At 36.9% G+C, this 288,358-nt stretch overlaps 8 protein-coding genes across 17 annotated transcripts in view; 3 read left to right on the forward strand and 5 right to left on the reverse strand.

The window, feature by feature from the left end:
- uba3 (ubiquitin-like modifier activating enzyme 3) overlaps nt 1-563 on the reverse strand; it is an 8,845-nt gene extending 8,282 nt beyond the window's left edge. Inside the window, exons 1-2 of one of the 2 annotated variants that reach the window (XM_088915360.1) lie at nt 500-563; nt 343-381 (exon numbers count right to left, since the gene is read on the reverse strand). In XM_088915360.1, the coding sequence (XP_088771486.1) occupies nt 343-381; nt 500-519 (59 nt within the window). In that variant the 5' untranslated portion in view covers nt 520-563. The remainder of the gene's footprint in view (nt 1-342; nt 382-499) is intronic. The other variant, XM_088915361.1, reaches the window with a different exon arrangement.
- Nucleotides 564-3,236: 2,673 nt separating this feature from the next.
- On the forward strand, nt 3,237-12,692 carry arl6ip5a (ARF like GTPase 6 interacting protein 5a). The gene is made up of 3 exons (XM_088915332.1): nt 3,237-3,475; nt 9,266-9,483; nt 10,243-12,692. Exons 1-3 carry the CDS (start codon nt 3,297-3,299, stop codon nt 10,416-10,418), a joined length of 573 nt encoding a protein of 190 aa, XP_088771458.1. The 5' UTR covers nt 3,237-3,296; the 3' UTR covers nt 10,419-12,692.
- Nucleotides 12,693-13,539: 847 nt separating this feature from the next.
- Nucleotides 13,540-16,779, reverse strand: lmod3 (leiomodin 3 (fetal)). The gene is made up of 3 exons (XM_088915333.1): nt 16,358-16,779; nt 14,580-16,007; nt 13,540-13,947 (listed from the first exon to the last, which is right to left on the reverse strand). Exons 1-3 carry the CDS (start codon nt 16,646-16,648, stop codon nt 13,900-13,902), a joined length of 1,767 nt encoding a protein of 588 aa, XP_088771459.1. The 5' UTR covers nt 16,649-16,779; the 3' UTR covers nt 13,540-13,899.
- A 2,184-nt stretch (nt 16,780-18,963) lies between these two features.
- Nucleotides 18,964-85,488, reverse strand: frmd4ba (FERM domain containing 4Ba). Of its 4 annotated transcripts, XM_088915337.1 has the most exons (24): nt 60,909-61,095; nt 53,838-53,903; nt 53,308-53,402; nt 51,996-52,088; nt 51,021-51,105; nt 46,311-46,367; nt 45,754-45,776; nt 40,651-40,734; nt 38,634-38,699; nt 38,022-38,079; nt 36,779-36,865; nt 30,986-31,062; nt 30,273-30,411; nt 29,473-29,614; nt 28,664-28,797; nt 28,429-28,545; nt 27,949-28,177; nt 25,886-25,942; nt 25,270-25,414; nt 24,304-24,471; nt 23,196-23,980; nt 22,769-22,907; nt 21,172-21,314; nt 18,964-20,634 (listed from the first exon to the last, which is right to left on the reverse strand). In XM_088915337.1, the coding sequence occupies exons 1-23, from the start codon at nt 61,068-61,070 to the stop codon at nt 21,203-21,205; spliced, it is 3,120 nt and encodes a 1,039-aa protein (XP_088771463.1). In that variant the 5' UTR covers nt 61,071-61,095; the 3' UTR covers nt 18,964-20,634; nt 21,172-21,202. The 4 variants fall into 4 exon arrangements, with proteins under 4 accessions (XP_088771463.1, XP_088771461.1, XP_088771464.1 ...); XM_088915335.1 differs by lacking the exon at nt 21,172-21,314; XM_088915338.1 differs by lacking the exons at nt 18,964-20,634; nt 21,172-21,314; nt 60,909-61,095 and adding exons at nt 21,527-21,848; nt 85,272-85,488.
- A 15,930-nt stretch (nt 85,489-101,418) lies between these two features.
- Nucleotides 101,419-174,081, forward strand: mitfa (melanocyte inducing transcription factor a). Of its 5 annotated transcripts, none has more exons than XM_088915365.1 (11): nt 101,570-101,623; nt 130,184-130,266; nt 137,028-137,280; nt 162,523-162,750; nt 164,852-164,947; nt 165,843-165,960; nt 166,830-166,922; nt 168,392-168,448; nt 168,994-169,069; nt 169,704-169,851; nt 170,140-174,081. In XM_088915365.1, exons 2-11 carry the CDS (start codon nt 130,211-130,213, stop codon nt 170,542-170,544), a joined length of 1,530 nt encoding a protein of 509 aa, XP_088771491.1. In that variant the 5' UTR covers nt 101,570-101,623; nt 130,184-130,210; the 3' UTR covers nt 170,545-174,081. The 5 variants fall into 5 exon arrangements, with proteins under 5 accessions (XP_088771489.1, XP_088771490.1, XP_088771491.1 ...); XM_088915366.1 differs by lacking the exon at nt 101,570-101,623 and adding an exon at nt 124,789-124,835; XM_088915363.1 differs by lacking the exon at nt 130,184-130,266 and having other exon boundaries at nt 101,419-101,623.
- On the reverse strand, nt 173,680-181,862 carry eevs (2-epi-5-epi-valiolone synthase). Of its 2 annotated transcripts, XM_088915368.1 has the most exons (6): nt 181,675-181,857; nt 179,091-179,724; nt 177,190-177,423; nt 176,504-176,756; nt 175,968-176,062; nt 173,680-174,333 (listed from the first exon to the last, which is right to left on the reverse strand). In XM_088915368.1, the coding sequence occupies exons 1-6, from the start codon at nt 181,809-181,811 to the stop codon at nt 174,271-174,273; spliced, it is 1,416 nt and encodes a 471-aa protein (XP_088771494.1). In that variant the 5' UTR covers nt 181,812-181,857; the 3' UTR covers nt 173,680-174,270. The 2 variants fall into 2 exon arrangements, with proteins under 2 accessions (XP_088771494.1, XP_088771495.1); XM_088915369.1 differs by having other exon boundaries at nt 173,680-176,062; nt 181,675-181,862.
- Nucleotides 181,863-182,733: 871 nt separating this feature from the next.
- LOC148835204 (uncharacterized) lies at nt 182,734-200,953 on the forward strand. The gene is made up of 11 exons (XM_088915370.1): nt 182,734-182,808; nt 187,982-188,171; nt 188,272-188,363; nt 188,472-188,704; nt 190,972-191,208; nt 192,004-192,078; nt 193,151-193,367; nt 194,498-194,706; nt 195,025-195,097; nt 198,072-198,189; nt 200,527-200,953. Exons 1-11 carry the CDS (start codon nt 182,793-182,795, stop codon nt 200,720-200,722), a joined length of 1,656 nt encoding a protein of 551 aa, XP_088771496.1. The 5' UTR covers nt 182,734-182,792; the 3' UTR covers nt 200,723-200,953.
- Nucleotides 200,954-215,171: 14,218 nt separating this feature from the next.
- mdfic2 (MyoD family inhibitor domain containing 2) lies at nt 215,172-235,413 on the reverse strand. Its single transcript, XM_088917334.1, has 4 exons — nt 235,350-235,413; nt 234,919-235,003; nt 221,210-221,452; nt 215,172-216,731 (listed from the first exon to the last, which is right to left on the reverse strand). Exons 2-4 carry the CDS (start codon nt 235,001-235,003, stop codon nt 216,475-216,477), a joined length of 585 nt encoding a protein of 194 aa, XP_088773460.1. The 5' UTR covers nt 235,350-235,413; the 3' UTR covers nt 215,172-216,474.
- Nucleotides 235,414-288,358: the final 52,945 nt, after the last annotated feature.

The following is a 288,358-nucleotide window of genomic DNA, read 5'->3' on the forward strand; positions in this document are numbered from 1 at the left end:
ATGTTTCTATAAAAGAATGGAGTTAATTAAATAGCAGTCGAAATAAGAAACGAGCGCAACATTAAGATGTGAAAATTCCTTATGAACACGTTATTAAAAACATGTAACTAGTTACTATAAGCGTGACTATAAACTGCGATACATTTGAGCAGCCTGAGGCCTTACTATAATCGATTGTAAATTTTTGAATATTTCAATTTTCCGTCCTTTTATAGATAAAACATTAATGTGTCAGTCAACGAATGGAAAAAAGAATTTTCACATTAATGCTCTACTACTCCGTGCGCTGTGTAACCTCAAACCTGCTGGCAGTTTATATATTTTTAGCATTTCAGTACTAACTTCTCAGTCTGCTCTTCTACTCTCCTTCTTTTCTTCTCCCTAAAAAGAGAGAATAAAAGAAGGTTCAATCGTGTTCTCTTTTTTTCAGCAGGTAATACATGAGATTATGAGCACTAATTTGCAGATCTCTCTGTCCTCTCCTTTCACGGATACTTACGGTTCCTCCACATCCGCCATATTTCCTGCTCCGTCTCCTCCCACAATGCCGCGGTGGTTAGGAGCTGCAGCTGTTTGAGGGAGGGAGATTTGAAACAGCACAATAGAAAGATTTTTCAAGCCAGTTCAGCCCGACAGTCCAGCCCCAACCATCCAGTTCAAGATTTATACGGCATCAGAAAGATTTTTGTTACTGGCAATGTTCGCGTCACCCCGCTCATACGTGACATAAAACGTTCTGTGAACATTTTAGAGACGCCAGTCAACCTAGACGGCTTTTTTTGGAAGGCGGGGAAGGTGACAGGAAAGCGACCCACTTGGAAAAATAAAAGTATGAGAACAACCAAACTCCACACAAAAGTCACTCCAGTGTGGAATAAACCCCAGAAGATCTAGCAGCCACACCTTGTCTTACCCTGCCTTCCCTTACAATGTACAGTATATGAAAACATCTGAGATCACCTTAAATAAAAGAAGGAATCTAAGATACAGAACTCTTGAGATACTTCTGTTATTGCCCCAGATGGAAAATTTGCTTTGTGGTCTGGTAAAAAACAATAAGGTACAGTAACACAACATGAATTCATAAATAAATAAGAAAATATATATAAGTAAAATAAAATATACTGTAACGCTTACGGCCGACAGGTACTGTGTAAGAGCCGGCGTACCAGAGCAGGTGACGTCACCGCCCTTCCCTGTGATAGCAGGACTACAGCTACTGGGCTGTAGAGAGATCTCTCTTTAGCTCACGGGGCTAGGTCGCTGCAGAGAGACGCGGAAGTCCCGGGTTCGAGCCACCTATACTTTGGGCCGACCAGATGCGGCAAGGGCGCCCGCCTGAGCCCCCGTTGCGTTACATTGGTGTCAGAAGCGGGGTGGGATAGCCCTTCGCCGGGGACGGCGATTTAAGCGGGGGAGAGTGTAACGCTTACGGCCGTCAGGTACTGTGTAAGAGCCGGCGTACCAGAGCAGGTGACGTCACCGCCCTTCCCTATGATAGCAGGACTACAGCTACTGGGCTGTAAAGAGATCTCTCTTTAGCTCACGGTGCTGGGTCGCTGCAGAGAGACGCGGAAGTCCCGGGTTCGAGCCTCAGTCGGGATGGGGCCGACCAGATGCGGCAAGGGCGCCCGCCTGAGCCCCCGTTGCGTTACATTGGTGTCAGAAGCGGGGTGGGATAGCCCTTCGCCGGGGACGGCGATTTAAGCGGGGGAGAGTGTAACGCTTACGGCCGACAGGTACTGTGTAAGAGCCGGCGTACCAGAGCAGGTGACGTCACCGCCCTTCCCTGTGATAGCAGGACTACAGCTACTGGGCTGTAGAGAGATCTCTCTTTAGCTCACGGGGCTGGGTCGCTGCAGAGAGACGCGGAAGTCCCGGGTTCGAGCCCCGGACGGTGTGGGGCCGACCTGATGCGGCAAGGGCGCCCGCCTGAGCCCCCGTTGCGTTACAATACAATCAATTGTCCAAATTAAGCAATTAATAGCCATTGGATTAAAAGATAATGTAGTTCTATTGCATTTGAATCTAGATAGTCTAAATCAGTGCCCAGATGGAAGGAGCTCAAATTCACTATGCAAGGGGTAGTAATAACAGTCCATGATAGACACACTATTTGTCTGATGTAGATGTCTGCAGTGCCGGATTTCCCACAAGGCACTGTAGGCACAGTGCCTAGGGCCTATGAACTTTTTAGTGCCTACGAAGGAGTGACTAATGAAAAACGAGCTGAAACAATATGCTTGTGATCGACTCTAGGTGCTCCCAATCAATAATCTTACGCTATCTAGCGGCCGTTCTAGAAACTAGAAGTATCGAAGTGATGGTCGCTCGACTCGCTCCATCAATCACGTGGTTTAGCATTAGAATAGTTTAAAGTGCATCATGTCAATCGACGTAATTCAATTGGCATTTACCCCTCTTTTTGCACATTTCGGAGTGAAAGTGCCTAGAGCCTACAAACAACAAAATCCATCCCTGGTTGTCTGACAGCTGTAGCTGTCGTCCACCAATTATTTAGTTGGCTACCTTGGCTACACTGTCCTGCTCAGTCTGTTTTTATTGTGTTTATTAAGGTTACCAAATCAATCTACCACAGAGAACAGGCCAAATTCAATGAAAGTTCCTTAGGATAAAGTGATAGTTGTAGCACCCAAATTAATAGAGTGGAGTCTTCTTACATATGGCATGTGTTTTTCTCAAAGGTTAGTTTGTAATTAACACTAGTGCCAAGATAAGAGTAACTGATGACTATTCAGTTTCAGGCCCTCGATAACTTTTGGTTTTGCAGCTGGTGGTTGCTTTCTTAATCAATGATCATGCCTTTGGTTTTTGATACATTAAGTTGAAGACAGGAGTTATTACACCAGTCAACAAAATACTCCATTTCAGGCCCATGTCTAGGAGCAGACTTAAACACCTGTTTTTCCTCAAAAGACCTTCTACAGCAGTCAGTATGCAGAATGTACAGGATGGGCGATAGCACAGAACAAAGCAGCTTTGATAAAAGACCATTTACCCTAATTCTATGTGATCTTTACTTTTTAATTCCGGGTAACGTAAAAGTCTGCTTCATTAATGCAGTTTTCAGTACACTGTCTAAAACCCACCGCCAGTTAAAATATTTTGCATTATTATTATTACAGAGAAGCTGGGCATGTTGCATCTTCTGGATGAGATGCACAGGTTTGTTTATCGCGAGAAACAGACAACCCTGCCCACTCAGCCCGTGACGTCAGCGCACCAGCTGATGCTCGCTCCAGCCCAGAAGCCTGCAAGCCACCGCCGCTGCGATCATGGCTGGGATGGAGCTCGCACCGCTCAGACCCTGGGACGACTTTCTCCCCGGTTCAGATCGCTTTGCAAAACCGGACGTGGGTAACTTAGCAAAATGGAACAACAGAGTCGTCAGCAATTTGCTCTACTATCAGACCAATTACTTTGCAATGGCCGTTGTCGTGTTTTTGATCGTTGGGTAAGTAGCCTTTGAAGACTTGGCAACACTTAGTCCGCTGTTAGTCATATTCTCCCCACCCTTTTCCAAAACTGCATTTTTTTTCTTCTGTGCACGATTCTTTGTGATGCCAGCTGTAATTGAGACGGTGGTTTCACGGCATTTCTTAATTTAATGTTTATGAACATTTTTAGCGTTCAGTAATTACTGATACATTAGTGAGCCTGTTAAATGTGTTAACGCGTTCTATTTCTGATTGACAGGTTTGAATGTTAAACCGGATGCGAATTTAGGATGTTTTTTCATAAAAGGGCCGTGCGACAACTTTAAAATTGTAGTGTTCTGATGCGGAACTCAATGTTGTGCAGCTCGTCCAGAAAAGGACATCCGAGATACTTAAGTTCCTCCAACACCCTGCACCTTGCTCAAAGTTTGCGACGTGCAAACAGAGTTGTTGGTGCAATACATTATACAGAGTGCTGGGGTGTGTGTAGTGGTAGTATTGTAATAACTTATACGATGCCTTGTAATAGACACAGTCGATTTCAGGGGCTGCGCTCAGGAATTCCTCGGAGGTCTGAGGCAAAGCAATAGAACTGGAAACGTCGTTTCTAATAACAGTATATTAACAGTGCAACTTGTTCAAAAGTTGCCATTTTCCTAGTTTGACATGCAATTATGTATTAGAGAGATCTGTATACGTGTCAGTGTGTGTAGTAATGATTTGCTGTCAATGCGGGCATAAAACTTAATAGTACTTTTAACAAATAGACGATGTGTGGGCGTTCAACAATGTACTGTAAATGATATTTACAGTACATCTGTCCTTTAACATACAGGAGTGTCACATGTTTTAATTTTTGGCCTCGTGTGGAACTTGAAATCGCAAGTATCAGTAAAACAGGAGGAAGACGGCACCGTCTCGATTAAAAACAGGAATAGCAAATGTGGGGGGTTATTTGCTACTGTTAACTGTCGTCCGCCCATTTTATAACCGCTTCTTCCATTTCAGGGTGGCGGGGGCTTCTCTTTAACTTTTCTATAAAAATGAAGTACTTTTTTGAATCATTTTATGATGCTAAACGCTACTATCAACAACACATCTCCGACCAGAATTATCTTTATCTTGCCAAATATACTAATGTTAATTCACTGGAAAGAGGGACATACTCCTTAAAGGTAAATATATTCCATGCCGTGAAAAAATATTCACAATTTCCTCTATTATTGCATATTTGTCACACTAGATGTTTTCAGATCTTTAGACAAAATCTAATATTTGATCAAGGGAACCTGAGTGAACAAGTAACATTTTTTATTATTATTTCATTCATTTAATAAGCAAAGTTATCCAACACCCATATCCCCTGTGTGAGAAAAAAAAATTGTCCCCTTACACTAAATGACTGGTTGCACCACCTTTAGCTGCATTGACTGCAACCAAATGCTTCCTATAATTCAATATCAGTCATTCACATTGCTGTGGCAGAATTTTAGCCCACTCTTCCTTACAGAACTGTTTTAATTCAGAAACATTGGTAGGTTTTTCTAGCATCAACTGTCCGTTTCAGGTCCTGCCACAGCATCTCTTGGGTTTAGGTATGGACTTTGACTAGGCCAGTCCAAAACTTGAATTTAGCTTCTTTTCAACCATTCTGATGTGGTCTTGCTTTTGTGTTTTGGATCATTGTCTTGCTACATGACCCAACTACACTTCAGCTTCAGTTCACGGACGGATGACTGGACATTCTCCTTAAGAATTTTCTGATACAGAGCAGAATTCATGGTTCTCTTTAATTATGGCAAGTCGTCCAGGTCCTGAGGCAGCAAAGCATCCCCACACCATCACACTAGCACCACCATGTTTGACTGTTGGTATGATGTTCTTACTGTGGAAGCTGTGTTTGCTTTATGCCAGACATAGTGGAACCCATGTCGTCCAAAAAGTTCCACTTTTGACTCATCTGCCCATAGAACATTCTCCTAAAAGGCTTGGGGCTCATCCTGGTGCTTCTTGGCAAATGAGAGATGAGCATTTATGTTCTTCTTGGTTAGCAGCGGTTTCTGCCTTGCTACTCTCCCATGAAGCCCATTTTTGCCCAGTCTCTTTCTGATTGTGGAGTCTTGAACACTGATCTTAGCTGAGGCAAGAGATGCCTGCAGTTCTTTGGATGTTTTTTTAGGATCCCTTGTGACTTCTTGGATGATTTTACGCTGTGCCCTTGGAGAAAGTTTGGCAGGCTGGCCCTCCTGGGAAGACTCACTACTGTTCCAAGTGTTCTCCATTTGGAGACTATAGCTCTCACTGGGGTTCGGTGAAGTCCCAGAGCCCTAGAAATGGCTTTGTAACCCTTTCCAGACTTTTTTCTGATGTCTTCAGGAATTTCCTTTGATCGTGGCATAATATGCTTATTGAATCTTTGTGCTGGCAACTTGACTCTGATGGTAAGACTCAAAATACAATAAGTGAGGTTTATACAGTGGCTGTATTCAATGAGCTGACTCTAAATTATCCCTTTAATTGGGTTGATTTAACTAAGGGGCAATTTTTCACACAGTGCCATTTGGTGTTGGATAACATTGTTCATTAAATAAATGAAATAAGTAAAAAAAAAGTTATTTGTTCACTCAGGTACCCTTTATCTAATACTAGATTTTGGTTGAAGACCTGAAAACATTCAGTGTAAACATTTTGCAAACATGGAGGAAATCAGGATACTTTTACACGGCACTGTACGTATGAATTGAAACAACACCAAAACCAAATACCAATATTAATGATATAATGCAACACATTATAAATAGTAAAAAATAGTCAAAAAAGGTTGTAGATGCTTTTGAGAATGTACAAGACTGCTCAAGCTTTATCATATAATCTTTACCCTGCAATCAATTATAAGCCACACACTAATGGAAATGTAGTTCAAAAGAGACATGAAAGAAACCTTAAGTAACAGTAATGTTCAAACCTCACAGCAGTGCTATGTATTTTAAAGCTATTCATTTAATATATAATCAAATTACACTTAAGTGTTCATAATGTACTGTAATTAGAACATCCATCCATTTTCTAACTGCTTTATCCAATCCAGGATCCTGGTGGAGCCGGAGCCTATCCCTGCAAGCAGCAGGCACAAGACGGGATACACCATGAACAGGACACCAGTTCCCTACAGGGCACTCGCTGACACAAGCACACACTCGCACCAGGGCCGGCTTTACCAGAAGCTAATTAACCTACAGTACCAGTATCTTATTGGACTGTGGGAGGAAACTGGAGCACCTAGAGGAAGCCCACATAGGGAGAACATACAAACTCCACACAGATAGCCTAGCAATCAAACCCTGGGCCCCAGCACTCCAAGGCAGCAGTGCTGCTAACTACTGTGCCACTCTGCAATAATAATAAATTCCTTAAAGCACTTTGAAGGTAATGGGGACTCCCCTCCAACACCAGTGTGTAGCCCCCACCTGAATGATGCAACGGCAGCCTAAGTACACCAGTACGCTCACCGTACACCAGTACGCTCACCACACACCAGCTGTCAGTGGGGAGGAGAGCAGAAGCCAATACATAGATGGGGATTATTAGGAGGCTATGATTGGTAAAGACCAATGGGAAATTTGGCCAGGAAGCTGGGGTTACACCCCTACTCTTTTTGAGAAACACCCTGGGATTTTTAATGACCACAGAGAGTCAGGACCCTAGTTTTACATCTCATCCGAAGGATGGCGCCTTTTTACAGTATAGTGTCCCCGTCACTATACTGGGGCATTAGGACCCACAAGGACCACAGAGTGAGCGCCCCCTACTGGCCTCACTAACACCTCTTTCAGCAGCAACCTTAGCTTTCCCATTGCAGAGAGATATAGCAGCTAGTATAATAAGAACATAAAGTTCACAGATAAGAAGAGGCAAGTCTAAATCATTTGGTTTTCAATAACATGACTTAAAAATGTTACAATTGATAGATTCTGTGGTCTGTCTGGTCTGTTTGGTGGGTTGTAGCTAATTGATGTGAGGTAGGGAATTGAAGTAGAGTATCACCTTCAGCAACATGGCTGTCCACTGGGTTGATTTTGCCTGTCTCAGAGGACGGTAAATACTTGAATCTAGTCCCCTTATAGTGTCTCTGTTCAGAGCTAAACATATGTAGTTCTTTTAGCCTGGCGGTGTGGTTTGAGCCTGATAATGGACCTTGTTTCTCTTCTCTGGGTGGATAACAGAGCAGCAGTATCTTATTTGTTATTGTGGTGATCAAAATGAAACGTGTGTCTTACTGATACAATGTACAAATTTGATATATCGCCCCTTAATAAAAATGTTTGGATGAAATGATGAAGATGAAAACAACATGCTGTGCATTAAAGTTTTGTAACTTTTTTGTCCCATACTATAATTGTGCAAGCGTAGAGTAAGTATGGGAAATCACTTTCTACATTGTCCCTTCAAATTTAACTAAGAATTTAAATTTGAAATACGTAAAATATCTTGGTCCCTAAAATATCCACAAAATCCCTAAATATCTCATTTAGTCCTTTACATTAAATCCCTGGTTTCACTTCTACTGTAAAGTACAGTATATACTGTATTATAGGTTTCGGTGTGGCAGCATTAATCATTACCTTTGTGTTCCAAAACTAAAATGTGGACATCAAGACATGATGTTCTACCATTTAAAATCTCATACAACAGCCCAGTGACTAAACGGGTGTTGTCCGAAATTCTACATTTATCTTTTTTTTGTACAAAATACTGTTCTGTATTGTTCACGCAGTAAGGACATTCTGTACTATACTCGCAGATGTAAGGCTTTCTCCAGCTTGTTGAGATACAGAGGTGCTGAGTAGTGATGCTGTCACGTCTAGTCGGTGAGCATTCACTTCCAGACACTGGAGATCACTTGAATGGAGAAAGCAAATGCAGTGTATTTTAAGTGAGTCAGCCTGTACAGTTCAAGCTGTGGCAGTATTGTTTGTTTTTTTTCCAGATTGGAAACTTGGAGTCAGTTTCTCTAAATATAGATTTTGGCAGTGGGGCTGTGATGACACATGGTAGCCACAGGCAGCAGGGGTCCTGTACAGCCTCCAATTATATCAGCTGCTACCGCAGATAAAATAAAATGTGATTACCTTGGAGAAGTAACAGGTGCTGCTATATTTTGGCATCCGTCTGGAGAGATGAACCTTCAAAGCAGAACAAAAGGTCTATAGTACATGAAGTCGATAAAAAATTGGCCACTTCTATGTACATGAAAAGATGCAGTGATCTTTTGTAGTTGAAGAGTGAGAGGGGGGTTTGTTTAGTTTAGGATAGCAAAATAGCAATGCTTGTATATCTGATAGTACTGCGTGTCTGACTTTACTGTAGTGGGGAAATTCATTTTCTAACAATTTTTTAATTGCAACAAGGTTCAGAATATCCACAAAAAATACTGTAAAACACACCTTGTGCAAGATGCTCATGTCTGACATTGGTAAATGCCAGCAAGGGAAACTTTATTGTGTAAAACGTGGTTATAGCATTATCACCAGGACAGTACTGAGAACAAAAGCTTTGAAAAACTCAGTTGCCTGGAATAAAACATTCCATCCAGATCTGTAGTGTATTAGCAGTGTTTGGTCAGCAGATGGAGCTACGAATTTAAAAAAAAACAGAAGAAAAGAACACCTGCCTTTGTGTCACTGAAAGGGAATGTGGCACTTAGGTGTGTTTAGGCTCTGTTTGTAGGAATGCAGCCTAGTTCATATGTTAAGATGATTTTCTATAGTTGTTGCTGAGATTGTTGTTTGCTGTGTCTTGTTATACAGATTTCTGAACCCTGTGTCCATGATCCTAGGAGGAGCGGTAGTGGCTTTGGTATTCGTTGCTTCTGTGTGGGCAGCTGACAACAGAGCCGTGATCAAGAACTTCAAGAAGCAGAACCCATCTTTGTTTGTAATTGCCGTACTGGGTGCTAGCTATTTCCTCATATCCCTCTTCGGAGGTGTGATGGTGTTCATTTTCGGCATCACTTTCCCCCTGCTCTGTAAGTTTCTCTCTCCTTATCATTTCCTGGCAAATGAATGCATTTTGATCCACCAAGGTTTTTATATTTTCTTGGTATAATTGCCTACACGGCTTAATCTTCCAGTTCCTCTGATATATATAATCGTTTTTGCTATTGTTCCATAAATGTATCATGGAAAAGGTTACATCTGTCATTTAAAGCCTCCAAGGCTTCTACTGTATAATATGCATGCAATTCACAGTTTTGAAGAATCCTTATCATCCTGGAAGACCCAAATTTGTTTTCCAGAAATTACAGTACCTGTTAGAAAAAGGACAGGCCTTTAACAAATGTATCTCTGGACCCAGGGCTGACTGAAGTAATTGATAGTGCCGTTGAACACTAAACCCTGCTACCTCAGCCCCTCCTAAGGTGTTAACCGCATGATAGCAGGCTTTTGTTTACTGGTTGCTAAGGAGGCTGACCTCAACAACACAGAAAAGGCTGTTTCTGCATCAGGCAGAATAACTATAGCCCAGCAGGCTTCTGTACACTTTAAACATGAGTGTTAATGCAAGGGGCATTATATTCCAAAAATATATGGTGCATATGGTATGATGTATATACATTTTCTAAATGTATGTACAGTCTGAAACTCCTAAAAAAAGTAATGGGTTTAAGTGTTATTTTAATTCAGCTTTTAATGTTTCCACCTCTTCAAACGTGACCTCACAGTGGAATTCTGCATGTGGAAAATTCTCCTGCCTGATTAAAGCAACTGAAAATCTCTTATTTCAGTGATCTTTGTCCACGCGTCATTGAGACTGCGCAACGTGAAGAATAAGCTAGAGAATAAGCTGGAAGGAGCGGGGCTGAAGAAGTCACCGATGGGGGTGATTCTGGACGCTCTGGGGCAACAAGAAGAAAACCTCAACAAAATCACGGATTTCCTGGCCAGCAAAGTGAAAGAGTAAAACCACCCCCTGATATGTTCCAGACAGCACTGCACTGCTTATCTTGTCCCTCTGTCCCCTAACAAAGAGGAAACAGTGCTATGTGGTAGCCTGTGATTACTAGAACAGCCATATACTCAAAAGAAACTATTTTCCTATAGACTGAAAAACAAAGTAAAAAAACAATGTGCAATCCTTGTATTTTTTTAAGTGGATAAAAACCCACATTCCTCATATCGCCATTTTCCTTAAGTAAAAAGAAGAAAGGGAAAAGGCGTTATTTTGGAAAGCAATCCTCTGTATTTTGTGTGCATCTCAGTTTCATATTTTTTGAAGGGAAGCATTCTCAAAATCTTACTTGAAGGGAAAATATTGAGATGCATTCAGCATCCTCACTTTCAGGAGACCCACACCAACAGTATCAACTCATGTGCAATAGAAACCAGTCAAGGTTGAATCCTTATCCTGTAGGTTCTGTTAAGGAAAAGACTAAAAAGATCAGTGAAGGGAAATGCGTTAGAGTGTGAAATAAATCTAAGCAGAAATATTCACAACATGCCTGACTTGTACCTGTTTAATGCACTATTAGAAGTTTTCCTTTATTCGGTAGCTATTTTTAGAATTATCACAGCTATACGTGTTGTGTATTTCCTGAGTGAGATAAAATTACATTGATGCACTACCTCAGAAGCACCACATTTCCATCTGGGGCATTTTTCCAAAACAACACTTGTAGTAATACAGATAGCACCTGTAATATTAAAATTTAGTTTAAAACCCTGAAAAAGATTAAAAAGCAGCCTTACTGTCTCTGATGATATCTATGTAGTGGGACAAGTATATCAACAAAAGCAGCATTTTCTATTCCTGTTGTTCAATTAATTTTTAAATGAGTATATCTTATTCAGGGCTTTCAGGTTTGTATGTTTAAAAGATTGGGGGGAAAAAAAATTCCGTCATACTCGCCCCATCACCAAATAAAAGGTACCAAATCAAATCACAACTAACTCCAAAATATAAAAACACAATTGCTTAAAAAAATGTCGGTTAATCTTTATTTCTCTTTTCTTCACTGAAATGATGGAAGTGTTTGATCAGTGTCTGCAACTTTGCAGTCTTTGTAATTCACTTAACCTAAGGGCTCTGTTTACAGCAGGGATTGGCCAAACCACTGTGAGACAGATAAAGGCCTTTTTTTAAAATGTATAATAGCAACTACATATTTAGTTTTAAATGTAGTTCAGGTGGGTAGCTGCGTCAGCATGCATAGGCTGCAAAGGAAGAAGTAATAGGTTTATTCCATGCTGAAAAAAGAAGAAAGAAAACGCAACGTTTCGGCCTTAGAGCCTTCTTCAGGTAGGTGCTCACACCTGAAGAAGGCTCCACAGCCAAAATGTTGTGTTTTCTTTCTTCTTTTTTCAGCATGGAATAAACCTATTACTTGTTCCTTTAGTTATAAATGTTTTGTCTCTCACATTTTCATAAACTGTATTGGCTTCAGCTAATGGCATCAGCTAGTCTATTCTATTGTTAGTAGGCAGGTGGGAGGAGGTTTAGTCTTCAGACAAATACCAGAAGAAATCTGATTCCAGTTTATGGGTGGTGCACAATTTCAAATCCCAAACCCCAAGTGAACATGGAAGCTTTGTGATCTAAGGAGGGGATACAAGGCTGTATTTCTCTGTATAGTTTCTAAAAGTTCAGAAGCAGATTATAGTTGTTCATTGTTGGGGTACCTTTGTCCTTGTTTTGCAGTCTGCAACTGCCTCCGTTATTAATCTTTTATCATCTTAAGAAAAAATATTTTGAAGTACATCTTGCTATTATGTCGTTAGGTCAGAGTGGCCAATGTCTAGTTTCCATCATTTCCCTTTTGGAGCTAATGGTGTCATCTCTCAAAAATGATCCATGTACACACGAGTACTATTCACGTTTCTGTTCATACCAAATAAGTAAATGCACCTTATGTAAAAGAAACAGGCTGCAATTTGCAGCTATCAAGACACTTTCCTTTCTCGGAAGCACAAATAACAGTATTATGGATGTCAGCCTAATATTGTCTTCATCATATGAAAATTCTCTGGGTACGTCATGTAGCTGTACATCATACACGTGCTGCTTTAATGAAGTGAGAAAGCTGAAATAGACAAGAGCATAGTGGTTTGTCAAAGTAAGAAGTTTGAAGTTTGATTTTATGCAATTAATTTCAGTTGTTAACTAAATATTAAGGAATGCATTAACTGGAAAGCTATCCATTCATTTTTCCATGCTAATAAAAACTAAAATCATGGCATGTGCTCAAGTTCACTGCTTTTTTTTAAAACAAAATTTTCAACTGCAAAGACATCAAATTTTCCACTGTGTGCGTGGTCTCCAGGTTGTTTTTTACTTTGTAAAAAAAAAATCCACCTTTTTTTGCAGGTTTTACAGAGGGATTCAGAAATATTACACAGTTCAGATCTGTTTCAGATGTAGAGGGTTGTGAAGGGAGCTTATTCATGCATCAGCATTTTGTCTTAATGGTACTTGGAAAAGACGCCGCTTAATGATTCATTAACAGTTGCCAAAATGTAATGGCAAGCACTGTGCTGCCCTTTGAATGAGACACTTAACCGAGGTTGTTTTTGTGCTCTGTGTAACAGATTTATGGATACTTATTTTAGGAAGAATATGTGTATTAGCTACTATGTCTTAATTCCCTATTTGGATCAGTGGGGGAACACCAAGTCTTTAAGTCTTTATTCCACAGAACAGTACCCAGATATGTTTAGCACCAGTCAAATTTCTGTTTTTGTTTTCCTTAAGTATCCCTGAAGTTCAAGGGGTTTGCATAAAACAGCTGAACATGTTGAGGTCAACAGCTTTGTTAAGTGAAAGACTACTGACTACTACTACCCAGGGACAGAGTTTCAAATTAGCAATACAGAAGCAAGACAGACTAGGAAGTTGTACCGTCTTCTAGGATATTGTGCTACTAGAAGGTGCTGTAAGTCTCTGACACGAACCCGTGATACCAGTTTATATTTCAGGAATTCTTGACCTACAAAGTGTTTAATGTCTGAACTGTGTTTTAACAGGTTTCTGCTTTACCTATGAAATGTCCTCTCACCCCCCCAGAAAAAACTAGGCATTTAAGGAGAGATAGATTTTATATAATTTTATATCGGATTTCAATCATTACACTTTACAAAAGGCATTAACATAAAAAATGAAACATTTTCTTATGTTTGCATGAAAGAAACTTACATGCTAAATTCAATGTTTCATGGAGCATCACTGTTAAGTTCATTGCCTAAGCTTTTGTTAAAAGTGGACACGTTTCTTGCAGTATTTTTCCTTTACTGATTCCTGAAGAATAAGAAGGCAAATTGCACTATCCAAAATGAAAACGTATACATGGACTTGCAGGCAATAATTGTCAAAGTCTTTCAACGGGTTCAGTGCAGATACTGGAAGTCCTTTGTTCCCACACTCTTCACCACTGATACAAATGGTAGCTCCTTCAAAAAAGCATGGTTTCTTGTGACTCCAGTTCTTTAGGTAAAGGGACCTATGCAGGAAGAATCCAGAAGGAAAAATAATTAATCTGTGGATTTAAGTAGGAGCTTTCTTCAATCACCATTCTTATCCAAGGTGACTTGGCTATCTGTGAACGCGCAGCATGCAATGTCATGAAAGTCTGTTTTAACACAACCATTCAGAAATCGCTTGGAAAAAATGCAGTTGGAATTTTTTTGTTTTGTTTTGTTAAAGTGATCGAAATGGACTCAACATAAATAATTAAAATTTGTCAGGAATAAATGCAAAATTTCCTGTTCACTTCTGGTGAATATTTAAAATATTCTCTTCTTATCACTGTTTTTAACATTTCCTCTATGCATGCTTCTAAGGATACTTTAAAAATTACATTTATTAAAGCGTACCATTTAGTTCATTATGAAAAGAATCTCAGCACAATTTGAACATTGATTCTGTTACTTGTATCTGTGATTAAAGCCGCTGAAAGGGTTGGCTTGAGAATTCGATGGACACCTAACAATGCCAATATTTCAGAAGTTCCTTTTTATTCTATATATTTCCCTTTTATGCTTTTTATTCACAAAAATGATTAATTCAGCTGCTTTACAAAATGATTGGTCATGCACGTCTTTGCTCATCAGTGAACCCCCCCCGTAAGCTTACCGGTTTGAGATAAGCCACATTGCTCTGACGAATGTCGTTAAGTAGCTGATCTCGAGGCGTTAGTTCAACCTTCGGGGGCTCCCGTCTCCTGGGGACAGGCTTCAGAGTCTTTATCACGTCCTTAAGATTGGCTTTCTCGCTCAGGTCCAGTGCATGGGCTCCATCTCTCCGCTTCGGAGTCTTTTTCAGTTTCACCTCCCGCAGCAGGTTAGCCTGCTGGGTGTTGTGCTGCGTCTGTGGGGTGGACTCACGTCTGCGCTTCATTTGCAGGAGGGGCAGACTCGGTGCTTGGGGTGGGTCTGGAGACGCACCTGTAGGTGGAGCGGCGGGAAGGTAGCCTCCCAATATCTCCCATAGGCCAGGTGGGATCTCCAAACTGTTCTGAAACAAAGACATCGTCTGCTCCTGCTCTTTCATCTGCTGCTGCCTTTGCTCTTCCATCCTTTTCTGACGCTGCCGGTCGAGATTCCTGGTCAGCAGGTTAGTCACCACCATCCGTGGGCCCGGTAACTCAAAATGATAGCCCATCTTAAGCAAAGTGTTGTTTGCCTTGAGTAGCCTGGACATCTCCATCTCAGCATGGTGACCCAGCATGTGTCTCTGGTTGTGGAACCTCAGCTCAGTCAGCGTTTCATTGAACTGCAAGCACCTCATGATGGCAATTATGCCTTTGCCTGTGATGAAGTTGGATTCAATGTTGAGAGTGGTGATGCTCCTGTTTTCACGCATCATGTTCGCCAAAGCGAAGGCCACATTCTCATCGGCCCCGGTATTGGCTATGCTGAAGGTCACAACGTGCTTGTTCTTTTTCAGCGCATCGACATAATCTAAAAGCATTTCTTTAGGAATGTTTTCAATGTTGTTCAGATTGACATCTTTGATCTCAGGGCTGTTTTTTCGGATCTTCTCCAGGGTTTTTTCTAAATTGGTTTCATTTCCCGAAGGCCTGGCTGTTAGCTTGATGAAATTACCACCGGCCGCCAGTTTGTTTGGGATTTTGAGTTTGGAAATTTTCTTTTCTTCTTTCTCAGGGACTTCATCTGCTGTACCTGTTTCCTCACTGCTCTTCTTCATTGACATTGTCTCAGGGGCTGAAATCTCTGAATTGGAATGGAGTCCATTGGTTTGCACACTCTTGGATATTTCTGATCTTTTTTCCTTTGTTTTGAAACATTTATCCTCTGACTTTCTGCCTACCACAGGGCACTCTGATGACCGAGCTGTTGGTTTCTTGCTTTTCATATTTTCCTGAGCTTTATTAGTAACACGGGCAGACGTTTCCTCAGGTTTCACTGAACATCTCTGCATGTCTTTGTGAATATCATTTACATCTTCTTCCTTGTCACACACTTTTACATATTCTTTATAGTACTCTATTTCTTTTTTATCTGCTACACCTTCATTGTCATGGTCTTCTCTTGTATTTCTCTGACAATTTAAAAATAGATATAATGATTCAACTAGTAAGCATATCAAGACATCACACAAAATAATTTATTTTCGATATTTTCTTGCAAAAAAATAGTGTGAATGTGTAAGACCTTATATGTGCCGCGTAACAGGTCCAGCTTCTAGCCTGCAAGTATATTTAAAAATATAGACATTTGTGATTTTTATGGCTCATGCAGAAATACATATTTTAACTTAGATTCCACGAGATCATACTTAAATGAACAGGATATTTGGGTGATAAGAGTCTAACAATACAGTTATTGCTGACTTTTTAGTACAGTATTATACTTTGTCATCCTATGATCACTGTTAACAAAATAGCTCACCTTGCTTGGTAGAAGAGTAGTAGGCACTCTTTCCTCCTCCAGCATTCGGTTTGACTCCTTCTGCCAATACAAATAATCAACTAGCGACCTGTGGTCGAAGGACCCAGTTGGGGGTTTCTCAGTCTGGTCCTTTTGTCTCATCCCAACTGGTACTTCTTCATCCGGAGCGATAACATCCATTTCATTCTGAAGCTGTTTCAATTCTTCAGGAGAAAGATTGGCTAGGATCTCATCTTCATCAATTTCTTCTCCGTAGGACTCTTGGTCAGAGTTCTGGTTGCGATCTGACATTGTGAGATCAGCTTGGACTGATGAAAGAGTGGCTAAATAGCTGTAACTCTAGAAAAAACAGCAAGAGATTTTTAATTTGGTTTTAACCAAGGTTCAACTGGGAGAGCAGCGTCCCCCCACTTCTCACTTGTTCTAATTTAAACCTCGAAATGACAGTGGGAGGTATTTATGCCACATGTAGGAGAGCTACTAACATATTCTTTTTTCAGAAGCTTGTGTCAGCTGTACCAGCCTTCTTGATATTTCTGTAGCAGCTGTGACCGTTCAAAGCAGTAATACTGATAGCAGCAGGTGTGCATTTGGAAATCTGGATCAGACTCCAGCCTGTAAAACTCTGCAGACTACAACTTGCGTTGCTGCAGAGCACAAGCCTTGTAAATGTTCAAATAATCCTGCTGTGTCTCTTTAATAATCCTGAAAATGGTAACCAGTCTGGATCTGCAGAAAATGGCCAATGATTTACTCTGAGTGTGCCATGACCAAACACTCGTCAATAACTTGTGTGGGCCATTCATACTTTAATGAGGAGGAAATGAGCTAGAGCTCTCCAAGTGGGTGCGAGAGTCATGCTGCATCCTGGCATGTCCCGTTTACTCCACAAATCTGCCTGGCTGGTTTCGGGAAAAATGACGGAAAAGAAAGGAAAGAACGTTCTGACTCACCAGGCCAAAAGCTTCCCTTCTGCATGACTGCCTAGCTCTTCACATCATTCCGGCATCAATATCACATCTTTCCCAAGCCTCTTTTCAGGAGTGCAATTTAACCTTACAAAACTATAATTGTCAGAGCTTCCCCCTGAAAATGCTTTCTTCCATGAACTTTCATGGGACTGAATAATCCAAATTGAGCTGGTTTAAACATACCTTGACATTTACTATGCAGTTTCAGAGTTTAAGGTCCGTAGGAAGGACAAAGGGCTGCTATCAGTATTAATGGGTTAATCTAACTGAACACTGGAGATCCATTACATTTACAAATGCACCTTATCTGTGACTCTGTTGCTTCCACTTGGTGGCTAAAATAATCCATTGATAAGTAAATAGGCTGGGCAACACCCCCAGATGAGAAACAGCACTGACACTGCCCACAGGACAGCTGCCACTCTTCCCTGATCTTAGCATTGCAACCCAAAACAATGGTCTGAACTACATTCAGTTATGACATCCATGTGCAATACGTGCTAACAACAAACAATGGGGTCATGTACATGAAGGAAAGGAGCAGGGTGATTGAGTTTATGGGGGGAACAAAATATAAAAAGCAATATTTAAGCTTCAAGTGGCCTTGAGTACATTTTGAGCAAGAGTGAAACACCTAAGCAATAAACATCAATTTGTAAATCTTTATGAAAAAAAGATACCAATCATGCAGTTGTTTCAATCTGGTTTAGAAATGCTTGCAGATCTACCCAAGGGCATTTTAAATTAGATAAATTCCCCTCTGGAGAACTCCGGGAGTCCAGCACTCCTGGCTGAAAACTATGTACATGTGTATCTGCAAAAGAGATTTATCTAATATAAGGTAATATAAGAGTCTCCAGAGAAAGGCAAACGCTTTATCCCCATGTTATGGTACTACAGTGCACAATCTACACTTTCACAGAGCTTACTGTCAATCTTAGCATGCCGATCTCTTCTTAAATTCTTTTTAACATTCTAATAAGTTTGAGTTTGATTTTATGTTTAATGTGAGGGAGTGTTTCTTGAAAATGGATCCACTAACCAGAAAAGGTTGAAAAACCTGTACTACTGTAGATATTTCAGTTTCTCACTCAAAACAGACATTTTAACTAATGCATTCATTAGTTAGGGAATCTTCATTTGACTGTTCTTACTTACTTGTCAAGAGTCCACCCAAATTACCAGAGACTGCTTTGAGGATTGTTGACAAATATACAGTAGGTGACATAACTTATTTGGTTGGGGTTTAAAGCCATTAATGCTTTCTGTCTAAATTATTTTCTAATGAAATTAAACATACTGTTTACAGATTACCTACATTACCACCACAAACACATTGAAATTGATAAAATCTCCCTTGTATACACAGCATTATTGATAAGGCTAAAACAGTACTTCAAGTCACTTATCATGTATGTTTGAAAAAAAGAGAACAATTAAATTAAAGAGAATAATGCCAAACTGACAGTTCCTTCTAACAGAAAGCAGGTATAGCACTTTGACACACTGAGCATGTTGCGACAAGAGTGAAGGTAGATCAGCTAAATTTGTAAGAAAGGAAAATTATTGAGGGAATATCGTTTATTTATGTCAATTAATGATCAAGTGCATTTCTGGGACATACAACAATGAGGATTTCATTTCATACTTTTTTTATTGACATCCTGTTCAAAAACAGGTAATATATAACAGGTAAAAGTAGACAAAGTGTTTAAAAGAATGCTGTACAAATATGCAAAAGAATAAATTAATGGCATATTCTTTTGAAGATCCATTTTTAATTCAAATGCAGGTTTTATTAAAACAACCAAGAACCAGCTTACCAAATTAGATGGCTTACTATATATTACATGCTTTGTAAACCACATAATAAAACTGCTCACAAATAAAGAAAACCAGATACAATCTATATACGTTATTGACAATTACGTACACATTCCTTCTCTTGGGAGGAAGTAGAGCACCTGTCCATGGAGTCCAGCATGGAATGCGATAACTGCTTAAAAAAACAGGCCTAGTGTTGTTTCATTCCTGTTTAAGCTAAGGAACTAGGATATCCAGTTGAAGTTCAAAGAAAGAATACTTTCTTCAAAATAAAGAGGTAGGATAGCCCTCATGAGCAAAATAATCTGGAAAAAAAGGCCTGGATTGCAGTTGCAATGGGATTCCTTTAAGAAGGTCTTACCTGGTGATATTTATTGCCAGGTAAGTATTATAATTATATATATGATAATATTTAATATTTATTGCGAATACCGAGTGGGGAAGGCTCAATGTTTTGCTTCAGCAAAACACACCACATGTTTTCTTGGATATAATGTTAAAAATACTGGTATTTAGCTCTATGGCTTTTGTAATAATGCAAAAATCTTGCAACTTGTTGAAATCTTGTCAGAGTGCATCAGACAAACAAAAAAGGATGCAAATGTTTATTTTTGCAAAAATATGGTTTTAAAAAATATTGTACAATGCGTCCATTCAGTGGAAAACTGAGGTAACCATTCATGTTGTGCACTTTAATACACGAAAGTTTTAAAAACTCATACGTAGTCAGAGTACACATTAAAACTGGTAACTGCCAAAATAAAATAATCCCAATTCACCTCAGTAGCTGTATAAAATTACATCAACATTTCAGTTCTAATAAAAGTTCCTTTAGTTCTTATAACCAAAAGATCGGTACAAAATATCTTAAAACTTAAATTTCCAGTTAGAGTCAATCCTTCATTTCAACAGGGTCCTGAATTTTTTATAGTACCTATTGTAAGAAAAGCTCCTTCAGGATTCCAGTACGCTTGACTGATAAGGAAGTTATCATTCCTTATTTTCTATCCTTAGGTCTGAATGGTCTTTAACAAGTTTATTGAGTTATTTTGTTGCTGTTCACAGCACATTTACTAAAACATAATGACAGTATCTTTGGAGTGCTCTTCTGTACTTAAACCAAGTGCCATTGATACACAAGTCCAAAGCAAGCTTTTCTCGAGCCAATGTCTTACTGGACATCTGCATAAGATATACTTGTGCAAGAATTTTGTAAGATATCTTTGCAGAGCTTTCTCATTTCACAGGTAGACCTCCCATCTCTTGGACTATTTTTTTGGAAATCCTTGTTGGAAAATCAAGTCATCCAAGGCACATGAAGTTTCATCCAACGTGATCACAAAACAGTTCCTTGCTGCTGACTAAACTATTGTTCCAGGCTTGGAATCCTCGTGCCAGTACAACATCTGGTCTTCAGGATCTAAGCTGTTTTCCATTTGGCTGCTCATGGCATTTTCCATTTGGTTCACATCTATGTAGGATCTGAAAAACAGCACTTAAGAGTCAAACACAACAAGATCATCCCATCTCCTTGTAAGGCAGGAGAGAGAGCATGCATGCCTTTTTCAACATAAGAACACTCCTTTCCTCAAATTTAACCATATGTTGCAATAACTAAAAAAATGTCAGCCTCTTGGATGAGAAGGTGTTGAACACACAATGAAATATGCAGCACATTTCACACAATACAACAGCCAAGTTAAAACATGTTATCATAAAAGCTTAACGGTTGCTTAACCGTTTTGTGCAGTGTTCTGTGCAACACAAGGTTAAATTTACATACTAAAAAAGATGCAGTACACACTTTTGCATTGCGAAAAGCCAAGCACTTCGTCCAATCAAATATGCAGGGGTCACATTTTTTCCTCACGATAAAAATGCCCAGCATTTAAAAAAAATAACACTCGCTTAGAAAGCAATCCCACCACCATTTTTTAAACTGAAAGCAATTCAAGCCAAAGCATTTTTTTTTTTTGTTGTTGTTGTAGAATCGCTGTTCATTTTGCTGTTTTGGCTCACCCTTTGTGTATGTAGTCTTATTGATTAGTTGTTAATTCTCTTCTGTAGTACAACTGGAAGCAACAGGACCAAACATCCCTACTGATCCTGGAGCACACATCATCATCTTATCATATCTCCTTGACATATACACAGCGGGATATCTGCACGCAAGAAGTTTACAATTATGTTTGACAGTGAGTAAAATACCATCAGGTATTGCTGTGTACAAAGCACACAAAAGAAATGTGACCTCTGAATGTTTCCTTGGAAATAGTAGTGGAATACTTAGGTCTCATAATATAGACGTAAAAAAAACGTGCAGTTACAGTTTATTTTCTGGAAGAAAAACATTATAGTTCCTACTTACCACATCTATTCACTTCAGAAGGCAACCCGTGGTTAAAAAAAACAATCCAGAAAATCACACACACAAACACCCCCCCTACACACCATATGATGTTACTTACTACTGGTGGTTAAACTTAGCATGAGAGTATTTAATAATGGTCTCATTTCTGCAGATGTGCTGCTGCTCAAGGACAGAAACCTGGGACTCTGTCTGATAGCATGCGGAGGAGGAAGAGAGGAATGACAGGGTGGAAGAGGAAGAGGGGCTAACTGGACCACAGACAAAGGAACAGCACTGCTGTCGCTCAGCACCATAAGAGCCAGCTGAGTAGAGGCAGGATCTAGAGCTATAAGAAAAGGGGCATTAAAGAAAACATCATAAGAAGCAGCCTGAACACATTTCATATGCTACATAAACAAATAGGTTCCACTTCAGCCTTTTATTAAAGCTGATGTAAAAAGAGTTAATTGGATTATAATTTGATACAGGGCACAGAAAGTGCAGTGGAATCCAAAACACTGGAGATACTTCATGTGTCCCTCATAGCAGGCTGTTTTTTTTAAGAAAGCTGATATGGATTGATGTTTGGGTGATGAAATGTTGCAGTCGCCCAGAGTTGTCGTAGGTAATAGAACTCAGTGGTCATAGATCTAAAGGTCTGAGTTACTTTAAACCAGTGTTTCTCAACCCTACCCATCCCATAGTACACTTCCAGAAACGACAATCTGGATGTGTATCACACTTTCCTCCACACAATCACACATTCACATCACAGGCCTGAGCGTGTTATTAATATTATGATTAAACTTTATTTCAATGTTTAATTTGACTTTGCCTAGAAGTTGACTTATCCTGACAGGAACTGATGACAGTGAAACCCAGAGCATTTGGTCAGTCTCTCTCAGATATTTTTGTTTTATATGCCTGTCAAACTTGAACACCTAAACTCAACATCACACACGTTTCCCATGTAAACGGTTTTCTGTCTCACATGTGTACACAGAACGAGCAGTTTGACGCTTTGGTTACTCCACAAAACCTGTTATATAAAAACAGTTTAATCTTTTTTATTTTTCTCAGATGGGAATTCCCCAAAATTAAAAGTCCAAACATCTCTGCAGCACACTGGTTGAGAAACGATGCTTTAAAGTAGTTATAGAAAAGGGTGGAAAAGTACAAAGTGGTTAAAAGGCTTCAAGGATTAGAACGAGGTTCTCTTTCCGATTTTACATCACAGCAACAGCAGCGTCTGTGTCCATTTCTCACCTGTTGTGGGTCGGGGTGGGGGTGCAGGCAGTGCTGTAAGAGCTGGGGTACGGCTGACGATCAGAAAACAGGGCATCGCTCTCAGTGAGGCCTACTGCCAGGTGACTGCGCCAGTTTGCTGAGCTGGCAGCCGAAGAAACTGGGATAAAAAACAGATTTTAACGTGACTTGCAAAGTGCAATTTACAATGATACCAGAAGGCAAAAACAAACAGCAGAACATTGGTTTAAAACATTCAGGCTTCAGAAATATGCAGCTTTAAAAGGTGCTGCTATTAATCTTCCACTGAAAACAAATCTCATTTATCTTTGCTTGTTAAGGCAAGCATAGCCTTTAGGCAGTTAAAAATGAAAAGGTACAGCACTGCAATGCAAGAGAATGTAATAGCTTTCCCTTATAATGACTATAAATGGTAGACGGTCTTTACCTGAAGAATATGATGGCGCCCTACTGGTGTGGCAGAAAGGAACATGCATAGTGGGGTAGCCTAGACTTTGCTGTGATCCTCTGTCATAGTCGTAGCCTGCCAGCAGGCTGCGTCCCTGGTCCCTGTGCCCAGTGTTACGGTTGTACCAACCACGGAGGTGCTCGGCCACCAGCGCCTTCTGGATGTTTTTAGTTATTTGTTCGTTTTTAGCACCTGGTCTGCTCCTGGGAGGTCTGAAGGTTGCGTAGGGGTTTTGGGAGAGGCTGTCCGTCTCGTCCTCAAAGTAACGGCACTGTCTTTCGTGTCCACAATAGTTCGACATGCGGTACGAGGGATTCACATTGTAATGACCCTCGGATTCGTTCTCGTACATGTAGGGTCCGTTGGAGTAGGGGTCGGGGTCGGTATAAGCTGGGTAGCCCGTGACATAGTAGGCGGTGGAAGTCGGATGCGGTCGGGGTGGGTACCCGCAATACCTGGAGTCATTCTGGGCAAGATTGGGCATGCTCCCTGTGTTTGCATAGATGGGCTTCCTGTGCCGCCGCCGGTCCCTGGTGCGAGAGTCCACTGTGCGGTACTGCGGGTGTGGCTGGCTGTTTGTGCCGTACTCTACACTGGACTGGCTGGTGTACGACGACCCATCGTCCAGGACCTCGGTGCTGTTGCTCCTCTTGGCCGGTGAGAGAGGAAATATTGTCTTTTCCGGCTCAGCATCTGAAAGGAGGAGCGTCTGAGATTCCAAGCTCCCACTGCGTTGCCTAAAGTGCTGGGGTGTCCCTTCAGACCTGAAAAGAAAACAAAAAACAGGACTGACTGCTTTGTCTTCCACATACCTGTCCGACTAACTGCAAATGGAAGTATTTCAGGTAGCTCTGAGAATACTATTTTTATACTTGTTCACTATGTGAAACTTATTAACAGAAAATAACTTGACTTTGTTGTGACTTATCAATACTGCTGAGCCACATTTTCTTGGGATTAAAACCTTTTTGTTGTCTTCTTGGATGAGAATGTGGACTGCACAAGTGTGAGTGCCATACTTCCAGAACCCTTTCTGCCACTGCCCGTCCTATTTAAACTTGGAAATCGGTGTGTTGGAGCTGCTCACCTGAGCTGACTGCTGCTGTAGGCATTGCGTGTCATGACTGGTGTCGGTGGCATGCTCCTCGCGTCACGAGGCTGCCTTGCTGGAATTTTGTAAGGGCTGCTGTGTGTCGATAAGGCTTCTCTGTGATCATAAGATAGGGAGTCCTGAATGATGTCACTGTAATTCAACCTGCAAACGATACAACAAATACAGGCTATTTACACACTGACAGGCCATTTTCTTACAGGCAACACTAATCAGCAAACAAAAGACAAAAACAGATGTTGATAAGGTAGTTCTTCTTGTAAGATGCGTTTTAAGCGTGCTGCTGTTATAACATCTTTCTGTCTCATGCTTTTCATCCACAATTGCTTTGACTTGTATAAAGTCTGGGGAGGCCCAATGTGAAATATAGCCAGGTTAAAAAGGCCAGAGCCCCTACTCATGCAGTGCCATGAAATTAAGGCATACTCTACTCAAAGTTATACTGATTTCACCCGAAAATAAACATGGCAGATAATATTTTAGATATACAATTCCTGGAATAAAACATTTATACAGCCATTTGGAACCTGTCCTGATGCTGACATGCAGAAAAGATGTATTATTAAGTAAACAGAACACTAAATGCAAAAGATAAACTTGCAGAATTTGAGATTAAACACATTATCGTGTTCTCAAATGAAATCAAGGCTTTTTTAATAATGTTTTAGAGAATTACAACATTACTATTAAGTCTCAAGTCAGACCATTTTCAGGAACATTTTTTAAAACACCTAAAAAGTAGGTGTGTGTTTTTCTTTTGCTGTGCAGAAGTCAGACAACTGGAACTAAGGTGGTGTGCCATTCCTTATAGGCTCATACTGAGCACTGTTTTTATAGCGCTAAATAAAAAAAAGATTCCCATCTAACTAAACAGTGTTTTTATTCTCCCTGAAAGAAACTGTGATATCTCAGGAGGCGCCTGAACCACGAAGAGGGTCTTGCCTGGTGGTGCCTTTGTCATGGTGTTGGTCACTGGAGGAGGCTCTTCCCTCTGGCTCATATTCGATTCCCAGTGACTGAGGGGGACTGGGCCGTGGTGAGTACTGAACAGAGCATGACCGGGGTCTCTGAGCCCCAGCAGAATCATCTGGCATAAAACAAAGCAAAACACTTTCAGAAAATTCAGTCCAAAAGACTGGAGGTACTGGCACCAATACTGATAGGCGTCTCTGCATACTTCCTAGATTGATATGTAACTCCTCATAATCATTCATCCTTAATCAAATCTGAGGGTCAAGGAAAACAAAGTTTTTTGGCTTGTCATCTTTTTTTAATGTCTGAAGTTTCATTGTTCTGCGCGCACGTCTTGATTTTAAGGATGTACAGTAGTAGGTGTTTGCCGGATATGATTTCAGGAATGTTAGCAGTATAGGCTAGTGCAGGGGATGTCTCTGGATTCTATGACACTGCAAGTCTTTGCTCCAGCAAAAAAACTTAGTTTTCAACACCTGGGTTAATGGAGCAATTAAGGATCGATTCAGTACTTAATTTATTGGAAAGTTCAAAGTACCATAAAAACGCAAATAAGATAAAAAAATAGAACGCTTTTCTACATTACCATCATCGAGTGTAAGGCTGTCAGACAAGGAACTGCACTCAGAACGCATCACATCATCTGAAAACAAAATGGAAACAGACTGTGAGCATAGCAAACATACACAAAACAAAGCTAGATGGGCATGCTTCCAAAACTCAAAACTCCTTTTCCTGTTTGGTACCCAGAACTCCAAGCACAGGTAATTTTAAAAAAGAAAACATGTATGTGGGCTACGTCTGCATGTAGCAATGTACTGTGTAGACATTTAAATACCCAAATACAATAAGATTACTGATTTCAATTGATAGACTACTGTTCTTTTCAACTAACTATATTCATTGCATGAAGCATAAAAACAGTAAATGATATAACATACACACTTGCATTATGCTAGATGATACTGTGAAATATTAACAATCCTGATATGGTTTGATTCTTTGACTGAACTTTGTTAATAGTCTCTATATAAATATCAAGTGGCAACTCTAGCAAACAGTATATGACAGTTCACATTCTGGGTTTTATCCAGAAAATGCTTTCTTGCACAACTATGATTAACTGTAATATGAACCATCAATGTAAAATTATCATAAGTGCCTAAACCACCTTATAATATACACACCTTCAGATAGCACTTCTTAATATTAATCTAAAAAACTGTCCGTATATGTAGGCTGTTTAGCAGAGTCACTGTCATTACAATCTAGTTCCTGATCTCTGACTGGTTTTAAGCTGTTATTCAGGTTAAGGTAAGTTACCCAGATGTGCCCATGAGTACATCAGCTATAGGACAACATTTGCTCTTAAAGAGGTGTGCACTTTATTGATAGTCCCTTACCATGTGCTCTTTGCACTATCCTGATACCAAAGTTATAAAACATTATAAAGCAACTGTTTTTTTCTAGACAGACAAAATTTGTATAACTGATATATTTTTAAAAGGTTTAAATTAATATAAAGTCATGAATATGTATATATAATCTACTATTATATGAATGGCAACCTATCACATAACTGCTGAAGTACGTATTTAAAAGGCTGCATGTAGCTACCACAGATTTATTTAATGTATATGCACAGTAAACAGATAGATTTTTCATATACTGTAGTTTATATTTTATATAAAAATTGTACATCCACAAATATATTAATATAAATTAACTTGTTCCAAAAGGAAATGTGAAAAGGAAATTTGAACCTGTCAATTCCTACTGCATGTTTTAAAATGAAAGATATGCAACTTTATTTTATAATTTTAATAAATTACAAAGCACTTAAACTAAGAATGGTGGCAGTACTGAATGGTGAGTTCACACTTAAAAAGGTGTTTTCACAGCTTTACACCAGTAATAAAACAAAAGCTTAGTCTTGGCTTATAAACAGTATTCCCCTGTAGCCCCATACATTACTAATTAAAAAAAACATGGCAGCTTTCATACAATGAACATGTATTGATCCGAAAATGAATACACAAACTTAATAAGAATGCATTTATTATTTGATGTTGTAAAATTTCAGTTATCAAGGATAATAGCAGGCATGTGCATGAGTACTGAAATACCTAAAATACTACCAGTATATTAAATTTATTGTGAATACTAGCTCAATTTATTTTTCCAGCTGTAAAGGTGTGTCACACTACTTATAAACAGCTAATAAGTCTGAGTAGAATTCTGAGTTCTAATTTAAAAGTAGATAAAACATAATATACTTCAGGATCACTGATGGTACCATGGTGATTTTTCATTCAGAGCCCAAAACTAATAACCTATCTCACTACCCTGGTGAATCTTTAGCAAAAAAGGTAGCAACTATCATGAAGGCCAAAGCAGGAGAAACTACACCAACATCCTCCAACAAGTAACCAGTGATTACAGAATTTACATGGTGGATATAAATTGACAGATCTGAGGCAAATCCCAATTTAAAAAAAAAAATACTTAAAGCTTACTGTCAGACAAGTTCAGGCAAAACAGAACACAACAACTTCTGACTTAAAATGTATTTAAAGCAGAGATGAAGCCTTTCATGTTACCCAATGGCATAAACTAATGTTCCCCCAGAGTGTGTGCAGCCACTCTTACCTGCCATAACCAGAGATGCTCTATGCGTGGGCCTCTTGCCACTTTTGATTCTGTAATCATTGATTTCATCTTCTATCTCCTGCAGTCTTCTCAGTGCATCAAGACAGTTTTGTTTTCTCTTTTTCTTCACAGTTTTGCATAGTTCGGTCTCACTGGCCAGCTTCTTGGCAGCTTCTACAATCTTCTGCTGCAGGGCAAACCTGCTCTCCAGGTTCTGCAGATAGGGATCCTGAAAGCACCAGCGTCTCGAGTGAATTTAAAGTAAACACACAGTTGACATAAGAAATTCACTCGCCACCTCTTACTAGCAAACATTCTTTTAAGGATCCGGGTTTCCGCAAGAAAAGGAGAGAGAATACTCTTCTCCCCCAGCCCACATACCCAAGAGAGGTTACAGACACCAAACAAAAACATTGTAGATATCATGACATGAATCAGGACCTGAGATATTTTACATCTCCTGTTACATTCTGCACAAACCTCATCGTAAGGAAAAAGGTCGTCCAGTTTGAAAGCCGTGCCCACTCTTCTTCGTACACGAGGGGCCTTTTCCCCCGCAGATAAGGGGTACTCTTTCGGCAGCCTGCCAGTCAGTTCCTTAAAGAAACATTTAAAAGTCAACTTTAGCAATTCAAGACTTCAAATATTATCCAAATTGTCATCTTATATTTGTCTGCATCAAATATGTATTTAAAAAGGTTATATGTATACTCACAGCTTCTCTCAAGCATATCTTCTTCAATTCTTCTAATTTCTGAGCCAGAACGTCCTGTAAATTTTTCTCTTTCTTTTTCAGCTTGCATATCTTCTCTTTCTTTTGCTCTTCATTGACCTCGGAGTCCTGAGACCCTAAAACATAAATTTAGCCTTTTTCAGCATGATTTTGTTTTACTTTTCACGAATCATTAATTTCGCACATGACTACTTAAGAATTCATTACTGTTTTCACACTCCTTTCAGTCTCCAGTTACTCTTTCGCATTCGTTGAAACGTTTCAGGCAGCTTAAAATGCACGGGTTTAAATCTAGGCTCGAAATGGTTTTCCTGAAGCTTGGGTTCTGTTACTTGCAAAATTGATGTTTAATCACGAATGGGACCAGAATTATCTAAGATTCCACATAAAGCCAGAAAGATCCACCGCAGCAGATCATAGGACATGTTCAAATAACACATAATGACTCATACTCTGTATGTACCTTCTACATCATATAATTAAACACTATATGAATGATTCATGTAAATGTGGAAAAGCACAGCAGCAGTTAAAGAATTAACAGTAATTCAGGCATATAATACAAACATTTTATTTTTCGAAAGATTACCATTCCATTCCAACCAAAAGGAAAGAAAAAAACAAATGACTGATCTTACAAATTCTAGAATGCTTCCCACTGCGGTTTAGATTTTTATGATGTCTCAGACAGAGCTGTTGAGTTGTCTTGTTAAAACAATGTCCCAAAGAACATTAATTTGTCATGAGAATTTTTAATTTTAGCTATATTAATAGTACAGAGAGACAGCTACCTGAGGACACAAGACTCCCATTGCTGGCCATGATGAGTGGATTTTTGCCTTCCATGTGTCCTAGTTTTGACATCTTTGGTGCTCCTGTGTCAGTCAGATCCATGGCAATATCCCCCAAACTTCTTGCTGTTGGTATTTTTGCCTTTAACAAGAAAACGTAAACTTACCATCAAATTACACTCATGGGAATATCTTAAACTAGGATAGCCCACTTCAGCATCCTCCTACTCAATAGTATCATTTTACTGGAATAGTTTCAAAACGATTGCTGGAATTTTCATAATCTCACTTTTCTACGTGCTAGGCATTCTTGGTAGAGCCCTTACATACTACCTGTTTCCCAGTACAGTCTATCAGGTCCAAAAATGTATGATCCATGTAAGATATCAAATTTCTAAAACAAAATGTGTTAGAAAGGGGAGTCTGAAGCATTAATAGCATGGCTGTGCAATCCTGGTCATGAATGGCCAGTATTTACACATTTTCATTGTAACTCAGCTTCTAATGTGATCATTCAGAGACCTGGAAAATCTGCAGACATCCCAGCCCATCTGGACCAGCATAAGCAGTCCCAATTTACTGCATCAGCATATGAAACCAAATTCCTAACTTTCCAATATTTGCAACTAAAAAAAAACCCAGAATATAAATAACTTAAATTAAATGGATAGATTTAAAAAGAGATGTAAATGCCCAGATGCTGTCTATGAGGATGTATCTGTGAAAAGTCTTTATCCTTTAAAATGAAACCCTTTGTATTAGTCACGAGACTAGATAAGCCCAAGGGTTTGGTAACTTACTTTGCTCTGCTTTCTGTCCAAGTAAAATTGATGTTGACTGATTGCCATCACCCAGATGGTCTTAATCACAGAATGGCTTGCATACCATGTGTGGATCACCAGTCCTGTCTGTCCAAAAGTACGTTTAGAAACTGTTCTTCTGAAGAAAAAGAAAAAAGAACTTGCTCAAGCTGTAAATTTAACAACAGCATTTTTAGCCAGCAAAGTCTTTTAAAAACAAACAGTGGAATCCAGGAAGAGTACAATCAAGTTTTATAGTCATGCAAAAAACGGTGCAGAATTTTATTCATCTGAAGGATCTAATTCACAAAGAGGAACTAACTACATCAATAGAGCAGTGGAAGATTTACAAGTCCTCATGTGTTCTCTATTTTCACAAGCTCAATTTACTGATATGTGAAAATGCTGTTCTTTCATAATGTTCCCTGGAAATGGGGAAAGAAAAAAATGTGGTATATCTGTAACCAGTCAGCACAATACATTTGGTTAAAACATTAGATTCTTGTTGCAAGAATAAACAGCTAGTGGCAGCCTGAGAAGTTCCTACCCTTCTGCATTTATATTATTTCTATGTAGTACTGGAATATGTCTAGTCAGCAAATCATGAGGAACATAAACTAGGTTTATTGATTTCGAAAGCTTTCCACATAAATGTTCAAGTGGGTGTCCGTGATAAAGTGTCGTCTAATGTTCATCACCACACTTGGTCTTACCTATGGGGGTCGTTAACCTCAACGGCAAATTTCTTTTCACGAAAGTACAGGTTCTCTAGTTGCTTCCACTGGTACAGCTATAAGACAGAAAACAAGACATGGAATAACGCAATGAGGTGACTTGAACCATTAGCGGCAATACTGACACTCCCTGGCGTTTTGGAACTGCCTAGAAAAATGTGACATCCTATTTCCATTTCCTACCAAATCCTTCGAAGAGATGACTCTTTATCAGCAAGGCAAAAAAAGGGCAAAAATCCCTTCTATCCCCTGGAAAAGCAGAAGAGGACCTTCCGCTCCCTTTTGGTCCTCCGGTATTAGACGAAAACTTAGGTGTATCTTCGGGATATCGGACACATCTCAAACCAATACGTCCTTGAGGCAGTCCACATTTGACACACTGCGCAGCTTGCCGCGTAAGTAATTTCAAATGAACGATCATCAAGTGGTTGGCTGACTCTCAAACTTTGATTAAAAAAATACTGTTTGCCAACCCACACGGTCATCTATTTTCTAAAAAAACAGAGGAGCTTAAACAGCACAGTTCCCATTTTCTAAAATCGCTGTGAAACTAAACTAAACCTCTGTCAAATCTAGAACTCTGTGTGCTAACATGTCACCCTCATTACATTTCGCCTGGAGGGACAATGCAAAAATCGAGGTGAGAAAGCTGTCCAATACACAATAAGGCTAGTTTTTAGCCTCCTTCACAGCACCAGCTAAATCATTTCCTCACTGAGAAAACATTTTTCAAATGTACAAACAGATCACGTCTTCGATTACCTAAGAAAATGGTTAAGAAGTTTTACCAAAATGCTCAGTGCTGTATAGACTGGAACACTATTTCTAATAACGCAGTTCCAATGGCGAAACTAGAGGTTAAAAAGATGAGAAGTGTACTGAATGGACGAGTCATTCTTTAAACCAACCTAACATTAAGTAAAGCTCAGTCATTAAATACATGGGACATTATATTTTTTCTTTTAAAATAGTAATTACTAAGAAATCCAGTATATTCCTTTCCCTGGTTTACTGCACTCGCTTTTAATTTCTTTAAAATGCAAAAAAGCAATTATTTATGAAAGTTTTAATTTCTGCATTCCTTATTACATATATACACACACAACACCTGTCGCACTAACCCAAAATTGTGTAGGTTTCCTTTTCAGGCAATTTTCCGTTTTAACTGTTTCACTTCGCTTGGATAAATAAAAACTACGTACACTATATATATATGGATCAAGTACTACCCACAGTCATTAATATCTCGAAACACAATAAAACATCTCCCACTTATCTATATATTTTTATAATATTGAAAACATGTCCAAGCCACAGTGTAAGATAAGTTTGCAAACATAAATGCAAATGCGTTTTTCCAGCTACTTACCAAATCCAATTTTTCTGCCTACCATGTCCTGAGTGTAACAGCAAGGACAGATTAAAATCCACAGAATAGTTTCCCACAGGAGCGTGGCTTCCTCAAACAATACTCCCTTGTCTGGTTTCAGACAGCCTAAAGGTGCAGCAGAAGTTTCACTCTGCTGCTGTAGTCCTGCCCACTGCCTACTGTCTCTGACATCAGACACCACAAATAGGCCTACCCTGCTCTAACCCACCTTGGCCACACTAGAATAAAAATCTCAGCCGACCGGCTACCAAAATGTCCACTTAATTGCAGGAAATAAACTTTTTTTTAGCATGTGTGAAAAACAAATCGTACAAACTGAATGTGGCTCCAAACCTTCAGCTCTTACATATTTCTGTCGCCAGCAAACAAGAAGAACAGGTCAGGCTCGATGCAGGTTTATTTTATATTGTCTCTAGATAAAAAAAAACTGTGTACTTTTTCTTTTCCATCATATAGTTTTCTTTTTTGTGTTCTCAGCCCAGGTATGCTTTGATTATTTCCTTGTTTTTTTAAGGATGGCTCAATACCCCATGTTGTTCAACCCGTCCTCTACCTCACAACACAAATATTTCTGGCATCTACTACTTCTGAGTAATCATTAATCAGGAGCCCACTGGGCAAATCAGTTCTTAAAGGAGTGCAGGTCTCAAACTACATATTGCTTAATTATTGTCAAATGGAAAATTGTGTCTGTTTCCAGTCATATGCAAAAAGACAATAGAACTGATCTTTGAGGAATCTGATAAAATACAACACTCAAACCTTCCATTAACCCTTCAGTCTGGGGTATTCTATCCATTCTGCAGCAAACGTTTTTGTCAATCAGCTCCCCAATTTTATAATTGACAACAGGATCAAAATATTGATTATTGATACTGGTTGCATGTAGCAGACTGGAAGGGCCACAAATAGTGCAGGTGCTGCATAAAAGCACATCACAATTAAATAAAAGGACAAGGAATAAGAATGGGTAATTCTGAAGATAATTTCACCAAAACACATTTAAACATTAAATATTAATGGAATGCTTATAAAATAATAATTTTCCATGGATATGCATCATTTACTGTTAGGCTCCAAACTCAAGCAATATTACATATATTAAAAATATTTGATATAGAGCATATAATCTATATGTTCTTCACGGTTCATCTGTTTAGATTATATTATTTGATTAAGAAATTCATTATAAATTTCAAAAGACTGTGTGACTACTATTCAGTCTTCTTTTTCAAGTATAAACTACTTTGGTTTAAACTACTTGGCCTGTTATGGACATGAATGACAAAATGACAATCCATTTGAACCTGAACTCTGAAGATTATGCTCTTTTGAGTGTTCAAGTGAGAGGTTTGCATTTAATTTCACACTATTTCTATTTTCAAAGATTTGGGACCATTATATTTATTGTTCAGAATGCCAATTAGTACTTGTTTTTGATAGCAGTAAAGAAGACTAGCAATTTGATTTTAGAAGCATGATTTTTCCCAGAACCCAACAATATGGAAATTAAGTGAAAAAAGGTGAACTGAAGTTGGAACACTTGACCACAGCCTGACTATTGCTGCTGTTTCAAACCGCAAGGCAGTTCAAGTCTGAGTCAACCTTAACAGTATACAGTACAGTAACAAAAGGGCAATGATGGAAGGAAGCCCTCAATCTCACCACTAACATCTGTTTAAAATAAAACGGAGCAGAAGCCAAACATATTTCTGTCATTTTAAGAAAAAGGTAAATTCCCAGAAAGTAGCCTATACAAAGTAAATGTGGTGTAACATGACACTTATCTCCAGCTGGCTGACTGTTTACCTTTGTTTGAATACCTCAAGTATTCAAAGCCATAAAGACTCCTTCAGCAAGTCTGAGGAGAATCAGCAGCCCGTGGGTGATTAAAGATTCACCAGCAGACTAAAGAACCTGGAGGTGTCATAGCTCCCACCACAAGAGCACACTAAAACTGGGAAAAGGTGTCTTAGCTGGATGAAACAGCTTAATGAACAAAGACACTTTCTACACCAAAGACCTCAAACAGGAAGCTTCACAATTCAATTATACTAAAGGAACAGAATATTTTTGTTTCATGGGTTTTTCCAGTAATTATAGATACAGTCTTCTCTTACATAAATGCTAAAATAAGTTCAAAAGGATAAGGGAAAGAAATATACTGCTTAAAAATAAATTTTACGTTACATGTTTCTGAACATTTCCATAAAAAATAACTTCAAAACATGAACTTCATAGACCTGAGGGTTTTACAAAATACAGTATTACTCCTGCTCAGTACAGGTGCCCGTACAAGCTGTGCTTTTTCAACTCCAGTTTAAGTTATTATTGATTCAGTGAGCAATCACAGAGCACAGGATGTCTGTGAAAGGCGATGACTCAAAAGTCTGCTACACCTAAGTTGGGTATTCACCCAACCTCAAGTTACTCACAGAACAGTGTCTGTAACTACACAGTTCACTGAAAACTACGGTCAAGATGGGGTCTTCCATCTGTTTATGTCATACACCATAAAAAAAAACTTTTCATTGTGAAAGCTCCAGTATGTATAAAGGAAATGAAGGACATTTCATCATTTATTGTATTATTGTTGAATGTACAAAGCAATATTTAGTAATGATTACTCAACCCCTGTATCAGCCAATCAAACGTTTATGTTGCATTTCAATTCTTTTTAAGCAATGTGACATTAAATTTGTTAAACCTAAAGCTTTTTCAAATGCACCAATAGAAGGAGAATGTAAAAGAACATTTTAAGACTTCAGGTTTGCTTTATCACTGTTAACTGCTGATTGAAGAAAAAGGATCTGGAGCCAATTAAACGAGAAGAAGAAAACACAACATCATACATCTCAGGAATCAGATGCACCATTTCAGCAGTTTAATCTGGGGCAGGGCCAACCTACTGTGCAGGAGCTGGGAGAGACGGGGGAGGAGGGTTAAATTCCTTTGCCCTCCTGTCCCCGCTGTGAAACTACCTGCTGCCTATAAAAAGGCAAGGAGTCCTCCTGTATCTGCTGATGACGCAATACTTGTAAATACAGTATTAGCAGGAAAATGTTTAAGGTAGTGCTGAATTGACAGGGCAATAATAAAGAACTCTTCACTTATCTTTAGGTATCACCTCATCGGCAACACGTGCAGAGAGGAGAAAAAAAAACTCTTCAGACTTCAAGCAGGATAAATGGCTACTGAAAAAAAATGACTAAGCTAATGTTACCCACTAGTAACAAAACTACCTTAAAGGACACTGTCGACATTCGATATGTCGAACAGGGAAGTATGACAGAGACACACCTGACGGAGTGGCAGAGGGGGAACCCTGGCAGAAGGGAACAGATTACAGCACGAAACAGTAAGCGTCTTCCAATGATTCATTCATGTGTGAATGTTTCCTCAATGCCAGTATTACAACTATGCTGTCAAGTCCCTACACCGGTAGTTTCAGCAACCATGTAACTTTCGTGCAGCAACACTAGGAAAAAACCCTAGCAATGCACTGCAGTTTCAAAAGTCCAAAATAAACACAGTCTCACATTGCTGCCTGTTTAGTTCCAAAGACCCACAAATGTAATCGAACTAAGTCAAGTTTAAATATTTAACTTTAATTTTCTCTTAAGATTTGTGTAGCATTATACTTAAAAAAATACTTTCAAATATAGTAGGAGTCATTATTCCATTGTTCCAAAACTTAAAATTTCAAGTAATCATTTCATACAATGGATAACATGCAATATCATCAAAATACACTGAAAAGACTGCACCCACATTCGAGTTCAGACTTCATTCATACAAAAGACAACTTGAGAATGCAGACAATCATGAACAGCTTCTAGTTCTCCACCCCACCTTTCAACTCCCTGTCAACATAATTGTGTTTTATTACCTGATCAGTTGTTTCTTCTCCGTGAGAAATACACACAGAGTGACATACAGCTTTGCATAATTAGATTATGCATAATAAGCACGCTGAGTGCAAGGCAGAGAAATCTACTGCATACAGGCCTTGTGAGCTTTGCAGGAAAAGAAATTAGTATAACTATTCATCAGATGACAACTGTTTATACAGTTGCAGATAGAAGGAGCATTATTAATTCAAAATGTTTAAGATTATCACTAAAAATTTTAAAATGAGGTTACACTTATGATCCATCATTTTTGTCTTAAAGAATTTCATGATAAAGAGATAAAGGATTATAAAAGCTACACTTGATACTTCCATTACAAGAATTGCTAAAAAAAAAATGCAATTTTTGTGATATTTATCATATTCTTCTCAATATATGGAAAACAATATACACATTCATATTCAAGTATCAAATATTATATGTATGAGCAAACAGCACAGAAAAAGTACAAAGAAAAGTTCATGGATTTACCTTTCTTGGTTTGACTTTGTCCTGCAAGTCGTATTGGCCTATTCCTTTGTAACTGATCCCAAGCCACCAAGGAATTCCCTGTTTGTCCTATGAAACAAAGACTCCATTTTCAGTAACTCCCACATTAGTAACTTTAAGCAAGAAAGTACATAAAGACCCTCCCAGAGCTTAAGAGAAGACAGTCTGCAACAGTCTGGAAGATTGGAGAAAACAAACCATCTGTATATGGGTTATAAAATAAAATTCAGTCTTTCCCATGTCATCACTTTAGGATAACGTTATGTCAAAACGCAGAACAACTGACTATTGCTCATAGAGTAGATCAGGGGTGAACAAATCTGATCCTGGAGGGCCGGTGTCTCTCTGAGTTTTCAATTCAACGCAGCTCATCATTAGGCTTAATGGGACCAGTTTAACAGCTTCTCCCAGCTCTTCAGGTGCTGTTGCTTTGCAGAGGCCTAGAAAATGTGCAGACCTACCAGCATTCCAGAGCCAGCATGGCTCACCCCTGGAGTAGGTGAAGGGTATTCAGGCACATGTTTTGTCCCCCCCCCCCCAAAACGCACACAAATTGACTGCTAACTAGATCTGTCACCTGCTCCTTCTAGAATTATGCAGAAGTATAGCTTAGCTCAATGAGGAGGCACATCCAGAAGACATTAGGAAACTCAGTGTATCTCCCTTTTTGACTGCCTTGCTTTGAGCAAAATATTCTGCGGAGACAGATGAAGGGTACAATTCCACTGATCCATATATTTATTCAAAGGCGTCTTCAATGGAGCCACTTTTGAGGGCAACTTAGTTTAAGGTAGAATCAAATGCTGAGCAAAAGCAAGTCCTTGAGGACCAATGAACATTGTCTCAGAGGGGAATAAATGCACAGAAGAAGACTGCGTCCATAGATTTGATCATTATAGTGAACGATAAGGCAGCATGAGATCTAGAACACAGTTCCCAAAACAAACAATGTTGCTGAAACTATTCTATTGCTTTAAGATATCTTTTATCTTACAAACAAGAATTTGTTAACTTGCTTTAACACATAAGAGTGGAAATGTAGCCAGAGGTTATAAACATAAGATGTCAACAGGAAAGAATGAGCTTGAAGCTTCTTATTTAATAGGTATTTTTTCTACGCCATTTTAACATGTATGGATTTAATTAAGAAAACTGAATTTGTTAAACCCGGCTACTCCAACATTGCACTTTAAACCTATCAACAAAATGTACAACGTAATCTTACCTTTACTTCATAATAATGAACACCATATGTAGGAAGAGATTCCACTAGAGTTAAATACCTTGCAAAAACAGAGGACAAATATTAATGTTTTCATAGTTAAAGAATGTAATATTGAATTAACATAATACAGAATTTAACTGTGCATTAAGTAAACATGTGTATCACCTATATGAAATGAATTATATGTGCAAGGTCTTCATTTGAATGCATCTGCTCACCATTGGTAACAGCAACAGAATTTATATTTTACGGTGTAGCACAGAGGATGTGACTGTGTCTATTACTTCAAGAACAAAGTTTATAAGCCTTTTTGACCCCTGTTCAACCTTTGCTAGTATAATTGCAAATCGGGTGCTATCTTTCCATAGCAATACTTTCCATTTTTACTGTTCACAGATGTGAAAGCTGCACTAACTACACTCTTCCAGAACAAATGCAATCTGATCAAGAGCAATTTGCTAAATTGTTGACTATCGCATAATTCATGTAATTCAAAAATTATTGCAAGTTTAATGTTAGAAATATGAGCCTCAAATAAGAATCTGACTGAAATATGTGATAACAAAAAACAAGAACCATACAATAATACTGCATTAAGACTTTCTTACTTACTGCACAATGGCTTGTCCTCGAGTGATACCCTTCAGCTTCTTATAATGCTCTATCACTCTGTCTTCACTGCAAACAGATGGAACAAAGAAAGAGTAACTAGCACGATAAAAAACTGCAGTATGCCAAATAACTTCTGTAACAAAGAAGGAGATTTTGATTAATGAAAGACTCTGCCTAACAGATACTTCTCATGCCTAACCATCAAGAAAACACTGCCTGGCTCACCATCCCAGTAGTTTATCATATTTGCCTGTTTTTCTGCCTCCTATTCTTCCACAACACAGCCTAAGCGCATCCTGCAGATGCCGATTGAAAAAAAAATCCGCTCCCAGTTCCAAACTACTTATCGATCCAGCTCGATCTATATTAATTTCCAGAGAATCAGACAGACAACAATCAGAGCGCATCTATTTAGCTCACCAGCAAAACGGTATCACATGAAGCCTCTTTAATAAACTCTGAAGGGCAGAACAGATGATGCAAACAGTGTCCTAACAGCTAGAGACACCATAAGAAAAAAAAAATCATAGCACCATCTGTAATAAACATGGTACTCTTATGAGTGACTTTATTCAGCGTGTAAGGCCAGGACATCAATCACAATGTCTCTAAATTCAGCAGTGTTCTTGATAAGCAGGCTCACATTCAGTAACATTTAGTGAAGTTAAGGCAATTTGAGCTCAGAGGAACCAAAAATCTAAAAGCTTGCTTTTTAAAACAAATATAAGGATGTTTCATGAGCATGGTTCTATGTAACAGGAAATCACCATGTGAAAAGCTTTTGTTTGCAAATGCTGAAAATTTACTCTATTGTATTTTTTCATAGATTTTCTTATTTTATTTACATACGTGTGAAACTTTCAACTGTGACCATTGGTAAAAGCATAAGAAATTTATTCACTTCAAACATTTACGTTCGCACACTCACTGCACAAAATACTAGGTCCATCAGCCAAATACTGTAGCTAGATACGCTTAGAGGCAGACAAGAGGTGGCTGGATTGAGGTGCAGTAGACAGTTCCTCCCTGGCCAGAAAAAAACCCTGTCTCTTCTGCTGAAGACTGGTGAAACTGACAAAAATGTGCAGTTCAGTCCCACACACCATTAATCCTTATCAAAACCTCAACTGAAGGCAATTGTGTGGGAAGAAGGGCTCACAGAAGGTACCGTATTTACCTAAATATAAAACACACCAAATTTCAAGGTGATAGTTAGTCTGTGGGTTATATCTGAATACAAGTTAAAAAAAAGATTCAGAAGTTCATCTGGTTATTGACATTTACCGCCAGAGAGCTGAACGGTGTTGAAGTGTGTTTACTGTAACAGACTGCCATTTTGCTTAGGTCAGGCATGTTGTGATCAAGAGACAAAAAACTTTTCGATTCATTTTTAGTTATCCAAAATGAACAAGACATCACAGTATGCGTTTGCGTTCAAGAAAGAGGCGATCCTGTGTGCTGAACAGCATGGGAATCGTCAGGATCGAAGGCAGTTTGGAGTGGACGAGCATAAGAAGATAGAGAGGGATGAAGGAAGAGCTCTCGGTTGAAAAGGGAAGTAACAAGAGTTTTAGAGGAAGAAAGCATGCTGTTTAGCTGGACATCATTAGCATTTTATCTTTTAAATGCCTCACTATTTTTCTTTATTTAAAAACTTGTTTTTTTCATTTTAACCATTTTTATTCAGAAAAAGCAACTTGTGCTTTATAAAGTTATTTTCTCAATTTCCAAAGACCATATTTCTGGGGGTGACTTATAGTCAGGTAAATACAGTCTACTGTGGAGGATTCATAATATTTTCACCATTGAGTGTGTCTTAGCTGCATCCAGTAATTAAGGGGCTCCTGAATATCACTATATTTGCACCAAATGCATAAACCATTTGCAAGGAATGTTTTATTCAAGCAACCCAACTCACTCAGCTTTAGTGGCCTCCTCCCATTTGTCACCTGTTCCTTATTGCAGAAAGATAAGATACTAAAATGAAACTTTAACCTGTACAATGTACAGTACCTACCAGTAAGCAAGAGAAGGGTGTTCCTTAAGGACTTTGGTAGGCAGAGTAGGGAGTTTCTTGAGGTCAGTTCTTGTACATTCGTCACTGAAATTAAAACATTAACAGATGAAAGGACAAAAAGACACCTCTCTGACTTGTTCATTAAGCTGATACGTAGGGAAACAACAATAATGTGACATTTACAGTTATCATTTCATGCATTTGATTCTAGCTGGTAAAATTGGCAACTAAAACACAGATGTTTGACATAGGCCACCCCCTGTATCAGACAATTATACAGTGTTTTATATATATGTTTATTATTACATTATCATTATTAATGATCTCAGCAATAATAAGAATTTCTAAATTGAATACAGCTCTTTTCAACCCAAAGCACCCTGCATACAGTTTGGGACCCACTACACCCACACCTGTTTTGGGAACTTAAACCTGTCACTTATATTTTATGTAATAGCAACAGAAGATCTCAAAAACATTAATGACATATTAATTGCATTAAACAAAACCTGACGTTTTTACACTGTGACATGCAAATTTCCATAAAGAAAGTAACAATCACAACAGAATCAAAGATGATTTTAACTTATTTGTAGAATTGTTTACAAGTGTACAAGAGCTTTAACCTATTTACACATATTGTGATCAAAATAAATGTACATTCTTATTAAATTATTTAAATACAATTTCTGGATTATGATGTTTCACAAGGAAGAAAGACATCAAATATGGACCTTACTAAATCTCAAGAATGTGGTTTGCACCTGGCATGCAGAAGTCTATTGTGTATTGAATTCACAACACTGATGTCTACAGCTGTGGTTATATAAACTAGGTAATGCAAAGCTGGTTTGGGGGGAAATTTCTTAAGTCTGGGCAAACCAACAATACACATAGAAAGGAAAAAGCATAACTTTCGTCTGACTTAATCCTTCATCTTGTAGATTCTTGTTGAAATGTCTGCGGTTCATTTTTACCTCTTACCAACATTGTTTCATAGATCTTTAGATATTTTCATCTCAACAATTAATTTGCTTAAACATGTTTACTCGAGAGCCTTCAGCTACATTTGCAAAACTAAAGTTCTTCATTTTGCAGGGTTCTACTAGTAAACTGTAAATGCACTCATTGCCACAAAAGGCAGGAAATTTCAGAAACTATTTAATCGGCACTCAAACACCACAAAAAACAATGTAATTCCTCTGTAATATATACATTAAGCTTTAAATATGTTTATTTAATTTAATTTATTAAGCTTTTTATTTGCATTGCATTACAAACTACATGAACAATTACTTATTACGTTAGTCAACACAATACTAAGCACAAGTCAGATAAACAGGTAGTGCTAAAACACCACAAGTCAAATATCACACCAAAATAAACCAAATGTCGATGTCAATATCTGAGATGAGTTAACAGTGACTTCATGAATAAAAGGGAAGTAAAGTGCCTTTTGACTTCCATCAACAAAGAACACATAGATTTACTGGTACAGTTCACCTAAAGAGCTTCAGAATCACTGACTGATAAAAGATGTCATAAATCACAATATCGCCTATAGCAAAAAGATTTAACTATTGCTCTACTGTATGTTTTAACGTTTGAAAGCTTGGAACATTTTCCCAACAAAGGCCTGAAACTATGGTAATAATTTGAACTGTATATTTTGCATAGAATTATAAGAGCTAGATGTGACTGAAAACCTAATCGCCTGGTAGATAACTGAATTTAATAAAATGTGAAGGTCCATCAAAAGTGTTTAATAGTGATCAAGTATTGAGTGGGTTTTTGTTGCTGATGTGTGCACACAGAACAACCACAAAGATAGTGCCTACTGTAGACATGTAAAGCACAACTGTGCTCGGATAAAACTCTTCATCGTTGTTTAGTGGAAGGAACCACTGTTTTGACAACAGGAACAGTCAATATGTATTAAGTGTTTCAATAAAGAAGTACAGATAGACAAGAGTAAACATTTAGTTCCCTATTAACTCATTACATTAAATATGCATTAAAATAGTAATGAAAACCACAATAAACAGCAAAGATAGACATTTTGCAATTTTGAAAATAAACATGACTTTACAAGTAACTTATTTCATTAAGCACAGTAGATAACATCCAATCACAATGCGAGAGGAGTTTCACAGCTTGTTAGGCAAAGCTGAACTTTAGTTATTAAGCCTCAAAAGTGAAGTTTTCTATTATAATTGTGTACAAAAGCCAAAAGCTGGTATAAATAATCTCAATTAATCACTGACTACCTATACTGCCTCTCAGTGTTTAGCGCAGGGTTAAAGAATTTGTTATCGTAGTTCAGTGGGTTCAATTAAGTAAACCTTATTTTACAATTTCAGAGTGTCTCCACTCTGTGATGATCAGCGGCATTTTTAGTGTCTGCCTGTCAGCTATCTGGAATTCATTACCATATCTGCGTTATGCTGCAGCTGCCTGTGGTTATCTTTTCAGCCCACTGGCAAGTGTATGAAAGCAATGTGTCAGCTATTTAACTACAACAAAGGCCTCCCCCACTGTGGAATATTACTGTAGCAAGTCTATGTCCTTTGACCTAATGAAATACTCACAGTCTGGTGGGTGAACTATTAAGCAAGGCAATGCTAATATCTTACGCTAATGTAAAATAAAATGCCCCATCAAAGAACTGCTTTAAAGCTTATAAGTTCTGGTTTTGTTATCGTTTTAACATTAACATTTTATATACAATGCTACCAAATGTTGTCACATACATAGTCCACTGCATATAGTTTTCTTTTCCCTTATCTAGGTTCTTGTAAGAAATTATACATTTATTCTTGGAATATTAATGAACTGGTTTCCTCAGTTGACCTCTATATTGTCTTTTATTTTGTTTATGGATATATAGTACCTGTTAAGAGCCTTGGATAAATGCAGCAAACAAATGAATAATTAGTGGCAGATGGACTTTAAAATTGGAGGTTAATGTCCAACACAAGCCAGCCGTGAAATTCTAAGCCTCAGCAGGTATAACTGAGGTTTAAATGACAGGCTCTTAAGATAAAGAAGATCAGGGGTGCTTTAAATATATCTTAAAAGGTAGAATGTCTGTGTTGGAAAGAACAAACCCTAACACTTATATCCACTGACTCAGAACAAGACAGACAACTCTTCTGTTGGAAAAAATAAAATGAATTCTGCAAGTAACAGCCCTTTTCAGGGTACTGTGATTTTTAATTACAGCACATAGCTGGGATCCTATGATCCAAACTCCCACACACCTAATCTCTGTACTTCAGTACATTTCCAGTGAGCGTGCCAACAATCACACATTTATTACAAGACTTGTGAACTCCATTGGTCAGAGAAAAATAGAGATGAGTGGCCATCTACTGTATAAGCCTTGTGGTCAACATTACACAATATCCTGATTCTGCAACTAAAAGGTAAAGTTTATCTCCTCAAAGAACACAAAAGACCACATGTGACCCTTAAGGCACAGATATGCTAACACCCTTCATGTTAAATGTATTTGTTTTTCTTCTCTGTGTGACAAAACATTTAAATTATCTCTATTTTTTTTCAGATTGCAACAGCAATTTGGGAAAACTGCTACTGCATGGTTTCCTTCCATTAATCATTAGGTATGTAAAGACTTTCTTACAGGATTCTTGGCTTTTTTGTGCTATTTTGGGAGAGGGAGGTACATGCAATACTGATCAGAAGGAGGAACAATTATCAGTAATTTGTTAACATGATAATTTGATGAGTATCAATAGCAAGCAACTTTTTTTTCCCTAGATGTTCTTTCTTCCCCCAATAACCTGGGATCCCTTCACACATCTGATGTTGAAAACCTGTCTTGGTTTTTTTCCCCAATAACAGCTAATATTTTTCCATGTGGAAAACTAACTTAAATAGCATCAAAAGAACAGAATGCAGAATCCTCAGCAGGTGTCTTAACCACACTGATGTACAGTAGGGCAGTTGACAATTATTAATTTCTGAATTTGTGTGCACATTTTAAAATATGGGTAGAATAAATGGTTGTTGCTGTAACTTCATGAGCTGTGTCTTTTGAGGTTCTCTGATAGAATTGATCTACGTTAATGAAAAGATTAAACACTTAAACCACATGAAAGACAACAACCCTCACAAATCAACCCTTTCCAGGTAAGCCTCAGAGAACAGTCAGACACTGTCAAGGAAACCTCCGTGTGGAAAAAGGAAAAAAAATGTTTTACAATGAAACAAAGTACTATCCTCTCTACTACACAACACTAAACACTTTTTCTCCTCATTTCCTGCATTTAAAAGACCTGTTTAATTCATTTACTCAGGTTCGAAAACAAAATGACCCAGTGTAACATGCGGCGGCTGAGAAATGAAGGTAAAAAAAAAAACTTGTTGCTGTCTCCAGACTGCTTAGGCCGATTTAAACAGCGGTTAGCTGCGTATACCCCCACGCACCGGCTTCAATTCAACTGTCAGGTCAAGTGTATGTATTGGAGGGTGAGGCCCAGAAAGGGCAGCCACAGAAGAAAGAACAGCATTGATGTCCGCAGCAAGCAGCTGACAAACTTTTATCTTCTTTTGCATACATTACTGGACCATTTGCGGGGCTGCCGCTGGCTGTAAAAAATCCCCACACCAACTTTCACACTGTAGCTGTTCAAGTAGGTAGCTGCGTCACCATGCGTAGGCTGCGATGGAACAAGTAAAGTTTCATTCCATGATGAAAAGAGAAGAAACTCAACGTTTCGGCTGTGGAGCCTTCTTCGGGTGTGTTCCGAAACATTGTTTCTTTTCTTTTCAGCCTGGAATAAATCTTGACTTGTTCCGCCACACTGTAGCTGTCAGTATTTAATTGCATGACGCCGGAAACATGTATTGTGCCATGGCATCACTTTCCAAAAACGAGCCCAAGAACACGAGCGCTCGCACTTGAAAAACCGGTCTTTCCCAAGCTGGACACCACGTACAATCACTTAGCGGTGTTTGCACTTTCACATACATGATTAGCAACTAATCACCGCCCACACCAACCAGCCCTCCCTTACAACAATTGTAGAACTTGGAGCCAAGTTCCTCTTCACTTAAATTAAATACACATCACGATCTTACCTTGTATAGTCTCCTTTAGCTTCCTGCAAGAAGAAGAAAAAAGTCACTACAGTAAATACAATGAGAAAATCAATAGATTCTAAGACTAAAACTTCTTTCAAGGGTTCCACACAGTATGAGAATCCTGTACATACTATCGTATATAATTTTTAAAGAAGCTGAAACAGAACATAGAAGCTATGTTCTAAGCACCGCTGTAAAAAGAACACACCAGACTGCTAGAGGATTATCCTCTGAAATTAATTCGCCGGTGCAAACAGCATTATGGAGATTTAGTAAATGCTGTCTGATAAAGAGAATACAACAAAATGCAAAACCACTTTAACTCATTTAGTGATTTACAAGCGGGTAAAAAACTTTTTTCAAGCAGGAAAACATTGTCAATCTACAATGCAACTAAAAAAAAGTACCTATGCAAGTAAAATCAAGAAAATAATTCTCGGGGATTTAAAATCTCTTAAATCCACAATACTATTACTTGCTGGAAACTGGAGTTAACGACTCCTCCTGTCTAAGCAACATAATTTCAAGAATGAAACACGGAACAGGGCACTTACCTGCAAGGTGTAAGCTGCTAATTTGAAAACATCTTCACTTTCCACTTCTATGTCTCCCTGTTCACCGTTAGAAGGTGGGGGGAAAAAATCAGTAATTAGAAGAAAATGCGAAAACTTTGGGTGTGCCAAATTTAACAACAGAACTCCAGAACAGCCTGAATCAGTCACTCAGCCCGTACCGACAGGTTCTACTCCACTTCAGACCCCACCATAAGCACAAAAACAGGGGGGGAGGGAGCGCCCGTGTTTAATTTAAAGGACCACTGCTTCACTCGACGTGTTGGAAAGGCAATTCAAATTTGGCTACAAACTTGCATCGAGAAGTAGCATTTTTAACGAAAACGTTCAAGTTCTTTTTACCGACTCTATAATCCCCCACTAGTTTACAACTTGGTTTGTCCTAACCTAGCAGGTTTCGCAGCACTCACTCTCACAGCGCAGTCCAGATAACATTCCTCCCCTTTATCGGCATTGCGCACTTCAACACTGGCATCTTTTTAAAGAGCGAAGGCTCCAGCTGTGAAATTGTAATCTACGTGCATTTTGTGTTTTACAAGCTATCTGTTGTTGAAGAGAATTTCTATTATTTGCGGGAAGTTCAAAACGAGGGACTTCGTAGGTCATTTCATGGACGTCTGAGTCCTGCCACCACACCGCCCAGACCTCACCATCTGCGTCAAGACTGTGGGGGGTCATTAACCAGGCTAAAGACCCTGACAGTGGAGCGGAGACTATAGACATGGAGTCCTGCTGAGAGTAGGCTCTGATAAACATGTAAAGAAACGTGACCGGTATTTCCATGGGGCGAATAAAGTTCCCTAACTTTGCATCAATTCTATACGTATACAACTAAGCATTAACTACCTCAACTAAACGCGTTTTATGTTGAATTATTTTAAAATACGCATGTAGAATTGAAAATAATTGTAACTGAGCTTCAATTTTTACATATAGAGCACTTATGTTACCTTTTAAATAAACGTGCTTTACAAAGTTGACCAGTAATTTTAAATAGCTTTAAAAAATTATATCCAATAAAAAAGTAACATATATTTGAACTAGTAGTATGGACTGTGACTCGCCTGTATCTTAAGGCATTCTAATCCAGTTTAATATAACAGGGCAATAAAAGTACTATTTATTGTTCTTAGGATATAGATTTATTGGAGTTTCTAACCAATCCGTTTATCGGTTCCCGATAATATAGAAAAGTTTGCTATAAAATAACTTAAATGCAGGTAGAAAATACGACCTGCTATACCAATATACCATGGGAAAACATTGAGCCTGAATAAGATACATCTTTAAAAATAATCTTTATGATATTTTTATCTTCTAGATATCGTAAGAAAGCAATAAAATGAATATTAGTATATATATAGTTAAAGCACAGAATTTAAATTAATAGACATTAAAATTGTACACTAGCAAGATCTCATCTAGAACATTTTAAATTTTGGTTACCAAGACACAACACAGATATTGATCTGAAAGAAGACAAAGAGCAAGCTACTCTTGATAGACTAAATTTACTATATCTACAGTCTTCAACAAAGAGGACTACGAGACAACTCATTTCAAGTATTCAAAAAACACAATGGCAGGAGGCATTTTTTCAGAATTAGTGAAACGTGGAAAATAAGGGGAAGTGCAAGAACATAAGGCGTTTCGTTACACAAAGAGTTGTTGGAGTATGGAACAAGTTACCCAGAAAATATTCTTGATGCCATCACTTGTTTCAAAAAAAGGCTGTATTAACACCCCTACTCATGCAAACAGTGCAATTGGATCTTTAACAATCAAGTAGTCTTAATGTAACAAAACAAGTCTCATCTGAAAGTGTCTCCATACTGGGGCATTTAGATTATCTGCTCCAAAGGGAAGGGTGGCCCCTACTGGTCTATCAATACCACTTATGACAACAACCTATTTTTTAAGGGGTCTCAAATCCCATACTGACTAGGCCCAGTCTAATTTAGCTTCTGCAAACTGATGAGATCAGGCTTACAGGTGGTAACAATGGTACTGGCCATTATTGAACACCCTTCAACTCCACCTAACCCTCCATCAGTTTGATTCTCTCATCCATGTGGTCAAGTAGTTGTCGCTCAAACTATACTAGTAAAGGCCAAACACATCCATACATTCTGTCTTCATAGCAATCACATTACTGGGCTTTGTGAGTATATTCTGAAAGTATGCATTCAATTTCAAGCATTACAATTTTTATTTTAGTTTCTTTTCACATTCCTGCTCAAATCGCATTTAAAAGAGATGTGACTTAAACCCTGTAGCAGCCAATGATTTTGGAAATATGCATAAGTGAATACATAAAGATGAATTAAATCCCACATGTCTTTTCAGGAAGTAATGTTACAGCAACTGATTACAATAAGACTTGAAACATTGTAGCCCAGTTAAAATAAAATCTCTAAGACAGTGTAAAGATAATATATCAGAGTTATAGGATGTTTTGAGCTTATTTTTTTTCCTGCTTTATCATCTATTAAAAAAACGTGGAAAACAGACATTAGTGAGCTACGTAAAACAGCCACACTGTACATGTTTCCATATGGCTACCATTAAGTGTTACTAGGAAAGGCATGTCTTTTCCAGGTGTCTATATTGAGTTCCACAGGAAAACAGCCAAGTGTACAGTATAACAGCTGAATAGCTTCCTCAGAAGAGACAAGTTTCCTTCTGTTTTAATTAGGGTGCAATATTTGGAAGCCTGAGCTTGACTTTCAGTAACAGGAAAGATGCAACAATATTGTACTAGAGGTGGGACTCGTAATTGTGGGGACTCCTAAAAACCTAGAGTTTAAGACAGAATTACAGATTTCTGAATATTAGTACATAGTGTTAATTCATAGCTATGGTTTTCACTTTTCATTGTTTTAAATAAGTTCCAGAGGTCAATCAGAAGACATTTTTGAACATTCGACTAAACAATGTAATAGATTTTATAGGTAGAATGTAGCCATTGCTTGACATTTTAGGGCACAAAATTTCAGCACATAAAGAAACAAACAGATTGTTCAATGATGTCCCAATATAATTGTGATGCTGTGTTTTTCCAGTTCAATTGCAGATGAATATCAGGATACTTTCTTGAAAGATTTCAGAAGTTTAAACAGCCACACCGCAATGCCTTTGCAGTCTGTTAGAGCTGGAGGACAGCCAGTCTTCAAACTAAAACTGCTCTTTAGCTTTTAACGGCTGTCTTCTGTAAATGCCATGTGCACAAAGGAACTCTCCGACCGCAAACTGTTTTTGGCATAACATGCCTTTTTGGGGGGGGGGATCTGACCTCTGGAAAGCATAAAGTATTTTTGTCCTTAAGTTATTTTCTTTTTAACTTTCAACAGCGGTTCTGATCTACTTGTCTGATTAAGACTAATTATTTCACAAGAACAACCTTTGGATACTTTCTTTATGGTTTCTCTTTCTGCAAGTAAACCCAAACTTTATAGAATCTATCTAAATATCTGTTGTCTAATAAGTTAGAGGGAGTAGTGACTGCAAGAGTACTTGAATGGAACGGAACAAGTGGTCAACTAAGAACACAGCCCTGCTATGCTATTTTTAAACTTTATCCTGTACATAAAGTTCACCAATATATAACTTTCAGTTTACATGACACTGTAAAAACACAAAAATCACTAAATTAACCACCATAACCACACTGGAACCAACCAAGCCTGGATTTATAAATGACTAAGTCGAAGAATTAGGAACAATAAAAGCTGATTTAAAATAGTCATGGTCATGAGGTTTTTGTAGAGCCTATAATTTGGTGTATTTCACTAATATTAGGAATGTTTGATTGTTCCGCAATGAAAAGCAAAACTTTCAATTTGTCCATTGCTATTCTGTACCTTACACCAAAATCTTTCCATTTGCAACTCTAAACAATTTTGTTTTAGCAAAAAAAATAATGCTAAATCTAAACAATTTTCAAAACAACACTGGGTAAAGCTGCCATCTAATATGGATTTGAAAATTGCTTTTGGCAGGCAAATTGCAGATGCTTTTATCTAGTTTGCAGCCTATCCTTACAAATGTTTACCTTTGCAAACATACTACAGCATTTTACTCTTTTACCTTGGTTTCACCAAAGGTTTGCTGTGGTTTCCTATAACTTTTACATGTTTTCATTGTGTTTTACTACTCTTGACTGTGTCCACACCACAGTGTACTCTAATAAAGTTATCCAACTGTGTTATCAAATACAAGGTCACAGGAGAACTAGAGCCTATCCCAGCAAGGAACGGGCTCAGAGCAGCAACCTGGATGAGATGCCAGTCTACCACAGGGCACACAGACACAGACAAGCACACACACCAGGGACAATCAGAAGATAATCATCCTACCAGTATGTTTCTGGAATGTGTTAGGAAACACCCAGAGGAAACCCATGCAAACACAGGGAGAACATACATATTCCACACAGGAATTGAAAACAGGGCCCAAGCACTTTAAGGCAGCAATGCTAACTACTGTGCCACCATGTCACCCGTACAGTAAATGTGTCACAGAATTATTTATCATGGTCTTTCCTACATGCTGTGTTTATAATATCAACTGACCCCCTTCAAATAGGAATAAAATAAAATCAGTGAATGTCAGTTTTAAAACCTTAGCGTTCTAGTATGCAGAATAACGTCAAAATAAAACAATAAGGTAATATTGATATACCCAAATACTTACATTGCAGATGGATGATTTCGCGTTCAGAAAAAATAACTCGACGGTAATGTTTTCTTTTAAGAAAGATATACTCTCGATGTAAAACCTGTAGAAAGAACATATAGACACTTTAACTTGATCCTTTTTAATGATCCAAAAAAGAGTTTTGCTACTTCATTTCACACTTAAACTTGGAAAAGGTCCAAGTTGAAATCCAATTGCACAGAAAGCATTTTTACTTTTCTTCCTGCATACCCTACTCAAAATAAAATTGTCTTTGCTTTTCCATTATCACCTAAACCCGTAATATTAAAAAGTGTGAAACAACCAAATGTTTAATGAATACAAGTGTATGCCATTTCTATTGATTCACTTCAATTGTATTAGTAAAAATATAATTTGTTCCTTATGGTTTACCTCCACTTGAACAGAAAAGTATATTTCTACCTACATAGCTTTACCTTCCATTATTGCTTGTGTACATTTAGAACATGACTGTATGAGAAGTAAAAGATTACACTAATTTTCCCATTTCTGATTTCTTGATGTTAAGGGAGAAAAATGCCACCTTCTGTTTGCTCTAATGTTTGTTGAACGTTACGTGGGTCAACTTCCCAGGACAGATATATATAGATGAAAGAGCTTAGACACTTCCAGACTTTCTGCAGTGCTCAAATATAATTTCTAAAAGTTGATTCTCAAGGAGTCCTTCCAGTGCAGAATTTTGATGACTACTGACTCTTTGGCGCACCCCACTGGAGAATACATCACATACAGTCAGTGGTCTGTAACCTGGAAGAGGGTTCCTTCAACACTTCTAACATGTGCCTTAAAACTGCCGATATCTTTATTTGGGTCTGGGACTGTTTTTACTGTACCTCTGACCTGCCTACAGGGGGCTCCTATTTTAACATTTACAAGTCAGTCCATCTGAATTGATCTTTGAAATGAGATCTACCATACTTAAGGAATTAAGGAAACTGACAGATTGCTTACCTGACCAGAAATTTCAAGGCAACAGGCCCTGGTTTCTTCGAAAAATCATGGTCTAGTACTCTGCGATCCAGCTGCAGCCAGTTACATTGGCCACTGGGAAAAGAGGAGGGAAACACTTCCTGTCAGAAGTCTTACATTTTATGTAGGGGATCAAGTTAAGGAGAAACTATTAAGTCATGTTAAAAATTAGGTATATTACAGTAAAAGCAGGGATATGTAAACAGCATCTTTAAAACCATAATGGGCTGTCTGTTAATTTAAAATGCCAATTAAATGTACACAGTTTATGATGTTTTTTTCAAACCAGATAAGATTTTTAGAGAATATTGCCTACAAATCTTTGAAATGTGAAAGTTCTCTAAAATCCAGATATATTAATTTCATCTGTGTTCTAAGCATTTTTACTAACAAGTGATAAGTAATACTGCAAATCAGATTTAAAAGGAGTTGCCCCAGTCAGTACTTTTTAAAACTTGTTCTACCGATAAACAATCACAATCACAAGGACTGGGTTCCATATTTTGCTATAGGTGTATAACACAGATTACACCTTACCTATCCCCTAGAGCAACTGAAAGACGTTTCTGTATATTATATTCTTTCTGTCCACCTGTTCAATATTTGTAGGTTTATACACAATTCTTTGTCCTTCACAATTTTAAGCCAAGGTCGGACGTCTAATTGTACATACACATAAATACATAGCAGTTGTGGATTGCAAAAACATTTTTTTTTGTAATCATCTGGTTTCAGCATGACAAAATCACCTTTTCCAAAACCGTTGGAAACCATTTCTGTACTATTTTTGTACGTAAGAATGTACCACACAGAAAATCCTCGCCAAAATCATTACTACTAGGAAAAGAATGTTCCGAAGACCGGAAAAGGAGCAGTCCTGCGAAACCAGCTTCAGCCTGATTTCAGAGCTGTACCGTGGAGCCGCACAACACTCCACCCGTTTCAAACGAAACAGACGCGTTTTCTGTGCGTTTCTGGAGCATGATGAGTAACCCCAGGTGCATGCATATTTCAAACCTGTTTCCAGAGCTTCTCCACAAAAAGTGTTCATCTATGTTCTTCAAGCTATATACTATGTTCCCTATTTCAAGCAGTAAGATTACAATTTCAGAAAAGCATTTGCTCACTGGCATCCATTTTGGAATTTATAATTGTATCTGTCTTTTAGAGTAAAGACAAGATAGTATAATCCTTTGTAGTAGTTTTATACCTCATTCTCAGAAGCCAAACTATATTATTTACATAAACAACATTCTTAACCAAAGTACACAGTTTTTCTTAGCAGTTTACTTACGTGTCATCAATATAGGTTATTCCAAAGTATTCTTTTTCCTTGAGGTTAAAATGGGATGAAACCAGATCCAGCAGTTCCCTTGCCAACAACTTTGGCTGAACAAACAAGAGCAACACAAATTGAAATGTGAAAGGTCTTATGAAGATGGAAAACCTCTGACCCTTGAATCTACTTTTTTTCTTTGACATTTTCATGTAATTGATTTGGTAGTCTCCTTGTAAGGCTGACCACTTCAGATTTTAAACCTTTATTTGAAAATGTACTCTTGCATTTTAGAAGCTGAATTAAGGACATTTTCCCTAGGATTTGCAAGCAGTTGAACTAATGTATTTTCAAATGAAAGTGTGATATCTTAGGATAATCCTTTATAATAGCAGGCTGTTATGCACAAAAAAATATTCTTAAATGCAATGGCAGTTAATTGTAATTACAAGTGTGCACATACCCTCTGTAAGAATCTCAAGGTTCAAGGCAGTAACTATTGAAACATTTATGCTCAGAGGAATGTGAGGGCAGGCAGCACAGCTCACCTGAACAAGCAATTCCAGCTTTCTCTCATCCAAGAGGTGTACCTGGCAGAGCCTGCCTTCTGTCATCTGCAACACAGGAGCAGCATGTCAATAAGGGCGTGACTCACAGAGCTTTCTATGCATATTCAGAATATTGAATTTCACCAGCCGGAACATTAAAAAACCATGAACGTATAGAGAATGATTAGGACTGCCCTGTCCTCAAGCTCATCAAATTCTTAAGTCTATATACCTGCACATTTCACTTCCTGTAAGAAAAATTACTTCCATCTTGAGCTCACAAGATAAACAAAATGGATTCGTAAGCCTCTAACAGAAATGATAACTGTTGGCAGTGTCATCAGTTTACCAGGTGTGTGTTTGTGTTTTCAGTCTGGTAGCTTGTCTTCAACATCCAAGACAAATTTTAACAATTTTATGTGGAGACAGGCATGCACCTTACATGTATATCTAGACACACAGCGTACATTTCTTAAGGTTTTGGTTTTAAGACACTAAAATAACCTGATATATTCAACTTCTACATCCACTTTTTTTTTCTCCACAATGGGAAAATTACACTGTTTGACACTTAATACAGTATATCAATGCTCCTACTTAGGATGATCAATTTATTCAAAATAGTTTGAGTTCCAGTAATTCTAGAAGAATTCTGACTCATGAAAAAGCATGCTAATATTAACCAACTGCATTCATATATTGTCTGGTGACACCACTCGTTTTTACCGCACCTCCAGAGAATATTCTTGCTTTTCTTGACTCATTTGCCCACACCAAGTATTTTTTGTCTTTTGTTTTTCACTTTGTATTATTGCTTTTAGGTCTTCAGTTGTTGCCATAATGATCTTCACTTTTCTGTGTCACCTCATGTAACCAACTTTGAATGAAAAACTACACTACTGGAGACTGTACCCAGTTGCTCCAGTCCACCCAGATGGGAATGATAAATGAGAATCAGCATTGCTGTGGGTGATCAATGTGAGGTACCAGTGTCCAGTCCTGGGGAGAGTCACATACTCTCTAGTCTCTTTAACACTACAGAAACCAGGAAAATCTCTGGCCTGATGGTTCTGTGGTTCTGGTATAGACTGTACCTTTACCTTTTTACAGGTATTGTTATGCTCCCAGAGGTCTGCATTTATAGTTTGATAGATCTTACTAGATCTCTTAAATTAATGTCATTTATTAATATCATTAGGTAGACCAGCTCAGCAGAAATGAAAACCTAGTGAAAGACACTACTGGATTAGTACATCACTGTTTTAAACTAATCTTGCACTTTAAAAAGCAAAGTTTGCCAAAAGCAAAGAGGAAGTGGTAGGAATAATAAAAATAATTCTCTTCCTACCAAAGCCCAGACTCATTTTCATTCCTTTGTTTAATAGGCTCTCATTTCTCAAATGAAGCCTGCAGTTCATGAATTGAATGTTGATGCACAAGGAGCTCCTCAGGAACATGGTTTAAAGTGTGTATTTTCGTTTCTCGATGGAAAACATTAAAATGCATTTGAGTGCCAAGTGGTCTGGCTATACTTATGCAGTGATGAAAAAAAGTTATCTTACGGAAGACCAGCTACAACTGTACTATATAATAAAAATAACTACTATGGGTGTGCTGACAACAAAGTGCTGGAACATTGTTGCTTTCTCCAGAATTATAATATAATTGTAGTTTATTACAATTTTTATTTTGTTTTGGGGATTTTTCACCCACTAATGTAATTAGAACTTTCTGTAAACCACAAGATGTTTATTGTTACTGTCACGAAACTGCACTGCACTCAAATATTTGCAAAAACATCTTCCTTTATTTAATAAGCAAAAAGACACGTCAGTTAGCCTGAACTGCAGTCTTTTTGCAACACATTCAATTTGTACCACTGAATAATTTCGACACAACAATGGGAAAACAATGACATGAAATGTTTAGAGATTGTTGTGTGTAAAAATAGACAAACACTAAAACAAACAAACTCTTTTCTGAATGAAGCATGGCATTTTGTTCACAATGCACCCACTATTCTTGGGAGTATAATTTAAAACAACCATTCTTCCAGCAACCACGCATTCAATAACCATTCATTTTTCCTGCCATTTCAATAAGCTTGTGAGCTCCTACACATATACTATATAGCTAACCCTTTGTGGTGTTTAATGTTTCTCCTCATTTTCCTCCAGTTTCCTCCCAGGTGCATATCCAAGACAAAGAAGTTTTAGCGTTATGGTGACCTTAAAAAGCAGGACAGGGGCCCCATCCAGAAATAAACACCCATCTGGAGTAGCTGAAGTATAATGCACAGTGACCTAATTTTGACAGAAGAACATACTGTTTTGCTGCCTGTGTGTCATGTACAATGCACACCACACCAGATGTGTGTGTGCTCCAGAATATACAGTAAATTAGATGCTGGGATATTTAATTGGATGTGCATATTTTTCTCTTTAGGAACAGTAATGCATCTGATTAAGAGCAGAGTCGTTGAGCTACCCATTCCTTTTATATAATCACTGTATTCTTTTCCCAACAGCCTTTAATTTAGCACATTCATCATACCAGCTGACCTCCTCAGACAAACTCATTAATAGTGATTGTCTTTGTTTTTTCTTCACAGTTGCATTTTATACCAAATTAGAAAGCCTGACAACAAAGGATATATGGGTACCGACATCAGAAACCCAGATTTGTCGTACAGACTCCTGATGTACCATACAATTATAGAAGTAAACAGATGCAAACTCCAGTCTCACATAAAGCTAGTGTCATTGTGGCAATTAGGACACAGCAATACATTTTACCAAAATGAACATTCAGAAACATTATAAAAATAGTACAACTGCATCAGTGTTGTTTTTTTGTACTGATTCTCTTGGTTTTGTACTGATAAATTCTTGAAATACTCATATACAAGATAAAATAAAAAAGTCTCATACTTAAGGTCTCTTTTGATGAAAAAAGCAATTACAAGACTAACCTTGGGGCAACTGCACAAAGAAATATATCCATTGGATTATATTTAATCCTTCTTAATAGAGAGTATTACTGGAACTCGTTAATTACACAAAATCCATCGTCTAAAAAGGGATTAGTTGCTATAGTAACTCCTAAAGAGATTTTGGGGTTCTCTACGTGTGGTACTGTTCATAACCCTCAAAGCTTCATTGTTACACAAACATAATCATACAGTATAATGTATATAGAAACATCCATTGATTTTATGTGCTGTGGGAATTATTTAGGGGTCAGCTTTTTTTTAAAAAAATTGAATTTTCCTTTTGGAAAAAGCAACAGACTAGGCTTAAAGGTCTTGTCACCTCTCTGCTCGTCATTCACTGTTTCCCTCAGCATCTCTCAAAACAAAACATTCTGCTTGAACCAGTGCCTTCACTCAATGGTAACATTTTCCACATGTGGAAAGCTCTCTCCAGGATGTTCCTTGTTTGTGTTCACATTAAGCTGTTCAGCATTTGATTTGCTACTGAGAGGCATTGCCCTTTGACTAGGTCAACGCCACTAACACCATCACCTACAGTAACTGCCACAAGGTCACTATGCAACTTAACCTCCTTTAAACCTACCTATAAAAAAAACACTTTTAAGTTGCCCATTTTAAAAGCTTACCCTGTCTATACTCTACACCATACAAATGAGGCTTAAAGCTCCTGTTAAACTGTGATCTGTTCCCTACACAACACATACGGTAGTATAATGAACAAGTATCATGTGTATCGATCTTCACATATCAACAGCTCAGATATGGCCTCTCACATGATTTCCAGTTTGAGATCTCTCCATTGTGGTCAAGAAAATGAAATCTTTTGTGCGTCTAAAAAAATAAAGCCATTTGGGCAAAAAATAAAACTACAACCAGAGACACTGAGAATCCATACATAAATGCAGACAGGATCCTTGATCCTTCTTAAGCATTTTACAGCAAATGGCTTTTACTAATGCCATTGGCACTGTAAGAGGATCAAAACTGTCAGCAATCTACCTTTTTAGACTATGGATGTAATAAGCAGGTAAAGCTAGAAGTAGGTTATGAGTATACAGTATGTGTGTATTTATCAAAGTCATTTCATAAGCCGAAAAAAAAGATTACATGCTACAAAAACAGATTAGCTGCATGGTTGATAGTTGACGACTTTTCTTTACGTTTGTTGTGGCTTAAGTCAAGAGTTTAACACTCTGTCAATGCTTTGAGATAGTGCTATGTGATCTTTAAAGTCCATGGAGCAGACAATGCATCGGTTTAAAGGTTTGTTGAAAGGGAATGCACTTCAAAAGTAGTCTCTCTTAACATCATGCTTGTTGAGACGTGACCTAGGGAGCAGAGAGCTCCTGTGTCACCACACAGGTCACTTACTGGCATCGGGTCTAGTTATTAACCTTTCTAGACAACAGCACACAGTTTCGTAATTCTCTGACCCTGAGGATGTTAGTCTCCCTCTTGATATTAGGTACATGTGCATTAGGCACATGCAGAGATGAGCTACAGATCCTGTTTCAAATCATCAATGTACACTGCTTTCTGTCAAAGCTTTCTAAATCAAGACATAGTAAACGGAATGTTTCCCTTTTAATTTTGTCTATGGGACAAAGTTTCACACTAGCAGAACAAAACACTTTAAAAGACACTCGAACACTAATAGACAGCTAGTGACAAGAGAAACATGCTGTGAAAATCTGAAAAAAAAAACTTGTACGGGGAGTTATTTGTTTTGAGCATCCCATTGGTCTTTTTGAAATCTCTGACAGAGCCCAATTTCCATGCTCTGTTTCAAACCAAACAAGAGTGCAGATCAAAAGGCTTCTCAAACTGCTTACTAACGAGTTCCATGTGTCACAGAACGCCTTCTGTTCCAGGCGTTTTTTACGAGATTAATATGAAAACACCCTCTCCAGTTTGAGACAAAACATCAATTCATTTTTATGTTGAAGTGGCTTCTGTTCTCTTAAATCTGTCCAGTTCTTCTAATTTTTTCTATTTCTATGCTTTTATAACAATGATTTTTTTAATCCTACCTGGACTAGGAAAGACGTGCAGTAAACCTATTGTACCATATAGACTGATCTAGAGGTCTAGGTCATCAGAGGAAACCATACCTGCTGTACAGATCCCCACTGACAGCTGTAAAGCTGAACTGGCTTCCTGACATGCCCTGAAATGGGCTATTTGATCAGAATCATTTCAGACACAAAGTGACCAATATGGAAACAGCAGGACTGAAACAGGCAAACTATTTATTTAACTATACAGGGGTCCATTTAATAACTCTTTCTACATGGACTGAGCCCAGTGAAAAAGCAAAACTGTTTATCTGTTTATCAGCATCAGGTACAGAATTAAAACTTACAGTGGTTATTAGATAATTTCAGCACTAAGCATACAACCAGTCTGGGAAGGCAATGTGCTGAGTTCAAGAACTGCAGGCTGCAGGAAAAGGCTGCAGTATCTGGCACAATGGAAATCCCATCGGTGGCATGAGCAATGAATAAGGATTGAATAAACAGTTTCATACTACATGAGTGGACGGGATTATATATTTTGTGGGGTCTGAAGTATATTCTGTAGCAGAAATGGATTAAGAAGAGTATAGGCTTGTGTACTGGATTCAGCTCTAAGCATCTTTTCATTACAAGCTTTCATGATCATTTTTCTCTCTCCAAGATGCAATTGACTTGACAATGATTACAAAATTAGATTCAAAATTAATTCAGGATGACTACTGCTTGTCATCCACAGAACTGCGCACTGACACAGATGAAGAACAAAGACTGTAATCTGCGTCAATGGTGATCTCCAGCTATTGAACATCTTCTTGTGTTAATTAAGCAGATTTCCCTGTTCCTCTAGTCCCTGCCTGGTGTAAGCTTTTACATCCTGGGTCTCGGGTACAGCTCCAAGATGTCAAACCTCACCATCCATAACAAAGTCATATAGCACTATCTCAAAGCATTGACAGGGTGTTAAACTCTTGGTTTAAGCCACAACAAACGTAAAGAAAAGTCGTCAACTATCAACCATGCAGCTAATCTGTTTTTGTAGCTACCACAATAGAAGCAAGACATTGGAGCAGTCCTAAGAGACTAAGGGAGATAAGTCACCATAAGGGGTCTCATTCAACGCAATGGATACTATTACACTTTACATCTTTGACTCATCAGCATCCCAAAGTGACTGACTAGCACTGATCCACTCAGTGGAACCACAGCAGCATCCATGGTGAGACCTAGAGTTTGAACCCCTATCTCAGACAAAACTCCAATGGCAAAAGACTGCCCCCTAAACCAAGGGATTTGAACCCAGGGAATTAAGTCTCTCTAAAAGTCTCACTTTACAAAATAAGAACTGTTACACTTTGATTGTCATCATTTGTCATACTAGGTACTTATTCTACAGCGAATATCTTCCAGAAAGACTATTCATAGCAAATCACCACACAGCGGACATGGGGGGTGTACCTTGGCATCCCCAGAACCCCGCATGAAGTGGTAAATACTGGAGCTTGTGCTAAGTTAATACACCTTCCTCGACTCCACTCTCCCGACACAAAGGGACCTTTTCAGGAGAAGCTGCAGCCGGAATTTTTCTCAGGGAAAATGAACGGCGTAAAAGATCGCCAGGAACACACTCCACAAGCTCAGGAAACAAGCAAGAGATCAAGCATCGGGTGAAAGAAGAAGGTACCTACGGCACAATCAGATTAGGCACCCATTCCAGTTCAAAGTCACAAAAGATATACAGAAATGAATGGGTTAAACACACATATCTTTACGTATAAAGAGCCAGGGTTAAATGCAATGAATACCTTGTAGCCTTTTCCATTTTAACTTTGTAAGAAAAAATTGCTATATTCTCAACTTAAATCCAAGTTGTTTCAAGCAATATTCAAAAAGTCTGTTGTGAAGACTATTCTGCATCTCATTCTAAATGGAGCAATTAGAAAGGTTAATTAATGTTAATTAATGGCAAGTCTCAAAGTACTTTAGCATCATTATCAGCATCACTCCACTGGCATTGGGAGAAACATCCCAAGGTAAAAGAAACGGACCCCGTGCCAGTCGTTATACCTGGTAAACCTCCCCCAGTCTGCACCACGTCCGCACAATCTGCTGGCAGCGCCTCACTCTCTCCATGTACCATTTCCTCAGGGTTGTGATCGTGAGGTCCCAGACAAACTGGCTGCCGCTGATCAGCAAATCCTCGACCCCACACATAAAACCTGAGGCCATCGCTTGTCCTGGAGTTTTCACACTGCCATCGCCTTCCCAGAAAGAAACCTGGGGTTCCTCTCACAGCTGATGTAATTGCGGCAGCGGCCCGCCCGAATCTCTTTTAAGGGAAAGCCAGGGTGGTGTATGAAGCCAGGGTCACACAAACTCTTCTTTCAGCATGCCTCCTGGGCAGCATCCAAAAACGGCCCCCTCACTCCCATTAAGCGTGCCTGAAGGCTGGCCAAGCGCTGCTGTGGGCTCAGCCCTGTCCGGTAGTCCCCAGTCGAGCTCCAGTCCTCCCTGCCCACTTAACACAAGCTTCTGTCAAAAGTCCCAGCTCTGGCTGCCGCCTGTGCTGCTTCGAGCTAGCTGGCTCCTTCAATTTAATTCCCAGCAATTTCTCCGCTTCCTGCCAACTCTCAGCATATAGGCAGGGTCTGCTCTCGAAAAGATTTTATAACTACCTCCAAAGAGACTGAAAGGAGACTGCTCCCGTGTCTTTTCTTCCAATCAATGGATCCTGCTCACAAAATCCTAATCGTTTCATCGACTGTACGACTGCTGACACCACAGAAAAATCCTGTATGTTTTAATTAAAACATCCTCAATACAAAACAGGTTTGAGGCATACCACGTCTCTTTTCTGGAAAATAATGATATGAGGCAGAAAGGTGGTACACAGTCTCCATTCATTCTTCGGGGAATCTTTAGATGCTCTATTTTAACCAGAAATCTGCTGTTCCTAAGATTTAGATTTGAGCAGGCTGCTGATAATTGTCAGGTCTTGAAGGGTAATTTGTGTGTTTTTTTTTCCTTCTGAGGCTTGTAGTTTCCTGAGTGGCTTCTGCTTTTCCCTCCAACCTTCTTATTCCATTATAAAACTATATAAGGGCCCTTTTAATTAACAGAAAGTCTGTGGCTTTAGGGTGAAGTTCTATGACTAATGGGACACCACGTCAACAGTTACTGCTGGAAAACTAAAGTATAGCAAAACAGTTACTAATGACAATTTGTTGGGTTATTTTTTATTTTTAATCACATGTTATTCTGTGCCTTTCACTCCTCCCCGGCTTGGAATCGCTAGCCCTTAATCAGCTTAATGCTCTGCTACATCTCTTGCAGCAGAAGAGGAGAGATGAGGCCAACTTACTCTCATCCTCTGAGAAGTGCACTGTCAGGCCGTCAGATTTACAAGGATTTTAGTTTTCTTTCAGATTTTTTAGAACTAAATAATAATTTGGTGATATTAATGCAACTCGTGAGCATTCATATGAACCAGAGGGCACATGTGTAAACTACAGAGAAATGCATTTCAAACGAGAACAGGAGGTAGTTCTTTACACAAAGAGTTGTGGGAGTATGCAACAACAATATGGTTGGGAGCTACCCAACCAAAAGATTGTTAACCCAATCCAACCACTCAGCGAATACCTGTCACAGGTGGCTAAAGGCAATGTCTACAGCATAGCCTGCTGACTCTAAATTATAGGAATTGGTTGGGCAACCAAGGTGCCACAAGATAGAGTGATTAGTCATCACATTCACAAAGAAATGACTGGCTTAAAGAAATATATTTCAAAATGAGTTAAAGCTCAAACCTGTTAAAAAGAGTCTGAAATGCAGTTTTAGTATTTTTGCTTTTTAATATGACAACCAGCAAGAACTTCACAAAAATACATCTGCTGAAGCAATTCTTAAGAAACAAACTTAAAGGCAAAGCTAATAAAACAAATATTTTGAGATCACAATTTTCCAGGTGACTGTTTGTCAGGATCCCAGAGGTGCTTGAAGGATAAGCCCACCCAGTATGGGTAAACAGCAAAAATATTTCAGAAAGGTGTTAAATGAGAAGAGACATGTTTTAATGCCATTTGTGCTCCACTCAGGCACTAATGGAAACTATGTGGAAGTACATTTAAATCTGAGAAGAGGAGGCTCCTCTTTACCCAAAGGCTTGTGGGTGTATGGAACAAGCTACCCAGCCATGTTACTGAAGCTAATACCCTGGCTTCTTTGAAGTAAAAGCTAGATGAGCTCCTTGGATCAATTAACTAGTAACTGACAAACAGGTCCAATGTCCTCCACTCATTTATAACCTCTCTTCTTTTCTTAATGATCTCTTCCTTGTATTGTTAAAAACATACAACAAAAGGAAGCAAAAATCTTGCATGTCACTATGTGCATTTTATAGTCCATTTCATGAGGAAAACATTCCTGGTTTGAAAAATGTTTCCAGCCTTTTTTGGATAAATCCATATGGAGGAAACAGTGTGATGTGGAAGATGTAGGAGGAGAGTATGCAAACACTCCGCCCAAGGTCATGGTTTCGGAAAAGACAGTTCCGTCTGCTCCGCTGAAAGCCACGTTGTCAAAAAAACGTATTGGACAAAACAACAATAACAATTGAGAGAGAGCAAAAAAAAAAACAAGAACAAGGCCTTACAATAGTTATGTTAGGCAACATACAGTATCATCTGGAAACAATATCCTGTTGTTTGTCACTAAGTCTGAACTAGTCTAAACTCTGAAAGGCATGCAAAGAACAGAAGTCAAATATAGTACAGGAAGAGAGGATGTATGTGTAAACTGAAAAGAGAGCTCTAATAGAGAGAATGAAATCCATTCATTCTGAAGGGACACAAGTTAAATCTTCTATTAAATAAAGAAAGAATCCCTGACATTGTCCCCAAAAGAGTGTGAGGTGTATTTAGACTTAACAACACCAGATGTTTTTTTTTAATCCAACAGTTCACTGATGCATAGACGAAAATATCTCCTACAACATAAGGTTGAAGAGATCGATTAACTACAGGAACTTATCGAGCATGAATGAGCTGAATAGCCTCTTCATCTAGATCATTTTCTATATATGTTGGCAGGTTATCTGCCAAAGGTTATAAAGAAGTTGAAGCACACACAAAAGAAAAATAATGGAAAGTACATGCTCTGTTTTTCAGTAAGAAAACAAGTTTAAAAGTAGCTTGTATATTGAAATAGTTAAGACACAATATTCTGCTGGCAATCCTAAATCCTCTTAGGTCTACCCTGACCCTATATATAAACCCCTTTGGTTACTTAAGAAGACATGGCTGTAATTAAACAAGGGTAAGAAATTTTAATTCCCATAAGAATTTGAGGGTTGACAATCTTTTTATTGGCACTGTAGACCCCATAAACTGTTAAGTGATTGCATTCACCAGACAATTTCATAACAAAAACATTAGTAGTTTTCTCACTGTCAGTCGATATACTGTTCCTAAATAGTCACATTAAAGTGAGAAAATTCGGCATGTGCCTGACTCATCTATATTGCCATATTTCGTTTTATGTCATATGGACTAAAAATACTGTGATACAACTGTTTTGTGTTTACAAGACAAAACTGACATGCTAATGAAATGTCTTCACAAAAATAAAGCACAGCCATTAAAATTGTAACCACAAAAATATATATGTGTTAATCACTTTTTAAAATACAGGGTGACTATATTAAATACAAAATTATAAAAATTATATTACTGACAATAACAGTTACAAGGAGTGCAAGAGGCTAAACAGTTAACATAATTAAAATATTCCATATAAGAAAAAGGCCTTACTTTCTTAACAGACATCCTGAAGTCAAAAATCAATGTTAATCCTAGCTGTGGTACGACAGCTAGATCAATACATGTAGACAGCTGCACCGAAAGCTCTTCAGCTCTTGTTGAAAGTAATGGCTTATGTACAATAAAGCACAACCTCAGCACTTTTTGATGTAAAGGAGCTAAGCAAAGCAGAACTTAGATCCACAAGATCTACTCTTTCCTTAGAAAGGGAAAAAGAGTAAGGGGTGGCCACAACTCTGAACATCTACAATGGCATCTAATTGACTCTTGTGCCCGCAGAGCCACTGTAATTGCACGTTTGCTTGACAGAGTGTGCATGTGAGAAGCAGAGTTAAAATAGAAGAGGCATTCCACCTCAGGGAGTTTACAAAGAAAACAATCATTCAGAACCTGCGTAATCTCCAGCACATCATAAAAGATTAATTCCAGGCCTCCATTTTTTATAAGGTTAAGGTTAAGAAAGGAACTGTGGAAATTCGCTTGTTTCTCTTCCCCTTGGGCTCCCAGTCTGCCAAGGTTTTACTTTGACAAGGAGGAACAGTAACAGTGGCTCTTTTCGTCATTGTCAGGTCCCATAAACATCCCTTAAGTTTCCAAATCACACCTGGTGCTTAAGAAGCTATAAAAAGTTTTAAAGCTAGAATGAACGTCAAAAAATATCCTTCGTTCATGCATGACGGCAAATTTGTGACAAGCGTTAGAACAGAAAGTTCTGTTTTTTGAAAGTCAAATTCTGAGTTTATCTGAGATCAACAAAACCCGAGTCCTTAAGGTCATGTGCCTGCAGCCAAGGCTGGGCCAAACACCAGAGGTGTACAGCTCCAGGCTTGAAAGCTGCCATCCATCAGACGCAGTAGGTGACTTCAGATCACAATGTCAAGCTGGTATCTAGCAGAAATAACCTAGGGCTGAAGTGGAAGGCATGTATCCTTACAGGACTAGAAATGACCACTCCGGTCCTTAAATATGTTCTCATGATATACAAGGGCAATAATGACATCATGTTAAAGCTTTCATGCATTTACATTCTTAGACAAAAGAAAGCAGATCTTCCAGTGTGCAGTGTGTACTAAATTGGGATCATTTCAAACGTGAAACAAGAGCATTTGCCTCTCCTAGGGAATTCAATGACTGTAAATGTATCAGTCATGAGTATGTGTAATCATACAGTCATTTGATGCATTGAATGCCTGTCATGTTTACAGAAGTGCAGGAACAGTGTGCATTAAATCTCACAGCATGTCATCACTCAGAATAAGCATACCCTTTTAAAGAATGTCACAGAAGCTAATCACCACCTTTAATGTTAGTGGTATGGCAAAAACAGTGTACATTTACAATAGCATGGCACAATTTCACAAAAGTCAACTTTTGTGATGTCATCAGGTCCATTTTTGTGTGCAAATCTGCTGCTAGAAGAGCTTTTCAAAAATGAAAATGACTTTAGGTGCAACTTCTAACTTAAATAACTTAAAGGCTGTGAATGAATCTAAAATTGAACATTCATGATTTCTTAGTAGATGATGTTCGCAACTTCCTATTTATGATTAGAAATTTGCCTTTTAGGATAAAGGAATACTCTGAAGCCGTATTAAACACTAACATTTACAGATGGTAGTTTTCAAAGATCAATCAGATCTCAAACAACCCTTATGAACCACAATAACTTATTATTAGCTAGGCTGATAGGCTTATCTAAATTCTTTACCAAGCTACAGATTGGCATTAGTTCTTTACAAATATAATACCAATAATAATTTAATACTTTCCCAATGATTATTAAACACTACAATAAATACAGTACCATAGGTAAAAGTTATAATTTGGAGCAGTTAATACTCTGTACCAGAAGGTCATCTAGGATGAGATGCTGGGGTGCTCTTGAACAAAGTATATCACACAGATTGCTCCACTTAGTGCCTTGCTGTATAAAAGGGCCAAAGAAAATGAGAATTTGTTCTCAAATGACTTATATGGTAAAATAAAAGATTCAGCAATTCTTATTTTAGTTCCTCAGAGAAAAACAAATTAGATCTTAACTAAGCTAGGATATACAGTACTGCTCATTACAGTACAATACAGACATACAGACAATTTATTTAATTACAGGGCAGTAATAATAACAACCAGAACAGCTGTGAGAGACACTAGCAGGTTGCGGTCATAAATATCCATCAATAGAAAGCTAATTAAACTTGCCAGAGTATAATTAGTGGGAAAAAAATAAGAAAATGTTTCCACAAAAATTTTAAATACTTTCATATTTTCATCCATCTTTCTTATCCATATTTTCTAAAATCCATCCAATTCAGGGTCGAAGGGGAACTGGAGCCTATCCCAGCAAGCAACAGGCGAAAGTCCGGATGCAGACACACACACATTCATGCCAGAAGCCAGTTGACCTACAGTACCAGTATGGTTTTGGACTCCAGGAGGAAACTGGAGCACCCGGAGGAATACCACACTGGCAAGGGGAGAACAAAGATAGCACCCCAGGCCCAGAATTGAACCTCAAGACCCCAGAGCTGTGATGCAGCAATGCTAATCACGTCTCCACTTTGCGGCACTACCTTAATATCTTTAGAATATAAATGCTGCCTAAATAAAAATTCAAAATGCTCCCCCAGTAACATGGGGCTGTAATCGTGTTTTAATAATTTCCTCAATGGAGCTAAAAAAAAACTACGGCTAACAAAATCTATACAACCTTTCAGAACTAATGCAATTTATGTCCAAGGTTTAAACGCACTTGAGAGACACAGAAACTAATAACTACATTAGATTGCCCCAAGGCACTCCTAAGGTCATACATGGAGCTTAAATTAAATAATGGGAATCCTTCATGATGCTCCTCGTACCAGAAACAAGCTGCTTCTTCAAGAACGCATCCAGGCTACAAATAACTTCTTGTTCTGGGTCACTAAGGAAAGGAGAAATTAAAGCTAATAGAAAATGAAATATTAAATATAGCAGGGCTGAAAATATTCATTGGCTCAATACAATATACTTAATATAACCAACATCAGTATTAGCACTTGTGTTTATATTGATATTGTTTATATATGGAGAATGAAATTTGAAAAATACAAATACCCAATGACTATAATAACCTTGACTTTAATCAGTAGAACCTAGAAAGCACTGTAAACTCTGTTATGTGAAAAGACCTCCAAGAACAAATTAGCTATAAGTACTAGGTGGTAACTTATATGAATAAAAACAACAGTGTCTTCAGACCAGTTCAATATGTGCTTTAAATCCTGAACCAGACTAAAATATAAAAGTTAAGGTAATGAAATGCAGAATTCATGTTGTTACCATTCCACATTATATAGTGTAGGTTAAAATATTTCTGGTCAATGAAATGTAAAAAAAGATTGATATGTGAGTGAGGTGGAGGATGATGTATAAAATTGAGAAAATTAAGACATTTTACTAAACATTACATTTGAAATTCTAGTGCTTTGGGCAAATATTCATTATATAGAAAAACTTCAAAAGGGTTTCAAAAGGCAATTCCTAGCATATATTTTCCTTTATTGTCATCACATGATTTCATTTCAGGTGTCATTTAATCAGATTTCAGGGAAAATGTTGAAAACAAATCAGCTTAAGAACATATCTCCATGAACCTTGCTTTTGAGAAGGCACATTGGATATGCTAAAATACTCTTCATTCACAGGTTTTTCCACCAAGAGTAGTCTATTCATTCGTTACTAAAGAAAAATCTCAAGCATAACCCAACATTGGGGATGAATGGTCTTCACCCCTCTGCAGGGCAGTCGTCAATTCAACAAGCTTACATATTAATGAATAACTGACAGATGCCACTCGGATGGTTTCCACTGTTGCAAATCTCTAAAATCTCACTGTGACTTCATGAGTTACCCTTTCTACTGTAAAAAGCTCTCAGGCATTGAGCAGAAACGCAAGAAAGAACTTGCTTTCCTAGAATGTAGAGGAAATTACAAAATGGCAAAAAAAAAGTCATAAAACTAATGAGGACCATACTAGCAATGACAAAACTTAAGTTCACATTCGAGTCTGTATTCTAAATTATACTCCTAACATTAATTCCAAAGATTTCAAAATCAATCAAATGTAAAGAGAAAATCTGATTTTGTGGAATATTTCCATGTTGCACAGAATGCTTCATTTCACAGCTAAGGACACACAAGAAGACAAATGCCAGAAATCGCATTTTGCTTTCTTAAATACTGCATTTTTTTTTATTATTCTACAGTAGGTGATTCACACTTGAAGTACAATTTTAAGGTATAAGCAACCCACATTTTATTTGATCTGCTGAGCAAACATGAACATGATCTTCACCACATCCAAACCTTTAATGAGATAACTATCCATTTTTCCACCCAACAGAGCCCTTTTAATCACAGCTGGAAAAGGAATGAAGGAATGTAATCACCAGGGGGCACAGCTGGAATACATTCAGCAGCATAGGCAACCAATCATTCGCATTTCATGATAGATGCAGATGGGTCAACCTTCATTTAACCCACAAGATCCTTGTGGTTTCTCTACCATGAAAAGTTTATATTGTGGTTAGGACATATACATGAAACTGAAAACAAGACCACATGTAACTCACTAAGTTACAAGGCACATTGCTTTGCATTAGAGAGCAATACTCTTTAAATGAAGAACAAATTGCCCAGTATTGTTAATATGTTGATATCTTGAATTTGAAATTAAGTATGTGGTATGTATAAAACATGAAGCTTATGAACAGGTATATACAATTTCAGATCCCCTCTAACCCTGGGCTTCAGTCATCTTCAGTTGGTTTAGCAACTCAATTTTTGGAAACCTAGACATCTGACATCTTTCTACTGTGTGACTCTGTTCTCAAAGAGAACACAAGATGAAGAATCATCCCGACAGTCCCAATCCAGAATAGTTTTTTATCAGTTCTGATAAACCACAGTACAACCAGAGTTTGAAAGCCTAGCAAAATAACTATTACTCATTTTATCACCAGAAGAAAGGAGGAAATAAAAGTATCACTCAGATTCAACATTTTTTAACATATGTAGGGGAAATCTACATATAGCAGCCCTGGGTCATACAGTAGATGCAACGGCCCCAGATCCTGTGAATAACACAGAGCCCCCAACTGAAATCACCTTAAGTTTCTGTGACTAGAACTCCTTTCCTTAGAACAGGTATAAAGAGCTGGCAGCTTTCAGGGGTCTCTTGGTTATTTTCCCCTTATAAGGGAAAGGAGGTCTTTTTCACACCTGTGTGTTGGTGAGATATTTTTTTTTTCGTATTCTGGGTGTTGGCAGGGGATGTCATCTCTGGGGAAATGTCCACCTCCTCTCCTGCATCCCTTTGTCATCTCAACTGCACACGTTTATTTTCTTGGGACAAGGATCTCTGACATTATACAGAAGATACTATACTGATGGAAAAAAGAAAGGCAACATTTTATGGAATGAGAATACTATAGTTATAGCTTAAGTACTTTCACAAAAAGTTGTCAATTTGTTTTAAACCCTCTGACCAGCAATACAGCTTGTGCAGTGAGGCATTGCAACTTGCCAATCACACGAAAGCTCGTTAGGTGCACTTTTACCCAACGAGGTCCAGGTGAAACAATGCCTGATCAGGTCACCTTTAAAAAGGCCTTAATTCAAAGCTTAGGTCACTGCAAGAAAAGGCCACACTTAGTCACTTTTCTGTGCATTCCATAATGCCTCGAATGTCACCAGAAGCAAGGGACAGGGCCATTAGCATGCTGCAGGCAGGCATGTCATGTGCCAGCGTTGCCAGACACTATGGAGTAAGCCTCTCCACTGTGTCCCAACTGCAGAGAAGGTTTCAGCAGACCGGCAGGACAGATGACCTTCCAAGATCCAGTCGCCCTCGAGTGACCACACCAGAGCAGGACTCAGACTGGTCCATCTGAGAGATCGTTTCAGATCTGCCACCTGTGCTGCTGCTGAAACTGCCGGCAGACACAATGCCCGCATCAGTGACAGGACAGTAAGGCTCCATGCTGCTGGCCATAAATAATGATAATGTTTCTTTATTAGCCCTATACAATTTCTTGCATTAGGAATTTGTCTTTTCGCATACCCCAGCTTTTCTCCATGAGACACAGACAGGTAGAGAAGCTTGGGGTCAGAGCGCAGGGTCAGCCATTGTACAGCACCCCTGGAGCCATTGGGGTTAAGGGCCTTACTCAGGGACCCAACAGAGTAGGATTCCTCTGCCAGCCACGGGACTTGAACCGGCAACCTTCCAGTCATAGCCACAGATCCTTAGCCACAGAGCCACCACTCCGCCCAAGAGCCACTGTTCCGCCCAAAACAGAAGCTGTCAGGAGTGGGAGCAAGGCGATCTGTTAGAGGCCTTCTGCTCACACCCCCTAGTCATCACACCCGACTAGCTTGGGCCAGACAGAGGCTGTGATGGACTCGTCAGTAGTGGCGTCAGGTCCTCTTCACGGATGAGTCACTCTTCAGCCTGCTCCACACAGACGGGAGAGCCAGAGTGTGGAGGAAGAGGTGTTATGTTTCTTTTTTCCCCATCAGTATACAATTACATACTACTAAAAAAGACAGTTTTCTGAACATTAAGAACCAGAATGTCAAGGTCTTACTCTTCAAATTGAAGGCTCAAAGTTCCCTTTATGATTATGTCTGGAGTTCGAGTTCTCTTTGAAGCACCTAGGCAGGACGAAAATGTACTGCAAATGTATTGGGACAATGCAAATGTATTGGGACAATGTGTCACATTATTCCAAATGTTTCCAAACTCCACATTGGAAAGGATCCTGATTTTGCGTTTTGAGGTGAAAAAAAAATTTTTTTCCCTGAAGTAAAAAAATGTATGAAGAATCTGAGCTAAATTGCCCAGCTTTTTGTTACTGCTATCTTTTGCATTCTATACTAGATTACATAGAAAAACTACAAATAGAACACATTTCTGTTTATGAAATTATTTCTGAAATGCAGCTAAATTACACTGATTCTTTTAGAAAACTCTAAGAAAGCAGTTTAATTGATTTCATGGTTCCTGTGATTTTTGTTAAAATAACACAACTGATGTACTGGAATAGTTATTGAAAAACGCTGTAGCTGATTTTTTAAACACAATCATTGTGTATAAAGAGGTAGAACCTAAAACCTTTTAGATGCAAAATGCTCAAAACAGACATTTTAAATGAGGACAAATGAGATTAAGACTAGCAATTTTTTTTTGCACGGAAGACAATGACAGAAGATAGACTTTATACAGAATTCAGATGAACTACAGTCCTCTTTGTGACTTCTAAGTAAGTACCACTAGGGGGAAGTGTATTTCACTGTTACAATTAAAAGGTAATCACAATTTTCATCCAGCTTAGTTTAATTTTTTTATCAGTTGTAAAACAATGTGTTCCTGTACAGTTTTTGTCTGTTGTTACTGTTTTTTATGATAAAAACACTTATGCAATTGTTCATGCTAACTTTTATCTTCCATTTTGTAACTGCTTTATCCAATATGGGGTTGCAGGGCAGCCAGTGTCTATCCCAGCAAGCAACTGGTACAAGGCAGGATACACCCTGGATGAAATGCCAGTCCATTGCAGGACACACACAAACACACTCTCACAGTGTTTTTTCCCAGAAGCCAATTAACCTGCCAGTATGTCTCGACTGTGTTTAGAAGGAGGAAACGGGAGCCCATGAGGAAAACCCAGGCAGATACGAGGAAAACATACAAACAAGGAATTGAACCCAGGGCCTCAGCACTGCAAGGCAGCATTGCTAACCACTGCACCATCTAGCTGCCATAAAGTTAACATACAAAAGAGAATTATCTTCTGCATGTGTAAAATATCCCTAAGAAAACATGAAATGGATTCAGAATACATGAATGCTGTTTTGCTTGTTTCATGTTGCAAGGACAATGATAAAGGAGAGATGCCAGCAATTTTCTTTCACATTTATACAGAACATTATACAAATACTGTATGTCTCCTTTAATGCAATGTGTTAAACACTTGATAACCCATAAAAATAGTCTGTTACCTCAGGTTACAATCTCCCTTGCTTTCAATCCCAGGAGCAGTACATTTACATTCATTTCATGTAGACAGAAAACATGAATAAAAAATTGCTTCTGTTGCATTAAAGATATAAATGTGCAGCATTTTAAATTCTTGGAACCAGTTGTATTGATATTATCATTGCTGCTGCTAAACGTTTTCCTTAATAAATTATTTATAGGACTTTGTTACATATTCCTGTTGCCTTAAATAAAACACCTTGAGCTCATATTAATGTAGTTTGCACAATGTGAAAGTCAGCTTTGGATAATACTGTATATGATGAGGATTTTGTTATTATTCATATGCATAAATAGTTAATTATTGAATTATTTTCTCAAGAATATATTGGATTTTACTTAAGATAATTTAGGATTAACAAAGTGAATATTTTGAATAAAGTACAGTTATCTATAAAACACCTTGGAGCTTGGCTAGAAGCATTATAATATGCAGTTAACTTAGTAGACTATGTAACTGAGCACTCAGGTTGAACAAAAACCAAAGATGACGAGGCTTTTCAGGAATTGAGTTAGAGAGTCTTGCAGCAAAGCAGTTATTTCTTTGCATAAATATAGATTATATAGAACGGGCATCCTGTCAGAATCCCACATCTCTGTATCAAAGCACCGACAGAATATTATGACACTTCTATGCACACATAAAAACATTAAATTTACTGGCACAGTGATAAAGAACTTCAGCACCATATTGGGTTTGGAAGTGACAGGGAAGCAGCTGTTTGGAGAAGCATGTCTTCTGTTGCCTGCTGACAGCCCTGTAATGTTATAGGGTAGCGGCTGCAATGTTAGGCCTTCACTTGTGGTTTTTATTCTAGTAGTCTCCCCATGCCTGCCATTCCATATTGATAAAGCCAATTACTGAAAATGGAATGCTTTCTAATCTGAGCAAGATGGGCAGTGGTCAGAAAAAGGTATGTGGACAAATTCAAAAGCCACTTCAATTCTAAATTGCTTATTTTCAATATTAAAAAAAGATATATTAAAACAATACTTTAATTCCTTTGGACAACTACATAGCACATTCATATTACCGGACATTTAACAAGTAAGAAAGCACACTATTGCAGGAAAGGCTACACAGCAGAACTGCAAAATGACCTTACTTGGGAGAATTGTCTTTGTTTTTCAAAGTCATTTTTTCCCTTTGTGTAAGATTTAATCTGTGGACAGCAACTATAAATAAAATGGATTTGGCTTTTTACATGTTGGTATCTCAGATAATGCTTGATGGCGACAATAAAACAACTTCATATAATCCATTAATTATCCAGATATTTCTCCATAGCTTTCATTTTTTGTGCCATATGTCTTAAAACAATAACAAGTCCAAGTGCTGAAAATAAAACAAGCAGTGCTAACTGAGCAGTCTTCTTCAAAGCCGACTCACCTTCCCAATTCCTCTCGGTCTTCCTGTTCCCTGTATGGCACTACAGCAATGCCTACCAGCCTTAGGAGAAGAAAGAAGTAAAACGGCAGAAGAGGAGATAGTTTCAGATTGCTTATCAAATTATTGACAGAACCTAAAAAGAAACAAAGGACAGGCGTGGTATTTGTATGTTTTCCCTGTGTTAACATGGGTTTTTCTCCTGTAGGTTTCCTCCTACAGTCCAAAGACATACTGCTAGGAAAGTTGGCTTCTGAAAAATTGCTTGAGGTTGTGTGTGTCTGCATCTGTGTGTGCCCTGAGATGGACCGGCATTCCAATGAGAGTGTATTCTGCTTTGTGCGTGTTGCTTGCCAAGGTAAGGATCTATTCTCCCCTGAAGCCCTGTTTTGGATAAAGTGGTTAGAAAATTGATGGACGGATCATTGAGTGTACAATACATCCCTGCTGGGGTCACACAAAAACACAGATCCAGAGGAAAAGAAGTAAAGGGATCTGACTCTCAAGCAGTTGTCTGTCAAGCTCTGTGAAACAGACATAATTAAGTAAAACAAAGGGAAAATGCTTCCCCTTTTAACTATCAATTAAGGCTGGGATTGAAAATTAGAGCTGATTGTACATATGTCACCATTTTTAGCCTTCTGCCAGCCTGTGGACAGGGAAAGACAATGTAACTACAAAAACGCATTACTTGTGTACCTTTGAAATAAGCTTTGCAAGGAATGCAAGGTTTAGGGCTTTTGTAATTTGCAAATTTAAAGCCTACTGAATCTTGCACAGGGTATAAATAAAACTGCAGCTTAAATGATTCCACAGAGCTCCACTGAGAGATCACCTTGCAGCTAACAGTTCTGTTTTAAGAAATCAGAGACTTTAAGTTCCACTTTTCATTAAGTACATTATAACAGACAGTAAGCTGAACTTTTACCACATGTGATTAAACAAAACTGATGGAAAAATCTGCAACACTCTCTGGTCCTGTGTTTAAAGTGTATAGTAAGCTTATGACCAGACTGTACAGACAATAGAGTCAATAATGAGATCAACAGGGTGGAGCGGTGGCACTGTGGCTAAGGATCTGCGCCTGTGGCTGGAAGGTTACCGGTTCAAATCCCGCAGCCGGCAGAGGAATCCTACTCCTGAGCAAGGCCCTTAACCCCAACTACTCCAGGGGCGCCATATAAATGGCTGACCCTGCGCTCAGACCCCAAGCTTCTCTCTGCCCATCTGTGTGCTGGTGTGTCTCATGGAGAGCAAGCTGGGTTATGTGAAAAGACAAATTCCTAATGCAAGAATGTATGTGGCTAATAAAGAAATACTTTAAAGACTCTTATAGAGAAAGAGCATGTACAGGTATTTGAGACCTTTGGCTTTAATTCACTTGGTTAGTTAGGCCAGAAGAGGATGTCAGACACTTACAATAATTCAAAAAGAGGCTGCATTGAAAATTAAGCACTGGGAGATGTTAGCATGATGAATGATGGGAAACATTGGTTAAAAGCCCATCTTTATATCTGAAAGAGCCGGTGGTTTGCAAGTATAGGAATCTATCCTTTTCCTCAACCTTCATTAGGAGCTCCTTTAAAGTCAATGCAGTGCTCATCTCCAAAACAAACAGTGAAACACGAACCAGTGGACACAACTGAAAACCACATGGAAGTACTTTTAAAAATGAGCATAGGAGAGACCCAAGTGTTGTTGGAGTACAGAACAAGACATGTGCTTGAAGCCGATACTTTGGCTTCCTTTAAAAAATGGCTAAATGAGATCTTTGGATCAACAAGCTACAAACTACTAAAGGGGCCAGACAGGCCGTCTTCTCATTTGTAACCTTTCTTATGTTCTTAAACAGAAAGCACATTTGTTTTTTCATTTGATATAATTTGGCCAGTCAATATATATTGTGTCAATATAAGTAAATAAGAAAAGAGAGGCACTCTTTTATGAACTTAAATTCATATTTCATAACAGTATGACTAGCAAGCGGTCTTGTACAAGTGCTTTTACAACCAAATCGACATAAGAAATATATGCAAAAAAGATCAGAATTGCCCCACCTTCTGATTTGCATGTCTCTCCCTGAACTTGTTTTCCAAGCGACTGTTCTCAGCATAATTGTTTTCTCAAATACACTTGCTTTAATCTGCCACCAAGATAGGTTTATTGATCTCAGTCCATTGTTTCTGTTGACATTGTCTCACCACGCTCCAGTCATCCAACACAAGTGCTAGAAACCTGTTCATCACATGCCTGATTTACAAGCAGCCTGGAATTTGTTTTGGATAAAATCCAATATCCTTCTGTTGAGCTTCACAAAGGTTCCCACTGAAGCATCACGGAAAACTAAACAAGAGCCAACTTCATGTTACTTTCTTGTTTGACAGTACAACCCCTATTGAATGTTTACCAAACACATTTCCAAGGGTGTCTGTTTTTCCCCAAAAAATATTTTTTCCTATGATTTACTCTGCTCTGCCAGCTTTTTCTGCAGTTTTTTTCATGCTTTTCCAAGCTATTCTATGCTTTACAATGTATTTTCCAGGATTTCACTGTTTGTGGTGTACAATACAATTCTCTTAGAACATGACATACTGCAATACCTTTATATGGGGCCATTTCTCAAATACTAAGCTGTTTTCCATCTTTCTGTAGGTCTTCATACTAAGCTGCAGATCGATGGAGTTCCTGGTGCAATTTTTTCTTTAATAGATAAAATTATTGTGTATGAGTGACATACTTCATTTTTAGGTGGGTAGCTGTGTCAGCATGTGTAGGCTGCAAAGGAACAAGTAATAGGTTTATCCCATGCTGAAAAAAAGAAGAAAGAGAACACAACGTTTCGGCCGTGGAGCCTTCTTCAGGTGTGCTGAGCTATAAAACACCACAACACAGAACCTCTCCATACTGTATTTCCAGGGAGTGTAATATGAAATTGTAGGAGAAAGGAAATTATTAAGCACTTAGTGGTCAAAAACCTAATCAGGAATAAGCTCTTTTCTCATAATGGATGAATGAATGAAGAGAACTTCCTTTGAATTTTTTGTTGCCGTCTTGCAAGCGAGTGAGAAAAAAAAAAACATTCCCAGCAAACAAAACAAATCCTTCCTGATTCATCGTAGTCCTTACAAATAATCCGGACACACAGGAGAACAAGAGAAGGACCGCTACTTTTTGGAGTACCAGAAGCAGGAACAAGTTTCAAAACATGTAAACCTTTAGGAGGAAATTAACTTCAAGGGAGAGGAGTCTGGGAGAAGGACTCTTTCCTGCCAGGAAAAGTGCATCACATCCTCCTTAAAGAAAGTATTAACCCTGCTGTAATACCTGCTACACCATTTCATGTCACTAAGATTCAGTAATAGTTTTTGTCAAAATGCTTAGCATCCGAAAACATTTAAATGTGGCTGAGTGTTTAAACGCTACACAATATCCATATTTCTGATTTTTTGATCAAAGCAGCTCTTTTGGTTACAGGATTAACCACAGACCATAGACTTTTAACACTTAATGCCACTGTTTCCACAGGTCTCTCTGGGGAAAAAACTGCATCATACTATACTGTCTTAAATTCCATGAGGGTCACCTGTTAGCAGATCTTCAATAGAGGCAATATTCTGAACAGACTTTCTCCCTTGAGGCACTGTATGCTGATATATTTCGGATTCTTTTTAAAGGCAGGGCTATGTTATATCCAGACACATTAATCTTACATTCATCCACCGAAGGAATTCCACAGAATAAATGAAGCTATAAAAAAGGCAAAGGTAAAGAGCACAGTGCTCAGCTTGCTTTAAACAGATCCTGAATTCCATACAACCTTAACATGACAAAACACAAAACTGGGCTGTAACAACGTGAAAGGCCACTTAAGTGATCTTAATCTTTTTATAAATAACGGTTGTAACGGTTTTTTAGAAAAGGTTTTGCTTTATGCTTCCCTTTTACAGCACAGGACACAGGGATTTCCAATGTCCGCTGAAGGTGACTGCTGACTTTTTTTTTTTTAAGAGCCGCAGGGAGCCTGTAGCACCAGCACTGCAGTCCTCAGGGCTGGACAGGTACTAATGAGCAGATGTTGATGCAAAGGGTGAGTGCTGAGCTGAAGGGTTTGCCATGAAAGAGTGATTAAATAAGCCACAAGTATACAATGTGAAAAGTGGAGATTTGAGATCATGGGCTATGTTACAGTTCTACCCTTGTGTATATTGGCACTTGCAACACTGCACTTGTCAGGTCTTGGGAGTGTTGTGTGCCTTTCTGGTTACTATGCAACCAAATGGATATCGATGCTCTTTTATTGAAAAACAAATTAATTCTTGGTCATAAAGGTCTGTAAGATTGACAGCTCAAAGAACTTAATACCTTCAGTGGTGAAGATTATAAGAGGATGTGATGGCAGTATTCAAAATAAAAGGTGCAGATGAAATGAGCCTAGTGTATTACTTTAGGATTTACAATGAAATACGCAGATTGGTCATATGAAAATTAAGAGGTACATTTAAAGCAGAGAACATCATCACAAACAGTGTAGAGAAACCCTATTTAATGTGTGAACAGCTATTCTTCTGAAACTGTTTTGTTTTTTTCAGGCCAGGTGAGGACAGGATCTCAATACACGCGATCCATAAAATGAAAGTGATCCAAATGTATTTTTTTTTACTAGAAAGTGAGATACAATGAGCTTTGGCTCAGTCCCCTGCAATGCTGCAACAGCTGCAGCGAGCAGACGCACTGCAAGCCATTTCCAGTGCATCTGGGAAGGCTGTTCCATCCAGTCTGATCTGTGGTTCTGAGAGAACACACAAGGTTTTAACTATGCGGAAATATTGATTATTCACATTTCCCAGACCTAAGGGAACAAGTGTTCTCAGCCCTGTATAATTTACAGATGGTATTTCAACAAGACATAATACTATTCTCTAGTTCTATAGAAGCATTTAAGAAGCAATTTGGAGATTTCGTTAAAGTTAGCATTCCCATTCAGCTATAGTAAAGGGAAAATTAAGCCTAATCATCCGTGAGAGATATACAGCAAATGGGAAAGCGACTGGAGCCAGCAAACAAATGGAACAATGAAATATGGTTCTTAGTTTTCAAAAGCCCAGTCATAACAGAATGTATTTAACCAAGCACTAGCTGAGAAACAATTCAATACACAATATGCTAATAGATAAGGAAATGAGTCGACTTGGTGTAATGTAGGTGTGACAGGAAATTTTATCCCATTTTTAAGTTTCACAAATCGAACTTATGAGAAGGTTCTTACAATAATGCTGCAAGTAAAAACTCCTGTGTAAAAACTGCAAAAGCTGGGCAAACACAAAAGAAGCCAAAATATTTCTTGGCAGATATTTTTACGCAATTAACTTGGGGCAAATTTTCAATTACGTTTCAACTGCAGACTAATAATAGATGATACACTGAATAAACTCTGCCATGCTGGCACAGGTCTGTCTTCATCTGAGCCACACCATTCTAATACTTTAAATCCATCTTGCAGGCTTCAGATACATACAGAAAGGCAGAAACACACTTGGAAAGAAAAAGCTCCAGTATCACATGAAACAATGGCGGTCGAGATGATGTAACAGCAACCTGCAGATGAATAATTGCACACCTATTGTTGGCAAAGCTTATTCCACTAGGATCCAGTCTGGTCTACTGCTCAGACAGCTTGAGCAATTATCTCTGCCTGAGTTAAAAGCAGCCTACTGCTATAAATATTTTACAACTTGTTTCAATAGAAATGGCAAGGAAGTTGCCTACCAGAACCCAATCATTAATGTGGGTTTGGATATTGAAAGAAAAATAACCTTTTTATAGACTATTATCTCTTATAGATTATTGAACTCTTGAGATTCTTGAAACAATAAGGCCCTTACGTCCAAATACAGTTTATTTGAAAAAGCAAAACTACTCCAGCATATACAAAATAATCACCACTTCACACATCTTGTAACATTTCTAATAAAGCTAAGTATTTTCACCCTTCTTTGGAACTAAGTATAATTTAATGAAGTTATTATTCAATGACAATGTCAATACTTACAATTCATTACTTTAATAATAACTGTATAAAACAATTGTTGTTATTGGTTCGGCATTACAAAAATACTTTCCCTAAACTCGCTCGCTAAAATATTAGGAAACCCCAGTCATATGGTCATTTTCTCTCAGTGGCAGACAATACTTGCTTAAGGAATGTAGACAGACTCCAGTCATATAATTAGGCCAGAATATCACCCAATCTCTAATTGCAGAGAAATTGGGAAAATATTCAGTTCAATCTCACACGCCATTACCCCTTGAACAGCCTGTGGTGGAGTTGATCCTGCAAGACAAATTAAATTGGGCTGGGCTGCAAATGCTTCAGAATCTTGTGAAATTCTTTCCACATCCTGGTCATTCCTGTTGCATTCAGCAGTTCAACATCCATCCATTTTCTAACCACTTCATGCAATTCAGGGTTGCCAGGGAACCAGGAGCCTATCAGGCACAGAGCAGGATGCACCCTGGATGGGTAGCAGGGCCAATTTTCCCAGAAGGCAATTAACCAACAATACCAGCATGTCTTTGGTCTGTACGAGGAAACTGGAGCACCCGGCAAAAACCCACACAAACAAAGAACATACCGTCTCCACACAGATGATATCCCGAGTCTGGAACTGAACCTAGGACCCCAGCCCTGTGAGGCAGCAATGCTAACCATTGTACCATAGTGCCTGAAATTTAGCTTGATAAACATTAATATGCAGTATACGCCGGGTCTGAATGTTTTGGCCATGAAATGTACTGTCTCTTTAATATATAGTACCCATCAATAATGTTCTTAAGAACTAGCAATGAAATAACTGTCTATGCATCTACCGATAGAGTTCCTCCATACACCAAGGGCTCGACATATTTATAGAATAAGAGGAAATGGGAATCATTGCCGGCTATTATCTTACCCCTCTTACGTCACAGGATGTCTAGGATGGTGACAAATGCTACAAATCCTATGACTGCTTTACTAACAGAGATACTTTAATTCAGTATAACCTCTGTACTAACATAAAGAGCTCCTTGGAATCCACTGTATTTTTCTGTTCCCTCTTTGTTACAGATAATCGATTAAATCAAAAATCCACTTATCAGAACATTAAGATGCTGGAAACAAAACTGAGAATGAATTCATGCATATATCTGTTTAAACAATTCAAATATTCAAAGCAGATCCAATTGTTTTCAGAGCCTTGCAGCAGGAACTAAATTTGTTTGCTTTGAACAGCTGTGAATCGAGGTTTCCTTTCTGACTTGTATTGAATTTGAGAATGTCAGAAAACATCTCCTTAATAATAATAGCAATATTTATCTGAAATATTTCATTTGCAGTTACAAGAACTGTGAAAAGGAAAAGGCATGGAGCTGAAGTAAATCTCTGCTTCCATGTCAGCAAACAGCACGTAGACAGAGAAGTTCCTGTTTACACGTGCAACACAATAGAAAGCTCAGACCTGCGTCAGATACTTCTCGCCCCCCAAATAAATTTCAGGACCACAATGTTCCTGGGCGATGCAGTATTGTTTTCTAACATTTTCTAAATTCGCAGTCTCACAAATTGTTTTCTAACAATGATTTTAATATGATCAATGTGATATCAATACACTTGATATAACCCTCCAAGGCGTCTTTTAATCATACTATTTACAGTATTAACCTTATCTTTCAATTTCTTCTCTAGTATTGTCTTCTTGTAATTCTCCACTCTAGGGTACATCACATAATGATATGATAAATTACTTTATCTTAAATCTATCATTCTTTGTGAAATATGCTTCAGCAAAACTATGGCACTTTAATCTTGTATAACAGTGCTTCAGGCACTCATAAAACTAAAGAGAATTGCATGAACTAACAATTGATTTCTACTACAAAACCCACAGGTTTCTGATGACCCACAATTATTGACGGTCACTGCTGGACAGACAAGCAATGTCAGGGCCTGAGAATGATGTCTGTGAAAGTTAAACATGAATTAATGAAGCACCAACATATCAGACATGTCACAAGACTCTAATTTAATAATAAAAGGTTTACAAGTGTCTATTACTTAAATAGTCTAGTCCACAAAGTCCTTTTTGAGTCCACAAGTTACAAAATTAGAAAAAAAAAAGAACTGGGTCATTGAATTCAAGAGCTGTGGGGTGTTTTTAAGTTGTTTTTTTTCCCCAAAGTGTTTTGACATTGAAGTCCCAGGCTGTTGTGTGAACAGCTTCCATTTAGTTACATCAGCCCTGCTTCTGTCATTGGGAACTCTGAACTGAAAGGGACCCTACATGTTTCTTACACCAGGTATATAGATATCTCTGTTTCAGAATCAAGGAATAATATGCAAAGCACCAAATGCAAATTCTTAATGACCAACTGTCCTGAAAGGACCAATACAGATACAGTATATGCAGACCTGTAGTCATATAATACAGACATATAAAGAAAAATCATCTTTGCCAAATAAAATTGCTGGATTTAAAAAACATACTGTATTGATAAAGCCATTAATGTTCTGTGATTGGCAAATAACTTGCATTTACGCTGGTTGAATACCAGCGATGGAATTTTCTGTGACAGTTAAGAGCTTTATTGAATTGGAACTGCTGACCCATTAAAAGCATGTGAACATCCCAGACTAAAGTCGACACAATACTGAGTTTCAGAGATGCCTTTTCTTTTCTTTTTTAAAATCAATTTTGTGGCTGTCTCTTTTTATGCATTCAAATCTGTTAATTATCACCATGGGACTACACTGTATTTTATTTTTAATCATATATAAATAACTGGGAAATGTGTATACAGTTGTATATTGCAGCTATTTCAAATGCTACAAAATTAAGTCTAGTAGGATTTCACAAGTACTAACATTCCAAATGGGCTTCCTTAGCTAACACTTCACAACATTTTATTATTGAATCTGCCAAGCGTCTTATTTTGATGAAGTGTTGTTTAGCTGTGGGACATATGAGTGCTGGCAGTTTTTACACCACTGTCTTAATTGCAGGTCTGCACCATCTACACAACATTCTCCAAGTTGGTGTCACATTAACTGTTAATAATATGCAATTTGATAACCTGAAACATGGGGGGTTATTTTACCTGCTTTTTATACTCAGTGTCCTTTTCAATTGCTTTTTGACCACTTGCTCGTTTTCCCCAGGAAACAGGATGTTAACAGTCAGATGTAAGATCACGCTGGGCAGACAGAGGGCAGATTGTTTGTTTGTTTTTGTGTTGGTTTTACTTTGTGGTTATTTTAAAGATGTCCACAATGTGTTTATTTTGTATTCTTCCGGATCCTGAAATTAACGTGTCCAATCCACACTTATCACCTGTGCCTAAAGGGAAACACACATGCGTAAACTCACGTCCTGTGACCAGCAGCCCTAAAAACAAACTATTTTCACTGTTGTATAATACACATAATCAGTGACAGAGACTAATACCAGTATTGTTTTTGTAAACGCAGTCCTTATTTTGCCACAGTGCACTTCTATTGTTTTCTTTTACAAAGCAAATAATACTGTTTCTTCTTCTCTTTAAGCTATGGTGAGCCTAGCATGGCTGGTATATTAATTACAACAACATACAGGTATGCACAGAGCCTGAAGTGTTTTAATGCAGATTACTATATATCCTGATCTTTATCTGTTAGGGTTCCTCTCCTCCATTTAACTGTGTCTTCATGCTACATTGTTATGCATTGTGTTTGTTTCACATTTAGGAAATACAATTAATCTCCTTTAAAATAAATAAGCATTTTGTAATTCAACAGGGGCAAAAGATGCGTGCATGAAACCTTCAAATCAAAATGTGCATTGCCACCAAACAGGGGAAAAACCTGGACAATAACCTCATATGTAAATATTTTGTTTTTTTTATTTACTTCATATTTTTATATAATTAGAACTTTTATATTTTGATTAAAAGTCTAAATTAATGCATGTAGACGAATTTTATTAATCAATAATGAGTATAGTTTGTCTGGGAATAGAAACGTGTCTGATGTCTGACCTAGCTAAGAGCGAGTTAACTCCTTTGTCTTTTATTAATAGGATCACCTCTGGAGACCTAGAGAGGAACGCAAATTATTATCCTCATGGCCACTAAAGTATTTTATAATTTTATAAATTAAAAACAAAACTGTCAGAATCGTTTTCGTGCGTCATCAACAACAAACCTATGGAACAACATCTGGCTTGGACTCCAAAGTCTTGACAAGGTGTCCACACCAGGGAAGAGAGCTACAGGGCGGTCTTGGGTGACAACCAACATTTATTTATTTCTAAATGCAAACTGTTGGTTCTGTAGGCAGATTACTCCTTGCTGCTCTTGCGACACATGAACGCGGAGCACACGAGGTAACTATGTTACTGTGTCATTGTTATTAGCAGGACTTGAGATCTCTGACAGGAGGTCTTGCACATGCTGTACTGTAGGATTAGTCCACAGTTGCTCCACCCAGAAATGAGATACCTACCGTTCAATCGATCTACCACATCTTAATACACAAACTACCTGTTCTGCTGCAACTCGAGATTGTTTGGATAAAAGCCTAACCGATAAAATACCCTACATCCTACATTCGGTACATGTATTATGGAGTTTTAATACAATAACATCATTTTGCTTTGTACTATCTTGTCTTTCAATATAACAAAATGCACATGACGGGAAACAGCTCTTAGGAAATCACAAAAATAAATTCTTCATAAAATTGCAATAATATTATATCCAACTTCGATACGTTCGGAATAGATCCAAAAATAAATTAGAAATGTCAAAAACCACTGCCGGTATACCGGCATCAGTTCACGCTGCCGGGTAGAGATGAAATTGATACTTTAGACCTCTTTGTTTAAAACAATAAAATACAGGTTTCCGGGACATTTGCCGTACAAAATGTGCAAGGCGGAATCTGGAGAAGATTAATTAAAGTAAAATACAGACATTGTAAAATAAAAATGAGTAAACTGACCATTTATTTCAATTTCAATCAATTCTGCCTTACCCCAGCGTCTCACCTTCAGCGATTTCTCGGTGTATTTTTTGTCTTTTGTAGTAACTCAATGAGCAACACCGCTAAAACGTATGAATAAACATTATAATCTCACCTTTCTTTACCACCGACGTTGTCTTTACTTAAGCTCTCGTCTTTCTTCTGTCTCCAGCAGGTCTTTCCCCGCACCGTGAAACCCTATCAAATCCCTTTCTGTGCTTCCTCCTTCCCTCCAGGCAAACCTCCTCCTCACGGGCCAGCCAGGGTGAGAGTCTGTTGTTGTGTCAGGAAGCTGTCTGTGCCCGCATCGCCTAGTCTCTCACACTGCCATGCATCGCACCACGCCTTCGCCTCGCTCCTTCCCTGCAAGCTACTACTGAATCATTCAATTTCCCTCTGCAGCTGCTGCTGCCAATGTGACTTTACTACTACTGACACCGTCGGCAGTGCCAAAACGCACTCATTGCACAATGAACCGGCTGCTGGTGAATACGAACACAAGGAAATGGGGCACCTGGAACACTGGTTACCAAGCCTGGTACCGGAGGGGATTACTGTGTTTTTTGTGTGTCAGCCGAGTTCTTATCGCTGGATAATCGATTTCAGTTTTCTATTTATTTTCGGCTCTTAAAACGCTGAATGGGCTTTAAAACTGATATCAGTACCATTTATTGGGTTTGTGCGCTCTCCTCGTTAAAATAGGTTGGCTGAAATGCAACAAAATATACCTCTGCGCAAAAAAAAAACAATAATCGCTACATTGTGTAGTGTGTTCACCAAGTTGCCACCTATTAATTGATAATTAGTCGGAAATAGTTAATAATTGCACTTTTATTACATTATTAGAAATACTGGAAAATAAATTAAGGACGGGCAACTTATATTTATTTAAGGTGAAGGAGATGGAAACGCGCTTGTAAGTGAGGTCATTGTGAAACCTCAGGACTCAATGTCGAACCAAGTTAACCAAAAGTCTAAACAAGCTAGCAGATCAATTAAAGGCATCAATTAGTGATGGAGATTGAGAGCTCATCTGGAGCAAAAACCAGCAGACACAGCGGTCCCCTAGGACAAGTTCTGGGACGCACTGCCTACAGGATGGTCAAAACCCCCGGATATCTTTTGCTTAAACTGAAGGTTCTTTATTGGTGAAAGAAAGCGGGAGCAGGTTTATCTGAATGCACAGAACTGCCGTCGATAACACTGCTTTGAGAGGAAGTCTTGATAATCAGACACGTTTCCTCTTCAAAAGAAAAATAACAATTAGAAACGTTTTTAATGTTAAAAGTCAAAAGTTTTGTTTTTCTTTCTGAATTCCAGCTTGTGTATGCAATACATTAAATTAATGTACAGTATATTCATTTATTCAACCATCTCACCTTATTTTTAAAATATAGTTCGCAATAAAATATAGCCCTTTCGAGATACAGTATATGTTTACTATTTAAGTGATGGCCTTTTAAAACTTACAAGCGCTGACCTGAGAGATCAGAGATGCTTAGTACTATTCATTTTACACCATGGTTCACAACCTGTGAATCTGGTGTTTAAATTGAAACCTGTTTGTCTTAAATAATTTACACCAAAAGGCTCTGCTGAGAATAATTTCAAGGAAGATCTGCATCTTCCAGATGTCTCTTTGTTACTGAATTCAAATGGGACTTGTGGTTAATTTTCAGTAGAACTGTGGTCACGTGTTTTGAGCCATATGACATGAAGAATGTATTTGAGCTTGAGGCTGTCTTATCCACTTCCTTTAATAACAACAAACAAGATTTTAATAAACCTATTACTTGTAAGATTTTAAAATGATTGACACAACAATTACCTGACATTTTCATTGGGATTGAATGATTCACCAAACCTTTATTTACTCCCAGCTCTGTATCCTAATGTGCAGTGAAATGAACATGACGTTGTTGGATTATTTATTTCACAACATTGATGGCAAATCAGTATATCCATTCATTATCTATCTGCTTCATCCAATACAGAGTCGTGGGTGAGCTGGAGCCTATCTCAGCAAGCAATGGGAACAAGGCAGGATACAATCTTTTGCAGGGCACACACACTCACACTAGGGCCATTTTAACAGCCAAGCTTACCAGTATGAATCTGGACTGTAGGAGAAAACCAGAACACCCAGAGAAACCCCCCCCCACACACACACACACACACTGGAGAACATACAAACTCCCCCCAGAGAGCACTCCAGGTCCAGAACTGAAACCAGGACTCCAGTGCTGTGAGGCCAGGATGCCAACCACTGAGCCAACATGCCACTCTGCCACCTCAAATGAGTATAATTTAAATCAGCTGCTTCCGCAGTCATATCAGGACCCAGCTGGTGTCAAAGAATGCATCATTTTGCTTCTCTTTGGCAGTGGTTTACCCTCCTCAGCAATGTTTTCCAGCTATGCCTTGTTATTTTGTAACTAATGTTTTGATGTCAGGGTGTCTTCATCTGGAGAAAAACGATAGTGTGTGCTGGCCCATCTAAGCATATATACATAAAAGTGCTACTGCTGTCCAATTCATTTAAAAACAAAACAGTTCGATGCAGATTACACACTTCACATCTGCCTCTGCATTGTTATCTCGCTTTTCACATACAGTACAGTATGTCCCAGCCCATTGGTAATCAAATCAAAAGACTGGTTTTCTTTGTTGTCAATCCCGAGCTCATTGTTCAGGCCTTCCATTACCTCTCGTAACCCTTGTGGGTGAGGTCTTTGTGTAGCTGTCTCTTCCTCCCTTCTAGACTGTGTCTGATTGGCCTGTTTGCAACACGAAAATAGATCTGACTAGACTGTTTTGACCTACAAGGATTCTGCACTGGCTGACATGTTTTGAGGATATTGTTTGGGTAGAAGCCTTGCTAGGAAAGAGTAGCCAATCTCAGCCATTCTCGTTATCTAGGCTCGTGCCGTTCTTACTAGCTGGAAAGGTGTGATGAAAGCAGCTATTTATTATCTGCACTGAGACTGATTATAAATTAGCACTGAGTTCAATGCTGAGATCACTGAATTTCTAATAAGATACATGGAAAATTAATATATAGCCTAATCAGAAATACAATCATGAAACATAAGCAGTTGAAGGAGCAGTGGTCAAGTATAACCGTTTCTAACACAAAGCACATACCAGTACCTGCCTAGCTTCACATGGATTCAGTTTCAGGTTGTATGTTCATGTATGTTGATTTAGAGCATTAAAATCTGTGACAAACCAGAGCACTCAGGAAAGCTTTCTTCCCTCTGACTTCTATAATTGTTGAGTCGCAGCACTGGAATTCAATTTTTTGCTTGTTTTCACCTTAATCCTTCTTCTACATTGTCATAAAAGACAAAGTGGTTGAAGCTGTGTAGCATCTACGTAGATAAATGAAACACTGGAGAGTATGAGTACCCATGACAAAGCAGAGTTTTATGAGAAAAAGCAGAAGTGTGTGGCAAGACAAATGTGGAATAAGAAACAGGTTCTACAATCAATATCTTCAAAAGGCTGCTTATAGACTGCAAAGGCAATAAAATGGCTGTTACTTCACTTATAGGCTGGAATGGCATTAATGAGATCCTCTTGCTAGAATGAATCAACTTTTCACATGAATGAGCAGCAAAGCAGGTTGTAGTTGTGGTGTTATTCCATCAGGAACCATTATAAAACTACAGAACCCAAAGAAGGAAGAAGGGATGTCTGAAAGGTAAAATATTCTATAAAGTTACACGGGAGAATTGGTATGTTGTGCAAACGTACATTTGTATTACTGTATCTAAAAATTACAATTCACCAAATAAATGAAAATTGTTACATGCACAGTTGTTTTTTTTTCCCAATTTTCCAAGATGTGGCTTTTGCTGCTAAAACTGGCAGTTAGTAACGAATCCCTTTCGCATTTGCAATTTACAGCACAATGTATATTCACTCTCCATGTTGATATCTGCCTTCCTACCCTACTTGGAGATTTAAAATGATTAGGCAACAAATGTAAACATCAAAGGTGCAGTTCCAGTGCATGATGTATACAGTACCTGTTTCTGACTCCAAACTGGTCATTCTAAAAAAGTATAGCCAATATTTTTGTAAATGAACACCCATCATATTTCCTGAGATTTCCCACATACCTGTACATACAGTATTTATTGACACCAATAAGGATGGAGTCCTAATATATTCATCACTGTTAAATTATTTTAAAGAGCTAAAGATCCTAATGACAGCAGTCTTGAATTTGAGGTGCTTCAGTGCAGTGCCTAGCCCGTCTTTAATGTATTTCTGTTTCTGATCTTGCAATTGGAAGGTAATGACAGGCAGTGAATTGATAATTGCTATCTCCTACGTATGATACTTATTCATGAGTTATGAACAGACGTGTGTTAAATACTAATATTCTGCTTAATGAGAATCAGGTAGAAGCTTTTCCTGAGCAATAGAAATCAATTTAAAAAGAAGAACTTTCAAGCATCAGATTCCAGACACAATTAAATGCCACAAATTGAAGTATTTGTCAATTATTTATACAGAGTATTTGCTCTAGGTACCGTAATAGTACAGAAGAAAATTAACCTTCATCCCACAAAATGTAGATTAATTAAATTGGTTTAAGAGCATCATCTGAACTTTTTAAATACTTACTAAAGGTTTCATTTAAGACCCCTGTTTTGGGGTTGTGCGTGTTCTCAAAGGTAAGTGATGTTTTTTTTTAAAAAAACAGGGCAAATCTCATAAACCAAGTTCTGGAAAGAATAAAGTGGAAGGAAGGGAGTTCCCTTTTCAGTGCAGATAGACCGAACAATAGAAAGCATTTGAAAGGCAAAGGAACAAGAAGCTGGGCAGTGGAATGATTTCTAAATATATAGTAATTAAATAAATATCATCTGAAACAATTCCCAACCACTGTAATGGAGGCCTGTTTTGATATTTCAGACCAAAATGGAAGGTTATTGTTGGATTCTGCTTGGTGCTTTTGGAGCACCAAGGCATCTTCAAAGCTTAAGTGATTCACCCAAGGGAATGATCCCCTCCCCCACTGCTCCTGGTGTCTCTGTCACCAACCATAAATGAATGTCTCATCAGGCTTCCCCAAAACAGACTGTATATTAAGTATCTGCACATCCAGATTTTATCTCTCCTTTTGCTTTGAGTCTGTTGGAAATCGGTAAAAAGCTTTGTCAATCCTTCACTGCCTTGGAGGATTTTTTCAGGGTTTGTATTAAAAATTGTTTTTGCTTGCTTTGAATTTCTTTTGTGAAAGGATTTCTGCTGACAAATTTGCACTTGAAGCAAAGACAAGATAAAATAAAGCGATGTATAGTATTTTATTTACTCTAATAATATAATATAATATAATATAATATTTGAAATATAACACAAAACAATTAAGATTGTATAGGACAAATATATATATATTAATTTTAAACAGTCTGTTTTTAAAAGTCTGTTTTTTAAAAGGTTTTCTAAATTATGTATAGATTTATACAGTTTTGACCAAAGGAGACACTTTAAATACACAATTCATAAAATGACTTGGACTCAATACATCTGAAGTTCCCCAGACTGCAAAATCTACACAACAGTTAAAATGATTGTCGTTAATATCAATCAATTAGGTCGCACTTATTAATTTAAAAGTACATTTGCAATAACTTTTAATAGAGGTACAGTACTTTAAGATAGGTCTTAAATGTTAAAAAGAATGTATTTGCATTAACTGAGTACCAAAGAATATACTGAAATTATATTTGAATTAATTAATATCATTTGAAATATAGTTTTTTTTATTTTCTGTCTTTCAGAAAAAAAGAAATTCTGATTTACATTACATTTAAAATGTTGTGAACTAGCTCTTGATTTCGCATGTGTTTTGCATTTGTGAAGACAAAAACAATCTCTTTGTGAAGTATGTGTTTCACAGACAAGCAAACCCAAGGGAAAATACATCGATGTTAACAGATAAAGACTCGCTGGGTGATTTATCAATGTACCAGTGCAAAGCTTCAGTGAGTGCTAGGAGAATAATGAGTAATATTGTCCTAAAACCAGCCTTGCAGACTTTGTCTCCCAAAAAGCTGATTAAATATACATTAAGTAGATACTGCTTAAAGCAGCAATTAAAATTATTAAGCAATTCCGCTAGAGGTTAAAATAAGTCTCACTTTAATCTAGTATAGGTTTCAATAAATGAAATGTAAAAGACACTCAGATATTGGTATGCTTTATTCCGGACTTTTCTGTTACACACAGTATATCCCCTCAAATGTCTAAAACAATTACCCAACATGGTCAACTAGATATTGTAGATTAAATTTCATTTGTTCAACACTTGTTACAGTATATACAATATGTAACATATACTTAAGACAATGATGTATTTCGGAAGCAACATATTATAATTCTTTTATCATTGTGTTATATGAATGTTACTGTTCTGTTTCATATTTTTTTAATTTCAATATAGAGATATTTCTGCTGTACTTTGTTAGATTTTAATTAAGCAAAATATTTTGTACTTTAATATTAAGTCTTATTATAATATATTATAATTATTATAATTATAATTATATATTATACAGCCTCTGAACAATGTAACTTAAAGCATCACAGCACATATTTTGTCATTATATAAAAAGGTAGTTTTAGCACATTATTGTCTTTATATCTTAAATTATATAATGAAATTTAAGTAGGCATCACTGACAGCACAGGTGTAACACATTCAATGCCTTGTTTAAGAAAACACAGTATGATTCCCCTAACTACTGCTGTTTGATGCTGATTCTTAGGGTCTTCTCTATTGTGCACAGAGGATGTTTCCACCTGGAAAGGATATGGGGAGGGGAATGTGTGGAAAATGGGTATTGCTATTTTTGTTTTGTTATTTTAATTATCCCCAAATTAAAATGAAAAGATGATCAAACATGAATGAAGACTTTGAGGCTTTGAGATACAATTTCAAGTTATTTGAAAACTGCTGCACGCCCGTATAAAAACCTGCAAAAACAGATTTGGTCAAATCTATCATTGTAACAGTTTGTTGCTTTTGTAATAAGAATTATGGGGAATAGCGTAAAAATGATAGAAACCAAGGAGTTACTGTATCTTCAGAAACATAGCTTATGATAAAGTGACAAGCGCTTCCTTGTCAGAAAAGGATAATTACAGCTCAGTTTCAGATGTTGTGGATTACTTTCAATGTGTATCCCTTCTGAAACTGACATGAATGGTGACCAAATTCCCATAAGAACTTTAACTACCCTGCCGATCGCTATGGTGTTCAGTAATTGTGTTTTAAATCCTATTTTCTTCTCAAAAGGAAATTTGCGCACTTCATTTAAAGAGCAACATATTTGTTTTTTAATATACTGCTATATAATGAAGGCATATTGAATTTTCACATAAATCAACTTCAAACATTCATAGAATTTGAAAAAATGACAGTCATTCATGATAGCACACACAAAGGAGTCTTATCATTGCTGCAATAAACAGCCTGAAAAAGACAATCAATCTGCTTTTAAAGAAGAATTAGAACAGCTGCTGTCTTAAAATAAGCATGTTGTTTTTACAATTTAAAAAAATGCTCTTCCACTTTTTTTTGATGGAAATGAAAAAACACCCATGCCTCTTCTGCAACAATTTGTTTCCTCATGCAGTAGAAAGTCTGCAAATGGCATAGCTCGTTGTGAAATTTGTTTCCATCAGAGCAAATGAAAAAAGTAAATATACATCCATCTCTGCCTTCATTTTCCTAGCTGCTTTATTTTTAAAAGGGTAACTATTCCCATTTAAAACAAGACATTTCCATTTTTAAGAGGTAATTGTTACGTAGCAAATGATCTTTTTTTTCAGAACAAAAGCTTGTGAAAACCATCAAGGCTGTTACTGCTGTCCAGCTGAACTGAAATGCAGTACAGTAAAAATCTAGTCTTATTTTTTACTAAATACAACAATAACAGTTTGAAACACAGCGTTTAGTGGAAATTGAGTTCTCTGTTTCGTACAATACCTGTATGATTTGTACACAGAGAAACATTATGTTTGGACATAACATATAGGTCATTTTGTTAAATGTCCAATACAGTGGAAAGCACTCATTACTGTTCAGTGATATTTGTATTAGTACTGTAGGACCAGTTTTGCTGTTTTTGGTGTAGCTACAGTAGGGTATGTAGTCAATCTTCCCAGAATTATGTTGTTGCCCTTGTTTTTTTTTTCTGGGTCATAGAAGAGAAAAAATGTTGCGTGCACTCTTTTATTGCTTTGTTGACCAGATATTTTTTTTTTAATTTTCAATAAGCAATCTTTCAGACAAAAGAGACCACAGGCCAAACATAAAATGCGCCTGGAGGTACTGATTTAGTGAACTAAGGCTTGAAAAGAAACTAAAAAGGAATGGAAGACAGTTTTGTCCTTGTTAGCATTTCGTGAGGGGAAAGGATAACATTCTGAGTAAATTCCTGTTTTCCTGTAAGCATATATTTCACTACTAAAGTGAATCTTGTTTTGTCCAATTCTGACATTGATGCTCAAGAATTTCAAAACACCAGAGAATAAACAGTGAAATAAAATTAATTTCAAAACCCTTGAACAGTTAATTTCAAAACCCTTGAAGAACTTCACTGCTCAAAAATGAAATATAATTACATATATAAATTATACCGTTATCAATACATTTCATCATGGGATTATATTTCATATTTTACATTTACAAAAGCCAGCACCTATATCACCCTGCAGCTCTAAACTGGTCACCCACTGAAGTTAAGCAGACCCTGGTCAGTGCCTGGATGAGAGACCTCCTGGGAAGCTATGGTTGCTGCCAGAAGTAGTGTTAGTGGGACCAGCAGGGGATGCCCACCCTGTGGTCTATGTGGGTCCTAATGCCCCAGTATAGTCACGGGGACACTATATTGTAGTGGGCACCGTCTTTTGGATGAGAAATTAAATCGAGGTCCTGACTCTCAGTGATCATTAAAGATCCCTGGGAATTTCTCGATAAGAGTAGGAAGTTATCCTGGAGTCCGGGCCAAATTTCCCCCCTCGGCCTTTACAGTGGCCCCCAAATTGTCCCGATGTGTGATTGACTTGCACTTGCCCTGCGATGGACCGGTGTCCCGTCCAGGGTGTACCCTAACTTGCGCTCATTGCTTGTCGGATAGGCTCTAGCTTCCCACGACACCGTATGGTATGAAGCGTTTTGGCAAATGGCACGACATTTACAAAATACACTGTTACAAAAACATATATGGTGTGTTAAGAGTATGTAGGAGAATCTTAGAGGACATTCATTTAGTAGTCAATCAATAAAGGTTACTAGTGGTAATGATAAGAAAGTAAAACATTATCAGCACATCTATGTGTGATATAAATTATAAATAGACACACACAGATGTTTGTGCTTAAAACGTTCAACATGTTTACCACACTGTGGTTTCCTTCAAAACAGCTGTAATTTTTTTTTTATCCGACACATCCTGAACAAATGATTATATGTACTCTCCATCATTTTCTAAACGGCTTTATCCAGTACAGGGTTGCAGGGGAAGGCCAGAGACTTTTCAACAAGTACCGGGTGCAAGGCGTTATACACTCTGTACTGTAAGTCCATGGCAGGGCACACACAGACATCAACACATACATTAGGGCAACTTTTTACAGCAGTGAATTAACCTATCAGTATTTCTTTGGGCTGTGGGAGGAAACTGGAGCACACTGAGGAAAACCACACAAATAAGGAGAGATTGTACGAACTCCACAAAGACAGCACCCCAGGAATTGAACCCAGGGCCCAGGCACTGTGAGGCAACAATGGGAACAATAGGATGTTTGCCCTGAGTTAATTGAGCACAAGTGCTGTTAGTGAGGGAATGTGCTCAGGATATATAAGGTGCAAGGAGAACTGAGTATCTTTCTATTATTGTGAGCGCATTGTTATTCTGAGGTTGGCGTGCCACAGTTTGGGAATCAAATTGCTTAATTCCAGGCCTACAGAGGCTTGCAATCTGGTTGCTGCAGGAGACAGGCACATTCCCATAAGGAACCACTGTTGTCCCGTGGCTCAAAGTATGATGCCGGGCCACCTTTTGGGCAGCTGCTCACTCTACCACTCAGGCAGTCAATCACTCATTCATTCATCGGCTATTTAATCTTGAAGTGTCATTTAGGTCATTCGGCTACCAGTGGCAGTACCGACACTGGCACAATCACCATTGGACTTGTTGCAGATCCCGGAACTAGTCTACGCCTCAGACATCGAGTGTTTTTCCAGTGTCATTAACCCTAGTCGACAGCAGGCCTCCACTATGACTGCATCAGCCGCTACCCCGCTTGGCAGCAAGCCTCTGCTGCGACTGCCAGTGCCGCTACTCCAGTCGATAGCCAGCCTCTGTCGATGGCTGTTGATCAGTCGCTGCCCCCACTGACAGTCTGCTTCAGCTATGATTACAATGGTCTCTCCTGAATCTACCTGCTGTGGTCTATTCAACTTTACCAGTCTACTGTGGTTCCTTCAGCTTCACAGCCTGCCACAGCTCTCACAGCAACACTGGTCTGCAGCAAGCCAGCTGTCAGCCTGCCTGTCCGCCCCCCTGAAGTCTCCTCAGTCCCCATGGACTGCAGGGTCCAACCCATTCTCCATCCCCTCCCTGGCCTGCTGCGTTCTCCACAGGATCACAGTCTGCCAAGGTTTCAACAGCACCGCCGGTCAGCTGCAAGCCAGCAGGTCATCTTCGCAACGCCCTGTGGCGACCTCTATAGCTCCACTGCTCCACAACACACCAGCAACCTGTCTCCGCATCAGTTAAACAGAGACCTCAACAGCTCAGCAGTCAACTAACAGTCAGCAGCCCATCTGTGCTGTGGCTACTTCAGCTCCACTGGTCCAAAAGCAAGTCAAAAAGCCCATCTCTGCTGCTATTGCCTCAGCTTTGCTGGTCCACAGCAAGACTGCTACAGCTGTGCCGGATCAAGTAAGGTCAACGGCTGACCGCCGTGGTGATTGTCATGGTCACTTTCAGTCCAGTCCACCACCACCACCACGGCGATCCCAACTACCCCTCAACAGGCCGTGCCTTCAACCTTTGAGCCTCTCCCATGAGCTCCGACCCTTTCTGTCTTTGAGCTTCTCCAGCAAACTCAGACCTCAGCACTCACATTTCTCCTGGAACCTCCGAAACTCCCCCAACCCAAGCATTTAGAATCTGACCTGAATCTCCCCCCACAGCCACCTCTGGTGTAAGGATGCAGCACTGCACTAACAAGGAAGGAGTGTTGTTTTCAAACAAATGAATTCCAGAAAGGAAAAGGAGATATGATACAATATGATAACACTTTATTGTCTAATTTGTCAGAAATATGTTTTGTATCCACACAGCTACGTTTTACACACAGAGAATCCTATTAAAACATACAAACAGTACATATAAACATTACATTAAAGATATAACATTACATAAAATACATCAACCCTTACATAGTCATTATGCACCACACAGATTACCAGAACTTGAATGTTTACTTCTGACCCCTGAGCTCTATTGTAAAGCATTTTCAATGCAAGCACTGGTCACCCCTAGCAGCATGCTCTGACTGCTTATATTGGAGCCAAGCCTACAAATCCCAGTATCCTTCTTTTACAGATTATGATTTCCAAATCAGATCTGTACCCCTGGGTTTGGTATATGGACCTATTGTTTTCTTTCTCTGTACTAAAGCTTCAGGAGCTGAGAAGAGCCAAGCTAACCAATATTCCAGGGACTTCCTCTAGCTTGTTTGGAATTAGGTAAAAAAGAGTGAATTAAAAAACACTACTGGAGTCCTTTAACTATAAATCGGCACATTTCCCGATGTATATTAGGTCTGAGATAGACTGACCCTGTAGACAACAGTTTCCGGTTCTTGTAAGTAAGCAGTGACATGATGCATTGTCAACTAAACCAGAACACTTTCCTCTCTATAGCACTGTAAATGTTGCTAAAGTGGTAGAAATGTCATCAGAAATGACAGTTCTAAAGTTTAGGAGAAAATTAGCTACTGTCACAAAAACGCTGACTACATGTGTTGATTTTCCTTTCATTATGCTCTCGAAGCTTTGATCGCTACAATACATTGATTTGTGTGCAACCTCAAGACATTTTCTTTTCATCTGGTCTTTAATCTCTTTAAAGAAGATTGATGTGAAGAACACGCAGTAATTTACATTAAAACAGTGATTTCTTTCAAAGTTTCCCGGAAAGTTAAACTATACTCACTGATTAAAAGACTACACTGCATTTGTACACAATACTGTGAAAGAAGTTGAAACCAATTGAAAATAAATTTTACAAAGCTAAAGAATTAAAACAAAATATTGTACTTCAAAAAAATAAACTTCAAAATCCATTCTAATTATTACTGTAGCCTTGATAAAGCAAAACAGGTCACTTGGTTGCTTTAAAGGAATTTTCAAAATATGAAAAAAATGAAATAAAAGGTATTGATGTCATAAAGTTTATAGGTTAATTTTATTTTCACTGTGGTGAATGTCAGGCAGCACACCGGCTCAGTGGTTAGATTAATTGGTTAATAGGCTAACTGGTAGGTTAAGTGGCTTCTGGGAAAATTGGCCCTTGTGTGAGTGTTTGTGTCTGTCTGCCCTGTGATGTCCAGTTTCTGTCCAGTGTGTACCCTGCCTTGCACCTGTTACTTGCTGGGATAACTCTGAATTGGAAGAAGAGGTTAGAAAATACATGGATGGATGTTGTAAGAATCCATCTGGTGTAATTTTACAGATTACATAAAGATAATTTAGAATTTGTTTGAGATTACACATTAAATGTAACCCATGCAACACTAATCATTTTTTCCACTTCTGTTCTTTGTCTTTGTTGATTTAAATTTACATTTCATTGAAACACTTAATGCTTTATTACATCACACAATGAGGTTGATGTGCTCGAAATACATTGTATAAAGATTTACAACAATAAAGTTGGCCCTGGCTTAATCAAAGGACTGTATTAATTGAATCTTTTTGGATTTGAACAGAGAGGATTCTCTAAACTTCAACAAGGTCTTCAAATTCCTGAATGCTATTGACTAAGTCATCACTGGGCACCAGCAGAATCAGAAACATTTTATTTGCCAAGTACAAGAAGTTTAATATGGTGTCTTGGTGTAAAAACAGACAGAAACAACCAATAATACAATACACTTCACACAAAGAGGTGGCAACACGAGGACCCAAGAACATGAACAGAAATTAATTTTAAATTAATTTTGGTCTGGAACCAGCTCCCATGTCATGTGATTGAGTGGCACCATAGAATTTCTTTACTCTTCATGGCCTCTTAAGAGCCCAGTAGAAAGTCTATGAGCTCTGAATCTGAGTTTCTAGTCTGGCTGGACTGCAGAGTCATGTCAAAAAACATTGGACTGCAGAATCAAAGTGGACGTCAGCCAGAGTTAATCAGACTCTCTAAGAGTCAGATTTGAATTGTGTGCCATTAAATTAAATATCGGCGACATTCAAGGTGCACACTCTGCAGAGTTTTCCATTCGTTTAATTGAAAGAATTGTTTTATTGAGTATGGCAAAACATACAGTAAATATCTTTTTTAATTGAACTCCTGATTGATTGTAGCTACATCACTATTCTGTGAATTTGTCTCACCCAAAAAGTGTGTAAAAGTGAAAAGTGTATAAAATTGCTAATTATATGTATCTAATGAAACAATATACTGTATATACACATCTTATAGACAGAATATTAAACTTCTAGCACCCAAACAAACAAGTTGAACTGACAGACCATCTCTTATTTGTAACCTTTCATATGCACTTCAAACAACTGAGTATTTCTTAAAATGTAACCACTTTATAATATATCCTTTCTGATGTTCATTTTCAATTCAAAACAGTTCAACTCGGCATGCTGCTTGTGGTTTGTCAATACATTTTGTTCTGAATGAAAGCTATTGACCTTCACGCATTGTGCTGTTGTATTGACAGCAGAGTTAATTACAGCTTACAAAGGCTGTGAGCTGTTGGGATAATGTTCAGCAAAGTCACTCTTTTGTGGAACATATGTTAGCACATACTCGTAAACAGAGCAGAACACCGGAGAAGAATGTGAAATTAAAATTTCCCTGTTAAACCCTTTGGATAAACAAATCTACATTTCTTTATGTTCACATTCAGTTTTTCATGACCTTGTAAAATGGTACAATTGAACATGAACTCAGGAACTATCCAGAACTCAGAACTACACAGAAGAACTCAAAGGTTTATTAACAATAATGGCAGAAGCCTATGAGATACTGCACACACTAAAATAACCACAACTATGGAGCATGCAGCAATTAGTTTCTTGTGTACATCCAAAAAAGATGTTTTATGTGCTAAGTAATCAACACAACTGACCAAAGACTGGTCAAGGACTACTGTAGATGGACATGTAGACAAAGCATTCCAGGCAAGGGCTCAGCTGCATAAATGGAATTAGTGAAAAGACTGCTGGAGGCTTGGTGTAACACACTTAATCTGAAAATAAACACTGACTCTGTTTAACATCCTGGTTAAGCTCCAACGCTTAGACAGCGTTTCCACAGAAAGAAATTGAAGATGGGAATTGAAGGTGGCTCGATGCCCACAGTAAAAACATTTATATACTGAAGGATGAGAACAACACGCAATACTGTATGTGCTAGGACACCTCACGAAACACCAAATAATCCCCGTCTTACTATAAAATGTCTGCCTACTCACTATTTAAAAATAGTTTTTTTATATCTTGGATTTAACCTTCTCAATAAAAGAAGTTCATCCTTTTAATTTGTAATATTTCTTAAATTTATGGATCACATTTCACCATGCTCTTTCTTGTCCCGAGAAAACAGCTTATTAAACAAAAGTGTTATAACGACCTTTTTTTTCCCACTTGATAAATTAATGCTGACCCTCTACCCAAATGGTGTATTGAATAAAAGTCCAATAATTCATTTCTTGCATTGCAGATATAAAACACTCCATAACTAGTTTTGCGGTTGTAAAGGTCGAAGTCCTTTTAGAAGCGTTGTAATGCCATCCTCTGGCAAGGATAGAATATTACAGAATCTGACACGAATAGAACCCATACATAAAGATCGAAGTGGGTTTTCGTGTCAAACCAGTAGGCGGCAGGGTTTTGAGTATAGCAATTCACGTTATGTTAATACAGAAGCATTCAGGACAGCTATACTTTGCTTATTCAATGCAAGTACAGTACGACCTCACTTAAATCATACCAGTAAGTGCAATAAGGAAAGCTATTCCAGAGAATCGTACAGAATATTCTGCTTGATTTCAATTATCTTTTGAACTTTTTAACTTCTGTAAAATATCCCATTTTTTATTTTTTCAATTATTATATTCATAATATTTACTGTGGCTATACTATTTTCTCCTGCCGCACTTGAAAAATTATCACCGCCAGCAGCTACACAACGACATAACTAACAAAATACTTATCCTATAATTACGAAACCTTTTTTTTAATGAAATGTGTCTGAAAATAATACGAAGTATCTAGATGACAATTATTTGTGAAGATACAGAACTTCTTAAAGCTTGGATAGTCGCAGTTGTTCGGTCATAACCCACTTCGAGCAGTGGATTCAGAGGACTGAATAAATAAATCTACTTCAACTGGAATGTGAAAGTTCTGTTTCACTGAACTTTAATGCTACTCCAAGCACACAAACAACCCAATAAGAACGATTATGATGACGATTACGATTTTCACCGTTTCACGGGTAGTCAATTTCAGCACAGTAACAGTTCGGTTTGACAACGAAATTATCTGAATCACAAAAAAGGCTGCATGCGCACGTTTGGCACCATCGCTGATACTGTGTAGTTTATGAACGCAGAAGATTTCAATCTTCAGTCGATACTTCAGATTCTGAAGAGCTGTACCCTTATTACCCGGAGCTAATACTCCATAGGGGGCTATAAACAATTACACAGCAATTTCCACTTGCAGAACGTCTTTTCCCAAAGGTCTGAACGCGGCCAAGGAATGAAGACGGTGAAATTCCAATAGCTACTGCGACCAATAAAAAGCTGCTGACATTGACATACTATGAAAACACCATACGCTGGCGACAAACGCTGCAGCTTTGCCGCCTGGGACTTGTAGTTCTTAAGAGCGTGGTTTTCAATTCGATTATGCTTCATTCGACAGTCGGAAAAACTACATGTCCTACAAATTCTAGCGCCATCAAGTGTAGGGAGGACAGTGACAGTTTGCCACCGCAGCGGCTGGCACTGTGCGTTTGACACTGATAACATTGTTGCGTTTTCTTTTAACATCTGTATTTGTTAAAACGTGACATTGACAGCGGACAGAATGCAGTCAGAATCGGGGATAGTACCAGATTTCGATGTCGGTGAAGAATTTCACGAAGAACCTAAAACGTATTACGAGCTGAAAAGCCAGCCTTTGAAAAACAGGTTAGTGCGTAATGTGATGTTAACTAGCTCATTTGCAGTTTGCTGGGAATTGCCTGAGTCGAAAACTCCTAAAAACAATGATAATAAAAATTATGACGATACGGTATTTGTAACAGTGCAGTATTAATTAATTTTTGATAACTGTTCGTATTTTTCTTATTTTGCATATCCCGAAAAATCCTATATGGATGTGTTCCATATGTTAACTGCGTTTTTTGCCACACAGATAATATTCTAAGTACTATGTCATCATATTACTCCCAGTCTACATGAGTTTTCTGGGAGGGATTTGTTTGCTATCGGTTTTCTATGGGTTTCTTTTACACAGATATAAGCTTTAATTTGGGGGTATTGTCTTCCTCAGTATCGTCTATAAATATTGTTAATTTTAAGTAATGCTAAAGCTTTAATTTAATTATGCTTTTTAGATTTCTTGTAGAGATATTTAAGACGCATTAATGATAAGTCATTTTTACTTCAAAAATGGGATAACTAGAAACCGTTAAGCGTCGATCGATCTATTGATTTTATAATGCTCTATACTTCTTGTGTGTTGTAAGTAAGAAGTAGCTATTAGGAATTGATCCTTAAATTAGGAAGTAACAACTAAAGAAAGGAAAACTAAAAAGCTATAATGTATGCATCAGTCTGCAGCTTTAAGAAACAATACGGTGGAAAACGAAAGAACACAGAGTATCATAATTCATCAGAGAAAATTTCCCCTAGAATTTTGCAGATTAATATGATGTGTTATGTAACAGAGACTTTGCAGTTAGGGATCGTTCTTTGTTTGGACATAGGTTAAACTGCTGTAGGTAGACATTTTAATGAATCCATGTCTTCGTTTGTAATTATCTAAAATAATACATTCATTTTAAGTACGGTGAATGTCCTGACAGTTTGAATTGCATACGTTAAGGAGCACGTCGGAAACTTGAGAGTGCTGACGTGTTTTGGATGGTTTTTGTTTTAGTCTTTAACATCGCACTTCAGAAGATAAGGGTACAATCATTTTTTTAAAAGATAGGTTCATTTAAATAGATAAAATCCATTAAAATGTAAATTGATTTATATATTTTCTGACAGTTTTATTTAGTTTTTTCAAATAAAGTATTCTTTCTCTCCGTGTACAGGCATTCAAAACGTATTGTGAGTATAGCAAAATATTTCCTATTTACTGTACATTGGATTCAGTCCTTTGAAAAATAATGGCAACCTTTCTTGCACAGAGCAGAAAGCTGAACTTACTTGTTTCATAAGATATTCTACTCTTCTGCTTAAGGGGACTAAAGTCAATATTTTGTGTCAGAATTCAGTGTGGCACTGTTGTCTGAAATGGGTGGTAACTTTGTTTAACAAACCGTCATATTTATTTGTTTTAGAAATTAAACACTGCACAGTGGTGCACTCGTTAGTTCAATTCCTGGACTGCTATCTGCAGGGAGTTTGTATGTTCTTGCCATGTTCAAATGGGTACTACAGGTGCTCCAGTTTCCTCCCACAGTCCAAAAACATACTGGTTGGTTAATTAGCTTCTAAGAAAATAGGCCCTGGTGCAAGTGTGTGCGTGTCTGTGTCTGTTTCTGTGTATACCCTGTAATGCTTGTCTGGAGAGGCTCCAAGTCTCCTGCCACCCTGTACTGGATAAAGCACTAAGTAGATGGATGGATTATTTTGTAAACGATATACAGGTGAAGTGCTCTAAATAATTGAAGACTGGTTGACCTGCCTTAAGAGATTCTAGTAAAAAGGATTCATGCATAGTTATGCCATGTACAGTATAGTTAATAGTCTTGCTTTCTGTTCAAGTAACAGCTTAATTGTACCTTAAAAGTACCTTAATTGTAATACTTAAGTTCTGCATTATCTCCCAATTTATGCTTGTGCTGACAGATAACTACAGTTTAATTACTTAATAGTTCAAAGTTAATTACTGCACCTTATAGTTTACATACAGTATACATTTACAAATGTCATGACTTACAAATGACTTAAATCAAGTCATTCCGTAGAGCTACAAAAAAGGCCCTTCTTAAGTTTTCCATAATTTGAAAAAGTGAAACACAATTTTAAAGCAACTCTGGTTTAGTTCCACTTGCTTTGAAAATTCTGTTTTCTGTTTATTGTCATTTAAACTATAGGCATGAAAAGAAAATCATTCACATTTTTCAAGTAATTAGGGGACATTTCAAAAGGAAAAACAAAACAAAAATGGTTGTATTTGTAATTTCAGAGTCACTGCAGTACCTTATTAGGGATATGTACCTCCTAGTATTAGAGGTAATTCAGGATTCCTATAAAAAGAAATGCTGCTTCCAAAAATCTGTATTCTGTACAAATACATAGTGCTTTCTGTCATCCTCATAGCAGAGGCTGGGACAGGTGTAGCATTGAGCTCTTGTTGCAACCAAAGCATTTTCTCCTTCCAGCTGAACAATGTAAAGCCAGCTGAGTCAGGGCCTTGTTCTAGAGGTAACCTTTCACCCTTTTACTGAGAAGAATGGTTGAAAACCATGAGAGACCAGGCTTTGGAAAGCCAGCAAACTATCAGTACAGGGCAGGCTATGAGAGAGTGAATAACATAGCAGCAGCACTGGAATACTGCATCTCTGTGCAGGAAAAATACACCGGCATGCTATTCTGCTGCCTGTCACCTGTGATGCCACGACTAGAATTCTTGGAATAAATAGTTGATTCATTTTTAATTAAAATGATTTAATCTAATTTCTTGTGGTCAGGATGCTGGTAATACTTTTGGATTCATCTTTTAATTTTAAACTTCTATGTCTTGATAGCCATGCTTTTTTTTTAGAGCGCGAGTACCAGCTAAGAGCTCTAGATCGGTTGGCAGATGATCTGTAATTCTGCACACTGAAGGGATGGGCACAGTGAAAATGTGTTTTGCCTCATTCTGACAGTGCAAAGAAAAAGACCATAGATGCCTTTAGCATAAAGAATTAAAACCCTACACAAAGCAAGAGTCATTGTAGTCTCTTTGAAGAACAAAAAGGGGAACAACAGCCAGTACTTAGAACTTGGGAGTATTGGAGTAATGTTTTTTTTAAATTGATAAAACAGACACAGTTGCTCAAGTCCATGTCATTATAGGAACAAGTGATAGATTTATTCCATGCTGAAAAGAGAAGAAAGAAAACACAACGTTTCGGCCGTGGAGCCTTCTGACGCAGCTACCCACCTAACATGTCGTTATAGTATTCCTCTAAAAAGGCATGTGACCCAGATCGCTGAGGAGCAGTGACTACTCATGAAAAGAGTAGCGTGTCTGGGATCCCTGTTCGTGCTGGTGGTCTGTATTCATCGACACAATATTTTCTCATAATATATGGAGTAACACTGTGCACTTTTCTCTCCACTTTTTAAAACCGAGATGTCACAGTTCATTTTGCCTTCTTATCATTAAAAACAAAATGGAAAAGAGAAAGGAGCTGAGCTCATGCACAACGTGAAGCTTGTAACTTAATTCATAATTCTAAACTAATTTCTTCATTAGAAAATTTCATTACTTTACTAAGTTAAAAACTGAATGGCATTTTTGTGCGCTCAGCTTTTGAACCACTGCCACTATTTCCTTGGGAAGCTGAGTACAATTAATTTGCTCTTATCCTGGTTACAGTTCAAAACCAACTGAAAACAGTGGGACCTCAAAAATCATTACAGTGTGACAGTGGCGAAGGGGCAACATTTTGTTTTAATTTTTAAGCCCAGTTTCTATGGCAACATAAAAACATGAAGGGTAACAGCAAGTTGGAGCTAATTAGTCTCAGTTTGTCTTGCAGGAGAAAAGCAGAAGAAGTGCAATGTATTGCTAGCAAGGTACTGGGTGTTTGCTGTTATACTTATGCACAGTGAATTGTGCCTTACTGTAAGCTAGTGGTGTGTGATGTCACTTGCAGTGCTATTCTTTTTGTTTTTGCTGATTAAACCGAGAAAGCCAAAAAAAAATCATTGCTAGTTTAGAAATCACTGTTAGTTAGATTATTGCTGGATGTTATGTGAAAATATGGTTTATTTTAAGTAACCCTAGGATCAAATTGTCCTAACGATAAATGCAAAGGACATAATTATAGATCCTGAACTTTATAAATCAGTTTTTCATTATTGGTGCTAATTTACTCTAGACAACAAATGTAAATTTGCTTCCTAGGATATAGAAAGCACATGATAGAGAGAACTGACATTTGGCTTCTAAATATTTTTAAATCTAGTTAATTTAAATGGTTTGCTACTTAAAACTTTCTATCCAAATATTTTTCCAAAGTTACCAAATATAGCATAGTGTTCTCCTTTGGAGTGTCTATCATTTTTGTCTCATACTGTATTTGTTATTCGTGGTTCTCTGCAATTTGTTTTCTGTTGCAACATGTAAGGAAACTACAGTAAGTAAGCAGCCAAGAACAAGAACAAAAACAAAAGAGAAACCCTATGTTTGTAACATACAATAGTTAAGTGACCTTTCGTTTAAACAGTGTGTTGCACTCACCACCTTCAAAATATTAGTGTTCCTTGAAATTATATTTATATTTTTGATTTATTAATTATAGTGGCTTGTATAATGCCGTATACAATATACAGTGTTTTTATGCTGTGTACCGTAGTACTGTTATAATATTAATTCTAACAGTGGTTAGCATTACTGCCTTACAGTGCTGGGGCCCTGGGTTCATTTCCTGCAGTGCTACCTGCGTGGAGTTTGTCTATTTTCCCTGTGTTTGTGTGGGTTTCCTCTGAATGCTCTGGTTTCCTCCCACAGTCTAAAAACATACCGGTAAATTAATTGGCTTCTGTAAAATTGGCCCTGATGTGAGAGTGTGTGTTTGTATCTGTGTCTGTGTATGCTCTGCAGTGGCCTGGCATCCCATCCAAGGTTTATTCTGCCTTGAACCCGTAGCTTACCATGATAGGCTGGCTCCAGCTTCCCCCGTCACCCTGTACTGGATAAAGCAGTTTAGAAAATGGATGGATGGATTTATTAATTCAGTAGATGCTTTTATCCAATGCAAGTTATAATTGTATCCAGTTAAGCAAATATGCAAAGGGTACGTATGATAGTACCATGAAACAACTATAAAACCACAAGACAGTAATTGCAGGATGACGTGCTAGATGTTGTACAGTACTATGGAGTTTCATTGTTGCTTGGAAGACAGGAATTAGTAACATAAGAGCAAAGTCAGTAAAGGGAGCTTAGTCAGGGCCCTCTGGAGTTGGGTATGTCCTGTAGAGGTGGCTTTTCAGTGTCTCCCTGAAGATGAGGAGTGAGCCTGCAGTTCTGACTGTGGTAGGTAGATCGTTCCACTGGGGGACAGCACAAAAACAGCTGAGCCTGGGACTTGTGGCCCCTCGGCAATGGCATTGCCAGTCAGCCTGAGGAACCAGATCTCGGAACCACTGAGCCGGGACTGATGAGGAGCGGGAAGTGTGATGAGTGTTTTGGGGAAGTTTGAGACTAGGCAAGCTGCAGCGTTCTGGCTGAGTCCGATTTGTCTGGTGGTGCACGCCGGGAGCCCTACCCAAAAGTATTTGCTCAAGTCAGTTGTGAGATGACAAATGTCTGGACGAGGAGCTGAGTTGAGTATCAACTTCAGTGTGTTAGACAGGAGGAGTCTGTGGGAGAAAGTCACAGATGAGGTGTAGTGTGTGAATGTGAGGTTGTCGTAAATGACAGCACCAAAGTCTTGTTGGAGTTTATTTAAGCTGCACTGAGAGTTATAGAGAGTTCATGATCAAGTGAAGGCTTGGCTGTGATGTTTATTAGCTTAGTCTTGGAGAGATTGAGCTAGAGATGGTTGTTGCTGAAAAAAGATCATCACAGACATGCTTTGACGTGGTAAGTAGACCTGTATACTAATTGTATAAGGGGAGATAGAATTGGGTATCAACAGTGTGCAGTGATACAGGAACCTTTGTGAGAGAAAAAGAGAAGAAGAAGAGAAAGACCCTGAGGGACTCCTGTTTACAAGCTCTGATGCAGAAGCCAAACCTCTCATTGGCACTTTGTAGGATCTTCCTGCGAGATAATATGAGCACCAGCTGAGAGTAGTGCCAGTAATGCCAGGGTTGACAAGAGTGTTGAGGAGAATCTGGTGATTCACAGTATCAAATACTGAAGAGAGACTGAGAAGGATCACAACAGAAGAGAGCAGCTCAGAGTATAAAGCTTCAGAAATTGGCAGGAGAGCAATCTCTGTAGACTGTCCTGCTTTGAAGCTGGATTGGTTTGAATTAAGGAGGTTCTGTGAGGCGAATTTGGAGAATTGGTTAAACACGGCACATTCAAATGTTGTGGACAGGAAGGATATGAGAGAGATTAATTAATATATCATTATTAATAACATAATTTCAACATATGTAAACAATTTTGCAATTAACCCTTCTGTAAGTAATTGCAATTAGAACATTCTAGTAACCTGCATTATCAAACTGAACAGCAGCTGGGCATTCTAAGGACATGAAGTTCAAGTAGGTAGCCGTGTCAGCATGCATAGACTGCAAAGAAACAAGTAAAGGTGTATTCCTTTCTGTGAAGATAAGAAAAGAAACACAACGTTTTGGCTCTGGAGGTTCATGAAGAAGGCTTCACAGAAGAAGAAGGCTCTGCTTGCAGAAGGCTCCTAAATTCAGACCACTTCAGATTTCTTTTTTTTTAACCCTGTTTCTGACATTCTTGGCTAACTGTGACTGTGTCTGCTTCTATAAATATTATTGGCACTCTTATCTTGAAACTGTTCTTTGCTAATTTAGTTCTTATTAAACTCTAGGATACTGTCCATTCTTTATGAAACCAATCGCAACCATCCTTGACCTCCTTTGGATTGGATAGAATTTTGCAGAACTGTCATTGGGGGAACTAGTCTGACCTGTTAGAAACCTTTACTTGTTAGTAACTTGCTCTATAATTGTCATAATTGTCCATAAAGTAGATTTGACTTTTTTAGGTGATTATCTTAATATGTGACACTGTCACACATCTAAGAACAGCAGAAGATGCTCTTTTCCTTTGTGGCCATGGATTCAAGGATCCTGCCAGTCCTCTAATATGTAAGAAGTCAGAATTGGACTTCATGTTCGGCTGTGACTGATTCTACTCTTCATGAACTTGACTGGAATGATTCTCATACAAAGCTTTTGACACTGACAGGAAAGGCACATGGCCTCTTACCTTTTCTTACTTTTCAGGATAGCTTCTGTTCATCTTGCAGTGGTGCTCTTGCAGACTTGTGCATCTGCCCTCAATTCTGAATTTGGTCATGGAATGAAAGGAACCAAAGGGTTTTAGAACTTCTAAGTGATGGCAAATGTTGAGAAGGTGGTTTGCAATTTTATACTGGCCAGCCAGAAAAAAAGTAAATTATACTCTGGAACCTCCTAAGATTTCTCTCCAAGAAACAAACAAGCTTGTTTTGAAAAAAGATAAACGGGGGCAGCCTCATAAGTCTGATAAGCATTCTCATATTGTAACAAAAAAGATTAAATGAGAATTCCTATCTTTTACTAGCCAGTAGCAAACAAAAAAAACATATGTTTTCAATGTTATGACTGTGCTTCATTCTGCATAATGCGGTTTTCGGTAATTTCACCAACAGCTAGGAATTCATACCTTGAAGGAGCTGATCCCTCAGCTGTTGATAATATACAGTCTGCGTCTTTGTGTTTCCATGAACAGATAAGGTTCAACATTGGTCTCAAGGGTGAGTCTGTCAGTTGTTCACTTCCCATATTGCACTGATTCCACCTCACAATTTTGAAATCATCATCCTAACGTTTTTCAGACATTCATGAGAGACATTCATTATGAGGTGTGGAACACATTAGGTAAGAGAAGCAATACACGTAGCTGTTCAAAGCTTCTTTATTGTCACCGCTTTTAATTAATTTTTTTTTTAAATGCGCCAAGTTTAAGCAAGTGCCTAACTATATATTTTAGTTATATTTTATTTTATCTTGCAAGATTCAGTCACTTGTGTTAATGGGACACTTAAGTTAATTAACACAAATCTGCTGTAGCTGCTGCAGTTTGTTACAGCTAGTAATTAGCAGCATTACCTTTTTACAAATAATACCTTTTTAAATTGTATTAATTGTGTAATCACTTCATTCATAGGATTCACCTGAGTTTCTGCACTGTGCCACAACCTGTTGGAGGCACCAAATTAAAGCTTGTAAGAAATGTAGTTAATGTTGTACTCAACAATATATGTATATAATAATATAAGAAATTAGGAAAATGCAATGATCTGCATTTTAAGTGTTGTAAAAAGTTACAAAATCAAACAGATTATAGAACAATATATGAAATTACAGTATAGCTCCAGCTGAGAGTTTTGTAGTGACACCAAATCTGCATGTCTTGGTCAATTACTGTATCTCTGGGTATTATGACCCCAAATGTTAGATGGGGTCCATAATAAATCTTTGACAGTTTGTTAAGAAGAGGAGCTCACGCAAATGATACTTTACATTATGATACTTTCTCCCAGGGCAAACATATCTACAAAATGTAATTAAAATCAAAGGAGGTCACATCAAAATGGCCTTTTTGTGATTGATTTCACATAGAATGATAATTATTTATCAATAATTTTCTCAAATGTATTACACATTGATTGTAGCGGGTGTATTGTATTGAACATTTTAGCAAGTAGCAGTGAAGATTCCAGATCAATTACATGAGTCTGGGATAATACTTGCATCTGCAACTCCACAGATTTCTACGTTGCCAGTAAGAAACAATCCTTTAAAAGTAAATGGAGTTAAAACCTTTTAATTATTAATGGATTCGTGAAATACATTGTCTCAAATGAGTGAAGACAAAACTTACATCTTCCAATGTATACTTGCTGGTCAAGATATCAGGACCCCTGCCAAATATTATAAAAAATTTTTTGCTCCATGAAGAAAACTATTTTTTCTGTGGCTTGTGTAAACAAGATCTTGAAATATTTATATCCAAATGACAATTCTAGTTATATCGTTCTGTGCTGAAGTTATGATGAGGATTGTGGTGTCTGGGACTGACCAACACTTTCCAGCAGCTTTCAGATGGTAATCAGATTCAGATTGTAATCAGGGGATTGTTCCTCGCACTTGCCATACATTGCCTGCATGGAGAGAGTCTTTCCTCTTGAGTGGGGGTTACTGATGTACTGGCCAGTGAATGTGCCATATGTATTTTATATTGCCTGAGCTGTATGTAGATAGCTTTCAGAACCGTTTCAAGTTCTTCCCTCTCCTTAGAGGGAAGAGAAAGAGGGGTAAAGAGAAAGAAAGAAAAGGGAGTCATGCTTACTTGTCTTTAAACCAAAGAAGGGAAGTGAGACCAAGTCTGTCAGCATATAGACTGTTTTTTCAGTTAATAATTTAATCAGGCAGTTCTACAATCTCTCCACATATACTAAGTACAGAATGACTAAGCAAAGGCGTATGCTCTTACAGGTATTTTTAAGGTTATTTTTGTATTTGTGCCCATTCTAAATTGTCACCACAATAACAAAGTGTGAACGCAATAGACAGTTGAAAGATTTTGTGTTTCAACACTGTGTTTCGACACACATCAAATACTGTGGAAAGCGATTATTTATAACCTCATCCCTGAAGAGCCCCATGTGAAATACTAAGATGTCAGTGTGATCATCCGAAACATTACCGTTCCAAATAAGATTCTGCAGGAGATGCACCCTGGTATGCAAATGAAGAGTGTCATTGGATGTCACTATAACATCAGAAGCAATTTTAATTAATACATATTATATTATTGTCAATTATTTAATTGCAATTAAGGATGTAATTTTTAAATTCAGATCATAATCATAACAGGATTCATTTAATTTATTATCATAACAGTTCCTAAGTGAAAGTAAATTTCAGTCTTTTACAAACATACAAACATACACCTTTTGACACAAATAATACAATGCATCTTAAAATGAAACAGTTTATAGTAATAAGATGAATTTGAAAGTTGGGCTAACTGTCTTCATGATTGGAAGATACTTTTTGATAAGTTAAAAAGATAAATTGTGGATTGCAAAGTGCACTTTATTAAATATACAGTATGAGACCCTAACTCAACTGTGGTATAGTTTTATGCAGTTTTTTTTCTAATGATTCTAATGATTTTTTTAAATTACTTCCTAGTCATAGATTACACCAAAAAATATTAAATTGCTTCAGACATTTAATGAGAAATATGAAAAGCATATTACAGTAAACATCAAGAGACTATCACAGTAACATTCAAAGAAAACACTCTTCGAAAGTTCAGGCAAGCAGTAATGATGAAAGTGTGTTTAAGTGAATAATGGAGATTTCACAACTTTATATATGGGTTAAAGCGTCTTCGAAAGTGGCTCAACCAGTGTAGGCATTTGAACAGATTGAACCATAAGATCCTGACCACTTTTAATCGGACTCGTGCCATTAACTGGCATGGCTATCAGTGCCAAAGTGGCAAAATGATAGGTTGGGTATTAGTTGGTTAGGCCCTCTCACCTTTTGGCAAAACAGCCATTCCTTTCACCCCCTGGGTATGGTGATCGCAGTTCGAGATGGGCATCTCCTCCATTCTGCAAGGAGCATGCAGCCTGTCAAAAAACATGTCTCTTACAGGTGAGCAAGTTGAGGAGGATGTCTGTCGATCCTTACTGTCTCTGTGTGCAACCAGTTGTAGCCATAGACCAGATAGTAAAACAACCGGTAATTTTTAATTAATTGGGTAAATCAAGTAGGGTCTTGACATTCAAAAGGGTTCGGTGCAGAGAACGTTTGTGAATAGCCAGATTTGCATACAGTATAACTAAGTCCACCCAATACGGTTGATGATGTGCTACAGTATATAGTATATATGGTAACCCTCCCTTATATGACATTTAAAGTACTAATGCTTTGGCCTTAAATTCATTAAAATAATATTGGTCATCTTAATTAAATGATAATAATTACATACTTGTAGTAATCTAAGCAGTAACCTTAGTAAGCTAAAATAAACAACATGAATTCCTCCTCTGCACCCAGCAGATGCCTGCACTTTCTGTCTTCCCAGCTCCATGAGTAGCATGGCCAGGGCAATAAAACTGTCAGTGAGCCTGTAAAGTCGTCTCCAGCCTGTCATTCCCCGTGCTGACACAGAACCGGGAGCATGTGTTACAATACATAACAAGAAGCAGTTGGGATGTGGATGCTGGGTAGTGGGTACTTGGTCAGGGAGAGGCTCACTCACCAGCTAGATTCGTCTTACGATCCTAGTCTGTTGCGCAGCTAATTTTAAAGTTGAAATGCTGCCCTTATCACCCTTTGGCTCAATTTCAGCGCGCTCTTCTCTTACTTCTATCATAAGACCTCGTTGGCCAGGCAGGATCGTGAATATGTAAACTTGCAAATGTTAAATTTGCAGATGTCCAGACCCTACTGTAATTAATTCTTTACTTAATTCAGAGTATTGTGGAAATAGTAACTCAGCAATATTTGGGTACTATCACAATTACTAGCAGCGCACAGAAACTGCATTAAAACACAGGACTGCTGCAGGTGTCACCTCTGCATGTTACAGTTCCTCACACTTACAGTAGGTATCTTCAAGGCACCTACTATCAGCTGCTGATGAGCTGAACATACCACATAAATGGAGGAGCCTACAGTACTTTGCCTTTGTCAGCATAAAGTAAATAGCATAAGCCTTCATCAGACTTAGTGTATAGTCTGTGCCTCCGTATATTCATTTTGAGAATTCATTTTGATTTCTTGCTGTCCAAAATGTTAGTACTTGTCCAAAATGCTCTCTTAAAAATGATTATTTTCAAATCATAGAACTTTCTCCTACCAAACAGAAAAAAACATCCTGAACCATTGTTCAAACCAGAAGCTTGAATTACTGCTGACAGTGCTGTATATTCAGGTATGATTTTGCATTGCCCTTCATTTTAGTTGCGACAGTTTCAAAGAAAATTAAATCCTGCATTTTTTACCAGTTCTAATGAGAAAACTGTGTTCTGGTCTGGATGATTCTTTTTGAATGTATTTTTCCTAAATTTGCTAATTCAAGTATAGTGGTGTGTAAAATAACCCAGTAAATGATTACAATGTGTTACTAATACTCTGTGACAGCTTTACCAAGAATCTCCATAGTGTCTGATTGAACAAATTCAATAGCAGGCTTGTTCTTACATTTGTAAAACGTTTATGTTAATCAGATCATTGTACATATCATGGGAGTCACATTAACAATGATATTTTCTATTTTGGAGTCACATGACTTATATATATATACTTATATATATTTTTTACAAAAAGGGAGGAGCGGTGGCTCTGTGGCTAAGGATCTGCGCCTGTGCCTGGAAGGTTGCCGGTTCAAATCCTGTGGCCGGCAGAGGAATCCTACTCCGTTGGGCCCCTGAGCAAGGCCCTTTACCCCAACTGCTCCAGGGGCGCTGTACAATGGCTGACCCTGCGCTCTGACCCCAAGCTTCTCTCCCTGTCTGTGTGTCTGTGTCTCATGGGGAGCAAGTTGGGGAATGCGAAAAAACAAATTCCTAATGCAAGAAATTGTATATGGCTAATAAAGTGATCTTATCTTATCTATATATATATATCTTTAACCTTTTTAGTACCTTTTGTAGTTGGAAGATGCCTTTGGTTTGATTGTGTGGCTAAATGAATGCAAATTCCCAGAGACATTTACTTCCCTGCAGTAATTTAGCTGTACTGTTCTGTCAGTTGCACAGCTGGTACAAGTACTGTACCTTGGTGCTCAGGGACTTTGGTTGTTGTAACTTGTTCCACTAAAATGTACAGTACCTGCAAACAGTTTATATCACACCAGCCAGACAAAATGTTCCTCTGCCGAATTGTAGACCCGAAATAAAATTAAACTGGTATTGAAAAAGACACTCTCTATGATATCTTTTTCTCTTCTCCTTTTTTATTGAAAGTATTCCTAAAAGTCATGTGTCTAGAATCTAAATGAAAATTTCTCAAATAACTTCTTATTTCATTGTAATATGAATAAGCCCTCCACATCGAGCCTTATGTAAGATAAGTTCCATATTTTAAATAATGTGATAATGTGATAATAACCCATTGACAGGTACACATACCTAGAATAAAATAAAACATAATATACGTAGAATAAATACTTTCATTTAAAATATGTTTGAGTACTGTACTTATATATTATTGTTTAAGGCAGTAGCAACAGTATATATTAATGTGTTCCTGTGTCTCATGTATTCTTGATTAACCTTTAGGCAATTAAAAACAAGTCACACCTTGTCCATATTTGCATAACAGTATAACACAGTCTTATGGTATGTACATGAAGTTTATTTTTAAGGAAAAAGTAGGCCTTTTTAACAAGTCCATACTATTCTCTACTTATGTTTTCTTTCCTTAACTGTCTTTAAAAATCATTTTTCAGTTATGAACTAGAACACTTCTTGAGTTTTAAAAATATAGAAAAGTGATCTGTGAAGCACACATAACGTAAAAGTTAGAAACATTACTTGCATGTTCTTCACAGATCTTACAGAAAAAAAAACTTTTTTGTAAGTTTGTAACACTCACATTCTCCAGCCTTCAGAGATTTGAATCACCCAGCTAGACCTAGAGGAATACAGACAGGGTTGATTTTGAAGTCTGAGAAGCTGTTTAATGCAAGAGTCATATATTCAGTGTAAATTAGGATTATAAATTTAGCAAAGAAAGTGAGAATCCAGAGGAGAATAGCATTGCAGTTTTGATGCTATTAACTCTGTTTGTACTGAAACAAGAAACTGCTTACTGAAATACTTCATATAGCTGAGGACGTTATGTGGCTCCAAAAAAAGGAAATGCAGTGCATAATTTTTAATAAGGGGTCACCAGTTTCATAAACATACAATATTAAGTCATGAATTCATTTTCAAACCTTATATTCGGTGTTTGTGTCCCAAATGTCCACCTGTTCCTGCTTCTCTTCCTTTATTAAAAAAGGAATGACTTTTGAATTTTATGGTTGTATTGAAAGGTGTAAGGTGTAAATGTCCGTGGCTAAGGATTTCAAGAGCATTTTGGTTTGTGCCTAACAGAAACATCCTTGTCAAAACCAACCATGTGAAGACTTCTATAATTTGAAATGTGTGTTCTTCATGGCAGTGGAGTTTGAAGCTCTAGCCCACTGAGTGTAACACCAAAGGGTTTCTGCTTCAGTGTGATGTGCACAGCAAAAGAGATCAGGGATACTTGCATATAATCTGTAATGACTGTAATGGTCTTAGTGGCATTGATTTCTGAAGAAGTGTCAAATTTCATATTCCAGTAATTAACAATACTGGTCCTCTGCACCTGACCTTTCACCTCCAGAGAAAGGCAATCAGGCTCATTTGCTTTTACAAAGAATGTCTTGTTCTTTTAAAAGGAGCAGCACATCACATTGGAAAAACTAGTAAGCATCTCCTCAGATATGTGGTTATGGGCCTGTTATGGGACTGTTGTCTGATCATCTTTTAGTAGAGGTGCTACAGCAACATGGGAAGTTGATTCATGGGCATTGCTGTGGTTGAATTCTAACGGGAGAGAGAACAGATGTTACCCGTAACTCTTTTGAAATATCCTGCTCATATGTAACTAACAGTGAGTCAGTCCATCGACTGATGGTTTTTATTAGACCTCAGTTTTTTTGTACAGTTGAAGGAAAGATCACTGTACATTGAGCAAAAAATGTTTTTGATTTCTCTAATGTTTTGTTTTCTGGTGTTTTGAAAGCATGAGTAAGAGTGAAACACGGCTTAATCAGTTAGTAGGTAAAGGTTTTTGCTTGTGATTTGCAAAATCACATCCAAGTGGCTTGTAAAATGCTTTCATCTTGTTCTGAACTGGTCTTAGAGAAAATTTGCTGAAGATGGTGGTACTGTATAGGCGGATAGGGTGTTTTTCTTATGTTTTCATGTATGATGCCAAAATACCAATATTTTTAATATAGAATAGAATATCTTTATCTTCTACCCATATCAATTTTGACATGCAAGTCACAGCATCAGTAAGAATTAAAACCCACATTGACATATTAACAATGTTAGCAACTGCAGCATGAATGTTTCCAGAAACAATTTCATACAGTTAATGAAATGGAGAGCCGTTTCCTTTTGCACTTAGAGAAATATAGTGTATTCATTATAGTGATCATAATACTCCAAGGTAATGGACAGTTGTTCAGTTGTTGTATACTTGGTTTTTTGCTTTATAGATCTCACTCTCAATCAAGTCCTCTATTCCATAAATTAATGTAAAACCACTACATTTAGCGCTCATTAAAATGTTCTTGTTGTCAGGGTGGTGTTCAATATGAATTTCATGACTTGACCTTTATGTTCTATTGATGTTGTCTTCTGTAACGCTGGAAATGAAGTGGTCCAGGAGATGAGTTTGAGGAACAAGTCTTCTTTTGTTTCATTGAAGTTGTCGCTATAACTTTAGAAATTTGGTGACTGAGATTTTTTTCCCGATTTCTAGAGTCTTCAAAGGGCATTTAAGGGTGTTTGTTATGGTTGTTCTTTATGGATTTGCACTCCTTTGGTTCCACATTTGTTTTGCTTAGCTCATCACAGAAAATCCAGACATGCAGCTAAGAAGGATCAGGATTATTGTGTTTCAGAGGAAAATTGATTTTAAGTGGAAACCGATAAAAGTTTATACATTCAGCTCCCAGCACTTCTTAAGGTGTTCTTACATATTAACTTTTTAGTACTCCCATGTGTCACAGACCTTCAGAGGTAATTTCTATCTGGAATGTCCCCTTAAACATTGTGCATTAACGTTTAAGCGTAGACAGTAGAGGTCTGGTTCAGTTATTAAATTGAAGTCATAAGAAAAATGTAAGAGACCCTCAATTCACTCTGCATGTTTATTTTCTGTTGGGATTCCTCCTTAAAAAGCTACATCTGATTAAATAATAAGTAAAGTAAACTTTACATAGAAACATTCAGTGGCTCAATGTAAAATCTTGAAGATAAAGATAAAATGCCAATCAATGCTATGCTTGTGTTCAGTTTTTTAGATAACAGATAGTTGTTTTAAACAGTAGCTTTCAGTGTATGTGTACTATTTAGTTGTATACTGCTCTGTAAATGTCTTAAACATTATAGGCACAATCAAGCATTTCAATATACAGTATGTGCATTATAAGCATTGACAATTTATCAAATACATCCCCATATATTACTATTAGACTATCATTAATACAGCTTAGCTTGGATGAGAAGAAGCTAAAATGAGGTGTAGCATCATTAATTACTCTGTATACATTCATAAAGCTTAAAGTGTACTTTTTATGAGAAAATATAGATACATCAGGAATGTCTGTGAGCTTAAAACAACACAGCTACTCTATTATTTTAATAGATGACCACCACAGAATTGCTTCCGCACAGAGAAGGAAAGTGTTTAGTGAAATAGTTCAAGAATGCAAAATGTCCAAGACGTTTGTGCAGCAGTGTGTATGTATAATCTATATATACTATGTAATCATCAACCACATTCGTTTTCTCTGTTTGTTGCTACCTACATCATCCCTGACATGACCTATACTACATATACAGTATATAACCTCACTGCCTTACCAAAAAGTTTTCAAACACAGTAGGTCTTTTCACTCCAGGCAGTGATTACAACTGGAACACATTGCTACACTGCTTCCACTAGATGTTTACAGATGTCTAGGGACCACTCAGCCAACAGCAGCTGGTATAGAATGCGTTGTAGGTACCAGTGAATTATATCTGATGTGAAGTTCTGAAACAATGGTTCTCAGTCCTAATCCTGAGGGACAGCTGTGTCTGCTGAATTTTTATCCATCTTGATCTTTGATGTTAGCTGCTTCTTTTCTTCTTTAGCATTTGCACTGCGTGCCAAGCCAGCAAGCAGCATCATCATCAGTTAGGTGTAAAGCTGGCAGTCCACCATTGAAGCGTGTCAGTGGGCAGTCGTTCACAATGTGTGACATAGTCTGTAGTGCACCAGAGCTGTGTTGTGGTTCAGTTGCCTGACCCCATCGGACAAGGTTGACTGCACAGCGACCCTGACCCTGACCACGAGGGAGTGGTTCACGACATCTGTTGTCGACCACTCAGCACTCCAGGCTGAAACAGCTCTCATATCCTCTGGTGGCGGATCCAACCAGACTGGACGTCTCGAGGACAGGCGTGCTGTTGGATGAAACACAATGTCCGCGTGAAGCGGACAGCTTGGCAATAACTTCCTGTCAATGTAGGTGTGGTGGTGGGATGTTGCTGAGTACTGGCAGCCATGGTAATGGAGTAGGACGCAGGGTTCCAGTGATGGTACACATAGACGTGTTAAGTTGCACGTCAGCTAGGCTTGGTGTGGGATGATTTAGACCAGACTGGGGCACAGTACTGAATAGCACAGAGCAAGTGTTGTTGTCTTAAGTGTCTGAGCCCTTGCACCCCAACTTGTACCTGCCAGTTTACTAAGCAGATTATTACGAGTACTGACTTTAGCTGCTGTCCTCTTCAAGTGTTCGTGGTAGGTCAGCGATCTATCCAAGGTCACACCCAGGTAAACCGGATTCGGGTCGTCCTTAATACGCTGACCCTTGAGGTAAATATTGAGTTCCTGGTTAGCCTTTGAACTGTGCAGATGGAAGACACTGGAGACAGTTTTGGTCGCACTTGGCTGAACACGCCACCTAGTGAGGTACTCTGCCATCGTCTCCATGTCTTTGTTCAGCACACTCTCTACCTAATTGAATGTGTGACCTTGGGTTCCGAGGAAATATCATCGGCATAGATGAATTTGCAAGACTTGGTCGCTGGTAGATCATTGGTGTAGACATTGAAGAGGCTTGCAGATAAGACCGAACCTTGTGGTAGTCCATTCGCTTGCTTTCTCTAAGAGCTGCATTTGTCTCCCATGTGAATCCAGAATCTTCCGTCGTGAAGGAAAAGTTAAACTATTTCAGCTACCCAGCGTGGCAACACACCATATCATATGCTGCCATTTGGTCAAGGAAAACTGTTCCACTTTTAAGGTTTTGCAGGAATCCGTTCTCTATAAACATGGTCAGAGCAAGAACTTGATTGCAAGTGCTACGTCCTTGCCTGAAACCTGCCTGCTCAACTATGATGGAGTTTTCCAAAACCAGGCTGATCCTCTGGAGAATCAAACGCTCCAGTAACTTAAAGCACACAGAAAGCAATGAAATCGGGCGGTAGCTAGCCACACTGTTTGTATCCTTGCCAGGTTTCGGGATGGCAATTAACTTTGCCTGGCACCATACTTGTGGGTTCCTCTTTTCCTGCATGATCCGTGTGTAGAAAGTAGCAAGCCATGTCTTCGCCTTTGGGCCTAAACGTTTCAGGAACTCAGGCAGGAGTCGAGCTCTGATTCCTTGAATGCCTCTGGGCTGTCACCATTTAATCCAACTGTCTTTTGGCGGCAGTACTGCCACCACTCGTCTCACACTTGATGTCGGTGTTCCTTCTTTAAAGGTGCTTTCGCCATTACTAGCAACAGCATTAGGGCTGACAGCTGATCGAGCTTGGACTGCTGGCTTTTGAACAGCTCCCAGTCGACGAATTAGCCTCCATCATTTCCGGCTGGAATGAGTGAAGGTGAGCTTCTCCGTACTTTCCTCCCAATGACTTCGTCTGGCGGAATCCAGAGCATTGGATCAGCTTTCCTGTCACACTCCCTGTCAGCACCAACTCAGCCTCCAACCTTGTTCAGGTGTTGCGAATGATCCAATTAGCAGACTGAATTCCAGTAATGAATCTCGGTCACGTGCCACCACCAACAGAAGACCCCGACACACCAGTGGACAGTGACTTTCAAGCCATTGGACCAGCTCTTCAAGTTCTACAACTGAACATTGAGGGTCTATCAGCAGCTAAACGAGCTCTCATCAGCAGTTTGGCAAGTCGCTACAGTGTTGATGTAGTCTGTCTTCAGGAAACGCATGTAGCACGAGGACTCGATCTCATCTCGTCAGCATAACGTGCTAAATTCAGCCGTGCAACATGTGTACATTCGGACGTCAGTGGTGCCTATCTGATGTTAGCTGATGCTAACTGAGAAATTAACTGGACATGCTTGCCTGTTTAGAGTTTTGCAAACCCTTGTCTGTACTTAGTCCTTAGTTTGCTGTAATGTAGTATACAGAACTTTATGCAGGCTTTCCTCAACTTGTTCTCAATCTGTGGACATAAAAGAGAGAGTATGCTCCCTTTTATTTGTTCTTAGAGCTCTTAATTGGTGATTGATTTATGATGAACATGCACAAGAAGAATGACAAAATATCTTCAACTTTTTTTTTCCTTTGGGAGAGTTCCACCTAGTTATATTTGACAGTACCATACCGTGATGAGAGGGGTTCTGAAACTCAGAAATTGTTACAGGGTCCCATTCAAATGTTTAAGAGCTGAAATCAAATTTAAAAAGTGAAACTTGACATCAATGAGCTTGTGAGTAAGAATTTGGCTGTAACAGAAACAGAAGACACAGAAGTCCCATGGGACAAGGTTGGGAACTACATTCATTGTAGTCTTGGGCTAGTTTTGTGGTCATGGTGGTAAGGGTATCTTTAGTGACATATAGTATTAGACAGGTCTCCTGTTGCCATCAGTGACTTTTATTTGTCTTGTGAGGTTTCTTATGGCAGGAGCCTGCTGTTTTACGTTCCTCCAGAAATATTGGAAGGACCATGTGGAGGGTGATTCACACTATTTTGGACAGATCTAGCTAAACTATGGAACACACCATTCTCTAATATTTTGGTAGAGAAGTGCATGTTTTTCTGTATGTATGTTTCACAGTATATATCAACTATATGTGGTTTATTGGTGCACACAGATTTTAAAACTACTTTTAGTAATTTGATGCCTTAATCATTTAATATATTTGTGGTGGTAAATTACTGGACTTTACTATGCCCATTCACAGACAACAGTGTCCACCTGAAAAGGAAAGTACAAATCTACATCTGTTCCTGAAAATCAGTAGAAAGTTAAGAATTTATGCATTTTCATATGCATAGCGTGAGGTTCCTATGATATGAGATGTGAAAATTAGATTTTCTGACTCCTGAGCAAACTTATAAAGGAAAATATTACATGTAGAGACACTATTTGTATAAACTCTGTGTTGGTGGCTTTTTCAATAAATCAATTCCAGATATTTTTCTCAGTCTGTGAGAAAAATAGCACAGCAAAGGGGGTGAATTTCTTTTTGTGAGGTCGATGCAACTTGACAAAAGTCTGCAGTCCTGCTTTTTAAATTGCAGCTTATTCACATAACAATTTGTATGGAAGAGTCTGAGGAAATAGGTTTACTGAGATGTTTTTCTCTGAAATTACCGAGTAATGGACTACATTTGCTTAGTATGGTTCGTGTTCAGGCTAGGACACAAACGTCTCAAGATGCTCCAACTGTCTTTTTGTTTTTACCGTCCACAGACATTGTCAGTTGAATCCCCATCTGCTGTAAAATTACGGATCAGATAAGGGTGGGTGGGCAGAGATGGAAAAAAACCCTTTTGGAGGATCTGGAAGTTTTAGAAAGAAGTTACCATTCCTCTAGACACCACCAGCTTTGAACATCCAGAGGCTGAAATCATGCTTCTCACCAGAAGGTGAATGTGTGCTGAGAATAGGGTCCAGTAGACTAGGATTCTAATTTCCTACTGTTCTTACCACTCCAAAGATGTTTAAGGACACTAGAGGGCTCAAGGCTGAGGCTTTAAAGTGTTAACCTTACAAAAGTGCAATCTACAGTCTTGGAACAAACAGTTCCGTCTTCAAGAAAAGAAAGTTAGCAGTTTATTTGCATGTCTAGTCTTTGTTTTTGCTGTGATAGGTTTACTTTTACATCAATGCAAAATTCTCAGTTACATTTTAAGCACACGTATTGTAAAACCGCAACTCTTAAGACAAGCAGAGGACTAAGTGCACAAAACTGTAATGTGGCTTGCAGAGCAGTATGTTCTAGAACTAATGGCAGAGGTTAAAGAGACTGACTGACAGAGGCAGGTGGCTGTTTAGGGGCTTTACTAATGATTGTGTAAGCACATTACTGTACAGTTAGTCATGAGAGAGGTATAAATTCATGTATTGGTCACCCGCCATGTTTTTCTTAATAGATTATTTCAGGTTATTATTTAAGTAACAAAGTGGGGAAAAGCTGTTGAACTGAAAATTGGATTAAATTAGCATGTAAAACGGCAGATATTGCATCTAAAATGTAATATTATTACAATGCCTAGGTCTGCAAGCAATACAGCTTAGAAGAAAGAAAATCCCCTTCTGGAAGTCCAGGAGTTGTTCAGTCAAGTTAACTAATGCCAGTGGAAATCTATGTCCTTTGCAAGCATTTGTAGCATAATTAACTTAGCAATAACAAAGGTTACAAACAGAGGAAGCCATTCGACCTACATAGCCTGTTTAGTCACTAATAGATAATTGACTCAATCATCCTACTATTTCTTGAAATATTACAGTAGCTTTGTCAACACTGCTGGGTAGCTTGTTCCAGCCTCCCATAACCCAGCAGAAAAAAAGAAACATCCAGAAAGTTCTTGCTTGCCTTTATCGTACACATTCATAGAAGAGTCAATTGCTAAAGATTGTGCAGCCTGAGACAGCGAGTGCTGGTGACAAATGGATGTGCACAGACACTCTGCTGAAGAGGGGACTGGTGTGAAGAAGTAGAGTGAAGGGTGGAACAAAATGGTATTTTTAGACCTAATCTGTGCATGGAAACACTTGAGTCATCTGAATTGTTCCTGTTTTCAGTGACCACATACAATATTGAAAATATCCAATATTATTTTCCAGGACTTGCAAGATAATCTTAGTAAAATATTATTAAACTGGGGAAACGCCCATAGGTGAGTCAAAACCACAAGGATCATTATCCTAAAATAAGTTTCATAAAATATTATCTAATGTCTCCCCACAAATATATGTTTAAATTGTTATTTCTGTCCCCACAAACATTTCTAATAAAAATTAAAGTACAAACATATTAAAGATGGAATTTAAAATGCATTTTTTGTTCTTGAGGGTAAATATGATTGAGATATTTTCACAATTAATCACAACACTTGCTGTTGTCTTTCAATTTGCTTTCAATCCTAATGCCTTGCTCTGGAGGGAACCGGGCCCTTTGTATTCCAAGAAGTGAAACTGCCTATGTCCAAGACTGATGTAACTGTAGGCATTGCAAAACACTTTGAAAGGTCAACTAAAAACTACAAACTGAAAACTACAAAATAACTATAAACTAGATAGTTTGTCTTTTCCTGAAGTAAGACACAAGCCATTGTTAAACACGGATGCTATCTATAAGATTTTTCTTCTTCTTGTATTCTTTCAGTGACCCCCAATTAGACATAGCCTGAATATATTTATTATAGATTTCAGAAATGCGTTACATTACATTATAAGTTTCTCCTAATGTAATTTTGAGTTACTTTTGGCCTATAGATTTTATGGAATACATTTGCTTAGAATAAAATCTATAGGCAAGGTTTACAGTTAAGTGTATACAACGTCACTTTGAGAAAAAAAAAGCTGTTATCTGGAAAGAAACATTCTTGAAGATATGGGTGGTAGACACTTTGAACAATATTTTTCTGGAATAAAGGTCTGGCCATTAAAAAAAAATTGGCAGTATTGCTTATATAATCATCTTAATGTAGATGCCTACACACTTCTTGTCTTATTTATGTTGTTTACATATATAGCAGTTTCTGTTTTATTTTATGTTTACATTTTTAAAAGCAGTGCTTCCTTGTTTACTGTGTTATGTTCACAAGATATATTGCATAAACATACAGTTCTCTTCTCCTTCTCAGATGTGGAATTTTTTGTGGATTGTTGAGCAATCTGTGTTAAAGGGTAAATCAGTGCTAATTTCTGCAAAGCAAATAATTTTAATGTCAGTAGCATGGCTTGATAAAAACAACAAACCAACTAACACTTAAACAGTCCCAGACTGAAGTTAAAAGTATGGTACGTGCATTATTTTGGGTTACTCACAAAGGAGGAAAGCAAGAAGTATTGATGGGTAGAGGGAGTAAGAATGATGTCATCTACCGGAAGTAAGGGTTCAGCATAAGCTTTAAAAAGCTTCACAACCTTTTGTCACACAAAGCAGTAACAGTGAAGCATAGTTAAAAGGTGTGAATTAAAAGAATGAAGATTCCAAGGTAAGGTTTTTCTCACGCAATATTTCACTGTAAACTAAATCACATTTTTGTTGTAGCCTGATTTACTTCAGTATTTATTATTTTATATACATTTCCTATTTCAGTTACTTTTGTATGATATAATCTTGTTTTAGAAAAAAAAGATTTGAAATTAAATTTAGATGTGCTTTTATAAAATCTTCTTCCTAATGCATGGTCAGCAGTGAGAGCTGTTTAAGACTGCATGTTACAGTTCAATAAAATTTTTTGGATAGCCTTGGTGGCTCTTATATTAACTCATGATACTGTATATTCACTTTTAAAAGAACAGAAATCCTGAAAATGCTGTTGTGAAGAAATAGAAGCAAATAATTTTAAACATGCAGGATGAAATTATATGAAAAATTGAAACCTTGTTGTCAGAAATTGAATTCATCCTTGTAGGTTTGTGCAGAAGATAATGATATCCTTAGCCATTCTTCCATTTTAATTACATTTGGCTTAGCTTTGCTTTAAAGTGAATGCTTACATTTGTTTAAGTTTACATTTTTGACTGTGGCTTCAGGCCATGTTAGAAAATATTCATTCCCACTGTTCCTGCAGATGTTAGCTGAAGTCATTAAATGGGGAGAATTATATTTACAGTATGAAATATGTTTATCTGCTAACAAAGCCCATGTCTGGACTGACAGTTCTGATAACCTAAAAAAGTATAGTTTTAGCTGAAAAATCGTTTTTCTTTTGCTATATTTGTGAAATGGCAGCATGGTGGTGCAGTGGTTAGCATTGCTGTCTTGCAGCAGTAAAGTCCTGGATTCCATTCCATACCTGGGTGCTATCTGTGTGGAGTTTGTATGTTCTCCCTGTGTTCACTTGGATTTCCTCTGGGTTTCATCCCACGGTCCAGAAAAACTCATACTGGTTGGTAAATTGGCTAGTGGGAAAATTGGCCCTGGAGTGAGTGTATGCAGGTCTGCCATGGGATGGGCAACAATGTACCTTATCTTGTTGATAGTCAGGATACCGTAGGTTCTGGAAGAAGTGGTTAGATAACGGATGAATGGATTTGTGAAAGCAGGAGCCACAAAGTAATACCAACGTAGTCATGAAGTCTGCATGGCATTAAAATTGCAATTTTTTTCCAGTAGCAGCAACATTTTTTTGCACCACGGGATGACACCTGTGTATTCCACCGATGGTTTTGAAAAAGCAATCTAAAAACGGGACCATCGAAGTCTCAAGACAGAGCTTTAAATTTTGGTCCATGGTTGTAAAGCTGCCAACAAGCTAAAATAGGGCACAATAACAGGGTACCTTAAAACTGCACCTGTGGAATGAAGCACTCTAATCAGTTTTACATTGTAAGAAGAAAACAAATGCACAAGATGCAGAGACAAGATGGCAGATCTATACATCATACTGAGTTATTTTTTAGTAAACTAAAATTTTTGTATTCTTGATTTGAATGTGCTGTGTAGCCCCACACATCTATAAAATCTTTCTTTCTTACTGAAAGAGTGTCTAGAATGTGTTTGTGTATAATCATTTGTTTGAAGAGTATGGGGATGTGTAATGCTTGATCATTTTTGAGTACATTTCTTTAATAATCATTGTTTTGGAACTTCTGTTTAGTGGAGATTTGCTTGGTTGGAGTGGCTCACATGATTTGCGCTGGGAGAATGCTTTGTTTGCTCTGTGGAAATGTCCCACATAGGGGAAAGGACAGCTTTGACCAACTGCAGAGAAAATCTGCCTTGTCCCAAATAGACAGGGATGAGATAAGCAGCATCTTAGACGAGGACAGTGATTTTAAAATTCAGCATCCAGGACCAATAGATATTTTCTAAATGAGGAAACAAATTAGAAAAAACAAATATTGCTTCTTGAAAGGAGCTTTAGAACACATCAACAGAATTAAAAATAAAACAAAATCCCATGTAGTATAATACCATGTAGGCTCCAAAATGAAAGGCAATTATCTCCTAATACAGGTAATGTGAAGTTTTGATTGCTGTGTGATTGTTCGGTGAAACCAACTTTAAATTGTAAAAAGGGATATAGTTATAATCTTGACAGAGGCATTTAATGTGCCAAACATGCAAACAGACCTGGTAAAATGGGTATGTTCCGAAGTTTGATATTTATCACGTTTATAAAATAGATAATGCAAGTAGTGTACCTGTTTTGGACAGTATCTATTTTGTCTAGGACAAAATAAAAAGCTTTCAAAGAAGCTAAACACTCAACAATTGCCTCAAGAAAGTTTGAACTTTTTTATTTTTAGTTTTAAATTATTTGAATGCAGGACTGTCATTGTGAAGAATCTAAAAATTAAAAGTAGGTACAAGGTAATTATAAGCATTAAATTTTAATTCAGTTTAAATAATTGCACAAAACATTATATTTTTAAAAATAAAACAGAGGAAATATTTTTATTGATATTTTATGGCAAACACTTGTAGTTTCACTCTTTTATTATCAGTCACAGTTGTGTATAGTGAGGGAATTTTGTAACTTAGAATTTAAAATTGTGTCACTGTTTTTGTCCATTTTTTGTCTGCAGTACTTATGAAAACAGTGGATCCATTTCAGCATGCTTAATGTCATTATCATGTTAAAAATACTCTTCATGTGCTAGTTGCCTTCCTGGGGGATAATTCTGTTTAACATACTGTACATTGATTGCCAATGCAATAGCTGAAAATTAATCAAATGTAAGACAAGGAGAGAAATATCTAATTCCTTCTGTAAAAGCTACAAAATTGCATTAGAAATCCAGGCAAAAAACTAATTAAAGTAAATAGTGCTCCAATAGTAGTAATTTGCAGTAGTTACAAGCAGTGACTGAACATATGATACTCCAGGCCTCACTGTGAGCTGACTTTGTCAGTGAAGGTGACACAGAAGGTGAAAGAAGAGGAAGCAGAGCCCCCTCTAGTGTGGAGAAAAATATAATGAAACATCCCTGCAGGTATTATTCACGCATATCCTGATGTGCACAAAACCTTCTTCCCAATATCCTTGCATGAAAAAGGTATGGAAATAGCATTTTAGTGCTGTGCGCTTATCAGGTATGTTGTCCATTTAATTTGCTACTCATGTCTTTTGAGAAAAAGGGGCTCTGAAACTGCACTGGGAAGTAACCTGAAATGAACAGTGAGTGTCGGAATTTCTTGCTCATCCCTGTTTGTCGAGTTGATTTTTTTTTCATTTGGGGAAATAATAGATTTAAAAATTTTCAGAAGCGCACTGTATGAGTGTACCTTTTTGTGCTACAATCACAGCTGCTGTGAACCACCAGTGAGCCTTGTAGTTTTGTTACTTGTTTACATCCTTCGGAAGCTGGCATTATTCCCAGCAATACACAGATAGCTTTGAAAATAGATATAGCTATATCGTTCTTGTCCTGAATACCTATGAACAGATGCAGGCCATTCATATTGCATGTTCAATTTTCAAATAGTCTTTTTGAGCCATATGAAAATAAATGTTAGTTTACATATACTGAGTGGTGAGCGTATTCTGAGTTGTACAATAACTATTTTGAACATTTCACCATACTGCACACCCGAAAATTGAATAAGTCATTGAATTTAATAGAGGTCTAAAGCCTTTAATTTATTTTTTTATTTTTTGATCTTGATTTTCTGTTTTTAGCAGATCTGAATGATCTTTTTGGATCTGTTTAGAGTGTTATAGTTTGGGACTAAGGAGTGCAATTTTCCACATTTCCAAACATCTCACTCTGTTTTCACTTTGTAGTGTCTGATTACTCCTCACACGCATGCTTTCAGTACAGGGCAGATGAAAAAACTGAATTCACAGATGTACAGTTCCTGTGTTTTATGGAAAAGGCAGTGCATCAAACGAAAACCTTATGAACTTTTAAATTACATTGCATTTCCATGCATGCCACAGACACTCATGCTGTCTTCAGTACATATACAAAAAATAATAAATTAGTACAACAGAGATGGACAAGCGATAATAGTTTATGCTTTCATTCTCATAACTCATTAAATAAGTCTGTATTTCTTTATTGGGACATTTTGTGCCCACGCTTTAGTTATCTCCTTCACAAAGGGATATGTGTTAAAATTGTCAAGAGAATACCGGAAAAGATCATCTTGTGTGAAAAAGTTAAATTTCTTCACATATGCTCATTTTACTGCTAAGACATTTGTAAACAAAAACATGAGAAAATGATTTAACCTTGAAATACATATATTGGATAAATATGTCTTATCAGGATCTCTTGATAAGAATACTTTCCTTAAGGAGGCTGGCTCATTTTATGTTCTTTTAGTCTTTGTTAATATATTATCTAGTTTTGATACGATAAAGGGGATTATAAAAGCATATACATCATATAGAACAATGCGTGATATCTATCAATTATAACGGTCAGTTTGTTTTCGTTTTAGAAATTCCATTTATTTTTGTAGTTGGATAAAGAAATTATCCTTAGAAAAGAAATAGAAATTTTGAATAAGAAATGTAAGAATCTTAAACACTATCATTATCTGATAGTATTCTTAATGATAAGGCTTGATTCCTCATTCATATTCATTGCACTTTCTTCTTTTATATTGATCCAGTTTGAATTGTACAAAATCAGAACCTTTTTTAAGTCAAACAAAAAATACTGAAACTACCAACTTTTTTATTTTTGTGCATATTTGCCAGTGTGTGTTGTATTCTCATATTAAATTGAAATTCAGTCTTCTGTGTAAAGAGATATTATGCTAAGTTTATAAGAGGTTCTCTACTTTTTCAGCAAAAGTGCACCTTTTCATCCCCAAAAGAGTAATGTAGTACTTAAAATGATCGTTTTCATTAAAAAAGTCAATGTCAATGTCGACAAAGGCCTTTTTATTTTAATGGAAAGCAGGCAGAGTGGAGTTACTGTGGTCAAAAGGTGGGGGAGAGGTAAATTATGTTTAATTATGACAGCAGTTAGGGTGCTATGATTTCTTCTTATTTTATCCCAACATGTTCTGGGATAATGGAAACAACATTGTTAATGTGATCTGGTAGGAAAAGCAACGATAATCCTGAATCGTGGAAAGAAATTAATGGTGGCTGTGTTTGTAAAAACTACTTGAACTCTTAAAACACCTAGATGAACAGAAATTGTAATATGTGACGGTAACAGTGGCTAACTATCGAGTGTTAAAGGTTGTGCTGCCCTGCATTGTTTCTCAGGTAGGTGTTGGATTGAGCAGGTCTGCTGTTTCTGACAGGCAGCGGGGCACAGGCATTTAGACGAAAAGCTGAGCCTGGATTGGAGTTGCCAGGGCCTTATCAGGAGCCTCCCCCTGTGACACATGCACAGCTAGAGCTGGGTTTGACTTTCACTCTTCTCCAAGGGCTTGCAGAACACCTTTAAGAAAAAGATGGAGGCTCTTGGAATACAAGTGCACAGACCATGCTTGTTTCAAAGCTACTGCGTGTAAGTACCTTATTTTATATGTCATTGTAAAGGATTGCCAAAGGTGCATTCTGTATCTTCGCTATAAATACCCTGCCCATATATAAGTCTGTATTCATTTGAACTCAATGGTCTTGCACAGGTTTTATTGTATTTACCATTACAGCTCTTGAAGAGGTAGTATGTGCAAAGCTAAAGTTCCTAGGCAGTGTATTATCTCCAGGGGTATTGATCTGTGTTGAACTACAGCTATTAACCTTAAGTGTCTCTAGTCATTACAAGGTTGTAGACAGCAAACATGCTGTACAAACCACTCCTTTAAAATGGTACAGCAAGTATAAAGATACATGTGTTTCTAGAAATACAATTTACAGATCCGTTTGTCATAGAAAGGTAGCTTAATGAGAAAATAGGTATTCTGGAAGTGCTTTGAATCTGTTCCTTAAAATACCATCTGTGTTATATGTGGTCTCTTATATCTGTCTTTTTAAGCTGGTTAGAGCTAAGGGAGTTAGAAACAAATAAGAAATGGTTATACCATGTAATGTAATTTAAACTCAAAGAATAAAGGTATCCATTTGATTTTTTTAGTCCATACTGTGCATCCATTCAGAACGCTCACACAGATCAACAATGCTTTTTGTATTTCTGATCTACAGAATGGGCATTGAAGCGAATCAGCATTATGGGGTCTTATTAAGTCAAGACCCATGCAAACGCCACCTCCACAGCTTATTAATAATTTACGGAATTGTTCTCGGGTCATGGGAGAGGTTTTGGTTGGACTATAAAGGCATTGTGTTTACTAACAGTGCCTGAGCACGGGGAGGTGTGTTACAGTATGGGACAGAAAAGTGGAAAAATACTTGCAGCCCAATACAAAAGAGCTTTTCTATTTTTAGCCTGTATATTATGCTGCTGAAGAAAATAGGTTACTATAAAAAGTTGGCATTGACTGCTAACTGCAGGACAATGGAGGGGCAGTTGCAACATATTTGCTTAAGTAAGCCACGTTTGCCCTGAAATACACTGAAATTATTCTGCATTGTGTAATTTTGATTAAATTGTGCTTGGTTTTGTGGATTCAAAAGACTGTCTTCATGGAAAATCATTTAAGAGTAAAGCATAAGCAGTGATTACCTTTGCTGCTTAGCAGGGCTGGGGTCCTGGGTTCAGTGCCGGATCTGGGGTGCTATCTAAGTGGAGATTGTATATTCTCCATGTGTTCACGTGGGTTTCCTCTGGGAGCTCTAGTTTCCTCCCACAGTCTACACAAACATAATGGTAGGTTAATTGGCATCTGGGAAAATTGGTTCTGGTGTGAGTGCGTGCGTGTCTGGGTTTGTATGTTCTCCCTGTGTTCACGTGGGTTTCCTCCGGATGCTCTGTTCGACTCCCATATTCCAAAGACATACTGGTTGCTTAATTGGCTTCTGGGAGAACTGGCTCTCCTGTGAGTTTATGTGTCTGCGTCTATGTGTGCCTTGTGATGAACTGGCGTCCATTCTATGGTGTACCCCACCTTGCTCATGTTGCTTGCTGGGATAGACTCCAACTTCCCTATGTGACCCTGAATTGGATGAAGCAGTTAGCAAATGGATGGATGGATAGAAATCTATAGGGTTATTCTGAGTACTGTATACTCTGAACTCTTGCTGTACAGTACAAAGAAGCTACAGTTACAATTCTAAGATGTGCTGAGGCTGGATAGAGTTGGAGGACAAAATAGCAGATTGTTAATTTTCTCAGGAATGTAACGTAGACTGGGAAAGAATCCTGGCTGAACAACTTTATCGTGATGTTCTGTGAGAACCTTTTGGGACTTATAATCTTCCATCTCTCTGGGGCCAGCTTGCCCATTTTTATCCTCAAAATAAACTGCTGGTTTGCAAATTAGTACAGTATTACAATGTTCTGTCAGTTTCAGTTGCACAGAAAGAGACTTTTGTTCAACAGCTTTGTGCAATCAAAACAAATAGGTAATTAAAATTCGGGGGAGAGAGGACAAACCATAGAACACCGCTGTTTTTGAGCACTAGAATTGCTTCTCCCTGGTACAGAAAGTTTAAGGGTTAGGATGTGAGCATCTGGTTTCTCACACAAAAAATAAAGTTTGAGAAGCAGGGCAGAAGAGATAAAGCTGTATGCTAAAACAAATTACTACAGTTCTTGATTTATGTTTGCTATTTGAATTACATTAATGTCACTGGGGATCAAAAGTGCACTGCTAAATTTAGGCTTGGCAGGCACAGTTTCAGACTACGTCAATAGCTTCTCTTGATCGTGTGGTATTTAACAGTACTTTGATTGTAAATATCAGAATGTTCTGAAACTGTTATCAAATTCAAAGAGAGTTTATGAAAATTAACACCTTTTATTATTAAAGTATTAAAGACAGTGAACAGTATCTAAAATTCAAATGTCTCTGTATATTAAACTGGGTACTCCATCATATAGAATCTTTGGTGTATTTCTTACTTTTTTGTGACATTTTTCTTTGTCTACCACATTATCAAAAAAACTATACCGTACGCAGAATAAATTGTGTATAATACTATTAATAACTCAGACTTTACTTTCTGAAATCATAAAACAAAAATTGTATTTATATACTATATATGCTATTCTTATAAGAGTAGGCATGGTTGTATGAAGTTTAGTCTTCCTGCCTCACAGATCTTGGGGCACATTGTGTGTGGAGTCTGCATGTTGTCCTCAAGTTTGCATGGATTTCCTCCATGTCCTCTATTTTTCTCACAGCTCCCTGACAAACAGCAGCTGTGTGGATGGCTGTGGGTGTGTGCACGTGAGTGCAGTAGTGTACAGTCCCAGGGGTAGTCCTGCTTTGTGGACTTGGCTTCTGGGATTGGCTACAGGTCACCATGACCTTAACAGGAAGAAGTGGCTTTCTGAAAATGGACAAATGGGGGCATGTTCTTAAATGATGACAGTATCTTTTCACAGGATAAAAGTTTTGGTCCTTTTTTTTTAAAGGATCCATGTTTAATTTACTAGAATGTGCTTCAATTTAAAAACACTACATTTATAGATCTGGTGATTGCACTATAGATCAGGGTTGTCAAATCCTAAATCCTTGTCTAATAAGACAAGCCAGCAGATTGCAGGCTTAATTTGTCCAAATTAAAGGCTGCCCCCAGCTCTTCTGGTGCTGCTGCTTTAAAGAGACCTTGAAAACCTACATATGCACCAGCCCTTAAGGACCAGGATTGGATCCTCTGCTATACGATCATACATTTTAGAAAGATGGACATTTAAATAAGCTTTGGTATAATAGTAATCTGCATCAAATAGTAATAATTCTAATTACATTAAATTAATTTTGGCATAATCTGGGAGGTGAGGATCTATACTTTCTGATATGGTTTCATTCATTAGACACCTGTATTTTGTATTCTTCCTTAGAAGTGATTATCTGGTATTCTTCTTATTGTATCTCAAATAGATAGCTACAAAAACTTGACACTTTCCCCCTGTTAATTAAAGAATATATTTTTGGGTGGTGTAACTTATATTATTCACTCCTCCAGCCTACAGTTGTGTTTGCAGTATTTATGCATTTTGCTTAAGCTGCAAAAACAGATGCTCAAGGTAATAGATGCAGATCAACACAAATCTGCTGTGTTTGCGGTTCTCTTTGCTAACATTTTTTTTTCAGAGAAAGAGATGAAAATCCTCTTCTTCTTTTGTCAAAACAAGGTCACTCTTTTGCACGGCTACTCCTGACAGGGCTGATTACTTCAGGAAGGGGGTCTCCTGCCAACACCTCAAGGCTAGTGGACAATGTAGATTAGGCACCGCACATAACCTACTGTATATATATATATATTTTTGCAACCTAGAAGACATCGTAGTAAAACAAGCAACAACAAGAGAAACCATCAGTGTAACAAACATATACTTCAGAGCATTACTGCAATGTGAAGTGCTGCTGCCAACAAAGTGACAGCTAGGAATGAATTCATATTTTAATTTAATACAGTGTTTCTCAACCATAGTCCTGAGAGACCCTTGTAACTTCCAGTCTTCATTTCGATTGGGCTGTTAATCACTGGTGCTAATTGATGCCTGTAATAGATCCGCTTGCTTGTTTAGAATTTTTTTTAAATATCCTAGTTAGAGTGTACTGTATTTCCAACATTGTCAGCATACATAACTTTATGCAGTCTATCTTTAACTTGCTAATGACAAATTTGTACCCTTATTTCCGAATAAGCAACTGTGATTGGGAATGATAATGTAACAGACACTTTCACTATTAGTGTTTGTTTATTTTTCTTCTGCTTAGGTCCAGTTGGTTACATTTCCGCTAAGATGACTGAATGAGAGCAGTTCTGAGGCACAGGGCTTATACCAGTTACAGACTCTGTAAAATGTTTTAATAGCTGAAAGACAATTTCAAAACATGCCTGGAATAGAAAATTGAAAGCAGTTTGCCTGTGATTAAGAGCTTGGCTGAAGCAAAAACACAAAGCAGAAGACAAAGCAGTGCCTCAGGAGTAGGATTGAGAACCACTGCACTGGGGCCCTAGATTTAATTCCTGGGGTGCTATCTGCGTGGAATTTTTATGTTCTCCCGATGTTTCTGCCAGGTCCTCTGCTTTCCTCCCACAGTCCAAAGAAATACTTGTAGGTTAATTGGCTTCTAGGAAAATTGCTTCTGTGTTTGTGTCTGTCTACCCTGAGATAGACTGGTGTCCCATCCAGTGTGTATCCTGCCTTGTGTCCATTGCTTGTCAGGATAGGCTCAGACTCCCCCGTGACTCTGAATTTGGTGAAGTCATTAGAAAATGGATGGATGATTTAATTTTCTGTCTACATGTGTGGCGTCATGGCCATCTTGTGGTGATATTGATCTTGATCAGGTATATAAAGAGCGAGATGCCAGCATAGAGCTACATTAAAGTTCAGTAAAACTCTTTAGTTTTTGATCTAATAATATCGTTTGCAGAAAAAGGTGCATCATTACGGATTTCGCTGCTTTTTGTTACTGTAGCCAATATGTAGCGATGCATGCAAAGTATCTGTAGTGAGTTTGTAGCTTAGAATAATGTAAAACAAAATGTTTTTAGATTTTCACAGTATGAAGGAAACAGAAAATCTTGCAGGCAAGCACATGCAACATCAAGTACCAGTACCAGAAACATTTTAACCTGGGGTCCTCTCCAGTAAACCCTCAAAATATAGGCAAGAAGTGTGCAGATTTTGACTGAAATTTCTTTTTTTTCCCTCAGAAATCAGATTATCTGAAGTAAATCTTACAATATTTATTGGAAAACCCAATGCCAAGGGATTGCTCTGGAGTGGGGATGCATTTTGACTTCAGCAGCTAATTAGTGCGATTATTCCACAGCTGCCTTGGCTCAAAGGTTTTCTCTTATCAAAAGGATCACTCACTCCGGGAATGCCTTAACTTGACAGGTCCTGCACAGCAAGATAGTCTTTATTTTGGGGAAAAAGAGGATTTTTCCGGCAGATAATGTGCTAAATTTAATACAAGAGCAGTCTTGTGTGTTAAGATATAAAAAAAACACTCTTACATTCTTATTCTTAAAATTATTTTTCCATCTGTAGTATTTTTGAACCATAACCACAGCTAATTCAGATTTAAGAAGAAAATTTTGCCCTGTCTTACAATATGCGGTGCAGTGCAGAATTTACATTAAAACTGTAAATACTAACAGAGATGTGTAGATTTAGAGGTAAGACATCAGTAATGTCTTTTAACCAGCTTTAGTGCTCAAGATCATATTAAGACAGGGTTTATGTTATTGACTGAAAAATGTTTACTCCACAAAACTTTTGATTAATTAACTGTGGTCTTTGCTTTAATTCTATCTGATTTATGTTATTTTACTATTTCAGAAGACTTGGTGGTTAAATGTCTTGCCTGTTAATCCATTAGATCTTGTTCGAAATTAAGCCAATTGAATGCTTTCAACAAAAGAAGATCATTATCCTATATTAACCTACAGTATATCCGTATAGCACTGGGTGGCCCACTCTTTTGTACCATTGAATTCCCTTTGGAATCATTTTCAGAGAGCTCCCTACTTAAGAGTCAGCTTGGAGTTAAACTCTGCTAAAGACCTTGAGACGTCCCACCTAATTGAATGTGCTGGCCACGATACACTTGTACTTATGTAAGCTAGAAAAGAAAATTTTAAATTGAATGTTGTTCAACTTCCATATATTTTGAATTGAACTTTGGCTTTGATTCTGTTGTTTCACCACTAAATTGGAATCATGTACCTGATTCATCATCCATTTTTCCTTTTAAATATTTAGGCCTGGGTGCATTTTGGCATATTTACTGTGCTGTACTGTGTTCACCGTTCCCAAAGAAAACACTGTGGTTGGTTGGTTAGTTAGTTGGTTAGTTAGTTAGGCCTGCTTTTAGTAGAGTGTGTGAAATCCTACAGCTCTTTGCCGTCCAGAGCCAAAAGTTTGATCATACAAGTTAATTTTACCCCCCAAATGGTATAATTATTTTATTTTAAGCTGGAAGTTAATTAAATTTGAGTGGAAATGGAGCACAAAACAAAAATAGTTGCTGTACTGTAGTAAAACACACAGTTATGTTTTCAAAATGTCTTTAATGAACCTTATTATTTAATCAGATCATGGTCTGCCCCCCTTTTCTCCCAACGATCCTGAATCTTCGCCATCCCTCCAATTAAACCCAGACTTCTTGGAATAATTCAATTACAGGGGCCAATAAGTTTGGCGCGGCAGTTGAAGCCCTCCTTTTCCTTTGCCCGCAGTAATTCGTCAGAGCAGCACGGGTCCTCCAAGCCCCCGTTAAGCACCTCGGCTATGACATCACGGATCCTGCTACGCCAGCAGCTCATGCGTGAGCAGCTTCAGGAGCAGGAGCGCCGGGAGCAGCAGCAGCAGAAGCAGCAAGCGGCTCAGTTCCTGCAGCAGAGAGCGCCCGCCAGCCAGACCCCGGCCATCAACGTCAGCGCACCCAGCAGCCTGCCTCCGGCAACACAGGTACCAATGGAAGTTCTCAAGGTAAACTGTCTGTTTTCCTCTCCCGGGGGGGGGGGGGAGGGGGTCTCGTGCGCTCAATCCTTGTCTTGCTGCTACCTTTCCATGTGTCTGTGTCTCCAATGCTGTGGTTTCAGAGTACCTGATGAGAAAATGTGCTGGGTTTTTTCTTTTCGTGTTTTTGGGAAGGGGGCTGGTGGGTGGGTGGGGGTTTCTAGTCATGCAATGACTCAATCCTCGGGGGTCCCCTTTTCCAGAATGACAGCCGAATTCAGCAAAATATTCATTTCAGCTACAATATCACTCTATAATACAAAACACTGTTACTAGAGAACGAGCTGTGTTAAAATCCATATGGGGATTATCTTCCCAAAGAGAATTTCTCTTTAATGCATGCTGTGTTTCCAGCCTTTTGGCATTAGACATGTTTAATCCTATTTGCTCAACTACATTGACGTCTTTTCATAGCTTTGATTCCTTGTTAGTCTGGGGACTACAAACTCATGTTAATATTTCTGTACCATGGGAGACAGAGTGTGATAATTACTGTAAAAATTAATATGCGTCCAAGAATAGATACTGGTAACACAATTTGCTGAGGGCTGCTTTTCTGAGTATGCATGTTCGGATGGCGTTGTTTTAGGAAATTACTTTTTTAAGAAAAAAACATACATAACGGGACAATCTTCATGCAAATCGAAATTCTTAACGGTATTCTGTAGTACAGTATTTGATTAATTAAAAACTTTTAGTTTTTAATTTTGTAAAGTACAATATCTTAAACCATCTGTACAGCACCAGCTATGCATTTGTGTCACTGGGCTTTACCATATGATACTTGATTCAAATTATTATCCTGATATGAAGCACAATATCCCAGCTCCTAAATTGTGTAATTACTGTTGGTTTCAGGTAGCTCTCCAATTAAAACCTCTTAATAATAGTCTATCCTACTATGGTGTTTGACAACATAAATCTTGCAGCTAGTGCTCACTGAGTGTTATCAAACAAGAGGCTGATTTGAATTATGCATGAAGGAAAGGAATGTGTTTTTTGTGACAGGGATCTAACAGGCATCATATATGGAGCCTTAATTGTTCTAATAATGGAATTTCATAAAATACTGAATTATGGATGAAGGCACATATTCCATCCTTCACTAATATTTGAAACTTAACAGGCATACAGTAAGTGAAAATTAATTGATTTTGTATTATAACATAACATAACAGAGGATTAACACGTAAAACATTCCATTTGACCCATATAGACTATTTAGTAGTTAATAGTTAGTTGATCCAAAGATCTCATCCCATTGTTTTTCTTGTACTGCTTACATAGGCTGTACTGTATTTTGAAATTGTACTATATACTGTATAGGCATCATGTTATTCATATGAATTGTTAATCATTGTGTGGAAAGTGTTCCTTTTTCATTCCCAGTCCATTGATCTTCTGTAACAGTATACAGGTTAAGAGCTCCTCCTCCTTATCTTTCAGTATTTTTGGCTCGGAAAAGTTGGCCATGTTTGAAGTGAAGGCTTACATTCAGGGTGACTTAATGAAAATCAAATCATCTTCTCTTATTAAATGTGCCTTTTAACTTTCTGATCTATCTTATCGAAGAGGGCGAGCTGAAATGTATGGAAAAATTGAGAGAAAATTGAGATTTTCATGTGCAGTTAGTGTTGCTTAATTCACCTGCCAAACATGCTGGCAGACCACCCACTTTGGCTTGGTGTTTGGCCATGTCTGACCTAAGTCTGTATGTCTGCTTCTGCACCCTCTTGAAGCACTCATGCCTGTCAAATTCTGTGCAAGAATTTAGTAACCAAAATGGAAAACATTTCTGTTCAGAATAAAATCATTACAAAAAAATTAGGAATACAGAGCAAACTGCACCACCTGTGTTTGTCTTGTTACATTATAAATAAAATTAGTAAGTATTTTATATGCAAATGCTGGCAAGAACACATGTTTGCACAGTTCACAATGAAACAAATGAATGAAGTTGCTTAAAATCCTAAAATTAGTTAATAATAGAAAATTCAGTAGGTCCATACAGTATATAAAAAGTGCGGACTATATGCATGGTGTGTGTACAGTACCATCTTTTCCTGTTGTACATGTATGTGTGCTGAGGGTTTGTGGTAATCGGTAAAATTTACTTTTATTTTTTATTTATTTACTTTTATTATTTTTACATCCAACCTAAGTCAGAATGAATCGAATTTTTATGAAGTTTTTACACAAAACATAAAACCATGGTCACTATCTGTATCTCAGTTTGTTATACTTGAGACTATACAGTATATACATCTCCAAAATATATAAATATGATTTCATTGCTTGAGAACATTCTAATGATCTGTTAATAAATCAAACATTTTCTTGTGCTTTATTGTCTTTAGATCTTTTTCCATTCTTTCACAGAAGGTTAGGCCGTCATACTGAGTGAATTCAGGGTGACACTCTGGAGAAATTCTTGTCATACAAGAGAAGCTTAAGTGCATTTTTTATTGGCTGAATTACAAAAAATTGTGTTCTGCCCAGCACAGTATGGCAGTTTAACTTGGCTGTCTGTGACAAGATTAGTAGTGTGTTCGCAAAGCTATAAAAGTAGGAGAAATTAGCTTAAGAGGTACCAGGCTGAGCTGCTAGACCTTAAAAGTGAAAACATTAAGCTTAGATGAGTTTGTCTAAAGAATGATTGGTCCCTTAATTAGCCAAATGACCTATAACCTTTGAGAAATAAGTAAGGGATAACTTTAGGGATCAAGACAAAGGCGCACACAGTATTGCCACACACTGAACACTAATTCATCAAAGAATGCTGATAATTAGTCCAGCTGCTTTCATTCTTTGGCATATTTAAAGAAAAAAATACTGCTTTGAAATAATGACTGCAGGATAATATCTGAGGCTTTAATATCATTATAGTGCCTACTAAACAAAAAATGTGTACTGTTGATTTGTAAAATTATTATCTTATTTTCCTTTAAAGATTTGGGTTTTAAGTTGTGCTACAGGACTATCATTATTAAACACACAATGTATATAACATTTGTTTAGAATTTGTGGTGTTAATATTAAAAGGTTCTATATTCTGTTTGGTTTGTGAGCTATTGTCTGTCTTGGAATAATCCTAAATATTGATGATCCTGATAATAAATAATACAAAATCAAAACTCTAAGGTGTTGAATGCATTGATATCTTATTTACCTAAATGCTTTTTTTTTACATATTTAATTGAAATTAAATGGTTTACATGCATATGTGCATGTGGATTCTAAAACAATATGGATGTTTGGTTAATTATTTTTGCTGTGACAAAGTCTTACCTGTAGTTCATATAGAAACCGTATAAGCACCTCAATTTAAAAGTAGTAGTCTTAGGGTCTCTTGAGTGGCTCAGTCAGTAAAAGCACCTGCTCAGGACAAAGGTTATACCTGGCCATGTCATTAGCAAGCTTTAGCCAGGATTGCCAAAACAGCAGAGCGCAACTGGCCAATCACTTTGGGGGTGGACAGGTATTAGTCAGCATCAGACAGCATCAACTCCTGGGACCTGCCAGGCACCCTTGGGCAGTAATGGCATCACTCAGACACACATTAGTCCACCAGTCAGTGTTAACTCTCCTGTAAGGCACTGTGGAGCTTTGCAGCTTTCAAAACAGGCAAAAAGCTCTGAAAAACGGGGTGTCTGGGGAGCTTGTCCACTGTTTGTCGCTCATTGTGAAGTGGAGGGGTCGTTGACACAAATTGGGGTATATAAACATTTGGTGATTCAATTATAAAAAGTATGCTGTAGTTGTAGTCCATAGTAATATTTATTTTGGTTAAGTATTTATTCCACTGTGATGTGATCAAAGGTTTCAAGCAGGCTTTTTTCAGAGTGTTCTGATATGAAATGTTTTGTAGCTTCTCTCTAGCTTTTATATTCTTCTATTGTCCTGCAGTACTTATTTGTTTTCTAATTTGTGTTCTATTTGAGCTCTCAATCACTTTGTGGTACCCTTAACTGAACTGACTTCTTTAGTTAGAGCACTTTAATTGCTGTTTTAAAAAACTGGAGATTTCAAGTTACTTGAAAGATATTTAACTTAAACTATATGGAACGTTAAAATGATGGATTTACTTAAAATTATATTTCAAAGTCAAAGCACAGTTTGCAGTGCTTACTAATTGGAAACAAGCAGCTTTCACAAGGACAGATATGACACACTGACAGATATGAATGTGAAAATAAATTGGATTTACAGTTTTTGGTAAAATATTTGTTATGATAGACCAGAAACTGTGTGTCTCATTAACATTCTGTGAACAGATTTTTGGAATGTAATATATTATTGGGGAAGCAGATGTTTTACAGTTCACATTAGTTATTAGATAAATCAACATAAAAAATTAATTTTCTTATTTTAAGAAAAATCACTTATTTTACTGTGAAATTGCTGCAGCTGTTAATGAAGTCCATTCGGTAGTGCTGCAGTGCTCATTATAGCACAGGAGAAATGAAGGCGCCATAGACACCTTTTCAGTAACACTGCTGTTTCTGTAAATGAAATCATGTAAATGTTCTTATAGGATCCTCTAAAGACCTGCTGTAATTTAGATTATTTTTAAAAAAGGTCAGTCCAATCATTTTAAAAGAAAAAAGTTTTAAATAAAAAAATGTGTAACATTCCAGGCAGCTTAATCTGCTTTTTCTCGGTTAAGTGAAAAGCATTTTCAGGTGATATTATTTTAGCCCATTTAAATTTTGGCAAAGTCATTCAGTATAAAAAGGGGCAGGTCCACTTTGTTGCCAGTGTTGTGTTATAAGAACCTTTGCTGCTGGTAGTATTACTAAAAATCCATCCATTTTCTAGCTGCTTTATCCAGTATAGAGTTGTGGGGGAGCAGGAGCTTAAAATGGCAAGCAACAGGTACAAGAGGGTAAACCCTGGATGATGTGCCAGCTCATTACAGGGCACACACAGATACAAACACATAAACTCACACGAGGGCCGTTTTTCCCAGAAGCCAATTAACCAATTGGTATGTCTTTGGATTGTGGGAGGAAACTAGAGGAGCTAACAAAAACCCCACACAAACACAGGTAGAGCATACAAATGCCACACAGGAAAAGAACCCAGGGCCTCAGCACTGTGAGGCAGTGAAGCTAAGCACTGTGACACTGTGCCACCCTCACTAAAATTCACACATGCAAAGTTATTTGCAGTAGTTAATCTTCTGCTGGGCTTAATCACCTGCAGTGATGGGTTGTCATTTTCAGGTTGAGGCCCTCACCATCTCCTTGAAAGAAATTTTCCACTTTTCAGGTATTGGCTCCATGATCCTGCATGGTCGAATCCTGTCTGACTGTTTCCATTAATAGATTTTCTTCATGCTGGGAGTCTTAATTAAATTAGCCATGGCCCCCAGCCCTTCTGAGATCTCCTGGTCCCCATAGTAAGGGGCATGGAGGTGCGGGTGGAAAATATTTGGTCTCTATTTTAATATCTCTATTTAATGATTGCACTTTTTTGTTTCAAAGTCCAGAATAAGGCAAAAAAGAAAATACATGTTTTATTTTAAATGTTTTGCACTTCCTGCTTTTGACGTTACAAATACCTGAATACCTGACATAAGCCAATGCAATAAACTGATAAACCTTTATTTAACCAAGTAAGTCAAATTTCTCGTTTATAAAGGTGAGTGTTAGGGTTACTAGACATAATGTGATGTATTATGCCGTTATAGGTCCTTTTAAGATGTCAATTTAAATTAAAAATTATGTGGTACAATATTTTGGGTTGAAAGCAGTTAGACTTACTGTAGACTAGCAGTGGCCAGGAACAGAAGAAAGGACAGCATCTCAACTACTTCCCTACTGCAGACTGCTTCTGTCTGTGGACCTCCACTGCTTCTGTGGTACGAAATGGACTTTCCCATAAGAAGGAAATTTTTACAATTAACCATCCCCCTAATCTCTTAGAACCTTTTTTTTTAGAAATAGATAGGAGTTTATTATTTTTGGTGTACAATACTTGGGAATTCCTTGTTTCTTACCACATATCTAAAAGTAAAAGTAGACGTCTGCAGAGTGTTCTGCGTCACAGGCTCTGTGGAAAGCATTTTTAATTTGAAGAGTCGGTGACGTTCCCCTAACAGACTCAAAATAATTACTTAACTTTTTTTCTCCATTGTTTTCAAATAAATACTTATTTGTGAAATAGCTAACACACAGTACCTTGCAAAAGTATTCACCCCCCTGCAAACCTCCACATTTTCGTCCTTTCTGAGCTTGCGATCATGATGCTTTAAAATTCCACAACTACTCCAAACTGCTAAAAATAAAAATGCTGATAATAAAATGTAAAAAGCTGGATCTTGAATTAAAATGAGAAGATTCTCAATGGCATAGATATTCAACAACTTTGTTATGACGATCCTAAATCAATTCCTTTTAATTGCTGTTTAAAAGTAATACATAAATTGACCATGAATACTAAGAAACTTTCATAGCAAATCTGGGTAAAGAGATAGATGGGGATTGATCAGAACACTCTCCTGTGCCTCTTCTGGGTACAGAGAAGTCCATCATTAAGAAATGAAATGTGCATTATCCCAGCCAGGCACTACCTAGATAAAGCTGCCAAACTGAGCATCCAAGCAAGCAGAAACTTAGGGATCTCATTGTGAAACCACTAGTGACTTTGAAACATTGGCAAAGTTTATTGTCTGAGGTGGGGGCCACTGTTCATACTTCAGCAATATCCCAGACCCTACACAACGCAGGTCTGTATGAGTGGCAAGAAAGCAGCCTCTACAGAAAAAGATTAACTTTAAATCTCATATGAGATATATTGCAGACATACGGCAGGAGGATTTATTGTCAGACAAGACAAAAATGTACAGTAACTTTTTCTTCTTAATGTGTAGTGTTATATAAGCATATCACAGTTCAGTACTCAATCAACACCATCGTTACTGTCAAGGATGGTGGTAGCAGCATTATGTTACTGTATGAGGATTCAACAGCAGGGACTGGAAAGCTTGTCGAGACTGTTGGGAACAAATCTAAGAGGAAAACCTGCTTGAGTCTCCCTCAAAAGACCCTCTAAAACTGGATAAAAAAAACACAATTCAGCAGGACCTAAAGCACAAGGTCAAAGGCATATTGAAGGGAAAGGACAAAAAGAAAATGAATATCCTTGAGTGACCCAATCTTGAATCCAAGAGGAAATTTATCGTGAGACTTAACCACTGCAGTCCATAATCTGTCCACAAAAAAACTTGTCAGAGCTAGAGCAGATGAGTAATTTGTGCCAGAGGTGCTTTCATCAAGTTCTAAGTTATGGGACTGAATATATAAACAGTCAGTACATTTTTCATTGTGTACATTCTTTGCAGGTGTCAAACCAAAAACGTTAATTTGAAAATAATCATATACAGTACTTTTAATTCATCAAAATGTGATATTATTGGCAGGGAATTAACACTTTTGAAATGAAAATTAGCAGAGGATGGCATTGAAAATGATCGTCTTATTTTCTTAATTGTTTTTTGTTGGTTGTAGAATTTAAGAAATTTCTCTTATGTAACAAAATAATAGAACAATTGCTCTTTGTGAATGCGTAGTAAATCTAAGAGCACGATTACTTTGCCCTATGAGTTTTTAAAGCTCTAGGACTGCTAATCAAAAAGCACTTAGCCTTCTGTGTGCATGAATACCATTCATTTGCTGTTTCTTGTCATTTCTCAGTACTACTATATTTACTGTTGTTTAGGTTTTTCACAGAATAACTACCCATTAGTCAAACACATTGATTCAAAAAGATAGGATCAGAGGAAATTATTTCTAACCAGAATGATTTTCAAATGCCATCAGATAAGAGAGGCAGCGTGATCTTATGTTGCATGAATATTGGCTGCAGTGATTTTTGCCAGTTTAGTCAGTGGTTATGATGACCTTATACAAATAGAGCTGCAAGGTTGTCCCACAGAAGCATGAAAATGCTCCATCATGTACTTCCTCTGGGCAGAAACGATTCTATATCAAAGTGTAATGCCTTGTTAAAGCTAATGTTAATAAAAGGAATCTTTGTTTCACAGATAAATAAACAAAACAGACTTTGTGAATTTCTCCCCCTGTAAAGTTTTCAGCTGTGCTGTAAAAAATAAATGAATGTGTCGTGTTAATTTTAGCACTGCATTCAGACTATAACTAATCTTAGTCCCCATCTTGATATTTTGTGTTATGCTTTCCTGTGTAGAATTTAAGGGAAGATTTTCTTGTTTGGAAAGATTTGAAGTATCTGTTCAGGTTTAATTTTTCTTGGTCTCACTCTTTACGAATCTCTTTTTGAACCAACATGAGCAGACATCCTTTCTGGATAGGGTTTTTGTTCTGTTTTAGCTCAGCTTCGAGTCAGTTTTCCGTTTGCTGTTTTCAGTGGACATATTTTTCTTGGCAGAAGGAAATGCAGTGCCAATGAATAGAGCATTAGGAGGCCTTTGCTCTAGTTGAAGATTTTTTTTTTTGCTTTTCCATCCATCCATTTTCTAAATGCTTTATCCACTTCAGGGTCACAGAGGACCTGGAATCTGTTTCAGCAAGCAACAAGCACAAGGCAGGATAGACGCCGGATGGGATGCCAGTCCATCACAGGGCACAAACAGACACAAACACATACTCACACCTGTGACAGTTTTCCCAGAAGCCAATTAACCTACCTGCATGTCTTTGGACTGTGGAGCACCTGTAGGATACCTACTTGAGCATGGGGAGAGCATGCAAACCCCACACAGATAGCACTGAAAATAGGGCCCCAGAGCTGAGAGGCAGCAATACTAATCACTGCCCCACAGTGCTGCTCTTATTGCATTCCTTTAATAATTTTCCCAATTCATTTCCTTTCAGTATGGTAATTAATATTTAAAAATAGCTTCTGAATAATGATGAATGAGAAGAAATGACTTTTCTTCAATGCTGACTAACTTTAGTTTATGCATGAAACAATACAAAAAATATATATTTTACTGGTTCAAAAGTTATTTTTCTTTTCATCAGCTCAGTAAGGAGGTTAGGTCTGAGTTGTCTGTAAGATGCTAATGACTGGTGGAAATTTCTTTATTTTGAAGTCATTTGAACAGTTTTGGGAAAAAAATTTTTTACATTCTATATACCTTAAAAATGTTGTTACAATTCTCTAAGCCTTTACCAAAAACAAAATATGTGGTTGTATAGACCCCAGATTTATACTCATTACGGTAGCCATACAGGATTTTTATGGTCTTAGATATGGACGTAAAAGAAGCCTGACTTGTCCTGACTTATCATGAATGAATTCTGTTCTTTAGTGAAATTCCATTTGAAGGTTTGAACAATAATTAACTGTGTGTTTTCATGATGTATTATCTTCCCCCTGGTTAGCCTATACTGAAGACAGCTTTATTAATGACAGATAAATAACCACATACAACATTGTCTCTCTTGACTTTTCAATAGTGCAGTTTATTTTGTTTCCTTGTTTTTCACTTCACAGAAGCTTGTAATTCAAATATCTCAGGGCATTTCAGTTTGGACTAAGATAAGAATCTGTACATTTCCTCCCATATACAGTAGGGAGGGATATGTGTAGAGATAGTTGTATTCTACTGTTGACTGGCAGAACATTTAAATTGCTATTTTGAACTTCGTTTTAAAGCAAAAGCAGTTTCATGCTGATTAAATCCACCTGTTGTTATTATAATTATTACTTATCAATCAATCTAGATATATTATTATTATTATTGTGGTGGTTGTTATTATTAATCGTAATTGTTCAATGTTTTATGTGGCAGCAAAGAAATTAGAATTTACTTCAGCACAAGCTCAGGAGCAGAATTTAGCCAGGATGCTAGGGTTAACACCCCTGCTTGTCCAACCACTGTCATGTGATATTTAATGATCAAGTAGAGAGGGGCTCAGTTTAGCATCTCATCCAACAAACAGAGCAGTGTTCCAAGTCACCAAAGTGAGGCGTTTGTTTAGAAATTGTGGTACATAATTAATATCAATATAATACCATTACAAAATTATAATACCATTATAATTATAGATACAATATAATACCATTACAGGTAGAATAATTATGGAACACAAATGCCGTGCAAAAACAAAGGTTAATTAACCAACAGTTAGTTTGTTACACTGTATAGAGCAGATACTGTACAAAGCAACAATGCAGACACCTTGGCATGTGTTCCATGATTGCTGTGAATAACTGCAGCTGGCAAGTTACAGTAGATTAGCTGTATGTGAGCATTAGCACAATACAGTGTAAGAGTTACTGGAGGAAGTAGTCAAGAACTGCAAGGTTACAGGTGCTGTCTGAACAGATGGGTCCTGAGCAGTTATGGAAAGGTAGTCAGGGGCTGACCAGCTCTGATTGCTGTGAGCAGGTAATTCCATTGCTGAGGAGAGAAGGCAGAGGAATGAAAACCTTACAGAAGTGAGGAAAAGCTGGGATAATTAAGGGTGCGATGTATTAATAAAAGAAAATCCAGTATTTCATGGTAAGTGTTTAACTTAACAATTAAACTACACAAAATTAATTGTACCACTGAAACATGGCACAGAAAATAAGGCCGCTTTTTTCGCAAGCAGTTGAAACACATTTCTATGTATTAAGAAATTATACATTGTATTTTTTGTTTCACATGATTTTCATGACTATATTGTTTTAATGTTTATTTCTTAATATGCAGCAATAACAGGAAAAGACAATTAATATGATTCTATTCCTTTCTAATTTAGTCTTAAAAAGTTTAAACCGGTCTGTACCTTGATCAATATTAATAATAATAATAATAATAATAATAATAATAATAATAAATAATTGCTTACACATATAGCACTTTTGCTTTTCTGGACACTCCACTCAAAGTGCTTTACAGGTAATGGGGACTCCCCTCCACCACCGCCAATGTGCAGCATCCACCTATAAATATTAGTTATGCAAGCAGCTGCTTTTGTGAATGTTTCAGTGAGGGAATTTGTGAAATGGACAAAACCTTTTGTAAACGGATTACAAATAAAGACTGAACTGGGTGCTGCCCCTATTTTTGGATTAAGAACTGATGTATAATATTTTTTTCACGCACTTTTTAAGGGGGAACCTGTAACTGTTACAAAACATTATTTTTTTTAACTCTACAGTATGTGTAGACCATGTTGACTTCTAACTTGACTGCCTGAAATGTTGAATAAAATACAAAGAATAGTTGAATAGTTTGAAAGTAGCTGTGGCTATGTACTACACAGTATAATATCATACAAAATACTATTACTCATTCTGGTACTTATTGGGGACTCTTTGTTTAGAAGACCTCTATTGTGGCTGATTCACATTAAATTATCCCCAGAATAATATTCAAATCGGTCTTTAGACTTCTTGGCAGAACTTTAGCTAAATGTAGACTTTTTTCCCTTTAACTCACATTAGCCTTATTGTTTGCCATTTTGCAAGTGCAAGATAAGATTTTGTTAATCACTTAAAAGTAAGACAATCTTTCCCTTTGTGCATGTCTGGAGTGTAGAGGGAACATTCTTGCTTATGTATCTGGCTTCTGGCACAGCTTGATGTTAAAAAGCACATCACACTAAAAAAAATGCAACTCTTTGTTCTCTCCTCCTCCTTGAAACTAAACGGGCAGTATGGTGCGTGCAGTATTCACATAGTAATGTCTCTGGCTCTTGACTTTAAGCAGAAGAAGAAAAAAAAAGTTTTAGCCCTGAGGAGCAGCAATCTGTGCACATGGATTGTTTAAACAGAAGTCTCTCTTGTCTTTGAAAAACAGAAAGTCAGCAGTATAATGTAACCCCTCATTTCATGTTTCATTTTGCATTACAAGCTATACTGCTGAAGCTAAGGATGGTCACAGTTAAAAATAACCATAACTCTTATTTAAACCAGTATATCTATTTCATTTTAGATTTTTATTTCACAGGGCAGCTTCTCACAATTAACACCACTGGAACACAATTGTAACTGGTCTTGTTGTGCTATACCGGCCAGGGTTAAGAATGTATTTAGCATAGTTCTTGAAAACATTTGTTCCTCAGTTGTAACATTGTATACAATATATACAGTATACAGTGTCTATACACCCTTTCCAAAGTAACACATTTTTTGGCCTAACAGCCTGAAATCAAGACATATTAAATTCCAATTTATTTTATCTTTTAATTACACAATGTAATACACAATCTCCAAGTAAAAAATTCTTAAACATTCTGAAAATGAATTACAAATAAAAACCTAGAAAAACTGGTTATATAATTGTGTACACTCCTGAGTTAGTACTTGGTGGGAGCACCTTTTGCTTGAATTACAGCCATGACTGTATTTGAATTGGTCTGTACCAATGTAGCCCACCCCGGTTTGGCAATGTTTGCCCATTCCTCCTTACAGAACTGTTCAAGCTCAGTCACACTGAGAGGGGACAGTTGATGTACTGCAACCTTCAAGTCAGTTGCTAACGGAAAGAGGTTTTTGAAATATCCTTTTTCTTCAGTTGGGGGGGGGGGGAGCTATTCTCAAAACGTGATTTATTCTGATGAGAAGACAGCATGTGGAGCACAAAACTGTAAAAGTGGGAGGAAATGGTCACATGGGGGAGAGGTGTGGTGCCAGGCAGTGTTTTGCTGACAGTCTTGTGGTCATTGGTCACCAGAACAATCTGATCATTGGCCGCCTGGTTCAGAAAAGTAAGCTGAAATGAAGTGAGACATCTGATAAGGGGTTCCGAAGTGATTGAATGTTTATTTTGCATTACAGTAGGGGTTCGGCATTTGCAAATATGCTTATTTCATGATTTGCTATCTCCGACGGGGTCTTGGATGGAAGAAGAGCAGAGAGGGATGGATTGAAGCCGAACGTTGTTTAGAGCAACTTTTAAATTAGCAGCACAACTAGGTAGTGAGTGAGCCTCTCCCTGCCCCCTGCCCAAATATCAACTACCAAGCATCTGCATCACAGCATGGTCTTATTTTTGTATTGTAACAGACGCTTCTGATTCTGTGTAAACAGCGTAGAGAATGACCGGCTGGAGATGACTTTACAAGCTCACTTACAGTTTTAGTAACCTTTTCATCGCAGTGCAGCACTGAACCCTAGCATTTGTCGAGTCCAGACTGTATTTCAAAAAGTTCTCATAAACTCCCCATACATTTAGAACTATATAATAATAATAATAATAATAATAATAATATCACTTTATTAACCCTTTACAATTTCTTGCATTAGGAATTGACTTTTCGCATACCCCAGCTTGCTCTCCATGAGACACATAGACACACAGATAGAGAGAGAGCCTGGGGTCAGAGCGCAGGGTCTGCCATTGTACAGCGCCCCTGGAGCAGTTGGGGTTAAGAGCCTGGGCTCAAGAACCCAACAGAGCAAGATTCCTCTGCCGGCTGCAGGATTTGAACTAGCAACCTTCCAGCCACAGAGCCACCGCTCCACCCGTTATATCTGTACTCTAGTAGTTGCACCCTTCAGGCTTAGTTTGTGGAGGTCATTTGCTAATGTACTGCATGTCAGGACATGTACTTCTCTTTAATATTGTGTACCTCACAGTAACAGTGGCAGACCTACCATTGAGGGACAGCTTTCACTAATAACTCTGCCAGCTCTGTTGCATGGCAAGACAAGGATACCCTAGTCATCTACAAGCTGGTTTGACCCTGGTGATGCTCCTCCATTTATGTACCAACACCTGTGGTCAGAACTCTGGTGTTGGCTAATGAAGCAGCTGGGATTTGAACGTACAGCCACTGGGCTGCAGTGCTCATCCTTCTCTCTAAAACAGACAATCCTATATGGATCCCTTTTTGAGCTGTGTTATCCCTCTGTCACAGTATTTAACCCAGGCTCATGCATGTAAATATTACAGATTATTAAACATTATATAATTGTTGAACAAATGTGGTAGGTCATGTGCTTCTGATATGATTATATATATTACATGATGTCATTGCTGTTGGCACCTGTTTAACAAGAGACTGTAAGATGAAGAGCATTAAAAAATATCTAGCTACTGTATGTTGTATCTGCTCTTCCTAATATCGCAACACAGACAGACTTTATCAGGAATATACTATGGATTTTTAACACATGTGCTACTAGACCTACATCCTTTTTCTGACTTGCACATATATCCCAATGAAATAACAAGGCCCAAATTTAAAAAATAAAGAATTTAATCAAACTAAAACTAGAGGTAATTGTTCAAAATAAATCACTGTTATGAAAAGCAGGCTTCTGCACACAGAGAATCCTGAAAAGTATGGATGAAAAGTCTTGTATTTTGCCGTTAAGAGGGAATCAAATAAATCATTAAGAGGTGCCTACTACTAGAACAGACTCTTTGGTCTCTGCTGAGATTAGAGACCATGAAGTGGAAATAATCTTAACAATATGCCACTCTTAGGGAGAAGAATATAAATTCCACATCTGAATTTTGACTGTTTATTAAACAAAAAGGTTATGCTGAATTTTGGGCTGCACTAGGGCAAATTCCAATCAACTTTGTTGACATGGCAATAAAGTATTGAATCTAATGTATTTAATTACTTTTTATGTTTTATTTAGCACTTTCTTCCCATGTCTTAAAGAAAACCCATTTCTAATGGAAATGGTTTTAGTGGAGCAATAGGTAACAATCTTCGCTCTGGATCAAAAATCCCAAACTGTGCCTCTGTACGTTAACAAGGACCACTGGGATGAAGAAGATGGGGCTCTTATAGATGAGTGTTTAAACTGGGGTTCTGTTCATGCTGTGGTGCTGTGCCCCAGTATAAAGACAAGCTGTAAGATCTGGCTAGGGTTCCCTCTCCACTTTACAGGAGTCATCTTTCAGATTGCAAAAGAACAAGTAAAGGTTTATTCCATGCTGAAAAGAGAAGAAAAGAAACGCAATGTTTTGGCTGTTGAGCCCCCTTCAGGTGTGAGAGAGAGAGTCAGCTGATAAAGCATGGGAGAACAAAAGCTAGGAGTGGAGAGGGGGTGGCAGCAGGAGAGAAGCAGAATGGACACTCGGGTGATGTGAAGTCAAGAGAGTTGAAGAGAGGTGTGAAGTCAAAACCTGCACGTGAATAGAGAGTACAAGGAAATAAGTATGTCGTTGAGAGAAGGCAGGAGGTGTGATCCTAGTTTTGAATGTCTTTCTGCAATAGGAATCCCAAAACTCCTCTTTGAGACGGAGAGATTAGAATGATCATGGCCGTTAGAGGTGAAATGGGAAACTATGGGCTTGGAGCGATCTTTGATCCTCACAGCCCTGACATGTCTCCCAGTCTCCTTCCCGTTTCAATCTTTCAATCTTTCTGACTGTATCTGTGAGCAGGCAAGCATGATCTTTGTTCACCTTAAGAGAGTGCTGCACTTCAGCCCATACCTGTTGATGTGCTAATGTGGTTCTCCATAGTAAAGCTCTTTGGGATCAAGTCTGTGTGGAAAGATGATATAGTTAAACACTCAGATGAGTATTACCACTAAAAACAACATTTACTGTTACTGGGTATTTGTTTGATGTGGGGGAAAATGACTGCTCTTATTTTTCCAACTTTTGAGGGTAGCAGCGTAACCAGTCAGCCTAAAGGGGTTACTTATACAATCAGCTAATTTTGTCACAGTTTGTGGATCTCACTTTTTTAAACAAAGGATATAGTTTTGCAGTCTTAGGTTGTCTTGTGCCTAATAGGATAAACACATTGGATCACTGAGACTCTGCATTTTTGATGTATTAAGAAAAAGAACATGAACAGATCATTATTTATTATATGTTGCCTAATCATTTCTGAGTCAGATGCCGGACATACCATGGCTGACTTGGTTCAAATTATATAAAACACCAGAAAATGCAAACACACATTAATCTCAAAGTACACAGTTGCTGTTGCAGTTGAGTAGCTTTATAAAATCTCAACTATGAAGGACTGGGAAGCCCTACTGCGATGATGAAATTATGAGATTATTGTGCATGGCTGAGTAAAAAAGGAGAAATCTGATATTGGACAGTAAAAGTACTTGTGTTGGGATTGTTGATCTTGATCTCAGAGAGGTTTATATCACATCACTTTAAAAAAAAATAATACTGCAAAAGTGGTGCAATATACTATGTGTTTTCAATAACCTTCAACAGAAGGAGGGAATTGCTAGTGTAATAGGGGTCAGTGCATTAAGCATGTTACAGAATTGATGTTTTGCCCTTGAAAAGCACAGGGCAGAGTAGAGCTGCACTCATCACTGGTAGTAGGTACAATTCTCCTGGGCCGGAGGACTTGGTCTTTTGGAAAAGTTATTCAGTGTCTAGGAAATGGAGCTGTGAGTGCTCAGAGCCTGCACACACCCATCCATCCATTTTCGTGGGGGAGCTGGAGCCTGTCCCAGCAAGCAGTGGGTGCAAGATGGGATACATCCTGGATGGGACACCAGTCCTTCACAGGGCACACATTTTCATACCCAGGCTAGTTTTCCCAAAAGCTGATTAACCTACCAGTATGTCTTTGGACTCTAGGAGGAAAACAGAGTACCTGGTAAAAACCCCATGCAAACATAAGGGAGCACATACAAGCTCCAGACAGATAGCACCCCATGTCCAGAATTGAACCCAGGGCCCCAGTATTGTGAGGCAGAAATTCCTATCACTGCACCACCATGCCAGGTTAAACCTCAGGTCGGATCTGCTCTTTTAGTTTTGTATGACAGATCGTAGCCTCAATCGGGATGGTCCCAAGTGCCTGCACACATAAAAAACTCAAGATGGTCACAAAGAAGTGAAGTCTTGGAGACTTTATTGTAATCCTTTTAAAGTCACAACGAGGAAAATAGCACTCAATACCACAAATGTCACTAGCACTTTGCAGGCCCTTCAAATACCAAACAAACCCTTTGAGAATCTGAACTTTTCTACCCCTTCATCAATTATACATTAATTAGATAATTAACACCATTGTGGCTATTTGCTAAGATTAAAGACGTCCAGTGGCAGGTTACATGTAGCTGCAGCTTCTTCTTAGAGCTTGCCACAGTTGCTTTTTTCAGGCTAGGAATGCTTTTCAGAGTGACTTAGACGGGGTATCATCACAGAGAGATGTTATATAAAGCACTGTGGGACAAAGAACACTATCCAGAACAATCCACCCCTTTCAGTTTGAGATAAGACTTGTAAGAAACAAATCCATTGTGTTAATGCTGTGCTGATATTTTTTAACTCTCTTTTGAATGGGCCATGCCCAAAAGACCTTTAATTCAATGTCCTGACGTACATGTATAGCAATTCCATATTCTTAAATGCTGTCTCTAATCGCAAATAAGCATGTATTTTTCCTAAGTAAAAAAGAAAAAAAATATTATTATTAACATTGTTATAATTTCATTGTGTGGTGATAACTGGAGGAGAGGGATAGCTGGATAGTGGTGGCCAAGACTTCATAGCGACATCACACATCCTTCAAGGTCGTCTCTTTCTGTTGCTGTGAAGCAGAATTCCCCCAGTTTTGGGTTGTTCACTCACTAATAGCAAAAATGAGCTTTGAGTTTTTCTGTCATGAGGTAGGTTAGTTTTACCCCACTGATTTGTGTTGTTGCAATAGTAATCCTGCTTTGTGTAAGTGGAACTGCAGGTTCAGACATTTGGTGTCTGTGCTTGTCAGTGGAGCAAATGATGTGCAGCTACTACAGTATCTGTCAGAATTACTGGAAGGTTACTTACTCCAAGTCATAAGCAATAAAGAGATTTTAAGGAAAGCTTTACATTTGAACTTTTGATGAACAAATTTACTCAATGCTTCAGGCAACATAGTGATATAAAAACCATGGCTTCAGGAGTAGTATGCAATTCTTATAAATATTAATTTAAATTAACTTACAAATTGGCTTTAACTGCAAAGAAAAATAAGACAAACAAATCTCTTGTTTTGAATTTCCTTACCAAATGTGTTATTTTCTATTATGAAAATAGAGTATTGTATTGAAGTGGACACAATTACAGCTTTGTTTTTCCATTGACCTTAACTTCATGGGTTTGGAAAACTTTCTCTTACCTCCTAATTTACTGTAAACGAAGACCCAGCACTTAAACTGTAGTGTTAGATTACAGAGCGGAAAGCAAATGATGAAATTTAATTATGGTTCTTTGCTTTAGGTAGTTCTAATGGCACTGTGCAGCATATTAAGAAATTGTGAATAGCAGATGCAGCAGAGAACTACATAAATGAGAATGTGCTGTACTTGAAATCTAGTAGAATTTCATATTGATGAGCCAAAATTTAAGGTGAAGCCACTATGATCTCTGGTACCTTAAGTTATGCTTGACTTGGTATGTATTATAAACATTGTTTCATGCCTTTTGCAACTATTATTTTTTGAGAGTTTAAAAAAGATCATAAAAATGAATAGAAACTAAATAAATTGCTTCTGAAAAGTCTTGACACACAGCTGTTCTTTAGTGCTGATCCCTAGCCTAAAGGATAGCTTAAGGAAAAGGCCACATTATGAGTACAACAAAGACATAGCCTTATGAATTTTTCTTCTTTAAATCAGCTGTGACGTCTTTTACCAGAATCCTGTTTCCGATCAATGTGTATACTGTTCCAAAATCAAAAGTACACATTTTTCTTAGTTCAGAAAAAAATACTTCAGAATTTATGAGAAATGGGAAAGGTAATAATACTAAGACTCTCATTCAAATTTTGGTACTTTTTGTTCTTCTGTTTGTCTTTTCATTTAATAGATTTATTTTCCATTGTGACAACTAAGATGAAAGGTTAAAAAAACTATTTGTTGTACATAATTCATTACCAAGAGTTTTCCCTTGTTAATACTGTAGCAGAAAAAAATCTTTTTTTTTAAACTGTAAAACTTCTTGTAATTTACTTTAGAACTTTACTGTATGTCATTTTATTTTTTTTTGTAATTTGCTTGCACTTTACATTATGTATATTAGAGTACGACACATGATTTTAATTTCCTTTAACTTGTAAATTGGATCTTGAAGTCATAATTCTACTTATTTGCAGAGCTTCTTCCTTAAAGAATGTAAGAAAAATTATATCAGATTAAATACCTGGATTAATATTAAGAAAACTTTTTTCCATGCTTTTTTTAAAAATTGGCAAAGTCAACCAATTCCTTTTCATACCCTACAATTGTGGAACACAATTTAATCAACAAAGTTAATCAATTTAGCTTGAAAGCTACAACATTCATACCTGAACTATGCTTTGGATGTTCTACAGAAATGTGTGCTACAGTATCATCCTATCACCAATGGCTATGGGTTTCACAGTGCCTGCAGGAGAGTTAGCACTGATTGGAGCAGTGGTAAACCTATTCTCGGAAACACATCAGTTCACAAGCATATAGCAAATCACAGGACTTGTTACTGGAATGCAAGCAAATCCTGCCCAGATACAACCCAGTCCTCCAATTTAGGAATCACTCCCAGTCAGATACCAAAATAACCCAGGCCTGAACCAGCACTGAACTACAGTATAGAACTTAACCTGTGTAACATATTCCTACTGTAGAACAAATTCCTACTGTAGAACATACCTTAGCACTACTGGCTTTAGCAAGGCTCCAATTACTTTATGTTACCTAGATCTTATTTGTTTCCCACCAATTAACTGTAAAATGACTGTCATTTTCGGGGGTCAAAATGTGATACAGTTCTTTACAATACAGTGATTTGGCAGTTTGGATTTTAGCAGCACATGTCTAAGACTGGAGGGGGTTGACTTCTAGTTTTCTACAACCTGGCTAGCCATGATTCTGAAAACATTTCTCTATGTCAAGAACAGTTGTGAGTTCATTTTTCTGTCAGAAACTCAAAGTGAAGACTACTGCCTGAAGACGTACTCTATGTATTAAAATTAAATCGAAATAAGATGTGCCTGGAAGAAGAACTGAAACCTACAGGAGCAGTAAGAAGTCAGATTAACAAGTAGGAGTTGGTGAAGATAAGAAAGCTGGCAAATCATCTGGGAAGTGATGGATAAATGAAGAAAAAGAAAAATCAAGAAAAATCTAGAGCATTATATTAGAAAGAAATTGCATTTTAAAATTGAACTTTGTCGTTTTAAACTAGCTACATTGGCATTGACAGAAGTAAGACAAGTTTCTTTTTATTTCCATATGTTCATTATATAGTAGACACTAGTTTCTTGCTGTCACAGTATGCAGTTTGTTACTTTTACAGCCTTTTGTCAGCACAGCCCATAGCAAATTCCTTTTCACGTCTATAAAGTATTTTATTTCCTGCTAAAAGTAGCACATTTAAATATCATATTTCTCTACATTTCTGGAACAATCTACTATATTTATTTGCATAGTGATCCCATTTTTGTCCTGCTAAGAAGTGCTATTGAGTGAGGTGAAATCACAAATCTGGTTTTACTAGAAAAATCCGAATTTCACCAGACGACCTTTTCTAAAAATATTATTTAAAAATAAAGATTTTGTTTTTCATTTTGTCAGTGCTCGTAATGCAATATGGAAATGAGTACAGGGCTTCCATGTTAACGTTAATAACAATTACATGTGTACGCTAGTCTAAAAGCCAAATTGAGACTGGTCAGCACTCCCTGTATAAAAGAAAACATTCCCTTGGCAAAGTCCTTCCACCCATCCTCCCATCATGATTTCCCTTCAAGACTGCAAGGAAAAGAACGTGAACTGTGCTATCTCTCCATGGAGAAAAGGGCTTTTCTATAAAACAAACCATGTTTCTAATCAGTTGTAAGTTATCATCTACCAGCCAGTTTCCTCTGATGTGCTTGCTGTCCTGAGTGTATATGGGTTGCATGAGAGTAAGTTAATAGGATATATGTAATCCATACCAATTGAAATAGTCATTTTTTTTAGTACAAATGTAAAGCAGAGTTCTAATTTTTATTGATTTTTAAAAATTATTCACTTTTAGAAATGAATAAGAAACAAATTAACAGATCCATCAGAAATAGTTGTCCAGTTGATTTTTTTATTCTTTTGAAACCAGTGTGTCACTGATGAATAACAACACTGTTTATTGTGCTCATTTATATGATCATTCCCTTTAAATGATTTGGTGCAGAATAAGTCCAGATATGTTGGTCTTCTGATGTGCCTGAACAAGACTACTTTGTGATTTGACATTCCAACTAGAATCACAGATAATGTTCTGAACTGTGGTTTTAAAATGTCATTTAATTACCACTTTGTCTATTGATGGGTTGAGTGACGAGTATGCACAGGAAAATTAAAGTTTGTTACTGGCAACTATAAAGCATAATAAAGTTACAAATGAACATTCAGCATCAGTGCTTTCATGCAGGTCTGTGTTTCCAAGCTTGTAAATATATCTTTCTAAAAACATTTTATATGGAAGAATATGTGTATTTTATCTTTATCTAAAGAGATTACTACAGAAGGGAGTTCTGACCTCTCTTGACAACCATGCTATGCCTCCAGCTAAGACTAGTTTTGCTTAATTGCAGAGATTTACACGTGTCTGACCTGCACATGCCTGACTATTGGTAGCTATAAATTAATGTCAATTTCTAAATATACGTGGCACAAGAACCTATATTTGTGCTGCAGGAGTAGAAATCCTGAATTTAAATATAACTTACTCTTTTTGTTGTGCTGCTGTTATAGAACAAAACATAGAGCCAGTGCAGATGAGCTTAGCTGATAACTTTCAGTCACATGTTTGGAGTAAATGTCATAGTTACCCTAAGGGCCTTCATTCAGCAAGATGCATCTGTTGTGTGTAAAGTATATGGTTTTATGAACTTTGTGAGAAATACCAAACAAAATCTGTTTTATAATAACGATAAACATTCCCTCTGCTTAATTTTAAGCAGAACTAATTCTGATGAATGGCTACACTTCTGTGATGTTTTTCCCACTTTTTCCATAGAGTCCATTGTGAAGTCTTTGTTTTTGTGGTGGTACAAGTGGATCTGTCGAGCTGCTCCGTCTGAAGTTTGTGTTGAACGTTTTACACAAAACCCTGTAATAGCATAAACCTTTTTTGGGGAAAAATGCATCGCATTTTTGTCAAGTAAGATACAATTAGTGAACAAGAAGGATTTAGTAAAACATTTGAGTTCAATGAAGAACTGTTTTTTGAAACCTTTCTCTAAAAGCAATTGTAGCTCAAGACAAGTTAGAAAATCCGTCGTTTGAACAAGCAGAGGAACAAGCAAGTTATCTTTAACTGCCTGTGTGACAGTGACACCTGCCGAAGACATCAAGGTCATTACTAGCTCAACACATCATCCACAGGATTTCAAAGACTGTTTAGTCAGTTTAATCTGTGAGTCCTGAACTGGTGAACTTGGTCCCAGTAGAAAACCAAAGGCTAAACCAAACTCATCAAAAACCAGAAAAAAAGGCACAAGTACAAATGTACTTTCTATGTACGCAGATAATTCTGAATAATTTAGATTATTCATATTTAATTTTCTGCATGGAAAGAAAGTGATGGTCAGTAACCCTCTTGTGTGCCCTGAACACCACTGAAGCAAAACAGTAGTCTGGGCTTGGGGCCATATTCATTGGACCAACTACACTTCTAAAGTTATGTTCACTGGTGAGATTCTGACAGAACACAGACTGGGATTTAAAGGAGCAAAACGTTGTCTCAGACTTGCTTCATGTTTGTGAACAGGCTTTCTACTGCATCAGAGAAAACTCATAAGAGCTGTTTTGTCACCCAGATGAAACGATGTCGTTCCAACACATTTATCAGACTTTGCTGTGTTAAAACCTTTATTACAAGCATTATTCTTGTAATAATTCTTGAAGTAAATTTTTATGTTATGAAACCAGTGTTCAGGTTATGTAGAGCAATTTACTGGATTACCCCTCCTATGTTATATATAGAAGCCTTTTAACTGCTTTCGTTTTTTTAGAGATGAAATCACGTTACAGATACAGTATGTCTCTCATTTTAACGTCTTTTGGAATTTTTCTGAAATAGTTTTTAAGGTACATTAGTAACGCTTTTTGTCATATTAATTCTGCTGATGTCATTCACTTTTCCTTAAAAATTAGCTTTTCTTTTAAAGCACCATCAAATTTTGTCTAAACATCCACAATTGTACATCAATAAGCCACAGTACCAATGCCAACACTTAAAGTGAGAAGTGCAAAACTGTTTCTTTTATTTTAGGATTTTTGAGGTTGAACAAGAATCAATACCAAGTCTTTGTTGATATTTTAGCCTTCTTATTAACACAGTCAGCTTGCTGTGTTGAAATGAGGTTCGCTGTATTTTTGTAGTGTTATTTTTCTCTGGCATGGAGTCCTGGGCATTTTGATGAGATTTTCAATACATTGGCAGCAAACACAACTCATATTCCCACTGTTTAATATGTTGTATAAGTACCTGCAATCCTACCTTAGTCTCATATGACACCTAGTCTTTGTGTGTTTTAAGATGCCAACTTTTTGTCCTCTTCAAAATAGAATGGAGTATATTCTGAAAGGATGTCTTGCTTACTGCTTTAATTCTCTTAATTTAAGTGCTTAGGTTTTTTTCCTGCCTTTTAAGATATTTGTAAGTGAAACTACAGTGTTGGATGGTGTGTTTCCTTCCCTGTGTTGTTTTCTAAATGGGAAGGAATAGATTAATTAAAATGTTAGTTTCTGTTTAGCTTGGATTGTGTAGGGTGTATCATGTGGTTGCTTCCTTTGAGAAAATGTAAAATACCCTAAATGATTTTTCTTCCTTTCATTCTCTTCAAACAAGTGCACATAATTATGAGTCATTTTCAGGATTTTGAGTCATTACATTAATGTGTCAGTACAACTTAGTTTAAAGTTTTTCAGTGACGTGCTAAACTGCATGCAAAGAAAAAGAATGTCCAGTTCACAGAGACGTTATCCAATGACTGGTACAAGGCACTAATTTCTGTAGTGGACAAAGCACATTAAGATTGAATTAATAAAAAAAGAAAGACTTCTTATCTTGTTTATCCTCTCTGCTTTAAATAGTATCTATCATCTTAAAAAGATGTAAAAAGATACATTTTAAAATACAAAAACCTCTCCAGGGAATGACAATGCTGTGGACAGTGTGCTCATCAGTAACAGAGCCTGCTCTGTACACTGTTGTGGTTTTAATTATCTGTGTTGAGAAAAATGCTCTTATCTTCAAAAATGAATGCAGTTTTAAAGTGTTGTTTAAAATAAGGATGTTTTAACTAATCAGGATACAGTGGACTTTAAATTGCCATATACTGTACCTACAAAAGGTACTGGGTTATATTTGAGTGCACTGCCTTGGTTCAAGTCCACAGTGTAGTGTTTGTCCTGGTGCTCAGAACAAACAATGTTTTATGCTGGGTGAGTGGAACTAAAGATGAAAAGTTAGTTAGCCTTAAGCTAGTGTCAGTTTGGAAAATGGTAACCTACAGCTTAAAAGAGCCCTTTGTTGATCTGAGATGGTGACGTCAAAGCAGTTCTATAAAGGCACAAATTCATATTTTAGATAAGACAACACAACATCTAAAAGGATCCTTGTGTGTTCTTCTGATTTCATTACATGCATAACTAATTAGGTTTTGGCTTAATAAGCTGAACTTGCTAGGTTCCTCTTCTTGATTAGAATGTATACATGTCAGGTCCACACATACTCGTAGAACCTAACGGCCTGATAAAGGGAATCTTGGTGAACAGCTACGCCTATCAAATACGGAATATAAATATTGTAATATGTTGGAGATGCTTGAATATAACCATTACCAGGTGAGATTTAGCTTTTTTCTTCTTATTGGATGTTTTTTTTTATAAAAAGTAAGATGTAATAGTTAAAATGAATTTGTCTTCTTTTGTCTTATGCTTGCTGTAATTCCGAAATGAATGTTCATTCACAAATGCAACCAGTGGTTTATGAAGAGTGTTTTCAGTGGCCAGATGGAAAAAGTAGAAAATTTTAACATTGGTTAATTAAAAGTGTTTAGTTTTGTACTTGAAAGGTTTACCATTCTTACACTTCTTTTAAACAAATTGTAGATTTCTTTTACAGTAAAGATCAATGTGCGACAGTGGCTGACAGGCATTCTGAAATTAGGAAGCCTTGCGATCAGGACTGTGAAGGTTGACTTGAATTCATTTAAAATAATCCTGCATTATTTTCGCCTGTGCCATGTACTTGTTTAATAATTTTTCATGACGCAGCCAACACAAGCCAAAGCCAACGCTGCTCATTGTGTTCAGCTATCTGTTTCTTTTTATGCACAGGTGCAAACACACCTTGAAAACCCCACTAAGTACCACATTCAGCAAGCCCAGAGGCAACAGGTCAAGCAGTACCTTTCCACCACATTGGGAAACAAGCTCACCAGCCAGGCCATCAGCTTGCCTTGTCCTAGTCAGCCTGCAGAGCACGTAATGCCTCCTGGACCGGGCAACAGTGCCCCCAACAGTCCTATGGCCATGCTCACCTTGAACTCCAACTGTGAAAAAGAGGTAAGCTAACATCCCTGAAACAGACTGCTGTGAACGTACATTAAGTTGCATACAAATTACCTGCATTCAGGATGTGCTCAGGTGTGTAATTAAGGAAACTACAGAACACTCAAGACAGAAAAGGGTAGCTCATCCAAAACAAGCTTGGAATGCAAAAGCACTTACAGTACTAGAGTAGAAAAGAGTTAAAAGAGGATACCGTAGTTTGAAACATACAGGGGATTATATACTGTACGGCGTTTTTTCACATAGAAGACGCATCTCATCCCCATGGACTTTATAGGATTAAGGTAACCATTCAAAACCATAAAAGATAACTTGCAAAATGTTATTTAGTTGTGAAGATGATCAGTTCTTGTGATCATTCTCACTTCCGTTACTGAGAATGCAATTCTGCTCCTTTTAAGACTGAAAGCAACTAGTGCTGTTCGGCATGTATGAAACTTGCCAGACTTGAATTCACAAGGTGGCATAGAAAAAATGTTACATGTTTTTAGCATTATCGTTCATATATTGAATAATAAAATCATATAAAATAGCATTAAAGTGTAAGAAATATTTTGCATAAGCCCATTTTCATTCTTAATTTCTCTTTGAAATTACTCAAGGGTCTTCAAAGGTTTCTCTTTGCAAACACTTAGAACTCTTAAGAAATCTATTTGTATGTAATCAGAGAATTACACTTAAATGCAGTAATTGCTGCTCAGTAGCTAAGCTGATCTGCATTGCTCTGAATGTTTTAAATATATCTTAAAGAGAAAGAGAAGAGAAATAACATACATTTTGGATATAATATTCTGAAATCACCACTGACCAGCCAAGGCCTAAAGTACATTTTCTAGGTCACTCATGCAGGAAGAAGAGAAATGACAAGGAAAAGGGGTGAATAAGAAAAGAAAGTAAAGGCCAGTCAGCAAGAACCGAGGACAGATACTGTATAAGAAGTGTTCAGACTCGGGGAAACAAGAAGAAGAGGCAGAGAATGTGCCACAGTAACTCAAAGAAACTACATGGTGTCTTACATTTGTGTATGATAACGTTTACGGCATTTCAGTACTGTTGTATTTCACTGATAGTAGTAGTAGCAGCATGTTCCTGATTATGGAATATTTGTGAAGAAAGCTTCTATGATGCAAGAATCTGAATGCAAGGAGCAAGGCTTTGAGGCTAAGATACAATGCATTCCGAGGATAGATTTTTAAGACGGGCATGCCACTGCAATAAAGTAGAAACTATTTAATAATGCAGTAGTTCGTTATCTGGTTATCAAAAATAGATGTATATGGAAATTGTGTAATTGTAATATTGTCTTTTAGGATTAGAACGCAGCACATTTTCAGTAGGCACAGATCTGTATTTAATTTATTAGTACAGTTGTTTCCTGTCATTGTAATGTGCAACAGTAAAATGAAAAATACAGTATAAGAGAATAATGTCACTGAACTAAACTGGAGGTGTGTTTTTTTTAAATACAGCATCCTCCTTGTCAGGACAGGCGCAGCTCGAAAGTCAGTCTTGTGTAATTGCAATGTGTATCAGTTGTAATAGGGTAGTTGCAGGAAGAAAAATAGCATACAGCTATTGTGCAACCTTGTCAGAGCCTTTCTGCTACAGTTCTTTCATGGGAGGAGAGAGGAGTGTTTCCCAGTGGACTGTCATTAATATCTAACAGTAACACATATGGACCAATGCGGAGCAGTTAGGGCTCTTGACTTGTAACTGGAAGGCTGTGGATGCAAATGACTGAGGAGCAAGGTAGTTCACCTGAATTGCTCCAGTAAAATACCCAGCTGTAGAAAGTTAAGGGGCTTTGGATAAAAGCAACAGCCAAACAAATGCGTGATAAAATGTGCCTACAATGCATTTTTGCTACCACACAATTTGACATTATAAACAGATGGAACATCACTAAAAATGTAATGGAACATTTGCATCGGAATAATTGAATTTAAATGGAATTTGGAATGAAGGTGGGCAAAATAAGCAATTTTAGAAATGAAAAGAAAACACGTACAGCAGCATGCACTGGAAAGTCAGAATGAGAAATGCAGCATGTGAAATTTAAGCAGCTTAAATTGACATATGGATTTTGTTATTACAGATGGATGATGTAATTGATGACATAATTAGTTTGGAATCAAGCTATAATGATGATATTCTTGGACTTATGGACCCAGGGCTACAAATGGCCAACACGGTAACTCAGTTTTTCAGTCAAATATTGTACTTTTACCTTAGATTTTGCACTGGTCAATTAAAAAAAGAGTTTACTAAAAAACAATGAAGTGGAGAAAAAATGAAAAAAATCACTGTTCCAGTCATTTTGCAATGATACATTTGCAAAAATATACCAGTGCAGCAGGACTGCAAAAGAAATGTCACATTTTGGATGAAGTAATTTGCATAGCACCTGGTGCTTGACACAAAACAATACCCCAGTAGAACCACATGCCCATTATATTGCAATATTGTAATAATATAACAATATAGCATATAATATTGCAATAATACTGCTTTGGTCTATTAATTATGTTTGTAAGAGAAGATAAATGCATTACTGAAATAAAAACAATTTCCCGCAAGCTCATCAGTTTAACAGAGGAGATATTAAGAAGTAGAATACTATGTTTGTGTTTTACGTAACATGTGGAGCACTCTTATTTGGAGCAAATAAGAAGCAGAAACAGACAAAATGAAAGTGTGGAGCTTGACCAACAAATGCACCGCTTTCTTCCCATAAGTCATTTAAGTAGAATGTTGTCATGTACTGTATAAGTGACACGGGCACCTGATTTCCTGCAATTGCATGTGTATAGCATCATAAAAATCAAAACATGAAATATTATTATTATTATTAGATTTCCTCGATAGTGTATGGTGTCTCATACAGTGCAAACACAATGTTCTGCTCAATTCTTTGCTTAATTTATTAATTTAATTTAAAACTAAACTAAAATTTTACAGTCTTTTTGTTTTGTCATTTGCAGTAAGCTTGTGATACGTTCTTGAAGAACAATTCCCATTTTGTGTTCAGGTAAACATACCAGGAGATATTTATTAAAACCTTTGATTCTGTTCTTTTGTTTTCTCAGCTCCCTGTCTCTGCTAATCTTATAGACATGTACAGCAATCAAGGGATGCCACCAACAGGCCTAACTATCAGCAACTCCTGCCCTGCTAACCTGCCCAATATCAAAAGGGAATTCACAGGTAGTGACAAGCATTTCTTTTCAGTCTCTTGGACAATGTTCTTTTCTAACTGACTAATTGTTGGATGTCAAAATAGTTACTGCTCAAATAGGAATTCATTGATTGCATTTATTGGTTTGTAAAATGATGTTAGTGGGTATTGTATGAAGAAAAGTGTATAATAGAGATAAAAGAGGCAGAAAATTAGGAATAACTACCCATCCATACACATTACAGAGTGTGTACACAAGCTCATAGACATTACTATGGGAAATAAATATGATTATTTTTCTCTCAGGGTACAAATTAAGCTGATTTCTTTCTTTGGTTTGCCTTTTGAAGTGATGTTTTATTTTAAATATATGTGCAGAAACAGATTTCTAGTTACTGAGTGCCTGATAATTGGGCCAGTGTTTTGTTTGAAATTCTCAAAATATAGCAAGAGCACTGTGAAATATTTCACCTGAAAGTGTGATACTGTTAAATTTGTGATGTCCTCTGCTGGAAATGCCAGTTTCTGAATCTTTTCAGAAAGAAACAATCTTAACACCAGGTTAAAGTAAACAAAAGTTATAACTTAGTTTGAAGGGATTAAGACATTCCTAACCCCCAAGTCAGTTCATTTATAAGTTGGTTAAAATTAAAATCCATCGCTACTGTATATCAAAATCTACCCAAGATTCACAGCCCACCTAGGAAAGAATGTGTAGAATAACTGTTTTCTGCTATGACTAAAAGAAAATGAAAATTGGTGCTGATTTTAATATAGGTGACAATTGTAAAGACCAAAACAAAAGAAAGATGTCTGTAGATTTGCTGTATATAACTGTAGAAATACCCATATTGTGTGCAATTGAAAACACGCTACAAAAAATATATGTACTAATTAGTTACCCCAGCTCCTGCCATGATGCATATTCTGGACAAGTCTGGATCGTGTGCCAAGTTTGAAAACTATCAAAGGCCTGAAGGGTTTCCAGTAGGTATGTGTTATCATTTATGTTCTGAGTGTTCTAAATTTAATCATTTTATGTAAACCTAACAAAGTTTTTTTTGTAGATAAAAGCTTGGGTATTAACTGACATTTTATAGATTGGAAATTATTGTATGTCCTCAGTTCCACATTGGCTAAACATCCCAATTTGTGAATGTGAAATTTAGAAAAACATTTTTTCAGTATTTATTGATAATTTACTTAATAAAATCTTCATGGCAGTTTAAGCTTTTATTTATTGAAAAAAAATTCTGTACAGTAATTTATTCCAAATATAACTAAAGTTTCAATTATTGTGTACTTAACTGACATTTTGTGTTTACTTGACATGAACTTGTAAGTTCTTTTTAAAATTGACAGTTGATTTAGTATTGATGACATCCTGACTAATGAACAATATATGTTGAACTACGTTTTTATTATTGTTTTTATTTAACCTGTTTCTTATAAAATAGAATGCTTACCATACCAGTATATCAACTTTCAAATTGGCTCATAGTTGGTTAAACATAAAACTGTCCCCTTTCCATCTCTGCATATCTGCAGTAGATTTACCTGAAGGGAAAAAATCAAATTTGACATCAAAATGAAATGTAGACATTTGTATTAAGTATAACTGAACGATTCCTTGCAATGCTGTTTTCAGAAATGCAATTACTTCTGAAATTGAATTTTCTGAATCAGTGCATTACTTTGTAGTTGCATTTATTTTTAAACTTTGGAAACAACGTGTTTTATTTATTTAAAATGAGTAGCTGGATTGCTCACTAGCAGTATGGAAATTAAACTCAATATTGCACACAATATGGAAAACAAATACATCTAAACAAATGTATAACTAGCATAAGTCAAATTTCTCAAACTCTTCTGCCCATTATTGAAGTAACCTTTTCTAGAAGAACTGATTGAAGACATCATCACTGTGGTTCTTTCATGGTGGTTTCACTAAACTGTGACAACATAGGACCTGATTCCTACTGTAGGATTAACCATCTTAACCTCCAGTAATTCAATTTTCCCACTGTTGTAAGGAGACCCCTGAAAATCACCATGGTGATTCTGTAAAATGACACCTCGTCAGGAGAGGCAGAGACAGCCTTGACTGACCTGATATTTCCTGGGTTTGACATCTTACAAAAATCTGTAAATAAAGATTAAAATAAGAGACAGCCAATTGGATTCTAGTGGCTTGGTGATCAAGGACTTCATCATGTTACATCTCAAGGGCTGAAAGTACATTACAAAAAGCAGAGTTTCTGTAACTAGTAAGAATTAAAACACAAGAACACACTATGGTTTTCCTTCCTACTCACACATTGTTAAAAGTGAATTTGGGTGTTGTAGTTCATAGTAATGTACACAAAATATTGACACCGCTAATAACGATTGGATATTAAGGGTTTTAGGGTGTTTGGTGGCATTAGAAAATATAGTTCTAAATGTTCTTTCTTATTTCAGAGGCTGAAGCCAGGGCCCTTGCAAAGGAAAGACAGAAAAAGGACAATCACAATTTAAGTATGTTTTTGCCTTAAAATGTTTTCTTGCTTTTTCCATATAATGTAAAAAGACAAAAAGTGTTTCTGGGGAAACAAGCATATGCTGTGGTTACAAATTCCAGGTACTATATTTTGAAAACATTTAACTTATGTCACATTTATCTTAAGAAAACTGGTACAATAATGCATTTAATGATTCTAATATGAAATTAGTAAATGCCATTACATTTTGACAATTTTTGTTTTGAGAGGTACAGTGGAAAAATGTAATTATTGTATCACAGTCAAGTAACAGCTTGATTGCTTTTCTTAACACTACAGTATTTCAAGAAAGCTTACACTAGCTGAAACAAAGAATGAACCAATAAAAACTGTTTTACTGTTTGTTTTACAAACAGTAAAACAAGCAGTATCATTGAGTATGAAATTCAGTGATACTTTAAATTAAGCAAGGTTTTGTATAAGATTTAAAAAGCTTATGACAACATTATCTAGTAGGTTTTGCAAGAAGATTGCAGTCTGGATTTCTACTAATTTCATGTCTTGAACTCCAATTTTGTTTAGTTGAAAGAAGACGGAGGTTTAACATTAACGATCGAATTAAAGAATTGGGGACTCTGATTCCAAAATCCAATGATCCGTAAGTCTACATAAATTCATATATATATATGTAGATTTTTTTACTCTTTACACTTTATATCAGGTGCTTTTTCATTAAATCTTTAAAACGCAATATAGACTCAGACATGGCTTTTAGGAATATTTGTTTAAAGTGATGTGACGAACAGCCTCTAAATATGTTACAAAACATTCTAGTTGCCGTGCTCAGATTTGCAATGACAACAGCAACGGCTTTTCACAATCAGTTCTGTCATGTCAAGGTAGTATATTCTATCCATTTTCTAACCCCTTCATCCAATACAGGGTCACAGGGGAGCTTATCCCAAAAACAGGCGCAGGGCTGGATACACCCTGGAGGGGACGACAGTCCATCACAGGGCACACACACAGACACCATTTTCCTAGAAGCCAGTTACCTTACCAGTATGTCTTTATAGTATGGGAGGAAACCCAAGCTCTCGGTGAAAACACACAGAAACACGGAAAGTACATACAATCTCCATGCAGATAGTACCCCAGGTCCATAATTGAACACATTGCAGACTTCGGTGAAGGACTATATTGACCAGGGGAGCATTTGTTTCTTGTTGTCATTACTCTGATCGTCATCATCATCATTAGCATCATCACCGCGATTGTTGTTTTTTTCTTAGGGACATGCGTTGGAACAAAGGCACCATTTTGAAAGCTTCTGTGGACTACATTAGGAAACTCCAGAGAGAACAGCAGAGAGCCAAGGAACTGGAGAACAGGCAGAAGAAACTGGAGCATGCTAACAGGCACCTGATGCTTAGAATACAGGTTTGCAAATATCAGTTATTCAAGATGGTTTCTAAATACATTTTGGAGATGTGAAGTACAGTAGTCAGGGCTGCAGGTGTTGTGCTCATCCTATAGCTCTTGCTCTAAAGCAACGGTAGCCCTTGCTCTTCATAGTTGAGAGCAAGTTGTTTTTTTTCTTTTGCAGTTAATTTAGGTTGCAAAGCAAACAAGCATCTCTGACCAAACGTGGTGGCCGAATTTAGAGGGTTGTGTGTTTTCAGAACTTCCAGACAAGCACTGAAACCGCTGTGATTTCTGCTTCTTCAGGAGCTGGAAATGCAAGCCCGTGCTCATGGACTGTCAGTGGTAGCTTCGTCTGCACTGTGCTCGTCAGAACTGGCAGCGAGGGCCATCAAGCAGGAGCCTGTGTTGGGAGACTGCAACCAGGACATGTACCAGCACCACTCCGTCCCTGAGATGTCCCGAACGACAACTCTCGACCTCACAGATGGCACGATCACCTTCAGTGATGGCTTGGCAAACGTCGCCGAGTCCACAGCCTACAGTGTGCCAACGAAAGTCGGTTCCAAACTGGAAGACATCTTGATGGACGACACTCTTTCCCCTGTGGGAGTGACTGACCCACTGCTTTCTTCCGTGTCTCCTGGGGCTTCAAAACACAGCAGCCGAAGAAGCAGCATAAGCATGGAAGAAAATGACCATGGCTGTTAGCAGGACAGCTTTTTTTTTCCCTGCTACACTCTCCATATCTTATGTTAAAACTCTACTAACACCATGCCGGTTTTAGTTTTTTACCTTAATCTAAAGCATCTTTACCTGCTATTGTGAAGCAAAGCCCATCGTCTGCAAAACAAACAAAAACAGGTTCTCACACTCCAGGTTGTCTGTAAACATGATGGTGCAGCTAAGGAAATGTTTCGGTTGTTATGTGCACGCATGTAGATGTTATTTTAAAAAAAGCATTGTTTACACTGTTTTTTTAAAGCATTAAATCTCATTCGTTTTCTGTACAGGGAAACTGGCTAATCATGATCTGTGGAGGGTCAGTTGTAAGCAAAATTTGAAAGTGTGGGTTTAAAAATTTTGAACTCAAGCGGTATATATAGTAACAGTGTGCACATGAAAATAACCCAATAAAACAATGTCATTTTAATGTGTTCTAATGATACGTGTATATATCTATAGACACCATTGGCCAGCAGCTGTCCTATAGACTACAATATACAATGAAAAATGAGAGAGAGAGGAAAGGACAGAGAGACAATGAAGTTAGTGGGCATTCATTAGAGGTCATAGTAAGGTCATTTGCAAGTCAGCTTGTTGTCAGAGCTGGACAGGATTATGGGGAAGTCTAGGGGTGTGAAAATCACAGATGAGGAAACTGTGATTAATAGCGAAAATGTTAACCTCTGTAGATACAAAATTTGTCACTTCTGTTCCCAGATATGAGTGTGCCTGATCCTGGCATTTAAGAAGGAGGCTCTAGCAGGGAACTTATCACTGCATCTCCTGTCTCCACACCCGGTGCTAATTCACCTGTGTCAAGAGATTCTCATTGTAGAAATGACTCCAGTCTGTTCCAGGGACAGATGATCACATTCTCATTCCTGGTATGATCCCTGGCTTTGCTTTGGGACCCCTAATCGCTGAAACATTTGTCAGATCTTTGCTGGCGGATGGTCTCCACCTAGTGCCTATAGAACGTTCTTCTCAGATTCTTCCTGGGTTAGGTTCCCAGCATATTGAGGTGTGGTTTAGTTTCACAACATAGCAGACCATGACCCAGGAGGTGACAAGTGGCTCGGTGGAGATCACTTAGAGGTCCTCTTTGTACCAGCCTTAAAAAAATCCCATTTTGCATGTTGAAATCAGGGCAAACTGCTTCATATTGCTTCTTGAACCTGACAAAGAAGCACTGAGGAGTTGCAATCAGCGATAAGAGAAGTTGTGACCCTCATTTTCCTCTTTCTTATTCTGCTCGTCTTCCTCCTCACTCAGTTGTTTGTCATTCGCGGCCTAGCCATCTCTAAGAGTCTGTTGATTTGTCTCACTGTCATTCTCTTTCTTTCCTACGGGTAGCAACCTCTTCCTCTTTATGGTGAAAGCTCTGCATGCACCCTCTCCTCATACTCCTCCAGAACCGGTACATAGCTCTCTCTTTTCTCCTTCTTTGCCCTCTGCCCTTTGCCCCTTTCTTGCTCCTTTGTCACAGCAGGCTTGTCATCACCTGTGAGAGGATTGTGGGAAGGGGTCATTGTGTGCATCTGATCTGTTTCCTTGCTTCTTGATTAGTGGTCATGATCAGCTGGGTGATTGTCTGTACCTGCACTGCTGTGTGTTCACCAGCAGAGAGTGCTGATAATCCACTTTGTTTTGTGAAGGTCTGAGCCTGTCATTTTTCACAACTTCACATTGTCAGCTGTTTTGAACACTTTAAAATGAACATTTGTTAAAACTGAGCTCTATTGACCATTTCAAAGATAATCTCTATGAGCTTGTTAAAAGCAAATATATCTCGGCTTATATTTTCACTTACTTTTCCTAATATTTAAATTATTTCATGTTTGGTTGCACAATCATTTGATTTGCATACCCTTCCTTCGTTTTAAACAGTTATATTCAGGATATTTTTGAATTTTAAGAATGTTTATATTGAAAATACTGATATGGAATATAGTGAACCTTGTGGATTTTTTGTGCTTTTTTTAATGTAAGATACCTGCATTGTTAATAAACACTGGAAGGATGTCTAAATTCAAGGATGGATATTTTGGTTTGCTAACCAATGTTTTATATATTCTAACAAATGTATTTAGAGTTTATAAGCATACATTGTATTGTATGAATGATTGTAGTTAAATATATAACACAGAAAAGGCTTTATTGTTATTTCTACTGTTAAACATGTACAACTGTAGCAATGTAATTAGAATTATGCCTTTATGACAATAACTGTTGAAGATGTTAGATTTTGATTAGTGCTACATTGCAGCTTGTGAAAAAAGATAACTGTTACTTCAAATAACTGTTACTAAATATTAGTTTTTAACATACAACATTGTTGTATATGTAGTTGCAGTGCATTATCTACTTTGGTGTAGAACTATGCAATTATAATAACTGTATTTAAATATATTGTGCCTATGTGTTTTACAAAGACATTATGGTGTTAAGAACAAGGTTGGCGAATTTATTTTCAAATTGTACTAATGTTTTGAAAGTGGCAGAAGAGAGTTGTGTTCAGAATGAAGTGCCTTAAATTTCAAAAGTAGGTCTTTTTTGGACTTGCACTGACTGAAGAGTGGAGTGTGTTTTCCGAATAGGGATTTTGGGTCATGTATTATATGTATCAGCGGAAAGTTGTTTATAGATGTGCTACAGCTGGAAAGAGCACCAAAACTAATGATTACACTCTCCTTTTTCTCAACACTGCTCTTGGGCAGGATTTTGTAGCTGTGGCCCCAAAAATGGTTTCAAACACCCGAATGGCACAAGAAAGGGACAGCACAGCTTTGAATTATGATATTTAGATGTTTCTTTTAGATTAAAAAAAAAAACGTTTGCAAAGCAAAAATGTTACTTGCCATTTTCTAAATATTTTCAGCAATAACCTTAATGGTCTCTCCCAATATGGATTCCAAATATCCTTTGGAAGCAATAGAAGTGGTTTCTTGGTTAGAGCTACCAGTCTGATTACATGGTTACACTGGTTGAACTTCTTAACATAGCCTTAAAAAAGTGCTTCGAGGAGAATGTTCAAATACCACTTCAAGTCTGTTTTATTCTTCCTTTTGTTTGAATGTGATTCAGAATGGACTGCCAAATATATTGCCATAAGTCAAAATATGCAATGCAATAGATTTTCTTTATTTAAATGTATTACATTTTGTTCTTCAAAATACAAAGCAATAATTTTACTATAGCAATCTGACATCAGAAGTAAAGCACAAAAGACATGCACTTACAGGGATTTTCTTGAATCAAATGATGCACTGGGGAGATGCCTTTTATTTTAAGAGATAGCACATTTAAGATTGTTATTTCTTGACAAAGTGACATTAAAATACTGCCTCTTGCTGAGACGCTTGGTACTGTAATGTAATTAATTCTTAGTCACTGTTGACTGAAGCTGTGACCTGTGTATGATCCTTATTTTTGTCTGATATGGGTCAGTGATAACATGTATTCATTGAAATTGAATGTGGAAACAATTTCATGATAGAGATATTAAAGTACATGGTTTTACACATCTGTGTCTGAGAGGGATTTGTCCTGGGCTCAGTGTGAATTTGTTTTGTAATGAGGAAAGAAAATCACCTGTCACGTTCTGAAGCCAGTTTAATACATCATTCACTATAGGCTTTGGTGTCTCTCACATTGAGGTAAATAAGCATTAAGAGGCTAAATTAAATTACTGCAAACTACTTCATGTGTTTGTTATCCTTTAATTCCCATTACCTTTCTTACTGTGGCATCTCTGAGAACCAGCACAGTGACATTCTGAAGATAAAAAGAATATCAAACCCTTTTATTAATGTGTGTTTTCACTAAAACATTTAATACGATCATGCAATTAAGTGGCTTGAAAGATAGTACACCCATACATGAAACTCTTATAAAAATTATAAAACTAAACAAAACTGTTTTAATTTAAAAAAACACCTTTGTATCACTGGTTGGAAAACATAAAGTGTACAGTATTTCCTACCTTTCTTCTATCTAACATTTTTCCATCACACCCTCAACAAACATATACTGCATACTGTATGTACTTCATATACAGTATATTGAACGCAGTTTAAGTAAATGCCATATTAAAAATCTTCAAATTTCTTCACAAGACAGGAACTTATATTTCAAGTTAAAATGTTGTGCATTGCAATTACACTGCCATAATTGTTTTGTTTTTTAAATCACATCTTAAGAAATTGTTGCTGGTTACCATGCTGTACACTGTACAATCCAAAACCTTTGTACAATATAAATTTAAGTTTGTTATAGGTCTACAATTTGCCGTATGATAATAATGAATAATCTAAATTTAAAATGTGGACGAGCTCTGTTTAAAATCGTGTTGAACAATATACAGTACTGTAGAATAATTTTTCTTTATTACAATTCATTCCTTAATAAAGTCTAGAATTTTTGTCAATACCTATAGGGATTTACAGGAAAATATTTTATAATATTTATTTTTGAATCCTGTCCATTCCTGTAAAAAAGCCAAAGCATTACACCTGGCAGAGTATCAGCTTGCTTCTATTGGAATCGTGTATATAAAGCTCGTTAAATGTTACTACCTGTGCCTCTTATTCATATTCAATACCGCGCAAATGATCCGCACCAAATTTGGAACATTGATACAGATAGACAAGTCGGGAGACTTAGGTAAGTTAACAATAGTATAATTTGTCTAAAATGTCCTCATTTTCGACTTTATCGTTCTAATTTTTTAAGCTAGACAAAATGCATAAAATAATACGTTCTAGCCAATAAAAATACATTTCGCCAAATATATGTGTCTCAATCAATAGCCTTACATCCCCGTGTACAAATTGCCCTAAAATGTTTGACATCTGTCATAATGTATTCTGTAACAGTCGGAGAAGAACTCATAGTGAAATGTCACACTGTTGCTTTGATTTGATGTTGGTTTGTCAATGTCCTTTCATGGGCATCACTGTGTCCTCCAGATAGTTTTTTTTTTAAAAAAAGGTAATGATACACGTACAGACCACAAGATGGCATGTGTAATAAAGAAAAGCACCAAAAATAAAAAAAAATTCTTGTGAAGAGTAGCAGAAGGATGCTGAAGGTTAGACGAGGGATAATATTTTAAAAAACAATGTATATTATTAGTGGTTTGGGGATAAAGGTTTAACTTAATTGTGTAAGTTATGTATAGGGTGAGAATGTATAGGGTGAGAATTAGCCTATACATTCTCTAAAGTCCCTTCAGTTACATAAATGTTAACACTTTTTTAACACTGACAACAAATTGAAAGGTTTTTAATAGCTGCATTCAACTTATAATGTTCACAATTTCTATTTTGCTTCCCTTGTCTGGATGTTCTTTAGTACCTTTATTCTAAAACACAAACAATTTGAAACAATCACTGAAAGTCTCATCATACTTTGTGACCGCTGTCTGTGTATTCAGTGCTGAGATCATCACGCCATTTCTTAAAGGCTCGATCCAAGACGTCATCGCTGGTGTCGTTAAAGATTTCTTTAAAAAAAAAAGTGCCCATTTTTAACATATATGCCACGGTGTTGATATATTCAACATTCTATTTGTATTTGTTCCATTAAAACTGGTTCAACAGGTTTGTAAATTTATAACGATATTGGTTTGTGTGTACCTACAGATGATATAAGGTCCTTTAGCTACTTGCTTGCTCAAATTTTAACACATTATTGGCTTGATTGATACTACTGAAAAGATTCTAAATAATATTCATAGATATTTAATAGGTTTATTCCATGCTGAAAACAGAAGAAAGAAAACACAATGTTTTGACCGTGGAGCCTTCTCCAGGTGTTTTCTTTCTTCTCTTTTCAGCATGGAATATACCTACAGTATTACTTGTCCCTTTGCAGCCTAATAGATCTTAATAGATATCTGTGAGTGTCAAGTAAAAACAAAAAAAACGGCAAAATTGGGTTTTACCTGCTCGTCCCAAGCCTACTGGCAAGGGCATTCTCATCAAACCACCGGAGTGTTTCAGGCGTTCACGCAGTGATTTCTTCACCAGGCTCAAGTTAAAATCTTTGTGCCAGACTGGAAGCTCTAATTTCCTCATGCACTCAATTATTCGGTTTCTCTCTCCCACGGTTAGGAGGCCCCTTTCGTTGGAAACATACACCATGAATGCCATGTCTATGTTAACGGCTTCTCCGTGCAATAACGCCGGAAGGACTTTCTGGGAAGAAATATAAAATAGATATTACTTTCACGGAAATTACTTCCAATAAGACTTACGTTGGCATACCATTAAGGGCAACAGCTGGAGTTAAATGTTTATGAGAGCACATGCTTACTTAACACGACATTACAGGCATGTAAACGGGCATGTTCACCACTCTTAAAATATCCATGAGGCAACACACTAAAAAAAACACCGGCGTTCTTAATTTAGGCAATATCAGTTTACTCTACTTGCATGAAAGTATTTGATGTCCATGGACATACTGTCTAATATATCTAGATGTTATGTGGTGACAAATACCAATGACTGGTACAGACAGAATGCTTACTTACTCTATGAAAAACATTTTCACCTTGCTGCCTTGTACAGTATGATATTTGGAGTTAATATTCAGTTTTCAAGAAATATCCACGACTTGGTGATTTACCATTTCTAATTCTGGACTTATTAGATGACCGAAGTCCACCAAGCGATCCAGATCATCTTCCCACAAGTTTGGGGCCAGCTCTTCCAGCATGGTTTCAATTGCGATCCTTGTAGTCATTGTGGCAGCATTCCTGTGATCTAACAAACCGTTGCTGGACTGAAACTTGGAATCTAGCAGGAACCTGCCGTGGCTGTCCAGCATCTCAAACAGATCTTTGTGTTTCATAATTGCCATCTGGGAAAAGCAAACAGAGAAAGGGGCGCGTGGCACTGCCATTAAATGCAAAACAAAAGTCAAAATGCTTTTCGGTATCTCACTTTTCATCATACAGTTCAGTTCCAATGCAACGAGACACCATAAGAACAGTATTTTCCCTGCCCTGTCCATGATATTTCACAAGTATTGTTTGCATAACACTGCAGAGCCCAGTTATCATCTCTTACACCCAACTGGTGCACATTGTTGTTTTTTCTGTCAACACTATTTTGGCCATGATTTCAATGACTGGCCGCATGCAGACTTCCTGCTTCTCCAGGATGTGTGGAAACCCTATAAATTTAAATAACCTGGAATCCCACCCTTGCTGCCTGACATAGAAATATGATCTGTAGACTAATTAAAGCAGCTCAGGTGTCACGGATGTTGGAAGGGACGAACCGTGGAGAGGCAGGAGAGCGGAAAAAGACCCATATGCGTAGCAGCGGAACGGGGGATTAGCCTGGGCTCAGCAGTTCAGGAGTCGTATAGAAACCAATGCCCTCAGGCAGCGGACATGGGGTGACCTGGATGCTATGTGGGTCTCAGGACATCCAAACGTCAATACTGAGCGAAGGTGAATCAGAGACCCGGAAATATATAGCCCCAGAGAGAGAGACAACGGAAGGACAGCAAAGCACAGGAAACTAATGACAGGACAGAGTAGGAGCACCCTCTGGCTGCAGAGGGTGTGACATCAGGAAGAAAACATCACATTTAACTGGGTATTTGCATAGCTGTTTGCTTAAAGAAATCCAGTCAAGCTTCAGGCTCCTTTCTTGACTTTGAAAGACCAGAGGTTCTAATTTAGGGCGGCGTCTTTTTCCTTTATCTCTGATCCTCAGTTAAGTAAGGCTTGATATACTGTAGGAGGAAACACTTTATTATTGACTAATATAAAAAGTTTCCATGCAAGAAAGTTATCCTTGGTGTTATTATTTATTTTAACCAATTGATATATTATACTTTTAGAGACCAAGGGGATGAGTGACAGCTAGAACAAATAAATATATTTTGTTACATGAACAGAACAGCTTCTTTGGGGTCTCTGCAAACCCAAATTTCTGTTTGCTGTTACAACAGAATCTGAAAGAAAAACATAGCCCTTGTTTAACTCAAGAGTCAAAACTTAAAAACACTCCTCTACTGTGTATTTCCAGAGCTTCAAATAATTATGTGACTATCCAAACATGCTGTATTGTTGAACCCAACCTTCTTTCAAGAAAGGGCTCAATCACTCTCAGGTATTTAGCAACCAAATGAGCTGGAAGAGCTGAGCAAACTCCTCTCATTTGTAACCTTTCTTGTGTTCTTATAATAAAATGACTGAAAACAATGACTTTATTTGTTCAAGTATTTTGTCTTCTGAAATTCAGATTTTATATTTGTAAGGGAAACTATAAAATTCAACCGGAGGCTTTTATATTATAAGGACTAATATCAAGGAGCAGCAAGAACCTGCCACCATGAGTGGACAAACTGCAGAAGGGTTTAAGAAGTATGGTGCAGATCGTTTTACTTTGGGAATGGGAAGCACAGCTACTATACCACACAACGGCAAGTCATTGAACAGCCTCTTGTATTTCTTTATAAGACACTCCCCTTATCACTGATCCCATTGCCTTTTGCTTGAATCCCATAAATACCTTTAACATCTCTGCCAGACCGTTGGAGATATGTCGTCGAGGAACAGTTTGGATAAAGGACCTATCTAAGAAAGCTGCCGCTGGTGGAATGTAGCTGCCCAACTTGTTTTTGCACTTTGCAAAATTGACACCTGTCTTGGCTCCCACACTAGCGTCGATGTAAGATAAAAGAGTAGTTGGGACACGAATGTAAGGTGTGCGTCTCCTATAAAGAGAGGCGGCCAAGCCGACGATGTCTAAGCACACCCCTCCACCTACGGCAATAATAGGCTCAGTGCGCCTGTCAAGTCCAAAGCTATGAATCTCATCCAGGATTCTCATCACCAGCTCCATGGACTTGTTCTCTTCAGTGGTCGGGAGGGGAAGGATTTTATAGATAACATTTCTGGCTTCAAAGTAAGCAATCACTTCAGAGCCGTACAGTTTGTTAACAGTCTCGTCAATGACAATAAAGCGCTTGACCAGCTTGGTGCTTCTCTTGATGTGCTCCAGTTCCTGTGGGTCTCTAATGTGACCAGTGAGCAATGTATCATTATGGGGATCAAGCAGGTTCTGTGACTCAACCACTTTGTAGCTGAAGTAGATAGGGCTGACAACAGTCCAGGAAACTCCATGCCCAGTAGCAGATTCGTAGCTGTAACCAATAGAAAGTTGCAAACATTATGAAAAATCCAATCCATCATTAGAACGTACGGAATGCACCAATAATTGCTCTAGGATAAAACGTGCCGTAACACATTCCCTTCATTGAAGAATGAGGGCTTGGCTACTCTCTGCTTTTGAAGGGCTCTGGCAAGTAACAATGCCCAACAGATTCACTGTGAGAACCAACTGATAATAGTTTTGTAATTGAACTATTGGATCATAAATCTTAAGGGGTAGGATGGTGAGTGTGGGATTACTTTAATTATGAAACCAATTAAAATAATACTTGATAAAGGCATATGTTATATTAATGGCCATTTAAAAATGTCTTAATGCAAAACATTTTTTGCAAGTAAATTACTCCTAACGATTTATCATTTACTTCTGTAGATTTAGGTTCAGAGAAGGATGAGTGAAAGCCAAAACTACTAGATGTTATTTTATTAGCATGGACAAGGAAGCTACTCTGAGATCTCTGTACAATGAAGTCTATTGCTAATAAATGTTTGTTCACTTCCAAAATGTCTGTTTAGTAATATGATAATATTAGTATTATTAGTAATAATAATTGAGATGTTTATCCAGAAATGCAGTTCACAATGAATAGAACCAGACAAAAAAAAACTGAAAATCGCCTTACGTATGGCATTTAATTTAATTCAAAGTAAAATCACTCATCTCCACCTACAGACTTTTTAACAATTGAAGAGAAAATCCAAGCTTACATACCACTCAGGATCAATGTTCGAAATCTTTGCCAAAACAGACAAAAGAAACATTTTTAAAAATATATTAAGGTCAGAGTCAAAAGGGTGCCATTTTAAAGCAACTAAAAGCATGCTTCACTGTCAGCTTATCTTTTAAAATTGCTCTGGGGCTCATAGCTCTATCACCATGTACTAGCCTATCATATGACATTGCAACTGTAAGAGGTATCTGCCTGAGGAGGACTTTTTAAAAATATAATTGCTCACTGACATCTGGTGCTTAATAATAAAAAAATTTAAAAAACTTTTAAGACAAACTGTACATGTGCCTAGTTATATCTTATTTTTTTGTCTGTTGTGTTGTTTGTGTATGGTCAAAAATATTTTGGTGCACCAATTATACCAATTCTAACTGCTTGTACATGAAATGTACTCAGGGAATAAAAATGATTCCGATTCTGTCAGAATTGGCTTCAGTCCAAATGTCAGATTTTATAACTTGCTACAGTACAGTATGTTACTTTTTTTTCTCAGAAAGTCTCCTGAAAGACTATTCGGATTTACTGAACTGAGAACTGCAGATTCCAAAATATTAAATGTCATGTGTTTGATACACATTTTATAGTTTAAAGAAATATTCATAGACGTACATTTAAAAAAAAAACAATCGTGGAGCATTCCCATGGCTCTTCTTGGGTAACTGCGTTTCGGTAGGCTCCACGAATTTGAAAGTTTGATAATTTTACAGGAGAGGAGAACCTGTTTCCTTGTCTCACCAGTCTTTCATATCTCATTGCAACTTTGCTCAAACACACCGGGGTTTTGACTAGGATCATCCGGCCGCATGCCTTGTTCTGGTATGATATAACCTACTGTGTAAATCTATAAACCTATAAAACTCTAAGTATATAAATTACATAACCTATACATATTTGCAAAGTGTGTATTTACACGATTTCAAAAAGATATATTTATTGAAATTTGTATTTATTAAAATATGGCTTTGTAATAATATAGCCGGATTTCACAAGCTTAAGGGCAAAGAAGAGCGAAAGCGCAGATCTAATCTTTATCCCGTTTTGACTCTACATAACTTACCTTGGGTCATTTGAAACTAGTTTCATAAATGTTACAGTATGCATTCCACTGCCACTGTATGCATGTACTGTAAATGCCACTGTATTCATGTAACGATTCAATTTTTATTTAAAAACAATACACTTGATACTTACATTTTAGCTTCTGAAACGTGACTGTGGGCATTCAGACCTCCCGTCTTGCGGACCCAGGTGTTTTTAACCTGTACCAGGTGGAATTCGGTGTCTTTAGACATTTTGCCGTTTGGTGCATCGCCTTTATTTTTGCTCATCTCACCTGCGTTTGCAGCGGCTGCAGCGTCAGACAGCAAACTAAGTGGCATTGCTCTGGCTAATTTTAAATTTGTGACTTCACGGACAGGGTTTGCAGGCAGTGCAGAGTCTACAAACCTGACAAAGTTATATATATCTACCTTAGGGGGTCAGTTCTAGGTGTTAGGGAGGGACTTGCATCACGCCTTTCGAGAGGGTTGTGTAATTTAAATCAGGAATGCAAAATGTACGTTACACAAAATGGTATGATTTTTTTTTTGGAAAACACCCGTGAAGAACTGATCATGTGTCTTATAAAATACAGTGAGCTAATAAATAATTTTAAAGTGAGTATATTTTGGCCTTTTACCGTACAGTATGTTTAAATTAGGACTGTGCATTAGGACGGTTTTCTTTTCATTGGGTTAATAAGTATGTCTAGAGTATCTTATTGAAAATGGACATTTGGATGATGGGCTGTGACACCCAGTGAAAAACTGACCAGCCAGAGTAAAGTCAGGGGTGTTTCTTAAACTTCCGTATTCTGCGAAGGTGCTTTCTCGTTCCTCATTCATTAAAGCAGATCTTTATCATTATTGAGGAACTGCACACCACGAAATACAGAGTTCTTTAGGTACCTTTTCACCCAGGAGCTAAAACCGGGACGATCTGTAAATGAAAAGACATACTGTACACCCGGCGCCCTGTGACAGCCTGAAGATCGTGCGATCTGCTGTAAATTCTGCTGTAATTGTTTTATGTAATAACACCCATCGTTTGCTCATGCAGTCACGTTGCCTAGCACTACAAAAAGCTGGAATTTCGAGTTACTCAACTGCTTGTGTAAGCTCAGAGCTGTCAATCTAAGCGCTTACACAATTTAAAATTTGCTCTGATAGGTGGGACAGCCCAGCTGCCGCGTCATCCATTGAAGTCCCAGGATAGGATGCGTGCCACGTGTTTCCGTGCCAAAGCTACTGCGGTCGTTTTCTTCTATCAGCATGCAAACGTCAAAAGGTAAGAATTCTCTTTATAATTCGTTTACTATTATAGCTGTGCAATAAAGATGAATTGGGGGAAATGCAAACCCAGGAAGGTAGTATGTTATTCCTTGCGGACAGCGCAGTGCTTTTCCGTCCTGATAGAAGAAGATCCAGTTAACTGCATATTTGCTCTCCGGATAGGATTGCAGAATGAACGGTCCTGCACTTTCCCTTTTAACGTTTCTTTTTTTCCACACCAGCTTTTTAGAGTCAGACACCTGTCAGTATCACAACCCCGTTTACACCCCCAGCTTCTGTTCCCGAGCTGGACTGCATGCAAGTTGTTTCCCGAATAACTTCCCATCCGAACTGTGACTGCATTCCCCTCTGCCCTCCCACCAATACCACAAACACTTCGCTTTCACATACTGATTCAGACAATGCTTGGATTCACTAACACTGAATGAAGATCTATATTTGCAATTATTATTGTGTGGTAAAATATTGTTAAGCATCCTTAATTTACTATACTGTTTCGTTCAGTGAATTTCAGTACAATTTGAGAGCTTCTGGAAATCACCAGATACTATCCAATTTATGTCAATCAAAGACGAAAACTGCAATGTGCATTACTTGGTTATTGCTTGCGTGGAATGACAGTAAAAATAATTTTTAAAAATGGAAAAAAGTGAACTACTGTTTTAACATATGCATGCGGTAAATTCGGACAGGGGAATTAATTGTGGCAACGTTAAATAGACACAAAAAGGGGCAAATGACTCCACAATTAAACATGAACAATGCATGAAAGTTTTAATAATATTACAAACATTACAATAGGGATAATATAAGGTAACCATATGTAATATGTAATATACCATATGTAATATAAGGTAAAACATGTAAATAACCTCTGTATTCAAAGATATTGAACATATTAAAAGATTAAAAACAATAGTTGATTTTGTTTCTTATTCTTAAAGATTGTAAGAATCAATTATTAATTTCACCGTTGAGGTAAGAAAAAATCATGAATCTAACAAAAGACTAAAACAGTAATCTCACAGAAAAAATACTGTTTATGATATTAATAAAGAACAATTTAAAATATGTTTTAAACGCTTTTCAAATTAAAACTTTATTGAAGCCATTACTCCAGACAAAATCTTTAGCTTGTAACAACCGACTTGGAAATTGTTCAAGTGAAACAAGGTCATAACTGTTTCCCCAGGTTGAAATTTTTACAAAACAATGCTTCATAAATTTGTGTGAATATGTAGTAATTGTAAAACAAATGCCAAGGGTGGTGAGGGTTGAAACCAGTTTAAAGTTGGCAAAACTGTAAAGAAACAGAAGCAAATGACTTAATTTAGTTATTAAATTGCATCTGGTTTTAACACTCAACATTTTGTAGAATTTAATTGGTATCATCATTCATAATATCATTAAAAACTCAAATAAATTAAAACTTTATTAAAGTCATTACTCCAGACAAAATCTCTAGCTTGTAACAACTGACTTGTAATGACTCAGCTTGAAAATTGTTCAAGTGAAATAAGGTCATAACTGTTTCCCCAGGTTATAAAGGGAGTTAATTTAGTTAATGGGTTTCTAGTATAAATAGAAAAATGCTTATTTGTGCCTTTTTGTCTATTTTGTTTTTATAGCACTTTCCATGTTAAAGTGATTTACAAATCCAGGTTACTATGAGCACTATATGAGTTACTATAATTTTACTGTATACAGTATGTATTATTGCCTTTCATGCATGGAATAAACCTTTACCTGTTCCTTTACAGCTTACGCATGCTGATGCAGCTACCTATGTGAACTTCTAGGCCAAAGATATCTTTGAGCCCCTTTTTGAAACTAATGACATAGAATGGCATGGGAAGTGTCTTATTAAGTGCTGTATTTGTTTGACTATGAGTCAGAATATCTACTGTACTTCCTGAAATTGACTTCAGAGTGTTAAAGAGACAAACACTGAAAGCTTCCATACACAAGATTAGTCTTAGCTATTATAACTTGTCATGGAAATGTACTGTCATGTCAGACAGTTTTCAGTCATGTCCTCACAAATAAATGATTTTTTTTTCCCCCAAGACTGTATGAGACTCGGCGGCATGGTAGTGCAGTGGTCAGCACTACTGCCTCGCAGTGCTGGGGCCCTAGATTCAATTCTCACCCTGGGGTGCTCCCTCGTGTGGAGTTTGTGTGTTCTCCCCATGTTCGCCTGGGTTTCCTCCAGGTGCTTCTGGGAAAACTGGCCCCAGTGTGAGTGTGTGCCAGTCTGTGTTTGTGTCTGTGTGCCCTGTGATGAACTGGCCTCCCATCCCGGGAGTATCTTGCCTTGCACCTGGTGCTTGCCGAGATGGGCTCTGGCTCCCCCTGTGTCTCTGTATTGGAAGAAGCGATTAGAAAATGGATGTTTCAGACTCCACCACACCAGCTTCAGAGCAAGGAGCTGCATTAGCATGTGAACAGTAAGCACCCTGCCATGTACAGTGGCTATAAGTGGCAGGGCACTTACAGTTCATGTGGTAATGACACAAGAAGAAAACTACCCTACAGTTCCTCTACATACTGTAAGCTTGAACCTGAGTAAAGCATGTCTCAACTACCCATGTTCTCCCCTACAACAGAGGTTTTGTTCTGTTAATATTCTTGTCATAAATCATGCTTTTTTAAAAATGTCCCTGGGATATAAATCAGTCTCTTTGACAGTTTCGTAAAAGGAAGAAATGCCTTAAATGTCTGAACAATGATGAGGTGTGAATCCACTGTTCTCCCTGAGGGGTCCTGAGTGGCTCAACCGGCTAGTTCAGGGATCTTGAGTGGCCCTAGGTCTTCCCTAGCTGTGACTCACACGTTGCTGGGAGATTGAGTTGGTCAAGTGGGCTTGAGCCGACCAAAGTTTCCCTGATTGTGCAGCAGTGTCCTCTGTGAATTTTGGGGCACTTGCAGGGGTGTCAGCGAGTACCCCTCTCCCAGCCAATGGTGCGAAGCTACCATCTGTTGGATTATGACTGAATGCCTCTAAGTCAGAGTCCCGCCTAAACGCTCTTAGCAAGCTCTATGGAAATCAAAAACGTGAGCACTAATAGCACACGTTTCAGAGAGCAGCTTGCACCACTCCCTACCTGTTAGCAGTGGTAAGCAGTGTGGATTATCAGTTGAGATTCCAAGCTGTGACCTACTGCTAAAAAAAATAAATAATTCCCTTCTGTTCGGTTTGTTTATTTGATTTAATGGTTCACTCGTGACGTTTTTAGGGAATAGTATGAGAAGGTTTCCAAACAGTGGGTGTGAAATTGAACAATGATACAGATCCCTGAGTCAAACATTCTGAAAATGAGTGAACATGTAATCTAAGCATTTGCACCTTCACTTTAGTTTAACATCCTTCAGATGAGACGTAAAACCGAGGTCCTGACTCTCTGTGGTCATTAAAAATCCCAGTGTTTCTCAAAAATTGTAGGGGTGTAACCCCGGTGTCCTGGCCAAATTCCCATTGGCCCTTACCAATCATGGCCTCCTAATAATCCCCATCTATAAATTGGCTTCATTACTCTGCTCTCCTCCCCACTGATAGCTGATGTGTGGTGAGCGTTCTGGCGCACTATGGCTGCCGTCGCATCATCCAGGTGGATGCTGCACATTGGTGGTGGTGGAGGGGAGTCCCCATTACCTGTAAAGCGCTTTGAGTGGAGTGTCCAGAAAAGCGCTATATAAGTGTAAGCAATTATTATTATTATTATTATTATTATTATTATTATTATTATAACAAAAGAAAGATCCTTTTTAACACATGCAAAAAAGACTTAGCTGTGAACACTTAATTTAGGAGCTGTCCTGTTCGTGATTAATGAGTCAATGGAATATACAGCATCTGAAACACATTCCCCAAGACAAAAAAAAAAGAGGGCATTTGTAGCAGGTTCAAGTTCATCGAGTTCATTTGTGAGAAAGTCTGTGGGCGCAGTGCCATCTTGTGGTCAGGCGTAAGTATGGCGCACATTGCGAGAAAACGCCGCAGACTTCTCGGTTGTGAAAATAATTTCTTTATAATGAACACAATTTTAAATTGTTCTCTCGAAGTCATTGCTGAAAGAGAGAACAGAATAAATACTTTATTCATAAAGCATTAACAATGTACTAAGGGTACACCTTTTGTGTCAGATGAGGAATGAAAGTAAATTGTAAACAGTCCAGTCCTGGTCTTAGAGGGCCAGCAGGGTTTCATTGCTTACCATTTAATCCATACTTTTTAATGGGCTAAATTAGCTACTTACTGGCTTAATTGGGCCAATTTAACAGCTTCTCTTAGTTCTTTAAGTGCTCCAGGACCTAGTCCTAACAGTCCTGTTGAAAAGCATCATAGTAGATCTCTTCGGATTGCCTCTTAAACTACAATGCATTATATAAAACTTTTCAATTTTGATTGCGTGTCATAAGGCTTTTTTTCTATTGGGGGATAATACAATGATTTTTTTTTTTTTTCAAAACTTAAGTCAACTTCTTGTGCCACAAAACATGTTCTTTATAATGATCACAAAATGCTACTGGGATTTCACCCCACTTGCCTGGCTAGGTTTTAAATTATTTATCAAGATGGCCAAATGCCAGGCTAAACTACGGGCTTGACATAGTTAGACCTAGCCCTAAATCATCATGTTTTGACTTGGTGTTAAATAAAACATTTGGGAAACCGTGCAGATGTGTTATAAACAGTATGATGTGTGTAGTTTAGTTTTTGTAATTCTTTTTGTTTGATATTTTCTCATAAATTACATTTTTACAAAAACAAAGCTTCATAAATTTGTGTGAATATGTAGTCATTGTAAAATAAATGCCAAGGGTGGTGAGGTTTGAAACCAGTTTAAAGTTGGCAAAACTGTAAAGAAACAGAAAGCAAATAATTTGACTTAATTTAGTTATTAAATTGCTTCTGGTTTTAACACTCAACATTTTGTAGAATTTAATTGGTATCATCATTCAGAATAGTTTCTGGTTATTGAAAAGAATGACATAAGGATTCTATCATTTGAATTCTATCATTTGATATTTTGGATATAGTATTGATTGGAATAGTGCATACTGGTGCTTCTGCTTTCTGATTTGAGACTGTTACTGTTTCTTTGAAAAGAGACAAGTCTTATCTTATATCTTACATTTGTTCTTTTAATGCTTTGCATGTGTTTTAGTATCAGATACACCCTTGGAGTTTGTAGTGGAATACTTAAGAAAAGCCAAAGAGATAGCAGATGGCATTCCAACTCTTCCTAAAGAGCTGAAGACTTGTCTTCAGAAGGCCCTGGATATTTCGTGTGGTCTAGACATGTATCTTGAGGAAATGACCAGTCATGAAAGTGAACAGCTTGGTGAGCTTTACAGGTATTTATCCCAGAGTCTATCTACAGTACTGCACATGTTTCTCACTGAACTTTAATACTTGTGTTGCATGTATCATTGATGTCACTTGTTGGTATTATAGGAAAACAGTGGCATGCGACTGGAACAAATTGCACCAGGAAGGAAAAACATTGTTTAACCTTCCCAAAGAGTGTATAACTGGCCATGTTGAAGGTAAGACGCATTTGATCTCCTCCCGTTTCCATGCTTAAAAACGTCTGTTGTGAGGTGTGCAGCTCCCTGAAAGCCTTAATTTAAAAATGACTGTTACTCTTCTGGCAGGTCAGGTCCTGAAGACACTTGTCGAAATAACGAAGGCTAAGAGAGTCTTAGAAATAGGCATGTTTACAGGGTATGGAGCTCTGTCAATGGCCGAAGGCTTGCCAGAAGATGGCACTTTAGTTGCCTGTGAAATTGAACCTTATCTAAAAGAATTTGCCCAGCCTATATTCGACAAGTCCCCACATGGCAAGAAGATAACCGTGAAAATTGGGTCTGCTATGGATACCCTAAAGGTGAATTTAATTTTCATGTATGTCTGTCTAAGTCCTCCTTTGCGTGATTGAAATAGTTAGCTCGCCTGTGTGGTTCAGCTCAAGCAACTTTTAAATCAAAATCCTTAAAACATGACCCCCCCAATGCCAGCTAACTTAAAGCTTTTCCAAACAAGACTTCTCGTTCATGTGGAACACTTCACCGTTCCTGATCATAGCAAACAGGGCGTAAGAAATGAGACGGTTGTTAGACACTGTTTTAACTGGTGCCTGTTTTCTTATCTGTGTGTCAATTTCTAAAAGAAATTAGTTTTGAGGTTCGTGCTGGCACAAGCCCAGAGGTTAAGCTGCAATTTGAATTCACGTTTGCCTTGCCTGCTCAGTGGCTGTGGGTTGTGCCGACAAGAACCCACCTTAACAAAGTCAAGGACTTAGGTTTAGCACTGCACTGAGTGAATAAATTATGCATGAAATTTGCTGGCGCCTCTGGTGTGCAAAATTGCTCCTTTGAAATAAAAGGTTAATTCAGAAAGGAGTCCAAAATAGCTGGAAATTGCCGGGATAAGTAGATAGTATTTTTTTGCTATGAGCTGTTATTATCAGAAATTGCATTTTCTTTCTAGTATCCCTTGAGAGCCGGCTACACCAGGGGATATAAAGAGTGCTCAGTAGTTTATCATTTATGACTACAAAGAGCTTTGTGTGTGTGTTCTGGTTGTAATATAATGAAATAGTTGCTAGAAGACAAATCATTATTATTTATTTTTGTGTTCACGTCTGCAATCTATTACATTTAGCATTCATCCACAATCTTGCATTTTTAAGCATTTTATTTCCTTCAGTTGTGTCTTGAAATTACTTGTTTGGATTTGATATTTTCTTTTCCTTTTTTATTAAAAAATAAATTGTACAATTAAGTATATTGGCTATGTATCATATTCTGTCTCACCAGTGTATTAAATGGTTCCACATTTATTCTGTTATCAATTTCTAACTGGTAAACTTAGTCACTGTGACTTTAATACCTTATATTTCTTGCGGCTTAATGGTACTTTTAATATATTGAAAGTTTTTTCTGTTCAGTGTGGATATTAGCAAAACTTTGTTGCAAGCATTAGAACTAAGTTCTGGAGCCTTGATGTTTTACAAGCAGCTGAAGAAAACATTCTGCTTTTTTCATTAGAGTTTTTGATCTGTGCTTCTTAATTATTCACAGAAGGAAGAGAAATCCAAAGACAATTGATCCTGCTTGTGATCTTGCTCATACCCAGTTGTTTCTGGACAAAATGTTGAAAAGAGTAAACAAGCTCATACTGATTTGACATAAAAATATCCATTGATGATATTTTAGCACAGCAAGCTTTTAACAGTCTGTCTTTTTATGAGAACCTATAGGATACAGTATATTGGAACCACATTACTTAGTATATTTTTTGTAAAGGAAGGGTAGTCTACAAAGTAGAGGAGGTCATTCAGGCTGAGCAAACACACAACAGCTACCATTTAATACAGGCAAATTCGGATTGTTCCACACATAAAGTATAAATATAAAACAAGGATTGAGATGACAGTGAGCTTCAAAAAGCTGTGAAAGGTGTTGATACTGCCCCATCTTCTAGAAAATATGGGGAAGCAACATAAAAGACATACAGCGTGTTAGGGTCCATAGCTTAAAGTCTAGAATTAATAACAAAGGATAAGGTAAAATTATACAATGTATTACTAAGATGTGATTTTTGTAATATTGTGTGCAATAACGCTCACCACTGATATAAAAATATTGCTGTTCTACACTCAATCCAGAGCAGAGTGACCAGGTGTATTCCTGGCCTTAAAAGAAAGTAAAAGACCGTAATTTTGTAAGAGAAGTTTTTAGTTCCGAACGGAGACAACTAGAGTATATTCCGAATATTCAGAATCATAAAAAGCATTGACCAAGTCATCCCTGCTGACTTTTCAGAATAAATCAGAGGACACAAGTGAAAACTAAGGAGAAGTGCATTTGAAATTGAGGTGCATGTTTCTGCACTGCGGTTTGTGGGAGTCTGGAACAAGCTACCCAGCCATGCTGTGGCAGCTCATGCTCTGACTCCTTTAAGAAATGGCAGGATGAGATCCTCCAGTAAATTAGCTACAAAACACAAATGAGTTTGATGGGCTGAATGGCCTGCTCTTGTTTGTGACATTTCTTATGTTACTTTGGTCGCTTTTCTGAACTAACATAACAGACACCTTCTAACAGATATTCATTGTCACGCATAGTCAACTCTGACCTTTTCTTTTTGAAGGAGTTAGCAGCTGCAGGAGAACAGTTCGACATGGTGTTCATTGATGCAGACAAACGCAACTACATCAAATATTACACATTTCTCCTGGACTATAATCTCCTCCGGATGGATGGCATGATTTGTGTGGATAACTCTTTGTTCAAAGGCAGGGTTTATCTGCAGGATACAACGGATGAGAACGGCCTTGCCCTTCGAGAGTTTAACAAGTTCGTTCAAAATGATTCCCGTGTACAACAGGTTAGTATAGAAGGCATCAAGAAAATTTATTTTGTGGTGCTCTGAGTTCTACCTGATTTCGTCTTTGACCAGTATGACTAAACACTGGTGCTTCAAGGATGTATTCGAGAAATCAGTTTTCATTCAAATGAACTTCCGGCCAAAGTTTTATTGGCATTTTCTTTTCCATTTATTTTTTAACCTACATTTAGGTTTTACAGTGCTGGAACATATACTGTTATATTATCCAGCCATGCTGTGTCCTTGCCAAAATGAATATGAGCTGTCCTTTGCTTTAATAATCCAGCGGCGTCTTAGATCACTGTTGTTGTGTTTATTTAAAAATGAAATATAATTTTTACAGGAAAGATTTGTTCATAGGTAACATTCAAGTGTTTCCTGCTTAAACATTTGTTTGTGATATGATTATTTTATTAAAAGAATTTGTGACCTAATAAATATGGGGGTGGGTGGCGCAGTAGTCAGCATTGCCTTGCAGTGCTGAGGCTCTGGATTAAATACCAGACCTGCGGTGCTGTCTGTGTGGAGTTTATATGTTCTCCCTCTGTTCATGTCAGTTTCCTCCAGCTGTTCCAGTTTCCTCCACAAACATGTAGGTTAATTGACTTCCTGGAATATTGGTCCTGGAGTGAGTGTGTGTATTTGTCTGTGTTTGTGTATGCCCTGGGATGGACTGGCATTCAAAAAGGGATGGATGGATGCATACTAGGTGGTTAATCACAGATTATTCAAAGCATTGAAAATATGTTTTATGCATCTTTCAAGATTTTTTCCTGACATTTTGGTTTGTTTAAGGTTATTCTTCCTGTACGAGATGGGATCAGCGTTATTAGAAGAGTTGCTTTAGGATCATCCAAAAAGAAGACTGAGGTAAGAAGCAGCACTTTTACAGTTGGGGATATTTTAAACCACAAGACATTAATTTGTTTATTGTGTGTTTCATTGTGTCATTACTGTTCTTTGTATAATTTTGTATAATATAATATGTTACATACAGTATATGTCTTGGGAATGATTGACAGCTTTGTGATTTTTGGGATTAATGATGAGTGCTAAGAATTTAAAATGTACTACTGTGCAGAAAGACCTGTATTTTATGTGCATGAGTATTGTAATACTATACTTTAATGGCTATGAGAGTAGGAACGGGGGTACTTTTCCATTAACAATTGAATTGTTAATGACTTTAAAAGGTTTAAATTGTAACAGACACTGACACTTAGATAAGCCAGTAATACTTCAATCTGTTCACTGCTGTTGCAAGTGCATTTTATGCCTTACATTATATGCTTCTAAATCTTCTATGAAAAATTTAAACATGCTAATGACATTATTAATGCTCATGTCTTTCTCTGCAAGTGTCTTTAAATTCACCGTTCCTTCACAGAATACCATTTCTTGGTCAGTGAGCCTCAACACTGATCTTTAATATCTGATTTTCCCTCACGCAGTCCTTTCAGATAGTTTTCTACTTAAAACGTGTGTTCCTTTTTCAATTACCACTTGGCGAGTACTTTCATTTTCAGGTGTAATATATTGTAATATTAAGATTTCAGTGAGCAGAAATGGGGTCAAATTCTTGACGGGCAATTAATGCACTTCGCCAGTATTCTTCACAATTGTCGACTTAGAGCTCTCTTCGTAAAATCTTTACTGTTGCACTAAATTCCTGTGATTTTTCCCATCGAGAAAGCAGCTTTAGGGATTTGATAACTGGTGGCTTTAATCTTTTTGGAAGCCAAATAAAAAGTCAATGAAATAGGGTTGTTTCTTTTGGAATTGTACTATTGAGTAGTTTTTCAGAAAAGGATCGGTAAGGCTTTCTGAATTCGGCAGTGCCTGGACCTGTGGTCAGACTGTTGTAAGCCCAGGCAGGGCAGGTTTGAGTGTAACCTGGGCTCAGATGACTACACTTCTAAGCCACACGTGTTTTTCTCCGTAGGATGGGATCTTGAGAGACGAGGTGTTTTTTGGCAAGAATGGGAAAAGCATTCTGCAGCGCCTGAGGCTGGATGGGAAGGCTGCGTACGTGACAGGGGGCGGCCAGGGCATTGGAAGAGCCATGGCACATGCTCTGGGCGAAGCAGGGGCAAAGGTCGCCGTAGTAGACATCGTCAAGGAAAAGGCAGAGAGTGTGGTCAGTGAGCTTACTGTGAAAGGTAATTTGTCCCTCTGGGCCTACGTCCTTTCAAAACACAACTAAACTTGTTAATTTCTTATCTGAATCCTAATAAAATCTGCCTGGGGAACTTTATGTCTCCTCTGAACCACATTCTCCTGTTCTCTTAAAATGCTGTACTTAGGTAGTTTCATATTCAAACGGCCCAACAGTCTAGAGCTTATCCTGGCATTTCCATGGCGTTAAGCAAAAGAAGAGCACATGACTACCCCCATAGATGGGAGGCCAGTCCATCACAAGACTGCTGTTTCCCATTCCTACAGCTGGGTGGGCTGTAACAGCTGGGGTAAAGTGCCTTTCTCAAGATACAACAATCCACAAGCAACCATTCCTGGTTCCAGAGGCATATTTGTATGCTATGCTGCCCCTGAAAAATGCTGTACTGAAAATAAATATATAGAATTAAAACCATAAATCGTTTGGCTTTAAAGAACCGGCTAGTACAAAAAATGTTCCTTCTTAGAATCAAGAGTGAGCATGGTTGTTTTTGTGCAGAAAGGAAAGTTCAAGAGCTAATTCTTGTCACACTGACACTAAATTAAAGGATGAATGGCACTGTTCATCCAGTCCCTTTAAAGAACCTTGAAGATGAAAACCAGAGGTTATGTAATTTGTAAAACAAGCAAGTTCTCTTTTTCATAATTGGCATTTTTGGACATTGACAGTGATTGTATGTAGGATATTTAAAACCGAGTGTAACAGAAAATTTCTGTGCTGAGCTGTGAAATTTTTAATGTCAAACATGTTTCAAGAAGAGAGTTTTTGGTTTAGTGACACCCGATTTTCGAACAAAATGACTAACGGTAATTCAGTATTTCACCAGCAGAGGGAACTGCAAGCTACAGTTTGAGCCGCAGACTCAGAGATTTCAGAACCTCTGAAAGTTACAGAGCATACAATGTACGATACATACTCTATCTCTTGTTGATATTAACGCAATTATAACTTCCTAGTTTCAGAATTGAAATTCTACCAAACTAGTTATATATATGTTAGGTGAGGGGGACTCCAAAATTAAAATTGTTTTCAATGTTATTATTGATGGTTACTGCTGAACTTTCTTCAGATATACAGGCAGTGCATTTTTAATTCTAAAACATTTTTTTTCAGGAATACAATCAGTAGCTGTTACTGCTGACGTTAGCAAGCCAGAAGATGTTCAGCGAATGATTGAAACTATTGCATCAAAATGGGGAACAATTCACATAGCATGCAATAACGCTGGAATAAATATGAATTCAGACAGTGAAGACACATCTTTAGAAGAATGGGACCAGACTTTCAACATAAACTTAAGGGGCACTTTCCTTTGTTGTCAAGTACGTAACTTAAGACGGGTCAAACTGTACATGCTCAAGATGCCAGCTAACAACATATTATTTTTGGTGTAACCAATACCCATTTGCCAAATGAATGATAAAGTACACTGTAAAACATATCAACTTTAATCTTTAAATATTTTAAAGCTTTCTTTCATTTCTTATTATTTCTGGAAATTACAAGCTAAAAATAGAATTTGTTCTCCAAAACACCTCTTTTTCTCTTTCACTCCTGTATATCTCTGTGTAATTTGTTATCATGTCAATATTAGCGTGTTCATAAAAGACTCATTTGTCTTTCTGTAATTCCTGTCACAGGCTGCAGGTCATATTATGCTGAAGCAAGGATATGGGAAGATAATTAACACAGCATCCATGGCTAGCTTAATAGGTGAGTGATGAGTCTCCTGTATTATTATTTTCACTCTTTATCTCCAAATTTTTAATTTCAATTTTCAGAGCGATGTAAGCTGTATTTATGTTATTAAACCTCAATGTGATGTAGCAGAGAAAATCTTAACTGCAGTGATAATCCTATAGAGGCAAAGAAGTTAGGGCTGTAGTTCCCATGAGAAGGGATCGGCTAACTTCAATGGTTAGCATAATTTGCACAAGCCATACATATTACTGTACCACACATTTTAACTTGCAGAAAAAAATAATTTGAAGGCTTTCATTTTTATTTGCATTATTTTTTTGCATATGAGGCCTGTTTTTCCATAATGTTTGCGTGAACCAATGTATAGGTTCAAGTACCTTCTGTATTTTTAAATGCACACACTCAAAGAGCAATGAATAGTACTTCACCTTGCATATAATACATGTGTTAATGTCAGGATTACTATAATGTACTGCACAGTGTAGAGGTTGTAGTCCCAGGCACCACCAACCATATGACCTGCACAACCAGACAGGCTTCAAACCAATGATGTCAAAAGGCCAGTCTTCAATCCATGGGTCTTAGACTTTTAGACACTCTCACCTGCCAAACTTTGCAGCACAGTAGAGTATTAACCTCCATCGATGCCCTAATTATCTCATCTTACTTTCTGAGACCTGTTACAGAATACCTGGATATGACCCTTAAGAAGCAGTTAGTCCATCTAAAACACCAGTGGAGCTAAAATCCCATTTTCCTTGCTTTAGTAGCCTTGTGATCAATCAGTTTTTCAAAGCACAGACAGAGTTCTCATTTTTAATTTCATTTATAGTGTACTACAGAAAATTGTGATACATTCTGCTAAAACAGAAACATTTTTTTTACATAATACAGTATGTAAACTGAAAACTCAAGTTCAGGATTAAAAGTAGGCGTCTGTACTGCCAAAAACATTTTTAGCTGTTGAAATTGACAGCAATTTTGTGTTTTTACTGAGTGTGCTGTAAAACAGGAATTATTCATTGAGCAATGTAATTTTTCCAACAGGTTCCTATATAAGAACAGCACCACTTCATAAGCAATATAGTCAAATAGCCAATAAACTTTTGGACCATATGGGCAGGAGTCCCAACTGCTGAGCTAATCTGTAAAGCAGTAACATGCTGGTAAATAGAGGCCAATGTAAAAAAGTGATCAATTACACACATTAAGCAGAGTCCTTCAGGAATTTACTTTATTGGTCTGGACATCTGTTATAATATTGTCATAATGTAGAATCAGATGGTGCTGGGTTTTGCCAAGTTAGGTAAGAAAATGTAGCAATGAAAGTCCAATTAAAATGCAGAATGGCAGTGTTATATCCATCTGCTAGACAAAATAAAATCTGTATTTGTTCTTATGCAAAAGAATAAAAGTGCGTGTTTCCTTTTTAACTGTGAGAGGGAACATCATTCAGTCCTTATTTAGGATACTAAGATTTTGTGATGTTACCTATAGATGAATAAGAATATTATTAAGAATATTCAGTTGAATCAATAAGCTAAAGATATTCATATCTTCACAATTCCATAGCTTACTAGGAAACAGTATGTCACCACTAGTAATGTAAATCTTGGTTCTAAAATATCTTTACATAAAACCATAGTGATCTACAGTAAATACTTTAATACTTTAATTAAATTAAATAAAGACAAAGTGAGTCTAAGCTCATCTAAGCTCCTAAGTTTAGGAAAAAAATGAACTAACTTTACATGTGGCAAAACTTTTTTAAATTGGATAAGATTTTAAAATAAATAAACACCATGGTGTTGGTATGTAGGAATGTCAAATGGAAACAAGTGCCTGCATTTTTAAATGTGCACTTGAGGAACAAAACATCATGGGTTTTATTTGTCAGATAAAGTCATTTGAACAGCACTGATGATTCTGTATCGTGCTTACTTCTGAAGGGATTATCACCATTTGGCATTTTTAGCTGCAATGCTTTTTCTGTGCTAAATAGGATTTCGTTCTGAATCAGATTGGAAGCCTGTACAGTAGCTAAACACCTCCTCCAGCTCTGATACCTGAGCTTGGCTGGCTTCAGATTGCATACGCTAGAGAAGTAAATATGAAATCACAATTCTGAAGAATTTGGTATTATTCGATTAAAAATTAAGTATACTGTATACTTTCTTAGAGTGACTCCCAAGGAGTACACTGTGAGTTTCAAAACATTGTCATATTTATCATTCATGTGTGAATCGAGGCAACTTGACAGTAGCTGGGTGAGAAGGTTAACTGCAGAAGTTGTATATAACTTGGAACCTGCGTGTAATAATTAATCATCTGATAGAAAGTGGACCCATCCCTCATCTCTCATGCAGTGTACAACATCTGTGATGGTCAAGGCAGCAAATGGTGTGCTTTGTTACTAAAGAGCATGAGTAGCTAAACATCTGATTCATTTGGTACAGTTTTATCATGGAGCCCACTGTGCCTATTAAATATTATTCATTAACATTCAGTACAAATTATGCAGTGTTGGAAACAGAGGTGTGTCAAAAGGAATAATACACCAGCGACAATTTCAAATTGGATGGGTCTAAAATTATGCCATTATTCCCACGATTTTAGAATACTGTTCATATAGACATTGCAATGAGATTGAAGAACATTTCCAGCATCATTTGTTCAACACTTCTGTAGGTCAGGTTTTAAATACCCAAGTGGACTTGGAGAAACGTGATTCTGTGGCCCTCTGGGAAAACAGCACATACAGTACATTGTTCAGTTTAGGCAAGTATCAGAACAGACTAAAAGAGTTGTTGCCAAAGAACTTGGCCCTGATCCCAAAAGATTAAAATAGTGTAAAATAAGAACTGTAGAATTGAATCTATTCGAAATGCAGGTTGAAAATCCAGAGTGTTTGTTCTTCTGACAGTAGCACTGTTCTCCAGATTCATTCATATTTAAACATATTCTGAGTAACCTCATCTTCATGCAGTCCCTCATCCTCAGAATCAGTTGGCATATAACACATCAAAAGCTGGTGTGGTAAAACTGACACAGACACTCGGCACTGAATGGATCAGCAGAGGAGTCCGCGTCAACTGTCTCTCCCCGTAAGTATTGCTGAGGCTTCTGTAGCCGTAACCAAAATAGCTCCTGAATACCACTGTCCTCATGTTAAAACCTGAAACTGCACAACTGTAGCTGGGCATTTTATTGTTTAAGCATCCTCTCTGTCTCCGTGTGCTTCCTCTGTCTGCCTATGGATCTGTCTCTCTATTTCTTAATAGATGAAAGTGAAATGTACAGTATGAGCAATTTTGCTGCAGTGTTTAATTAATGATTAACCAATGTGAATATTGCGAATGAATGAATCACAGTTATGTTTACATGATGCTTAATTATATGTTTCGTTTTGTCCAAATTTCTTATCCCTAACCCTGAACTCGCATTCAGTTAGTATCTATTGCTTAACAATGAAATGTGAATTTAACACATTTACTAATTTAAGTAACATTAACTCACTGTCAACATAAACAGAATGTCATTGTTGATAACTGGTTTGCTTAATACCATCCACACCTCAGCATATATTTTAACTGTTTTTAACTGCATTTATTACAATACAATAAGTCAGTTATTTGTTTCAAGGATTCTCCAGTCTGTATAAGTTCTCATTTTCTTTTTACAGCACTGTCACTTCTACTGAACGTTGTATATATGCCAGGTCAATAATTTCTAATTAATTAATTTCCAAATTCGAAATGTTGGAGTTCAACAAAACACATGCATTCCGTGTTGACAGGTGAAAAGGATAACTGAGTGTTGATGTAACTCTCAGACAGAAATTTAATTGAACAAGCTCTGCATTTGATTGGACCAAAAGGGTTCATCCTTAGTAGAAGTGGAGAGGTGTTTGTAAAGTGAGCGGCTTGCAACTGTACGTGAAATAAATTATTTGTTAACATAGTGCCAATTAAAGGTCTTAGACAATACAGTTGCTTAATTAAATGTCATCTTGAGGGATGTATTAACTAAGAGTTGTTTTAATTGTTTTATTCAATTAGAGTAGAATTAGCATCTTAACTGTTAGTGTCACACTAGCGGTGGGGTGTTGTTTGCATCTGCTTGTCTATTAAACCTCTATAGGAAAACAAAATTGAAAAAGACAATCCTGCCTCAACAGACCCGTGCAGTTCCCCATAGTTACAGAGGCAGATCTTCGCAATTTACTTGGGGAAAATAAATTAGGGGCAAGCTGAAGTAATGGAACAAAGCACCGTTCAGACACTTTGTTCATTTTTTATTTATCACGAGCTTGTTTGCTAATTTTAATTTGCAAGAAGCAATTCTTTCTGCTAACTGGGTGCCTCAATGGGCTGCTGATTTCTTTGAAGTGACAGTCAGTAAATATGCATAAAAAAGGGATGCAATTAGAGACAGTGTGGTTTGCTGCAGCCTGATTTCATTGGCAACTTTTACCCACCAGTGTTGATAAGCTACATTATCTAAAAAATTGGCTGCTGAAAAACAGCACCTCTGATTGCTAGGAAAGGTTCCAGATAACAGGGTGCTGAAGAGAAATATAATTGAGGTTGAATATGTTAACCAAGGTGTCACATGTTCCTTGGAAGCATTAATTTATCAGAATGTTAGGATTTTTATTAACACGAGCAATACATTTCTGACACCGTAATGAAGAGGAGTCAGTGGGTTAGGTTTTGTTCACCGTCATGTTTCTGAAGTTTTAAAGCGATTTCTCATTAGACACAGTTGTGTAAATATGTTTGTTCAAAGGTTGAACAAATTATGCATTTCATGAAGTGTAGAAATATCACTGTTGTCCTTGGAGCCTGTGACTAATCAAGAGCTACACATCAGGACAGTCTGCAAATGGAAAATGCATTTTTTCAGCTTTGACTGTTGTACCTATTTCATGCAGTGTGAGGAAAAGAATTACTGTCAACCTTGTGACTTGAACTGAAGCAAATAACAACTGTGGGCCTGCACCTGTTGTAAGGAACGCGAGTGCAAAATGAAGTTCAGTGCTTTATTTAAATACTGGTCCTATGCAGTATCATCACTTTATATACTGTAGTGTAATGTAGAATCAAAATCCTTTGAATGAAAAAAAAAACTCCAGGCTCATACTGCAACAGATTTCAGTCAAAGCAAAAAAATAAATAAATACAGGTTTCTTGGAAAGATTGCAAATGTGCCTCAGTTTATCTAAAATTCCTTTGAGGGTCAAATAGCATTTGGCTTGAAATAGATGAATTGGCCATTATGGCTCATGTGCCTGCTATAAATATTTGTTGAGCACATTAAGAGGAAATGCTGCCGTGTGCCCTTGCGCTGTGAAGGATAATTGGTTTTATTTTTGTCCCCAAAAACGACTGTCTGAATTGAAACTGTCACTCCTAAGTTTGATTGTTTTCTTCTTTTTCCAGAGGCATTGTTGACACTCCTCTCATCCGCTCTGAAAGTCTGAAGCCTCTTGTGCAGCGCTGGCTGACAGATATCCCTGCTGGGCGGCTGGCTCAAGTGACAGACTTGCAAGCTGCAGTGGTTTACTTGGCATCTGAGGCTTCTGATTACATGACAGGGCATAACTTAGTCATAGAAGGTGGTCAAAGTTTGTGGTAGAAAGTAACTTTTCATTCTTTTAGATCCGTAAAGTGGATGTGCTTTAGAGCTAATACAGTAGTGACTCGGGTGTATGGAGAGTTTAGAACAGCTGAATTTTGCAATATCTTACTTCTGGGTGTGGGAAATGTGGACTCTTAAAGTAAATGATGCAGTTTTCTTTTTTAGTAAAAAAAAAGCCATTTTTGGAAAAAAAGAATACGTGTATATAATAAACAATACTTTCTTGCATAGTCTAATCTTTGTTTTAAGAATCAGGAAACACCGTGAACTATTAATACTCATACTTGCAAATAATGGAACAATTGTACACTGTTGTAAACAATTCAGGAAATGTAGCATGAACACATTTACATTTTTCTTACCAATAACATCATAATGTGTATAAAAATTGAGCTCTGGATGGACTTGGAGAAAAACAGGCTTGAGGTTAACACTTCATCCAGAGAGACACCCACCAACACAAACACAGGGAGAACATGCGAACTCCGCACAAACACCACCCCAGGAATTGAAGCTGGGACCTCAGCACTACAAGGCACCAGTGCTAACCACTGCTTCACCAGACCACCCTTTAACGCACCAGTAAATGCATCATGTTCATTTTTCTGATGTGGGACAGACTAGGTTACAACTACTGACCTGAGAGTCATTTTCTTGGTCTCTGCTACCAATGTTCCCAGCTTTAGCAGCTGCCTGTGTCAAATTCTTTTTAGGAGCAATAGAATCAAGCTGAGATAAATTAAAAAGTGTGGTGTGAAAAAAATAGAGCGGGGACTTTAATTGCAGTGAAAACTGTGTTACTTACAAAGACATTTTCATTCATCTTTCCCCCAAACTTTGGTATAAAGGAATGATTTTAAAAAGAGATGATCCATACTCATTTTCATTTATATAACAATAATATAGAATGTTGTAACAACATATTGCATTAATTTTCCTCTAAGCTATATTTCTCTTTTCATAGAAAGACATTAACTGTGTACTGTTATTTAGACTGTATAAACAACAAAATATAATGTTATTTTATTCACTGCTGCCTAAAGAACAAATGAAGGATTACAAGTCAAAACGAGAACTGTGTGGCACTCCAGGGTGGCACAAACATGCTGTGATACACAAGGTACAGTATATAAACACAATGGGAAAGTTTGAGAATATCGCGGGACCCACGCTCCTCAGTTTGGATAATCATTAGGGCATTATTGTTTTGAACCCTTTCCAAAGGTTTTTATGAGCAAGTTTTTACAGAGCACGTTTTATGTGGCTTGGCGTGTCTGTGCATGCAGAATGAGAGAAATTCAGCACTACATTGAATGGAGATTTCTGCACTTCCTTTATCCAAACCACCATAATTTGGCAACACCGCTGTTTTCGAACCCTGCACAAGCCCTCCCACTTCTCCCTTAAGTTAATTATATCAGTGTCTACCCGCGCAGCTCAAGTGATGGTAGAGGCAAGCTTGGTACCCAACTACATGGTCTACAGTACGTGCTGTCTGTGATGTGACCAGTTTTACCCTTTTATTTTTGGGAGAGGGAATGGGATAAACTGAACTTAATTTTATTGACCATCATAGCTTTCCCCCCCCCCCCGAACAGTCGTTGTTTAACATAATGGGCTTCACAATTTGTGCAAATCTAAGTGGTGCTTACATGTCATAATTGCAATCTGCTCTGTTTATATAGTAAAAAAAAATGCATTTTACTTGAAAGAAAGGTTAACTAAGAGCCTGGTCTAGGTGATTGCAATTATTTCAAAGCAGTAGCAAATTATGAGATGATAATTCTTATTATGCACCAAATAAAGCTATGAGTCATCATGATTCCAGTCAGATACATATTCAGATTCTTAGCTTCCCTGAGAGGCCCCCAATACAGTTGGCATAAATGTTTCTAAGTGGACAGATTAATGGTAACAATAGCAAAGTATATTTTTGAGTGGACGGCGTGTGATGTCATAGGTGTGCCAATGTGATGGTGTCATGGCTTTAATTGTATTAATTTGCCTGTCAAAAGCTTTGCCCAACATTTAACTACTAAAATTCAGTAGAGAAAGTAATCAACACAATACACCACATAATAGCAAAAGTATTTAAACATCCAAGTAATAAAACAGGTACCCCCCACCTCAGGCACCCCTTACATCAATTTTTCTCCATGTCTTCCTTGGTTGTGTGCCTTTGGGAATCTCTTACTATCAGATAAGGAGAGGAAAATCACCTACAGTATAGTGCACTGTTTTTGATTGTGATTTAAAAAAAAATATTAATTCAAATCACAATCAAATTTGATTTGAATATAGATATTTTAAATAACAATAATAAAAATATTTTCTCTTTAATTTTAACTAAGACCAGTAATGAGGTCTTTGTTGAGTCCCTTTTGGTGCCTAAAATGGCCATATTGATTGAGCAACAATAGGAACACATTTTTGTGTATATAATGTGATTATGTGTTTTATGAGTCTTTATTTTGCGGACCACACAACCTTCGTGTTTCACAATACCGAAAAGCAATTAAATGTACTGTACTATATAGTGAGAGTAGTTAAATTATAAATGGGGAAGACATATTCTTAAAGGCCTGCCACTTAATATAATAAAGAAAATCAGTTCTAAGAATTGCTAGATGTACAAAAGCTGATTTTATTAGGTACTGTACTCACTTCCCAACATTCAATTCCTTTGAAAAATAAAAAAAAATGTTTTTAGGAGTATTGCGTATATCTTTTGAAGGTGAGTTGACAAAAATTATTATTATTGTAAAAAGTCTCCTATTTCCCAGATATTCTAATGATAACGTTAATGGTTGTTGGAGAATTATTACTTTTGATGCCACTGGGAGGCAGCCTATATACGCTAGAGTCTCAGTTGTGTGCTTCCAATTTTCTTCACCCAGGAATAACTCGTTTTCACACTTGTTTCATTTTAAAACCACCCAGTTATCATTCTGCACTGTAAGTCACGCGTGTCTCTAGTTTTCATGTGGCTTTGCCAGTCTGCTGCATTCTCAGAATGTATGTAATCTTCTGTTAGCAGTAATCATTCACTAAATAAATAAGCAAAAATAAATCCAGCATCGCCTCCAGCTGAAGATGAGATTGCATTTTAAAAATGAATAAATAATTATGCATTTCTATTAAGTGAGATGCCACATGTAAGAAAATATTTTCCCTTTTCAGTAAAGTGATTTTTTCCGAAGTAATTATGTTTATCTTTTATTACTTTGTGCCAAAGGGCAGTGCTGCATGAATTTATAATATACAGGTAGATATTAATTATAATGGTGAGTCTTAAATTATTTTCACGAGGGCAGGAATATTATGCAGGGACAATGGGAGTTTCAAACTAAGTTCTGGCCCTCAGTGTGTAAATATTTGAAAGGAACTGGTTTTTAACATTCTGCATGGTCAATACCAATATTAAATTGATATTTGATGCAGGGGGACCTGTACCTTTTTCATAATTACAACAAACGTTAGTTTAAAATAAAATATCAATTAACTTTGTGGACTGCACAAAATGACCTTTTTCAATATCATTAAAAAGTCCATCCAAAAAAATTATTGAGCACGGACTAGTTTTGTCGAAATTCGTGGCCAGCTGTCTGAGCTGTAAGCACTGAAAAACACTCATTTAATAGTTCATGAGTAAAGAACTTTACTAACCTATAGCTTACAGACAGAGTACGAGACAACACAAAGTTTTGAATGTGTTAATTGAAACTAAGCTTTCTTTAATCAGTACATTTCATTTTGATGGCATGGCGTTCTGTGTTATTCAAAACAATTTAATGTTCAAAGTATGCCTTGTCTAACAACAGCAGCATTTGAAAGTAAAAGTATTAGCTCTTTTGAGATCTGTCTCTCGCTTCATGAGGTATAAGTGATCTTGAATACATTATTTATAACCTCCTTGTGCAGCAATTACTTGCAGGAGTGTGGCTGCGAAGCACAGAGTGATGTTGTGCTAAGCAGTTTTCAAGCAGAAAAACGCTTGTCTCCTTACACTCCAAATCAACTTTGATTAATGTAGATGTCTACCCTCTGGTAATGTAGTGTGCCAGGGATGAAAATAAACACACAAAACAGACATTATACAGAAGTGAAAAACAATGCTCAGTACAGCTATGTGACTTCATTGAAAAGTAAATGTTTGGAAGTTATAAAATGTACTTAAGACACATTTACTGCAAGTATGCCCTTTCGTCCTAGAGCAAAATGAGCAAGAAAGAATATGGAGCATTCTGCATGGGAACAAGATTTCTAGAATGTGGTTTTTGCGTCATTAATGTTGAGCTTGTCTCTCTTTTAGGGTAGTATTCTAAATATGGGAAGGCTTGCTTTTATTAAACACCACAATAATTACTATTAAAAACATTTAAACAGGAATGTAGTAAATACTTTTCCATTACCAAATCACTAATACTGCACTTGGAAAAAAAGCTTTGGAAAAATGTTCCAGTTTGGAAATGTCTTATCTGGGAAAGAGCTGTACAGCTCATTTCATTAGAAATATGGCACAAAGCATATTTGAAAGTACTGTACATATTTTTTATATTTACATTTAAGACATTCTCAGTTTGGAGGGGATCTTCTCGCAATTTCAGCAAAGTATTTCTTTTCTTGCGTTATTTCTTTTTTCCCAATTAAATTACAGAGTCATACTTGATAACACTGAAGCAAATGTTTAAATATATTTTATACACAGACAAACGCACAATCACCTTTAAAAACAGCCAAGTGGGTGACATTTGAGGGACCCTGCTTTAAAGTTGGGAATAAAGTGGTTTAATTATATACATGTTTAAATGAGCAATTATTGATAAACCCTAGTCGCTTAGGCCCAGGGGAGGAAAATGGCCATCAAGGCTATTTAATTCATCTCTTAAAGCTCCTTCAAGTAAATTTAATTGAATTTCAGTTTGAAAAACTGCTCTTATACCACTGTGGAATTTGATTTCATCTAATGTTAAGCAGATGTGTCAGGTTGGGACTGGTAAGAACTAGTATGAGACACCGTAAAATAGATATGTTTTGTGTAGCAGTGTGTTTTGTGTTGGCAGCTGGGGTAGGGGTATTTGTTTCTTTGGCTTAAAGGCAGCAGATTGACAAGATGGACTGTGACATGAGTATGGGTCAAAGCAGTGACAAACATGTAGGCTGATGTAATGGTTGGTTGTGAAGCATCATCATTATGACACATACTGTAGAACATGGAAGACACTAATCCCCAATAAACGGCCTTTTCCAGAATTTAAAATTAAGTGCTGCCACCCTCACTGTAAAAAAAGAGTTATTATACTAAAAGACCGGACAGCAACATTATTTGAATTTTGAAGAGACTTCAGTGTTTGCACGATTCAAATACCGCGAGATCAGGTCTGGGTCACAGTGGGAAACCCAGACACCCAGTGCACTGGTGCATTGTGAGCCAACTCCTAGCTAAACTACTTCTCTGGCACCTGCGGCCTGACATGACAAGGGAGGCGTGGCTGCAGAGCAATCAGCATTATTGGTCCAATGGGTGGGCAGCTTAGAAGAGCCTGGGGGCACTTCCTTGTTTTCTCCATGGTGATGCAGGTGTCGCTACTGTAAGAAGAGATATCAGGACACACTTGTTGATTCTGAATTGATGGGGCATATAATGAAAACTATCTTACAACACTGGGAATGCAGTGATTGTTTGAACATGGCATTTCCAACCCCAGTATGGTGAAGTATATCATTTGGACATTTCTTTACCAGCAGTGACATGTGGATAGAGTGCATGTAGTTCTAATCCATGATGAATGACAAAGCTTTGGCCAGATAGGTTTTCATACAGAAAGAAGAGTCGAGCACTATTTGAAATTAAACATTTGAAGTGGCAAACTACACCATTGTGTTTTGAGTGGGATTGGCAGCCATTTAAATTTATATATACTATTCAAAAATAAAAAGAGGTCAACCTATTTTCCTGAGATACTTTTCGTTGAATGATTGCTACAGTTGTTTGTATTAAGTTTCCTTGCTGGAATGTCATGATTGTGCCTAGGGCAGTATCCTTATTGGATGTAGAATTTCAAATAAATAATAAAGGGGTTAATATCACATCACCTTTCCCTGTATTTGAAAAGGCAGGGTAAAACAAAGGCATACATTTACATTCATGATAGAAAGATCAACTGAAATGTTCCCAGAAACTGCTTTTGTGGATTATTTTTATTGTTTTACACTGAACCTCATGAATTCACAAGATTTTTCTAATAAATATTGAGCATCTGTAACCTATAACAGTATGTGCATTGAACCTGTAATGTTCAGTTATGCTGAATCAGCATGTTTACAGCACTGAGCTGCACTTGTACAGTACAGTATGTGCACCAGTGGAAAAACAGATACCACAGAACTGGCTAATGCATAGTTATAGTTCATGGAGAGGATGGACAGAATGTGGCATATTAGTAACATCAGATTTTAGCAGTCTAAAGGTAATATTTATGATGTTTCTAAGACTGAGACCTCTATACATTATTTATATACTGCAAGTATTAGAATACAAAACTGATGTTAGGCTGCTGTGGAAGTACATTTTGGAAAGAATTTTTTTCTGTAAATAATGCTTATCAGATAAAATACAATCTTTTATTTCTCAGTGTACAATACAAATAGTTGGGTTTAGTAACTAAATGTTTGAAGTGAAGGTTATATTAATGTAGTGCTTGTTTATGATCTTGGAAAGAAAGACCATTTATCACAGCCTATTTATGGTATCTACTTTTTCCAAATGGGAAAAAAAAATAATTCTGGATTTTAAAAAATAAATTCTTGCAGTACATGCAGTGTGTTCTTCATTATCCTTACCCAACTTAAGACTGTTAGAATATATGATATTATTACCGATGCTCTTTTTTGTCTGTGCTAAAATATCGTGTCTCGTGGAAAATAGCCTTGGAACGCCTGACCAGTGATGGTTTAGGATTTCATCATGTGCTATACAGTAGTTACCTTTAATATTGGATGTTTTGCATTTATAAAATCCTAGAAAAATAGTTATTTTTTCAATATTTATCAACTTCTCATGGTATTAGAAATTGTGTGGGATTATTCTATTGCCATACAGAGGTGAAGCAAAAAAATTAAATAACTATTTGAAATCACAGGTTTGTTAATCATAATCTTGAGGCTGCTACAGTTGCATTTTTTTATCCCAGAGATACACCCTGTGTATTCAGCTCAACATTACAAAAGACATTGATCATTACTTGTCTTTTTTTCTTTTTTTATCGTGATTGTTAATGTTACTTGACATCCAAACCTGCGCATCTCAATGGCAGTGCTCTAACTTTTATTTAATTTGCAGTTTCATTAATATCTATGAAACGTCTGATTGTCATCATCAGCATATTGATGGTATTGTAAGCCATGCCTTCATATAATATCTCCCCAGAGGCAAAGTATAAATGTTACAGGGAATTAGGCCAAGATACAAACCCATTGGAACACCCCTGCTAACTGGCAGTGTGGTTGGAAATTCATTATTGTAATAAATTGAAAATATCTGTGTATGAAATATAACTGAGACACTATCACCACATACTGTATGTGGCTTAACAAGACAGTGTTTCTTTGATTATCCCAATGCTCACAGTCTTGAAATGTCTTAAATATGGCCCTGTATTTTTGGTGAGTACTATGCAATCTTATTTCGGTGTGAATAAGATGCTTCAACATGGGTTCTAGTTTTTACTTCTTGTGACACCCACAAGTAAGTTTTGGCAAATGGGGATGTAGGCAAACCTGGAGTGTGCTGTTAAGGTAGTAATAATTACTTAATTTCATGTGAAATTTTATACCAGTTAACCTTTATACAAATAATATACTGTTATTAACCGGGTGGTGCTGATCACATCGAATAATCTGTTTTTTTTAAACAGCAGGTGCTGGGGAGACAGCTTGTTTCCTGTCTCCTGATGACCAAAACAATCATGTTTGTATATAAACCCTTCCGATAAATATGTATTAGAATAATTTGGAAAACACAATGTTTTCTTCAGTCACTTCCAAATGAAAAATCTGTTCTTAAGGATGTAGACTATGCCGTATAACATTTTCTTCTAGTTTTTTGCTATTGCAGTTTCTGGATAGGCCTGGTTTGGTTGACAGAAATGTTTAAAGAGCACCAGAAGCAACAGAAGAAAGAGGAGTGGAAGATGAAGGAGGGGTAAGAGAACAGAAGGATTTGGTAGGTCTCACAAATGAACATGTTCATTTGTAAGAAGTGAAAAAAGTTTTAACTGTTCAACTGCACCCTTCACTGTAACAAAAGTGTTCTTTCGGGACCCTATGCAGACGACACAATCTGGGGAAAAAAGCATGCAGGGGTCAGGAATGAAAACAGGGGGCGTGTCCATGGTGCGCAGGTGTTCAGGGGGGTGAGTCCGGGGCAAACAATCCAAAACAGAGTCCAAAGGGAAATCCAAGATGAGGCAAAAGTCCAAAGCCGGGTGGTCCATCCGAGATTAAGACAAACAGGATTAAAAACCGGAGCGGGATCTGGTGGAAGGTCGAGGGGAACAAGGAGAGAACGGGACCAGACGCTCGAGATCCCGGACTCACTTGGTACGGGAACCAATGCAGAGCCCGGAACAGAGTGAGCGTCTGGCTTTTATAGGGAGGCAGGAACTGGGAGCAGCTGCACAAAATCAACTCAAAAGTGAAAGAGCCGGAGCACCCTTAAGGGGGAGGGACTACAATCGTGACATTCACATTTATCCGGCCTTATTTCCAACTGATATGCTTTACAATGCCATCCATCAGTACATTTTTCATCAGAGTGCAGTCTTTCGGGTTGTGGGCTTCAAGGTCCCCAAGAAATCATCGGCCTTCTGTTTTGCAGAAGAAAAGCCTGGAGCCAAGGCGTCAGCATGAAGAGATCGCTGAGTTATCATTAGTCTTGGCGTACTTCTGGGGTCTGAATGCACATAGGGCAAGCTGCCGATGTATTGAAGGATTACCTTTCATGTATTGATTCCCAATACTGGTTCACGCAGCTTCGAGCTAACTGAGAAAAAAAAAAGGCCATGATAGGTGTTTCCATATCTAACTTCCACGAAACGTAATAAAAAAGACAAATCACCCAAGCGATTTAGGAGATGAAAGCGCTTTTGACAATCAAAAGAAATTCAGTGTAATATTCAGCATCTATGTGCATATCATTCCAGACTATTAAAGCTGGCCCAACTATTATAGTCACACAATTATTACATTTTCTTGTCTAGGGATATAATTCTGAATACAATTAGAGTTAAAGCGGGTATTGTCAAACTTTGACAAATTGCCGCAATGTAAGACCATATGAATATGTGTTTTTAATTAAACATAACAGCTTGTTTTGTTAAGAAGGCTGAGATGTTCAGGTGGGTGTAACTTCTGTTTAGATTTAAAACAGGGAGGATTAAGAGAGGCTAAATTTCAAAAGCTAAAAATAGTGGCACCTCGGGACCTTACATGATTGTAGTTGTCTAATCATTTTAATTTATGCATGACTAAAGGAGATCTCATTAGCATTCTGGCGTGTAACATTCCTCTCTCTTGCAGGAACCTTTCAAAGGCTCCATCAACCAGAAATTAATTTCCTGTTTTTATTTTTATTGTTTGGAGCTGCGCCAGTAGATAGCTTCCCAACATCTCTTTCAATTGCATCCGGTTCTCCCAGACAGCGCAGGTATATAACTACTTTTTCCTTGCATCAGGTAGCTCTCCGAAACAGCTGAACATCCCCAAGTTGAAGGAATGTTCTCACATTCATTTGCATGTACTTTATATTCAGCCTAGTCAGGGGAAGAGATGTAGCTTCAAAGCAATGAAAATCACATTAACTTTGAGACATTTAAATCTAATTGCGACAATATGAGGAGATAGGGATGTTTTGGAGTGCAAATGGCACCTTTAGACCTCTGGAGACATCTTTTCTCCTTTCCTACTTCTGATCATCAAAGTCTTTCAAAACCCCCAACACAAAGAAGAATACATTTAGATAGCTTACTTAAAACTCGTCATTCTAAAAATGTACTCCGTTATGATTATCTATTATTTTACTGTAGTTGTACAATATGTATTTCTGTTGAAAGTCATGCATTAATTCACTAGTCTAATTAACCTGTAACACAGCGAGACAGAAATGATTGATTCTTTGAAATCCTGGGCTGTCAAAATCTATGGGCACCATTGTGTAGTACACAATCTGTATCAACTGCTTGATTGTAGGGCCACTTGTTCTAACCTTGCTTGATCTTAGCTGCTGAAATTCATAGTCTCCTTTTGTATTCCAGTAAACAAAAAGAGAGAGGCACGACAATTTCTAAAATGCATTTAAACAAAGGCAATAATTTATTTGCCATTCTAGATTTGTTTTGTTTAATGTGTGTTTTTTTGGAGAAATTTCAAGGAACTTTAGATTTTTTGGTACCAGTGTTTTGGTTTCTTAATCTTTTTAGACATATTACAGATAGACAAAAACCTTTAGAATCATGCATGACAGATATTCAATAATAATTGGTACAGTTTCCCTTTGACATCTGTCTTTCAGTGACAGCTGCTTTGTTCTGCGGTCAGATTTTGTACTTAACACATCAAAGCATGTCTGTATACCGTTAACAGTGAAAGAGGTTCAAAGGAATAGAAGCTTGGCACAAGGTTATAGTTTGGGCTTTTCAATGGAAACTTACCAGACCTGATAAAAGACATTTAAGCTGAGTTTTTAGATATCTATTTATAAAAATGCGAAAGGTCCCATATATTCATTTTCATTCATATTTCATTCAAAGTCATCTTTTATGATTGGTCTGAACAGTGAGGAATCACTTTTAGAGTTCATGAGATACATTAGGTAGCAGTCAAAATGGGTCTCTCCATAAATATGAAGCATTAAATACTTTTCATGTCATAAAATCTTTTGGCCTTTGACCTTTCAGGACCTCAGTATCGATATTAATGGCAGGGGCAAATAGATGTTTCCCATTTTAAACTTATTTTATAATATTTTCTTTTAGTTCTTTCAGAGTCCCAAGCATACTGTAAAAATCTTGGTCACCAAATTCTCTTTGTCTGTGGTATTTTCTTTCTGAAACCCATACAGAGTGGTAATAATTAAATGTGAGTAAAAAGGTCAACTCTGACTGGCTATTTAGCTGGCAGAAGTCCAAAAAAGGGATTCTGAAGATACACTGGAGTCAAATTGTAAGTATTGAAAGGTAACAGTAATGTGCATTTTCATTCCAAATCTAGAAGGTGAACAATCAATTCCAAGCTAACATACAGTACCACCCATTATTTTCTTAAATACATTTTCTGAGCATTGAAGTGTACTGTATAGTAAAAGCTCTTGCTATCATCTAAGCATCGCCAGTCCATTTATCATTTATCAATTCCTCCTTATGTGTGCTGTTGAAATTGAGGCTAAGTGGTTGCCTTCAAGGATTTTTAAAATTTCATACAACATATTTCGTTTATGGAAGTGAGTTTACAACTATATTTAGAAGGGATTTGTCAAGAAGGATGCCTTTTCTTCAGTGAGTAGTATTCTGCTTGTTGATGTCTTAACAAGAACACAATAAATTGTTCCTCATTATTCAGTAATTAACTCAAACTGAACTCATCCCACTGTGCTTCGCCTTAAATCATGGCTCCCTCCTCCTGCTGAGCAGCTCTTTAATTTCCTCTGAGCACCAGGGAGTGTTTCCTCCCTCTGCTCTCAATCACATTTTGGCATTTGTGCCATTAGGAGTTGAAACTCCCCATGTCTTCCAGGGAATAGAAAGCCCTACCTTACTCGAGCGACAGGAAAAATAGAAAGAATCTCAAGAGTCACAGTCTATAGAAGAAGGCCTTTGACTGAACCTCAGGTTGTTTGGTTTCCTTAAAGGTTACACTGGGTGTAATGTGCTAGAAACCACCCTGACACTTTGACAGTCTTTTAGCATATTTATTTTCTGGTCTCAATTCAACTGCAGACAAGTCCAAATTAAGGATTTAAATGTGAGATTTAAAGGTATCAAATTTATCATAAATTATACCTTGGCAGATAGTTTTTTATTTTAATGACAGATATCCTAAGCCAATATTTTGTAACAATATGTCAAAACATTTTCCATCTGCTAGGACAGGGATGAGCAACTCTATAGTCTTTGTAGACTGGAGTCCTGCAGGCTTTACGGATACATTTTGATAAGCTGATTAATGCCTAAAAAACAGGTGATTATACTTCTTATTCAGATAGTTCATTTTGAATAAGAACTATTGAGTAATTAAGATTAGAGGTGAGATGGAAATTAGACACTCTTCAGCCCTCAAAGACACAAACCTAGAATATGCAGTACATTTTTTGCTAATTAAGATTAAATTAAAATTTAATTAAAAATTATTAAGTTAATAATTAATAAGTTGTGCATAAATTATTTTATACTTATTTATAAAATGAGCCTGTAAATAAGAAATATGTGAAACATTGTTTAAATTTAATTTACTTAATAGAATGTAAACTACATTTTACATGAAATTTGTGTTAGATTTTTGTCCTTAACTTCAGCCTGGCTTCAATCGGCTGCTGTATAATAATAATGTAATAAGAGTTTCATTTATAGAAGCAAAATTCAGTTCAAAAGCATTACATTTATGTTTCTATCAATGCATAAAGTTTACAATCCTTAAAGCATTACACTTCCAAAAACCAGGATTATAGATACAAATGAATCGGTCCTCAAAAGAATTTTGTGTAAGATGTTAGTAAAAATAATTTTTTAAAAAATATTCTAAACACATCATGTTAATATTTTCCCCCAGGACTCTCCTCTTGGATTGCTGCGGAGATTTCTGATGGGAATGGCTATTAGTGATGTGTGGTTTGGAAGGGAAGCATATCTCATGGTAATGAAGCTGTTGGGAACGAAAAACAAACACAGAAAAGAAAAAAATAAGAACACAAAACAGCACATGCTGTGAGGATTTGAATTATACAATATGTTCAATCTTCTGTAATGTGATAAGGAATACATTTAGATCTTTATTCCCTCTTAAGATGGAAGACGGTTTAGACACCACCAGCTGTTTCCTTAAAGACGAAAGCCTATTGACTTCCTGTAGGGTTACGTCAAGACGCTTGATGTCAAACTACATGTGCATCCCTAGGTCCTGAGCATCCACCTCTCGTTTCTTCTTTCTTGTTCACTTAATCCCTCTGTTATCAAGCCTTTTAATGGTCCTATCTGACTTTTTAATGTTTCTATTTCTCAGAGTCATTGATGCTGTGGCAACCTTCTGAAAATGTATTTCTTCCAAGACTCCTTGTCTTCTGTGCTGTAGCTGCTAACATAAACCTATTTATCTTCCCAGAAATCAAGGCCACTCAGTTGTTGTTACTTCAGCTTTCTTTGGCTTCTTCTCTCTGAGAACACAGAAATTCACATTTTCAGATCCAAAGCCTTTTCTTTCTGTGCTTCATCAATGCAGCTCAGATGTGACTTCAATGTCTATTAACTAAAATTAAGATTCAGCTTTACTTTCTATTTGTTTCTTCTTGATACTTTCAAGATTTAGTTTAGAACTTTGAAAAGCACACCTGCGAGCAAATGGAAGCAGCAGTTGGCAGAAACCAAATTCTTAAAATTGCAGGCCTGTACTTGCCCATAATGAGCAGGTAATTTGACACAGTTTCAATAAATTTAAGCCATATGTAACACAGATGTTCTTTTTTAAAATCTGTTTATACAGACACACTTTACGTTCAAAACCACAGTGGGCTGCCTGAGTATTTTATGACATAGTATTGATGGGAAACGCTTTTTTTTTTTACTTTTGCATGTCATATACTGTAGCAATCAAATTAGTAACAAAAAGTACTTTGTATGAATGCAGCCATAATACAATTGAGCATAAATGTTATTTCACTCCTACAGAAAGACCGCTTGTCTATGTAAAGCAAATTAAAATGACTTTCTGGAATCCTCTAAGAACACTTTTTGCTGGATTTTGTAACATGTATATTATCCACCTGATAATGTCCACTTATTTAGTTCAATTCAGGTCGCTGTGAGACAGAGCTTGACCCAGCAGGGTGGTCAGGATGTAACTGAATGGGATGGCAATCTCCTTTTCAACATCCATCCATCCATTTTCTAACAGCTTCATCCCATTGAGGGGTGAGCTGGAGCTAGCCTACTAGTATGTCTTTGGACTGTGGGGGGAAACCAGAGAACCTGAAGAACACCCACATGAGAACAGGGAGAACATACAAACTCCACACAGACAGCATCCCACATACAGAATTGAACTCATGGCCCCCAGCACTCCAAGGCAGCAATGCTAATCACTGTGCCACCATGCCTCCCTCTTTTTCATATGTGAATCAAAATACAGTATGAGCTCAAAAACAACAGAATGGAGCATCAACAGTCAAACCACATGCAACATTTGTACCATGCTCATTTTATTAACAGAACTAATATCGTAACATCACAAGCAAAAACAGGAAAATACTGAAATACATATGTATTTGTGGAGGCATCTTGTTCCTTTAACAACCTGTAGAAGTTTCATTCTAGAACAGACAGCTGACACTACCATATCTGTCTTCAACTTTTACTAAAAAGTGTTACTTTTTCAGTGTATTTTATTTCACGGGAAGAATATATGCCCATAACAGATTTTTAAAATGGAACACATTTTGATGAAGTGTGAGATTATTATCAGATAGAATTCAAACAGAAACACAGTAAATTATTTTGAATAATTCCAAGAATTGATCTGAACTGTATCCAGAACTTAAGAGATGGACTGGCTAGACGGAGGCTGCAGGCAATGTTTGAAGCAAAAAATTAAAGATTTACAAGAAGACAGATTTACTTGTCAGACAAGTTAGAGTATTACACAGAATGATATTGACAGAATGATAGCTATAGTAGGGCAATCTTCTGGTATCTTAAATCCTGCTTAAAAAAACTACTGCCAAGCTGTTCCAGTAGCATTCCTTTATATGAACATATGCATTGTGCAGCAATGAGGTAATCATCAGGTCAATTTTCAATTTACTGTATGTTTACAAAGCAAACAGAGAAAAGTGCACATGCTGTACTTACAGTAAGTGACCTGTAATATCAAATAATTATTGTCTGTCTTAGCTACAGTTGTAGTTCCACTTTAGGCAAACCTATGGAGAACCAGAACACAGATAAAAGGCCAATTCATAGTCTTCCTATCATTGCACAACTGGCTAAATGACTAACAATCCCCTTAAAACCAACCAGGTGATCTTCATACTGTATCTTCATCCAGTCTTTAAAAGACTAACTGTGTAGTGTTTTCGATCACCCACTTAAAGACACTGCTTAGAACAACATGAAATTTTTTTGCTACCTTTTATATGGATCCTCACCAATCCTCTAGACTTCCAACTGCCACAGTATTGAAGCAGACACACCCCTCATACACCCAAAAGGATACAAAAACAGGTATAGGATTTACAGGACATTGAACATTAGATATGTCCAGTTGTATAAATGCTCTTAACATTGGTATTTAATCTACCTTATACACAAGTTGGTGCTTGAAAGATCTGGTACAGAAATTGAACCTCACTGGTATTGTTTTGAACTATGCAAACCAAGCATATTGCCCTTCATCTGTCTTGAGTATCATACTGTACCTGTGCTGTACATTGTGCCATGTTGTTGTGAATGACCCTTTCCAAATAACAACACTGCTGTGGCCACAAATCAACGATAACAAATTTCGGAGATCTCCATGGCCAGTTCCAGGCATTCAGTGGTCTCGTGACACGCATCAAACAAGCTGCAGTCGAATTCGCAGTTACAGATACAGTCACTGTTGGCGGTTTGATCAGCGGATGCATGCTGGTATCTGAACGAAGGGCAACAGAGACTCGCTGTGTTTTCGCACATATCAGGCAGCATGAGGAGGAAGTCGGAAAACTTGCAGAAGAGGCAGGTCAGAATCAGGGTAGCACAGTCATCTGAAGAGAGAGAGCAGAGAGACAGGCAAGAAGTGAAACTTAGCATTGAAGTACCATGGTAATATACACAACATCTCAACAATATGACTCACACATATCCTGACATTCAAATACTACCTCTCTACACACAGCTAGCGCCTGGAGGGGAGGGAAACCATTGAGCCTTACACCCCCAGAGATGATTTTTTTTCTCGTGCAGTTTTTTGTTTTTCTCTTTTCCATGCCTCATGTTTACACCATAACTCTGTAATACTTTAAAATAGTTCTATCCACTTACCCTCATTTCCTTTTGAGTTGTTTGATTGTATAACTCTTGTCTGTATAGGCCATGTAAATACTGTGTGAAAAAAGCTTTATGACAATTTGTGGCAAAGGGTGCTACACAAAAAAATACAATTGAATAGAATAACAAACCTGGTTTAACAGAAACCTAACCATCCTATAAATCTTTAGATTCAATAGGGGCACACGTGGGAAATTCATTTTGTTTTTGATAATTTCCTCCTGTAAGAAATGCTGAGCCCTAACATTTTTGCCATCAAAGGCAGAAGTTCAATATGTCCAAAAACAGGGCTTATTTTCCTTTAAAAAAGCAAGTGAAAATGTTAATAGGCATTACCGCTAGCAACAAGTCTTTCAAAAGTGCAATGGATATTCTGATAGCGTCACGTGGAAACTTTAGCCTTTAGTAATTCAGTCTTTTATTGATGGAACAGATTTTTGGTCTGTCTACAAAGGTCACATGAGACATAGCAGGCAATTTTAATTTGCAGAGATCGTTAATGCCCTGTTTACATTGACTATTTAAAATTCATGCTAATTAACTTCTGCACAAAAAATATATCAAGGTTAAACTCAAGTAGGTCGTAGCATGTGAAAAAAAGTTTTAATTTTTCCTTTTAGACAACTCCTTTCAAAAACTGCACACAATACAGCAGTAAAGTTGCAGATGTCCTCATGTGGGGCTACTTTAATGAATTACTGAGGTTATGTGATAACTGGTTCTATACCCACAGCTCTTTACTACTTTACTAGAGAGTTCAGGCTTTGAAATATATTTTAAAAACTAAAACCAAAAAACTGTAATGGTAATAGTTTAAATTTATCATTGGTTTTTATGTAAATATTATGAATAGCCAAAGTATTCATGTGCTTAATTTGTAAGATATAGGTCAGGGTCAAGCAACTTTATATTCCAACCAAACAGTGTTGTGCCGTTTATACACATCTTTATGGACACATCTTGTTACATTTCTCAGGTGACCAGTAGACCATATGGTACTATTCAAATGCCAGTAATTTTAGAACAAGTATTTTAAAGATTTTTCAAGTATGTATTTAAATCTTACAAAAGTAACACAAATTACATTTTTAAAATGATTTTTAGGACTGCTTATTAATGATCTAAAAAAAAATTGAACTTATTGTTTGAAAACTGTGAGTATAGCTAAATACGCAGTATAGTATATGCAGACCATGTCAGGTAGTGTGGAGTGAAAGTACTGTATATGGAGCTTTATAAAAAAAGAGAACTAAGAGCTAAGAGGATAAACAAGCAAACAAAGTGTCTATAATGTTCAAGTCCCATAGCTGTCAAAATGTCAATTTGTCTTGACAAGAACTGGACAGCTACTGAGCATACTGTTTATCACGTTTAAGAGCTTCTCTCCCCTATATACTGTATTTTTTAAAACATGCATAATTTAAGAAATCACAGTCTTTCACTTCCTAACAGTAAGACAACTATGGAGATTGTTCTTAGACATAATCAATTAACATCAACCTCTAAAGTCAATTTTAAAACGATCCTTTGCAAGTTATGGTAATGCTGTCACATGGCAATATTCAGAGAGCCTTTCATTTCACTTGCCTAACGGCTGCTGAGGAACACAAATCAGGACAACCTATCAGTTGTCACAAGTGGAAGGCTATAGGTACACATTCAAAATAGCTGAAAAATAACAGCCACGCAGTTTTAGGGGATGTAATACTTTTGGGGTTGTTTAATAGATTGTGCAGAAAACCTGTGTTTTGTGAGTTAAAAATACGTTTTAATGTAAATGGACTTTGAAGTTTAGGGAAACATCTGAACAATCATCAATCAGGCTCTCAGCCTGCATAAATAAATGTCTACATGTTTAATATTGTATAAATTAATTGGTATCATTGTATAATTGGGTTTTGATATTTGGTAAAAAAAAGGTCAAAATGTTGCACAGTTTCTTAACTTTTGAGTTTCAGGAGGCAAAAATCACTTTCGGTTCATATTCCAGGACGAATGATAATTCTTTACCAATAAGTTATGATATAGTATCCTTTACCGTAGCCCTGTTTGTTTCAAAATATTTATACATTGCCATATAAAAGTATTCAAACGCTTACTATGTTATTTTGTTTGTGAAATTATAACTTAATAGTTTTTTAAACTTAATATTTTACTCAAAACCTGAAAGCTCAAACTAAAACTTTTAGGAATAAGATACAGTATAGCAAATGTCAGAAAAAAAAACTAAAGAGAAAAATATGAAATATATCGATTGCACAAGCACTCAGACAGCCTCAAGTCTTTCTGGGTCTCTACCAACTTTGTACACCAACATTTTTTTCCATTTGTTTTGGCAGATTTGCTCAAGCTCTCTCACGTTGCTTGGAGATTGTGTAGGGACAGCAGTTTTTTCTTCTCTATTAAGTTCACAGTAGAATTCAAGTCAGGGGTTTGTCTGGTCCACTCAAGGAATTTCCTATTCTTAAGCCTGTGCAGTGCAGCCTTGCCCTTTGCTTTGCATCTTCATCCTGCTGAAACATGATTTTCAGTCCCCGTTTTATGTCTGAACCAGGTTTACCTAAGATTTGCTGGTTCTCCATCTATGTTCCCAATTTGTTTATGTTTTTATTTAAGTTTTCAAAAATGTCACCCTGTCCCTGCTGATGATAAGCAGAGCTACAACATAATGCTGCCACCACCACACTTGACAGGAGGGTTAGTGTTGACTGATTAAATCACTAGTGTATGTTGGGTTTGTGCCGGATATAATGCTTTGCATTTAGACCAAAAAGTTTCAGTTTTACCTAGTCTGATCACAGATCTTTTGGCCATGTTTGCAGCTACTATACCAGTATTTGCTTTGTTACAAACCCCATGTGGGATGTAAGAAGTTTTTTGCCCCATACAAGACCCTTGGTGGAGTGACTGGGATATTACTGTCCCATGAACATTTTCCCGCATCTTAGCCACTGAAATCTATAACTCTTTCAAATCTGTCACTCTTGGCCCCACAGTGATACTCCTTGCCTACTCCAGTTTCCTCCTTGCCTACAGTAGCTACTCAGTTTGCAGGGACAGCCTCATTTAGGATCTAGGATCAACTTCATCATGCTCAAAGAGATATTAAGGGACTTGAACTTGAAATGTTCTTAAACCCTTCTCCCCATCAGTGCCTTGATACAATTTTGCAGCTCATGAAAACCGCTTGGTCTTCATGGTTGAATCTTTGCTTGAAAATCACTACCTGACTGAAGGACCTGACAAAAATAGGTGTATTTCTTTCTAAACTCATGTGAACCACTATTGTGGTTTGCAGACAAAGGCCACTCAACTCATTGTGTGTCTCCTTAAAGGTAATTCTGTGCACCTAATTTAATTTAAGTTTGCCACGGCAAAGGGTTTGAATACTTAAGCAATCATGATTTTTCTATTGTTTGTTCTTATTAATTAGCTATTTATTTTTTGCTTTTAAAGTGGGGAGTTGATCCTGTATATACAGTAGTACATGCTAAGAACTATTTTAAAGTGTCATGACAGCAAACTTTAAAACAACAAAATCTGAAAACTGATTAAGGGTCCAAATACTTCTGCAAGACCCTATATATTGTCCAATGAATGCTTAATAGATTTATGCTTTCAAATTGGATCTACATTTATACTTGTTAAACTTTTATTCATCTTATCTGAATGTCTTAAATATACTAGTATACTAATAGAATTAATATCACGCAAGTAATTTGAGTTTTTTATGTAACAAACTGTATTACAACTGTAGCAGCCTATTTATTAATGATAGCGTGTTTTTCTAGCTGCATGGTTTAAATCATTCATGAGGTTTAATAATTAATATTTTCAAAGCGCATAAATGCATGTTTATAGCCATACTTAAAGCCATTACAAACAAAATTAATCGTTTAGATCCAATCTGCAATTTTTGGAATGAACAAGATCACTAATAAATGGTGACATACAAACATGAAAAAAAAATGAAGAAACAAAAAAAAAAACTATGGCTTTTTTTTAAAAGAGATTTTGACTTAATTATATCTCCTGATAAACCCACACTACACATGTAGCCTTTGAAGTTACAGTAGCAATCAATAGCCACTAAAATGAAATTACAACAGAGGACTCAAATTGCCAAGTGTTTGCAATAAGGCCCGTAATAACGTTTTTATTGATGTAATGCCAAAATGTAGATACTGAGACATACTTCCACTGTTGGGCTGATGGGTTGCTGAATTAACTTCTCTGGGAGAAAATCGGCCACTGTATCTATCCACAGAACACAAGGAATAACTAGATCTCCTCCATTCACTTCTTCCTAAAGGCTCCGGTGAAGGTGTGCCTGTACTGGATTTCTCCTCTTCATACTCCACAATTGCGCTCATCTTTCTTGAACCTTCGGCTGGCTCTGCTTTCCATTGTTGGTCCTTGTTAGACGGATCCATGTTTCCTAAATGTTAAAGAAAATATTTTTAACAATATTACGGTGTATATAAAACAGTCATACATTAAATTATTATCAGCGAAAGTAGGTAGTAGTACAGTATACAGAAAATCTTTCCTATTTTTAACTCCTAAGGCTATTCAGTAAAACTGTTCAAAGCAGTGCTTATATTTCTTTACCATTGCCAAATATAATTTCAAACCCCCTGTTCCCAAGCTGGTGCAGAAAATCTGATTTCTTGGAACTAGAGGAGGTTAAATGATTTTTAAGTTTACATTTTCTAACAAATTTTTGATATTATGTTAAAAGGGCAATTCAGCTTTTTACGTTTTTGGATTAACTTGTATTAAGAAACAAACAGGCTCTAGCTTTTGGCAATTTCCATCAAGAAAACATGACTGCTCAAAGGAAAAGTGCTAACGCATTAAAATCTGAACAGGCACGCATTAAAATTTAGAGCCCAAAGATTTTCTTTTTTACAGACAGAACCAAACTCGGCATCCTTTTAAGAAAGCAACCCAATGATCTGACTGACAAGTATACTGGAGATGCTCTTTTTAATAGGGAAAATATTGATTGGAGCATATTATTTGGATTCAGTTACTTCTCCTCAAACTGCCAGTAGGTAATCTGCCAAAGCATAATGAGGAATGAGCTTTATTTTACTATCTTCATTTCTTTGTGCACTTCAAACATTTAAACAACCAAGTTGAAAGAAATCCTGACTCCTCACTGAAACTTTAGCCCACACAGAAGACGAGCATTGGCAGCATTGACAGCTCTTAAAAGCAGCAGAATTGTGTGCTTCAAACAGCAAAAAAAGCACAAGAATATTATTAATACATAAGATGCTGACAAACAACACCATCGTCTAGCTTGCCTGTTTCTGGGAAGCTAATAAAATGGTCATCTTTTATTAGAGGTGAGATGATGGCAAAGGAGAGAATCACATCATTGCATTGCTTGTCTTTATAAGAATGGAGTAATCAATTTCACTTTCTGAATGTGTACCTATTTATTTAGTCTAGATAATGCAATTTGATTAGATGTCCACCCTTGTTTTGGATAATACAGAAAAATAACCACAGGATAATACTTATCATAATGTTTGTGACATGCTGTCAACCCAAACTTAAGAACAAAAGCAATGTATGTACTTGCATATTAAACGTCACTTACTATACAAAGATTAACTGACAAAAATACCCCGTTTCCAGGTAGTAAAGGCTAATATGATAATAACCTAAAGCACTTCCTCAAAAGTCTTTGGAAATCAAGTGTCAAACAAAGATAAGGCGGAATCTAAAGGCAGCTGCCTAGTACAGTACATCTGTGTATTTGAAACTGCCCTGGCCAAAGTCACTAACGATATTCTAATAGCTTCCGATTCAGTTTCTCTTTCTAGACTCATCCTTCTTGATCTCAGTGCTGTTTTTGACACTGTTGACCATGACATCTTACTTTTTCGTCTTGAGACTATGTTTGGAGTTTCTGACACTGCTCTCAAATGGCTCAAGTCTTAGCCCACTGATTGCTGTCACTTTGTCTCTTTTAATGGGTATAGATCTGAAATTGATCTTGTTAAGTCTGGTGTACCTCAGGGCTCAATACTGGGCCCCTCGCTCTTCAGCATTTTTATATTTCCACTTGGTCAGCTTTTAAGATCACATGGCCTTAGCTATCATTTTTATGCTAATGATACTCAAATATACATCCATACCAAACCTGACACTGGTGTGGCTGTCAATATTCTATTTACATCTCTGACATAAAAAAACTTGGATGACTCAAAATTTCCTTCATCTTAACTGTGACAAGACTGAAGTCATGCTTATTGGCACCCCCCATCAACTTTGTAAAGCCAATCCTGTAACCCTATCTGTAGATGGTTCTGTACTTGAGCTTCAGTCTAAATTGAATTCTGGCTTAACATTCAACCCACACGTGCAGCATAGTGTCAAAACATATTTTTTTTTACCTCGGAAATATCGCTAGACTATGCTATCACTAACTGTGGCTGAAAAGATGATCAACACATTTGTGTTCTACCAAATTGACTACTGTAATGCTCTATTCGCTGTGGTATCTAAATCTACATTGAACAAACTGCAGTATGACCAAAATTCGACAGCCAGCATCCTGACCAGGTCTAGTGCAAGCGATCACATTACTCCTATCCTGGAGTCCTTACACTGGCTTCCTGTCAAATTCCGTGTGGACTTTTAAAATCCTCATGCTCACCTATAAGGCTCTGTATGGCTTGGCACCTCAGTACCTGTCTCAACTATTATCTCTCTACTCCCTGTCTCGCAACTTCTGCTCTTCTAATTCTGGTCTCCTAACTGTCCCCCAAGCCCGTCTACATTCTATGGGTGACAGGGCCTTCTCCTGTTATGCCCCCAAGCTCTGGAACTCTCTCCCCAAGGATATCAGAGAGTCACCTTCTGAAACTCCTTCAAATCCAGACTCAAAACCTTCTTTAGAAGAGCCTTTACTTAACTGGTTCCATTCTTTACCCCTCTGCTCCTACTATACTTAGTACCAGCATCCACGGTTTCCTCTGTGTATTGTAATTGTGTTTTATCTTGTGTATTCTTTTTATTTATCGTTGTTGTCATTCTGTAAAGTGCTTTGAGAGGCTACCTTTAAAGGCGCTATATAAAATAAAGTGTATTATTATTTGCTCAACATGTGTAGCAGTCAGCCCAGACAAACAGGATTGAATAATAATAATTATAACAATAATAATAATTATTATAATCCTTCTTCTTCTTATTATTATTATTACTACTATTAGGGATCTTAAAGTTCTTTACATACAGGATGGTGACCACTTCATTCTCCACTGAACTTCAGCACCAACCTGGTTGATGTGTGGCATCTACTAAAAAAAACTAGAAACTGCTTCATGACTTGAATAAAGAAGAGGGCTTCAGATAGTGCAGATTGTACAAACCCTGTGGTGAAACCTTGAAATCAGTGAAACTTTGAACAACAAGCCACACAAAACTAAGGTGATGTGCTTCACCGGGGAACAAGAGGCTCTTTTTATACAAGGGGCTGTCAAAAGTGACACTTTTGACTGCTTCTTTCAAGAAAAGAGCTGAATGAGATCCTGAGATCAATGAATTAGCAACTAGCAACAAGATGAGCTGAATGGTTCTCTTGGTGCACTGTGCTCTCAGACAGCAGAGGTTGAAACTGATCTAAAGATTGAGTGTTGCAACAAGAAGGAGGTAATACCAGGCAGGAACGAGCAAAATGAATAGGGAACAGATAAATGATTTACTGAAGCAGTGTTCAGCAGTGCAGTGAACAGTGGGATAGACCATAATAGAGGCCTGCATTTATACCCAGGATTGGTGAGAACTCAAGTTCATCTTTCTCCTGAATGTTTGTAGGTAATGTCATTTATCCTTAAGTGACACACTTCTTTTCTTATAATGTCTGTATATTCACATTTACAGAAGCTGAGTGTTTGGGTTTTTGAAGTGTAAAATTATTCATCCTGCCATTTTCTGACTGCTTATTCCAATTCAGGGTTGCTGGGAAGCAGGAGCCTATCCCAGCAAGCAACGGGTGCAGGCAGGGTAGACACAGACACACACAATCAAACCACGATTGGTTTTCTCAGAAGTCAGATAACCTTACAGTTTTTTTTCTTGGTCTGTGGGAGGAAACTGGAACATCTGGAGGAAACACATGCAAACATAGCACCACATATCAGAATAGAAGGCAGGGCCCCAGCACTGCAAGGCAGCAATGCTAACCAGTGTGCCACCAATGCCAACCAATGAAGTTTATATTTTATATGTGTGTATAATTCTATAACTGTAACTGTCTAAAACTAATTTTATTGTAGTCTGTTGAAGAAGATTTTCCTGCTTGGAATGTAGACAGTTTTTGCATGAGATCTGATGATCAGCCTGGACTGCCCAAAGCAGTTTTGTTTTTTGTACGGGCTAACAATGCTTATTCTTCTTAAAATCTGTGTGGAAAATATGTTCTGCTGGTTAATAAATCATAAGACATTAAATGTTAAATAAAAGAGAAAAAAGTGTAAATTATTCATTTAGGAAAGGTGGTAGAAAATAAACAGGGTAGTGCAGCCACAGCAATAATTCATTAATAGTTTGCATTCAAATCTGTCTATAAAAAGCAGACTAATTATTGAATTATTTCTAAGCACAGTTTTAGACCCTGAAGGCCGAATTTATTTCCCATCATCCACCATTCTCCGCGCCTGTGTTTACCACTGCATAAGTCTGCAGCTATCTGAAACTGAGCACGCCACAGTAATGAACCCAATTGGAAGTAGATGGGAACACACACTATTTTATCATTTAATTCAGAAAATAAATGCTTAAATAACACCCAGACATAAACAACACATTTCAGGATTTAGACAATAATTATGTGGTCTCTGTGGCAAGATTGAAAAAGCATGTTTTTTTTTTCCTCTGATGAAGTTTAACATTTGCTTTAAGTACAGCTCCAGTGTTTCAACAGCATCAGGTTTACTGACTTGTAGCCTGATCTCATCACATCTCAGAGCAAGGCTGGTCGTGGACAGTATTGGGATCAAGACCTCCACGACTCTGTAGTTCAGCAAGTGAAGTTCTTCCCTCTGGACAAGAACTTTTTAGATGGGGGACAGTGTTGGTCACTGGCTACTTTTTCCTTAAAGATCCCATGGTACCATTCTTAGCTGAAGAGTAAGAGTTAACCCCAGTGACCTGGCTAAATTTCCTCTGGGTTGACTTTGTTGCATTCCTGAATAGGTCCCCTTCTAGCCTATGTTAAGACTACAGTAGATAGATTACGTTAGTTGGACCTTATAACTGTAAGACATTCCTTTAAGATAAAGAATCTACTGATTTTTAATAAAACTTTGTGATCAAAATTATACACAATATTCTAAATAAGGTTTTATGGGTGTGCTGTACGATTTTTTATCTAATGTCCCCTTTATAAATTATGCAAATGTAACTATATCATAACATTTAGTTTCCTTTTTTATTGCTTACCCAAACTGTTTGATATTAGTAATATGTCAACAAAAATGTTTTTAATAAGCACCTTCTTTAAACTTAAATTTAAAATCACATGTGCACATACTGTACAGTACATATATATTAAATACCATCTGCAAGGTGTTTTCCCAGTATTGAATTTGATCTTTTTTAGTTACTATGGAGCTTCTACAGTATTATCTAATCCTCCTATGTTGGTGTCAATTGCAAACTTGACTAGTTTGCTAACTGCACCTGAATATAAATCATTCATTTAAAAATTAGGAATAGCAGTGGCCTTAGTACAGATCTCTGTGGCACTCTGCTAATTCCATCACTTCAGTTTGAGCATTCAACCTTATCAGTTTTCTATTATAATTAATTAAATTTGTATCCATAACTGCTGGGTATCCACAGCAATGGATTCATGGAGTTATATTAGTTATCCTAATTTCACCCACTTTCAAAATTCTACGTATATGTATACATGTATATTTCCCTCTGGACTTCCCTTTGCACATTTCTCTTACCACCTGTGGAGTATTGAGGCAGGGGAAAGCAGTGACCAACTTTAAGAATGTTTTAGTAAGATACAGAGCTGAATTTACAAAGACATTGTATGCAGCATGATACATTTCCATTAACTACCTGTACTTCAGTATCCTAGCAACAGTTACAGTATAGTGACACCTAGCAGCATATAATAAAAATTATAATAATAATTGCTTGCACTTATTAAGTGCTTTACTGGATACTCCACTCAAAGCGCTTTACAGGTAATGGGGACTCCCCTCCACCACCACCTGGATGATGCGATGGCAGCCATAGTGCGCCAGAACGCTCACCACACATCAGCTATTAGTGGAGAGGAGAGCAGAGTAATGAAGCCGATTCATAGATGGTGTAACAACACCAGACCACACCATCTACAGCTCTGCAGTGCTCTTTGGCTCGTGGAACTGAAGGGGGGTTTGGTCAGCCTTATCCTTATGGTCAGGTTGTCATTCCCTCAGCTACTGTAGGTGAGTTACGTCAAATAACGTCTAATGCATTCACACCTCTATCGCATTCATATAGATACATATGAATACATACTGTATACTGTCACACATACTGTATACTGCAAGCCTTTTCTTGAGTTCTAAATATTTTCTTTTTCTTAACTTTATACAGGTGTAAGTAAGACTTCCAAGTCTTCCAAGCCCATAGTTATTTGATTCAGTTGTCACTTTTTCGTATTGGTGGCTAGTAAATTAGCAGTTTTTCAGTCGATGGTATCACCCGTCTTGAGTCACTGCCAGAAGGGTTTTCTTAATTGCCTATGGATAACACTGCTCTTCAAGTACAAGTGATATAATACCATTGGGCCCTGGAGATTTGTTTATTCTAACTGCCTGTAGTACGAACACATAGAACTTTGTTTTCCTGAGCCTGAGGCAACGAATTGTCAATTCTTTCCTTGGTAAACACCTGGGTGAAATATTAATACATTGCCGATTTCCCTTTCATCATCTAAAGGTTCCCATCATTAGCTCTCAGACAGTTCATAGCATCCTCTACCGTCTTTCTGCTGTAATACCTCTTAGGTGAAAAAAAAACATTTTCTTATCTATTTTAGCATTCATTTCTACCCAATTTCCTAACATTTTTCTTCTCATTTTGTATATGCTTTTTTACCTAAGCGTACAATTCATTATAGTGTAATACCTTTTTTTAATTTTAGAATTTATATTCTGTCTTTCTCTATATGTTTTATCTCTTTACTGTATATCTTTTGTAGCGTGGAAGAGTGGTGCTGTGGTTAGCATTACTGCTTCGCAATGCCGGGGCCCTGGGTTTAATTTTTGGGATGCTATCAGTGTGGAGTTTGTATATTCTCCTTGTGCTTTTGTTCATTTCCTTCTGGTGCTACAGTTTCCTCCCACATTCCCAAAGACATAATGGTAGGTTAACTGGCTTTTAATTCGCTTCTCGGAAAATTGGACCTGGTGTGAGTGTGTACTGTACATTTTTATTCCTGTGTGTGCCCTGTGATGGACAGGCATCCAGTCCAGGGTGTATCCTGCCTTGTGCCTGTTGCTTGCCAGGATAGGCTCCAGTCCCTTGTCCCCCTTTATTGGATAAAGTGGTTAGAAAATGGATATCCTGGATATCCATCTTAATTGATTCATAATCTCTGTCTCATACCTGCATATTCTGTCCTAAAATTGTAAACCAGTGTTCTGGAATCAAACTGAGCAGTTTGAAAATATGCTGTGCAAAAGTATACAGATCCTTCTGATGCTGTTTCCATTGTGTGAAATTATAAAATGATCCACACTCAGTTTGGAGGGTCAGTCTGATTTAGGCAATGCCTTCGTGCCTTACACTCCTTAATGATCAACCTCTCCATGTTAAAAGATGTATTAAAGATATTTGAAATGTCTTTACCCAGTTCTCCTGTTCTGTGCCTTTATACTGCACAACTTCCCCCCCCGAGTTGTTTTAAAACCTCTTCGTGGTTGAATCTTTGCTTACAATTTCTTCCTTACAGAATGTGCCTCATAGAGTTAATGTAGGTGTATTTATTGTGAAATCATGCAAATTATCTATTATTCCAAAACAGTGTTCAAGACACTAATAGTGTAACTCATTAAAGTCATTTTCTGTTCCTAACATAATTTAGGTTTGCTACAGCAAAGGGATTGAATATTTATCCAACATTATTATTTTTTTTCATTTTTCTTTCATATTACACATTTACATTTTACTTCTGCTCTGAGCACATTTATCCAGTCTAGCTTTTTTCTTTCCTTTGTTCATTTCTTAATGCCCTGTGATTCTGCTATCCAAGCAGATATACGTTCCTGCTTGGGCTACGTGCCTATGGCTCGGGCTCTGCATGATTCCCACTCAAGCCAGTTGCCTCAACGTTTCCCTTTCAGGCTTCTCACAGTTCCAGCACCTGTCCCCTTGACTTCATTTTCAATACAGATGGCCATTCAGGATCAGTCTGCAGCTGTCCAGTCTTTCTTTGTCTATTCACACAGGCCTGACCACAGCTTCTGGCTCCCTCACATATTCATTCCTTCTTCAGTTTTCTGTTGGGCCCCTGTTGCTAGATGTACTGTATTCACATCTTGGCACTTGCAATAGGTGTCTCACCTTCTTCTGGCGTTCATCCAAAGCCCTCAAAGTTCATCTACAGCTCTCTCCTATCCTCCAACCCTCCAAAACCTCTGTCACATTCCTGAAGCAGTACTTTCTCCTACTCCTACTGTGAGCTTTTTTATATTCCATACATTACAATATATTCATTCCACACCCAGACACTTTCTCTGCATCAGCAAAAATAACTACTTTACTGTATATTGATTTAGCCTACTTTATCCCATTCTACTAATCTTAACTCAAACGCTTTTCTTTTTAAGTTACACATATCTTCCAATGCTAACTCCTTTGAATTTAGCAGTAGCATTCTGTACTTTCAGAAATGATCTCCCCTCTACCTCCCTCAAATGAAAAGAATCTTCCGTCTGTCCTTATGATGTAATGCTGTTGTTAATGATTTTTCAGTTCAGCATAATGTCTCTATTCCATGTGTTAACAGCTTGTTCAGATTTCTCACTGCATGCGCTTCTCTTTATCATTGATTAACTTTGTGTATCATCTTCGCCCGGGCAATGTGTATTTTAGCCCCAACACTCCATAACTTAATAAAAAAATCACTGTAGCATATGATGACATTTACACTGCTGCTCACAAATCCGCCTGGAGGTGGATCTGTGTTATTAAAAAAACATTCTCTCCCAAACACACCACTCAACGAGCTACAGTGACAACGTTAGTTTTTTCTGTGAAGAAGTCCAATCAGCTTCTACACAGAAAAAATATCTACAAGTAAACCAGTCACCCTATTTCTTACGTCAATAAATTAATATATATATAATTCATAAGTCAATTATTTGTTTAATCAATTACAGTGTTATTGTATCCATACTATGATCTACATGTTACATTAATTAGAAATCTTCTGATGTTGTCAATCTGTAATCATAGTGTCTTTAAAGTCACTCACCTTTCAGCTGGCTAGCTGGAGCACCTATATCTACTGCTCCAACTTCAAGTACTGCAAACCTGCTGGAATGAAATGCTTATTTGCATGTACTGTATGCTCCGATACAAAGACATTAAAGGAATCACCAAAAACATAAACACCGAACAGCAGCAGCAATAACAACAAGTTAAATGACATAAAACCTAAAAAAGTCAGACAAGTAGCGTGGAAAAAAAACATCAGTGTGAGTCAGTGGCAGGGGAAGAGTTCAGTAATCTGACAGCTTGTGGGAAGCAACTGTCTGTGAATCTGCAAGTTCATGCCTTTATACTCCTATACCGTTCACCAGAGGGAAAGGGGGAGAAAAGTGAGTAACCAGGATGATTGGTATCTTTAGCAATACTTCCAGCCTTCCTGAGACAGCGAGTTGTAAAAATGTCCACAATAGAGGGAGGCTTTATTCCAATAATGGACTAGGCACACCTGTTCACCCCCTGTAATGCCTTCTGGTCAGACAACGAGCAGCTGTCAAACCACAATGTAACACCACCCGCGAGCACACTCTCAATAGCGCACCTGTAAAATGTAGCAAGGATAGTTGAAGATAGACCACATGTTTTCAACCGTCCTTGGACTGTCTTCAGTGGAGATGTCATACCAGGGCACAGAATACTACACTCCCACAACCCTCAGCTGGCAGCCAGAGTGGCTTAATGTCAGCTCCTGACTCACTTCCTCTTCCACTTCCACCTGGCTGTTGCAATGTTGCTGCAAGTCCTCTTACCTCAGACACTGCCTCCCTCAGGTCTCCAGGTGTCAGTCCAGAATTTAGCCACAAGCCTTACATAGGTTACACATACAGTAGGTGTCTCTCAGTGAGCTGACATTTTAGTCACCCAAAGAGGATAAATCAACCACTTGATGGGGCACCTGGGCCTGCCAAAGTCACATGCAATCTGACATTAAGGCCTTAGAAAGGTTTAATGGTCTTAGCATTTAGTTAGCATATGTGAAGGCCTGCTTGGTTCCCTCTTGAGGGTTCATATGGATAGGGTTTTGTCCCTCAAAACAATTAAAGTCAACACTAAAATATTCTGCTGGTCTAGACAGTCTGCAGTTATATGACTGTGTTTACTGTGCAGCTAAGGACATTATATTGCATATGCATTTCTAACAGAATTTTTCTATCTTTTGTGTTAAAGCTAAATCCTTAAATTTTTAGCCTACTTTATATCCTTAGGTTTGTATTTACTCTTCATAAGAGTGTTTGGGGCTCACCTAATGCCACCTGCCTTGTATCTTAGTGAGGGGGCCAACCCTGAAACATCATTATCAACTTAACACTAAACACTCTGCTGCTTTTGCACTGGACTTTAAACAGTTACTACTGAACAGACAAATAATTTACAATAGTTTTACTTTTTGTAAGACAGACTGATTGATCACTGTTTGAAGGAAGCAAATTAGGCATTCTATACATTAAACAAATTGTAAGACTACTAAAATACCAGACTGGTACTGATAAAGTCAGCTCAAAAGACTACCATTTCAAAACCAACTGTGAAACAAGGACTTGAAGACAGAAATAGAAATGAGGAAAAAGTAGATCCATCCATTTTCTAACTGCTTTATCCAATACAGGATCGCGGGAGCTGAAACTTATCATGGCAAGCAACGGGCACAAGGCAGGATATACCCTAGCCTGGGTACCAGTCCAATGCAGGGCACACACAGACAAAAAAAACCACTCACACCAGGGCCAATTTTCCCAAAAGACAGTTAAGCTACCAGTATGTCTTTGGACTGTGGGAAGAAACCGGAGGACCCGGAGAAAACCCATGTAAATCTGATGCCATCCCTGAAAAAGTGCATTTAGGACTGAAAAGAGGAGACATTTACAGAAAGGGTAGTGGGTGTCTGGAATAAAATACCCACCCATATTATTGAAGCAGATTCTCTGGGATCTTCAAGAAATGACTCGATGACATCCTCACATCCACGGAGCTACTAGCAATCGATCAATTGAGCTGCATGACTTATTTCAATCTTTTACCTTTAATTTTTTGCATTAAAATATTCAAATACAGTAACACAAAATTAGCCTTGACTTGTGTGGTAGCTAAAGATGATAAAAAACAGGGATAGAAAGTTCATCTGAATTTTATTTTATAATGCAAATTTTACTCCCAAACGTTGGGTTGCTGATGAGAACCTTTATATGTAAATGTAAATCTGTAAATGGAACGGTGCACCACATTGTATACTAACACTTAAAATTTTAGTTGAAAGTTAAAATGTTCATTCAAAATTATTCTGCTCAAAAGTACAGTCCAAATTGCATCAAATCTTTACTACATTTGGATAACACTATCATTTAGATATGATACTGGCATTATATTTGTTGTGTTTTTTTATAAATAACTAATTGTAAACTTTTTATCGTTTTGAATAGAAACAAAATCAGCTGAAGCTGAACACTGACAGATCCAATCCACTTAAGACATTTGTATTATAATCCACAGACGCTTGCGTAAGGAAGATTGCATTCACTGGCTTTTAGCACAACTGCAGCCATCATAAACTGCAAATTGGCTTAATGTACAAGAAAGTGAGCCATGATTTTCTGAAATTTTAAACCTCTGTAAAAAGGTTTGAAATTGACATAAACATCAGGGTTGCCGCTATGAAACACAAACCTTTTTGTTTGTTATACATGTAAGTACAAGAAGAAAACAAACTGAGACAAACAAAACATCACATTACACAATGATAAATAACATTGTATTACAAAGCGGAAAAACACAAATTTACCTTTAATTCTTTTTGTCGCAATCAATTGTTACGATGTTTTTGTCAATTCCATTTGAATTGTTTTTTAAACACTTGATTTTCAGTTTCAAACTGTTTTGTAGAATTAACAACTTAGATAACTAAAAATATGTTGATGTACTGCACACACATACAGTATAGCATTTTAGATGCAAAATAACCCTTGTACAGTGTTCATTATAGCAGCAAAAAAGATGTTGTTCTAAAAACGTTTTTAAGCATCACCGCAGTTATGCTTGAAATATTGATGTTTTTGACATTCTCTTAAACTGCTACTTAAGACATCTGCTTGGAAAAAAATTAATGTTCTGATTATTTCCTAGAATCAGGATCACCTACAGCATAATATCTGTAAAGGCTGATTTTGAGCATTCACATACAGTACTTTATTACGCTTGAATTGGGATTCAGTAAATTGCATTTACATGTGACAGTAATATTCTGGATTTAAAAAAAAAAGTTATTTGACTTTTGTTTTGCAACAGTCAGTTATATTATCTTAGAACAAAATCACATAGGACATTTATCTTAGTCTGAACAGACCAGCTGGACATTATCGATCAGCGGACCATCTAGCAGGGATACTAAAACTAAAATGACAATATTATATAATTCTTTGTTTGCAAATTAACATATAATTCACTTTATTAGAATTACAACATCAACAATTTTACATTTTTTCTATAGGACATGTGGGTTAAGGCCCATTTCTGGCGTGTCTCTAATGTACCAAAACATTGTATAATTTGCGTTGTTGTAATGTACAGTAAGTATTCAAACCATTTTAAAAAACCTGACAGTCAGAACCTTGATAACACATCTTTGCAAGATGTGTTGCTCATATCAGGATATGTCCTCTTTCCATTACATTACAGAAGAAACATTTTTTTGTAGCATTAGAAATAAGAAAATGAAGTTCCATATTTGATATCTGTAATTTCACATTAAAACATTACATTGGAAAAGTGCTGTATGAATAAAAATATTATGCAAAGGCTATCAAAGTGTGTTATCCACAAATGGATACAGGTGTATTATAGTTTATTCTCACCTGAAGTCAAAATGTTTTAAGATTACAGTACGTGTATGTACAGGAATGTACTGTATGAACTGTTTCTGGGTTCACACTGTTACCAGGTTACAAAACTAACCTTAAGTCTGTATCCTGCGTTAATGAAACATTTAAAAGAATCTATAAAGTCTATAAAGATCATTTCAAAGTGCCCTGTTTTTATAGGATTGTAACAGTATGGAAGAAATGGTCAAATCCTGAGGGAAATAAAGAACAAGATAAAAATCATAAGAAATAAAACTAAAGCTTATAAACTTAAATGGCAGTTTAGGCAACATAACTCTTTGTTACCTATTTTCAATGTTCAATGTACCAAATGTTGTTTTTCAAAGAAAGAAACCTTCCTACTGCAATCACTACAATTCTTGTTGTAACTCTTTAACATCGGTTAATATTTTTGCAACTGTACGTTGATAATAATAAATTAACCATAGCAAAAAGTTTAGTCTCAGCATCTTAAAGTGGGTTGTGAATTATGAGTTATCAAAACAAAGGCCATCTGCCTGACGGAAAAAAAGCTTACCACTGCTTAAAGGACTTTTCTCCTCGCCATTCACAATAGATTCATTTGCTTTTTTGTCCTCTGTTCTCGAAGTCTTGGATGCCATCTGATCAAAGAGAAATCCCGAAAAGCATTAATGAATAAAATATCAAATCATTGATCATAACTCACGTAACGACCTCTGAAATGCTCTTTAAAGGGTAATTACTGCAGTACGTGCTTTAGATGTTGCCTAAATAATGACAGACACTTTTAACTTCTTACACAGGCTCAAAACTATCGACTATATATTACCATTTATAGTTCTGCAGATGGCCACAGTACATCATCTTGTTATGACAAAACATTTCCATCTGCCAAAGGGGGTATTAAAAACGAAAAGGCAGCGTATTTTGTTCTGCTAACAATGCATTAATCAGGTCGGCTTATAAGAAAATAAATTAGCACTCTACCTGAATAAACTTTTCCAAAAGAATACCGATAAGGCACACCGGTACATCTGATCTTTCCTTTCGAAAGTATGTTAAGCTTGGTCCATCAGTGCCGAGCACACCCTTCAACAGGCTGCTCAGTCCCTCCCACTCCGAGACGTGACGTCGCCTGAAACGTTCGAACCGTCTTCCAGACTTATATCAAAGTTTAAAAAACAAAATACAGTTGCAAGAAAGTAAGTGCATTTCCCTTTTCACCCATTCGCTGTTTTTGCCAGACACTTTTAATGTGGAAGAGAAAGCTGTAGAGTTTACTTTTCAGAACCGAGCATGTTTTCATGACATGCCCAGCTGTGTGGAAGTTTTTGCGTAGTTCTAGGAAAGTGCAGCGCACCTGCTCCTAGGTTAATTTTAAAGTTTTATTTTTTTACGTTTTAATTGCTTTTTTCAGAAGACTTGCTTTGCACACTGTTCTATCGGTTGTCAAATAGATGCTATACTTGGGTTTTGTCTGTATTGTTTTAAATACGCAGCCATTAGTGCACTAGTGTTTCAGATTTTATGGGGAATGTGTTTAATGTAATTTGAAGGAAGCATTCTACTCATTCTTGGATTCTTAATACACGTGGTTAGTTCATATTTTATTGGTCTTGTAATTGGTCTATATTATCGTAATATCTGATTTTACTGTCCTTCATAGCCCACTCCTTGTTTACGCAGGGGAACATTTTAAATTGCACAGTCCCGTTTCCATTCGGAGTCTTAGTAACTTGATGTTCTCCAGGAGAAAGAGTGCGGGTTCAAATTCAGTATACTGATATTTGTTTTACTCGTTACACCTTTGGTTAGTGGTTATGGCTTGGGACAGTATGGTTTGTTGCCACTTCTTAGAAATGGTATAAAGAAGCCGTTGGTCCCATCCAGCACATTTGGTCATTAGCAACTTATTGATCCAAGGATCTCATTTAGCTGTTTCTCAAAGGAAACATGATTATTAACTTCAACAACATGGCTGGATAGCTCGTTCCCTGCCCCGCAACCCTAAACCCTTAACGTAAAAAAAGGGCCTCCTGTCTTGCTTTTAAGTGCGTTTTCACGTAGTTACCATTTGTGTTTTCAGGTTTGTTTGTTGATTCTGAAGAAGTCCACTGCGTTGCCTTTATTATGGCCTTTGGGGATTTTGCATATATGGATCAAGTCTCCTCATAGTCTTCTCTGTGAAAGACGAAAAGGGGTTCTGTTCTTCCAGCTAGTCATTGTAAGACATTACTTTGAGACCAGAATGCAGTTGGTGGACTGATTCTAGAGCATCACTATCTTTTTAAAAATATAATGACTAAAATTCTATTCAGGCTTCTGAACCAAATTTTCAGCTGAGTGTTCTTGTATTTTTTCCTAAAACCCATTATACAACACTATATTGGTAACATTGTTAAAGGGAGTTTTAAGAGTGTTTTTGTAAGCTCGTTGATTGATTGTTTTTCTCGAGGGTGGAAGTTTTGATCGGATGTTAATGTCCACAAATTATTCAATGTCACTTTTAATGTTGTGGGTGGCTTGCCAACAGCAAGGATCCTACAGTGTCTCTTTGCAGTCCATGAATGAAGCCTCTTCAGCTTAGAAGCTGGCTTTAAAGGACAAGTGCTGCCAATCATGAACAGATGGTTTCTTTTTTGGATATTGTACAATGTTTGTGAGATATCATTTGCAGCTATCCAATAATGATTGGCTTCTAATGAAACAAAAAATATGAAACACTTTCTACAATTTTTATGATGCAATGTTAGCTGATGTGGATGTTTTATTTTACTTAAATCTTCCATTTGATTGATATTAAGTTGTGTGCACATTTTTTCTTAGTTTACTAGGCTGCCAATTTACATTCATTAGACTGCACATTAGTGTTGCATTTTAAAAGTAACCCTGCTGTGTTTGCATATGCTTAGAGTAAAAGAAGCATGTTAATTGAAAAATTAAGATGTGAATGTATTTGTCTATTAGTGTACAGCCAGCTGCCTTATTTAAAGGAAAATGTTTTGTAAATGTAAGTCATACAGCATGCTGTGGAATTTATTGCTTTTTTCTGAAAGTGATCACAAAAACAGTTGTTTTAATTGGAGGTTTGGCATAAAGAAGTATCAGGCATTTTGAATAATAATTTATGGATATACACTTCTGTATTGTAGAACACTTGCTTTTTTAATGCAGAAACACAAGTCCTACTTAGAAATATGTATTGTCACAATAAAGCCCATTTTTTTTGCAGGAGGTGACTGGAAATGTATGATCCCAAAATAAATCAATACCAAGCTGATGCTCTTTTGAATACTTAAGTTAAGGAAGCATCTTTAATGTAAAGCAGTTTAATGCTGCCAGTTGTTAAAAATAGAATAGCCGTTGTGTAATATAGTTTAAAGATTGTTACTTCAAGACTGAACTTGCTGTTAACTGATGGTTAGTGGGATTTCCCCAACAACAGCACAATTAGACAAATGTTTCCTGAGTATGCTTGAGAGGGCCATGCATCTTGTATTACTTTTGGCTTACCTGGTAATTAAGTGAGTTGTATTATTAGTAAGAGCTCCTGTCTTTGATATGAACACTGATGGAGGTACTGTGAGGCTCACAGGATGAGAAGAGGTGGACAATACAACATCTAGACATGCATATCCATCCCTTCCCATTCTCACATTAGGGGTCCTAGTAGTGAGGTGAGCAAATGTTGATTTCAAATTTGGGGTAACAATAGAAAAATAGGATTGCCATTGAAATATAAGTATACCGTGGAAAGGCAATGCCTTTTTTTGTGAATAGCTTGTTTTATGTATAGAAGTATTTCTCAGGTGTGGAATGCATTTCTAAGGGGGTGATAGATACCATAGGTTGAAAACAGTAATGTGTGTTCTTTTATTGACCTTCCTTTGGACTGTAGTTCATAAATCAGCTCATTCACAAGAACCTAGACATTAAATGAGAATGTCTGTACTTATAGTATTATGTCAGTTAGTGAGCACCTGATTTTGTTTTTAATTAAGTAAGTCGAAGTTTGATTTACATCTAAACATTTCCTCTCTTATCAGATTTATCAGGGGAAGAATTGTTTTATTTCAGTTTTGCATGCTTCTGTGATGGGTTTTCTATATGTACAAAAAACAGATTATTAAGTCTAAGTATGTAGACCATGTTTAGTCTGACCAACTGAATTTAGCCAATTAGCTGTGGTTTTTTTTAAAGCCCGCGGAGAATGTATTCTTTGAGTTTGCTCTGGTGAGTTGGAACAGATTTTCAGTGACCTTGATAGAAAGACAAAGACTGAAAATGAGGTTATGTAGTACTGCATGAGGTTCTAAATTGCAATTGTTTCCTTGTCATCTTTGTGGTTCTTCTTTAGGGTCAATATGCATAAATTAGCAAACAAGTACATGATGCTAGTTTGTGCTTATGGATTTCCATGGCAGGTACTAGCTTAATGTATCCAACCTGCACTTGTATAAATAAACATAAATCCTGTCATCACTAGTTTATGTTAAAGTATGTTATGGAGTGGGTGATCTTGTAGGGTTCATCTCTATGAGTAACTTGACCCTTTGTTCTATACAGTCTTAAATTCACTCATGTATTAATGTATTACAATATGTACAGTAAGTTATAAATAAAAGAATGCTTAACTGTATAGAATATTCAGTTATTAATACAACATTTTTCAAGGATTATTATGAAGTGTGATGAATCAGGACATTGTCAAGTTAAACATTTTTTAAAATACTATATACTGTATATGCAGTATAATTTCTCTCTTATGCTATAAACTTTCTTTAAAAAAATACTTCCTGGAACATATGTATACTTCCTTTTATATGTTGAAATTATATTGATATTTGTTACCTCTGATTATATTTCTAATTGCATATAAAACAGTTACTGTGGTACTCGAGAAAGATCTATTTCATAATAAGGTCCTTCAAAGAAGTGCAGGAAAGTACTGCTCAGGCATCAAACATTTCAGAAACAGTGTCTTTATGCTTGGAATTATCTTAACAAAGTCTTGCCATTCATTTGTGCTAATTAATATATAATGCTCTACAGAGGTACACCCCTTGTAAGAAACATTGTTTGAAAAGTATGAAATAAAAAACGACTAGGTATGATATGGTTTTGTTCACTGTCATTACTCTATGTATATTCTGATTTTGTGTTTTGGACCTTGTTAGGCATTTTTTGGTGGGAGAACTATTCTTGTAATTTTCATTAAGCAATCAGTTCTGTCATTGCAGCCTAACTGAGCACTTGTCAGGGCTCGACTTTCAGACATCTGTGTTTGCAGACACCTGCTCCTCTCAGGTAGTAATGGGACATTACAACCAGTACAATTGTGACTGGAAGAAAATATAAAGAAGAAAAACCTTCATGGTGAAGCTGGAAACAGAAATCCCAAATTTTCAAATTAAGAATGTAGAAAAATGACCCTATAGAAGAACTGTCAAGAAAATATGAAAGAAAGAAATTAGATTCTTCCAGACCTGATGGCATGTGACTTAAGTCAATTGGTGTTTCTTTATATAGCTGAAATCCGGCGGTATCCTGAGGCACTGGCTCCCCCAGGGATCCTCAGTGGTAGTCCAGGGGGCTGAAAAAATCCTGGAAGTTACTCACCCCACTAAAAACCTAAATAGATTTTTTTTGTCTTTATTACCCAAAAGATGTGCAATTGCTGTAATTATTGAACTTAGAGACCTGTTTTAAAGTCCTATCCTCTGCTATCTTGGCTGTGGACACTATTTAAATTATAGTGTTCACCTGAACACACAGAAAATGCATTTTCATTTCCTTACAAGTGCGAGCCAGGGACCACCTTAAGTTTCTTTTTACGTTGAAGTTTTGGCTGTTTAGGGAGGCCAGACCATTGTGGTTGGGAATGGGGTCTCCCGGAGTTAACATCATTAAGAATCTTTGACCAACAAATAGGAATTGCTCTTTAAAGTATTTTCAGATCAGTGCTGATCAGTACATGTCTATGTAGTACAGAGAGAAAGCTCCCTGTTATTCTTTTCCCAAGCCATTGGAAAAACCTGAGTTACATGTTTGCTGTTCTTGCAGTTCTCTTAGATGACCTAAAATGACATGGTTATACTGTAATAGTGTGAGGTGATAAAACAGCAAAAGTCTTATTTTTACATTTAAAAACAATCCCAGTATTGTATTATGTATTATAATCTAATACCACAGACTGTGGAGAGGAGAAGATAATTACTTATAATGTGAAACTAAAACCCATTTCATATTTTCTGTGATTAATATTTTAAACATAATAATTTTTTGGATCAAGGTACTGCTTAAAATAATAAGCAAAACATTCACTGACAGGGACCTTTGGCAGTGCTAAAATATATACTTGTCATTAGTGCCAGTAATGGCACAGAATAACCTCATACTAGGAAGTGTTAAAGTCTATCAAATGTTTGGTGCTTTAGCCCAAAAGCTGTTTAAGATGACTAATTGGATTGGGAGCTATTAAAGGCTTGGGATTTGCTATTAGTGTAATGATGTTATTACATTAGACATTTTCAGTAAAGTATTGTCCTGTTGTTATTTTACAAGACTGATTATAATGAGACTTGAGCAAGCACACATTATGAAATGCTCAATAAGTAGCTATATACGATTCACACAGAAAAACCTCATGGCCATGTCAAACTGGTTATAAGTGGTGTGATTCATACATACTTTTAGAGTCAAGGGTAACAAAAAGCAGTACCCATATTTTTCATTTATTTGTCCTTGCTTTTAAGGGTCCTAGAGCTCTTTCCCATTCTAACCCATACTTCCTGGTATCTGCTTCTCACCCAGAGTGCATAAATTTAATTTATATGTCAATGATGTTTTTATACATTGTCAATCTATCTAGCTCATTACAGTCATTAATAAGCACTCCAATACATCTCGTTACAAGGTTAATTGGGACAAAGCTAACCCCCCCCCCCTAAAATATGATATCTCTCAAAGCATATCCCTCAAGGTTCGTTGCAGAAGAAATGGCAATATTGTATGAAAGACTCCTACGCAATGTTCAGGTCCCTAACAGCTATTATTACGTTACAGAACTATACTTTGTTATTATATTCAAATTCTATTTATTTTATCTTGTCTTACATTTGATGGTGGCACCTAAAAATCATCTGAATGCTAATGAGGATGTTTCACAATGCCCATTTATTACAGAGTCTAGACATTTTCCAAACAGACATTAAAGGATAAATCATCAGTCATTTCTTTTGCTTTAGCTATGGATGTGGTGATCCAAGGTAAGATAGAATGGCCAGTATGCCACATGAAAGGCTAGCTTCCCAAGTGCAAAAGCAGTTTTGTGCAGCTGGAAGTTCACTGACAATTTCTTTTTTCAGACCTAAGAAAAACAGGCTCCTTTTTAGATGATTTTAAGATGATTATCTGATTTTTAGGAGCAGTGCTATACATTCAGCACGTTGTTAGTTCTAGATTTACAGTAGGTCCTACACCAATATTTTCTTTCCTCTAAAGATGTCGACAGTATATGCCAACCTTACAATTATTTTTTAATACTGCTGTTCACAGTTTTAGGCATCATAGCGACAGGTATGTTTCTTGTTGATTGAAAACAAGATGTCACTGCCTGGGACTCCCACACCTACTGACCTACACCTACTGTACAGTTCTGATTTTTTATTGTAATGAAGATGGTACAAATGTGGCAAGTTGAAAAGACATTTGTTTATTCGTGCTCCAGGTTCAGCAAAAAACAAAACATCATTTTCTCTAGGAAGCTGAAGCAAGAAGAGGATAGCATGTGCATTGAAACACTTTTTGTTCCCACTCAGGTGTACATTGCTATAAGCAATCATACATACTGTACATACTGTCTCAGAGCTCTCACTGCCCTCTCCTGACTGAAGTGGATTACACTGATGAGACCTGCCATATTACAGTATATGTACAATTTTCCCCTGCCATTATAGCCACAAAAACTAAACTCTAAACATGTATGTGCAGAACATGTGGATTTTAAATGGAGTAGCAGACCTTTTTGTTGCTTGCAACTATGATGCACCCCTTTCATTTTTATACTGTTAACCCAAGCTGTTAATTATTTTACTGGATCCTTTCTATATCAGTACATTTAGACGTACAGTCACTGTCTGGGTGAACAATGCCGAAGCCAGCCATTGAGTTTTAGAGATGCATACATTTTTTTCCAGTCTAAAGTTGGCCTCCAAAGAAAATCTGAAACTATGATCATTAACTAAAACTTAGCAGATCGCTAAGCAGTTTCCTCAAAACCTCAGCAAACATGCTCTTGTTTAAACAGTTGTTTAATGCAGTTATATCTACCCAGTAGACCCACAAAGGTCTTAATGGAGATTCTGAGACTTTTGTTTCTTTTCATCTCTAAATAATGCAAAGAAAGATGTAGGAAGGAAGTTATTTTTCTTTGGTGGGTGGTATGTTTTGTTCAGTGATATTGTGAAGTGTTTCTACAGCTTCATCTTAATATCTGATTTTATACTTGAGGCTTTTTACTAAGGATGGGCTTTCACTGTATAACTCTTTAAGGAATGGTTTCAGTCACACTGAAACAAGGTGAATATGAAGTAGTGTATAATATTAGCATTTCATAGGTTTTCTTTATAAATACACATATTCATCTGCAGATGTTTAAAAAAACACCATAAACATTGATCCTTCAGTTTCTAATTGTAAAATAATTTTAAGCCGCCTGCATTGATTGTAAATTTAAAAAATCAATAAACACTTGTCTGATTTTATAAACAGAATGAAGAACTGAAAAATATTCTACACCTGTGATTATGTTACTAGTGAAATTTACTTTTTCCAACAATAATGCAAAGCTTTACGATTAAGAAGTGTAGCTATAGTTTGCTAGTCCAGTTCCTTTTTCTCTGCTGAGATCACATAGACTAGAGGAGTGCACATATGACTGGCAACACTCGCAAGATGAATTGAGCACTCTTCTACAAACCTCGTTAAGGCTGAAATCATTGAAAAAATAATAGTTATTAAATTAATTGCAGTCATATTCTCGTAAAATATGTGTAGAAAAATTATACGCTGTTCGATTAACACATAGCATGAGTGTCAAATCTGTAATAAAACCCAGATCAATAAAACAATAACTATGTTGTTAAAAGCAGTCATAGAAAGGTGTTGCAGGCAATGTATTTTAGAGGTGAGCAACCCTTTTAATATAAACGGATTTCATCTTTACACTGTGTCACCTAAATCATGACAATGTTTGTGTATACAATTATAATCTGACAATAAATTGCAGCAATGGATGGATTAGGAAGACTTTGGCTGACCCCATATATTAGAATGTGTCATAGCCCTAGAAAATGCTTGTCTAACAATCTGTTGATTACAGGATGAGCAAACCACAGCGAGAATAGACACTGACTGTGGCAGCATACGTTATTTTAACATATAGTAATGTTTAAATCGATAAGTTTCAAATGAACATTAAGTACTGTAATTAATGAAAATATCTGAATAACAAAGGTGACTGTATTCATTTCAGTTTGATTCTGTAAGATATTCTTAGATTTTTTTTTATTTTTTATGACCACAGGGGAAATCAGACCATAATAAAATGAACACTAGAGTGAGAATGTGGTGACTTAATTACAAAATGTAATTCCAATACTCTGATGGCACAATAGAGCACAATAAAAGTGTCTTTCTACATATATATGTATAATATATAGTAGAAAAAAACATTTTAAAGTTTTATAGGTTCTAAACTTGATTCTTTAATCATATAATCAAAATGATCATCTCATTTAATTTATTTGTTAATTGTGCAGCAAGGCTCATGACTTGAGGAAAGTACAGTAGCTATAAGGATAAACTATTCAATACATGTAACATTTCCATGTAGTGTTCATTTAAAATGTGTACAAATTTGTGTTTTTTGTTTCATGGTAGTTTGTTCCCATAATAGCAAGAGCATAGGAGCAACTAAATAAAAAGAAAAAATATACCACACTTTAAGGGTGTCTAATTGATAATATATCATTGTAAACCAGGGAGCTGGGTTACAATTATGACAATGATAGTGGCTAGATGTATGAATTTTGTAGGCTGTTTAACAAATGCACAGCATTCCCCAAAAAGGATAATAACATTTTAGCATAAAAATCTGTTATCCCTGAAGGGATTATTTACACTTTACGCATTTTATGATTAATCCTTTTCTGTAATTAGGCATGGGTAAAAATCTTGGCACTATCCCATGTTTCTTTAGGTTTGTTATCTATAGCATGATTACTGCCGCAGTGTAAGTGCTGAGCACTTTCCCTGAGTGAAATTAGCTTCTTTTTATCAAAGAGAAAATACAGCTTGCTGTATGTACAAGACCAAGTGTTTTTTCCCTACTGCTTTACGAGATTAAGGGCAGTTGCATGTGTTTGTTAATAATTGTTAATTGTTAATAAGCCTTTTTATACTTTTACAGAATGACAAAGTGTTTACAAAAATAAGTAATCTTTTCTCTTACTAATGGTGTGGAAAGAATATGTTTCTGTGTGCTTTCCTGTTATCACATAGTTTCCAAGCTGTTATACTGTATTATCAATGGCACATTGTTTATCAGTTATTGAGGTACATATTTCCATTTTAAAATGACTAATTATATAAGCACTTAAATGACATTCAGTAGGCTGTGTGGTATTTTAGTACTGACACTTCTCTCCATTTTCAAAGAAACCTAGCATACATTGCATGAAGCAGTGAAGGGAATGAAAGGATCTTTGTAACCCTAGACAGGGCCAAATAAGTATTAAGTAATCGCCCATTAACTCATAAATGATGCTGTATAAGAAAGATTTTAAGGATGTATGTTTCATATATATGTTTCATATAACATGGCTAATTAGCTTGTACTGTATTCGATAAAGTTGTAGCCAAAAAGTGTCAAAGTCCATTTGAATTCTGATGATGCAGTGAAGTTTCACGATACTTTTCATTAATAATCAGTTAATAGAAGAGTCTAATTAATTGCTATGTTAAGCATGTTTTTTAGCACACTGAAAACTTACCTACATGCCTAATATTTTCACCATTAAGAAAGCAGAATGTGGGTAATCACTTGTCTCAACATATTAAAATACGTCAATTTTCTAGGTATGGTACAGTATACTGTGCTCAGTGATCACCAATATACTCTAAGTTGTTAGGTTCTAGGTGGTTTTGTCAGATTGGCTTCAAAACGTTATCCACTGTGTACTTACTGTACTTATTGGAATAAGGTGTCTTTGTGGCAAATGTGGTCTAACAGTTATAATTGTATCGCCATTATTTTATAACAGTTGCTGTGAGCAAAATCAAGAAGACCCATAGCTCTTCACCATCACCATCATTTTGGTGTTGTAGTAGTCAGTAGTTAGAATTATAGGGAAAAAGCCAAACAAATGCACAGTGACATTCTAGATGGGCAGGGGTGGAACCCACTGTTTACCATTAGCCTTAAATGGCAAATGAGCTGAGCAGAGATAAAAAGATATCAGTGCTCTAGGACCAGGGGATACAGACCCTTGTTTTTTTCCTGTTTCACAATACCAAAACCCATTTTAAATACAACCCAGCTCACTACTTGAAAGTTAATGCCTAGTTATATGTATGTTCCTTTGGGAACAATTACATCATGCTCAGTGTTTTCCATTATTACAGCATTTTGTTTCTGCAAAACTCATTGTCTATACAGTATGTAACAGAGCACCCTGCCTATGACCATCGCTGTCTTGTAAGGCACCTCATTAAGGAATAATATGATTCTGTGCAATCCACTGTCATACCTTTTACAAATTCACTGACACCTGTCTTGCTAGTCCATGTTTGAAGCTGATTTAGATAGACAGCTATAAGAGCCTATGTACTGTAGCTCTAGTCTAATACAAAAATATTATTAGATTATGTAAGAGGTTGAGTTTCCTCATAATCTCTACATTTGTGTTTGTTGAGTTCTGCAGTAAAAAATAGTTAAACAGAAGGACAAAATATCCAAAGACAACTACAAAGAAATTCTTTTTTCAAAAGTATTTTGAATGAATTAAAAATGTGGGAAAGTATACTTCGTTTTGGGTGAATGGAACAAACAGATGTAAACAGTAAAATAATATGTATGTGTGTATCATGGTGTGGAAGATTCCTACTTTTCATAACGTGGTCTTAACCAATTAACTGTGCTGGTAGTTTAGAGTTGATCATTTCATCTTGTGTAGGAGAGCCTCATAGAAAATATTGGACTGCATCCTGGATTTAGGACAGAATAAGCACTTGATGTGCTTGATGTATTAAATAAACTTAAAAGCACTCTAGTGAACTTTAAAGTGCTCTTGGTAACATTATGGCAAATTATCAGACTGGAAACTGACAGAAGGCATCAAACTTTTGACCTCTCTTTTAGTGTTTGCTTAAATTAACCTACTTTTGTGACTTGTTTTCCTTATACTAAGTGTTTTCACAGCTACAATTGTATTTCATTAAGTGTACATAATGAAATCATAGTTCACATGAAAAGTTAGTAGGGTTGTGTTGCAAGAACTAGAAGATTGATTGCAGTATAGTAACAAATTTTGCACTAGGATGTCTTTCTCTAATATTTTGGTGTGTATGTTTCAAAATTAATGACCCATCTTGTCCATCTAATGAGACATCCCATGTGGCACAGTATACCCCCTTAATTCCTGAGTACTGTAAAGTCATAGCAGATCAGACCTTTTAGTTGATTGTGCTGTGTTACTGTACTGTTTTAAATGATCTCTTAATAGTCATACTTGTTTATGCAAATGCCACTGGTACATTGATGTATGCAACGGCATAGCAGGCTCATGTGCCATTTCAGAAAACCTCAAGGGATAGCAGGCAGTGGTTGACAGATAAATAAGGTAGCAAGAAGCTACTGAACATTGCATCAAACACTGCAAGCGGAGTGGCTTCAACTGTTGTTGTTTGGGTTATCTAATGTCTCTGTAGAAGTTCAAGTAGTTAGCTGCGTCGGCATGCGTAGGCTGCAAAGGAGAAAGTAAATGTTTATTCCATGCTGGAAAGTAAAGAGACACACCGTTTCGGCTGACAGCTAAAGAAGGTCCCCCAGCCAAAATGTTGTGTCTCTTTTCTTTTCAGAATGGAATAAACCTTGACTTGTTCCTAATATCTCTGTAGACATCTGTGAACATCTAGTGGCATCAGTGCAGTTATAGGCTGCCACTATAATTTCCACTTGATGTGCACAGTGTTTTCATAGGAACTTATAGTTTGCTAAGGCTTTTTAACAGGAGCCTATACTGCAGAAATCAGTTCTTCAGTTTTGAGGACAATTATCCCAGGAAAAGGTATCTAAACTCGTTTGCCTCTGGCTAAAAATACAAACACAGTTCAATCACAAATGCCGTTTCCAAAACAAACTGTTTTTTCTCGATTATGTGTATTTCAACTTCACATCACAAATTACTTTAAAAAATGTATTCTTTATCACATGTATTATGATTTCATTTTCTCTTTCTCTTCATATTGAAGCATAAATATCTGCCTTTCTACTAGAAGAAATTACGTTTAGACTTGCACTTGATGAATAATGATTTTTTGGACTTCTCAAACAGAATCCATCAAAAGCAGAACCACAACATGCAAATCTATACACAACTATATACCTAATAAGTGCGCAGATGTATTACTATGACCATTGACCTGTTTTTATATACTGCACAGTATATGTTTTGCAGGCTGCTTCGTTACAAAACATTTTAGACTGCACTGTATTTTAAGAGAAGATGGCAGATATGAAGATGGTAAAAATATTCATGTTTTGCAAATTAAATGTGTCATAGTCCTCCCAGCAATGCAGTTTGGCATACAGTATGTACTGTATAACTGGGATATGTTAAGAACAGTATCTTCACAAACAATTTCAGACCTTTGGAATAGTGGGGGCTGCTGTGTGGAGTAATGTTTTGGGCTCTAGACAGAGCTGGAAGGTTGTAGGTCTGAGTCCCCACTGCAGACACTGCTGTTAAATCTTTGACTAGGATACTCAACTCCATTTGTCCCAGCCTACCCAGCTGTTCAAGTGGGTACCAGCGTTGCTGGAGCAGCACTGTGATGGGTTAGTGTCATCTCCAAGGGAGATCTCAGTCTGCTCAACTTTGCAGAAATCAGGATATGACTTCACTTCATTTTGCATTTAGAATTGCCTGTTTTACCTTGTCCTTTAAGGTAAAAATAATAGGTAATTTTAGACAATGTGGGGTTCTTAAATCTTTTTTTTCAGTAAGCAGACAGAGATTTTAACTTGTACTGTATACTGTATGACTAAGTATTTATTGACATTTAGAAAAAGGAATGGAGTATGAAGTTGTTTTAAGGTCAATAATTAAAAACATGAGTGCCTTTGTTTTCGGTTATGTGGAATATCTGTAGCTAATCCACTCATTAACTGTCTGGAAATCCATTAATTAATAAAATGGGCCGTAAATGATAACATTGTGTCTGACATGTTGACCTGTTTATTTTCTGGATTCTGTATCTCTTTATCCTTTGTTTTATGAGAAAATAAAGGGTTTAGGAGATGAAAACACACTGTGTCTCTTCAATGTACAGTGAGGTAATTTACTGCCTGTGCACAAAGTCTATTAAATGTTTCTTGGCTGATGATGTTACTGGCAGTCCATAAACATGCCTGTGGTGTTCATGCCTCTGTTACATGTAAAGTTATTGTGGCGCTATCCATGTGCTGTAATTGTTCCAAGAGCTGCACCTTGTCTTGTCAAATGATTTTAACTGTACAAAAAATAAGGGAATTTTAAAACTAGTGAACTCTTTATAATGACATAATTAAGTGCTAAAGTTTAAAGTGCCCATATATTGTTGTTCCAGGTAGGGTCCTGTAGAGGTGCCCATTTAAAACGCTTCGCAGAAACAGTGCCGTATAGTATCTAAAGTCAAGATAGAGATATTAGTAAACAACCTTGTGTGAAAATATTGCAGACTTAACAGGTTAAATGAGAAATTGCTTATGTGTGGCCATCTTAATATTTAATGAGAACACAAACTGGCAAAATTCTGTCACAGCGATCTAACAGTAGAGCAATTAAGGACAAACCTTTTCATTAAAGGTAGTGGTTTATACTTTTAATAGTACTGTTAAGTAACTGCTGATTTTGATGTTTATACCACTGCTAAATTGGCATAAATATTAGTGCTAATGATTACAGCAACTTGGCATCAGTCCACAAGTAGTTCTGGGAGCGATGTTTGATCATTAGCTGTGCAAACTGGGACTCTGCCAGGAACATTTTGAGGACCAATTGGGCCGATGGAAGAATAAGGCTTACTCAAATGGGGCTGTGCAACGGAGCTCATCAAAGTCGGGGTTTATACTTTTTACACATCTTACAGTGCAAAACACTTTTGAGAACGCAGCCAATTTCACATAGCCCTTACACATTTTTTATTATGCGTAAAAGCCACCTGAAAACATATAAAACATTGCCTAAAGGAACAAGATAAGGAAAAGAGAATATTTTTTCTTTTACCAATCTGTATATTTAGAATAGCTTTATTACAGTTCCTGTAGGTGTATTTGAGAGACATACTGTGTAACAATACATAAAAGCATGTTTTTTTATGATTATTCCTAACTTGCTTTTCAAATTAAAACTAAGCTAAGAGTTTGTTTAGGCCACATGGTAAAAATATTTGAAAATACAGATAAAGATAAACTGCATAAACTATCAACAATTTTAGTGTTGAGATTTTCTTTCAAGTATGGTATACTAGATCTTTAGGAATTCATAGATAAAAGCAGTAAGCTGTTTATTTGACTTTTCCCTTTATTAAAATTATATCTGGTTTATTTAATGTGTTTTCTTGTTTGTGTTAACAGTAGGTGTCATTCACTTTTGATGCTCCAATCAATGATTAATACAACACAAAAACTGACAGACTTTCCTAAGCTTGTGATGTGAGTAAATTGTTACAGAACATTCTAAAGCTTCTGAAGTAAAGTACTGCTCAGTGAAGTCCTGTGACTCTGTGGTGATATTCCCTTCTGATTTACTGATATCCTGCCTTTTGGTGTCTTTTGAGGATCTCGGTTCCCTTTTAGCATTTGTCTGATGCAAGTCTGAACCCAAAGTAAAAAAAAAAATAGAATAGAAATGAAGAACCAATTAATGATTTTTAAAACAACAATGGTTTAAAAACAGTTAAAAAAAACCCTTTCGATAACAGACTTAGTTATAAACAAAAAAAGGCCTTTTGTTAGGAATTTTCATAGTAATAGTTTTGCATTCGTTTTAATTTTGTATATTTTTATTACACTTTTAAACAAAGTTTAATTGGAATCTTACTTCAACCAACACTTAAAAAATTTATTTCAACAGATGGAAGCTTGATAGAGTTTAGACTTTAGCACTAAATCTTTCATAATGTCCCTGGCAATTCCACCTTTTGCACAGATAAATAATTATGACTGATGTACAGAACTCATTCATGTTTAAAAAAGAATATCCACTACAGATTTCATACAAAGTTAACAGCACACCAGATATCCAGCTAGTGAGATTTTATTTTTTACTAAAGAACCATCATGCAATGAGACATTACTCATGCATGGTGTTCGTGGGGTTTAAATATACAGTGTTCGGCGGCAGGCGGGAGGGGGGTCATAGGGGGAGACTATTCTGTGGATAGTTTCATGTGTCCGTGAAATTTTTGGTCTTTGCTTTTTGAACATCTATTTTAATTCGAATGTTTCACAAAGTTAAGTAGCACGGGCCAAGGATTTTCCTTAACCTCCTATGAGGAATGTACTGGAGGTGAATGAATAAAGATTCGGGCACTCAACAATTTGTCTTTGACAGAAGGGAACATTTGAAGTCACCAGAGGGTGGTCAGCGGTGAGTGGCATATATTTGCCTCAGGCATTACCTGCAGGCAACACTGGGTCTTGATTTGCACAGGATGTATAGGTAAATGTATTTTGTGCCATCTGGACATGATGAGGGAATTGGGCCACTCAGGCTGAAGACCTGTGTCAATGCTTCTCAATAAGGGCTGTTTATGAACAGATGTTATGTGGTGTGTTTTCAGTGAATGGGCTCTGGAGAGAGTACGTCTATCAGCGGCTGAAGCATTTCAGGGTAGTTGCAGATTTTAACCTTGAGGATGGAGCACTTCGACATCCGCCTCAAAACAAAATAAGATTCAAAAGAAATGCCGTTAGAACTTCTATTTTATTGGACAGCAGTGCATAATCTTATCAGTCTGTTCAAAATTAGTTTATTTTAATTTAACCTGGTTGTTGTTTTCTGATTGTTTTTTTTTTTCTTTCCTGGAAGAAATTTCTTTGCATTGTCTCGGATGAGAAGAAAATTCTAGATGGCATGTATCGTACGTTTCACATCCTAAGTTTGTGGGTACTGGCATGCAGTAAAAAGTAATACCAGCTTCACACTACAGTCTTAACGTGTCAGGAACCTGTAAAATTAATGTTGCTAAGCTTTTAGGTTCTTCTTGTTGGTTTGATGAAAAATGTCACCATGGTGTCTGTATTATAAAACTGTATATCCCGAGAGATTATCCACTAGGGTCTCCTGTGTATTCTTATTTTTATAGAGTGCTATCTTAACATTTAAATGATAATATGTAAATACCTGGTACTGAAGGTATTGCTTACCAACCACTGAGACTCAAGTATAAACAGCCTGTAGACAATGGGAGACATTTAGCCACGATAGCCTGACTATAGGTGCAGATATTGTGATTATCTCTTAATCATCAAGTCCACCATACACGAACTGTTTTTTAATGTCATTTTAGGTTTCTGCTTCCTTGCATTTTATCTGCAAAAGTAATCTAATAATGGTAAAGAGGGTCGAAAATATGGCTGTTTCAGTATAAAACTAAAAAGGGAAGATTGTGCAACTCCACCAATTGCATTCGAGCAATCAATATGTGTTTTATCAATTACATTATAATAATATAACACCTTTAAAGAATGAGTATCAAAGAATGCTTTTCCTTGAAAATATTGTGTATAAGAAGACATTCCACTGTTGAGCTCCAAGATTTGAAGATTTGGCTACATGTGTTGTTGAAAATATGAGACTATAAAACTATAATTGTTTGACTTTTTAAGATAGTTAACTGAAAGTTGAGAAGTCTGAAATAAAATATATAATAACTGAAACACAAGTATTAAAACACTTCCTTTGTCAATGGGGTTATATGGTGTATCAGGCTTGTCATAACCAAAGTTTTTCCAATTCAGACTCCTGCTAGTACAGAAAAAAAACAAGTACAATTACAAACGAGAGGAAACCATTGGAACTTTCCCATTTTGTAGTTAGTATCTAATTCATCTGAGGATCTCATTGAGCCATTTCTTGAAAGAAACTAGAGTATAAGCTTCTTTTGTATTGTTTCTTCAGTATTGTGTTATTCAAGGTAATAAGACATTCTGTTGCCAGCAAATGTCACTCCTGTTCCATTTTGTATTGAGAAGGTTAATCTTTTTTGCATAAATTAGCAGTTTGTGCTGATTCTTACTTTTTTGGTTGTATTTGAGTATGATCTTCAGACATTTCCATAACTGTATTTTATATTAAATGAAATTTTGGCTTCAAACTGATAAAATAACATTTTGCTTTAGTTAGTGAAAAAAGCTTTAACGCATATAAATCAAAGTATAGAGCAGTATACTGTAAGGGCAAAGTCATTCTTTGCTCCTCATGACCTGTTGACTGACATCACACTTTGCATCATACATATTTTCATCTTCCCTCTCCCTCGCTTATTATTTATTCAATAAATTTACTTCCTTTCTTGCTGACAACAGTTGTATTTGTAAATCTAAACCCTGCACTGCAAAATGTTTATCACTTTTTAAACTAAAAGCTAATGTTTTATTTATGTGCAATGATGAGGGAAAACAGAGCTGAATTGATGTTTACCTAATAAGCTGCAAAATAAAAAACCTTAACATAATAGCAGAGTTCATAAGCAGTCTGGCTTGTAATTTCTGGTGTCAATATTTGAATTGCAGAGGGAAGTTTTGCAGACATAGCATGTATAAAAGTGCAATTTAGTTCTACATCTATAAAAAATAACATCTGTTTAAGCATACATTAAGTTTAAAAATAACTGTACAGAGATCACCCGGTAAAGTACAGTTAACCAGATGTCGTTTTAAAGTGCCAGATGGAACAATGAAACCAGGATTGAAAATTAAAAACACTGTGAAAGGTCAGATCAATTAAGAAACCTGCGTTGGCTGCCATATGACAATTAAAGCAAGTTTAAAGTACTTGAGCGATGGGCTTTGTGGTAGCAGGAGCTGAGAGAACTTCTTGGGGCATAAAACGTGCCGTCAATTGGAAGTGTTCATGACTGAAATGTATTTACACCAGGTCAAGGTTAATGACCTGCACAGATAAACCTGATATAACATCTTTCAGGAGATAGGAAAACCTTTGTCCGTTGGTTTTAAAAAGCTAATAAATTAAGAATATGCCACAGGATGACATTGAAATTTCCTCCACTGAAAGACGACTGCATTTTTTTTTTTAGTATAGGAGCACTAGTTTTTTTTTTGAAAATTTAAAGAAATCACTTCAGCAATCTTGATTTAACAATTGTACCTAAAAATCTAGGTACTATGGCGTTTTTAATAAATGTAGTGAAAGATAACAACTCACAAGAAACATTGTTATTTTTTTAAATGCCTTAGATATTCGTTTTCACAGGTGTGGCAGTCAAATGTACTTAAAGTCTTTTGCGGGAGTTAGAAAAATAGGTAGTCATTTGTGTAGTTTTCTGTTTTGCGTGCATGCTTTCTGTTGAAATGGACAAAATCTGCAATTTGATTCTGAACATGTTGATCAAATGTTAAGAGGTGCATCGATTAAAATATTGAAAAGCTGATAGCTTTTACAAAATGGAAGAAAAAACTTTTTTTTTTATTTCCCTTTAAAACATTTACCCTTATGCTTGTTATAGAATTTCTCAGGCATTTCCATCGGATTTGTTTTTGTTTTGTTATCTCATTCAATCCCAATATCTATTTTTATGCTGTTGGAATTGGGGCCCTCCACAGCATTATTACTACCTTGTAGCCTGATCTCATCAAGTCTCAGAATATAAGCAAGACTGTGGCTGGCCTGTACTGAAAAGGGCGATCTCCAAGGATACCAGGCTGTCGCAGCTGGGGTGCTGGTGGACCAGTAGGTAGCGCTCTCCCAGCTGGACCAGAATTTTCAACCCCATGACTGAGTGTGGTCATAGGGGACAGTGTTGTAGGAGGGGCTGTCCTTAGGATGAGATGTTAAAGTCAAGGATGATCATCATTGATCCCATGTGGCTTTCTGTAAGAGTGCAGAGTGTTAAACCTGATGTCCGCCCTGGGCTTGCACAATCTGCTGAAGCATTATCTCTCAGTTCTCCACCGGATGTGCTGTGCAGTGGGGCAGCTGGTGCTGAACGCCTGCCACACATCACAAAGGTGGGTGTTGCACTTCAGTGCGCAGTGGATGAAGTGCGTCCCTCCTGTATGTGTAGCACTTTGGAATGATTCCATAATATGTACTGAATCAAGGGATTTATTATTAGTAATAGTAGCAGTAGTAGTAGTACTGTATGTTGTTGTTGTTATGATGCCACATCCTAAAGGGCCCACCTTTACCTTTTTGGTTTTATTGGACCGCTTCTGAATGCTTGTGTTTGAATAGTTCTCCTTTTCACATTTTTGAGAGAAATCTCCCGAATCAGTACAGTGTACGAATCAGTCTGAGTACAGTGGCCACAAGAGGGCAGTATTTACATTGTTGTCAGTCTGTTTCCCAAGGCACAGCAATTTACATGTATGTTTTGTATTTGCATGCACTGATCAAAAACAGTTTAGTTTGTTCATTTACATTTTACCATGCAAAAAAGTAGGTTAACAGAAACAATGATAAGAAATTTCCTCTGACAGTGCCTCACAGAAGCCTTGTTCTTACAGTGGTTAAAGTGTTTTGAGTTTATGAGCAATTATCTTAAAATGCCGATCTCCAAAACAATAATGCCTTTCTTTTTTGTAGAAACGTTTTCAGTGTGTATTTGTATATTTTACAACTTGCAAATGCATCACTTGTGATTCCAGTGGAAGAAACTTCAGTTGCTGCTCTTAATTTCAGCAAAATTCATCCAGACATCGAACTGTTAAAATATAGTTTCTAATTAAAATTTAGGCAAATCTAACACAACAAATTGCACAATGTTTTTGCTGATCATTCCATAAATGTTATAAATTCTTGCCTTTTGTTAACTTATTTATTGAAGAGTAATTATAATATTGGTCCAGTAAAACATTTTAATATATAATTATAGTCAAACTTTATTTTCTTAAGAAATTTAATTGAGCCCTTTTTTAATCCTCAGGCTCTATAATATGATTCATTTGAACTTTGCTATTATACAGAGAGCGATATATAGCAGATGGGTCTGCTAATGTTTCCATTTGCTTGTTCCTAAAATACAGTTTTAATTATAGATAAGAATAACCTGTGATAGGACCAGCGCTTATGAAAGCTATTACAGAAGAATATAAAGTGCTTATGTTGTTATATTGTATTTTTTAGATGATTTGTCCATTTCTAATATTGGAGGTTTTATTATTAAGATAAAAATATGAAAGTAAGTCACAGCTCTGTACTACACGTCAGCTTGGTTTAGCACTGCCTGATAGCAGTAAAAAAACAATAAGGAATTCAGAATTATCAGCCTCCCAGTGAAACTGCCACACAATAGGTGCAGAATGATTTGCTTCATGTCTTCCAAAAAGTGGAGATACTCATTCCTCCTTGATTATTCTCAGATCTGGACACTTAAGTTAAAAAAATCATAATAGACATGCAATATACATGACAAAATCTTTTCTTATGTAAGAGGGATGTTAATCTTCATAGTTATCTTTGCTGTGTTTGGTTACAGTATATATTTTGTACAATAAGTAGTATACAATATTGCCATCTAATGTTATGTACTTATTTATTATTTTTAAATGAATACCTACAGTAGATGGTAATGAAGTGAATGAAATTATGTGGGATATGCAGACAGATAATAAACTAATTTATTTAAGGTTTCTGCACATCTGGTGTGATTATTTTATTGCCTGATATCTGGATTAATTCTAATTAATTTGTATTAATTTAATTATAAACAACCTAAATTAAAAATGGGAAAAGGGGAAGAAATTAAAACACAAGTACTAGTGAAGGTAAAGGCTCTGTAGTTGTCCTAAGGGTTTCATTGTCCTTGAGGAACATTTTACCAGATGTTTAAACGGATTGAAGACTAACCTTTCACCCATTCCTAATTATAATTTGAATGACAACATGCTCGAGATCAATAGATCCTAGTCAGTCTGAAGACCATGGATAAGATGTCACCTTGTTGTCGTACTGAAAATGCTAATCAAGTTCATTTAAATTAAGGTTCAACAAAAGCAAAAAGTCCAAATGATTATTTTTGGGATTTTTAGTTCTGAAACGTGGTGAGCTATTTAACTCAATGATCCATAAGTATTATAAATAAATCAGTCATATTATGGAGGTCAGTAGACTTTTGACTTTTGTTTAGACCTTGGTATATTTTATAGACAAGAGTGGAAATATTAAATTGTGAAGATGGATTATCCTTAAATTGGCAATAAAATGATCTCACTGCTAATTATCTAAAAATTACAATGCTGGTAAATAAAGTAATTTCTAAATTATCTATTATTATGAACATCATTTTATTTTTAATGATAAGGGAGGGAAAAACAGAAATAAAAGCTCAGTCTGTCTTTGTAGAAATTAATTTCTTGTGGTTGTTTTGGTCCAATAAGCTGATCAAAAACATCTCGTTGACAGACTATTGTCCCACCAACAAATGAGCAGATTGCCAGAGATGCAATGGTATTTTTCTTGTCCTGTTGATATTCCAAAGTGGGAAATGAACCTTTTCTGTGGCAAGTAGCGTAAAGTGTCCATCTACATGTAATTCAACGAAATCTAAAGTCTTTGTGCTCTTTCCTTGCTGTGCAGTAGTGCTGAGAGCGGTTTATTGTGTTCAGTTATTCCTTGCAGTGGAACTCAGTAATGTACTGTAAAACCCTCCACCTTGACAATCAACAGTTACACAGCTTTTTCTACAAAGCTGTCAAGTGAATGTGAACAGTTTTTTTTTTTTCACGTTCATGTTGTCCGATCAAGAAATTGTACATGTTGACAGTGGGGGAGAGAGGCTATAAAGGTCTGTCTTTCTTCCTGAACGTGAATAATGCAAGTGGCTGTGTAGTGTCATCATAACTGGGACTAATGATGGAAAAAAGCTAAAAAAAGGCTTCCCTCCAAAAAACATGATTATGTTTGGCAGTATGTGCACTGAAATATTACAAGAAGTGTGTGAGTGAGGAGGGCTCACAAGACTGTTAAGAAAGGCATGAAAGAAAGCCCTTTAGTGCATCTATTTGCTTAGCAGATACCCTTATCCAAGGTGACATACAAATAAAAATACAATATCGAGATTCTGTAGGTACAGATAACAGTTGTTACAGGTACAATAAGATAAAAAATAAATTAATAACAACAATAAGGCAAGAACAATCTGGAAGAAAGGGCAGGTGCCAAACAATCAAAATCACAATGTACACAGTGTGGGTACATGGCAGTAAAGAATACAACCTGTTCATCTGTATTAAATGTTTACAGTGAATAAGTGCACTTAGCAAGTTACATTGCCAGCTTGCAAATTAAAAACAGTAGCGCAAGTGTACAGTGTAAGAGTTATTGAAGCGTATAGTTGAGAATTGAGAGATCTCACGTGCTGTCTAAACAGATGAGCCAGTGCCAAACGAATTGAGTGAGAAGGCAGAAGAAGAGATAGGGCTACAGAGTGATGTGAAGGTGGAGTGGAGAGATATAAAATAATATCACTTTATTGGCCATATACAATTTCTTGTTTTAGGAATTTGTCTTTTCGCATAACCCAACTTGCTCTCCATGAGACACACAGACAGGGAGAGAAGCTTGAGGTCAGAGCGCAGGGTCAGCCATTTGTACGGCACCCCTGGAGCGGTTGGGGTTAAGGGCCTTGCTCAGGGGCCCAATGGAGTAGGATTCCTCTGCCGGCTGCGGGATACGAACCGGCAACCTTCTAGCCACAGGCACAGATCCCTAGCCACAGAGCCACCAGTGTTTAAAGAAGAGAGACTGAAGCAAAGTAGATGAGACAAGGGCACATGAAAAAAATGTTTTGAATCGGAAGCATGCAGTAATAGGGAGTCTTTGGAGGGACTGGAGTAATGGCGTAGCATGAGAAAAAAACATTTGCCTTTCTGGTTTGCATTATTTTCCATTTCATGAAGGATACTAGAAATCTACTTTCACATCTGGGTTTGGCAGTTTTACCACATACTAACACCTAATTGTGTAAAGAAGTTTCACTTTTTTGTAGTTCTGTACATTTACTGTAGTCCTGGAATGTCTTTTTTAAGGTTCCAGAAATTGTTTGGGTTGAAGGTGAATACCTTGATCGAAGCTCTCCGAAGTATTTTTTTACAAGCAAAAGAAATTAGTTTCTCTGTGCTCTGTTTATATATAAAATGCATTTCTGACCTGAAATCACTCTGGACCAGATAATATTTTAATGAAGTATGATGACCAGAACCGTAGACTGTAGTTGAGGTCACACTAGAACTGCTGGAAAAGATACATTGACTTCTGTGTCCCAAAATTATTCCATGGAAATCTATCGTGATAACAAAGGTCGTGCCTAGATCATTGTGTACTTTTGCAGCTGAATAAAGTTCAGCTGAAGAAATACTCCTGAAGAAATGTTTCTAATTGGAACAGTTGGTTGATTTGGTTTTAGTCGCAGAGCAGTCTCACTTTTCCAGTATTACACCGATATTTCAAACCAAACAGTCATCTGCTGATATTTTACAACCCAGACAATTACAAGAAGAAATAAAAGGTGCTGACGTACACAATTAAAGGTGTGGAAATAATTAAAGAGGCCCTCACGGGACCTTCTCTGTGGAGATTCTTTATTCAAGTTGTCAGATTTCAGTTAACATTATCGATACATAATTGGAGATAAACTGTTGCCACGGAGGTGTATTTCTGACTAGAGTGTTAGATGGCCGGAGACTGAGCAATACAATTTTTTTCTAAACAAGGGCACATGAGAAAAAGTGTGGTAAAGGCCTTCTTGCCTCATTAATGTAGAAAACAGTGGACATGTACAGATAATTAAGCAATTCAGCATATCCATAAAGCATAGTATTACTATAGGGTCTTTAATATTGAACATCTCTTCAATATAGCTTGTCTTTTTTGAGGGTTTATTTCAGTCAGTATTCTGATTCACACTGTAGTGTTGAAAATATATGGTTCTGCACATTTCTTTTACAGTTGTTCCATGTACCATTTGATGAGACAGTGAGTATTTGAAGTACATAAACTACAGGTGAGGTGCCTTGAAGTGCATAACAGAGGAAATGGGGCTATGTTGTTTACTTTTATTTATAAGAACAAAGGTGCAGCCTTCTTTTTACAAGATGTATTTGGTATATTGCTAAGAATACATTCTCAAAACTATAATGGCGATAGAAGTTATAAAAATAGGGAAGGGTACAGTATGTGAGTAATATGCACTTATATTGTTCAGTGGAAAGTGGTCTCAATAAATGTTTCATTTGGTTTCTACTCCTTTTTTAGGCAGCTATGTATCCATTGACAACATGTTGTCTTGTTGGTCTTCAAGTAACGTTTATGCCCATACTTCGAGGTTATTTGCGTGATTTCATCTGAATCATTGTCTGCCACTTAAAAAACATAACCTAAGGCATTTAATATCACTTCTGGAGAGTTTGGGCTTTGTGCCTTGACTGCTTGTATTATCATTACCAGTTTCGAGTAACCTCATCAAGGCCTTGCATACTGTACAGCTCCTGCTGAAGCGTTTGTCTCATGAAGTAGCCTTCATTAGCTAAATTCTTCATTTCTATAGCAGTTCCATACCATTCAAGCCACTAATGATATTGACATCTATACTTTTTTAGTCCTTGTTATAGTGCTTTTCATTTTTACAAATGAATTTTGTCATGCCAAAATCTGTATGTAAATCTTTTTATGTTTAAATGTTCAGGATTTTATGTTTGTTCAGATATTCATGAGAATGCAGAAAGTAATCAAAGCAGATTCTTTAACTAGGCTGCAGCTCCTTTTTACACATACAGTGAACGTCTTGTAACCTGATCTTGTCAGATCGCAGAAGCTGAGAAAGGCTGAACCTGCTTAGTATTGCCAATGGGAGATCTTTAAGGAAAACGGAGTTCCTGCTATAAGTGGTGTTGTTGGACCTCTAGTGGTGCTGTTGATCCAAATTGGCAAACCGGTACCTCAGTATGGTGATGGAACACTGGTGTATGAAGTGCTATGCTGCAGATGAGATATTAAACCGAGGTCCTGACTGTTTAGTCATTAAAAATGCTATGGGAGTGTTACTAAAAGTAAAGGTGTTAACCCTGGTGTCCTGGTTTAATTCCAATCTAGTCATACAATCCTGCCAACATAATTTTTACTCCTAGTTAAGATAAACTAGTGTAGCAATTTTTCATTTGATCTGCTGGCCTGTTGTTGCAGAATGGCTGTCGTGTGTCATTCAGGTGAGTGCATTTCAACTTAGGAGAAAGGGAGTCTATATATGCTATATGTGAAGTTCTTTGGGATCCTTCTGAATGAAAAGTGCAAGGAGTTGTTATTACCTAATGGTTCTACCATGTACTGTACATCACAGTCTGCTTTGTCACATATTTCACATATCTTGCCCTTTTTTCTGCAGTAGCTCATAGACACTTCCAAAGCATAATGTACTGTATTTTGTCTTTTTTGTCAATGTTATTTATGCCACGTGCCAAAATAAAATGTTCTTTAGAATATTCTTCCCATCACCATTATTTCCATTTTTTACCCATTTTTTTTTTAATTGAATGTTGGTATTTTTTTGCTTATAGGATCAAATAATTCTGATTTATAAAAAACTTGAGTTCTATATGAATACTCATAAATGAAAATGACTTTAATAGGGTGGTCTTTGAACACAAAGCACTGCACTGCAAAACTTTTCATTTTACTTAATCATAATTTGCACAGTACCACAGGCTCTGCTTCTTTTACAACCAAATGTAGTGAAAGCGCAAGGGCTAGTTCACTTTCAGATTTGTTCAAACCAAGTTCAGTCTACCTCCTGGACATTCTGCGGATATTGTTTGAAACTCAGTGTGAAGCATTATTTCTGTCACCAGCTGACTTCATCACCTGTGGAAATCACATCATTTTCAACAGTAACAATAGCAATATTATTTATTGAAGTTGCTCTCTGACCCATCATTCAGTATTCAGCTTGAGCCAGGTAAATTTAATATTTTCTACATGCATTCTCCAAATTGTGGCTTAACTTCCTGTGTGTTCAGTTTTCACTTCAGACATTTAGCTCCAGCCAAAATAAAGAATTACCCTGAACATGGTTGTGTTTCCATGGAGAGAATTTCTTTTACCTGGGAAAACGCACTCTTGTGCCAGCGTGAAGCAAATGAAGGGAGCAGCAGGGAGTGATATTTAGATTAGCCATGTGTTGTTCTAAGTGGAAATACGGTTGTGCTGTTTTTGCATGTTTCCGAAAGTGAGGTTACGTTTTCAGAGGAAAAAAACATCTACATGAGTGAATCTCACCATGAGGCACATGGCTGTTAATCTGATACTGATACAAAAGCTGTGATGTGTGTATCTTGTGTGCAACTCCATAACTGGAGGATTATCCTTTTATGAATGAATTATATTAGCTTAAGATAATGTGCGGTGTTTGATGACTCAAAAATAGATGACAGTAAGTCAAATTTTTAACATGGCAACTTTTATAAAAACATAAGGTAAACAGCTAATGAAAATGGCTAATGAATATTTTCAGATAAAATGGATGCTTCCATGTGATAAACAACATAAATGTTTTACCTTTCGAGCGGACGTGAATGTGGATTTGTTCTTTCCTTGTACAATTTCCTTGTTTATTTCAGCCTCAAGCTGCTTATCTCTTAAAGTGTTTGACTTTACGTTAAAACAACCACGTCTTTACATTTAAAGCAACAAATTAGCTCACAAAGCCCCTATAACACAATACCTAATTAGTATTGTATTTGTGTTTACTAGAATTCTGTTATATGGCATGTTTCCAGTGGTTCACTTCATTTTTTATCATTCTCAGGTGGAGATGAAAGGCTACTGCAGATACAGTTGTTATTTGGTGTCTTTGAAATGCACATAGACTTAACGTAGACTAAATTTAAAAATATGGTAGCCTTAGACAAGAGTATTGCTAAATTGTTTCAAATGGAAACCTCCCCAGTTAGAACAAACCCATTCAAGGATGCAATTAACAAATCAACCATTTTGCAATATTAATACTTCTTACCTTTAATGGGTCCCCATGTAATATTCTGTAAAGCATATAAGATAGAGCAAGCTGCCTTTGAAGCCTATTTCTGCGTTGTTTGGTAATCTATGCCCCAAAGCAATAGTTTGCTCAGCCACCTTGATAACTTTGATTAGTGTGGTACACTTTTTAACAGGTTACACCGCTGAACCGATACCTAGAGACCTTTATTCTGCTATTAATAATGAAAGATCTTAGAGTCCATGTGGAGGTTTACAGTGTACTTCACCAAGGACCCATTTTCCCGATTTGTTACGCAGTTTACACAAACGCAACTTAAGCTGTTCTCTAATGAATATTGTAGGATTACAAAGACTCACAAAGGTATTGAATACAATTTAAAATATTTTGAAAGTAAAAAAAAATTCTCAAGATGTTCTTCAAAGCCAAAAAATTGCAGAAGCAAAATAGTGTTGACATGAAAACCTTTTCAGGGTTGTGCTGAAGCTCAGAAATGCCTCCCCTTTGAGGTAATAGAAAATCTAAAACTACTCTGAGCCTTGTGGTGACTTGTTTGTTATTGACACAATGCTATTAGTGTGATTTATCCAGATGTTCAGTTTTTCTATGTGATCTTCGTATCCTTTGCTTTAAAAGTTGATGTATTCACTGAAAATGATATCCCTGTTGAGATTTACCTCACATATACCATAAAAATGACCTACCTGCGGTGTCCTAAACAAAGAACAGATAGTCCTCATTTACAAAAGATATTCATTGTTTCATTCCAAGGTCTCTCTCCTTTCCAGAACGTCTCTTTTATTCTCCCTGGGTATTGCATTGCGAGATTTCTTCCCTTAAGCTTTCAAACTTACTTTCATTAGCTCTTCACTTTGGCTTACACTGCAGATTCACCTACACGCTTATACGGTTTTGCGTTTATTTGTATGACAGTCTATATGCTTCAGAGACTTTTCATCTTCCCATGTGGCTTTTGATGGAGTCTCATGGCGCTTCTGATTTGACATATCCTACAGTTACTGGGATACACATCTGTAAAACTTTTGTCATGTCTCTCTTCTTAATATTGTAAATTCACAAGGTAAAACAAAGTAGCTATTCAGCAGTTGATTTGGAACTTTGCAAGATTATTTTGTCTGTGTCATCAGATCTTGCAAACAAACTGTTTGGAACTCATGTTGTGGGGTGATCCTGCAGTTTGTTCTCTCTTTGAGTGTTTTGTGTTCCCTCCTAGCAATGAGGAAGATGGATTGTTCCTTAAAGGAATGAATAATAAAGGTCTTCTTTTCTTGTTCTCCGTATCCACTACAAAATGGGTCACGGTTTTCTTTTTTTTCAAACAACAAAAACGCAATACGAAAACAAATAGCTGCTCCCACCCCCACACAAACCCCCCTCGGCCCTCGCCATTAGGTGTAATTCCCTCCGAATTTCTACCTAAGGATGACTACAAAACATTTGACATTTAAAATAAAGAATACAAAGTAGCTGTTCAACAACAGAATCAACAAAGGTGTGAGCTCTCTTACACTTTAGCAGAGTATCATTACTCCCGAAACAACAACCAAAAGCAAGAGCAAGAATCCCTCTCCAAAGAGAAAACCCTGTGGGAGGACACGGGGCTCTTCCTCTTCACACCCCCTTTTCTTTGTTATATCTGTGCCAGTGCTGCTGTCATGACCTGAAACCCAAAACTGCAGGGCCTCTCCTCCTACAATCCTACAAGCAAACTTTAAAATAGTTCACCCCCAGTAGCATAACTCAATTATTAATTCACTTATAAATACCAGTGAAGAAAACATGCCTGGGATAGGTGCAATTGGGGAGTTAAAGTAAAAAGGCAAACAGACTAAAAAGGATAAAAGAGAAAAGTACTTTAAAGTCAATATAATCTAGTATTTGATAAATCATTGTTACAAAACTTCAGAAGAAGTACACCTCAGGCAGCCTAATAACAATTAACCCTTAACACAGTCCCTGTACAAACTGAAGAGAACAATGAAAAAGAAGAGAAGGCTTTCTTTTGTTTTTGTTTCCATCTTTAGCTTATCTGATTGAAGAAAATGATTAAGAAGATGATTACTAAGGTCATTTGAAGATTATCCTTCTAGATCTTGCTTCCACACTGAGGTGAACATATACAGTAATATCCAACATCATAGAAGGCTACCACTAGGGTATAGAAAGAAGGACTGGATCTGCCTTCTCTCTTGGTAATCTCCTCACTTCTGCAAAGGCACATCCGTCCTGGGATGTTGCTGGACAGAAACACTTCAGACTTCAGACTCCTCTGCTGAGTGAACAGGGCCAGACTGGCTCTTTTCCTTCGGATAGAGCTTGTCTCAAGAACAGAAAGCAACTCCGTTCAGAAGAAACTCAATTTCTGCCATCTCCTCTCTCAAAAGCAGCACTGGCTGATCTAATGGAGACTGCAGCAGGTTGGGCATTTAGCCAATTCTGGAGAGTAAAGCTCATGCAGTTTCTTCTTGCTTGAAGGAGGGTGAAAGATCCAGTTTCCTACAGTATATGCTCCATCCATGCCAGGCCCTTCGGAAACAAAAATCCATAAAAATGGAAGAGAGGCAACAAAAAGAAAAATGAGTGGCAGTTACCTTCATATTGGGATGAATGCCATGCATTCTTGTTCATGAATCTTGCTCATGTTACATATTTTTTTCCCTGCAGGTTCATGGTGTTTTGTTTCACATTATTGCCAATATCAGTTGTTCTTAAATTCTAAGATGTACTGCATTAACGTTTTGTGAAATCATTTTGATAGAAATGTTGCCTTCCTTTTGAAAACATTGCAATTTAAGTATTAGAAGCCAAACTCCAATGCATTAGCCACAACTCCAGTGTTTTTTGAGAAGTCCTAGATAGAGGACTTTTAGTTTGTGTATGTTTTACAGTAAAATGCAGCAATGTGTTGTCTTGCTTTCATCAAAAGCTTTTAATATGTAAAATTATTGTATAGTATATGCTTTATATGCTACCTGTATATATATTTTCTTAAACATTGAGGCCCCATTTGAGACTTTGTTTCAAAGAGGAATTTTTGTTAAATTTAAATATATTCACAATATAATGCCGTTAAACAAATTTATGTTGTAGCTTACAGTCTATAGGATTGTTGTTCTGGAAGAGTATGATTATACTGTAAGTATGCATAGGAACTGTATGGTGAGTGTTACTTGCATAAGTCTTAAAGAAACTGCTATAAAATCTATCAAAACATTTAAGCAAAAACAGATGAATTTATATTCTATTTATATTCTGCTCTATACACTACACTACTCTAAACCCTATGGTAAATATTTCTTTCTCCAAATTGTTTTTCCTTGTTTAATGAAAATCACAAATATCAGGTTTACAAATAAAAAAAAAACGTTTCTCAATAACTGAGGACATGGTAATTGATGGTATGAGAAGGTCCTTATGATTTGTTTTTACATTTCTTTATAATTACCAGTATTTTTTGCTAGTTTAGTTTGCTCCCCTGGTGCTAACTTACAGATGAATAAAGTGAATAAGATTGCAATTCAAAATGATGTTCCTGTGAATTCAGAAAGTTCTCATCAGGAAAATACCAATCTTTTTTGACCAGGTGCCCTCACATTTTATTGAAGAAGTATGGCATAGACAGATTCAGAATTCTTATAAACATTTGTCATCAATGGGGATCTACAGTGAAAGTCACAGACTAGTAGTGTACCGTCACTGTTGAAAGCAATACAAGATGTACATTTGCAGCAAAAGCTTTGTGGTAGGTAGCAGAAGCTGTCTTGTGGGATTCTGCTCCACTCCTTTCATAGTATCTAGGCAAACGTGCCTGTTTCATTACTTCCAGGGTCCCAGAGCTTGATCAAAATGGTGTTGTGCAGTCATGTTGCCTTCTATCCCTACAACTTGTGCCAGGTTTGATATTTCATTCCAAACTGTCACTGGTTGTAGCTAGTATCAAATGTACAATTTCTTTTCAATTACTAATTTCTCTTGTCAGTAATTATTATAAAATGTATTGGCTTACAATTTGGAATAAACCTATATTCTATATTTTTCTGTGTTATGGTGACTTACTGTACATATAGATCAAGTAGGTACAGTAGCTGTGTCAGAATGAGTAGTTTGCAAAGGAACAGGTAAAAGTTTATTTCATACTGAAAAGGAAAAAAAAAACAGCATTTGGGCTTTGGAGCCTTCTTCAGGTGTAACTTCTATAGAAGGCTCCTGAAGAAGACACTTGAAGAAGGCTCCACAGCTGAAATGTTTTCTTTCTTTTCTTTTCAGCATGGAATAAACCTTTACTTCCTTTACTGTACATACTGTATGCCTTTTGTCTCAATTGTACACTTCGCACCTGAGCACTTCAGTTTTGAGACTGTTTATGTTTTTATATTTTTTATAGTTGTTTCTGTTTCTGAGAATGTATTTTAACAGCCTGTAAAAACTGTAGTTAGTGCAAGCAGGTTTCAGAGGTTAGTAATTAATTATAAGAAAGTACTGTAAATGTTCTGAAACATCTGTGAGAACTGGTAGAACCTTTGTCTGTCAGGTCACATAAAATGATCTCTTGCTTCTAGAGCTTTCTTGTCACCTGCTTGGTGTGATCCCTGGCAAAATAGTTTAATCTTTAGTGTACAACTTGTAGGCAGCAGTAAATAAAGTAGAACTATACTTTGAATATAGTATTATAACACTCATCAAAAATAATTGATAGATTTACAGATGTATTGTGTTTTTGATTGAGTTTTTATATTTTAAATATATTTGATATTTTAAACAATTTAAATATCTAAATATGATAGGGGAAATGTTGATCTGTACTGAAATGATGATCTGACCCTGAGATCCTCTCGATTTGTGCATATACACAAATCATGGTGTCAAAAATTATGTTCTCTAATAAAGATTGTCATTAGTGCAGACACAATAACACCTCTTTGTATTGTTCCTTGTTTTTCTTTTACAAGGACAGGGGTGAGTTTCAAGCCTTCTAACTCAAGAGAAGAAATAGCTTCATGTTTTCTAATGATAAATAAACTTCAGATTACAAACAAAATTATATTTTCATTAAATGACACTCCTTTAGTGTTCCTTCCCTTAATTTTAAAATTTGGAAAACAGGTTTGTACACCAGACCAGGAACAGTAAAGGTATTGTAGTTTCTGACTGATATACTGTACTGTACTACAGTATGGCAAAGCCAACTCTGAAAATGAATTTATGAAATGCTTTGTGAAAAGAAAAAAAAAATTATGGACAATTGTATAGACACGAATCCCAGATGAAGTGATTACAGTTATTAAAAACAATCATAGAGCAAAGAAAGCCAAGCTGGAAAAGGTAAACTGCTCCTTTTATAGTAGTTTCTATAATAATATGATTAATCACCATTGAAACAACCATTTTAAATCCTGTTTCAGTATTGATATCTACATTTACTCCTGGCTTTATAGTTTTAATGCACTAAGAAGTATACTAGTCTATACCGTTCTGCAAAGACCACACTAAATACTGTGGTCTTTGATTTGATATATTTTTTTTGTAGTGAATTGAGGTGGTAAAATAGCATAACAGTTAGTGCTGCTACTGTACCTCACAGCTGTGGGATCTTGGGTTTGATTCTGTACTGGGACATTTTTTTATAGGAGAATTGCACGTTTTCTCTATGCTCAAGTGGGTTTCTTGCAGGTGCTCTGGTCTCCTCCTGCCTCCTTCAAACCAGGCAGATTGGGTTAGCTGGCCTGTCTGATTCTTCACTGGGTCGGTACAGTCCTGCTTGCGTCCTCTGTCTGCAGTGTAGTCTCTTCAGTGTCATCATCCTTATCAGGAATAATGGGGTTTGTGATAAAGGATGGATATATGGTTGTGAATTAAGTTTGTCAGATCGTGTTTTTAGTTCTCAGTGGTGATCTGAATTTTGAATGTATTTCATGACAGTTGCTATTCATAGTCAGAATACAGTATTATATACAGTATTGTGCTGTGACTGTCAATGTTGTAATATTGGCTTATAAAATGCTATTTGTAGACATAATTCAATAGTTATGTTGGTATTGTAATTAGGTAGACATCTTTAATGTAACTTTAATGCAGTGATTCAAATACTGTATAATGTTCATATTGTAGGTTTAATTCAATAAGCATAGTTATCTTTAATCTTTCAATATTTTAATTCAGAAATGATGCATCTGATTCTTTATGTGTTGTCTGCACATAGTCTTATAGAATGTATGACAATTTTAAGGTAGTTTTTGAACTGTAGTGGTAATGCAGTAATGACCATAGTCTGCAGGAAATAGCAGTTTTAATTCAATAGTGGGAGTGCTCTATTCTGTATTGTAGTTGCAATTTAATCTTCTGGGTTAAACTATAAGAATTTCTGCCTTCAGAATGATATTGGTATAGATTTGACTATGCCATAGTTCAAGTTTAGAAATGCTAGTAGTCTTTGTAGTCTTGTTCTTGACAATATTTTAGCTTATTCCTACTCTACCTCTACCATTTTTAATGATGCTATGCTTGGATTGATGAAGGTCTTAACTCACCTCCTTTTCTTAGCACTTGTTATTAGGAGCAACAGAACTGTGAATTGTAGCATGGAAAAATAGTTTTAAAACTTTTTTTTACCGTACAGTCTGTATCCCCAAAGCCAGTTGCATTCACTAGTGTGCATAAGCACTTTGAGAAGCCGCCTTTAAAGATAATACATAAAATAAAGATTATTATTATTGGGTGTTTCTGCACAATGCAATGTACCTGTGCTCACCAGATTAAAGAAAAATATTTAACCTCCTTTTAATTCCTCAATTCAAATAAATATCTACCACATATTATTGTAAGTGTGTGTGATGAGAGATGTACAGTATACGTTAACAATCAATTTTGAAAAGTAAAGGAAATATATACTGTATAATATGTCAAATGCAGTATACAGTAGGTTGAAACCTTCTTTCCATTGACTTATAGTTTTGTTTGTCCTAAAGTAGTACATTTCCAACATGTAGAGCATAGAATACTGTATATTCAGATGGCTAAATGCATACATTGGCACTGCATACTATACTATAAGGATGATTATAGTATGATGACGTCCATTAAGACATGTTACAAACAAGATATTCTTTTCCTTTTTCAATTTACATTAAATTTGAATGAATAGTGTATTTTGCATCCAAGTTCTATAACCACATTCAAAGATATGTTATACAGCTGGAAAGGCCATTTTGATTTCTCTGTGAAATATCAGTGACCTCTTAAGAGCTCTTTGTCAAAAGTCCAGTTGTGGTCATATCAGATCCTAATCCATTCCTTTTTTGTTGCAGTTCACATGCACAAAAAAAGAAGCTATAAACCTTTGTCCTGAATTCACCGATATGTTTTACATTTAAGAATCTGTTTCATGAATTACATTTATAAAGGCTTGAATATTTGCAAGTTTCTGTTTGATTTCTTTACATGGAATTAGTTTCACAGTCATTGAGTTTTGTTTCAGGTACAGTTACAGGTTAGGCTAAGTAGATTTGTTCTGATCTGACATACCTTAGAAAAACTATATAGACTTTTATAAATCAAAGTAGTTCAAGTCGGTAGCTGCTTCAGCATGCATAGGCTGGAAAGGAACAGGCAAAGGTTTATTTAATGCTGAAAAGAGAAGAAGGGAAACACAAGGTTTTGGCTGTGGAACCTTCTTCAGATGTCACATGTTAACTTTTTGTCTCTCACTTAGCTACCAACTTTCAAGTAAACAAGACACAAGTAAACAATTGTTTCTGTAAATAAAACATTCACTAGTGACTGAGGCTTCGTGATGTGAACAGCATGACCTGTTTTACGGCAAGCTCTTAGACACCAGATCTTGCTTTCCTAAGTAACAGATCCCATTCTGAATCCTCTAACACACAGTCCATTTATATTTCATGAGAACAAATTTTTCTGACAACTTGAGTGATAGATCTGTACAAGCACTGGCTGTTTTTTGAGGAGGCGCTGGTGGAATGACATAAATTGCTATTAATAAAATTTTTAATAATACATGCCAAATGAATTTTTTCTGTTAACATGGGGCAGATACAGCCCTGGCCTGCACGTACAGTTGAAAACAACCAAAAAAGTGCCCATGTTGGGCTTACTGGGAATAAGACCTGTTAAATATTAGACTTTGAAAGCCCACCTTTCTTCGTGTAAAAGAGTAATCCTGCATGGTATTGTAAGTATTTTTTCATGCAGTGAGTAATCAGAAGAAAAATAGATGAACCTTCTAGCAGATAATTGTACAGCATTAAACAATTTTCTGTGCTGTCCTCTTAGTTATTCAACCAAAACCTATATACAGCAAAACCAATTGTGGTTTTTAAAGTTTCTTTCTGATTGTTTCAACATGCCCCTTTGCATTATTTGTTACAGTGTACAGTATATCCATTTGAGGAGCTTTTTCTAATTAATAAAGACACAGCACATGTCTTTATATGAACTTTAAATTTAACACTTCCCCTAGCATTAGTGTTTGAATTTCTCTAAAGGACATTTCTAAACTTATTTTAAAAAATCAGGAAAGCAGTAATTTGCGATTGAGTCTTTGGACAGGCTGTTTCATTACAATCAAACACTCTATAAAGTGTGTTTTTTAGATCATCTTTACCTTTCTGAAAGACTTTTCACTTTGTTCATAGGTTTGTAGAATTCTGCCTGCTTGATGCAACATTCTTTTGCTATTTAATTTATCAGTTTAATTGAAGTATTGTTTTCAGTAGGTCTTTTAATTTGCAAGAATATGGCAGGAAAAGATTTCAGCCCTTGAAAAAAATAAAAAATCCTCACAGCATTGTGTCTTCTGGCTCTTGCTGAATTAATTAATTGTGCGCATGTTTGAAGGTGGGATTATATTTGTCTAATTGTGGTATCAGTTGTCATGGAGATTATCAACCAATCAGAGAATAAACACCCTTACTTGGCAGTGTTTAGGTAAAATAAGGCTTTGTGTAGATGTCATCTTGAGATTTATGGTAGTAAGAACTACATTTGGCAGAAAATTTCATAGGCTGACCACTTTTGCACTTATTTTGTTAAACAGATTTGTTGATGTAACTTTTGAAGTGTTCCCATTTCATGATTTTTTTAATTAATTGCCTTTTATTAAAGCTTTTGTAGGATTGTTAGCTGTTGTGTACATACCCTTGTGATACAATCACTGCCATTTTAGCTATGTATCTGCAAATGTCAAATCTTGCAAAAGGACTTCAGATTAAAGGATGTCTTTTGATGCCTGCTATTAAAACATGTCGAGTGATCCACAAATTATCCTGTAAAACAAACACTGGACTATAATTGAGACTTGAAGTCTGTCATCATAGTGATATTGGATCCTTCAATTTTATCTTGATGATATAAGTAATACACAAGCACAGAAACTCTAAGCATTTCTACCACTTTCCAACAGTGAAGTCGAGAAGTTGCAGGTATAAAAGTAGCACGACTAAAAATAATTTAACGTTTTTAGTATCTATAAGGTCCTAACTATCATTCATTCTCACTAACATTCCCCAAGCTCTGTGTTTTCCATTCCTCTCATAGATGACATTCATAATAACTAATTACAAATTAATTATGTAAGAACATAAGAAGGGCTGCACATAAAAAGAGGCCATTCAGCTCCTCTAGCCAGTTTGGTAGCTAGTAGATAATTGATCTGAGGATCTCATCCAGCTGTTTCTTGAAGGAAGCCAGGGTATCAGTTTCAACAACATACTGTAGCTGGGTAGCTTGTTCCACACTTCCACTCTGTGTAAGGAAGTGCCTCTTGTTCACATATATATGCACTACTATGTAGTTCCACTAGTATCCTTCGGTTTGAGTTTCATTGTTGATCCCAAGTCCACTTCTTGAAAATATGTGTAAGGGCAATAGTGCAGTACCCTTAAATTTAGAGTAAGGTTTCCAACTGTCCTCCCAAAATTAAAAATGATAATGATGAAAAAGATTTGTCTTTTGGACTTTTAAACTATACTAATTAATTGCATAGCTTTAAAAGCTTATGGATTTTTTACTTTGGTGTCAGATTAGTTTTGTTCATTAATGTGTGATTCATTTAGGTTCAGGTTTAAAATTCTAAGGATGGATGTGGATTGGCTTATTTACATTTTTTGGTATTATTTCATGTGTTCTGTATTTACGAATGTGTCTTTACAGAAAGTATTGAACTGTTACAGATAACATGTGAAACAGCTTCCTGTGTGCTGCTAGTTGATAATTACAATGTATGCAGTTAAAAGAATCCTATTACAAATATGTCCTTGCTTTCACTCAATCTTTCATTCCACCCAGGCACATAAAAACAGTGAACACTAGCTCTTTAACATGAGAAATAATTGCACATTCTTTAAGATTGTATCTCATGTTCCAATATTTTTTTTTTCAGATGAATCTTTACACAGTATGTCTGCAGGACGTAGCAGTCCACGGTGTAAATAGTCAACCCCCCCCCCCCCGTAGTATAGACAAAGCCGGACCATTGTTATAGCAGGTTTATATACTGTACCATGCTCAAGATATTTTGTTCTTTATTAGATCATGTAATTGATTTAGAAAAAAAAGAAATGAAAAGTGCATTCAATAAGTACAGTGTAGGCACATCGTATCAAGGGCTCTACCTTCTAGTATCTAGTATAATGCACTAAATCTGCTGGCGAGTGGCAGCTGCAGAGCACATATTGCACAGAACAATTAGTGCAGTGTCCAGGGTCTGCTTGTGTGGTGTAAGCTGTCGAAAGAAATTTAATAATACCAGGAGCTGAGACAACACTCACCGGTTGAGCCAGTGAACCCAGATCAGCAAAAGCAGGAACTTCCAGACAGCCTTTCCATGCCTACTGTACATCTCTCAGCGGGTGACTGAGCTAGGTGGTTGCTTTTAGGAAGCTTTACTGTGGGGAGGAAGAAATAGAGTCAGAAGCAGCTGGTTATAAATATTACATTGAAACTATTTTGAAAAAAAAAAACACAGGAGAGAGTAGGCACAAAGGGACTAGAAGATCAAATATAGAATGTTCCCCAAAACCTTTACGGAAGAAATGCATCAAGTATCCTGTGATCTTAGGAAAAGGAGGGAATGTACAGTAAAATAAATAAATACACGAATAAGGAATTCGTTTCTTCTAGCATTGCACTTCAGGATCACTTTCCAAAGGGACGTTTAAAAATTCTCAACATATTTTGCCCGTTCTTCTTTTATTTGAGTAACTGTAGAAATATTGGTATCCCAGCATATTCTTTGTTACCCGTTTATCTGTCTGTTCTAGTTTTGGTTCTCTGTTGGTTATTGGTATTAATAAGGCTGAAGATAGGTACTGTAGATATATTTTTTTTCATGATAAATGTGCTGCGCACCTGGAAAAAAAAAGAAAATTGCACAGACACTCACAAATATCGCAGGTGTTTTTAGGTTTACTTTTCTGGACTTATTCTACAGTAATAATACACTTCTTCCATTGATGCGTTCTGTATTTCTCATCTAGCCACCAGTGGTGCTTGAGACTCTTACATTCCATCTCAAAGAGGTATAAAGATTACCTTTATTTCCATTATAAAGTATTTTAGATATGACTAACAGCTTTGAACACAGCAGGACCCCAAACCCTCTTCAGTATTCCTTCATTATTTCATATAGCCACAGTCTAAGGGTTACAGTGCCACAATAATGGACAAATGAAAGGTGAACATCCTGTATTGACTCATTTACAGAATATTAGAGCACATTTTCTGGAGTTTACAATCTTTTTAAAACTCCCTTTGATCTGAATGATGAAATGATTTTGGCTTATTACTAATCACTCTTCAAAAAGGGAATGTATCTTAATTATAATTTGTCTTTTTCTCAGCTTGCTACTTGAGACTGAAATCTGATTATCACAAATAAATACAGGACATTACGTGTAAATTCCTTCTATCATTTACAGAGTCTTTCACAGTTTGAAAAATCTATTTTAATGCAGTGTGTAGGTTTTTTTTGCATATAAAATATTCTATTTGATTTATAAACATTGTGAATAATTTAATACTCTGATTCTGATCATCTTCCTTATGTTTTATTCCCATTGTTATCAATAGTGAAATTTATCACCAAAAAGATCATCTTGTACACTGTATGTCTAATCTTTATATAGGAGAAGAGCCTAAAGACTGTTTTCATCTGAATTAGATATACATTTAGTTTAATACTGTTTACGGTGGGTGTGTGGCCGTGTTGATGTAGCTGTATCGCAAGATTACATTGTTGGAAAAATAAAAAAGAATAGCACAGCAAAGAAAGGAACGAAATTAAATGTTGCCTGCTGTTTCAAATTGGGCTTATAATTCATTGTTTCAAACAGATTTTATGGTGCTGTAAAGATACAGTATCATACTCTGGAAATCTGTATAGACTACATAGACGCATTATTGTTTGTGCTATTCTAAGAATAAAATAAAAGTGGAAAAATAACCCTGCTTTCTAATTTATAACAATTCTCAAAATTAAAGACATATTGCTCTAGATCACATGAAGGAGTGGGTATAATTAATAAATCAATAATTGTAAGTGCAAAGATGAAAATGAGCCACATCATAACGTCTGCATTAGAGCCAGAGAATGTCTGATGGAAAGCAAATATCCACTGAAGTGTTTCTTAAATTTAATGGAATATTAGACCCTACATTCTTAAAAATAGCTGGAACTAAGATTAAAGCCTGCAGTAAAACAGATTATTTCGAAAGAATTGACCCATCTGTGAATTGTAGGAAAAATCCCAGTACAATGAGCTGAGCACCTTCTTGTCAAATCACACTAGGGAAATAAGAAAAGGACAGAGCAAAAGAAATAAGAAAATTGGTATTTTAGATTAGGACCTGGTCTCTGTATCTACAGTACCTGAGGAAAATTGCCAAACTACCACTTACTTAAAGAAGAGTAATTGAAACCAATACAAAGCACATCTTTTTTCTAAAGAAATTGCTTTTTGCACAAAATCCCCTTGTTTAGTTCAAAACCAACAAATTCCAGAGAACAGGCACAATCGTGGTTAAGAATTTGGAGAAGATCCTGAAATAACAGCACAGAAATAAAATGTACTGTACAATCTGGACTGAAACTGTTATCCTTGTTCTTTGTGGCACAGTATTTCTAAAAGATGTTTTAAAATTATAAACAGAAACCAGAATTAGATTTCCTAGCCATTAAAAGGTGGGCCAATATGAGGGTTCTTGTAACTTTTGTGTATTGCTTCTTGTGTACTTTGGATGACTAGTCTCCAAATTGAGGTGGTTCAAAACTGTTTGAAAAGGACTCCGTAAAACCAGACGGTAATCTCTAAAAAAACAGGAACCAGATCAATATTTTACTATTTCATACCCTTTATCTACAGTATAAGCAGAATTGAAGGTCAAGAATTGGGCAAAACCTGTCAAAAATAAGCCCTTGTACAAGAGTACAGTACACTTGTTGACTGAGTTTTCTGGTACAGTGTGTTACTATAAAACCATCAGAAATACATTTTAAGTTTCCATGAGTAGATTTGAAACTCATGTTAAGGTAAAATACATCATCTACTGGTAATAAGAGCGAGTTAAATGAGATTTGAGTAATGTCTAAAAAGTACTTTGTGAAAAGGTGTCCATTTGGCACATACTGCAAGCTGTAAAATATTGTCATTTTTCTAATGTGCCTTATAAAGTATGTACTGTATGTAAAAAGCAGTTTTCAGTGTTTATTTACTGAGAGGGTATTTGTCTGTTGTAATACATGTCTTAAAAGGTTAGAACGGAGAGTATATACTATATTAAATGTGCATTAACATTTAGCTACTTGAGTCATAGGAGAAAGATGTGAGAGGTTAGAAAGATCACCCATGTTGAAACTGGCTCTTTGACCAGCTGAATTAAACAAAACTCATGGAGCTGTATTCATAAACCTTTTTACCTTTTTACTTAATTACACCCGAAGAAGGCTCCACAGGCAAAACGTTGTGTTTTCTTTCTTCTCTTTTCAACATGGAATAAACCTATTACCTGTTCCTTTGCAGCCTATGCATGCTGATGCAGCTACCCACCTGAACATAAGCAAGACATGTTTTTAGGATACTAGTTACTAATATACATTTTAAGTGTTTATTTTTGAGGAGTTTGTATGTTTTGTTTTAAACATGTTTGGTAAAATTAACAACCATACGTTTTATAAGTTCTCTCATCATCAGCATTAAAAACACTAAAGAGAGAACTAGTTTTTGATTGTCTTTACAGTAAACAGTCAGATTGTGAAACACATATGAAGTACTATGAATTATTTTTCTGAGCATTGTGATGGTAGCTGTTTGAATACCTCGGTGATGTTGCCTGTAGGCCTTTAGTATATTGAGCATTAAGGCTTCACTGAAGAAGGTTCATGTTGTTTTGGGCTGCAAATGTGGACCTGCATGGTTATAATGAAGATGGGATCATACATGAGTTGATAAACAAATGATAGTGTTTGGAGAAGAGAGGATCATTTGCTTTGATGGAGAGCAGGGAACATTCTGTCTGTGCTAACAGCTAAAGCCAACCATTCAAAGTGTGGAAGAATCTGCTTTTCACCCATAATAAAATAAATACGTGAAGTATGATTTTCCATTCAGAGATGCTTTTTTTATTTTAGATGTTTATTTTTATTGCATTATTTCAGAGGACACTTTTACTGTATAGTTGAAGTTATGCCTTGTCTCCAACCTAAACACACTTAAATTCTAGTGCTTTTCTAAGGACCCGGTATGTTTTTGGATATAAAATTTTACATCTAGTCATCAATTTCCACTAAATGCATGTCTTTCTTCAGTGTCACTATTGCAAAGTGCAAATGTGGTGTTTTTAACAACAAAAATCTGTTGTCCATATTCAGGGAAACTTGGTCTATTCCCAAAAATATCATTTGGCTTGGCAGGCCTTTGTATGGGACCAGTTGCTACTGCCTTTGTAGTTGTAAACCAGAAACAAATTTACACTCCTTATGGATCCAGTCATAAGGAATTACTGTACTAGACGATTTATAAACAGTTCTTCTTTACTTTTGTCTGAGCTTATATACCTGTTTCAAATTAATAGTCTCAGAGAGTCGTAGTCTAAAAAAAGTTTAAGTTTAAATGTCTGAATAGTCTAAATATTTTTCATAATTATGTTTTTTAGAATTAATTTTATAATTACACGGTTAAAAAGTACATTGCTAATTTAACAACTCATTATTTAGAAAAAGGAGATTAACATTTATTTCTTCTTATGAAATGTTAATAAAACGTCTTGAGTGTACCAGTCCATCACAAAGGATGAACTGGGAGTGTTTATGGAAAGTCCAGAGGTCTATGACATATTAGAAATTGTCTCCTTGGCAGCATATTGATTCAACTTTGCTTATATCCAGTCAAATTATTCATAGGTTATGTAAAAATGAGTATTAAGGATGAACAAAAACAGTAATTCAGTGAAAGTCAGCTAAACTGTCGTAGTGTGCAGATTTCTTTTTACCTGACAATGTGCAGTGTTTTCAAAGTTTTCAAAGAACCTTTGAGTGATAGAACATTTTGCAGGTTGTGAAATATTCAGGGAAAAACATGAAACAGTGCACATATTACATATTTGAACTACATGCCAATTTTAAATTATTTTTCCCTTTTTTTTCTTATTAGAAATAAAAGATAAATGCAGATACTTTTGTAAACTCATTTGAAAGTCTGCATACTTTCTTTCAGTAACCTGACATAGATATATACAAAAGTATAAAAGTTTATTTGTATTTGTAGACTGTTTGAAATACAGTATAAACACTGAATACTGTAGTTCCAGGAGCAATTAAATGTACATATTAATATGTAGAAATAGCCTGTTGGTACTGCGGTTCTAGACTCTAAACTTATAATATCCCAGAAATCTCTTTGCTCATCTGACAACAGATTACCCCTGCATGATTTTTTTATGGATTCCTTAGTGTTGAAGGCTATTTTACAAGCAGCGGGTTTTTACTGGGCTGCGAATATGCCTTTTATTCTGAATTCATTTAAAGTACATAAAACTATCAGGAAATTTTAAATAACAATAAATCACTTTCCTGCTGGAGATTGGTAAAGAAATAAGAACTTTCCAGATGTGCTAGTATAGAGAAAATCCACATACAGGAAAGAAGAATAGTTGACAGATCTCTAAAAGTTATTTTTTTTGTTTGCCTAGTTCAGAAGCTACTTGTTATTTATATTTTCCTTGCTGTTGAAGCCTGATGCATGGCCAGTTTTCCCCACTCTAGGCGGATATCTTAATGTGTGCACGGCTGTATCATTTCAAGGCTCTCTAAATGCAGCAAGGAATTTATCTGGGGCTGCTCCACATTAACAGATGCTATACAACATGTGCTTTAACTTTAGTGAGCTAAACTGTAATTTTTACATTTTACCAAAAATGCACCAAGTTCCAATTTACAGAAAAAAAAAACTTTCAGAAGCTGCAACTGGAGTTTCCATTTTTATTCCAAAGTGGGATGCCCTATTATAACAGTTTCAGGTACAGTATGTAGTACTCAATGCAACCCATACCTTAAATTACCGAATAATTGGTGTGACATTTACTTCTGTGCTTAGTTTAAACTGTCTGTTTTATAAACTGACTGACAGAACTGTTTGGGGGAGAATTATTGCAACATACTGTACTGTTAAAGTCTTGTCTTTAAACTTCCAGCATAGATTTTTGTATTGTTTTGAGAAGGTAAAATAGAAACAGTATTACTATTTTAGTATTTAGTATTAGTATTAATATTTTAACATACATCTCTTTTGCATTATTGTTTTCTAAACAAAACAGGCCCTAATTAGAGCCTTAATGAAGAGCCCACCAATTTGCTTTTTCTGCACACCTGCTGTTTTTTACTAGAAGTGCTTTTTCTGTGGTCTTGAGATAACTTGCAAATGGCAGGGAGCATGTATTAATAATATGTGTGATTGCACACAGCAGATCATCATTTGGTTTGCACTGTGATTGTTTTTGAAGTGGCGTTACAACAGTGAACTTGTTTGTAATTGTGGACTAGAAGATGTGTCAGGACAGATGTTCGTTTCAGTCACAAACACACATTTTTTATTTTATAGTGACTGCACCTACCAAAAAATGCAAACCTTAATATTATATTAATTTAAAACCTATGTGGTATATTGGGTATGTTGTATATACAATGCATTTTTGCTTAAATAGGTGTGAAATACCTACTGCGTACACATTTATTTTTATTTCACTTTATTCTTTTGCATTTCTGACTTACTGTTTTACATTTACTGTATGAAAGGAGGTTATTTTCTGTGCTTTCTGGACAGAGGAACGGAAGTCACAAGGAGTCACAAAAGATCCCGTACCACATTACAGCATATAATTTTTTTGTAGTCACAGTCTAAAATATTTTAGCTGTCTCTCTTGAATTGCACCCAAATGGCCACACACTTTTTTGACATGGAGATCTTTCTAATTGTTTTAACTGACACTACTTCTTACACTGTTGAACGTAGGTCCATGTATGAGCCTCCTTGTCTTAAATCGGTTTTCATGTGTTTTCCATCAAGGAAGTCTGTGGTTACCTTCCTGATTTTGCTGGACTGGAAAAACATAGCTAATATGGTGTGATCTGGAAAAAGCTTTGATGCAGGGACTTTACAAATAAACCTCTGAATGCCATATGGTTTACATTCATCTCTTAATTTATTTCCTATAAATGTCTATTGAATATTCTCTTGAGCCAACACATGTGTAACGAGAGTTGGAAAACAGGAGGCTGAAGAACAGCTTGTGGTGAAGTGTGATTATTAAGTCTTTTACTCTCTGTCCTTAAGTATAATATGTATACAAATCACCCAACTTCCAACAGCAGAAAAAAGCATCACTAGAGGTGCTGCTTAAAAGTTATCACAATAGATATTTACCAAGAAGTTATTATGAAGAGTAACATATGAGTTCATTATGACTCATCAATGGTGTGTTTTTCCTGCATAATTGAAGATTAGGTTACTATGGATTTAAGCCTGTTTTCCATAGCAGCCAAGTCTGAAATATATGAAACCAAACTTTTCCAAAAAAGACGAATTTCCTCCGCTAAATCCAAGCCTCCAGAGTTGAGACAAAGGAAAGATAACCTGGTTTTAGTTTCAGCTTTAACACAGTTTGAATCTTTTCAAAAACAGACATTTTTAATAAACATTTCTGATCGAAGGTCTGCATGCAATAGTTTGAAGATGTGTTATCAACTGTTCCGCAGCTGCTGATCTAAACCTAATATGCAAAAACATTTAAAACACTATTTTACTGTAACAGTCAGAGCACAACAATAAAATTGTATATATTTCCAGTGGATTTCATGTTGTTTATCTCTCTATCTGTATGAAAATTAGACACATGAGTGCAGCAATCTAAAAACAGTTAACAGTGTCAGTCAACAAATAGTTTTAAATATGAGGTTTAACAGCAATGTACAATTGCTTTTCTTGATTTAGAACATTAAAATGCTTTACTTTTTAAAAATTATTAGAAAATATCCCTTGTGGTAGCTACTCCTGTGGGACAATAGTGCTGAATTAAAAACATTGAACTGTTTCTGAATTTTGCTTATTTTTTGTTGATTATTCAAATTGAGCTGCAGTTGTTTCTAATACATATTTTTAAAATATCCCAGAGCCAGAAATCCTAGCTTAAAACCTGTATCACAGGAAATAAATTGATGAAAACCAGAGGCGAAGATTTATACACTGTATATACAGTATATACACATACAAATATGTGTCCATGTACTGTGCATTACAAAATGCATGTATGCTAACAGAGTAATATGTATTATAAGTGTAGAAGTCGAAGTGGAATTTTCTTGAAAGCAAATGCTGATATATGGTCAGTGATGGAGACGGAACTGTACTGTAGCTTCCTGCACTCTGATGTGTCTGAAAGGATATACAAATTATAATCAAATCGAAGAGATCTGTATGAGACATAATGTAAATGGCCCAGTAAGTGAGAAGCAGGATCTTAAAAATTGATCTGGTAACAGATAAGAGCTTGAAAGTGGTTATGCTCACTAGATCCAGTATACAGTATTACATGGCTTGTTGGAAACTCTTTTCTGCATTCACTTCAGCATTAAAGTATGTCTCTAGCTCTGTTGTCATGTTAATAAATTATTTTTTTTTAATATGGAAATTTTGTTCCACCCGTTTATTAATGGGACTATGACTCTTATGTCAGATTTTTAGAAATACACGCTCCTTAAATTTTCCATGAATTTGATGACCTTGTTCTGAAATCCCCAGTTCTCTACAGTAAACTGGTGAAGGGTATTTTTGCATCTGAGAACAGGATGACCAAACTTTCCTTCCTATTTACTCAGCTGAAAGCAAATATTAAAGATTGAGGTAGATTAATCTCCTATTTCAGATCACTATCTGAAAAGAAGGAAAAAAAGTTGTTTCTAGTGTTTTTTAAACTGGGATTTTTCACTAATGAGGGTGGCCTTGACAAGGAAGATTAATTGCAGTTAACTTATGACAGTCTCACATTGAAACACACCCTGCTGAGTTTTCATACTGTAAACAATAAGGGTGTGTATTAGTTTTAAAACAATGTGTTTATTTAAATAGCTCACTTCCTTTATGTACTTAACAACTCTCCCATTAATTTTATTGGCGGCAGCACCAACATAGAAAAATGTTATCATTGTTTAGGGGGAAAGATGAAAAACAAAAAAAGAACACTTAACATTTACAGTTGGTTCCTGTCAGATATACATAGAATAAAAAATACACTTGCTGTGTAATCTTATTCTATCTAATATCACAGAAAACAAATATATTTCAGTGTTTTGTTTAGGGTTTTTCATTGTCATGACCTTGGTTGGGTAGTTTGGGCTTTTTTGTTTGTAGACACATTACTTCTTCCTGCTGAAAAGAATGTGTAATAGTTGTTGTGAATGTTGTGATAAACTACATAATTAAACTACATTGGGCTTCTATTTAAGAGCTTTTTTTAAAAAAATTAAACCTTCTGAAATTTTCTTTGCCCAATGGGACGTAAAATACGTATATATTTATTATAAATCCTGGAATAATGCCTGATTATGAAGTCCAGTCTGGTGTTCAGTGTTTTAAAAGGCCTGGGTAATTTTTTTACTCCAATGTCACGCTAACAGCAAGCTGTTAATGCTTCACTGATCTTCAGTGTGACTTTATTTATTGCTAATTTTTCTCTTTGCCAGACAACCATTTTAAGTATTTTGAAATATATATAAACCTAGAGCATAAAAAATATTATTTAACTTGGCAAAAACAGTTAGTTCTTCATTATTATTTTAAAAAAAGAAAGGTTGCGCATGATGGACAAGGGTCTTTTGCTCCCTTCCTTGTTTTGCATTTGTTTGCTTCCTTGATTTTACCAGCTGTTGGAATGAGGAGACCCTTCCCACTGTCCCTGCCATACAAGAGCTGTTTTGCATACAGTTTCAGTCAAACGTATTGGCACCATTTATCTGAAACTCACTTTTTTCATTGGTTTATTAAGGGTAAAGGTACAGTTTATTAAACTTGTCTAATTTGTTAATGTTACCTTGTTTTCATTTCTTTTTAATAATCAATATGTTGACCAATTAATTAATTACTAGCATGTGGTAGGTAGTGGTAGGGCATATACAGTAAATATACATGCCAAATAAGTCAGATGAAATAAAAAGGATGGAAAGCCGTTTTTAAAAGCTTATTTTATTAATATATTTAACAGAGTTTCCTGTCTTCATAGGACTTTTTGAAATGTTCTCAGTTGTTCTGTTCACTTTATCTGACAAAAAAGAACCACTCTCTGAAATGTTTTTTTCATGTGGTTTTTGAAAACATTTCCTATATCCTATAGATACCATCATTTTGTGCATATCATGTAATTAAAAATGTAATCAAGGTAATATTTTCATTTTGATTAATTATAATTGAAGATTGCAATATCGTATAACTTGACGTTTCAGTAACTGACTCATGCAGCTTGCAGAGCACAATGCAGACAGTAAAAACACATTAATTCAGCTGATGAAAGGCTTACGTTTAACTTCTTTAAGATAAATTCACGTAATTGAGGGGGAATGGAACATCATTCCAATATAATGGTTTACTTTTGAAAATGCAAAATGAACAAAAATTTGAGAAGCCTCTGGAAACCTCTCTTATATAAAAAGTAAAAATCAGCTGGTCTGGTTGTTCAGTGAGGTTAACAACAGCCTGTGGGGAAAGTGTTCCCATGGAATCTTCGCAACATTCTGTTTACAGTTCTTGATGAGAAAACTCTTGGGCGACAGCCATTATCACCAGGGAGAGATCTTGCCAGTAGCTGATTTGCAAATAAGGATTTTGAAAATAAACTACTCAATCTCTAGATGTTCTTTAAAAGACTTGTTTAAAGCTTTAAATGGTTCTGAAATTGCAAATGAAGGGAGCAACTGATAAAATATTTGATTATAATTTAAAGTACATACAGTATACAATTTTCCCCCACATGAATAAAGAATTGAAAAGGCCTTAGAGATGGTTATTGTCAGATTTCAAAAGCTAAGCAGTAGTTGTCAGGGCCTTGCTTGAAGCTGTGCAGGTAGACCAGAAAGGTAGCACACATGGCTCTGCACAAGAGAATCCAAAATGAAGAGAGTTTGGCACTGTGTTTCAAGAGGTGCTATCTTTTTTGATCAGGTGTGCAGTGAATGCTTAATTATGCACATTAAAAATCCATTGACACACTTTACAAGAACAAGGGTTGCAGTGCTCCTTCATTGACCAAATTCAATACAGTTTATCTTAATACTTGATTTAGATAAATGGTCTTAATCTGATCAAAGGAGTATGTGAGGTGAACCCTGTAGTCTGAAGATCACTTGAGTCTTGGGCATGCTGCTACTGTGATTGGTAGCCTTTTTTCAAATTCCCAGAATATGTGGATGATAATATTTTTTTGCTTAAATCACCAAATATATGCAAATGTTTAAATTAGCTATACTATAGTTTGTATTATAGTTGACTATGATTTATTATCTTCTAATTTATTATGACAAAGATGATGTGTATACATTTTCTTGCTACAGTATTAAATGTTTATGGTTGTTGTAATTATAATTTATAATGCAGTGCCTTGCTAAAGTATTCAGACCCATCCTGTAGTGTCCCATTTTGGGAAATTGCAAAATCATGCTTACATGATCAATTTTTAAGATTTTATTCATTACCTAAGCTTAAGTTGCAGTAATGTCTGTAAAATCTAAAGATAAAAAATGAAATAAGTTTATGACATAAATATAAATATTTATACATAAATACATATATATGTCATATATAGTTCAGGTGGGTAGCTGCGTCAGCATGCGTAGGCTGCAAAGGAACAAGTAATAGGTTTATTCCATGCTGAAAAAAAGAAGAAAGAGAACACAACGTTTCGGCCGTGGAGCCTTCTTCAGGTGTGAAATGAAGAATGTGAAATGTTTGGTGGAAATGCTTTGGTGTGTAGAAAGTACAGCTGTAAGTTTTTTTTTCTAGGTAAGCCTCTACCAGATTTATTTACTGGTTTGGTAAATTGTTGTCCATTGTTCTTGGCAGATTTGCTCATTCTCTCTCAAGTTGCTTGGGCCTTAGCTTATGGACAGCAGCTTTCAAGTCTTTCTAGATTTGTGCCTTTATAATTTATCCCCGAGTGGTTTTGAAATCTCTTTTGTTTTCATGGTTGAATCTTTGCTTTAAATTCACAACCTGACTGAGGACACCTATAGAGATACAGTAGGTATATTTATTCTGAAATCACGTTAGCTTATTTTATTGAAATCAGATTCCACCCAACTATCTGTGTCTTGTAAGGTAACGTTGTTCGGTTAATTTAGGTGTACCACAGCAAAGGGTTTGAATAATGCAATCATGACTTTTCCATTTTTCTTCCAGATATGTCTGTTTACTTGTTTATTTTTGCTTTTGGTTTAAATGCATGGGATAGGTTGTCCAGTTAACAGATTAATTGCTACTTCTACGTGTCATGACTACAAGCTTTAAAGCAACAAAATGTGGAAACCGTAATAAAGGCCTGAATACTTTTTTAATGGTATTGTATTTAATTGAAAAAGGTGAAAATCTAAAAAGCTTTCATAGAAAATTGTTTTGTCCTTCTGATGCCTTTCCTTTTGATTTATATATTCTGGTTTCAAGAAAAATCTGTATTTCACAGGATCATATGACCATGAGGCAGCAACTGTGCAAGAGTTTCTCTTTCAATCCTTGTTGCACAGATTAAAACTGTTTAAAGAGCTGACATTCATTTGCTTTAATGTCTGGATCTAAAAGCGAAATGATCATCAAGTCCTGCAAATGTGTATATATTCTTATCCTTAGAGATCACAATCTATTTTAATATAAAAGTAATATACTGTAAATACATGCAATATAAAAATACATGAGCATATGAAAAATTACAAATGAGAGGAAGCAACTCAACCCTAGTAGCACATTTGGTTGCTAGTTACTAATTGATCCAGGTGTCCCGTCCAGCCATTTCTTGAAAGAAGCCAGCGCATCGGCTCTGATAAAATGGCTGTGTACCTTGATCCAGACTCCTACAACCCTTTGTGCAAAAAACATCCTATTTTCAGTTTTAAATAGCTTTCCCAGTCAATTGAATTTGCATCCTCCTCTTCGCCCTCTAAAATGGCTACCCAGACCTCATTTCCTATCTATTTGGAGTTTGTATGTTTTCCCCATGTTTATGTGGGTTTCCCTTGTGCCCTCCAGTTTCCTCCTACAGTCCCTTTGTGTGAGTATGTGCTTGTATGTGGTCTGAGTGTCTGCCATGCGATGGTCTGGTGTCCCGTCCAGGGTCCCTGCCTTCTGCCTGTTACTGGCCAGGAAAGGCTCTGGCTTCGCCATGAACCTGAATTAAAAGAAGCAGTTAGAAAATCGATGAATGGATGGAAGGTTCCTCTTGATACCTTCTTTGCTCAAGACAAAAAATGTTCAGTCCAAGAATGTTCCTTCTCTGGACTGATTTCAGAGCAGCAATACAGTACCTTTTTTGTAACATTGTTTGCTGACCAAATTGGTGCACAATATTCTAAGGTATTACTGGTGCCTTCTCCCATTTAACATAAAATCTCTTGTTTTAAATTCTGCACTTCAAAGGTACCAGTAGTGTAAACATCTTTTGTAACTGATGTCCAGAGGTCAGCCAGAACAGAAACGCGCTGCATTTTAAACTCTGTGACAAGTTGATTTTAACTCTGCAGTTCATCCATTGTATTTGCCTCCAGACACCAATAGGGGATGGGATTTTGTAGCCTGGTAAAAAAAATGGATAGGATCTTTAAAACCACCCATGAATTGCTGAAAGTGGGTGTACATCATTTATGACAAAAGCTATTCGTTTTTCTGATTTCCATTTCATGTTTTTTGGTGGCTCAGAAAATTCACACATTTCAGACTGCCTTTCCAGTATGTCACTTGCCTGAATAGCTATTTTAAGAATTTAAACATTGCAATAAAACATCATGTAAGTCATGTTAGTACATTTTTTAAAGGTTTTTGACTGTTTACCTTTAGAATTATGAACAGCTCAGTTTTATAGGAATTATGTGTGTTCTGACAGTTCTGAAAGAGCTTGGGAAGGCATTAAAATGAACACTGTAACCTAACTACTGAAGACCTATGATCAGAGACCATAGTAAAACAGGTAATAACAGTAAGGTTTTTAAGCCTTATTTAGGATGTAAATCCCTCCCTTCACAGACAAACAGCTACAGTAGATCTCTGTCACTTTCCCTACAGTTGTTCTCTAAAGGATTTACATTAATATAGTCTATCACACTGGTGTTGCAGCACTGTATGTTGATACATTTGAAGTGGTAGAAAAATAAATGTTCAAATTTGCCAATAAATTTAGAAAAGAAAATTGTTTTATTTACACCAAACTGCTTCCTCTTTGTAAATTGACTTCTCAGTTCTAGAGATGGGCACTACACAAGGTTTGCTGTCTGTTTCTGATAAGCTGGCAGAATCCATCAGCCCCGCATGCAGATAGTATTCTGAATTTCTGTCATGCTTTATCATCAGCTGAGCTGAAACTAAACCGGCCTAAGCACAAGTAGAAGAACTGTATTTGTGGATTACAAATGTGACTTTAATTTCAAAGACCAGTGGTGTATCCAGCAAAACCACAAGCTTTAGTCAATTCAGATTGGCAGCTTGGGTTTGATAGCAGAATGTTTTATTGTTCATATTGCTGTTGAGCTTTATTGATCACTGAGCTGTTAGTTCATTTAAAGAATACATTGCAAATAATATGTGAACATTTGGTCGAACACTGTTCTAGGACCATGTTTACCAGACATTTACCAAGTAGAATGAGTGTTCTCCGTGCCATCTGGAGCTTGTGCAAATTAGAGATTTTGCTTGGAGGCAGCTATCCCAGTTGTTTGAGCATAAAAAAAT

This window comes from Atractosteus spatula, chromosome 5, assembly GCF_055471065.1.
Source record: "Atractosteus spatula isolate fAtrSpa1 chromosome 5, fAtrSpa1.hap1, whole genome shotgun sequence".
Classification (NCBI taxonomy): Eukaryota; Metazoa; Chordata; class Actinopteri; order Semionotiformes; family Lepisosteidae; genus Atractosteus; species Atractosteus spatula.

Bases quoted from the DNA above. Each gene is read 5' to 3' on its own strand.
- eevs (XM_088915368.1), bottom strand. From the start codon at position 181,811: ATGAGCAAAAATAAAGGCGATGCACCAAACGGCAAAATGTCTAAAGAC. The intron at 179,725-181,674 runs GTAAGTATCAAG...TATTGGTTACAG, and splicing joins CACGTTTCAGAAGCTAAAAT to CTACGAATCTGCTACTGGGC. The intron at 176,063-176,503 runs GTAAAACCCAAT...TTTTTTTTAAAG, and splicing joins AGTAGGCTTGGGACGAGCAG to AAATCTTTAACGACACCAGC.
- LOC148835204 (XM_088915370.1), top strand. The intron at 194,707-195,024 runs GTACGTAACTTA...TTCCTGTCACAG, and splicing joins GCACTTTCCTTTGTTGTCAA to GCTGCAGGTCATATTATGCT. The intron at 198,190-200,526 runs GTAAGTATTGCT...TTCTTTTTCCAG, and splicing joins CGCGTCAACTGTCTCTCCCC to AGGCATTGTTGACACTCCTC.
- lmod3 (XM_088915333.1), bottom strand. From the start codon at position 16,648: ATGTCAGATCGCAACCAGAACTCTGACCAAGAGTCCTACGGAGAAGAA. The intron at 16,008-16,357 runs GTGAGCTATTTT...TTAAATTGTCAG, and splicing joins CTACTCTTCTACCAAGCAAG to AGAAATACAAGAGAAGACCA. The intron at 13,948-14,579 runs GTAAGCTTACGG...CTTCCTGCATAG, and splicing joins ATGTGGCTTATCTCAAACCG to GTCCCTTTACCTAAAGAACT.
- arl6ip5a (XM_088915332.1), top strand. From the start codon at position 3,297: ATGGCTGGGATGGAGCTCGCACCGCTCAGACCCTGGGACGACTTTCTC. The intron at 3,476-9,265 runs GTAAGTAGCCTT...CTTGTTATACAG, and splicing joins GTCGTGTTTTTGATCGTTGG to ATTTCTGAACCCTGTGTCCA. The intron at 9,484-10,242 runs GTAAGTTTCTCT...CTCTTATTTCAG, and splicing joins CATCACTTTCCCCCTGCTCT to TGATCTTTGTCCACGCGTCA.
- mitfa (XM_088915363.1), top strand. From the start codon at position 101,520: ATGCAGTCAGAATCGGGGATAGTACCAGATTTCGATGTCGGTGAAGAA. The intron at 169,070-169,703 runs GTAAGTCTACAT...TTTTTTTCTTAG, and splicing joins ATTCCAAAATCCAATGATCC to GGACATGCGTTGGAACAAAG. The intron at 169,852-170,139 runs GTTTGCAAATAT...CTGCTTCTTCAG, and splicing joins ACCTGATGCTTAGAATACAG to GAGCTGGAAATGCAAGCCCG.
- frmd4ba (XM_088915334.1), bottom strand. From the start codon at position 61,070: ATGGCCTCAGGTTTTATGTGTGGGGTCGAGGATTTGCTGATCAGCGGC. The intron at 46,368-51,020 runs GTAAGTATTTGG...AACGGTGAACAG, and splicing joins CGAAATCATCCATCTGCAAT to GGAGACATAGAAGTGGAAAG. The intron at 30,412-30,985 runs GTAAGACCAAGT...CTTTTTCTTCAG, and splicing joins GAGGTTAACGACCCCCATAG to AAGAACAGTTTCTAAACGTA.
- mdfic2 (XM_088917334.1), bottom strand. From the start codon at position 235,003: ATGGCATCCAAGACTTCGAGAACAGAGGACAAAAAAGCAAATGAATCT. The intron at 221,453-234,918 runs GTAAGCTTTTTT...TTTAACATTTAG, and splicing joins GAAAAGTCCTTTAAGCAGTG to GAAACATGGATCCGTCTAAC. The intron at 216,732-221,209 runs GTATGTCTCAGT...CTCTCTCTTCAG, and splicing joins CCATCAGCCCAACAGTGGAA to ATGACTGTGCTACCCTGATT.